Source organism: Amblyraja radiata, chromosome 17 (assembly GCF_010909765.2).
Source record: "Amblyraja radiata isolate CabotCenter1 chromosome 17, sAmbRad1.1.pri, whole genome shotgun sequence".
Classification (NCBI taxonomy): domain Eukaryota; kingdom Metazoa; phylum Chordata; class Chondrichthyes; order Rajiformes; family Rajidae; genus Amblyraja; species Amblyraja radiata.
The window spans coordinates 3099762-3388119 of record NC_045972.1 but is presented as its reverse complement, the minus strand read 5'-3'; the positions used below and the strand labels follow the sequence as shown (position 1 = coordinate 3388119).

General features: G+C 44.1%; 2 protein-coding genes across 3 annotated transcripts in view; both read left to right on the top strand.

Annotated features, from left to right (window-relative positions):
* zcchc14 (zinc finger CCHC-type containing 14) overlaps window positions 1–48897 on the top strand; it is a 134858-nt gene extending 85961 nt beyond the window's left edge. The window contains exons 8-13 of the mRNA XM_033035633.1: window positions 2265–2496; window positions 9704–9795; window positions 15534–15661; window positions 22795–22938; window positions 30345–31802; window positions 46823–48897. Of these exons, the coding sequence (XP_032891524.1) occupies window positions 2265–2496; window positions 9704–9795; window positions 15534–15661; window positions 22795–22938; window positions 30345–31802; window positions 46823–46878 (2110 nt within the window). The 3' untranslated portion in view covers window positions 46879–48897. The remainder of the gene's footprint in view (window positions 1–2264; window positions 2497–9703; window positions 9796–15533; window positions 15662–22794; window positions 22939–30344; window positions 31803–46822) is intronic.
* A 31445-nt stretch (window positions 48898–80342) lies between these two features.
* Window positions 80343–220837, top strand: ap1g1 (adaptor related protein complex 1 subunit gamma 1). Of its 2 annotated transcripts, XM_033035630.1 has the most exons (24): window positions 80343–80427; window positions 99298–99501; window positions 100553–100677; window positions 105530–105671; window positions 118194–118290; window positions 120744–120820; window positions 124180–124188; window positions 131947–132042; window positions 140839–140919; window positions 141599–141697; window positions 157013–157068; window positions 159810–159923; window positions 161200–161340; window positions 162560–162614; window positions 164832–164954; window positions 171737–171826; window positions 184637–184764; window positions 184901–185005; window positions 187274–187415; window positions 194489–194615; window positions 195979–196080; window positions 196812–196972; window positions 204265–204363; window positions 214494–220837. In XM_033035630.1, exons 2-24 carry the CDS (start codon window positions 99301–99303, stop codon window positions 214593–214595), a joined length of 2472 nt encoding a protein of 823 aa, XP_032891521.1. In that variant the 5' UTR covers window positions 80343–80427; window positions 99298–99300; the 3' UTR covers window positions 214596–220837. The 2 variants fall into 2 exon arrangements, with proteins under 2 accessions (XP_032891521.1, XP_032891522.1); XM_033035631.1 differs by lacking the exon at window positions 124180–124188.
* Window positions 220838–288358: the final 67521 nt, after the last annotated feature.

Below are 288358 nucleotides of genomic sequence, written 5' to 3'. Positions count from 1 at the left end.
ATGATGTGGGGGTAGTGAGATGGAATTGAACCTGTGACAACAGTCCCTGGCTCTTGTCAACTTCCCCTAAAGTTATTGCCAATCTCAAATTCCACAGCCCACCGTGATGTCAGGTCTAAAGGCTCTCAAACCTGGCTCCTTTAAAGGTCTGGGCTGCACATTTGCAGCTAAATGAAAATTGAAATATAACTACTTATTTTAGTAATAATCTATAAAATAATAATCAACAAATCTATGTTTTATTCTGAAATAATTGGCAAGTCTAAGAGCATGTATGTTTAAGGATATTAGCCAGCAGCTTCTGGAGAGCACACATGCTTCGTTAAGTGCAGAAATCTGGAAGCCGCTGTCCAGTTCTATTTCTTAACCTTATTGTATTATGTTCAGTTCTGGGCACCATGTTATATGAAAGATGTTGTCAAGCTGGAAAGGGTACAGAGAAGATTTACGAGGATTAGAGGGTCTAAGCTATAGGGAGAAGTGGAGTAGGCTGGGACTATTCCTTGGAGCGCAGGGGTGATCTTATAGAGGTGTATAAATTCATTAGAGGAATAGATCGGGTATATACATAGAGTCCCTAACATAGAGTCTCTTGCCCAGAGTAGGGGGAATCAAGGACCAGAAGACATAAGTTTAAGGGGAAGGGGAAAAGATTTAATAGGAATCTGAGGGGTAACATCTTCACACAAAGGGTGGTGGGTGTATGGAACAAGCTGCCAGGTATTTGGAGTGTGGGAGGAAACTGAAGATCTTGGAGGTAGTCGAGACAGGGACTATCCCAACATTTAAGAAACAGTAAGACAGGTTTGGAGGGATATGGGTCAAACGTGGGCAGGTGGGCCTAGTGTAGCTGAGACATGTTAGTGGGTGTGGGCAAGTTGGGCTGGTGGGCCTGTCTCCACACTGTATGACTCTGACTCTTATCTATTTATTTATTTATTTATTTAATTTACCATTTTGCTCTTCGTCCATAATGTCAATCTAAATTTCAATCTAAACCATCTGGAGGAAGCCCACGAGAGGAAGATGACCATGTACGAACAGCTGGTAATAGACTGCCATAAGCAGGGCTGGAAGGCAAGGTGAATGCTCATCGAGGTTGGCTGCAGAGGTTTTGCAGGGCAATTACTCTACAAAGCCTTGAGTGCACTGGGCATCAAGGGAATGGAGAGGAGAAGAGCCATCAAGAACACCACAGAGGCAGCGGAGAAGGCCTCGGGATGGCTCTGGATCAGGAGAGGAGGTCCATGGGGAGGAGCAAATGCCACCTGAACACAAGTCGTGGTCTGATCAACCACGGCTGGGTCGCCTGGGCGAGGGTGTCTGATGTTGAAAGACCCGAAACACCCAATGACCCAGGTTACATCACTGATGATGTGTTCAGGAGCATCAATAGATGTATTTTTATCAATAAATTATATTTAATGATTTATACTTTTTAGTTTGCACCTTGCTGCCTGGGTGAAGATTTTTCAGTTTGATCACAGAGTAGTTGTTGCTTACCGTTCATGCTAGTGTCACAGATCTCCTGTAGAGAGTGTAGCTCAGGATTGCATGTTTTATGACAGCATGCTGCCACTCTAAAGCCTGGCTACAGTCTGCAACTAATAATGAACAGAGAGCCACAGCACCGGACTTAAATGTGTGGATCAAAATTTACTTCATGGTGATTTCTGGGGGAAAACAAATCTGAAAAAGCATAAGAATAGTTGCCAGTTATCATGAAAACAGACTATGATTTGAGTGTTGATTTTCATGATACTGAACAGCCCAAGCCCTTTTCTGTTTTTCTTTCTCTTGATGAGATATTTAGGGTGAAGATATAGAATTGCAATCGGTTGCATGCATGAGTCATTTATACACTGCCAGGTGATTCTGTTATAAATGTTTGAGGGATTTGATTTATCAAAGAAAAACTTTGGGGGCGGCGTGGTGGAGCAATGGTAGAGTTGCTGCCTTACAGCACTTACAGCGCCAAAGACCCAGGTTCGATCCCGACTACGGGTGATGTTTGTACGAAGTTTGTATGAAGAACAGTGGGTTTTCTCCAAGATCTTCAGTTTCCTCCCACACTCCAAATACGTACAGGTTTGTAGGTTAATTGGCTTGGTATAAGTGTGAATTGTCCCTAGGGTGTGTAGGATACTGTTAATGGGTGGGGATTGCTAGTCAATGCGGACTCGGTGAGCCAAAGGGTCTGTTTGCGCGCTGCATTTCAAACCTAAACTATACTAAACTTGCTGAATCCATTTTTGTTTCCGTAGGCCAATATGTGGGGTGGCTAGCATCCAGTGTTCCCATAACACACTACAACCATCAGTTTCTGTTTCTCCTTCTTGCCCACAATCAGTCAGTGGATGCTCAGCATCAGTCACTTGTCCTCAACCTGAGAACATCAATCCACAAAATCCAGAACAAATGGGAATTCTTGAATGGCTTAAGAAGTTACGATTACACAAGTATTATCCTGTTTTTAAACAACTCACAATGAATAAGGTAAGTTTCCCCTTTGGTAAAGCTGAAAATTGTTAATTGTTTTGGAAGAAAATAATATTTCACTAGACTAAGTGGGACCCGCTGGGTCCCAGCATCACACGGGAGGGCTGGTCACCAACGCAACATTCCACCTCTCCAAGATACTGGTTTCCAGAGGGCTAGTATAGATATTGTGGGCCGTATGGATGCTTGAGCAGGCATCCAACTGTTGCAACGATTTTAAAAGCCAGGCCAAGGCAAACAATTGGGCTGCAGACACCCGACAACCAAAATTCATTTTGTGAACACAAACTTGTTAAAAAAGGCGAGGCAAAAAATTGGGCTGCAGACACCCGACAACCAAAATTCATTTTGTGAACACAAACTTTAAAAAAAAGGGCTGCAGCCACTTTACAGCCGCATCGAGGGGACTCACCTTGGAGTAGACGTGCGTTCAGTGTTATTCGCAGCTCAGAGAGCCGTGACCCTCTCGCTTCCTGGGTCTGGCAGAGACTGAGTGGGGCACGACACTACCTGGTTTTATAGTCCCTCCCCCTGCCGCCAGCGGGGGCAGCAGAGAGAATGGGGAATTTTGTAAAAACATTAATATCTCTCTCATTTTTCATCGACGGAAGAAATCCTCCGCACTCATACAGCGGAGGGGGGCTCTGAGCGAGGTGGCCAAAAATGACGGCCGTAGGTGGCGGCGTTCTCTCGGAAATCGCAGCACAGTCGGCCAAAAGTGGTCAAGATCAGAGATTTAATAATATAGATTGCATTAAATCTTTGTTCAAAAATGTATTGTTTTAATATGCGGGAACTTTTATTTCCAAAGAGTATTACATTGTATTACTTGTATTGAGAGAGAATGTATTTATTGTTTGTGAATGCAAGGTTATATTTTCATTTTCTTGTTATAATGTCATAACACAATGCTATAATTTCCGTGTCTATTATGGTTTCTGAAATGATGCTTTGCATTAAAAAATAAAATCATTGTGAAGATTCAAAATCAAGAATCTCACTTCTCTGTTTCTTTTCAGTGTCTTCCAGAATTTCTCTCATTTTCCAATTCTGGCCTCTTGTAGGTTCCCCATTTTTATTTTTAATTGCAGGTCCTGTCTGTAGCTACTTGGCCTTAAAATTCTGAAATTTCGTCCCTTCTCTTTTTTAAGATATTCTTTCAAACATACCTTTTTAATTTATCACTTGGTCATCTGTCAGAATGTCTCTTAGTTTAGATTAGGTTATTGTCACTTGTACCGACCGAGGTACAGTGAAAAGCTTTTGTTGCGTGCTAACCAGTCAACGGAAAGACAATACTCTATATGATTACAATCGAGCCATTCACATGATAAAGGGAATAACGTTCAGTGCAAGATAAAATCCAGTAGTCCGATTAAAGATAGTCCAAGGGTCTACAGTGAGGGAGAAAGTAGTTCAGGACTGCTCTCTAGTTGTGATAGGATTGTTCAGTTGTCTAATAACAGCTGTGAAATTCCCTGAATCTGAAGATGTGTGCTTTCACACTTCTATACCTTTTGCCCGATGGGAGAGGGAAGAAGAGGGAGTGGCCAGGGTGCAACTCATTCTTGATTATGCTGCTGGCCTCGCAAAGGCAGCGTGAGGTATAAATGGAATCAATGGAAGGAAGGTTGGTTTATGTGACGGTCTGGGCTGATTCCACAATTGTCTGCAAGTTCTTGCAGTCTTGGATGGAGCTGTTCCCAAACCACGCTGCAATACATCCCGATAAAATGCTTTCTACAACACATCTGTACAAGTTGGCGAGAGTTGTTGGGGACATTCCGAACTTCCGAAGCCTTGTAAGAAAGTATCTAAGGAAGCCATGTTTGGATGGCTCATGCCGACTGCATGCCTAATAATTGTCTTTCTACTATATTAAATGTATATCGTATTACATTAAAAGTTTCTAAATGCTTTACAAATGAAATTTGGTGTTGTCAGGTTCCGTGAGAAGTTCATTTAGATTTTATCTATCTTGTGTTAACTGCAAGATCATTAGAGCAACTGGGTGGAGTAGACAGTCTGTTTCCTTTTTTGATGAAGGCAATCCCATTGATAGCTGCAGTCAGCACTAATGAAGGAAGCTTTGCTGCACCGTAACAAACGGTATCTTTGATTAGACTACTAGACCAATAGTAAACATATTTAAAACTGTGGACAGATAGCAAAGACTATTTAAGGAAATACAGGAGTCTTTAACGTAACTATTGTTTACAACAATGCAGGAGATTGCTTTGGCCCTGAAGGACATTTTTATACCTATACCTATTTGTTGGCTATAGCTAAAGTATTAACTGGAGGAGAGCAAATGTTGTCCTTTATTGAAGAAGGTTGTCCTTTATTCGAGCCTGCACCGCCATTCAATATGATCATGGCTGATCATCCAACTCAGTATCCTGTACCGGCCTTCTCTCCATACCCCCTGATCCCTTTAGCCGCAAGGGCCACATCTAACTCCCTCTTAAATATAGCCAATGAACTGGCCTCAACTACCTTCTGTGGCAGAGAGTTCCAGAGACTCACCACTCTCTGCGTGAAAAATGTTTTTCTCATCTCGGTCCTAAAGGATTTCCCCTTTATCCTTAAACTGTGACCCCTTGTTCTGGACTTCCCCAACATCGGAACAATCTTCCTGCATCTAGCCTGTCCAACCCCCTCAGAATTTTGTAAGTGTCTATAAGATCCCCCCTCAATCTTCTAAATTCTAGCTAGTACAAGCCAAGTCTATCCAGTCTTTCTTCATATGAAAGTCCTGACATCCCAGGAATCAGTCTGATGAACCTTCTCTGTACTCCCTCTAAGGCAAGAATATCTTTCCTCAGATTTGGAGACCAAAACTGTACACAATACTCCAGGTGTGGTCTCACTAATACTGTATGCCAACACCCAAGACAGTATGGCTTTGTTTGTGGGGAAACCCTCTGATAAATTAGATTTTAAAATTTTGAGGAGTAATGAAGCAGATGTCCACGGGAGAGTGGTAGCCACTGTCTCCATGGACTTCAGTAAGGCCTTTAAAAAGGTCCCGTATGGTAAGTTGATCCAGAAGCATTGAGCTCAGGGGATCCAGTTTAGACTAGAAAATTAGATCTAAAATTGGCTTAGTAATAGGAAGCAGAGGATGATGGTGATTGGAAGTCATAGAGGCATTGCGTTATAGTAATCGAGTCATACAGTAGTATAGATGCTATACAGCAATGGGCCCAGCACTGAACCCTGAGGCACACTACTAGTCACAGGCCTCCAGTCTGAGGAGCAACCTTCCACCATCTCTCTCTCTGCTTCCTTCCATGAAACCAATTTTCTATCCAATCAGCTATCTCTCCATGGATCCCAGGCAATATAACCTTCCAAAGCAGCCTACCATGTGGAACATTGTTGAATGCTTTGCTGAAATCCACATATACAACATCTACAACCCTGCCGTCATTAACCTTTTTGGTCACATCTTCAAAAAACATTCTTTGTCTTTGACCAGAGGCATACTACAGGATTGGTGTTGGCATTGCCACATTGTTATAGCAATATTTGTGATGTATATTAGCAACTTGAATGTAGGAGGAATGTGAATGTATGAGGAATGATAAGAAAGTATGCAGATGTCATGAAAATTGGTTGTGTTTGAAATAGCAAAGGCTTTCTAAGGCTATTTCATGACGTATTAGTTTGGAAAGTAGACGGAGCAATGCCAAATGGAATTTAATTCTGACATTTGTAAGGTGGTGCATTTTGGGAGGGCAAACAAAGTTGGACGTGAGGAGTAGACTCACCGAAATGTTGATGAACAGCCCTGCATAAAACACTGTGGATTCACCCTACCATGCTTCTTATGATTTAATATACATCTATACGATCACCCATCATTCTCCTGCACTCCAAGGAATAAAGTCCCCGCCTCCCGACCGTTCCCTACAACGCAGGCTCATGAGATGTGGCAACATCCTTGTACACTCTTTCCAGCTTAATAGCATCTTTTTTACAGCCGGTGCCCATAAATGAACGCAATACGTGGATCAGCAAGATCCTACCACCAGTCATATATTCCCATCCCCACACCTTTCCAACTTCTGCAGAGACCGCTCCCTCCACAATTCCTTGATTCACTCATCCCTTCCCACCCAGACCAATCTCTACCTAGGTACTTTCCCTTGCAACCGCTGGAGATGTAACGCCTGTCCCTATAACTCCTCCGTCACATCCATCCAGGGACCCCAGCAGAACCTTCCAGGTGAGACAATCAAGTACACCTCCTCTACCCTCATCTACTGCATCCGGTGTTCACGATGCGGCCTCCTTTACATCGGCGAGAACAAGCCTGGCCTTGGCAACCAATTCACCAAACACTTGCGCTTGGTCCGCTAAGGGTTGCTTGATCTCTCGGTTGCTAACGATTTTAATGCCCCTTCCCATTCCCAAACTGATTTCTGTCCTGGGCCTCCTCCATTGCCAGAGCGAGGTCACATGCAAACCGAAGGAACAGCACCTCGTATTCCACTTGGGTAGCGTACAACCTAATGTATCATAGACACAAAATGCTGGAGTAACTCAGCGGGACAGGCAACATCTCCGGAGAGAAGGAATGGTCGAGACCCTTCTTCAGACTTAAACCAGACTTCATCGATTTAAACCAGCATCTGCAGTTCTCTCTTACACCCTGATGGTATGGATATTAAATTCTCCAGTTTTAGGTCCTTCAGTCCTTTGCATCTCTGGCCTCTTTGTCCAACCATCCCCCTATCAAAAGCCCCCCCCTGACCTGTATCTGCCTATCACTTGCCAGGCCTATTCCACTTATCCTCCAGCTTTCTCCCCCCCCCCCCCATCACAATCAGTCTGTGAAAAGGTCCTGGCCCAAAACGTCACCTCGCCATGTTTTCCATTGATACTGCCTGATCCGCTGAGTTACTCCAGCACTTTACATCTTCTTTTGTAAACCAGCATCTGTATTTCCTTGTTTCTCTACAATACTCCACTGGCGGCCTCACCAATGTCTGATACCACTGTGACATAATTAGTATTTGTTATTGGATAGCTATCGATACAGTGAAATATTGTTTTGCCTGTTATCCGGTCAAATCATGCTGCACATGCTTTTACTCTGCCTACCCAAAATGCAATACATTGCACATATCAGAATTAAAAGTCCCATTCTTCACCCCACTTACTTAGCTGTACTCTTGATAGCCTCCTTCACTATCTACCAAACTACCTACTTTAGTGTTATCTACAATTTTACTAACCATGGCTTCTACATTCTTATCCAAATCATTGATATATATGACAAACATCAATGGGCCCTAAGTTGTACCGATCATCACAAACCTCCACTCCAAAAAAACAACCTTCCACCCTCATGCCTTGCCTCGTACCATCAAGCCAATTATCTTTCCAATTAGTAAGATCTTTCTGGATCCCATGCAATCTAACCTTTCAGAATAACTTGCCACGTGGAATCTTATCAAGGGTTTTGTTGATGTTCAATAGACTTCATCCACCTGTCTGCCCTCATCTTCAAAAGACTAAATCATTTTTGTGATATCTGCCACCTACATATAAAGCATTGATGACTATCCCTGATCAACCTCCATCTTTCCAAATCTATGTATATTTTATCCCTCAGAATCCACTACCGCAAATGTCAGGATTACTGACTTTTTGTTCCCAGATTTTACGCTACACTCTTTCTTAAATAAAGATTCATCATTAGTCACCCACCAATCTTCCGGGACGTCACCTGGCTGGCAATGATGCATATATTTCAACCAGGGTTTTTGCCATTTCTAATTTCCTATTGTGTTCTTGGATACCTGATCAGGCCCTAGACACTTCTCTGCCTTCATATGTTTTAAGCATCTCCTCTACTGTAAGGAGGACTATCCCCAAGACTTCCTTCTTAATTTTCCCAATTTCACTAGTCTTCATGTCTTTCTCTGCGACTAAATGTAGAGGAGATATCTTCATTGAGGACCTTATACATCTTCTGTGGCTCCAATGTGGGCATCTATGTTTGTTCTTCGAGAGGCACTGTTCTCTCCCCAAGTATTTATTTCCCCTTAATATACTTTTGATTGAAATTGATTGAAAAATGCAGCATGGAAACATGCCCTTTGGCCCACCAATTCCACGGTGACCATCCATCACCAGTTCACACAGGCTCTATATTATCCCACTTCTGCATCCAGTCCGTACACACTAGAGGTGATTTACAGAGGCCAATTAACCTCTAAATCTGCATATCTCAGATGTGGGAGGAAACCAAAGCTCCCGGAGCAGTCTTAATTATTTCACAATTATGTGTGCAGAACGGCAAGGCATTCATTATTTGAAACATATCTTTCAAGGGCTACAAGCAATCCACCTTGTGGCATTTGGACATTTATAGATTTTCTAAGCGAGGGATGAGCAGTTATACACTGGTGCCACCTGCTGTAAGACCACTAAATTTCCACCCAGAAAATCATATGGATCATAAGAAATGGTGAACATTATTTCTTAATTGCAGCTTAAAGAAGCTTGGAGAAGCTTAAAATTGCAATTTCAAATTGTGCAAAATATTAATGGAAACAATTTAGATTTGGTTTTAACTAAGCATTCTAGTTCCACTCACATGACAGTGCAGTCCCTGTGGCTACAACCTACCTGCTGGTTGGCTATTCCATATCCCTCCGAATCTAATATCTGCATGTTGGATACTCCCTTGATACACCATTTCCATATTGCCACTTTCTGCCAATCGAAGGAACAATCTAGGAAGCCTGACTGTAGGACATACTGTAGATGGCCCTGATGTCCATGAAGCAGAAGAGAGAAGCAATGCCAGCTGACCTCTCAGGTAGACAATGGTGCACTGATCTGTTGTCATGCAGACCACACTATGATCATTTCAGCACCCAGGCTCAAAATAAAGGGAATCAGTACATTTGGACTGAAGGAGATGTGTCCCCTACACAGTTCTGCCCTCTCCTCTGAATGAGCTCTCAGTGGGATTTTATCAGAAAACGTGGTGCAAATTTCTGACCCTACTGAAAAGGGTTGAGTTTACAAATGCCTGTCTCTGTTCAGGCACATTACTGATCTATGGTGTATATAAACGTGAGTTAACTTAAACAGATGTTTTGCAAATTTTAATGAGTGATTTTATTGTGATAATTTACCTTTATACCATAACTGCCAAGGTTAATGGATGACTTTTTTATTATAGTTTCTCAGTCTTACTGAAGATGATCTGAACAAATTTGAAACACTCACGTTAGGAGCAAAGAAAAAATTGAAGATGCAGTTAGAACTTGAAAAGTAGGTTTATTTTTAATTATGAGTAGTGCGTATTGCCATTGACATTATTCAAAAGATTTATGATTCATTAATCTACTAATAATAATTTGGCAGTGTACAAATCATTCCCACTTCATTGTGCTATGTAATACTTGTAGATTTGGATGTCACAAAATATTGGTGTAATTTTTACTGTCATTCTTGAGTTCTTGATTGAAGTTCTATAATCCATTTTACTAGACTGTATGAGACCATGCAAAGTAAGTTTAAAATTGCTGCTGTTTTCCTGGAAACATGTATAGTGTGACTAGCCATCTCCACAACAGAGGATGCAGAATAAAAGACAGAATGCAGTCATATCTATGATTTTCAGAAAATGGTGCTCAGCTGGGAAGAAAGTTACTTGACTTCATTAACTTCGAAAGGGAATGACATGAATACAATATATTAAGTTCAATAAAAAGGCAAAATTGTTACAAATGTAAACTAAAATTACTTTTACTTTACCATGATTGAACAAAAAATTCTTTAGAAAAGGTGTGTATTGGGTTTAAAAAAGAAAACCCTCAGTCGTTTGTAAAATTGTCGCTTCTTGAATAAGATCGAAACCACATTCAAAGATGTTGGTCTGTTACAATATAAATTGTTCTGGTGTAAATGTTATAACTTCATCGAAAATCTAAAGTCTTAACTTAAAATTAAGTTAATTAAAGAGCCCAACAGCATGAAAAGAGGCCCTTCGGCACAACTTGCCCATGCTGAGTAAGATGCCCCATCTACACAAGTTTCATCAGCCCACATTTGGCCCATATCCTTCAAAACCTTTTCTATCCATGTACCTGTCCAATGTCCACCTTGTTCCGTTTACTGCGTCCATTCAAATATAACACCTTTAGTTCAGTATTCACCATCCCTCTTCTCATATTGGTGTTCATTTTGCCTGACCTTAGACTTTTTAAACTTTCTGTCCTATTAACTCTTCTGGAGACTTCATTAACTTCCCCTGCACTCCCCTTTAATTTCATCTATACATTTCCAATTTATTGATGCTCCACCTATTTAGTTTAAAGCACAATCTACAGCCCTCGTTACACAGTTCACCAGGAAACTGGTCCCAGCAAGGTTCAGGTGGAATCCGTCCCATGTTTCTTCTGACAGCCTTCCTCACTGTCTGTAATTCCTCCAATTTGGGTGTCAGCTATCTTAAGGGCCTGTCCCACTTGCCGATTGTTTTTGGTGACTGCCGGCATCATTGACTGACGTATCAAGTCACCGAAAAATTCGCAGCGTGATGACGTATGAAGCGCGATGTTTTTTCAAGTGTCGGAACATTTTTTTGTCGCCGCTGGATTTTGAAATGTTCAAAATCTTTTGGCGACACAGATATGACACCGGTAGTCGCCGAAAAAATTGTCAAGTGGGACAGGCCCTTTACTCACCAACCAATCTACATTAACATCTAGGTCATTTATATACATCACGAACATCAGAGGTCCCAACACAGATCTCTGCGGAACTGGTCAAAGACCTCCAGCCAGAATATCTTATTTCAATCCAACCTTCTGTCTTCAGTCTGATGAAGGGTTTTGGCCCGAAACGTTGCCTATTTCCTTCGCTCCGTAGATGCTGCTGCACCCACTGAGTTTCTCCAGCATTTTTGTGTACCTTCTGTCTTCTAAGCCAGTTCTAAATCTATATGACCACGTCATCGTGAATCCCGTACATCTCAAACTTTTGGATCAGCCAACTATGATGTACAGTTTCAAAACGCTTACTAAAATCCATGTATACGACATCCACCGCACTATCTTATTAAACAAAGGAACACATTGGCCACTCCAGTCCTCCGCAACTTCGCCTGTGAAGAATCAAAGATCTTTGTCAAAGTCCCTGCAATCCCCACCCTTACTTCCTCAATAGCCTGGGATAGGTTCTGGGGGTTCTTATCCATCTTAATGCTCTTCGACAGCCTCAAACCCATCTCCTTTTTGATCCCAAACTGCCCTAGCATAATTTTATCTTGCTGTCCGCCAAAACTGATCTCGCTGTCCGCCAACAACTCCTCCTCAGTGAACACAGATGCAAAGTATGGCCCCTTTTGACCCTTCTAATCGCCCATTTGAGTACTTTCCTACTCGCTTTATATTCCTCATCAGCCCTGTCTGATACCACCTTCTTAAACCTGACCTAGATCGCTCTGCTCTCCAACATGCTCTGCCATTCACAGTGAAGGTCCTCCCAAGTATGAATTTACAAAATGCGACACCTCACTTATCTACATTAAACTACATTAACCATTCCTCAGCCCACTTGCCCAATAACCAATTTGACCTATTAACTTGATATACGATACAATATAAGTTTATTTATCCCAGGAGGGAAATTAATCTGCCAACAGTCATAAAACACAAGACACATGAAACATGAAATTAAAGTGACTCGAGGAAAGGATTGGGAATGTGCAAAGATTGGGGAAGGGGGAGGAGTTGTACAGTTGTATAAAAGCATTACTCTCTCTTTATGATCAATGATAGGTTGCATGTCTGGAATTTCATTACAGTTAGGTCTTAAAAGTAATAATTAATTATTAATGTTTAGGAAAGAACTGCAGATGCTGGAAAAATCAAAGGTAGACAAAAAAGCTGGAGAAACGTCTGAAGAAGGGTCTCAACCCGAAACGTCGCCTATTCCTTCCCTCCATAGATGCTGCCTCACAAAATTAATAATTAATGGTGTTTTACAGATTTTAAAGAAATGTTTGTGACTGTGAGAAAGTTTGATATTTTAGTTTCATTTAATATTTATGTTGAACATTTTGCATATAGTAAAATGAGAGATATTCAATATAAAACTAACCTACATTTTTTTTGTTTAGGTCTTTTTATTTGTCAGGTTGGCAGTTATTTCCATGCTGTCTTGCTATTGTATTGCTGTAATTGTTCACACTGTGCTTGGAGGAGAGAACAAGAATTTAAAAGAATCCAAGCACCATTAATTTCAATGCATATTAGCTCTAGTACAGTACCATTATTCTCAATGCACAATAGCCTGGAAAACAGGAGCTACTGCTTCAAGATTACCATTTCACCAGAAACTTGTATAACAGTGACCAGTCATACAGAAGTCGCAAAAGATTGTCATAGGTTAGAGACACAAGGTAACTGCTGGAAGCTCAAACAAAATACAGAGTACTGGAAGTACCCAGCAGGCCAGGCAGCCAGTATTTTGGATTAGGACCCCTCATTTGCCAGGATTTTCCCCACCCTCACCTTCCATTTGCAGCTTTCTCTTCCCCCCCCCCCCCCCACTTCATTCGTCTGAAGAAGGAACCCAGCCCAAAATGACATCAGCCCATTACTTCCTCCTCACCTATGCCTGCCTTTTGATGGTTACTTCGAACAGTCCTTGTTTCAATAATTGGCTGGCACCATCCCCCAACTCTTTCTCTGCTACATCGCGACTACATTGGTGCTGCTTCCTCCACTCGTACAGAACTTGATGATTTCATCAACCTTAGCACTAACTTACACCCTGCCCTTCAATTCACGGACTGTCTCTAACACCTCTCTGCCATTTCTAGAACTCTGTCTCCATCACACAAGGCAGACTATGTACTTACATCTACAACAAACACAGTGACTCCCACAGTTATCTGGGCTACATCTTCCACCCTTCTCAATTTATCCATCTCTGCCACATCTACTCTCAAGATGAATCTTTGGTTTCCCCCCTGCTGTTGTGGATGGATCCGAAACCCACGTCTCCTCTGTGTCCTGTAGTTCTGCTCTTGCTCTCCCTCCCCCCCCCCCCTCCGTTTAGTTGACAATGTTCCTGAGGTCCTGAGGAACTAGATTGATGAGGGTATATTCAAAATTCAGAGTCATGTAATTTTATTGAATATAATCAGCGGTTTACAATAGATTTGGTTATTGATCTTAAATCTCTTCTTTCTCCTTTTTCTATATTTCAGTAAAACCAGAAGTGGGCTAACTGAATTCCAATTCCAAATTAATTTTTATATATTTGCATCCAATCCAAATACTTTGAAATTTGCTCACCATATTTTTGTTGTCCATATTTCCACAGTGCATAGAAAATGAATCTTAATGTCTTTAGACTTTATATATTAGACATACAGAGCAGAAACAAAACTTTTGGCTCACCAAGTCCATGCTGACCAGCGATTACCCTGTACACATTAGCACTATCCTGCACAATAGGGACAATTTATGATTTTATTGAAGTCAATTAACCTACAAATCTGTATGTCTTTGGAATGTGGGAGGAAACCGGAGAACCCAGAGAAAACCCACACGGTCACAGGGAGAACGTACAAATTCTGTACAGACAGTGCCCGTGGTCAGGATTGAACCCGGGTCTCTTCCACTGCGCCACTATACCGTCCTTAAGAGATACAGCGTGGAAACAGGCCATGCGGCCCACCGAGTCTGCGCCGACTTGTGATCACCCCATGCACTAGCGCAATCCTACACACTAGGGATAAGTTACAATTTACAGAAGCCAATTAACCTAAACACCTGTACATCTTTGGAGTGTGGGAGGAGACCAGAGCACCTGGAGAAAACCAGGTCATTGAATAATTTTAAAAAAATGTTGCTCTATAAGGATAGGTTTGCATTTCCCATCATCTTGTGAGTTCTGTCTCAATGACGTCTACAATGTGAAGAGAGTGGACTTTACAAATATAGGCCCACCAGTATCTCACTTATTTCATAGTGCATGCATTCTACTTCGAACAAAAAAAAAAACAAGGCGAGATTGCTTTGATTATCTGAAGAAGGGTCCCAAACCTGAAACGTCACTCCATTCCCTTCAAAATGCAGCCTGGCCACTGAGTTCCTCCGTATTTTGATTTTGCTCAAGATTCCAGCATCTGCAGTCTCTTGTGTCTCTGTTCCGTTTTGGGCATTTCAATGGTTCAATGGTACTTTATTGTCATACATCTAATTAAATTCTTCCTTTAGCATATATTCCAGTAAAGTCATACTGTACATAAGCACAATCTTAAATAAATGCAAAAGTGCAATGATTGTGGTGCAAGAATAGTAGTTTCCACAGAGGCAGTGCACAAAGGGTCACCACCTTTCCATTGCTTTCTTGTGCACTTCAAGTTTGAGAGTTCTTAAAATAGTGTCCTATCTTGGCCTTAAAGGCCCATGGTCTTGGTGCGGCACTGGGTCAGTGTTGTAGGGTATGGCCTGGCCTAGCAATGCTGTCAATGTCCTCTACTGCTGCCCCCACCCTTCTGTGCAGGCCGCATCCAATCTGCTGACTTGGCCTTTGTGGGAACTCCTTCAGAGCCTGATCCAACCAATTCCCCAGCAGCTGCAGAGCCTCCAGCGACACAACCACGGACACCTCGACCCACAAACGCACCTCCCGCAACCATTGCTCAACCCACGTGTGCCGGGGCGTCACCCACAGCCAACCTTGAATCCCAGCTGTCCCTCTGAGGGCACGGTAGAAAACCTGAAAGCCCGCTCACCGACACTGATCCACCCCTCCCTCTGCTGCTGCAGCCATCTTGAACGCCACTTCTTTGTAGTAGTGCACTAAACAAACCAAAAGAACATACCCAAATGTCCAGCTCTTCCACAGAACAATGATATAAGAGCAACAGCAAAAGATATACAAATTTGAGAAATGCAGTTGTCCAATCTGTCATTGTCTAATCTGAAACTTAGAATTTTTGAACTTTCTGGTCATTATTCCAAAATTAAATTTATTGTGATTCACAGAGAGAAATCTGAGAGAAGAAATATTAACAGCGTGGGTCAGTCACCAGTTCCTAGTGCTGGAATTGCAAGGGTGACACCAACAAGTCATTTTGGTCCTATTCATTCCATTCGTTGCAACCCTGCTGCAGGTAATTACCAATCAAGTATTTATGCATTTAATGAAATATTTCAAAATCTGAATTTAATTAATGAAATCAGAACCTTTGCCGGTATACCAGGATGTTTAGTCTGAAGAAGGGTCTCGACCCGAAACATCACTCCTCTCCAAAGGTGCTGCATGTCCCGCTGAGTTACACCAGCTTTTTTTTAAAATAATATTTTTACTAGAAGCATGTACATATCATAATCAAAACACACTTTGTATATCAATTACATATTGTTAATAGATGGGATTCCAGCTATCAGAAAGAATAGAAGAATAGAAATAAATTTATTGCCACACAACCAAGGTCGGTGGTATTTGGGTTGCCAGCAGCAGTACAATAATAAAGAACACAACCACATTAAAATGTTACACAAACATCCACCACAGCATTCATCACTGTGGTGGAAGGCACAGAGCTTGGCCAGTCCTCCTCCATTTTCCCCCGTGGTCGGGACCACCACCCTCCACAGCCGTTGCTGCGGGCGTCCAGATGGTAAGGGACAAAGTCAAAGTCAAGGTGAGTCCAGGATCGGCTCTTCCCAACCAGAGACCGCGGCTTCAGGCTGGTGTAGGCCGCAGGCCGGCGGTCAAAGTTTTAAAGTACCTGCCGTGCCGCAGCCGGAAGCACCGCAGTCTGCAGGGCCGGCGGTCGAAGCTCCCCTCCAGGGGAGATTGTAAGTCCATGCCGCGCCCGCGGTAGAAGACGGCCGCGGGCCGGCGGTGGAAGCTTCTTCCACCCAGGTCCCCAACGTGAGATCCCGGGCTGTAGACGCCGCACCAGCTGGAGTTCTGCAGACCGCGGCTTCAGGCTGCCGGCTGCCGCGGGCCAGCGTAACGGAGCGCTCCCCTCCAGCGAGGTCTCACCCGCTCCGCGCCGAGAGTCCACGCTGTGCCCGCCGCTGAAGCTCCGGGCGCGTCTCCGGGAAAGTCGGCGCCGATCCATGCTGTTAGGCCACGGGGGAGGCGGCCTGAAAAAGTCGCCTCTCCATGGAAGAGGCGGCCGAAACGGTTTGCCCCTTACCCTCCCCACACCACCCCCCACACATAACACACAAAGAAACATTAAAAACACACTTTTAAACATACTAAAAAAATAAAAAAAGTTGAAAAAAGACGGACACGCTGCCGACAGGCGCTGCCAGTGCAGCGCCCCCTACCGAATAATAGAGTAATAGGAATCCTCATTTATCAATTATATATGAACTCTGCTTCTATTTGGGGGGTTTTTTAATACCAGTTACACCAGCTTTTTGTGTCTATCTTCATGTTTAGTTGAGTTTGGTTTAGTTTAGAGATACCGTACAGCATGAAAACACCTCCTTCGGCCGACCGAGTCCCTATCAACCAACAAGCTCCCATACACTAGTTCTATGTTATCCCACTTTCACACCGTATACACCAGGGGCAACTTACAGAAGCCAATTAACCTACGAACCTGCATCATTGGAATGTGGGAGGAAACCAGAGCACTCAGAAAAAACCCTCACAGTCACAGGGAGAACATACAAACTCCGTTCAGACAACACCTGTAGTCAAGATCGAACCCGGCTCTCTGGTGCTGCGCTACTGTGCTGCCCTGTTCTATATTGTTAGCTCATCATGTTTTAAGGAGGAGGTACAGTGCCCTCCATAATGTTTGGGACAAAGACCTATCATTTATTCATTTGCCTCTGTGCTCCACAATTTGAGTTTGTAATAGATGAAGTCATATGTGGTTGCAGTGAACATTGTCAGATTTTATTAAAGGCCATTTTTATACATTTAAAACTGTTAGAGACATCAGCCAACCCTTAGACTTACCAAAATCAACTGTTTGGAACATCATTAAGAAGAAAGAGAGCACTGGTGACCTTACTCATCTCAAAGGGACTGGCAGGCAAGGAAGATCTCCACAGCTGATGACAGAAGAATTCTCCCTATAATGAAGAAAAATCCCCAAACACCTTTCTGACAGATCAGAAACACTCTTCAGGGGTCAGGTGTGTATTTGTCAATGACCACTGTCCGCAGTAGACTTCATGAACAGAAATACAAAGGCTACACTGCAAGATGCAAACCACTGGTTAGCCGCAAATAATAGGATGGCCAGGTTACAGTTTGCCAAGAAGTACTTAAAAGGGCAACCACAGTTCTGGAAAAAGGTCTTGCGAACAGATGAGACGAATATTAACATATCAGAGTGATGTCAAGAGCAAAGTGTGGAGGAGAGAAACTGCACAAGATCCAAAGCATACCACTTCATCTGTGAAACACGGTGGTGGGGGTGTTATGGCTTGGACATGTATGGCTGCTGAAGGTTCTGGTTCACATCTCTTTATTGATGATACAACTGCTGATGGTAGTAGCATAATGAAATTTGAAGTATATAGACACATCCTATCTGCTCAAGTTAAAAAAAAATGCCTCAAAACTCTGGCCGGCGGTTCATTCTACAGCAAGACAATGATCCCAAACGTATTGCTAAAGCACCAAAGGAGTTTTTCAAAGCTAAAAAATGGTCAATTCTTGACTGGCCAAGTCAATCACCCAAACTGAACCCAATTAAGCGTGCCTTTTATATGCTGAAGAGAGAACTGAAGGGGACTAGCCCCCATCAGTCTGAAGAAGGGTTTCGGCCCGAAACGTCGCCTATTTCCTTCGCTCCATAAATGCTGCTGCACCCGCTGAGTTTCTCCAGCAATTTTGTGTACCTTCGATCTTCCAGCATCTGCAGTTCCTTCTTGAAAGCATAAGCTAAAGATGGCTGGAATACAGGCCTGGCAGAGCATCACCAGAGAACCCAGCAACTGGTGATGTCCATGAATCGCAGACTTCACGCAGTCATTGCATGCAAAGGATATGCAACAAAATACTAAACATGACCACTTTCATTTACATGACATTGCTGTGTCCCAAACATTATGGTGCCCTGAAATGGGGGGGGCTATCTATAAACACTGCTGTAATTTCTACATGGTGAAACCAAAATGTATAAAAATGGCCTTTATTAAAATCTGACAATGTGCACTTTAATTAATGTGATTTTTTTCTATTACAAATCTCCAATTGTGGAGTACATAGGCAAATAAATAAATGATGGGTCTTTGTCCCAAACATTATGGAGGGCACTGTACCTGTGATGAAATGTTTTTCTGTGGTTGCAATGTAATGTGGTGGCTTATACCTAACCTGTCTTGTGTGGGTCCACATTCCCTACTGTTTAACTTTGTTCCGCTGCTGTGGATATATAGCTGCTAATATCCAATGTACTTTGAATTATTTATTTTTCCAGAGTCAAATTAAATTGACAATTAAGATGATTTATGTAGAACATTGAGGTTATTAATGAAGAACATTGAGGTGGATAAGTCCCCATGGCCTGATGAGATCCATCCCAGGTTATTGAGGGAGGTCAGATAGAAGATTGCGAGGGCCTTGACCAGCATCTTTGTTTCTTATAGAAACATAGAAAATAGGTGCAGGAGAAGGCCATTCGGCCCTTCGAGCCAGTACCACCATTCATTGTGATCATGGCTGATCGTCCCAAATCAATAACCCGTGCCTGCCTTCTCCCCATATCCCTTGATTCCACTAGAGCTCTATCTAACTCTCTTAAATCCATCCAGTGATTTGGCCTCCACTGCCCTCTGTGGCAGGGAATTCCACAAATTCACAACTATCTGGGTGAAAAAGTTTTTCTCACCTGTCTTAAATGGCCTCCCCTTTATTCTCAGACTGTGGCCCCTGGTTCTGGACTCGCCCAACATTGGGAACATTTTTCCTGCATCTAGCTTGTCCAGTCCTTTAATAATTTTATATGTTTCTATAAGATCCCCCTCATCCTTCTAAACTCCAGTGAATACAAGCCTAGTCTTTTCAATCTTTCCTCATATGACAGTCCCGCCATCCCAGGGATCAATCTCGTAACCTACACTGTACTGCCTCAATCACAAGGATGTCCTTCCTCAAATTAGGAGACCAAAACTGTACACAATACTCCAGATGTGGTCTTACCAGAGCCCTATACAACTGAGTAAGAACCTCTTTACTCCTATACTGAAATCCTCTTGTTATGAAGGCCAACATTCTATTAGCTTTCTTCACTGCCTGCTGTATCTGCACGCCAACTTTCAGTGACTGGTGTACAAGGACACCAAGGTCTCGCTGCACCTCCCCCTTACCTAACCTAACTCCATTGAGATAATTATCTGCCCCCTTGTTTTTGCTGCAAAAGTGGATAACCTCACATTTATCTATATTATTCTGTATCTGCCACGCATCTGCCCACTCACTCAGCCCGTCCAGGCCACCCTGCAACCTCCTAACATCCTCTTCATAGTTCACACTGCCACACAGCTTTGTGTCATCCGCAAACTTGCTAGTGTTGCTCCTAATTCCCTTTTCCAAATCATTAATATGGTAAACTGTTGCGGCCCCAACACCAAGTCTTGCGGCACTCCACTCGCCACTGCCTGCCATTCTGAAAAAGACCCATTCACTCCTACTCTTTGCTTCATGTCTGCCAACCAATTTTCTATCCATGTCAACACCCTACCCCCAATACCATGTGCTCTAATTTTAGTCACCAGTCTCCCACGCGGGACCTTATCAAAGGCTTTCTGAAAGTCTAGATACACTACATCCACTGGCTCCCCTTCATCCATTTTACTTGTCACGTCTTCAAAAAATTCCAGAAGATTAGTCAAGCATGATTTCCCTTTCATAAATCCATGTTGACTTGGACTAATCCTTTTACTGGTATCCAAATGCTCCATTATTACCTCTTTAATAATTGACTCCAGCATCTTTCCCACCACCGAAGTCAGGCTAACTGGTCTGTAATTCCCCCTTTTCTCTCTCTCTCCTTTCTTGAAAAGTGGGATAACATTAGCTATCCTCCAATCCACAGGAACTGATCCTGAATCTATTGAACATTGGAAAATGATCACCAATGCGTCCACTGCTCTTGCCAACTAGGGATAGTCAGCATGGCTTTGTATGGGGCAGGACGTGCCCTATTAGGTTGATTGAGGAGGTTGTTAAAGTTCGTCAGACTTGATGAGTAGAATAATAATTCAAAGAGTCAAAGGTCTTTTTGAACAAACTTGTACTAAGTCACCTAAGCTTGTCTTTGGATTCGCCAGACCGATCGCTTGCTCAACCACAAATCCCAAATTCTTTGCATTAGTTGGGAGGTTCACTTTATTTGTTATATGCACGGCAACCTCATAGTTCTGCTTCCACAATTCCAAAGGCACCTCAGATCAATAGGTTTTAGTATGGTGATAGTAAGGGCAGTAAGGATTGCTTTCCCTCTGGCTTCATTCTGAGCATGTTAATTAACCACCACGTCATGGGTCCGAAACTCCAAGTTAGCTAGGAATCTTGCGTGTTCTACAGGGGTTAGAACTTGTGGTATAGGTTGGCTCTTTTTAGTCTTACTCCTGGTACCGACCACGACTGGGGAGTGGACGCAGGTGTTACTTGATATTACCGTAGGTTGGAGCTGCATGAATGGGGATGGTTGCCACAGCACATGAGTATTAGTATAGATTTTACTCTCCCACTGATCCAAATCAATCCTCGTAGTCTCTCTCTATCAAACCAAAGCCAACCATTAGATCACACAAGCTGTTGTTCGAGTCCTCTTTAAATTTATAGTGGATCGGTTTGTGGTCTTCAGTCTGTCAAACAATTTATTTCAAAATATTACTGTTGGTTTATAAAACACTGAATGATCCAGGGCAAAAATACATTTGTGATCTGCTAAATGTAAAACCAGCATTTATAATACAGAATATCAATGGCTTTAATCAGCCCAGTTCTAATATGTTGCTATTCGGTACCAATTCATTCTGTCCCCGTATTCGTTTTAATTACCAATCTTATCTGTCCTACGAGGAAAAGCCTGTCTAAGAGAAATATGAGCGACCTTGTGAAGTATATCATCAAGCAATGAGTTATTTCATGCCTTCCACAGTACACCTCCACAAAACTCAGTATTTAGAACCATAAAAGGTAATAAAAAATAAAAAAGTGGCAACCTCCCCACCTACGGAAGAATAATATACTCCCGCGGCCAAGCAGTCAAACTGCTGCTTCGAGATGATTGATGTTAACGCCCCCAAACAAATAGTTTCCACACGGTATCACTCTTTGACTCTATGAAAACAGTAGATTTGAAATTAAATATAAAGCTTTTTAAAAAAAAATTTAATCACTGTCCTTAACTAATCAGAATGTCTATCACAAGATGTCTACTCATAATTACTGGTCCAATACGTTGCCCAATAAAGTTAAGTATTTCAAAGTAGCACATTTTAAAAGGTGCTACATATCATATTCTTCTTTTCAAGTTCAAGTTCACGTTTATTGTCACTTAACCAACTAAGGTACAGTGAAATTTGAGTTACCTTCCAGCCATATTAAGTGAAAAGAACACAATACACACATAAAATTGAACATAAACATCCACCACAGTGGAATCAACATTTCTCACTGTGATGGAAGGCAATAAATTTCAGTCATCTTCCTCTTTGTTCACCGTGGTCGGGCCATGAACACTCCGCAGTTCGCCACTGCTGACGGTCCGATGTTCAAGCCCTCTCGTCGGGATTAACGAAACCCGGCAACATCAACACAACACAACACAAGCAAATATTAACGAAACCCGGCAACATCATGGAGCTCCCAAATCGGCCACTTCTTACCGGAGACAGCGGGCTTCACGGTGTTAAAGTCCACAGGCCCCGCGGTCGGAGCACTTATTCGGGCGACACTCGGCAAAGGATTGCCCGCTCTGCGATGGTAAGTTCGCACCGCGCCAGCAGCTTGAAGCTCTGGTCCGGTCTCCAGGAATGGCCGCACCAATCCAAGTTGTTAGGCCGCAAGACGCGAAACGGAGAAAATCGTAACCCCGTCGAGGTAAGTGACTGAAAAAAAGTTTCCCCCTTTTTGCCCCTCCCCCCACATAAACTAACCAAGAAACATTGAAACATACTTTAAAGACATATTTAAAATAATAAAAACAGAGAAGGGACACGACAGGCTGTTGGCGAGGCGGCCATTACGGGCTCCACCCGGTGGTCAATATACTCCAAACCATACTTGTGACTTTTATTTTCTGTTTCCTCTCAGAAATCCGGGTGGAGGTAGAACAGCACCGTCGTACAGCAACAAAAGATAGCGGATCTTCCTCTGAATATTCAAGTTCACCATCAAGTCCCATAGCAATCCAGGGAAGAGAGGAGAGTTCAGATAGTGCAGATGAAAATGACAGAAGTAAGTTTATTAAAGTCATTGCAAAGAATAACAGAAGAAGCAATTCATTATTGATGTTTAGTTTACTTTAGAGATACAGCGCGGAACCAGTTCCTTCGGCCCACCGAGTCCGTGCCAACCAGCTATCCCCGCACACTAACACTACATACACTCGGGACAATTTTAACAAGCCAATTAACCTACACACTTGTACATCTTTGGAGTGTGGGTGGGAGGAAATCGGAGATCCTGGAGAAAACCCACCCAGGTCACGGGGAGAACGTGCAATCTCGATACAGACAGCACCTGTAGTCAGGATTGAATCCGGGTCTCTGGTGCTGTAAGGCAGCAACTCTACCGATGTTGATCCTGATGTTGTACAAGGATCTCCCAGACGTTATGTGCCTCAGCTAATAAAGCTAATATCGCAAATGTCGCCTTCACACTCTTATTAGGTATGTTGCAAAGCCTACCTGAAGCGTCCTTGAAAATCTTCCGTTGTGGGTGTGCGCGATTTTGGCGCCGTTTAGAGGGGGCGGGTTTAAAACGCGATTTTCTCTAAGCTGTTCCAATCGAAAATGTTCAGCCTAGTTAATTATTAACGAAAAATCGCTGGAAGACCCCGTCGCAAAAGCTATTATTAGGTTTAAAGGCCTTGAATAATAGTTATAGTAGTTTAAAAATCAATCTTTAAACCCGCGACCGTCACCAACCGCTGGGTCTCATAAAGCAAATAGCAGAAGTTAGGTTGTATATTTTTACATTAAAAAGGGCTTCTAAAGATCCCGTTATACAAAGTTTACTATTGCGAGTAGCTCAATTTGGCCCCATTATATCGCGCAGTATTTTTCTGGGCATTTGAGGCACAAATCTACCGCAATGTGAACGTTCTAAACCAGCGCGTTCCACAGGGACCCACTGGAAAGCTGATTTAAATGGGCATTTATTTACAGCAATTAAACACTAAATTCCTTCCATTTGGCCTATAAATTAATGTAAATGAGATTTAAAAATCATGTTTTATTGTGAATTATTTGTGAATATTATTTGGACATTTAGGCTATTTAAAAATGTTAATCATTTATTAAGAAATGGATAGATGTTTAGATCTAGTAATTGAAGTCTGAAATTAGCTACAATTAGGTAACTAACTAATTATATGCTTTAATTTCAGGTCATCCAAGTAAGATTATTTATATTTGTTTCAGAATGCTTCAATCTATGATAACTGAAAATTTCATTCAGTTCTCTTAATTTTTAAGAAAGTTATGGGCTTTTGACTGTTCACGATCACAGCTTTTTTGTTATGTCCATAGAAAATCAATAGGGAACAAGATGCTCATTTCCCAGTATGAAAATGGCCATAACTTTTTAAATACTTGAGATATGAAAGTGAATTAGGTGTCAAATTAAACTTATTTTTATGCTTTATCTGATGGGATAAATTACAGACTTGATTTTTAAAATCTCAAAATTTTGTAACATTGCTACTCTTATCTACCTGTGCTGCCATCTTTAAGGATCTTTGGATTTGCACAAGTCTCTTTGTCCTCTGTTCTCCCTCAGGCCTCCCATTGATGGTCTATGCCCTACCATCTCTACTACATATGTAGCAAGACTAAGGTAAAATGTTAGAAAGATGATAGTAGTCCACAAAATCCTTCAGAAAAGTAGGGATTCATATAGAACCAATTGTGTTTTTGCATTGAAGTAATTAAATATCTAGATACATTAGCAATAGAATTGTACAGGACTACGTACCTTTAAAGAAAAAGGACTTTTTCTGAGAATTCTCTCGCATTGTAGAATCTATATACTATGTTTAATAAGCCTAATCAAAAACAGCATTGAGTACTTGCTGTGTTTTTCATGCAAAGTTGCTGAGTTATCGAAATATGTGCAGTATATTTAGAAGCCATTTCCATTAATTAAGTTGTCTATGTGACTCATGAACTCTGCAGACTATTTTTACAAAGCATGCCGATACAACAAATATACAGCATGCTTCAGCATCATTTACAAGAATCTGCGTGATCTGAGGTCAAGTAGTTATGTGTTTGGATTTGGGTATAAGCAGTCATAGGCATAGAGAGATACAGCATGTGACAGGCCCTTCGGCCCTCTGAGTGCACTTTGACCATTATCCAGTTACACTATCCTAATCGACGTTTTGTCAATTCTCTCTATATTGTCATCAATTCCCCCCCAGATTCACCTACTCACCGACACAAAAGGGGCAATTTATAACGGTCAATTAACCTACCAACCAATCTTTGGGATGTAGGAGAAAAGCAGAACATCTGGAGAAACCCTCTCAGTCACACGGATAAAGTGTAAACTCCACATGGACAGAACGTGGGTCCCTGACAGTGTAAGGCAGCAACACTACCCGCTGTGCCACCCCTCCAGATATGAATTGTTTACTGTGGAACATTTGCAGATTGAGGAAAAGCCTGATAGTAGAACTATAAAACTATAGAATATAGAACAGTATAGGACTAGAACAGGCCCTTCGACCCACAATATTTGTGTTGCACATGATGCCCAACTAAACTGATCACATCTGCCTGTACATGATCCATATCCCTATTCCCTGCACTTTCATGTTCCTATTTAAAAGCCTCTTTTAATGCCACTATTGTGTATTCAACTCCACCACCACCCCTGGCAATGCATTCCTGGCCCCAACCGCTACTCTGTGTAAAAACTCTTGCCCTGCGCATCTCCATTAAATAGTCCCCCTCTCATTTTGTAGCTGTGCCCTCTAGTGTTGGACACCTCCACCCTGGGGATAAAGGTTCTGGCTATCTACCCTCTCTGTGCCCCTCATAATTTGAGAGGCATAGATGGGGTAGACAGTCAGAACTATTTTCCCAGGGTGGAAATGTCAAAGACCAGAGGTCATAGCTTTGAGGTGAGAGTGGCAAAGTCGAAAGGAGGTGTATATGGCAAGATTAGACACAGAGAGGTGGATGCCAGGAACACACTGTCAGGTGTGATTGTAAAGGCAAATATGATAATGGAATTTTAAAAGGTTTTCAGGCGCATGGATATGCAATGAATAGAGGAATATGGATCACATGCAGGCAGAGGAGATCAGTTTAACGTGGCATCATGTTCGGCATGGACACTTTGGGCAGAAGGGCCCTTTCCTGTACTGATCTCTTCTATGTTCTGTGTTCTCAATCTGAGTTCCTCCATTTGCTCTGCCTTTACGTTCATAAAACGTAGGATGGTCCACTCACAATCACTGGTAGAAGAATTGATGTGCTTGATATTTGAAGAGCATCTTTCATTTCGGGACAGCATAAAGCTCCTTTGATGTTGAGTGAAATTTAGATTTACTAAAATGATTCCAAGGCTAAGAAGCTTTATCTATAGACTGAAAAAGCTAGAGATAGATAGACACAAAAAGCTGGAGTAACTCAGGGGGTCAGACAGCATCTCTGGAAAAAGGGAAAAGAACGTCAAGCCCCTTCTTCACTCCTATTCCTGTTCTCCAGAGATGCTGAGTTAATCCAGTTTTTGTGTCAATCTTTGGTTTAAACCAGCATCTGCAGTTCCTTCTTACTGAAAGAAGGAACTGCAGATGCTGGTTTAAACTGAAGATTGACACAAAAAGCTGCTTGAGAATCTGATAGAATCGTAGAGAGATACCTCACGAAAACAGCTCCTCCAACGACTGTGTTTAGTGACCTAACCCTACAATAATGCCATTTTTATTCTATTCACATTTTCATCAAGATTCTAATATTCACCTACACACTAGGAGCAATTTACAGTAGAGATTTAACCTACCAACCCACATGTTTAACCAGAGGGTGGTAAAACTGTGGAATTCATTGACTGTGGAGGCCAAGTCATTGGTTATTTTTAGAGTGGAGATTGACAGGTTCTTGATTAGTATGGGTGTCAAGGGTTACCAGGAGAAGGCAGGAGGATGGGGTTGAGAGGAAAAGATAGATTAGCCATGATTGAATTGTGGGGTAGATTCGATGGGCGAAATGGCCTAATTCTGCTCCTATTTACAAATTGCAAGGAAAGCCACATAGATACAAGGAAACCATCTTTCCTATAGCATGGTATTATCAGGAATTTTGAGAATTATAAGGAAGGTTATAATCTGGTTAACCCTAGAGCTCACTTACTGCGGAAGCATGATGGGAAAATGGCCAACATAGAATGTTAGGCTGGCTATAAATAGATGTGTCAATGTATTTAGCATTCTCAGCAAAGCTTAATTTAAATAGCTAAAATGAATGCACTCTGCTGAAAAGCAAGCTTCCTTATCTATTGAGGGGGGGGATAGCCATTTGCAGTTCTGTCCAGATTCTTATCCATTGCACCCTTGAGATTACAGCTACTCTTTATCACTGTGTTTAGCAACCAAGTCTCCCAGAAGTTAACAAATGGCCTTTTTAAATAAACTGACCCCATCAATTATCCCTGCAGGGACATTGACATCTATGGTATCCATTAGTTAGATATGGGAGAGAGAATTTCAAAATAACAGGAGACGTAACGTTAAAGATGACTCTGGGGAAAGACAAAGATGAAAGGTTACAGTCACATTGAACAATGGTGATTTAGTTAATCTCCACAAGTAACCATTGTGTCATGAATATAAAAATGCTGTAGGCGCTATGACTCTTTGAAACACTGGGTTCTCTCAGAGTGTTTCCGCAGAGTTAATAAACCGACTTGTACAATACAAGAGTCTAGGACATTTTAGTAGATGGTGCCGATGTCCAAGCAATCCTAAGAAACAGTGGTAAATTAAAAGAATATTAAGCTTTCTATCGAGAGTTGTCAAATAGGAGCTGAAAAAATCTCATGACCAAGCCATTCAGTGCCCTCCATAATGTTTGGGACAAAGACCCATCATTTATTTATTTGCCTATGCCTTTGAGATTTGTCATAGAAAAAAATCATGTGGTTAAAGTGCACATTGTCAGATTTTAATAAAGGCCATTTTTGTACATTTTGGTTTCACCATGTAGAAATTACAGAAGTGTTTATACATAGGCCCCCCCCCCCCCCCCCCCCATTTCATGGCACCATAATGTTTGGGACACAGCAATATCATGTAAATGAAAGTAGTCATGTAATTCCAGTCCTAATCTTCGCCCCGTAGTCTGGTTCAGTCAAACACCGAATACACGCACTGATAATCAACTCTCTTTATTATCCAACACCAATACGATACCTAATACAAAACCTTGAGTCCGATTCTTGTCTCTACTCGTTTAAGCCCTTCAGCCTCGTGCGAATAGAACAACTCCAGCAGATCAGCACAGTCCCAAAATTAAACAATTTGGGCAAGGCCCCTCCCCCCTTCAGTTCTCTCTTCAGCATATAAAAGGCATGCTCAATTAGGTTCAAATCGGATGATTGACTTGGCCACACAAGAATTTACCATTTTTTAGCTTTGAAAAGTTCCTTTGTTGCTTTAAGGGCCTGTTCCACTGTACGAGGTAATTCAAGAGTTCTCCCGAGTTTCCCCTGATTCGAACTCGGAGAATTACGGTAATAGCCGTTTGTAGGTACTCGGGGCTCTCGTGGACATTTTGAAAAATCTTCACAAGTCTTCACGAGCTTACCGCGTTTCCCGAGTACCTGCCGTTAACATTACGAGCCGCTAAGAGACATCCCGAGCTCCGACGTACCCGCCACGTACATTCTACGTGCTTTCCACGAGTTTGATTTTTTTTTTTTTAAACTCGGGAGAGCTCTTGAATTACCTCGTACAGTGGGACAGGCCCTTTAGCAATATATTTGGGATCATTGTCTTGCTGTAGAATGAACTGCCGGCCAATGAGTTTTGAGGCATTTGTTTGACGAGCAGATAGGATGTGTCTATACACTTCAGAATTCATTATGCTACTACCATCAGCAGTTGTATCATCAATGAAGATAAGTGAGCCAGTACCTTCAGCAGCCATACATGCCCAGGCCATAACACCCCCACCACTGTGTTTCACAGATGAGGTGGTATGCTTTGGATCTTGGGCAGTTCCTTGTCGCCTCCATACTTTGGTCTTGCCATCACTCTGATATAAGTTAAACTTGGTCTCTTCTGTCCACAAGAACTTTTTCCAGAACTGTGGTTGCTCTTATAAGTACTTGGCAAACTATAACCTGGCCGATTTTTATGGATAACCAGTGGTTTGTATCTTGCAGTGTAGCCTCTGTATTTCTGTACATTAAATCTTCTGCGGACAGTGGTCATTGACAAATCCACACCTGACTCCTGAAGAGTGTTTCTGATCTGTCGGACAGGTGTTTGGGGTTTTTTCTTTATTATAGAGAGAATTCTTCTGTCATCAGCTGTGGAGGTCATCCTTGGCCTGCCAGTCCCTTTGCGATTTGTAAGCTCACCTGTGCTCTCTTTCTTCTTAATGATGTTCCAAACAGTTAATTTTGGTAAGCCTAAGGTTTGGCTGATGTCTCTAACAGTTTTATTCTTGTTTCTCAGTCTCATCTTCTTTATCTTTCATTGGCACAATTTGGTCCTCGTGTTGATAAACAGCAATAAAAATTTCCAAGGTTGATGAAAAGACTGGAGGAAAGACTAGAAACATAGAAACATAGAAAATAGGTGCAGGAGGAAGCCATTCGGCCCTTCGAGCCAGCACCGCCATTCATTGTGATCATGGCTGATCGTCCCCTATCAATAACCCGTGCCTGCCTTCTCCCCATATCCCTTGACTCCTCTAGCCCCTAGAGCTCTATCTAGCTCTCTCTTAAATCCATCCAGTGACTTGGCCTCCACTGCCCTCTGTGGCAGGGAATTCCATAAATAGGAATAGAGAGCTCACTAGGTGCTGTGACCTATCTTATACCTGCATTAAGGAGGCAATTAAACACACCTGAGCAATTACAGACACCTGTGAAGCCATGTGTCCCAAACATTATGGTGCCCTGAAATAGGGGGACTATGTATAAACACAGCTGTAATTTCTACATGGTGAAACCAAAATGGATAAAAATGGCCTTTAATAAAATCTGACAATGTGCGCTTTAACCACATGTGATTTTTTTTTTCTATTACTAATCTCAAATTATGGAGTACAGAGGCAAATAAATAAATGACGGGTCTTTGTCCCAAACATTATGGAGGGCACTGTATCTTGTGAGATCATAATTGATTACTGCATGCATTTCTAGTTTGTGAAATGCAACCAAATAACAAGATGTTCATTTGCTATTGTCAATGTTGTATTTACAGTGGGAAAAATACATTATCCACAAGCGAGAAAACACAATGTTATCGTTTCAACTACTTGATAGTGTTTAGAAATATTTAAGCTGAAAACTATTGATCAAAACAGCCAATATTTTAAGACTCAATTCATGGAGAACTTAAATTTAGTATTTTAATTATTAATGATTAAATTGGTTACTAATTCATATAACTACTCTTGCAGGTGCAGAGACTGTTTTGGATATTCAAATAAGGGAGAAACCAGCGATGTTATCAAGTCAACTGAGCAACCTGAACACTGGGCCATGGAGGCCCACAGCACAAGTCTCTCCAGTACAAAATGAAACTGGATTAGCCCATCCAAGTCATGTATCTTCAGCCATTTCCACAGTGCAGATGATGCCAGTGATTTCTTCAAACATTGCCCCCAGCCGAATGCTGAATTCAGTACGCAAGTCAGAAAGAAGTAGCTTTGATATAAAGCCAATAACAGGCATATCTTCTCCAATCCACACAAGTCAAACTGTTGACCTTGGAAGCAAACTTCACGAAGGACCTACCAATAGCATCAAAGTGGAAAAAAAGTTTGGCTCTCTTGGAGCTATGGTTATAGATGTAATGCCAACTTCTCCAGTTCAAGCTTCCCAAAGATCAACAATTGTGTCAGAAAATAATGGGATTTCATCCAATGTGGTCAACTTTGGAATTAGGACTAAAGATGGACCTCCTTCCTCCATGGATAATCCATCCAAAACAACTCCATTATCAGCACTGAGAATGGACACCTGTTCTTCCACTCCTGCACCATGTAACTCTGCATACAACATTTCTCAGTCGCAGATGAAACTTCTGGTCTCTTCCCCCATTCCTACAGAACCATTGTTGGTGGGACAGACTGCCTATAATAGTGTTGTACAAGTGAAAAGCGTCTCACCTGCTGTAATAAGTTCAAGAACAGTTCCTTATTCAGCAAACACCAAAGTTGCCTTTTCAACAATTCAGTGTTCACCTGTAACTTCCATTTCTGGCACTTTCTGCACGAACAACAATAATGCACCTGCCAATAGCCACACCTCGGTGTCCTTCACAAACGTTGCAAGTATGCCAAATTGTCCTATCTCTAGTTCCAGTCCGACCCTCTCCTCTGTGGCTAAAAACAGTTACATTAACAGCAATAATGGTAATGGAGGCTCAGGAATAAATATCCCATTGCAACAGCAACAGCAAACTGGGTGCAACGTGTGTAGTTCATGTGGCTGCAGCGGAAACTGCGGCTCCAATCCTTTGACAATTAACTATGCTAATTACTTCCAAAGCCCATTTTCAGGGCATTCAGTGCTAACTTTTCCAATTTTTCCATTCAATCCTTTATGTAACAATGGTTACATCAGCACCCAATATAATAACAACACTGCTTTCCCCTATCCCATTGTTCCAACCCCTGGCTACAATACTGGAATAACTCCCGATTCCATCATTAGTGGACCATCAAACTTTGTCATGCCTCCCATGCAGAATTTCCTGGGTGGTACAACTGCAGTATATCAGACACAACACATACTAGGAAGCACAAATGGATCTGGATATAAAAAGAATGGACATATTTCATGCTACAACTGTGGGGCTAATGGGCATCGAGCTCAGGACTGCAAACAGCCAGCAATGGATTCCAATCAGCAAGGTAACATATTCAACTTTTAATAGAAATACAGTCAATTGGGCCCCTTCTTTACTTGTCAGAACGACTTCATGCTGAAGTGAATGTAAATATGTACGGTGGAATGAAGGCTTAAAGAAACTCGATTAGTTTACATATTATTAAAAGCATGAGCTACGTGAAGCTTTCAGATATCTGAAACACCATGGTACAAAGCATCTACTGGTGTATTTTATTTAAAGTTTTAACTTACCTTTTAAAGGTGATTACATTTCTATATTGTATATTTTCAGTGTACCTCATGCAATCGTGCAATTAGTTTAATCAAGATATATCAAATTTCAACATCACTCTAAATGAGGAAAATGCATGAAATTCTGTTCTTTACTATCATTGTTAATTCTCCACACACTGTTTAGCTGGAGCAATATATTAGTTATAATTCTCTAAGCAAAACTTTCATTTACAGAGAATTCTAGCATCAAAAACAATAGTTTCATCAAACAGTTTTAAATGGGGTTAATTCCAAGGACAGATGTCTATTACACGCAACATCAAATTTAGGCTGTGGGCCGAGCATCGAAAATGTGTCTAGAATTTATCTTTCGTGACCCGTCTGGGAACTACTTGAAATTTTGCACAGATTTAGATAACATATAATTGCGAAAGAAGTCATAACTCGTCAGTGCCAAAAGTTGCACATTAACTAATTAGAAAATGAGATCGAAAAATTAAGCGCCATCTAGTGTTCAATGCTCATATTACTCCATGGGGAGGCTAATTCCGTGCTGCTGTCTATTTAAACTATATATTATACCATACTAGACTAAATGGGACCCGTTGGGTCCCAGCTTCACACGGGAGGGCTGGTCCCCCAACGCAATATTCCACCTCTGCACCAATTCCAATATTGCTGGCTGGGGGGGGTGCTTTCTGGAGTGCTAGCATGGTGTTGTGGGCCGAAGGGACTGGTTTCCAGAGGGCTAATATGGACATTGTGGGCCAAATAGATTCTTGGGCTGCCAGCTCAGTCACAGACCACAGACCACAGACCACACACACACACACACACACACACACACACACACACACACACACACACACACACACACACACACACACACACACACACACACACACACACACACACACACACACACACACACACACACACACACACACACACACACACACACACACACACTATATGACAGTAAACGTTCTTGAATACTCACACGGCTGAGCGTGGCTTCTCCACTTTTGGGCTTCCGCAGTCAGTGGCACTTCCGCAATCAGCGTGACCTCTGCACTTACCGGAAATTACGCAATCAGTGCCACCTGTCCACTAAGCTGAAGTCATGAAATGAGCGGGACTTTTAAATCAAACACAGTCGGATCTAATAAAGCATTTATTCCTTCCAAACACAGTCGGGCCTAATAAAGCATTGCAGTTTCAAGCACAGGCAGGGCAGCAGGTCAAACAACTCGTGGCATTGTCATTAAGGGCTAACAAATCATTTATTGCAAGTAAATTGCATACACAGTTCAGTTGATTCACAGCTTAGAATGAGAGTCGTGGCCTCTCCCTCGCGATCTTGCAGTGACTGAGTCACGTCCAGGCATCCAGGGTTTTATACTCCTGCCCCCCCGCCCCCCCCCCCGGAAGGGGCGTTACCATCATCATGGTGATTAACAGGCGAGAGGATCTCAAGGTTTTTTAAACACACAACTTTTTTATATTTCATCGATGGGAAAATCCTCAGGACCTGCTAAGCGGAGGAGGACAGTGAGTAAGATGGCCAAAAAATCAGCGATATTTGGTAGCATTTTTTCTAAAATCAATATACAACGCAGACAGGAAGTGGTCAAAATGACACTTTTAATTATATACTCGGCCAAGTGCAGACCCATTGGGTCTGTTCCCCCAACGTGCGGTTGCGATGGGAGGCGGCCTGAGGCGTCTCACACACACACTAACCAACCTCTCACACACGCACGCGCACACACACACACTAACCACCCCCATTAATATATTAATATTATTAATTCACTCCTTTTACCCCATGCCCTGCCCTATCCATTCACACATAGCCCCCAATTCGCAGGCACAGAGAGGGAGACGGAGGCACAGAGAGAGAGAGACTCGGAGGCACAGAGAGGGACACGGAGGCACAGAGAGAGGGACACGGAGGCACAGAGAGAGGGACACGAAGGCACACAGAAAGGGACACGGAGGCACACAGAGAGGGACACTGAGGCACCCACAGAGAGGGATACAGAGGCACACACAGAGAGGGTCACGGAGGCACACAGAGAGGGTCACACAGCGAGGGGCACAGAAAGGGACACAGACGCAGGAGAGCTTCCTGCCTTTTGTAGCTGGGGTTTCCGATTTACGGCGTCTTTTGAGCAGGTGACCCTGCTGGTGCGAGCGGAGCAGGCGATCAAAAGCAGCAGAGGTCCGATCGAGAGAGGGGGGGATAGGGTGGAGTGGGCGGGCGTGATCCTGGGTGAGCCTGCGGGCCGCCAGCGAGGATGGCGAAAAGCAGCAGGGGGACCAGCCGATCTGTGGCTTCCGCCAGCGTGACAAAGCCGGGCCAGTGGGGGGGGAAGTGGAGGAGTGCCGTGCGGCAGCGGCCGTTATCGTAGCGTGGGGCACGCGATGAGAAGGTGGCCAGCGGGAGGCAAAAAAATGGCTGAGTGGGGGGGTGGGGATTTGAAACTGCGATGACAGCATCTGCTTGAATGGAGAGCGGGTGGCGGTGCCGCTAGCGCAAGGGCATTGTGACGTCCGCAGCTGCTGATTTAAAGAAAAGAGTAAGTTTTGTGTAGGATTTTATTAAAAATGTGTACAGAAAAATGACTAAATTTAATGAGGAGTGGATTTGCGAATGTAAAAGTAAAATCGCTAGCGAAATGGTAAAAATCTCGCCGTTTTTGCATCTGGTTTTCGCGGAGTAACGAATCAAAGGCAAAATCAAAGGGAAAATTTCAAAGGCAAAATGACATACACACACACACACGCACAGTTTTAAAAGTATATAGATATGATTATCATATGACGTGAATATGACTGTAATTATATATAATTATCTATTTATCTCTATACTTATAAAGCTCTAATCTTGGATGTGTATTTATTTGTGTGATGTTCGTGTGCGATTCGCATCTTCTCGAAAACACGACGCGCTAACGGTGAAATTTTTACATATTCCGACAGAGATTTACGCTGTGAAATCACCTTATCTGAAAATTTCATGCATTATTTCTCGAGTTATTTATGAAAATGTTCAAAAATTTCAAATAACATAGAAAATAAACTAGCTGTTGACGTCACAATGGGTCTGCTCGCGCGACCTGTACGCACTGTTTTCCACGCGCAGCCGGCTCGCCCACCTGGCTCCTCCGCTCCTTTCCCCCCTTTCCTCCTCTCCCCCCTCCTCCTCCCTCCTTCTTCCCCCTCCTCTCTCCTCTCCTCCCCACCCCTCTCCTCCCCCCCTCCTCTCTCCCCTCTACTCTCTCTCCCCTCTACTCTCTCCCCCCTCCCCTCTCCCCCTTCCCCTCCTCGCCCCCCCCTTCTCCCCCCGCTCCCACCTCCTCTCTCTCCCCCTCCCCCGCTCCCCACTCCCCTTCCACCTCCCTCCTCTCCCCCTCCCCCTCCCCCCCTCCTCTCTCCCCCTCCTCTCTCCCCCCCGTCCTCTCTCCCTCCCCGTCCTCTCTCCCCCCTCCTCTCCCCCTTCTCTCCCCCTCCTCTCTCCCCCTCCTCTCTCCCCCTCCTCTCTCCCCTCCTCTCTCTCTCCCCCTCCTCTCTCCCCCTCCTCTCTCCCCCCTCTCTCATCCCCCTCCCTCTCTCCACCCATCCACTCTCCCACCCATCCAGTCTCCCCCCCTCCCTTCTCTCCCCTCCCTCGCCTCCCCTCCCGCTCTCCCCTGCCTCTCTCCCCCTCCCTCTCTCCCCCCTCCCCTCTACCCCCCTCCCTCTCTCCCCCCTCCCTCTCTCCCCTCTCCCGCTCTCCCCTCCCTCCTCCCCCTCCCTCTCTCCCCCTCCCTCTCTCCCCCCCTCCCTCTCCTCCCCCCTCCCTCCCCCCCCCTCTCTCCCCTCCTCTCCCTCTCGCCCTCCCTCTCCCCCCTCTCCCCCCTCCTCTCTCCCCCCCCCTCCCTCTCTCCCCCCCTCTCTCTCCCCCCTCCTCTCTCTCCCCCCCTCCTCTCCTCTCCCCCCTCCTCTCTCCCCCTCTCTCCCTACTCCTCTCTCCCCCCCTCCTCTCCCCCCCTCCTCTCTCCCCCCTCCTCTCTCCCTCCTCTCCTCTCTCCCCCCTCCTCCCTCTCCCCCCTCTCCCCTTCCCCTCCCCCCTCCTCCCCCTCTCCCCTCTTCCCCTCCCCCTCTCCTCCCCCTCCCCCCTCCTCCCCTCCCCCCTCCCCTCCCCCCCCTCCTCCTCTCTCCCCCTCCCCCCCTCCTCTCTCCCCTCCTCTCCCCCCTCCCTTCCTCTCCTCCCCCCTCCTAGCTCTCCCTCCGCCCTCTTCCTCTCCCCCTCCTCTCTCTCATCTCCCATCACCTCCTTCTCATCCCTCTCTCCCCCTCGCTCTCATCTCCCCTCCTCATCGCTCTCTCTCCCACCATCCCCCCCCGTCCATCCCTCTCCCCCCCCCCCCCGCTCACCCGGCTTCCCGCACGCCCTCACCCCCCTCCCCCCTCTCTCCCCCCCTCCCCCTCCCCTCGCTCCCCTCTCCCCCCTCCCCGTCTCTCTCGCCCCTCCCCCCCCTCCCCTTCCCTCGTCATCCCCCTCGCCCTCTCTCGACCTCCCCCTGCCTCTCTACCCCCGCCTCCCCTCTCCACTCCCGCCGTTCCCCTCTCCCGCCATCCCCGTCTCTTCCGGCCCTCCCCTCTCGCCCCCCATCCCCCTGCGCTTCTCCCCCTCCCCTCTCTCGCTCCCCCCTCCCCTCTCTCCCCCCTCCTCTACCCTCTCTCCCCTCCTCTACCCTCTCTCCCCCTCCCCTCTTCCCCCTCTCTCTGAAGAAGGGTCTTGATCCGAAATGTTGCCTATTTCCTTCGCTCCATAGATGCTGCCTCACCCACTGAGTTTCTCCAGCATTTTTGTGTAGCTCTACATTTGTTATTTATCATTTTTATTTAACAGTTCATATCATAACTTTACAAAGATAAATCAATTGTAAAACAAAATTATCAGCAAGGTTAGCATTACCTTTATTCCTTCGAAACCTTGCTATTGTTTTGATGTAATTAGGAGGCAGTCCGCCAGAGTGTTCGCTGCCTAGCTACCATGAAACAAAGTGCGTGATTGGTCAATTGGCGTCCGACGCAACGTCAAACATGCATTGATTGGGCAATTACTACTCGGAAAATTACTACTCGGAAAACTTAAACGAAAAAGCACCTCGGCCCACAGCTTTTATAATAAACGTATTTAAATTATCTTTCCGCAATAGTTCCTGATCAGCAATTTCCAGAGTGATCAGGATGTTGCACAAGTCTGGGAATTCCAAGTGGATGCCTTTACAGAATCTTTCATTTGCAACACTGCAGGGCTGGATGATCTGGGTATAAAGAAAGTAAAAGAAGCATCTACTTTCTGCCTTACGCAGTTTAAACTGTACTGAAACACAAATGAAGTGTTTTTAAAGTATAGTGACAGTGGTAATGCATCCAGTGGGCTGCAAACTGCAGCAGAATCGGTAGTAAGGAAGGCAAATGCAATGCTAACATTTATTTCAAGAGGACTAGAATCCAAAAACAGGGGTGTAATGCTGAGGCGTTATGAGGCACTGGTCAGACCACATTTGGAGTATTGTGAGCAAATTTGGGCCCCATATCTGAGGAAGGATGTGCTGGTGCTAGAGAGAGTCCAGACAAGGATAACAAGAATGACCCCCGGAATTAGTGCGTTAACATATGATGAACGTTTGACGGCACTGGGCCTCTACTCGCTGGAGTTTAGAAAGATGAGAGGGTACCTCATTTAAACTTACCAAATAGTGAAAGGCCTGGACAGAGTGGATGTGGAGACGATGTTTGCACTAGTGGGAGAGTCTAGGACCGGAAATCATAGCCTCGGAATAAAAGGGTGTTTCTTTAGGAAGAATGGCGCAGCGGTAGAGTTGCTGCCTTACAACGCTTTCAGCGCTGGAGACCCGGGTTCAATCCAGACTACAGGTGCTGTCTATACAGAGTTTGTACGTTCTCCCCATGACTGCATGTTTTCTCCAAGATCTTTGGTTTCCTCCCATACTCCAAAGACGTACAGGTTTGTAGGTTAATTGGCCTGGTATAAATGTAAAAATTGTCCCTAGTGTGTGTGTGTAGGGTAGTGTTAACATGCGGGGATCGCTGGTCGGCACAGACTCGGTGGGCCAAAGGACCTGTTTACGCGCTGTATCTCTAAACTAAACTAAACTAAGATGAGGAAGAATTTCTTTAATCAGGGTGGCGAATCTGTGGAATTCATTGCCCCAGAACGCTGTGGAAGCCAAGACAATGGATATTTTTAAGGCAGACAGATTCTTGATTAGTATGGGTATCAGGGGTTATGGAGAGAATGCAGGAGAATGGGGCTGAGAGGCGAAGATAGTTCAGCCATGATTGAATGGCAGAGGAGACTTGATGGGTCCAATGGCCTAATTCTGCTCCTATCACTCATGAACCTGTGCATTGAGATAATGACTGGTTAATTAGTTCCTTCATGGTGTTGATTAGGAGGGGAGCGCATGGTGATTGAATACTTTCCAGGATGTCAGAAGGAAATTCCCCCTCTCATTGGAAATAGAGATACATTAAATTATGGTCCCGATGTTTGTAAGCGCTATCGTTCCCCACGTATGCACAATTTGACTTGTGACATTGAATCATGGGGATACTTGGAGTAGCTGAAATGGTGTCAAATTTCACACAGTGCAATTCAGGCAATCAATTCAATTCAGTCCATGTCAGTTTGATTCAGTGTCACAAATACTGGAGTCAATTATAAAAGATGTAATAGCCACACATTTGGATAGCAGTAACAGGATCGGTCCGAGTCAACATGGATTTATGAAGGGGAAATCATGCCTGACTAAACTTCTGGAATTTTATGAAGATGTAACTAGGAAAATGGACAAGGGAGAGCCAGTGGATGTAGTGTACCTGGACTTTCAGAAGCATTTGATAAGGTCCCACATAGGAGATTAGTGGGCAAAATTAGGGCACATGGTATTAGGGGTAGAGTGCTGACATAGAATGAAAATTGGTTGGCAGACAGGAAACAAAGAGTAGGGATTAACGGGTCCCTTTCAGAATGGCAGGCAGTGACTAGTGGGGTACCGCAAGGCTCGGTGCTGGGACTGCAGCTATTTACAATATACATCAATGATTTGGATGAAGGGATTCAGTAACATTAGCAAATTTGCAGATGACACAAAGCTGGGTGGCAGTGTGAACTGTGAGGAGGATGCTATGAGAATGCAGGGTGACTTGGACAGGTTGGGGGAGTGGGCAGATGTATGGGAGATGAAGTTTAATGCGGATAAATGTGAGCTTATCCACTTTGGTAGCAAAAACAGGAAGGCAGATTACTATCTAAATGGCGTCAAGTTGGGAAAAGGGGAAGTACAACGGGATCTGGGGGGGTCCTTGTTCATCAGTCTATGAAAGTTATGCCCCTGTCCCACTTAGGAAACCTGAACGGAAACCTCTGGAGACTTTGCGCCCCACCCAAGGTTTCCGTGCAGTTTCCGGAGGTTGCAGGTGGTTGCCGGAGGTTGCAGGTAGGGAGACTGACAAAAACCTCCGGGAACCACGCGGAAACCTTGGATGGGGCGCAAAGTCTCCAGAGGTTTCCGTTCAGGTTTCCTAAGTGGGACAGGGGCATAAAAGCATGCAGGTACAGCAGGCAGTGAAGAAAGCGAATGGCATGTTGGCCTTTATAACAAGAGGAGTCGAATATAGGAGCAAAGAGGTCCTTCTACAGTTGTACAGAGCCCTAGTGAGACCACACCTGGAGTATTGTGTGCAGTTTTAGCCCCCTAATTTGAGGAAGGACATTCTTGCTATTGAGGGAGTGCAACGTAGGTTTACAAGGTTTTAATTCTCGGGATGGCGGGACTGACATATGCTGAGAGAATGGAGTGGCTGGGCTTGTACACTCTGGAGTTTAGAAGGATGAGAGGGCATCTCATTGAAACATATAAGATTGTTAAGGGTTTGGACACGCTAGAGGCAGGAACATGTTCCCGATCTTGGGGGAGTCCAGAACCAGGGGCCACAGTTTAAGAATAAGAAGTAAGCCATTTAGAACGGAGATGAGGAAACACATCCAAGCGGGCGCAGAGCATCAGCAGCGGGCGCAGCGCTGAATTACCATTGCGGAGCCGGGCATCCTTGTCGAGGACCGTCAGTGTTGGAGCTCCGTCCAGCAGGGCCTGCTGACTTTAACACCGTGGAGCTGTGGTCTGTGGAGCTTCTAGCCGTGGGTGCGGTGCTGACTTTAACATCGCGGAGGCCTGGGATCTTTTGCCGAGGATTGCCAGTGTTGGAGCTCCGCCCAGCTCGGCCTGTGGACTTCGGAAGCCACGGTCTCCAGTAAGAAGCGGCCGATTCAGAAACTCCAAACCGCAGAGTGTGTTCCGATCCGTTCCTACGGCGGAGTTTCGATCATCCCGGCGAGAGGGCCTGTACATCGGGCCGTACGTAGCGGCGACTGCGGAAGGTTCTAGACCCGACCACGGGTGAACAAAGAGGAAGATGACTGAACTTTAATGCCTTCCATCACAGTGAGAAACGTTGATTCCAACGTTGTTCTTTTTATTCGTATGGCTGCACGGTAACACAAATTTTACTGTACCAATTGGTGCATGTGGCAATGAATGTCAACTTGAACTTGAGTCTCATTACACTCAATGAGTGACTCAACATGGAGTTGCCAAGATCACAATCACTTTTTCCACAAGATCACAATAACTTAGTGAGGTGAAGGATACTATATTTTAGTTTGTCCATTCTAAATAACAGCTCTTACTCAACCTTTAGATAAAATCGACCAGGATAAAATGGCAAAATATTCAAATATCAAATAATAGTGCTTACTCAACTCTCAGCAGACCAGGAGTAGGTGGAAATGGCAAAAAAAACACGATGTCTTTGCCAGGGGACACTGGAAGAGGAAAATATGTAGTTGGGAGTCTAGAAACAATGCTCCAATTATATATATTCCCGAATCACTGAATCTGGAGATTGTGTACAATGTGTGGTCACTGAAATCCTGCACCTGCTGCAAAAAGAATCAGACCAAGCACCCATGATTGCACAATCCTTTGTTGGGAAGAGAAAGGTCACAATGACCATGAACTTCATTACTGGCTAGATGATTACATTTGGTGGCTGCAATACAATGCAAGTTGTAGCATACATGACAGGGAGGGGATCTCATCTTCTCTTTGGGTAGCCAGCAACAGGGAGTGCAGACACATTACTTGTCTGAATTAGATTAAGAGGTCTAGTTGTGAACCTGCAGTTCAGAGAGACTCCCAGTGTACCTACACAGTAAATTGTCAATAGACAATAGGTGCAGGAGTAGGCCATTCGGCCCTTCGAGCCAGCACCGCCATTCAATGTGATCATGGCTGATCATCCCCAATCAGTACCCCATTCCTGCCTTCTCCCCATATCCCCTGACTCCGCTATCTTTAAGAGCCCTATCTAGCTCTCTCTAGAACTGGCCTCCACCGCCTTCTGAGACAGAGAATTCCACAGACTCACATCTCTCTGTGAGAAAAAGTGTTTCCTCGTCTCCATTCTAAATGGCTTACCTCCTTATTCTTAAACTGTGGCCCCTGGTTCTGGACTCCCCCAACATCGGGAACATGTTTCCTGTCCAAACCTTAACAATCTTATATGTTTCAATAAGATATCCTCTCATCCTAAACTCCAGAGTGTACAACCCCAGCCGCTCCATTCTCTCAGCATATGACAGTCCCGCCATCCCGGGAATTAACCTTGTAAACCTACGTTGCACTCCCTCAATAGTAAGAATGTCCATTCTCAAAATAGGGGACCAAAACTGCACACAATACTCCAGGTGTGGTCCCACTAGGGCCCTGTACAACTGCTCCTATACTCGACTGCTCTTGTTATAAAGGCCAACATGCCATTCGCTTTCTTCACTGCCTGCTGTACCTGCTTGCTTACTTTCATAGACTGATGAACAAGGACCCCCAGATCCCGTTGTACTTCCCCTTTTCCCAACTTGACGCCATTTAGATAGTAATCTGCCTTCCGGTTTTTGATAACAAAGTCCCCACTCCCCGAACCTGTCCAAGTAACTCTGCATTCTCATAGCATCCTCCTGACAGTTCACACTGCCACCCAGCTTTGTGTCATCTACAAATTTGCTAATGTTACTTTGAATCCCTTCATCCAAATCATTGATGTATATTGTAAATAGCTGCGGTCCCAGCACCGAGCCTTGTGGTACCCCACTACTCACTGCCTGCCATTCTGAAAGGGAATCGTTAATCCCTACTCTTAGTTTCCTGTCTGCCAACCAATTTTCTATCCATGTCAGCACTACCCCCAATACCATGTGCCCTCATTTTGCCTGCTAATCTCCTATGTGGGACCTTATCAAATGCTTTCTGAAAGTTCAGGTATACTACATCCACTGGCTCTCCCTTGTCCATTTTCCTAGTTACATCCTCAAAAAATACCAGAAGATTAGTCAAGCATGATTTCCCCTTCGTAAATCCATGCTGACTCGGACCGATCCTGTTTATGCTCTCCAAATGAGCAGCTATTTCATTTTATATAATTGACTCCAGCATCTTCCCAACCACCAATGTCAGACTAACTGGTCTATAATTCCTTGTTTTCTCTCTCCCGCCTTTCTTAAAAAGCGAGTCAAGGGGTGGAAGTTAGTGGAGTGTCTAACACTAAGGAGAAGGTGCTTGCAAAGCTGACAGGTCTGAAGATGGTTGTCACCTGGACCAGATAGACTGCACCCCAGGGTTCTTATAAGAGGTAGCTTTAGAGATTGTGGAGGCATTAGTTGTGATCTTTCGAGAATCACTAGAGTCAGGAGTTGTTCCAGACGATTGGAAAATTGCAAATATTACTCTGCTGTTCAAGAAGGGAGCATAAGCTCAAGAAGCATAAGAGTGCGAACTATAGGCCGGTTAACCTGACTTCAGTGGTTGGTAATTAAAATATTTATAATATTAATATAAAGTCCATTATAAAAGGTGAGGTTTCTGAGTAATTAGAAGCACATGATAAAATAGGCCGAAGTCAGCATGGTTTTGTGAAAGGGAGATCTTGCCTGATGAACCTATTGGAATTATTTGAGGAAGTAAATAGCAGGATAGTCAAAGGAGAGTCAATAGATGCAGTTTACCTGAATTTTCAGGCCTTTGATAAGGTGCCGCAAGTGAGGCTGCTAGAGAAGATGAGAGCCCGTGGTATCAGAGGAAAGATACTAACATTGATAGCTGGATGACAGAAGGCCAATAAAGGTTTTTTTTTGCTGGTTGGCTGCCAGTGACTAGCGGCGTTCCGCAGAGGTCGGTACTGGGGCCGCTACTCTTTACGTTGTATATTAATGATTTGGATGAGAGAACCCACTGAGTTGCTCCAACACTTTTAATCTTTTTCCCTAATTAGCCCATTCTCGTCTCAATGCGAGGAAATCCTATCCCAAAGAATCCTATCCAATATGTACCCTAACACTACCACTAATTTCCTGGATTCCCACTGCTGCCCTTCTTAATCAAAGGAACAACATTGGCTATTCTCCAGTCCTCATAGAGGTGTACAAAATATCTCTTTGAGGTATACATAATATCTTTGAGATGTGATCAAAATCATGAGAAGAATAGATCGGAGTAGGGGAATCGAGATCAAGAGGACATAGGTTTAAGGTGAGGGGAGACAAATTTAATAGGAACCTAAGAGATAACTTTTTCACACAAAGGGTGGTGGGTGTATGGAATGAGCTGCTGGAGGAGGTAGTTGAGGCAGGTACTATTGCAACATTTAAGAAACATTTAAAGCCCTGTCCCACGGTACGAGTTTATTCCAAGAGTTCTCCCGAGTTTGCCCTGATTCGAACTCGGAGATTTAAGGTAATAGCCACTCGTCGGTACTCGGGGCTCTCATGGACATTTTTCATCATGTTGAAAAATCTTCACGAGTCTTCCCGTGCTTACCTGCTGTTAGCGAGTCTTCCCGAGTACCTGCCGTTAGCGCTAAGAGACGTCCCCGAACTCCGACGTACCTGCTACGTTCATTCTCCGTGCTTACCACAAGTTTGATTTTTTTTAAACTCGGGAGAGCTCTTGGAATGAACTCGCACCGTGGGACAGGGCTATTAGACAGGAACATGGATAGGACAGGGTTAGAGAGAGATAGGCCAAATGCAGACAGATGGGACTAGTCTAGATGGGACTAGCATAAATAGCTGGTTGACTGAAGGGACATGTTGGTTGGTGTGGGCAAGTTGGGCTGAAGGTCTTCCACGCTATATGACTCTATCTCTGACTCTATGACTCTGGTACCTTGCCTATGGTTGGAGGAGATACAAAGGTTTGTTAAAGCCCCTGCAATCTCCTCTCTTGCTTATCTCAATAACCTGGAATAGATCCCATCAGGCCCCGAGAATATTTCCACCTTAATGCTCTTCAAGATCCCCACCACCAGTGGCGGACTGGGTCTAAAAATATTGGTTGCCAGGAGACAACGGGGGCCCACCCACAACTACAATGCTATCATTTAACAGGGGCCCACTTGCCATCACTTGCTATCACTTCATCAGGGGCCCACTTACCATCGGGCAAGCTGACACCCTGGCCAGTCCGCCACTGACCACCACAACCTCATTCTTGATCTCAAACTGCCTAACATATTAGTCTTCCCTGCACTGATTTCACTGTCCTCCGTGGCTTTCTCCTTTGATACAAATTTATGTTTAAATTTAAAGTAAAAATATATTATCTGTATGTGGCCTACTTCTGAGCTAGATATAGCTCTTAGGGCTAACAGAATCAAGGGATATGGGGGAAAAGCAGGAACGGGTACCGATTTTGGATGATGAATCAGCCATGATCATATTGAATGTTGAATGGCCAACTCCTGCACCTATTTTCTATGTTTCTGTGTTTTCTATTTCACTTTTCAAAATGCATCACCTCACACTAAATTCATTTGCCTTGCTCCACCCAATTTTCCATCTGATCCATATCTTGCTATTCACAACAATACCATCTTTCATGTCATCTACAAATTTACCAATCATTCATCTCACATTCACATCCAAGTCATGAATCTCAAACAGTAAATGCGCCAACACTAATCCCTTTTGTACAATACAGAGATTTCAATTTATGAAAAATCTATTAAACTGAATCCCTGCCTGCTTAAATATGAAAAACCACATTATATAATTGTTTCCCTTGTCTGGCAAATTTTATTCCTGAACCAGCATTGCTAAAGTTCATTGAATTCTCCCAATTTGGCTAGCCCGTGCTGTCTCCTCCCCTTCCTTAACCCTCTAGCTGTCTCCTCCCACCCTCCCATCCGCCCGCCCTCGGGCTCCTCCTCCTCCTCCCCTTTTCCTTCTTTCTTTCCCCACCCCCCATCAGTCTGAAGAAGGGTTTCGGCCCGAAACGTCGCCTATTTCCTTCGCTCCATAGATGCTGCTGCACCCGCTGAGTTTCCCCAGCAATTGTGTGTACCTTTGCTAAAGTTCAATGTCTGCCTTTTTTGGGAACATGTATATTGACACGTACAGTTCAAACATTTATTTGGCTATTATTCTGGGTGGGAGCAGAGATCTAATAGGAGTTGTTTGATGGAGACAAGATTTACAATTTTTCAGAATGGACCAGGTTTTAATAATTTTATACAGCAATAATTGATATTACTGGCTTATTATTGTCATATGCACTGTGATTATTTTATTCAAGAGAGAGTTAGATAGAGCTCTTAGGGCTAACATAATATGGGTAGAAAGCAGGAACGGGGTACTGATTTTGGATGATCAGCAATGATCATATTGAATGGCAGCGCTGGCTCGAAGGGCCGATTGGCCTACACCTGCACCTATTGTCTGTTTCTATGAGATGCAGGGAAAAGCTTTTGTTCAGAGAAGTCAACTTTATTTGTCACGTACACATACAAGATGTGCAGTGAAATGAAAGTGGCAATGCCTGCGGATTGTGCAAAAACAACAAAACAGAACATAACAGAACCAGTATTTACATTTTAGAAAAATAAAAAGACACAGCACAACAGTAAATTAGTCCCTGGTGAGATAAGAGTTTACAGTCCTGGTGGCCTGTGGGAAGAAACTCAGTCTCATCCTCTTTGTTTTCGCGGAGGCGCTTGCCTGACCGTGGCAGCTGAAACAGTCCGTATCTGGGGTGGTAGGGGTCCTTCATTATCTTGCTGGCTCAAGATCTGCACCTCCTGGTGTATAGGTCATGCAGGAGGGGTGAGTGTAGTTCCCATAGTGTGTTTGGCCGAATGCACTACTCTCTGCAGAGCCTTTCTATCCTGGGCAGAGCTGTTCCCAAACCAGATTGTGATGTCAAATCAATTCAAATAATACTGCATATGAATGCAATCAAACCATACACAAGTACAACAGGTAGAACAAAGAGAAAAATACAAGAGTGCAGAACATAGTTTTTTAAGCATTGTCGCATTAGTTCTAGAGAAAAAGTCCAATGTCTGCAATGAGGTAGGTCAGAAGATTGAGACTACTCCTTAGCTTGTGGGAGGACTATTCAGAAGTATGATTAGTAAAGGATGATTGCATTTCCCCTCTCAACAAATGAAGATTACTCACCTCGTTATATTTAATTTTGAAATGTGATTTATGCATCCAATAAATATGGTAATGTATGTATGTAAAAGTAGAAATGAGCTGAATAGCACATTGATTATTATGATTGCCAAGCTGTTGTTTTAGATATTCAAAATCCAAATATTTGAATTTTGCCTTAGTTGTTTCGGAAAATAAATTCATAATATGTTTTAATCTGTATTATTTTAAATTATCTTTCAGGTACTTTTAGACTGAAGTATGCACCTCCATCTGAAAGTATGGATTCAGCAGACTAATAGTCGGAAATGCACATTGATATGAATCACAGTGTGCCATTGAGTAAAATAATAGCAGGTACAAGGGAAGATTCAAAGATGTTCAATGGATATCTTGTCCTGCAAAATTAATTTCCTGCTTTTTTTTAAATCCAAAGGTGCTTTTTAAAAATATCTTATATGTGGGTATAAACTACACTGTGCATGCACTAGCTGTAAATATAAGTATGATGGAATTTTAAAAAGTAATGACAAATGGGAATCAGTGTGTTTAGCAAATATTGTGCACTGATATTGCACAAGGAAAGTTAACTGTTACATAACTATGGCTGTTTCTAGGAACTAACACCTAACAGAGAAATCTTCGAGAGCACCAATTTTTCTTTTGATAGCCAATACTGTACAGCTTCATAGGAATATGAAAAATAAAGCTGTGTTGGCTATTGGAGATGGGTTGAGGGAGCGGGGGGGGGGGGGGGGGGGGGGGGGGGTGCGATGAGTGACGAGAAAAGCAAAGAACTCTGTTTCAAATTATTCATAGTTATATTTACAATGCAATAATGATGGAGCATGGCAGTCAGCAAAACATTCTCATCTGATCATCGAGAGAGAAGAAATTTGGAAGAAGAATGCTGAAAGCACAGAAGAACTCTTCAGTCTCCTGGAAGTTGCCGAACATAAATGTGACAGGGTTGGAAACGTATCTGTTTTTGTAAGGTTCTTCAACTTGTATATTTTTAATAGAGAGACCTTTACATGTAAAATGATACAAAAATATTTTTTGTAAAATTAGTTGTTTTGTAGAATTATGGTGTCAAGTTCTCCTGAATCAATTTGTCATGTTTACAAGTGTTTGTACCTGTGTGTGTGTGCGTGCGTGCGTGTGTGCGTGCGAGAGGCATGCATGCGTGCAGCATGTATGTTAGTCAGTCACAACTGATGTAGAAGAATCTTTACATATGTTAGCATTATGAGTATATTGAATTGGTTTTGCAATTTATAGTTTTAATGAACTTACATAACACACTAAATCAGCAAAATCAGTTGACTCTTTTGTATGAGAAGGTACCTGTCATTTTGTCATCATCTGGTATACAAGAGTTGGTGTTTTGCTATCACCCATACAAAGGAAATGTTGGTCCATTCAGATAAAAGTTCCAAAAATGTTGCTTCAATCAGAAATAAGTCCAAGTGCTTTTCCATCCCAGATTTGTAAATACAGATCTGTATGAGCTGGAAGCAGAAGATGTTATTTACAGTGGCTCATTCTCTTATCTCTACGCAAATGAGAAGCTCTCCACAGAGTTGAACATACACTGCAGTACTGCATGTGATTAAATACATTTTGAAAAAACAGCATGTTAAGATGTTTGATGCAACAAATAGTATTTATGCTTTATAGGGAGAACTTGGAGATTTAACATTTGAAGCTATATTTGTTCCTATGTATTATTATATTGCTCAACCCATAAGAAGTCAATATAGGAATAAAGTTAGAATTATTGATTTGCACCGTTATTACTTTCCTTAAATAACTTGAAATCAAGAGTTAGTTTCTAAATAAATATGATTACAGTATTATGGGTTTGCATTCTACAATATAATGTTTGTGATCGAATAGTTCTGGGTAAGTTTATTGGTGCACCCATCACTTTTTACTAGAGATAGCAAGAGCATTATTTGAAAGCTAATGCACTGGAAGTGACTTTTAAGTAAAAACTCTACTCATTATCAACAGTCCTAATTATTGGTTAATAAAATTTTATTTTGGTCATTTCTGTGATTCCAAGGCTTAGTAAATCATTTTCAAGTGTGAACCTTCATATTAAATGATTCCAGTATAACACTTCTGAAGTCAGAACATAATTTCACAGGATAATTATAGTTCTAACAATATGTAACTTGATATTTCAAAATTCCCTTGAATTTATTACCATCTGTAACAATCCTTCCATCAAGTGTTTTTAAAGACCAAAGTTGTATATCTCTCAAACGCTTTGGATATTCCATATTAAAAATCAAATGATTTGATTCGACCAACAACTCTTTGAACCCTGATATTTGGAAACATTTTATTGACTGAAGATCCTTTCTACCACCAATCTTTTTATTGAAATAGCACACTGGAAAATGTATGATTGTACATCATAATGTTATACTTCAGTGATGCTAGGTACAGCTTCCCATTTATAATGTTTAACATTTAGAACATTTCCACTGTATATCAGTATTAGGCCATCTGTGATAACCAGATATTATAGCATAGTAGTAATGAATGATCAAGACACCCATATCAATGGAAAACAAATTGTAATTTGTAGGACCATTGTAAAAATATGTGAATATTATCCACCTATAAAATTGAAATAAGAGCGTACCTAAACAAGTTTTGCACTGGCCTTAAACAATGGACAATATAGGTTGATGTGAATCTGATACAATTCTCATAAAGTAATGATAGACATTGATGAACAAAGTTTGTAACCACCATTTACACAATTAAGAATGAATGATATTAAATACAGGTATCTGCAGACATGAAATATTTGGTCTAATCATGTGAGTTTATGTAAACTTTTATGAAGTAAGAACGTTTAATTCTTTCCTCACTGAATTATTTTTGTCATTTGGGAATATCCAGTGAGAATAATGTTTATTCATTTCTGAAGGGTTGAGCAACACAATTAGAAATGTTATTGGTATCAGAGACATCAGCATCAACGGAAAAAAGGAAGTTGCTTCAGGATTAAGCCCAGATGAGAAATTAATTTGTGTTATCTCTCGATGTTTTTACACATAATGAACAAAGATTTATTAGCATAGTTCCAATCTACAGGAAAATTCATCAACAGGGCAGAGTTGTAAATTACATTGGAAATGATTCTCCAGAGCTGGAGATAGATTTTTTTTAATCTATTTTCAATGTGATGGCATTATAGGTCATTTGTTGGGTTCATTTGTCACACCATGAAATACCACCATTATGAACAAGCACAAGTTGCAAGCTAGTCATATTTCTGCTTTACTTATCACAAAACACAATAGAATCAAAAGCACTGAACAGACGTTGTCCTTTGATTATTAATTGAAAGTGAGAGTGATATTTCCTCTTGGTCATTGCTGTCCACATATGCATCCTCCCTCCTTTCCGCAATAACCTACCTGACCTCCCGGTGGCTCAGCACTTCAACTCCCCCTCCCATTCCCAATCCGACCTCTCTGTCCTGGGTCTCCTCCATTGCCAGAGTGAGCAACAGCGGAAATTGGAGGAACAGCACCTCATATTCCGTCTGGGGTCCTTGCGTCCCCTTGGCATCAACATTGAATTCTCCCAATTTGGCTAGCCCGTGCTGTCCCCTCCCCCCCTCCCCTTCCTTCACCCTCTAGCTGTCTCCTCCCATCCGCCCGCCCTCGGGCTCCTCCTCCTCCTCCCTTTGTCCTTCTTTCTTTCCCCACCCCCTATCAGTCTGAAGAAGGGTTTCGGCCCGAAACGTCGCCTATTTCCTTCGCTCCATAGATGCTGCTGCACCCGCTGAGTTCCTCCAGCAATTTTGTGTACCTGCCTCCTTTCTTGTCTCTGTTTCTCTCTGTCCCCTCTCGAGCTGAGAAAAAGATAACTTTTCATACTCCCATAATTAAAAGCCATAATGATCATAGGAAACTTAGTTTCATTCCCAGTCTCTGCTGAATGAACAATTTAAGTCATTGGTGTCAAGATGTTTTTAGGAATGGATGGGAAATCTGATATGCCAGGTTCAGTCTTCACCTCTGATTTCTATTTTATGGTTCCTGCTGGTAGGAGTTTGGATGCATAATGAGAATGGTATTATATCTTCTATCTGGTATATCTAATACCATAATGGTATTCTATCTGTATAGCTCCCACGGTATACTTACCTGTGAGGATTCATCACTTGACTAAAAGCTCGAACTCTATTCCTACAAGACTTGCACTCTGAAATTTGTCCTCAAATTAAAGACAATGATGCAGAATTTCAGAAAATAGTTCAATATGTAGATGCTACATGTGCGAGTTTAATGTTACGAAAAGAGGACGTCTTTTCCCCCTCGGTGCATCTGGAGAGATGAGAGAAAACAGGAGATGTTTAGGGAAAATGTATCGCTTACGTACAAGTAGATTCTCAAGTTCGAATTGCAAATTCTTCAAAAAAGGAAAGGATCCTGAAAAATGAATGTATTTTTTGTCTTTTGCAATCTTTGACAGTCTCCTTGTCATGTCTGATCACTTCCGGCCTTTCGCTGCTGATTAAGTCCCCATCCTTATCCGAGTTGTGTTTTATTTCTTTGTCGTACTTTCTTTGGTTCAATATCTTTTTTTGAAGAATTGTTCTTTTATTTCATGAAATTTAGAGAGCGATTTGGAGAATTATGGATACCTGATAATGATTTTGAAGGTATCACTCTCATTCGAGGTTTTAAATGGTGATTCAGTCACTTGAAACTTTAGATGAAGTCAGTATATTCAAATATTTCTGACAATCTGCAGCCTTTACAATGTATACTGTGGAGTTGCAAATACCTTTTTTTCCTTTTTGATTTACTTTTGCCATTTGGTGTCCATTGTGCCATACATTTAATGTGTGATCATATGAGTATTAAAGTTTGTGACATCTTCTAAGTTTATCATGTGATAATTTACGTTCGATTACCAAACTAATAACATAATGCATTGAGAACTTAATAACTTGTTCTGGCGATCTTATCTCCTCCATCATTAAACACGTGTATTGCATTCTATATAAAAATGATCAATGATAGAATTGTTAAACTGAAGTGCTCCAATTTTCTGTTTACCACAGTTTCCTTGTTTATTTTGAAGGTTTAGCATTGACATAAAATTCATAATAGAAACAGTGTTCACTGCAGAAGTAATTTTTTCAGTCGATGCCGATTTACAATATCTGTGGATTCCTGTGCCTCTTTTTAATTACTTGAATCTTCAATACTATACACAATCACTTTGAGTTGTTCACTTTATGTATGCCTGTATCTTAATATCTCCCTTGTAATTCCATAGAAACAGTAGATAGGTTATGGTACAGACGAGGTTCATAATTAGAATTACAGTAGACTCAGTGGGGTAGAACTTCAGCTTGACACCTGGGTGTAAAGATCAATTTGGCACAAAAACAGCCCCATTTCATTTGCAACTGAATTGCTGTTTCACATATGGGCAACAATCGAATTCTACTAGATAATGTCTTTACCTTCAGTAGATTTCAGGAACTGTAGCAAATCCAGAAAATGTTGCATTGTGCATTTATGACATAACAAACAAGAAAACACAACATGATAGACTTTATATTTTAAAATATACAATATACATTCATGTATTTTATGATCACTAAACTGCAATGACATCCTGGGTTAATATTTCTTGCATTCTGTGCAGATGATTGGTTCAAACTTAACCTAGCAAAAAGGGCTGAAGAAGGGTCTCAACCCGAACCGTCACTTATTCCTTTGTTCCATAGATGCTGCCTCATCCGCTGAGTTTCTCCAGCATTTTTGTCTTTAGCAAAAAATATAATTAGTTTACGTTTTAATTCTACAGAAGCTACTCCACTTTTGATGTCTGCAATATGCACAAACTGCTTGTTTTGTTCAATGCCTTGCAGAGATACAGCCATTTTCTTACAACTAAGGAGCAAATGTGGTGAGGCATAGTGCGGGATATTGCATTGCTCTCAAAACATTAGTTTATCTAAAGTCTCAAGAATGGATTTGGAACCTAATCTTTGAAGTTCGCATCCTACTAAACCAGGCAAAATATGTTTCCATTCTTCAAAAAAAATAGCCTCCTAAGCGAAATTGTGAAATGCCAATGAAAGTTGGATGAGAATGTCCAAAGGTAATTTTGTTTGACACATTTATTGGTATTTTTCCAGGCCAACTTCAAACTCATTGCCCAAGAGTAAAATGTCAATATGGTAATTCACTGCATTATCTACTTCTCCACAACTTTCCTATTTACACTAGAAACAGGTTGACCATCAGATCAAGTTGAGTTTATTATCACTTGCACAACGCACAGGTACAATGAAAATCTTGGTTGCAGCAAAATCGCAGGCATCGACACACAAAATGTAAATTATATAAATACTGCAAGACAGTAAAAAGAAAAAAGACTAAAAAACCAAGACATTAGTGCAAAGCAATCCCATAGCAGCAAGAGGTGGTCTATAGTGTTCCGTGGTCAAGGTGGGATTACCATTTGTGGGTTGCTTCAAGAACCTGAACCTTGTGGTGTGCGACCTCAGGCATCCAGCAAGTAGCTGCAAGAATCTTTGCCATTCGCAAACTATTTGCAAACCAGGTGTGGTCTCACTAGGGTCCTATACTTAAGAACACCAAACACAACATTTCAGAGTCGACATTCTACCAAAAGACCTGAGAATCAATTGAAAATGTATATTAGGCTACATCAGCATGCCAGATGCTTTATTTTCCACACTGTGCCCCTATCATCAGATCACCAAGCAAAATATAATCATTATGTCACTGCTGTCTGCAGGGTTGGGAGAAGGGATTTGGAGATTTAATGGTGGAATAGGGACAAGGAGTGATTGACTATAGAGGCTTTAAAAAAAAAAAGCTGCTTGTCTTTGGGCTTTGCAGAATCTGATGCAGATCAGGCCGTAATAAAAGGGTTCCGCACATTTTGGAATGGAACTAGTGCCTGCACAAATGAACTACCAACTATCCCACTGATAAATTGGTCTGCTCTACCACAGAAATACGTACCAATTTCCAGCAGAATTTCCTTTTGTGAGCTCCATATAATATCCAGGTTAGACCACTGCTTCGAAATTCATTCTTGTCAACTTTAGTGAAACTTCATTTTGAAAGCAGAGGTTGGGAGAGTGGGCTGAGAAATGGCAGATGGAATACGGCTTAGCAAAACGTGGTGTCATGTCTATATTACTAAAAGTCTGATCTTGACTGCTTTTGGCCCACTGTGCTGCGATTTCCGAGAGAACGCCGCCACCTACGGCCGTCATTTTTGGCCACCTCGCTCAGAGCCCCCCTCCGCCTTCCGGGACCAGAGGATTTTTCCCATCGATAAAAAATCAGAGAGATATTAATGTTTTAAAAAAATTAGCCATTCTCTCTGCTGCCACTGCTGGAGGGAGGGTGATGGACTATAAAACCAGGAAGTGGTGTGCCTCACTCAGTCTCTGCAAGATGGAGGAAGCCAGAGGGTCATGTCTCTCTGAGCTCTGAACACATGTCTACTCAACTGTGAGTCCCCTTAATGTGATTTGAAAATGAAAATATGGTTGGGTTGAAGTAAAAATGCACTGCTAATGGTTGTTTGGGTTGAAGTAAAAATGCACTGCTAATGGTTGTTTGGGTTGAAGTAAAATGCACTGCAAATGGTTGTTTGGGCGGGTTTTGGGTTGAAGTGAAAAGGCACTGCAAATGGTTGTTTGGGCGGATTTTGGGTTGAAGTGAAAAGGCACTGCAAAGGGTTGTTTGTCTAAACTTGACAACTTCTTGTTTGCACTATATTGATTTTAGGTAAAATGCTACCACTTACGGCTGTGATTTTTGCCCATCTTACTCAGTCCCCCTCTGCTGATCAGGTGCGGAGGATTCTTCTCATCAATGAAAAATAAAAGTGTTATTATTGTTTTAAAAATGTTGAGACTCTCCTGTCAATCATGCCATGAAGGCCACACTTTTTCTGGTGAAAGGGGGAGGGATTATAAACTCCAGAAGTGTGGGTGTGGCTCAGTCTCTGTATGATGCGGGAGGGAGAGGTCACAACTCTGTCTGAGCTGTGAATCAACTGAACACACTGAATGTCTACTGAACTGTGAGTGTGTTTTGTGTAGTTTTATGGTGGTTTAACCCTGCATGAAATGGTATGAAATTGCATTTGAATGTGGTGTCGTTGCACCCTGCATGAAATGGTATGAAACTGCATTTGAATTTGGTGGCCTTGCACCCTCCTTGAATGGTATGAAACTGCACTTGAATTGGGTGGCCTTGCACCCTGCTTGAAGTGGTATGAAACTGCACTTGGATTTTGTGGCCGTGCACCCTGCTCGAAGCGGTAAGAAACTGCACTTGAATTTGGTGGCCTTGCACTCTGCTTGAAATGGAATTCAAGGAATAGCCGTGAGTCGACTGCCAGCCCACCAGCCGTGAGTGAGCTGCCAGCACATCAGGCTTGAGGGACTGAGCTGCCACCCCAAGAATCCATTTGGCCCACAATGTCCATACTGGCCCTCTGGAGACCAGTAGTCCCTGCAGCCAACAACACCCATACCAGCTCTCCAGAAAGCCCCCCCCACTGGCCACCAATATTGGAATTGGTGGAGAGGTGGAATATTGCGTCAGGGGACCAGCCCTCCCGTGTGAACATGGAACCCAATGGGTCCCACTTAGTCTAGTATTTTATAAATGGGGAGAGAATTCAGAAATCAGAGGTGCAAAGGTACTTGGGAGTGCTGGTGCAGGATTCCCATAAAGTTCATTTGCAAGTTGAATTGGTAGGAAGGAAGGCGAATGCATTTATTTCGAGGGGGCTACACTACAAAAACAGGTATGTAATCCTGAGGTTTTATAAGGCACTGGTCAGATTGCATTTGGAGTATTGTGAACAATTTTGGGCCCTATATCTGGGGAGGATTTGCAGGCATTAGAGAGGTCCAGAGGTGGTTTACGAAAAAGGTCCCAGGAATGATTGGGTTAACATATGAGCGTTTGAAGGCACTGGGCCTGTACTTGCTGGAATTTAGAACGATAGACAATAGGAGTAGGCCATTCGAGCCAGCACTGCCATTCAATGTGATCATGGCTGATCATCCACAATCAGTTCCTGCCTTCTACCCATATCCCCTGAATCCGCTATCTTTAAGAGCCCTATCTAACTCTCTCTTGAAAGTATCCAGAGAACTGGTCACCACTGGCAGAGAACTCCACAGACTCACAACTCTATATGAAAAACTGTTTCTTCATCTCCGTTCTAAATGGCCTACCCCTTATTCTTTTTCTGCTCTCCCTCAACATCAGGAACATGTTTCCTGCCTGTAGTGTGTCCAAACCCTTAATAATCTTACATGTTTCAATAAGATTACCTCTCATCCTTCTAAATTCCAGAGTGTACAAGCCCAGCCACTCCATTCTCTCACCATATGACAGTCCCGCCATCCCTGGGAATTAACCTTGTGAACCTACGCCGCACTCCCTCAATAGCAAGAATGTCCTTCCTCAAATTTGTGGACCAAAACTGCACACAGTACTCCAGGTGTGGTCTCACTAGGGTCCTATACATCTGCAGAAGGACCTCTTTGCTCCTATACACAACTCCTCTTGTTATGATAGCTAACATGCCATTCACTTTCTTCACTGCCGGCTCTACCTCCATCCTTACTTTCATCGACTGATGAACAAGGACCCCCACTTCCCCTTTTCTGAATTTAACACAGTTTAGATAATAATCTGCCTTCCTGTTTTTGCCACCAAAGTGGATAACCTCACATTTATTCACATTAAACTGCATCTGCCCACTCACTCAACCTGTCCAAGTCACCCTGCATTCTCATAGCATCCTCCTCACAGTTCACACTGCCACCCAGCTTTGTGTCATCTGCAAATTTGCTAATGTTTCTTTGAATCAATTCATCTAAATCATTGATGTATATTGTAAATAGCTGCAGTCCCAGCTCCAAGCCTTGCGGTACCCCACTAGTCACTGCCTGCCATTCTGAAAGGGACCTGTTAATCTCTACTCGTTGTTTCCTGCCTGCCAACCAATTTTCTATCCATGTCAGCACTTTACTCCCAATACCATGTGCCGTAATTTTTCCCACTAATCTATGTGGGACCTTATCAATGGGGATGTGAGGGGACCTCATTGAAACTTGCCGAATAGTGAAAGGCTTGGATAGAGTGGATGTGGAGAGGATGTTTCCACTAGTGGGAGAGTCTAGAACCAGGGCCACCGCCTCAGCATAAAAGGATGTACCTTTATAAAGGAGATTCTGAAGAAGAGTCTCCACCCGAGACGTTACCCATTCCTGCAGGCCCTTGTGGCTAAGGGGATCAGAGGGTATGGAGAGAAGGCAGGTACGGGATACTGAGTTGGATGATCAGCCATGATCATATTGAATGGCGGTGTAGGCTCGAAGGGCCGAATGGCCTACTCTTGCACCTAATTTCTATGTTTCTCTCCAGAGATGCTGCCTGTCTCGCTGAATTACTCCAGCTTTTTGCGTCAACCTGAGAAAGAATTTCTGTAGTCATAGACACAAGATACATTTATTTGTCACATGTACCAATTGGTACAGCGAAATGTGTAGTCGTCATACAAATAATAAAGAGCACAGGACACGATAGTTTTTTTTTAACACAGGCATCCCCAGACAGCGCGATCAAATTCCCGCAGTGAGGGAAGGCTCCAAAATTTCAATCATCCTCCTCTGTTGTCCTCCCATGGTCGGGGGGTATCCCGAACCCTCCGCTCTCGCCGCTCCAGCCCACTCGCCGGGGTGATGGAAGTCCGACGTCGGGACTGGAGGACATCCTGAGCGGCTTGCACATCCGAAAACGACCACCTCCTACCGGAGTCCACTGCTCCCGAAGTCTGCAGGCCGCGCTGGGCGGAGATGCAACGCTGGCGGCCCTTGGCAAAGGGCCCCAGGACTCCGCGATGTTGAAGACAGCGCCGACCGCGCGGGAAGCTCTCCAAACCACAGCTCAGCGATGTTGGAGCAGCGGCCCAACGCTCCAGAGCTCCAAACCGATCCAGGTAGGCATTGCCCGCTCCGTGGTGAATCCAGCGCTGCGCCGCCGCTGCTGAAGCTCTGGTCCGGTCCCCGGCAGGAAAGGCCGCTCCAATCCAGGTGGTAGGCCGCGGGGGGGGGGGGGGGGGGATGCGACTCGGAGAATAGTCGCATCCCTGCCAGGAAGCGACTGGGAAATAGTTTCCCCCTTACCCTACCCCCCTCCCCCACATAGAAAAGTTAAAGATTCCCCAAAACAAACTTTAAATCTGACTAAAAATTAAAAAAAGATTGAAAAACAAACAGACGCGGCGCCCCTAGGGTGGTGAATCGGTGGAACTCGTTGCCACAGACAGCTATGGAAGCCAAGTCAATGGATATTTTTAAGGTGGAGATTGACAGATTCTTGATTAGTAAGGTTGTCAGGGGTTATAGGGTGAAGTCAGGAGACTGAGGTTGAAAGGGAAATTATAGATCAGCCATGATTGAATGGCGGAGTAGTTTTGATGGGCCGAATGGCCTTATTCTGCTCCATGAACTTATGAGAAGAATATGCAGCCATAGCATATTAAATGCTACCAATGGGGGATTAATTTCTAGGCATGATGTTTAGCTCTACTTTATTCTAGGAGACAGCCAATATTTATTTGGTTTAAAAGAAGTTAATTCTCAGAACCCAAAGTCCATAATTTAGTTTGTTTACTATTGTCACTTGTGCCAAGGTACAGTGATAAGCTCTGGTTACATGCTACCCAGTCAAAGAAAAGACGATACATTATTAAAATCAAACCATTCTCAGGATAAAGTGTACAACATTTATTGCAAAATAAGTTCCAATAAAGTCTGATTAAAGATAGTTCAAAGTTCTCCAATAAGGTGGATGGGAGGTCAGGACTATACTCAAGCCGGTGAGAAGACGGTCCAGTGGCCTGAACAGCTCCCTGAATCTGGAAGTATATGTTTCATACTTCTGTACCTCTTGCCTGAAGAGAAATGGGAGAAGAGAGAGTAACCTGATCGTTCCTTATGCTGGTGGCCTTGCCGAGGCGTGTGAAGTGTACATGGAGTCAATGGAAGGAAGATTGGTTTGCGTGATGGTCTTGGCTACGTCCACAACCCTTGTGGTCTTGGATGGAGCTGTTCCCAAACCATGCTTAGATGCATCCCTATAAAATAATTTCTACAGCACATCTGTAGATGTTGGAGAGGGTTGTTGGGGATGTGCAGAACTTCTTAATTCTTCCAAGGAAGTGGAGACATTCTTGGCCATGGCTTCAATATAGCTGGTCCTGGATAATTTGCTGGTGAAAATTATTCCAAAGCTTTTGAACATCTTTACTTCGGCACCACCAATGTTTACAGGGGTGTGTGTACTGCTTCACTTCCTGAAGTCAATCACAGTCTCCTTTGTCTTGCTGACTTTGAGGTAGAGGTTGGTGCCCTGACACCAGGTTACAAGGTTCTCAATTTCCTTCCTGTACTCCGTCTCATCATTATTTGATATCCAGCCCACTGTGCTGGTGTCGTCTGCAAACTTGTAAATTGAGTTGGGTTGGTATTTGGCTGCAGTGTCATGAGTGTATAAGGAGAGTAGTTGGAGTATAAGGAGTACAATACCCTTTTGGACATCGACTGAATTGGTAAAATACTTTTTATTAGTCCTATAAATTAATAAAATATTTTTGGGCAACTTCACAACTGAGTTGTATTAAGTTATTTGCTTTTTGTATAACTATTTGACTAAACAATTGTAGTAAATTGACATAATTTAAGAAATATACTGGACACTGAAAGGAATGTTATCATAAAAATGAAAAAATGCTGAAAATACTCAGCAGTTCAAGCTGCATCAAGCTGGAGAGATAAACGGAATTAACATTTCGGGATGATGGCCTTTTATCAGAACTGGGATAAGTGAGAAGATATTAAGTCGTAGAGAAGGGAGAAGATGAAGAGAACAAAATTACTAATTTCTTAAATTGCTGTCTATTTGCAAAATTATTTGTGTAGTTCTATACAGTACTAAACACACATGCTGGAGTAAATCAGTGGGTTACGCAGGAAACTGAAAAAGGGCCCAACCCAAAATGTTGCCTATCCATGTCCTCCAGAGATGCTGACTGACCCACTGAGTTACTCAAGGTTAGAGTATCTGAGCTTCCTTGTGTCTACCCTTCAAATTTATTTTAGATTATTTTTCACTTCAAATTCATTTTAGATTATTTTTGTTCAGTGCTTAGTATAATTATATGGTTTCAAGATTTGGTTTAACCCAGTTATATATTCTCCTCAACAATCCCTTTGCGGTTGCACTTTCTGTACCTGTCAAAATGGTTAGCCTGTGACATTTTCATATTTGCAATCATAGGTCCAATAGGACCATTTAACATGCGTTGTTACGCAGGGTAAATAAGCTGGTCTTTCTTCCCCTTTTCAACTCATTGCTTCCATACTCAACCCCTTGCCTAGATTCAATTATCCACTAAACAGCCAATTTAAAAAAAAGCTGATACATGGCTAAGAAAAAATTTAATCAGCACCTTGGAAATTGATGTTAAATTGCACGAGGGTTTTTTAAACTATCAAATTAGGAGAATTAGTTGGACTAATATTTATTGAAATATGTTATTTTGGAAGCCTATTATTAATTAATCATCAATGTTATAAACAAATGAGTTCCAACACTTTTGCATCATGTTTACTTTTGCGATTATTCTTTTGGAATGAAAAGAAATCAAGATTTAATACACAATATGACTTTTATGATTTACATGTAGAAGGTTAAGCTTAATACTGAAAAAAATTACAATACACATTTATTGAGTTAGAGTTCTTAACTCTCATTATTGATGTATCGTTTTCTCTGTGTGCTTGTGCATAATGCCAATTGTGTAAAACCCTGTTTCTCATTTTGGAATGTGTGGTTGTTAAATATCCATAGAAAAAATTGAAATGTGACTAAGATTGAGTAATACCTGTACTACCTGTAGTTCAATTATGATAAAAGGCCAATACTTGAATTGAGGAAACCATTTTCATATGTTCTACACCAGGAAATGTTATGGTTTTAAGATAGTTTTTCAGTTAAAAAATAGAGAAATGTATCTTGTATTTGACATTATGTTGTATAATTATATATTGTCATCCAATTGCTATATTTGCAATCTGCAATTGATAAAGCACTCTTTTATCAATGATTTAACAATGTTTTTTTCAGTTTTTGTAGTATGCACAACACTGCATGTTATTCAATTTCATGTTACTCGGTTATTTAGTCTGAAGCAGGATCGCGATCCAAAAATCAGCTATCTATTTTCTTCAGAGATGCTGTCTGACCTGCTGTTACTCCAGCACTTTATGTCCTTTCCTGCATTAACCAGCATCTGAAGTTCTTTGTTTCTATGTTCTTACCTAGTTTCCCATTGAGTAATAAGATTCCAGATGTTCTAAATTCTGTAACAAATTCTGTAAGTCTCAACTCCATTTCTCACCAATGTCTCTATTTCTCACCAATTTTATTAGCAGAGGATGCTATGTGATTTATTCAATCAGTCCCTGTTTACAGTGTATTCATATACAGTTTATGTTTTCATAGTGAAATAAATATGCCAATTACATTTGAATCTGTTTCTCTTTTAATGAACGATTATTGAACGAGTACATGAATAATTATATCTGATACTTTCCTTTGAGAATTTCAAAATGTAATCACCAATGTTGTCTGTTGGTACATCTAAATTTAAAATAATTGGTGTACCTGTTCATTCAAATATTTAAAGGGCTGTCCCACGTAGGCGATTTTCCAGCGGACTGCCTGCGCCTGTCAAGTTGGCGGCACTCGCTTTAAAAATGGGGAACTGGAATGGCGACTGTCAGAGTGGAGAACGAACACACACACACGCACGCACGCACACACACACACACACCTCCCCCCCCCCCCCCCCCCCCCCGCTTCCCTATCTAAAAAATTCCCATGGTGCAAAGCCAAGGTGATACAGCCACACACCGCGATGAACAGGAAGATTGTTGCTGTAAATAGACGGCTAAAGCACAGTGTACGGTAAGTCCTTTAAAAGAGGGGGGAGATGGGGGGGGGGGGAAGGAGTGGAGACACCTTTTAAGAAGTCAGAGATACACGGCTGTGAAGCTTGGAGGACATTTAACATTACCGGTCGGTTATCCTTGGTTCTGAAAACTACTGCTTACCTTTTTTTTCCCTCAATGAGCCAATGAAATTCGCCGGTCAACACTGGCTGCAACCTACGAGAACCTTCGACCTCCTGACAACCCACTAGGACCTCCTGGCGACCCACATACGGCACGAGAATTCTCGCTACTCTCCATGGCAGCTTCATTCTAGTCACCGCCAATTTTTCAACATGTTCCCAGAATGCGGGAACTCCTCACGACTATGAAGGCGACTCCCCAGCAATCAACCGCATGTATAAACACTGCATGTAGCGACTGGAGAGTCTCATGCAGTCGCCTAAGTGGGACAGGCCCATAAGGGGTAACTTTTCCACACAAAGGGTGGTGGATGTATGGAACAAGCTGCCAGGGATGGTAGTTGAGGCAGGGACTATCCCAATATTTTAGTAACAGTTAGACAGGTACATGGATAGGACAGGTTTGGAGGTACAGTGCCCTCCATAATGTTTGGGACAAAGACCCATCATTTAATTATTTGCCTCTGTTCTCCACAATTTGAGATTTGTAATAGAAAAATCACATGTGCACATTGTCAGATTTTAATAATTTTGGTTTCACCATGTAGAAATTACTGCTGTGTTTATAAATAGCCCCCCCCCCCCCCCCCCCATTTCTGGGCACCATAATGTTTGGGACACAGCAATGTAAATGAAACTAGTCATGTTTAGTATTTTGTTGCATATCCTTTGCATGCAATGACTGCTTGAAGTCTGCGATTCATGGAGCACATAGACCTACCCAAGTTGACACCTACAATAATAATAATAATAATAATAATAATAATAATAATAATAATAATAATAATAATAATAATAATAATAATAAATACTTTATTGATCCCCTCAGGGAAATTCAGATGTCCAGAAGCCCCCAACCAACAAACCCACAGATTCAAAACGAACGCAGACAGAAAATACATAGAATACAATGTGGATACTACCTGAGAGCAATAAATACTTAAAAAGACCAATAATTAACAGTTAAAAATTAAAAATTGCAAAATGCATCCCCCTACAGCCTAGCGGTCCGAATTATAAAATCTAATGGCTGCAGAGGTGAAGGATCTCCTGAACCGCTCCGTTCTACAGGGCAGGGAGAGGAGCCGGTTGTTGTTCCGAGTGCTCTTTTGACTCTCCAGAATTACATGGAGGTGATGCCCGGGGTTTATCAGGATGACCTGCACCTTGTGCCTCATACGCCTCTCAAGCACATCCATCCCAGAGTCTACTCTCCCCTCCAGCACTGAGCTAGCTCGTTTAACCAGTTTGACCAGCTTCTTGTTGTTTTTTGCACTAATGCTGTTGCCCCAGCAGACAACAGCGTAGAAAATAACACTTGCAACTACAGTGTTGTAAAACATGTGCAGCATATCATTACACACATTGAAGGATTTGAGCCTTCTGAGGAAAAAGAGTCTGCTCTGGCCTTTTTTGTAGAGGGAGTCAGAGTTGACAGACCAGTCCAGTTTGTTATCAAGGTGCACTCCAAGGTATTTATATGTCTGCACCACCTCAATGTCAGCCCCTGCAGCGTTGACCGGCTGAAGGGGGAGCTTGGACCTGCCAAAGTTAACCACCATCTCTTTAGTCTTAGTTGTGTTCAGGATGAGACAGTTCTCTTCACTCCAGGCACAAAAGGCACTGGTCAAGTTCCTGTATTCCTCCTCCTGCCCGTTCCTTACACATGCCACAATCGCTGTATCATCTGAATATTTCTGTACGTGGCATGTGTCAGACTTACAGTTAAAGTCTGCTGTATACAGGGTGAAGAGGAACGGGGCCAGAACCGTTCCCTGTGGGGCTCCAACATTGCACACCTCTGTGCCAGAGACACTGTCCCCCAGCTTGACAAAACTGTGGTCGACCCGTCAGGTAGTCGTATATCCAGGAGATAAATGTGGAATCCACCCCCATCTTCTTAAGCTTGTCATTCAGAATCAGGGGTTGGATGGTGTTGAACGCACTTGAGAAGTCGAAGAACATAATCCTCACATAGCCACCGGGTTTGTCCAAAAAGGAGTAGATCCGGTGCAGCGTGTAGAGGACTGCGTCATCCACCCCAATGTTCTCCTGGTATGCAAACAAGACCTGCATTCTAGGAAATGGTTGACCTACTTACCTCACCATGCACGAGCTATGTTACAGTGAAGGAGAAGTTCACTTACTCACCTCTTTGTGAGGATGATCCAGAGTTGATGTCCATGGCCAGTCTACAGGAGACCACATGTGGACAGAACCTGGGGCAGTCAGTCTTCCGTCGTACTGCCAGTGATAACGACCTAGCACCATCATTCGATGACCTGAGGTTTCTCCTGATTATGGATGACCAATGTTACCAAGATAACTCAAATAGCTGGGTCGCACCTCTGCCGTTTCTGCCACCCAGGCAGCGTTTGCCCAATAATCGAGAGTACGCTAACAACAGACTCACCTCTCTCCGGCGAATATTGGAAAAACGAGCACAGATGAAGGCGCACTACTTGGAGTTCATGTGCAAAATGCAGAAGTAGCCCCACCACTCAGAGTTGATCAAGAGTGCTGGTATCTTCCCTCATTCAGAGTCTACCATCCCAGAAAGCAAGATCAAATTTGTGTGGTGTTTGACTCCAGCCCACCATTTGAGGGGGTTTTGTTGAATGACGTGCTGCTCAAAGGGCCCAATCTCAACTAAAGCTTACTAGGAGACCTCATGAGATTCAGGAAGGAACCAGTGGGAGTCATCGCTGACATTCAGCACATGTTCCACTGTTTCGTCGTGAGAGAAGACCATCGAGATTTTCTACGCTTCCTGTGGTATCGTAACAACAATCCAGAGAGTGACATCATCGACTACAGGATGCGCATGCATGTTTTTGGCAACAGCCCCTCACCGGCTGTCACCACACACTGTCTCCGAAGAGCTGCTAAGGAGGAAGAAACAACCTATGGCAATGACGCTCGCAAGTTCGTCGAACGTGACTTCTATGTAGATGCTGGGGTGAAGTCATTCCCTACAGAATCAGAAGCCATCAGTGTCCCCAATCGTGCCCAGGAGATGCTCGCAGTATCCAACCTCAGGCTGCGTAAGGTCGTATCGAACAGAGCTTGCAGTCTTTGAATCATTTCCTCCTGAAGATCGAGGGAAAGACATCAAAGATCTAAACCTGTTCGCAGATGACTTCACTCTTCAGCGAAGTCTTGGTGTGTCCTGGAATATCGCTGCAGATATGTTCCAGTGCTCTGTGGAGAAGAAGCCCTATACTCGCAGAGGTGTGTTATCAACAGTTAACAGTCTTTATGACACATTAGGTTTCCTTGCTCCTGTCACCATACAAGGCAGGTTGTTACTCAGGGACCTCTCCAAGCAGGCTAATGATTGGGATTCTCCTCTCCCCCAAGACATGGAGTTGGAGTGGATCAAGTGGAGCGACTTGCTCCAGGATCTACAGAAGCTACAGATTCCACGCCCCTACACCAGATTCTCAAAGTTGAGCATGCTGCAAAAGGAGCTTTGTCTGTTCTCTGACGCATCAGTCAAGGCCACTGCCGCAGTTGCCTATCTGAGGGTCACCACCGAAAACGAAATAACAGAGGTGGGCTTCATCTTTGGCAAAACAAAGCTGGCAACCCAGCCAGAGCTCACTATTCCAAGACAGGAATTGTGTGCAGCGGTCCTGGCTGTCAAAATCGCAGTTGATTGTGAGGAAATATTATATAAATAGAACCGCTCGGATAGTGACTTTTATATAAGCTAGGTAATTTGCGAAAGAAAAGCTTAAGGCTTTCCTGAACCGAAATAAAGTGTAAACAGACACATACACACAGGCAAAGATGAATCAAAACATGGAGGCCTGAACCTGAACCTGCTTAGTTTAGTTTACGGCTTTGAGGCAATTATAGCACTGGAGGAAATTGCATTTGATATGACTTTGTGTTGGAGAATGGATAGCTGAATAGGGGCCTCTTCTTAGGCCAGACGTCATCTGCTCTTTTCTTTATGGACATTCTTAAGCTGTGAGGTTTGTGCTGAGTTTGAGATATAGTTCAGGGCTGAGAGATAATAGGCCCTGTAGTTAGCCTTGGCTATGTTGAATTAGGATGTATGTGAATGGGAGTAGTTGCTTTGAGAAGAAAATAATTAGATTGATGGTGTTGTTTATAGAAAGTCGAAGCAGATGGAATTCTGACGTAATGGTCTGAGTTGTACCTTGGACCTTGTAAGGACCTTGTGTTCTGCCTGGTACATGAGATTGGAAATCTTGCTTCCCGATAACAGGAAAGGCCTTGTAGAGAGATTGGAAATACAGCTCCCAGATAGCAGGAAAAGGGGAGGCTGTAAGTTATGAATGAAGCTGTACCCTGGAACCAAACACTAAGTTGACAGATTTACGACCCATGTATGCTTGGATGGGCGATGTGCGTTTTGAACTTAGAAACTGTAATTCAGCAAACTTATATAATTAATGTTTTAAAGGCATAGGTAAAAGTATTTAAAACTGTGAAATTGTAGTAAAACAAATTATGAAATGTATTGTCTTTGTAGGAAGGTAAACTTTAGACATACAAAATTGTTTAGATTTATAAAAATATCTTTCTTCTTGGTATGGGAAGTGTGTATGACTTGTGTGATCATTGTATGTATCTTATATTTTGAGGAGTGGTCTTTGATAAGTGAGCCTACTGGGGTTTTGATGTGTTGAAATAAAATAATTCTGAAAAAAAGTTATAAAGTTATACCACAGGCAAACGAAGGTTGTAAAGAGGCCAGGGAAGGGGGATCATGTGACTGATGTTGTAAATCACCAGAAGGACTCAGATGATTGGTTACTAGCTTATCATACCCTCTGTATCTGAAATGTCTAATACCTATATAAATGCCATGAGTTTCTATCAAAGTTACTCCTCTCTGGACCTGTCCCAGAGCATCAGCTCTGTGTAGAAAGGTTCAAGAGACTAGTCTCAGCTGAATAAAGAATTGATTTCAACAGCACAAAGTGTTTGACTCAAGTTGACTTTAGATTGACAGAAGAACTCAGTTTAACAATTGTGAAGGAGATGGACTTGTCATTTGACAACATCATCTACCACACGGACAGCAAAGTAATGCTGGGGTACTTCTGTAACCGGTCAAGGCGGTTTTACACATACGTCCACAACTGTGTCCAACGTATCCATCAGTTTTCGTCATCTCATCAGTGGAGGTATGTTCCCACGGATGACATCCCAGCTGACCCCAGATCACGGTCCGTCCCAGAAGCTCTATTCTGCACTACCACCTGGATGTCAGGACCAGCGTTTCTCAAGAGACCTCGTACCTGCAATGTTTTACCTCAAGAGACCTTGGAGGTCGCGGAGCCAGATCTAGATAGTGAGATCCGTCCTCTTGCAACTAACACGACACAGGTCCTTACTGTGCTGAACCCCTCAAGAAATGAGTGGCCCATGGCAATCACCTCAAAGACTTTTCCAAGTCAGGATGGTAAGGTTCGGAGAGTGGAAGTCAGATTCTTCAAGGATGGAGGCCAGAAGCTCTACGTCCGCCCAATCACCGAAGCGGTTCTCCTCCTGTCTCCAGAGGACTCTGGGGGTTAAATGGGAGATTTGCATGGGGTCTGGGAGACCCCAGGTGGGCAGTGTACTAGACTGTATTTTGTTTACATGCATTAATGCCACCTGCTGGAAATTCTGGTACAGCAGCTTTAAGTTACGTTTCCTGTTATACAGGAAGTTATCATAAACTAGGAAGTCCAGCTCAGAGAGGGTACCACATGGTTTTAGACAGTGTAATTCAGTGTGTAATCCATAGCCATCCTTCCCCACAGAGATTGTTAGATGCAATGTCTGTAAGTAACTATGTTTGTTAATATCATCTTTATGTGTTATAAACGTTATTGAGCAGGATTGTTATTATTAACACAGTTAAGAATGTTTCATGTACCCTGGCTGCTTTCTCGCATGACGACACTGTATTTGGTGGTGGCATCATAGTTAATGTTCCTATACTAAATGTATAACATAACTAAACACTATACCGTTTATTTTTCTGCTTGTATGTTACAGTTTCACAGTTGAATACAGTAAAGCATCAATGACATCTCGTGTCTACGGATCTTTATTAGATTAATTGTTTAACTTGCTAGATAGCTGGATAGGGACATCCAGCGAGTCCAGTATAAAGTGGGATAACATTAGCTACCCTCCAATCCGCAAGAACCGATCCTGAATCTATAGAACATTGGAAAATTATCACCAATGCATCCACGATTTCTAGAGCCACTTCCTTAAGTACCTTGGGATGCAGACCATCAGGCCCTGGGGATTTATCAGCCTTCGGTCCCATCAGTCTACCTAACACCATTTCCTGCTTAATGTGGATTTCCTTCAGTTCCTCCGTCACCCCAGATCCTCTGGCCACTACAACACCAGGAAGATTGTTTGTGTCCTCCTTAGTGAAGACGGATCCAAAGTACCTGTTCAACTCATCTGCCATTTCCTTGTTCCCCATAATAAATTCACCTTTTTCAGTCTTCAAGGGTCCAACTTTGGTCTTAACTAATTTTACCTAGCTTACCTTCGTACCTCATCTTTTTTCCCCATATTGCCTTTTTAGTTCTCTTCTGTTGCTCTTTAAACATTACCCAATCCTCTTGCTTCCCACTCATCTTTGCTACGTTGTACTTCTTCTCTTTTATTTTTATACTGTCCCTGACGTCCCTTGTCAGCCACAGGCGCCCCTTACTCCCGTTGGAATCTTTCTTCATCTTTGGAATGAACTGATCCTGCACCTTCTGTATTATTCCCAGAAATACCTGCCAATGTTGTTCCACGGTCATCCTTGCTAGCGTATCTTTGCAGTTAACTTCGGCAGCTCCTCCCTCATGGCTTCATAGTCCTTTATTCAACTGTAACACTGACACCTCCGAATTACCCTTCTCCCTCTCCAATTGTAGATTAAACTTGACCATATTATGGTCACTACCTCCTAATGGCTCCTTAACCTCAAGTTCCTTTATCAAATCCGGTTAATTACATAACATTAAATTCAGAATTGCCTTCTCCCTGGTAGGCTCCAATACAAGCTGCTCTCAGAATCCATCACGGAGGCACTCCACAAACTCCCTTTCTTGGGGTCCAGTACCAACCTGCTTTTCCTGGGTAAGGCCATCAAAAAGGCCAAAAGGATGATGCGGATGTTCGGCAACTGTGGCAGGGCTTGAATGCCATCACCTCCTACAAGGCGAAATCAGGAGGCGGCTCAAACGACAGCGAAGTATCACTCCCTGATGAGCTCAATGTGTTCTACACATGGTTCGATAGGGAGAACACTGATGTGCCTTCCCGAGCCCCCATTCGCCCTGACGGTATTACAGTCACAGTCACAGAGGCCGACGTCAGAAGATCCCCCACCCCCCCACTATTATCACTTATTATTTATTCAAATCATTTGTTATGTCGCTCTTCCAGGGAGATGCTAAATGCATTTCGTTGTCTCTGTACTGTACACTGACAATGACAATTAAATTGAATCTGAATCTGAATCTGCAGGGTGTTGAATGTATCCTCAATAAGGATTGTATCATAGTTGTATAGTAGTTTATTATGGATATATGTTTGTATTGCAGGGCTCTTGCTTAACTTTTTTTCCCAGTTGCCAGCCGGGCAACCTTGACAGCTTTTTAGGTTGCCAAATGACAGTTTAGGTGGTCATTTAAGACGGTTTGCATGAAGCGTGTGATAATGTGCTTGGATGAAGTGCGTAGTTACCAGTTGGAATTATGCTCAATGAAGCATTCACATATTATGTTCAAGAAGGAACTGCAGATGCTGGAAAATCGAAGGTAGACAAAAGTGCTGGAGAAACTCAGCAGGTGCAGCAGCATCTATGGAGCGAAGGAAATAGGCAACATTTCAGGCAGAAACCCATCAGTCTGAAGAAGGGTTTCGGCCCAAAACGTTGCCCATTTCCTTCGCTCCATAGATGCTGCCGCATCCGCTGAGTTTCTCCAGCACTTTTGTCTACATTCACATGTTATTTCTGCTTCAAATAAAGTCACAAACTAAACATATTCACCAATCAAGACATTATATATACCGCAATGACATGCAGCAAAATTATAATACAATATCTCAACTCTTTTTACATATTGCAATTGATGCAAGCATGTTTTCTGTGAAGGACCAAAAATTACCATAATATGGCCATAGCATGGGGTCGTTATTGCTATTGGCACAGAAACACTCTGGCTTCCCACATAATTTATCCATAACAAAATATACAGGTTGCAAGGAAATTTCTAAAGGCATTTTATGATAATAGCTGTTAAAACCGACTACCCATCTGACATTACACTAACTGACAAGAGATGGCCAAAGGACATAACTGCAGCAAATGTTATTTTGGTAATATGTTTAAAGGTATCAAAACAAATAACAACATTGGGTATTAAAACACATTTGATTGCATTCTGTTATCAAACATAGTCAATGTTCGCTCTGAAGACTATGAAGCACAATAGGGTCAGGGGGTGTGTGAATCAGTGCGGGGTGGATAGATGGCGGGGGGGATCAGTACAGGATGAATGGGGGTAGACAAAAATGCTGGAGAAATTCAGCGGGTGAGGCAGCATCTATGGAGCTAAGGAAATATGCAACGTTTCGGGTCGAGACCTTTCTTCAAACTGTTCCTCCCATTCTTCTTGAATGGGGGGGGATCAGTACAGGATGGATGGGGGGGGGGGTCAGCACAGGATGAATGGGAGTGCAGTACAGGATGAATTGGGGGGGGGGGGGTCAGGACTGTGGATTGGAGGGTCTGTGCAGGATGAATGGGTAATCACTACAGGATGAATGAGGGGATCAGTACAGGATGAAGGAGGGGATCAGTACAGGATGCATGAGGGGATCAGTACAGGATACATGAGGGGATCAGTGCAGGATGCATGAGGGGATCAGTACAGGATGAATGGGGGATCACTACAGGATGGATGGGGGATCACTACAGGATGGATGGGGGGTGGATTGGTGCAAGGTAAATGGAGGGTGGGTCAGTACGGGATGAATGGGTGGTTCAGTGCAGTATGAATGGGGGGAGAAGTGCAGGATGGATGGGAAGGAGGGTCAGTACAGGATGAATTGGGGGACCAGTGTAGGATGGATGGGGATGGGGGGGGGGGGGGGGGGGGAGGAAGGAAGGTCAGCGCTCCTGGGACAACATCGCCCCGCTGCCTTGGCCGTCCCTGTCCAACGCCAAAGCGCCGCCGCCTCCATGCCACCGCCTCCCTCCTCCGCCAGCCGACAGGAAGTGGCGGGTCCGAGCGGTGCAGCTCAAAGATCCTCTAGCTATAGGATCCAAAGATTATAGTCTTTGATCATTGATAGGATCTTTGATAGGGTCTGTCATGCAGCTGCTTCAGATGGCGGAAGGAGGCCTCGGCTTCCCGCTCCCGCTCCTCCCGGCCTAGGTGTGCGGGAGGGGTTGGCGGATTTGCGGTCTTTGGCCGCTATCGCCCTGATAACCGCCACTGCTTGCAAATCCGCCAACGGAGCTTTCACAACCGCTCCCGCAGGCCGAGGCCGGGAGGAGGGAGAGAGGGAGGTTCCTTCCGCCGGGCGGGGTGCGGGAGAAGGAGGCGGTGTAGCCGCTATCGCGGCCGCTGTTGCCGCTGTTGGGAGCCCGTCATTCGCTTCGACTCTTCGCCACCACGCCCCCTAGTGTCTGCCCCACAATCAAAGATACTAGACGAATACAGCCGCCGCCGCCGCCGCCCGACACGAAACGTCACGTTCCTTTTCTCCAGAGTTGCTGCCTGACCCGCGGAGTTACTCCAGTATATCGGTATAAACCAGTATTTGATTGCCAAGACGGGCAAAATGAGTCGGCATTTAGGTTGCCCGGCTGCACTTTGAGTGGTCAATGGCACCCGGGCAACCTCTAATTTCGAGCCCTGTATTGTATTATGGTGGTGGGTTCTGGCTTGTTTTATTGTAGTGTAAATATTATTTTCTATTAATTGAATACATTTTTTGATTAAAAAAAAAAAAAAAAAAAAAAAAGCTGGTTGCCAAGCTCACGGAACTGGGTCTCTACGCATCCCTCTGCAATTGGATCCTCGACTTCCTCACCCACACACCACACTCTGTTCGAATTGGCGGAAACACTTTATTCTCTGTAATAATTAGTACGGGAGCACCTCAAGGCTGTGTGCTCAGCTCCCTGCTTTACTCACTCTATACCCATGACTGCGTAGCCGGACATAGTGCGAACTCCATCATCAAGTTCGCCGATGACACCACTGTTGTTGGACGAACCACAGATGGGGATGTCAGAGTAAAGAAGTGAGATTGACCGACTGACCAAATGGTGCCAGCACATGGAACTGATTGTGAACTTTGGTAGAGAAAGGATGAGGACCCACAATTCTGTTCACATCAATGGGACGATGGTAGAGAGGGTCAAAAACTGGGCATGCATATTTCCGAAGATCTTTCCTGGACCCAGCACACTGATGCACTTATAAAGAAGGCACATCAGCGACTCTATTTCCTGAGAAGATTACGGAGATTCGGCATGTCGAAGAGGAATCTCCTAAACTTCTACAGGTGCACGGTAGAGAGCATTCTGACTGGTTGCATCGTGGCCTGGTTCGGCCACTTGAACGTCCAGGAGCGAAAAAGACTGCAAAAAGTTGTGACCACTGACCGGTCCATCACCGGCCTTGACCTCCCCTCCGTGGAAGGGATCTAGCGTAGTCGCAAAAGGGCATCCAAAATCATCAAAGACACACACCATCCTGGCCACACACTCATCTCACCATTGCCATCATGAAGAAGGTACAGGAGCCTGAAAACTGTAATGTCCAGGTTCAGGAACAGCTTCTTCCCTCCAGCCATCAGGCTATCAAACACAACAACGAATAAGCTTTGAGCTCTGAACTGCAAAATACTATATTATTATATTACTATATTTGGTATTTATTGAACTTTCTCTCTTTTATTTTCTCTTCCCCTGTTATGTACTGTTTACCTATTCACATATTCTGTTGTGCTGTTATGAATGTTCACAAAATCGTGTGATCAGCAGATTGGTCTTCTCGCCTGTCAGTCACCATGATGAAGGGAACGCCCCTTCCAGGGGGCCAGGAGAATAAAGCCCCGGAGACCGGATGTGAGTCAGTCAACCCGGAAGACCTTGTGTGAGAGTTCAGTCCAGAACTGTGAGTCTACGCCGTGAGTGAACTGAACGTGAGTCTGCATAGAAACATAGAAAATAGGTGCAGGAGGAGCCATTCGGCCCTTCGAGCCAGCACCGCCATTCATTGTGATCATGGCTGATCGTCCCCTATCAATAACCCGTGCCTGCATTCTCCCCATATCCCTTGACTCCACTAGCCCCTAGAGCTCTATCTAACTCTCTCTTAAATCCATCTAGTGATTTGACCTCCACTGCCCTCTGTGGCAGGGAATTCCACAAATTCACAACTCTCTGGGTGAAAATGTTTTTTCTCACCTCAGTCTTAAATGACCTCCCCTTTATTCTAAGACTGTGGCCCCTGGTTCTGGACTCGCACAACATTGGGAACATTTTTCCTGCATCTAGCTTGACCAGTCCTTTTATAATTTTATATGTTTCTATAAGATTCCCCCTCATCCTTCTAAACTCCAGTGAATACAAGCCTAGTATTTTCAATCTTTCCTCATATGACAGTCCCGCCATCACAGGGATCAATCTCGTGAACCTACGCTGCACTGCCTCAATCACAAGGATGTCCTTCCTCAAGTTAGGAGACCAAAACTGTACACAATACTCCAGATGTGGTCTCACTAGAGCCCTATCCAACTGCAGAAGAACCTCTTTACTCCTATACTGAAATCCTCTTGTTATGAAGGCCAACATTCCATTAGCTTTCTTCACTGCCTGCTGTACCTGTAAGCCAACTTTCAGTGACCGATGTACAAGGACGCCCAGGTCTCGCTGCACCTCCCCCGTACCTAACCTAACCCCATTGAGATAATAATCTGCCCCCTTCTTTTTGCCGCCAAAGTGGATAACCTCACATTTATCTATATTATACTGCATCTGCCACGCATCTGCCCACACTCTCAACCTGTCCAGGTCACCCTGCAACCTCCTAACATCCTCTTCACAGTTCACACTGCCACCCAGCTTTATGTCATCCGCAAACTTGCTAGTGTTGCTCCTAATTCCCTCTTCCAAATCATTAATATATATGGTAAACAGTGGCGGCCCCAACACTGAACCTTGCGGCACTCCACTCGCCACTGCCTGCCATTCTGAAAAGGACCCGTTCACTCCTACTCTTTGCTTCCGGTCTGCCAACCAATTTTCTATCCATACCCTACCCCCAATACCATGTGCTCTAATTTTAGTCACCAGTCTCACGTGCAGGACCTTATCAAAGGCTTTCTGAAAGTCTAGATACACTACATCCACTGGCACCCCTTCATCCATTTTACTTGTCACATCCTCAAAAAATTCCAGAAGATTAGTCAAGCATGACTTCCCTTTCATAAATCCATGTTGACTTGGACTAATCATTTTACTGCTATCCAAATGCCCCATTATTACCTCTTTACTAATTGACTCCAGCATCTTAGATGTTAGATGTGGCCCTTGTGGCTAAAGGGATCAGGCGGTATGGAGAGAAGGCAGGGATGGGATACTGAGTTGGATGATCAGCCATGATCATATCGAATGGCGGTGCAGGCTCGAAGGGCCGAATGGCCTACTCCTGCACCTATTTTCTATGTTTCTATCTTTCCCACCACCGAAGTCAGGCTAACTGGTCTGTAATTCCCCATTTTCTCTCTCGCTCCTTTCTTGAAAAGTGGGATAACATTAGCTATCCTCCAGTTCCACAGGAACTGATCCTGAATCTATTGAACATTGGAAAATGATCACCAATGTGTCCACTATTTCTAGAGCCACCTCCCTGAGGACCCTGCAATGCAGACCATCAGCTTCAGGGGATTTATCACCCTTCAGTCCCATTAGCCTACCTAATACTATTTCTCGCCTAATGAAAATTTATTTCAGTTCCTCGACCCCCTTAGATCCTCTGTCCTCCAGTACTTCTGGGAGATTGTTTGTGTCTTCCTTAGTGAAGACAGTTCCGAAGTACCTGTTCAACTCTTCTGCCATTTCCTTGATACCCATAATAATTTCACCCGTGTCTGCCTTCAAGGGACCCACTTTTGACTTTGCTACTCTTTTTCCCTTGACATAACTAAAGAAGCTTTTACTGTCCTTCTTTACATTCCTGGCCAGCTTCCCTTCGTACTTCATCTTTTCAGCCCGTATTGCCTGTTTTGTTTCCTTCTGTTGTCCTATGAAAGTTTCCCAATCCTCTGGCTTCCGGCTAGTCTTTGCTGTGTTATACATCTTTTCTTTTAGTTTTATTCTATCCCTAACTTCTCTTGTCAGCCACGATTGCCTCCTACTCCCCTTAGAATCTTTCTTCCTTTTTGGAATGAAATGATCCTGCGTCTTCCGCATTATGCCCAGAAATTCCTGCCATTGCTGTTCCACCGTCATTCCTGCTAGGATCCCTTTCCAGTCTGCTTTGGCCAGCTCCCCTCTCATGCCTTCAGAGTCCCCTTTGTTCAACTGCATCACTGCCACTTCCGATTTAACATACTCCTTCTCAAATTGCAGATTAAAACTAATCATATTATGATCACTACCTCCAAGCAGTTCCTTTACCTCGAGCTCTCTTATCATATCTAGTTCATTGGACAACACTAAATCCAGAATTGCCTTTTCTCTGGTCGGCTCCATTACAAGCTGCTCTAAGAATCCATCTCGGAGGCATTCCACAAACTCTCTTTCTTGGGGTCCTGAACCAACCTGATTTTCCCAGTCTACCTGCATATTGAAATCCCCTATCACCACAGTGGCATTACCTTTGTTACATGCCAGTTTAAACTCCTGCTGCAACTTACACCCTACATCCGGGCTACTATATGGAAAGGATACTTAGAGATAATATATATAAGCATCTGGATAAACAGGGTCTGATTAGGAACAGTCAACATGGATTTGTGCCTGGAAGGTCATGTTTAACTAATCTTCTTGAATTTTTTGAAGATGTTACTCGGGAAATTGATGAGGGTAAAGCAGTGGATGTTGTGTATATGGACTTCAGTAAGGCCTTTGACAAGGTTCCTCATGGAAGGTTGGTTAAGAAGGTTCAATGGTTGGGTATTAATGGTGGAGTAGCAAGATGGATTCAACAGTGGCTGAATGGGAGATGCCAGAGAGTAATGGTGGATGGTTGTTTGTCAGGTTGGAGGCCAGTGACGAGTGGGGTGCCACAGGGATCTGTGTTGGGTCCACTGTTGTTTGTCATGTACATCAATGATCTGGACGATGGCGTGGTAAATTGGATTAGTAAGTATGCAGATGATACTAAGATAGGTGGGGTTGCGGGTAATGAAGTAGAGTTTCAAAGTCTACAGAGAGATTTATGCCAGTTGGAAGAGTGGGCTGAAAGATGGCAGATGGAGTTTAATGCTGATAAGTGTGAGGTGCTACATCTTGGCAGGACAAATCAAAATAGGACGTACATGGTAAATGGTAGGGAATTGAAGAATGTAGGTGAACAGAGGGATCTGGGAATAACTGTGCACAGTTCCCTGAAAGTGGAATCTCATGTAGATAGGGTGGTAAAGAAAGCTTTTGGTGTGCTGGCCTTTATAAATCAGAGCACTGAGTATAGAAGTTGGGATGTAATGTTAAAATTGTACAAGGCATTGGTGAGGCCAATTCTGGAGTATGGTGTACAATTTTGGTCGCCTAATTATAGGAAGGATGTCAACAAAATAGAGAGAGTACAGAGGAGATTTACTAGAAAGTTGCCTGGGTTTCAACTAAGTTACAGAGAAAGGTTGAACAAGTTAGGGCTTTATTCTTTGGAGCGCAGAAGGTTAAGGGGGGACGATAGAGGTTTTTAAAATGATGAGAGGGATAGACAGAGTTGACGTGGAAAAGCTTTTCCCACTGAGAGTAGGGAAGATTCAAACAAGGGGACATGACTTGAGAATTAAGGGACTGAAGTTTAGGGGTAACATGAGGGGGAACTTCTTTACTCAGAGAGTGGTAGCTGTGTGGAATGAGCTTCCAGTGAAGGTGGTGGAGGCAGGTTCGTTTTTATCATTTAAAAATAAATTGGATAGTTATATGGATGGGAAAGGAATGGAGGGTTATGGTCTGAGCGCAGGTATATGGGACTAGGGGAGATTATGTGTTCGGCACGGACTAGAAGGGTCGAGATGGCCTGTTTCCGTGCTGTAATTGTTATATGGTTATATGGTTATATGGTTATTTGGGGGTCTGAACATAACACCAATTAGTGTCTTCTTGCCTTTACAATTCCTCAACTCAATCCACAGTGACTCTACCTCATCAGTCCCTATGCCTTCCCTCGCAAGAGTCTGAATTCCATCCCTCACCAGCAGAGCTACCCCCCCTCCTCTGCCCACCTGCCTGTCCTTTCTATAGGATGTATAACCCTGAATATTAAGTTCCCAGGCCCAATCCTCCTGCAGCCACGTCTCAGTAATCCCCACAATGTCATATCTACCAACCTCTAACTGAGCCTCAAGCTCATCTACTTTACTTCTTATACTTTGCGCATTCATATACAATACTTTTAATTCCTTACGCATCTCACATTTCACATCGATCCCAATTACACTTGGCCATACTCTCCTATCCCTTTGTGAGCTTCCTTCCCCGTTAATTCTGGGGGTCATTAACCATCCCTTTACTCTCTTTCCCTTTAACTCCGTCCTCGACTATCCCATTTGCATTGTGCTGCTTGAACTGAATTGAAGGGTTGGTCTGCACTGTGCTGCTTGAACTAAATCGAAGGGTTGGTCTGCACTGTGTTGCTTGAACTGAATTGAAGGGTTGGTCTGCACTGTGTTGCTTGAACTGAATGTCGCGCTCATTCCGGAAGACCCGCTCAGGGGAGAGGCCGTGCTCATCCATGTGAGTAGATTCAAGAGAGTTTTACTGTCATATGTTGTGTGTGAGAGTGTATGATGAGTGGTGTGAGTGTGTGTGTGTGAGATGCTGTGTGTGTGTGAGATGATGGGTGTTTTTGTGAGATGGTGGGTGTGTGAGATGGAGGGTGTGTGTGTTGATGGCGAGTGTGTGTGTGATGGAGGGTGTGTGATGGAGGGTGTGTGTGTGATGGAGGGTGTGTGTGTGTGTGATGGAGGGTGTGTGTGTGATGGAGGGTGTGTGTGTATGTGATGGAGGGCGTGTGTGTGATGGAGGGCGTGTGTGTGATGGAGGTCGTGTGTGTGATGGGGTGTGTGTGTGTGTGTGTGTGTGTGTGAGCCCACCAGCCGTGAGTGAGTCAGCTGCCAGCTCACCAGCCATGAGTGAGTTGGCTGCTAGCCCACCAGCCGTGAGTGACTGAGCTGCCAGCTCACCAGCAGATGACACAAAGCTGGGTGGCAGTGTGAAATGTGAGGAGGATGCTATGAGAATGCAGGGTGACTTGGACAGGTTGGGGGAGTGGGTAGATGCATGACAGATGCATGGCAGATGATGTTTAATGTGGATAAATGTGGGGTTATCCACAAAAACAGAAAGGCAGATTACTATCTGATTTTATAGAAACTTACAAAATTCTTAAGGGGTTGGACAGCCGGGATGCAGGAAGATTGTTCCCAATGTTGGGGACGTCCAGAACAAGGGGTCACAGTTTAAGGATAAGGGGGAAATCTTTTAGGACCGAGATGAGAAAACATTTTTCACAAAGAGAGTGGTGAATCTCTGGAATTCTCTGCTACAGAAGGTAGTTGAGGCCAGTTCATTGGCTATATTTAAGAGGGAGTTAGATGTGGCCCTTGTGGCTAAAGGGATCAGGGGGTATGGAGAGAAGGCAGGTACAGGATACTGAGTTGGATGATCAGCCATGATCATATTGAATGGCGGTGCAGGCTTGAAGGGCCGAATGGCCTACTCCTGCACCTATTTTCTATGTTTCTAAATTGCGTCAAGTTGGGAAAAGGGGAAGTACAACGGGATCTGGGGGTCCTTGTTCATCAGTCTATCAAAGTAAGCATGCAGGTACAGCAGGCAGTGAAAAAAGCGAATGGCATGTTGACCTTTATAACAAGAGGAATTGAGTATAGGAGCAAAGAGGTCCTTCTGAAGTTGTACAGGGCCCTAGTGAGACCACACCTGGAGTATTGTGTGCAGTTTTGGTCCCCTAATTTGAGGAAGGGCATTCTTGCTATTGAGGGAGTGCAGCGTAGGTTTATAAGGTTAATTCCCGGGAGGGCAGGACTTTCATATTCTGAGAGAATGGAGCGGCTGGGCTTGTATACTCTGGAATTTAGAAGGATGAGAGGGTATCTTATTGAAACATATAAGATTATTAAGGGTTTGGACACGCTAGAGGCAGGAAACATGTTCCCGATGTTGGGGGAGTCCAGAACCAGGGGCCACAGTTTAAGAATATGGGGTAAGCTATTTAGAACGGAAACAAGGAAACACTTTTTCTCACAGAGAGTTGTGGGTCTGTGGAATTCTCTGCCTTAGTGGAGGCCGGTTCTCTGGATACTTTCAAGAGAGAGCTAGATAGGGCTCTTAAAGATAGCGGAGTCAGGGGATATGGGGAGAAGGCAGGAAAGGGGTACTGATTAGGGATGATCTGCAATGATCACAAGGAATGGCGGTGCTGGCTCGAAGGGCCAATGGCCTACTCCTGCACCTATTGTTTATTGTCAGCCATGAATAACTGAGCTGCCAGCCCAAGAATCCATTCGGCCCACAGTGTGCATACTAGTCCTCTGGAAACCAGTTCCTTCGGCCCACAACACCCATACTAGCGCTCCAGAACACCCCCCCCCATCACCACCCCACCAATATTGGAATTGGTGGAGAGGTGGAATATTGCGTTGGGGTACCAGCCCTCCCGTGTGAACATGGGACCCAACGGGTCCCACTTAGTATGACAATAAACACTCTTGACTCTCTCTCTCTTGAATAGTTAGAAAACAGGAGAATTAGAAATATTAATTGCTAATAATCTATTCATCGTAATAGGTTGTAAATGTAAAGACAATTTTCAACGACTGTGCTTAAATAATAAAAAAAAATCAATGCTAATTATTGTAACTATACATTTTTTTTAAACCATAATGAATTGCAGCAAGAAACAGGAAACTGGGAAAGCTTTTGACCTTCAGCCGAACTACCGTCACCTCGAGCCACGTGACCACGCTGTGACTCGCCCCTGGGACGTCATCAATGATTGCCACGAGTAGGTCCGCAGCACTCCTTTCCTATTTAGATCACATCCACGCTTAAAAATACTCCGATCCTCCATATGAAGCGAACTCATTCAACTCTCCGCCAAAACAAATAACATAATTGTTGTTTAATCGCTTAATAGTTTTGCTCTTCCGAGGTTATTGGAATTAATCTGCAGTCTTCGTGAGATTTTCCCTAAGGACTATTTTCCGGAAAGAAAGTCAGCGTAGTTCTCCGCTTCCGGTGGAGTGGTGAGGCTGGAGGCCGCCATTTTGAATGTGAGCTGCGGGCGCCGGGTTCCCCTGTTCGAGGAGCAGCCGCTCTACGATCGCTCCGGCTGGTAGGTGGCCCGTCACCCCTTCACCCCAGAATTAACCGCCCGTTAGGCTTCCCTGAAACGGGTTCAATGTTGTGATCGAACTCACCACGATACTTACCCTGCCTTGGTGTTGAAGCGTTTCCTTACTGAGAGGCCGGGTAGGGCAGCGACTCAGCGAGGGCCTGCTGCTGCTGCTGCTGCTGCTGCTATTGCTGTCGCCGTTGCTGTTGTGTTGTTGCTGCTGCTGCTGCCACTCGATTTGTTTATTTCTGCAGCTCGATCGGTTTCCCTGCCCCTTTCCCAAATGTGAATGCTTTCAACCAAAGATCCTATATATAAGATCTTTGCTTTCAGCCGCATTCTGAACAAAAAACATGGATCTCCAGGTAGTATCGCACAACTTCTTCGCAGTGCGATATTTGTCCTTCAAGGATAATTCTAGAGTGGTTTAACATCTGAAATGTTTACGCTATCGGAGTCCCACTTGGTTGTATTTTTCTGAAAATGGTATGCCCAGAGTGAGTGGTTTTAGAGAATATCAGAGAGGATTATCAAGATGATCTAATTATTTTGGAAGATCTTTTATTGTAACCTATGTTTGCAGTTTTGTTCAGTAAGTTTTAACGGTATAGTCAGAGATATCAGATTTGGATATTTTTGACTTGCAACAAATTACTAAAAGATTATCGCATTATGATTTTGGAAGAAGATGTTTGAACTCAATGAAATGCTGGCGGTTCTATGAGTCAAGTGAAGATTATAAACTATTGCGATAGTAATACCAAAGCTTTTAGTTGACTATCATAGTGAGATTTATAGTTATTCTGAAGTGTAGCACACTGGCTCCACATTTTGGATCAATAAATAATTTAAAGCTATGAAATTGTGGTGTGGGGCTAACTAGATGATAATATGGCAAGTATAAGCCATTACACCATTGCTAACAGTAAACCTGTATTTAATACTATCTTTATCAAATTTATCTATATAAAAAAAAAAAAGAATGAATGTATGAAGTATTGTCAGATAGGTTAGATTGACTTTAAACTACATTCTTCGTTGTAATACACCAATTTTGTTACAAATTAGCAATGTTAAGTTATGAATTGTTTCTGTACATCTGTTAACTTCCCCAGTTTGTATTCAGTTAATTGAATTCAGCTTGGTTCTTATTCCAATTATTAAATATTTACTGGCAGTCACAATTTTATAAGTGAACACTCCATGTGTGCTAATTCAGAAGTCACAGTTACTTGTAGGGAACCTGTGAATTTATTATTACTTTGTATTTCACTATTGATATGTTATTTTAGATATTGGAACAATCTATTGACCTGGTTGCTGCTGGATTGATTTGAATAATATGCAGGTTAGAGAGTCCAAAAGACATCTTTATAAAAGTAGAAGATAAGTAATTTTTCTTATTTACTGAAATTAGTTTATATTTAGAAAGTTACTAGAGAGTATTCGGAGGGATAGGCTACACAGGCATCTAGACGGACAAGGGCTGATTAGGGATAGTCAGCAGGGTTTTGTATGTGGGAGGTTGTGTCTCACAAATATGAGTTTTTTGAAGACGTGACCAAAAAGATTGATATGGGCAGAGCTATAGATGTACAGTGCATTCAGAAAGTATTCAGACCCCTTCACTTTTTCCACATTTTGTTACGTTACAACCTTATTCTAAAATGGATTAAATTCATTTTTTTTTATCATCAATCTACACACAATGCGTCATAATATAAAAGTGAAAAAAGGTGTTTAGAAATTTTTGCAAAATAATTGAAAATAAAAAACAGAAATATCACATTTACATAAGTATTCAGAGCCTTTGCTATGAAACTCAAAATTGAGCTTCGGTGCATCCTGTTTCCATTGATTATCCTTGAAGTTGTTTCTACAACTTGATTGGAGTCTACCAGTGGTAAATGAAATTGATTGTGGATGATTTGGAAAGGCCCACACCTGTCTATATAAGGTTCCACAGTTGACAGTGCATGTCAGAGCAAAAACCAAGCCATGAAGACAAAGGAATTGTCTGTAGACCTCCGAGACAGGATTGTGTCGAGACGCAGATCTGGGGAAGGGTATAAAATAATTTCTGCAGCATTGCAGGTCCTGAAGAGCACAGTGGTCTCCGTCATTCTTAAATGGAAGAACTTTTAAACCACCAGGACTCTTCATAGAACTGAGCAATCAGGAGAGAAAGGCCTTGGTCAGGGAGGTGACCAAGAACCCGATGGTCACTCTGACAGAGTTCCTCTGTGGAGATGGGAGAACCTTCCAGATGGACAACTATATCTGCAGCACTCCACCAATCAGGCCTTTATGGTAGTGTGGCCAGACGGAAGCCACTCCTCAGTAAAAGGCACATGACAGCCTGCTTGGAGTTTGCCAAAAGGTACCTAAACAAGATTCTCCGGTCTGATGAAACCAAGATTGAACTCTTTGGCCTGAATGCCAAGTGTCACGTCTGGAGGAAACCAGGCACTGCTCATCGACCTGGCCAATACCATACCTACGGAGAAGAATAGTGGTGGCAGTATCATGCTGTGGGGATGTTTTTCAGCAGCAGGAACTGGGAGATCAGTCAGGATTGAGGGAAAGATGAACGGAGCAAAGTACAGAGAGAGATCCTTGATGAAAACCTGCTCCAGAACATTTAGGACCTCAGAACATGGAGGTTCACCTTCCAACATGACAACGACCCTAAGCACACAGCCAAGACAAAGCAGGAGTGGCTTCGTGACAAGTCTGTGAATGTCCTTGAGTGGCCCAGCCAGAGCCTGGACTTGAACCCAATCTAACATCTCTGGAGGGACCTGAAAATAGCTGTGCATCGATGCTCCCCATCCAACCTGACAGAATGAGAGGATCTGCAGAGAAGAATGGGAGAAATTACCCAAATACAGGTGTGCGCAGCTTGTAGCGTCATACCCAAGAATACTTGAGTACAGGGTCTGAATACTTATGTAAATGTGATAGTAATTTATTTTTAATTACTTTGCAAAAATGTCTTAACACCTGTTTTTGCTTTTTTTGTTATGGGGTGTTGTGTATAGATTAATGGTAAAAAAAATTAATTTAATCCATTTTAGAATAAGGCTGTAACGTAACAAAATGGCTACAGCTCCTGAAGGTTAGATCGCATGGGATCCAAGGAGTGAATGGATATCAAATTGGCTTGGAAAGAAGCAGAGATGGAAGGTTGCTTCTCGGACTGGAGGCCTGTGACTGGTGGTGTGTACCAGGGTTTGGTGCTGGGCCCGTTACTGTTTGTCATTTATATCAATGATTTGGGTGAGAATGTACATGGCAAGTTTGCTGATGATATGTAAGTGGATGGATCTGTTGAAAGTGAAGATGGTTGTGGAAAAACTCCTCCAACCTCATCTATAGGGAGGAATCTCCCAGTTCCTCATCTATAGGGAGGTTGCACGGCAGTCGTGTCCCGTACTGTTGCCACGCAACGCCTTCTGGAGTACAAGCGGTGAACTGCAGGTAAACACTAACTATAGCTTCCAGTGCAGCGGGCCCGTCTGCTGTCCCAGCATCCGTTCAATTGTTGAGGTATGCATCTAATCTAGCAAAAAAAATGGTTTTGCCCAGATTGTAGGCTCCTCCCAAAATCAAAAAGACAAGTTCCCAAAAAGAAATAAACTGCAACTGTTGTGCTGAACATGTTTCTCATAAATACCAAGTCTAGTATTTGTAAACCATGTTAGCCTTGCACTGCATAAAACCACATAATATGACATTTTGTGGTAATTTTAACACGTCCCTTTTTCAAACTCCAGCTTCTTTTGTCTGCACATGATCGATTAATTGATTCTATAAGAGATTAAAGGTGCTATAAAAATGCAAGTTGGTTGTCTTTCGACAAAGAACACCGATAAATTTCAAAGGTAGACAAAAATGCTGGAGAATCTCAGCGGGTGAGGCAGCATCTATGGAGCAAAGGAATAGGCGCTGTTTCGGTTCTCAAAGTACACTTGGAGCACATGAGAAATAATAAAATAGGAATAGGCCACCAGTCATCATGCTTGCCCCACCATTTAATACAATTATGGCAGATCTTTGCTGACTCCTCGTTTGCAGATTCCTTGTTTGCTCCATTTCTTCATACCCCTCTTCCTTGATCTCTCAAATATTTATCTACCTACTTTTAAAATATTTGTCATTATCTGCCAAAGCAGAAAATTCCAGAGATTCACCAGCCTCTGGGAGACATAATTTCGATATACCCTGGTTATAAATGATCGGTTCCATATCTTGTAATTATATCCCCTTGTTCAAGCCTGTTCCACTTGTGAAAACATCCCAACCCTGTTAATTCCTCTAGAATCTTGCATGTTTGAATAAGATCACGCCTCATTCTTCTAAACTTCACAAAATACAGGCTAGGACAACACTCGTATCCAGGAACTAAAATGGAGAATCTCTACTTTACAGCCTCCAATGTTACCATATCTTTTGGATAAGACCAAAACTGTAGACTGTATTCCGGGATGCCAACACCCTAGGCAATTACACTTGTGTTGCAATGAATGTTAAAATGCTATTTACCCTAACTAGTTAGGCTTGCTTGCTAACCTTTTGCGAATTATGTACCAGAACACTACATTCGCTCTGTACTTTACTCGGTTTTCTCTCTCCATTTCTGTGATTTGTCATTTAGATTATGGTAAAGGTCTATGTGTTGATAAATCCTAATTAGAAGGGCAGAGTTTGAGTGGCTGCAAAGAATATTTTGTAATAGTGGGCGAATGTGCACAAATCTCAGCACAGTACATGGAATAATTTGATTAAATAACTTGATAGGATTGATTTGGTTCTCAATCTTTTTGTAGTGATCCCACTCATTTTGAACCTATCCCAATAAATTGACGAGTCATATTGATGTAGTAATGGCTCATTAACTTATTTTGTTGTCACCAACAAGGATTTGAGTATAAGAGCTGGGAGGTTCTACTGCAGTTGTACAGGGTCTTGGTGAGACCACACCTGGAGTATTGCATACAGTTTTGGTCTCCCAATCTGAGGAAAGACATTCTTGCCATAGAGGGAGTACAGAGAAGGTTCACCAGACTGATTCCTGGGATGGCAGGACTTTCATATGAAGAAAGACTGGATAGACTTGGCTTTTACATGCTAGAATTCAGAAGATTGAGGGGGGATCTTGTAGAAACTTACAAAATTCTTAAGGGGTTGGACAGGCTAGATGCAGGAAGATTATTCCCGATGTTGGGGAAGTCCAGAACTAGGGGGTCATAGTTTAAGGATAAGAGGGAAGTCTTTTAGGACCGAGATGAGAAAATCATTTTTTACACAGAGAGTGGTGAATCTGTGGAATCTCTGCCACAGAAGGTAGTTGAGGCCAGTTCATTGGCTATATTTAAGAGGGAGTTAGATGTGGCCCTTGTGGCTAAAGGGATCAGGGGGTATGGAGAGAAGGCAGGGATGGGATACTGAGTTGGATGATCAGCCATGATCATACGGTGCAGGCTCGAAGGGCCGAATGGCCTACTCCACCTATTTTCTATGTTTCTATATGCTATTAAATCACGACTGGAATACTGAGTCTTTAATATGAAAAACATTTTTGCTAACCTTTCCACCTGGCATAGTTATCAAGAATGATCAGTTTGTTGCTAAATATTGCGGAAGATTGTTAAAAGCTAAATAGTGCAGGAGATTTTATGGAATACGCTGCTCGTGCAAAAATTGAGACAAGTACAATAACGTTTAAAAGACACCTGCTCTTAAATGTCGACTTGGAGTGCAATGTATCAAGGTATTTGTATTATAGCTCATGATACAGCCCAAAGTATTGTTGGAAGGAATTAGTAGCCAGAAAAACAGAATGACAGGTCATAGACAACAATATCCAGTATTTTCTGACATCCAAAAGAGGTGATAATAGACAATGGGGGCAGGAGTAGGCAATTCGGCCCATCGAGCCAGCACCACCATTCACTGTGATCATGGCCGCTCATCCACAATCAGTACCCTGTTCCAGCCTTCTATCCATATCCCTAGACTCTGCTATCTTTAAGAGCTATCTAACTCTGTCTTGAAAGCATCCAGAGAATTGGCCTCTACTGCCTTCTGAGGCAGAGAATTCCACAGATTCACAACTCTTTGGGTGAAAAAGTTTTTCCTCATCTCCGTTCTAAATAGCCTACCCAGAGCTGCCAAGTAGTACGGATTTTCTGTATTTTGTATGGAAATGCGATAAGAATGCTGATGTATGATTTGGTGTTGTTAAATACGGATTTTAAATACGGAGTTCAGTTCAGTCTGAAGAAGGGTCTCGACTAGAAACGTCACCCATTCCTTCCCTCCAGAGTTGCTGCCTGTCCAGCTCCAGGTTTAAACAGAGCGCTCTCAGTTTAACGCGTGGGAATTTAAAAGGACAGCTGTCGGCTGCACGCTGTTGGTTCTAAGTATAGCGCTACCGGCTAGAGCTCTATGGGCTTTAAACATAGCGCTATGGGCTTCACACATAGTGCTATGGGTCACAGACTTCAGGAAAATTCTCGTATAACAATGAGTCTTTGGAATTCTCTTTGAGCCTTTGATTATTTTTCAGGCAGTGATAGAATTCTGGATAAGCATACTGGTGAAAGGTTACTAGTGGGATTGTGTTACATTGGGACTGGCCTTAATTTTACAGAACGGTTGGTGGGCTCAAGGGGGAGGGAGGGAGGCAGGGAGAAAAAAAGGAGAGAGGGGGAAGAGAAAGGGAGGGGGAGAGAGAGGCTTCCAAAATGGCTTCTATATCATCACATGGTGCGAAAAGTGGGAAGCAGCCGTTTAAACAGCAGTATACAAAGAGATGGCAATGAATGCACTGTCAAGTAAGGTGCGTAGAAGACGTGTCAATTGGTAGTAAAGTTATGCATTCTTGTACTCTTACATGGGTATGACTGCACATAAAAAATAAAAACATTTTCAGCAAAATGGAACCGCGTGAAAATACTGATTTCCTCAGCAAAATACTGATTTTCAGGTACTAGAATACTGAAATGCTCTGACAAAACTTGGAAGGTCTGCCTATCCCTTATTCTTAAACTATGCCTCCTGGTTCTGGACTCCCCCAGCATCGGGAACATGTTTCTTACCTCTAGCTTGTCCAATCCCATAATAATCTTATATGTTTCAATAAGATTGCCTCTCATCCTTATAAATTCCAGTGTCTACAAGCCCAGACGCTCCATTCTATCAACATATGACAGTCCCACCATCCTGGGAATTAACCTTGTGAACTTACGCTGCACTCCCTCAATATCAAGAATGTCCTTCCTCAAATTTGGGGACCAAAACTGCACACAATATTCCAGGTGTGGTCTCACTATGGCCCTGTACAACTGCAGAAGGACCTCTTTGCTCCTATACTCAACTCCTCTTGTTATGAAGGCCAACATGCCATTTGCTTTCTTCACTGCCTGCTGTACCTGCATGCTTACTTTCATTGACTGATGAATAAGAACCCCCAGATCCCGTTGTACTTCCCCTTCTGGTTGGAGGTCTCTGACCAGTGGAGTTCAGCAGGGATCTATGCTGTTTGTGATACATATAAATGACTTGGATGTAAATGTAGATGTGTTGGTAAGTAAGGTTACTGATGCCATCATAAATTGGAGGAGTTGCAGACAGTGAGTAGGGCTGTCAGAAGATGCAGCAGGATAGAGATCAGTTGTAGAAATGGGTGTAGAAATTGAAGATGGAGTTTAACCCGAGGAAGTGGGAAGGTGTTGCAATTTGGGAGGTTGAATGTATGGGGAAAGTATATAGTTAATGGCAAGGCTCTTAACAGCATTGTGTAAGAAAGAACTGCAGATGCTGGTTTAAAACGAACATAGACACAAAAAGCTGAAGTAACTCAGCAGGACAGGCAGCATCTCTGGAGAGAAGGAATGGGTGACGTTTCATGTCGAGATCCTTCAGACTTGTTAGGGATAAGGGAAACGAGTGATATAGACGGTGATATGGAGAGATAAAAAACAATGAATGAAAGATATGAAAGTAAGCATGCAGGTACAGCAGGCAGTGAAGAAAGCAAATGGTATGTTGGCCTTTATAACAAGAGGAATTGGATGTAGGAGCAAAGAGGTCCTTCTGCAGTTGTACAGAACACACCTGGAGTATTGTGTGCAGTTTTGGTCCCCTAATTTGAAGAAGGACATTCTTGCTATTGAGGGAGTGCAGCGTAGGTTTACAAGTTTAATTCCCGGGATGGCAGGACTGTCATATGTTGAGAGAATGGAGCAGCTGTGCTTGTACACTCTGGAGTTTAGAAGGATGAGAGGGACACTCATTGAAACATATAAGATTGTTAAGGGCTTGGGCACGCTGGAGGCAGGAAACGTGTTCCCGATGTTGGGGGGAGACCAGAACCAGGGGCCACAGTTTAAGAATAAGTAGTAAGCCATTTAGAACGGAGACGAGGAAACACTTTTTCCCCACAGAGAGTGGTGAGTGGAATTCTCTGCATCAGAGGGTGGTGGAGGCAGGTTCTCTGCATGCTTTCAGGAGAGAGCTAGATAGGGCTCTTAAAAATAGCACAGTCAGGGGATATGGGGAGAAGGCAGGAACGGGGTACTGATTGGGGATGATCAGCCATGATCACATTGAATGGCGGTGTTGGCTCAAAGGGCCAAATGGCCTACTCCTGCACCTATTGATATGCAAAAAATTAACGATGATCAAGGAAACAGGCCTTTGTAAGCTGTTTGTAGGGTGAAAATTAGTAGCTAGTGCGACTTGGGTGGGGAAGGGATAAAGATAGAGAGGGAATGTCGGGGCTATCTGAACTGAGATAAATCAATATACCAAGCAAGCTGCCCAAGCAAAATATGAGATGCTGTTCCTCCAATTTGCATTTAGCCTCACTCTGACAATGGAGGAGACCGAGGACAGAAAGCTCTGAGTAGGAATGGGAAGGACAATTAGTGTCCAGCAACCGGGAGATTGGGTTGGTTTAGGCAGGCTGAGCGAAGGTGCTCCTCGAAACGATTGCCTAGTCTGTGTTTGGTCTCGCTGATGTACGAGTCCACATCTTGAACAATGGATATGGCAGATGAGGTTGGAGGAGGTGCAAGTGAACCTCTGCCTAACCTGAAAGGACTGTCGGGGTTTGGGGGCTGCCTTCCCCGCCACATGGAGCACCGGTTTCCTACGCCACCGCTAGAACGCAAGCTGCCCCCACGCCGCCACCAGCTTGCATCACCTATCCGGATAGACCTTCTGCTGGCTTATGCATCTTCCTTGGCTGCTTTCAGACTGTTCCTGCCATTGCCACTGCTGATCCTTACATGCACTCTGTTCACTTGTGGGCCGTGACCATTGACTCTGCCGATCCTCTCCTCTGGCCACCAACTCGCCTGGATTCCAGGCTCAGTTCCAGACCTAGAGTCTGAAGTAGAGCCTCAATGTCACCTATCCATGTTCTCCAGATGTGACCCGCTGAGTTACTCCAGCACTGTGTCCTTTTGTATATTAACTAGCAACTGTAGTTGTTTGTTTCTACTGCTTATGCAGTGATAATACCTTCCATGGTTATAGTGGACAATAGGCAATAACAGACACCACCTACTATGGGCCATTATACGAGGATTTACTATATATAAAATTATGAGGCATGGATAGGGTAGACAGTCAAAAAATTTTACCCCGGGTGGAAGAGTCCAACACTAGACAGCATAGCTATAAGGTAAGGGGGGTAAGTTTAATGGAGATGTGCGGGGCAAGTTTTTTTTTCCCAGAGTAGAGGGGCTTGGATGCATTACCAGGGGTGGTGGTGGAGGCGGATACGATCTATTCCACTCATCATTTTATACACCTCTTTAAGGTTACCTCCAGTGCCCAATGAATACAATTCTAGCCTGTTCAGTCTCTCGGGGCTCAAAATTAATGGTTGCCCGGGTGCCAATGTCCACCTAACGTCCTGCCGGGCAACCTAAAAGTCGTGTAATTTTGCCCGGCTTGGCAAGCACCTGGGACACCTGCCGTTCAACTCTGAGTGTGTCCCCCTCTCTATCTCTCTCTCTCTCTGTCACTCTCAGTCTCCGCCCTTCATCGGTATCCGTGTCCGGGCCGCAGGTTCTCCACTCTCGGCCGCTTCTCATCCGCCGGCACGGCCGGCCGCCTTGCACATGCGCACTGCCACGGCCAGCACATCCTCCCCCTGCACATGCGCACAACCACGGCCAGCACATCATCGGCCGCCCTGCACATGCGCACTGCCACGACAACTGGTCGGCGCCGGGCACTTTCTTTCTCCCTTTGCATTGTGTGAGATCTGGCCTCCATTGTTGTCCGGTCGCATACATAACATACATATACATACACACACTGAACCTTTACCTCCTGTTCTGTATTATGTTTACATATTCTGTTGGGAGGGGAAAAGAGCTACCTTAAATTTAGTTGTGTCTGGTTGGGTAACTATGGTAGGGTGAAGACTATTCCATGCTCTAATAGTGCGGGGGAACTCCATGGAGCAGCCAACATCTCTGGATAGAAGAAATTGGGTGATGTTTCGTGTAGAGACCCTTCTTTAGACTCCCTCTGGTTTTAGTGTTTTTAGTTTAATTTAAAGATACAGCTTGGAAACAGGCCCTTCGCACAAGTTCTCCGAGATCTTCGATTTCCTCCCACATTCCAACGACGTACGTGTTTGTAGGTTGATTGGCTTGATAAATGTAAAATTTGACTGTAAAAAAAATTTGTCCCACTTCCAGTATAGTCCCTGATGGACTGTTCGGAAGGTACAAGGTAAATGATAAATAAAGATTAGATCTCTCCGGGTTCCATGGGATCTCGAGCAAATCGATTGGATAGAAATGGCTTCATGGATTGAAGCAGTAGGTGTTAGTGGTCGGCTGTTTTTCGGCCTGGAGGCCTGTGACTAGTGGTGTGCCTCAGAGATCGGTGATGGGTCCATTGATTTTTGTGGTTTGTATCATGATTTTGGATGATACTGTGCAAGGCATGATTCATAAGCTAGCAGATCACTAAAGTATGTAGTAAAGGAAGGAACAGCAGATGCTGGTTTATACCAAAGCTGAAGTAACTCAGAGGGCCAGGCAACATCTCTGGAGGAAAGGAATTAGTGGCGTTTTGGATCAGAACCCTTCAGACTGAAAGATGGAGATGGCCACAGCAAAAGAGGGCTGGCAACGGATGCCCTCAGGAACGGTGAAAACCATAATGGCCCATTGTTGGCTGGGGAAGACGTGCTAACAACAGGGATACAGGCATGTCAACGGGGGGAGGGGGAGGGGGGGGGGAGAAACAAATGCAGGATGTGCTTGAAATGCGAGAAATCAATATTCGTGTCTCTGGGTTGTAAGCTGTCCAATTTGCATGTGACCTCACTCTGACAATGGAGACGGGCCAAGACAGTAAGGTCAGCGTGGGATGGGGAATTAAAATGTTTGGCAACTGGGAGATCGTGTAAGAGGGTGCAAATAAACCTCTGCTCTCCTTGTGCCTCCTCCTTCGACTTTATCCAGGAATCCCGACAGTCCTTTCAGGTGAGGCAGAGGTTTACTTGCACTTCCTCCAACCTCATCTGCTGTATCTTGTGTTCCCAGTGTTGGTTCTGATACATTGGCGAGATCAAGCGTAGGCTTGGCGATCATTTCATTAACCACTTGCGCTTAGTCTGCCTTGGCCTATGTGATCACCCTTTTGCACCTCTGCACCCTCTCTAAAACTTCCACATCTTTCCTGAAATGGGATGACTAGAACGGCACATTTTACTCCAAAATCAAATTAACCAAGGTCCTATAGAGCTGAATCACGATTCCCTGACTTATATCCTATATCTTGTATCCTATCAATCCTATCTTGAATATTTTTTCTCAAATAGTTTCCCTAGCACTCACTGGTTTAAAGTTCCCCAAGTTCTTTCTTCTTTTCTTAAAGGAATAACATTGGTCACTCTCCAGTTCTCTGGGACCTTGCCTGTAGCCTTAGAAGAAACAAAGATCCTCATCAAGGCCCTACCAATCTCCTCTCTTGCCTTCCACAATAGCCTGGGATTGATCCCATCAGGCCTTGGGGGACTTATCCACCTTAATGCTCTTCAAGAGCCTCCACCACCTTCTCAATCTCATATTTGTATTCTCCGCTCTGATCTTTCTCTCCAAGTCCTTCTCCTCTGTGAATACAGCTGCAAAGTACTTGTTTAGTACCTTGCCTATAATCCTCTGACTCCAAGCATAGTTGCCCTTTATCCTTGAGCAGTCTTACCTTTTTCCTGGCTACCCTCTTGTTTTTAACATGTGTATAAAAAACTCTTCGACTCGCCAATGGCATATCATGGCCTCTTTTGGCCCTTCTAATCGCCTACTTGAGTTCTGATACCACCTTCTTAAACCTGACATGCACTTCCTTTTTCTTCCTGACCATGTTTACAACCACCTTGGTCATCCACCTTGCTGTCCTTGTCTCTCCTTACTGGAATGTGCTAATCCTGCTAATCCTTCACCAGTTGGCCTTTAAATCACTCCCACATGTCATCAGTGCATTTACCCAATAACAATTGATCCCAATCTACCCTCCTTTGTTCTTCCTAATTACATTGCTGCCAAATAGAACGGATTTTCCGTATTTCGTACGGAAATGCGATAAGAATACTGAAATACTATTCATAGATAATCGTAACAACGAGTCACCGCTGTACTGGCCAAGGTGCAGCAGCCAGGTGGGAACAACTGAGATCGGCCCGACTTCCTGTTTCATTAACATACCACTCGCCAATAGAAAAGTAATAACCTGGTGAAATTGACTTAAGATCTTGCTGCTTTAAAAATGCAAGGATATAAAAAGTCATACTGTACCTCTACAAATTATAGCAGATTAAATCTATTAGTATTTTAAATGTCTCTCTCTCACTCTCTCCCTCCCTCCCTTTCTCTCTCGCTCTCACTCCCTCTCGCTCTCTCACTCACTCTCTCTCACCCTCTCACCTCTGCATTCCCGGAATCATTTGTTGTTTTGTCAACTGCATCTACAGTTCCTACCTATTGAAGAAGAACCCTGGCCCAAAACAACTCGTAATCCATTCCCTCCACAGATGCCGCCTAGCCCGCTGAGTTCCTCCAGCACTCTGTACTTTTTTATTTAACTCTGAAATTGAAGATAGATACAAAGCTGGAGTAACTCAGCGGGACAGACAGCGACTCTGGAGAGAAGGAATGGGTGACATTTCCGGTCGAGACTCATCTTCAGACTGAATGTCGTTGAGAGTACTTGAGGGAGAGGGGGAGAGAGAGAGAGGGGGGGGGGGGAAAGAGTGTGAGAGTTGGACAAATGCAAGAAAGCAGCTATCAAAAATACTGATTTCCTCAGCAAAATACTGATTTTAGGTACTACAATACTGAAATGCTGTGACAAAACTTGGCAGCTCTGTGTACCTTCCCCCCAACATACACCCTGTCCCTATTCAAAACAATCTCAAATCTTATGGAGTGGTGATCACTATCTCCATTATTTCCAAAATGCTCTTTCCACTCTGACCATCAGTCACCTAGGCTAGACTTTCGGTCTGAACGAAATGTCATTGCCTGCAGCCATACATGTCATAAAACAACAAACACACATAAACACAAATTACACCACCACAGGGTTTACCAGGCACCTACTGTGATGGAGGCAAAATCGTCCTCGTTCCCCCTGCCTGAGGCGATTACCCCACGGGCGAAGGTCTCAGTCCCCCCGCAACGGGCGTCAAGCTCACGCCCGGGGTGGTCGAGCTGCCCCCCTCCGTTCCAGCTGATGCAGCGTTCCGAGGGAGCTCGAAAACATGCACCAGCCTGTGACTGCAGCTCCGACGATGTCGCCCTGCCCGCCCGCCTCAGTGCCGCCGCCCCAGTTTCGCCGCCCCGCGCAAGGGCCAGCCGAACGTCCCGGAGCGCCGTTCCAGCCCCGAGCCGGGCCGCTCTCACGGGAGCGCCGCTCCAGCCCCGAGCCGGGCCGCCACAGCCACCAGAGCGCTGTTCCAGCCCCGAGCCGGGCCGCCCTCACGGGAGCGGTGTTCCAGCCCCGAGCCGGGCCGCCCTCACGGGAGCGCCGTTCCAGCCCCGAGCCGGGCCGCTCTCACGGGAGCGCCGCTCCAGCCCCGAGCCGGGCCGCCACAGCCACCAGAGCGCTGTTCCAGCCCCGAGCCGGGCTGCCCTCACGGGAGCGCCGTCCCAGCCTTCGAGTCGTGCCGCTGCCACTGGAGTGTCTCAGCCCCGCGCCGGGCCGCCCTCACTGGAGCGCCGAGTCGTGCCGCTGCCCGACTCGGCGGCTAGGCTCGTTTCCCAATAAACTCTCCAGCATGGTCCCTCCACATACTGTGTACGGAAGCCTTCTTGGATATTCCTGACACATTCTACCCCATCTAATGTTCTTGCCCTGAGTTAGTATCAGACAATATTGAGGAAGTTAAAGTTATCCATTAGGTTCTTGCATCCTTCTGTAGTCTGTCTACATTATCTGATCCTCTTCCTCCCGCTGGCTTTTGAGTGGTCTATAATATAATCCCATTAGAGTAATTGTTCCTTTCTTATGTTTGAGTTCATCGCACAATGCCTCAGTAGACGTACCCTCCAGTATGTCCTCTCTGAGTATCACCCTGATATTCTCCCTGATTAGTAAAGCAACTCCTCAACCTCTTTTACCCACTTCTTATCACGTCTGAAACCTCAAAACCCAGGCACATTTAGCTGCCAGTCATGTCCCTCTTGCAACCAAACTGTAATGGACACAACATCATAATTCCAAGCACTAATAATCATCTTTACCCACAATACACCTTCCATTGAAGTGAACACACTTCAGACCTTCATTATCTCCATATTCGAGAACCACTCCTGACCTGTCTTCTTTGAGACTTATTTGTCATAACGTTCACTTCCTCATCAGCTCTTCAATTTGCTGCTCTGGTTCTCTGCTGGCCAAACGTAGGCAGTTGAACGAGCAGAGATAGGGCACCTTCTCAGCATGGGCAAGTTGGGCCAAAGGACCTGTTTCTGTGCTATATGACTGAGAATTGATTTTTTTTATAAGCACTAGTTCACACTTGTGATAATAATGAAAGCAAAACCTTATTTTTAAGGTGGATATTGACAGATTCTTGATTAGTAAGAGTGTCAAGGGTTCTGTGAAGGCAGGAGAATGGTGTTGAGAGGGAAAGATAGATCAGCCATGTTTGAATGGCCTAATTCTACTCCTATCACTTATCTTATGTCTTTTCATCTCCATATCTCTTGGGCATGAGGGAGACCAAAGCACAGGCAAAGTTGCAGTATTCACTTTTGTCTTCAGCCAGAATTACTATACAGTTTTCATTGAAATTATGAACCTAAATGAAGTAAAAAAAATGTAAAGTTCAAAAGGGCATGTATATCGGCATTAATAAGATTTGCATTGTTGGAGCAGTAATCAACTTTAAAGCAGAGACTGAAGAACTGGAGATTGCATTGATATGAAACGGCATCAATGAGAAGTTTATTTTTTTGTAGAAGAGCCTAAATTACTAGAATTTAAGCTCAAAGTTTCCTATCAATTTCCCTCCGGGGATGAATAAAGTTTTATCGTATCGTTATCGTTTATCAAAAACTTAAGGAAAATGCTTGTGCTTAAGATGTAAATGTTACACCAAATATGGGCAATTTATTGTGTAGGAAGGAACTGCAGATGCTGGTTTAAACCGAAGATAGACAAAAAAAGCAGGAGTACCTCAGCAGGACAGGCAGCATCTCTGGAGGGAAGGAATGGGTGATGTTTCGGGATGAGACCCTTCTTCAGATGTCTCGGGTTTCAACCCGAAACGTCACCTATTCCTTCTCTCCAGAGATGCTTCCTGTCCCGCTGAGTTACTCCAGCATTTTGTGTCTATCTAAGGGCAATTTATTATTTGGCTACGTTTTTATTTGCTCCTGTTTCTTAGCCGTTTGCCCCAAAACAAGACATGTATACCAACTAAGAGATTAATTTGACAAGTAGTACTCTGGTGGGCATAATGGCAAAATAGGAAGATGGCAAGATGATTTATTTATAGTTGATGATGGACGATGGGGATTCTTGAGAATTCAGTTATCTTTCACTTTTAGAACCTGGGTTCAAATGTATTGTAGAGTAATGGATCCAAATTCAAACATGTCTGATTCTGCTGTACTCCACTTCTTGATAAGAAACAATGCGTAGTAGTAGTACCTTCATTTTGTCTTAAGACGAGTGATGTAAAAAATAGGGAAACGTGCACTTTTGCTGTAGTAGCATTTGTGGATGAAACAGTCGAGAAAAGGGACATTTACTTTAGAGCCATACTGTAATTTGTTGACATAAGAGTGCCTAAAGCTGGCAAGATTCTATTCCCAAGCACCAAGATCCCAGGCCTTATGGGCATTTTTAATTAAAATAAATAAAAAACTTAACTAAAACATGTGCTTTTTAAAGTTTTAATTCTTTAGTTATTTCCAAATTGGCAATTGGATTTAAATTAACATATCAATTTGACTTAAAGTAACACTAGTCATAGTACCATAGATTCAAACAGCACAGAAACAGGTCCATCGGCCAAATTTGTCCATGCCAATCAAGATACCTCATCTCAGTTGTGTCCATTTGCCAGCTCCTGGCCCATATCCCTCTAAACCTTCTTATCCATGTTTCTGTTTAAATGTTTTATATGTTGTTATTGTGCATATCTCAACTACTTCACCTGGCAGCTCATTCCATATACCTGCCACACTCTGTGGAAAAAAAATAGCCATTGGCTTGCTATTAAATCTTTTCCATCTTACCTTAAACCTAAGCTCTCTAGTTCTGGGCAACCTGGCACTGGGGAAAAAGACTGCATCCATTCTATATATTACCCTCATGGCTTTATATGCCACCTCTAAGATTATCCCTTGGCCTCAAGCCATCTCAGGAATAAAGTCCAAGCCTATCCAATTTTGCCCTCGTGACCTGGGAGATGTGAAGTTCAACTAGTGTGAGGTGAAAATTGAAGTTCTGATGAAACAGTGATGGGAAAGATGCTCAGATTTTTTTAAATGTCGGTTGTGTCAATAATGGAGGTGGCCTGGTGCGATTTTCCAACAAAGCTCTTTCAACTTCTTAAAGAGCCTGTCCCACTTGCGTGTCCTTGGCACGCAAATAACGCGACCTTGTGGTCGCGTTGAGCCGTGACGGTCCCGCGAAGGTCGCTCGTGATTTCATGCGTAAGCACAGCCGTCTGGAGCGAGTGACGTCATTTGAAGATGGACACAAAGCTGGAGTAACTCAGCGGGGCTGGCAGTACCTCTGGAGAGATGCAATGGGAGACGTTTCGTGTCGAGACTCTTCTTCAGTCTGAAAAGAAAGGTCTTGACCCGAAACATCACCCAGAGATGCTGCCGGTCCCGCTGAGTTACTCCTGCATTTTGTGTCCATCTTCAATTTTCTTGGCCCCGCTCTGGGAGTAGAAGTGGAGGCAGATCTGGACCGCAACGGCCGTGAGCCCAGGCCGAGCTCGACGATCGTCTGCCTGCTTCTGCTGCTGTTGGAGGTGAGACGTTGCGTCGCGCCAGGGTCTTGGGCCTGTCCCACTTTGGCCGTCAGTTACGCAACAGGCCGTTGGCGTGCGAAGGGTCAGAGCGAATGACGGGCCCCCAGCAGCGGCGGCGACGTCGACGGCAGCTCCATCTCCCGGGGGTGGCCAGAGACGTTGAGAGTCAGACGGGAGCGGTTCCCCCAGGCCCACAACCAGCGCAGAGAAGCAGCGCTAAACCCAGCTCAACTCTGCCTGTCTCGCCAGGTTTTCCCTGTCTGGATTTACGAAAAATATGTCATCAGTCCAGGCGAGACAGGCAGAGTTCAGCTGCATTTAGCACCGGATTGAGCTGAAATTACCATTCACAGGGCCTCCGAAGCCACGCGCGTGTGTGTGAGTGTACGCAAGATGTGGTCCCCCCCCCCCCCCCATCCCCTGATCCCCTCCATATTTTGATAGCGATTGAGCGATGATGCCGGAGTTGTCCGAGGAGCGTTGACCTTCCTTCCCATCTCCTCTGCCCCTTTCTCTCTCTTGTACGCCCCCCTCTACCCCACCTTATCCTGAGACCCCTCATCTCCATCCCGCACTGATCCCCATTCCTGCCTCTATTCAGTCCTCACTGACATCCTGTGTGCTCCCCTCCTCATCCACCACCCCTCCCCCCCCCTCCCCCCCCCCACCTCCATCTATCCATCCTGCACTGATTCACACACCCCCCCTCCCGACCCTATTGTGCTGGAAATGTCTTCAGAGTGAACATTGACTATGTTTGATAACGGAATGCAATCAACTGTGTTTTAATTCCAAATGTTATTATTTGTTTTAATCCATAAAGATGGATTAATTAAATTGTGAACACGTTAAACATTAAAACCGCAGTGTTCGATTGTCACTACTACCGTTGACATGTTATTACAGAATTCATTTTAACGACAAATCAATGCTCTTAATATGGAGTATCAGTACAGTAGTTATTTAATGAGCAACATTCACAACTATACGTTGGATTTATCCAGGTTTTATTTCTACAGTCAGTCATATACATCACAAATTTGGTCAGAAGATATTTCAATTGAAATTTTAACGTTAATTCTGAATTGGGAATGATGGAAAAAGCGGTTATCAACAATTTTTTTTCAATTTGTTGCTTACAAACTGGGTATCTTCATTGCTGTTCACAACACATACATCTAATCTGAATGTCCGGTAATGTGGCGTCTTGACACTTTTAAATATATTACCGAAATTTGTGTAATTATGAAACTCATAATTTATCCAAAATGATTTTGTTTTATAAAAAAAAGTTGGATAAATTAGAATATTATTTGATGCGCCTTTATATTTTTAAACCCTAGAGGATGCCAGCCCCCATCAGATTAAGGGAGCTAATCCGGACTATCCGGACAGCCAGGACGCAGGCTGAGGAACGGGAGATGATACAAAAGGAATGTGCTTCAATTCGTTCTTCATTCAGAGAAGAAGATAACACCTATCGTTGTCGAAATGTGGCAAAATTATTGTATATGCATATGCTAGGATATCCTGCACACTTTGGACAGGTAATCCAGGAATATCCAGGGATAAAGTATGGGTGTAGTTGTATTAAGAAATAAGTTAAATTTATTCCATGGTCTGATTAGCAAACAATAAATATTTGGGTAAATAGTTTTGTTCTTGTGTTTATTTCTGAAAAGCTCTCTTAGATTTGAGAAATTTTACTATAAGAATTAAATGAATTAGTTACGCAGGGTAAGATAGCGACAGGAATGTACAAGGCATAATACATGATCACTATTCATTAGGTGATTTGAGGATTCTGGTGTCTAAACATGAGCATTGGCTCATTATACCACAAGCAAATTTCAGTGTTCTGCAATTATTCTGTGAAACAATTATAATCAATATTTCAGTTAGTCATAGAGTGATACTGCATGGAAAAAGGCCCTTTGGCCCAACTTGCCCACACTGGCCAACATGTTCCAGCTATGCTAGTCCCACCTGCCTGTGTTTGGTCCATATCCTTCCAAACTTGTCCTATCCAGGTACCTATCCAACTGTTTCTTAAACGTTGGGATAGTCCCAGCCTCAACTACTTCCTCTGGCAGCTTGTTCTATACACCCACCACCCTTTGTTTGAAAAAGTTGCCCCTCAGATTCCTATTAAATCTTTTCCCCTTCACCTTAAACCCATGTCTACTGGTCCTTGATTCCCCTACTCTGGACAAGAGACTGTGCATCTACCCGATCTATTCCCCTCATGATTTTGTACACCTCCATAAGATAACCCCATAATCCTCCTGCACTCCAAGTAATAGAGTCCCAGCCTACTCAACCTCTCCCTATAGCTCAGATTTTTGAGTCCTGGCAACATTCTCGTAAATTTTCTCTGCATACTTTCCATCCTTTCCTATCTTTCCTATAACATGGTGCCCAGGGCAGAACACATTACTCTAAATGCGGTCTCAACGACGTCTTGTAAAACTGCAGAGCCCAGAACCTAAAATGTTTTTGCTAGAATTGGGGACGAAGTTTAAACTGTTCTGTTTCATTTGAATGTTTAAGCAATGATATTGTGATGTATAAGTAGTCTGAGGAACGTTTTTTTTTCAGTTGGAGTGCCTAAAATTGATAGCCTCACAAAAGTTTACAGACAAGCGTATTGGTTACCTGGGTGCGATGTTATTGCTCGATGAACGGCAAGATGTCCACTTGCTCATGACAAATTGTATTAAAAAGTAAGTACTGATTTTTAAGCCATTTAACTCAATATTGTAATTCTAATGTTTACAATGCAATGTTTGTGTATTTGCTGTTCATTTTGTTCTCCGATGACTGAAATTCTGTATATAACTTCATACTGTTTGATTCATCTAAAAATGTTGAGCAGTGTCAATGCTTTGACTATTTATGTTCAATTTTTATTCCTTTTGATCTAACCATTTCTGAAATGAGTTTCTATTTGCAAATATCAAGTCAACTTTTGCTGGTATATTTAATATTAACATAACTGTTTGATTTGTACTTATAAAGTTCATGAGTTGTAGGAGCAGAATTATGCCATTCGGTCCATCAAATTACTCTGCCATTCAAACTTGACTCATCTATCTTTCCCTCTCAACCCCATACTCCTGCCTTCTCCCCATATCCCCTGACACCATTACTAAACAAGAATCTGTCAATCCCTGTATAAACATATCCATTGACTTAGCCATTGACAGCCGTATGTGGCAATGAATTTCACAGATTCATCGCCCTCTGACTAAAGAAATTCTGCCTCGTCTCCTTTCTAAAGGTACGTCCTTTTATCCTGAGGCTATTTGAAAACATCCTCTCCACATTAACTCTATCCACGCCTTTCACTATTTGGTAAGTTTCTATAAGGTCTCCCCTCAACCTTCTGAGCTCCAGCGAGTACAGGCCCTGTGCTGCCTGTGCTGTCCAAAGCTCATCATATGTTAACCCAATTATTGCTGGGATCATTCTCTTAACCCAACTCTAGACCCTCTCCAGAGCCAGCACATCCTTCCACAGATATGGGGCCCAAAACTGCTCACAATAGTCCAAATGTAGTCTGACCTGTGTATTGTAAAGCCTCAGCATTGCATCACTGTTTTTATATTCTAGCCCTCTCAAAATAAAAGCAAATGACATTTACCGTACTACAGATTTGACTTGTAAAGTGACTTTATGGGAATCCTGCAACAGCACTTCCAAGATCCTTTGCACCTCTGATTTTGCATTTAGAAAATAGTGTACGCCTTTTTCTAGTACCAAATTGCATGTCTCCACACTTTGCTGCGCTGTATTCCATGTGCCGCTTCTTAGCCACCCTCCCAACTTGTCCAGGTTCTTCTGTAGAGTCCCTGCTTTCTCTACATTACCAGCCCCTCCATCTATTCACATCATCTGCAAACTTGGCCTCAAAGCATTCAATTCCCTCATTGATATACATTGTGAACAATAGTGACCTCAGCATCGACCCCTTTTCCTGTGGAACACTTCTAGTCACTGGCAGACAACCAGAAAAAGCCTCCTTTATTGCCACTCTTTACCTGCCATTCAGCCAACCTGCTATCCATGGGATCTTCCCTCTGATACCATGGGCTCTCATCTTTAGCAGCCTCACGTGCGGCACCTTATCAAAGGTTTCTGAAATCCAGGTGAACAACATCACTGACCCTCCTTTGTCTATCCTGCTATTTACTTCCTCAAAGAATTCCAACAGATTCATTCGTCACGATCTCCCTTTCACAAAACAAGGCTGACTTCGGCCTATTTTATCGTGTGCTTCTAATTACTCGGAAACCTCATCCTTTATAATGGACTATAAAATCTTACAAACCACTGAAGCCAGGTTAACCAGCCAATAGTTTCCACTTTGTTCCCATCTTGAACAGTGGAGTAATATTTCCAATTTTCCAATTGTGTGGAACTATTCCTGACTCTCGAATGCCTCTATCTCTAAAGCCACTTATTTCAGAACACTGGGGTGCAATCCATCTTGTCCAGGTGACTTATCCACCTTCTCCTTAGCAATAGACCGCTAAATTCCACCCTCTGACTCTCTTAAATTTCTGGCAAATTGCTGGTGTCTTCCATTGCGAAGATGTGCAAAAAACGTGTTCAATTCACCTGCCATTTCTTCACCTTTTCCATTATCACTTCTCCAGCAATATTTTCCTGCGGTTCAATGTCCACTCAAGCCTCTTTCTTACACTTTATATATACAAAGAAACCTTTGCAATCCTCATATCTAGCATGCATTCATATTTCATAATTTCTCCCCGTGTTGCCTTTTCAGTTATCTTCTGTTTTTTAAAAACTTCTCAATCCTCTAGCTTTCCACTAATCTTTGAAATGTTATATGTCTTCTCTTTCAGTTTTATGCTGTCTTTGACTTCCCATGTCAACCACAGTCACCTCGTTCTCTTAAAAGAATCTTCCTCTTTGGAATGAAAAGTCTTCCAAATTGTTCCCAGAAATTCCTGCTATTGCTGTTCCATCGTCATTCCTAATGGGGCCCGTTTCCATTCAACTTTAAATAGCTCCTCCCTCATGCCTCTAGTTACCTTTGTTATAACAGTAATACCAACACATCTGAATTCATCTTCTCCCTCCCAAATTTGCAGGTTGAATTTCATCATATTCATCTAGTTTAGCATCAGTCCAGCCAGTCCACTGACTCAAAACAGTCGCAAAGGATCTTGTCTGTTTACTCAGACGAGCACTTCACGACTCTCTGTACTATATGGTGTAACTGTAGAGCAATACTTGTTATTTTGAGACTTGGCACGTCTCCAATTACTCTTAACAAACTTAGTGAACTGTAGAAAACACCCAGACTGGTTGCATCATGTTCTCTTACGGCAATTTCAAGAGGCTGCAGAGTGTGATGGATTCAGCCCAATCTATCAGGGCACAACAATCTCCTCAATCGTTGCCTCCAGAAGAATACATATATCATCAAAGATCCCCACCATCTGGGCCTTGCCCTCTTATCGTGCAAGAGTTACAGAAGCTTGAAATCCCAACTAAAAGGTTCACAACCAGTTAGCTTCCTGCGACTATCGAGTTCTTCAATAAATGTGCATAATCCCTACTTCAACAACAGCCCACTTCTTGCACTACAATGGACTTGGTTTTTTATTACTAATTATGTTTTTTGTGTGAATGTTTTTTGCAGTGTCCTTTGGAATTTTATGTAAATAATTTTTTGTCTGAGTCAATGTGCTTGTGCTGTTGAAAGCATGGTTTTTCAATGTACATGTCCCTCACTGTACTCCAGCGCATGACAAACTTGAACTATAGTTAAACATTGAAGATAGCATCTGAAATTGAAGTACTGAGATTTCTCTGTTTACGGGTTGTAGATTAAGTTATGCTCCATCGTACATTGCTGTTTGATTTTCCACAGTTGGATGTTAGTGAAGTTCTTGATTTTTATTTGTGCACAAATGTTCTGCATCTATGGTTTGTGAAGATGGGTTCAGAGATTACAACAACCCATGTGGGGGATCAAAGATATGGATGCTCTATTCCTATTCACTCTCAATTCACCCGCTATGATGCAAGGGATTCACGGGACTTGGTCGTAAGGATTCGGAACAAGCTTATTTACAAATGACATGGTTGCAGTGAAAGGGAGACCTTTTAAAGTTCATCACGTGGTCCTTTGAGAATTGCTACTCCAGTCTCAGTGGTTACTGAGAAATTGGACTTCATAACTTAAGTAATTATTCAGAATTAAATTCCGATAATAGCAAAAAACAATTGTGCTGCAGTAGAGCTGCTGTCTCACAACACCGGAGACCCGGGTTGGATTTTGTAGGTTCTGCCTGTGACCACGTGGGTTTGATAGGGGAGTGATAGGTAGGTAGAGGTAGATAAAACGGTCAAAAAGATTTTTAGCACAATGACCTTCTTCAGTCGGTGTATTGAATAAAGAAGTTGGGAGGTCATGATGCACTTGTGTAAGATGTTGGTGAGGCTGCATTTAGAGTATTTTGTTCAGTTCTTGGCACCATGTTGTAGGAAAGATGTTGTCAAACTGGAAAGGGTGCAGAGAAGATTTATGAGGATGTTGCCAGGACTCGGTGGGGGGGGGGGGTCTGAGCAATAGGTAAAGGTTGAGCAGGCTAGGACTATTGTTTGGTGCGCAGGAGGCTGAAGGTTGATCTTATAGAGTGTATAAAATCATGATGAGTAATAGATATGGGGAACACAGTCTTCAACCCTGGGTAGGGCAATCAAAAACAAAAGGACACTTTTACAGAGGGAGGGATCTGATTTAATACATACCTGAGGGGCAACTTTTTCACTCCCAGAGTCATGGAATGAGCTGCCAGAGGAGATAGTTGAGGCAGACACTAACAGAATTTAAAAGACATTTGGATAGGTGCACTGATGGGAAGGATTTTGAGTGATGTGAGCAAAACGCAGGCAAATGGGACTTACCCAGACGGGGGGTAGTCACGATCCAAAACGTTGCCTATTCCTTTTATCCAGAGTTGCTGCCTGACCCGCTGAGTTACTCCAGCATTTTGTGTCTACTTTTGGTGTAAACCAGCATCTGCAGTTCCTTACTACACATGCGGCATCTTGGTCAACACGGATGAATTGGACCCTAGGGCCTGTTTCTGTGCGCTATGACTCTGATACCAAGGCTAGCAAACAGAACCATGCCTTGTGCTGCATGACTTCGGTGATTAATTGTGATTATTGCACAAATGCTCAGCGGTGGAGTTGTAATTGGGGGAAAAAAGGGGAAGGTAGAAAGCTGGAGGAAAATGAAATGAAGCCAGCATTCATTCTAAATTGATTATGCTTGACTCTTGTTGGACAAATTATCATTATGCTGCAAAATTCCTGTTAACTTTTGGTTTAATTTTGTTTTGAAAGCCTAAACCAGTATTAAAGAGATATATCATTCAGAGCTACCACTTTGACTCTGACTGTTAACTGGATACTCAGCTGAGGGAGCAATCAGTATTGACATTGCCAATGTCTTGTGCACCCTCTGGTCAAAGAAAAGGATTAACTACCCTAACCACATCATTCTATACTGGGCCTTTTAATTTTGTTTTGCAGTGATTTGAATCATAGTACTCAATATGTTCAAGGTCTGGCACTCTGTACACTTGGCTGCATGGGATCATCAGAGATGTGTCGAGATCTTGCAGGAGAAGTGGAAAAACTACTAAAGACATCCAACTCATACCTAAGAAAAAAGGTAAAGACCATTTATTTTTGGGTCTTACTACAGTTAGGTGTGATATTCAATCTTGAATTCAAAGTCGTGCTAGATTTCTTTCATCAATTTGCATTTGTCCAAGTTTAGGTGGTACTAACATTGTTATTTGGTCACCAATGAGGATGAATGCCACAGATTGTCAGAAGATGTTGATAGGTAGAAAGGGGAGCACAAAAAAGTGCTCGGTAATCAATTGTACAGAGAGCTAGCAAGGCACGGCATAATGTAAAATGGCAAAACTACTGGAGTAACTCAACAGCTCAGGCAGTATCTCTGGAGAACATGGATAGGTGAGAAAGAGAAGTTGTTGAGGGCATGGACAAGTTCTGCCAGGTGGGGGAGATTGTTAGTGGAGAGAAATTGATTTGATCTCTTTTAGTGGAGGACCTTGAGACCTTCTTGGTGGGGGATGGAGATGTGAAGCGACTGGGCATCCATGGTGAAGATAAGGCAGTGACGGCCCAGAAATTGAAAGTAATTGAACTGTTGAAGGGCGTGTGAGGATTCTTAGATGTAGATGGGAATGAACTGGACAAGGCAGGCATGTAGCGATGAGTTCCGTTTGCAGGAGCAGGCTGAAATAATGAGTGCCGTGCCAGTCGATTTTGTGGATGTTGGGGAGGATATAGAAGCGCAGTGCGGGGATTTATGGGAATCCACGAATTCCTACGGACCCGCTACGGACATTCTCCGAGTTCGAATCGGGAAAACTCTGGAGAACTCATGAATTACCTCATACAGTGGGACAGGCCCTTATCTGGTGGAACTGGTGGCCTTGCCCGAGGCAGTGCGAAGTGTAGATGGAAACAGCACATCATATTGGATAGTTTGCAACAATGTATGAATGCTCCAATTTTAGTTTTTTTTAAAAATTTTATTGTCACATGGGCTGAGGTACAGTGAAAAGCTTTTTGTCATGTGCTATCCAGTCAAAGAAAAGGCTATGCACTATTACAATTAAGCTGTCTACTGTGTACAGATAAAGGATAAAGGGTATAACATTTGGTACAAGATCAAGCCCAATAAAATCTGATTAAAGATAGTTTAATGAAGTAAGTGGGTGGTCAGGACCGCGCTGTAGCTGGTGTGAAGACGATTACATTGCTTGGTAACAGCTGGGAAGAAATTGTCCCGGAATCTGGAGGTGTGCATTTGTATCTGTTGCCTAATGGGAGAGGGAAGAAGAGGGAGTGAGACTGTGCCCTGATTATACTGGTTGCCTTGCCGAAGCAGCATGACATGTCGATGCAGTCAATGGAGGGGAGGTTGTTTTGTGTGATGGTCTGGGCTATGTCCATAACTCTCTGCAATTGCTTGCGGACTTGAATGGAGCTGTTCCCAAAGCATGCTATGATGCATCGTGATAAAATCTTTTGTACGGCGCATCTGTAAAAGTTGGTGAGGGTTGTTGGGGGTTGCCTCCGACAACCACAGATCAGACCAGACAAAGAAGGGACCAGACCACACCCCCCCCCCCCCCCCACCCCTTTCTACCTCACATCTCCACTCTTTCTTCCCCCTAGGTGGTGGACCCTAGGGGAGACACTGTGCCCCACCTGGACCCCATACTAGTTTTTACTCTACTCAGAGGGACTTTGGGGTACATGTACCACTGTTCACTAAAGGATTTTAATGGGCAGATAAAGGGGTTATGGCATACGAGATACTAACAGGATTCATTTACAGTTGAAAAGTAGTGATTGATCAGTGACAGTAGTGATCAGGATGTGTTGATGGGACTAATTGGTCTGTTGGTCTGACTAATTTAAATGAGTTAGTAGATAGGCACAAAATGCTGGAATCTCAGTGGGACAGGCAGTATCTCTGGATAAAAGGATTGGGTGATGTTTCGGGTTCGAGACCCTTCAGACTGAGTCGGGGCGAGGGAGACACGGAGAGGGAGATAAGGATGGGTCAGATGTGAAAACAAGACATCAAAGGGGATGAGGTTCATGGAAAATGTAGAATAGATCATTGTTAGCTAGGAGTAGGTGACAACGAAGCATACAGAGATAAAATTTAATTGGGGACATCAGACTGGTCGGAGAACTAGAAAGGGAGAGGGATGGAGGGAGAGAGATAGCAAGGGTTATTTGAAGCTACAGAAGTCAATATTCGTACCGCAGGGGTGTAAGCTGCCCAAGCGAAATATGAGGTGTTGTTCCTCCAATATGCATTGAGCCTCACTCTGACAGTGGCGAACATTTTCGCCACCTCCAACGGGATCACACCGTTAGTCAAATCTTCCCATCTCCACCCCTTTCCGCAAAGACTATTCCCTTAACTCATCCCTTTCCACCCAAATCCCCCAGCTCCCCAAGTACTTTCCCTGCAACCGCAGGAGATGCAGCACCTGCTCCTATACCTCCTCCCTCGACTCCGTCCAAGGACCCCGACAGTCTTTTCAAGTAAGGCAGAGGTTCACATGCACGTCTTCCAACCTCATCTACCGCATCCGCTGTTCCAGGTGTGGACTCCTACATACATATATATATATATATATATATATATATATACATATATATATATATATATACGAGGTGCTGTTCCTCCAATTTGAGCTGGGCCTAACTCTGACAGCAGAGGAGGCCCAGGACAGAAAGGTCAGTATGGGAATGGGAGGGGGAGTTATAAGTGTTTAGCAACCGGGATATCAGGCAGGTTTAGGCAGACTGAGCAGAGGTGTTCAGCGAAATGACTATATTACATATATATATATATACATATATATATATGTCTATATATAAAGTATATATATATAAATGAATATAGTGCATTTCGCTGAACACCTCTGCTCAATATATATATATGTGTGTGTGTATATATGTGTATATATACATATACACACACACATATATATATATTGTTTTGTGTGTGTGTGGTTTTATATATATATATGTTGCACGCTGTATATATATATTGTTTAATTATGGATATGTATATTTATTGTATTTAATATATATATATGGATATTTATATTTATATATATAGTATATAATATATAGAGGTATATATATATATCTAGATTATATATTACATATACATATACATATATATACATATACATATACATATACATAGCCATATACATATACATATACATATACATATACATAACATTACAGATACATATACATAATAACACCATATATATATATATATATATATATATATGTATATAGTCATTTCGCTGAACACCTCTGCTCAGTCTGCCTAAACCTGCCTGATATCCCGGTTGCTAAACACTTATAACTCCCCCTCCCATTCCCATACTGACCTTTCTGTCCTGGGCCTCCTCTGCTGTCAGAGTGAGGCCCAGCTCAAATTGGAGGAACAGCACCTCGTATATGTATATATGTGTATATGTGTGTGTATATGTGTGTGTGTATATATATATGTATATGTATGTGTATGTATATGTATATGTATATGTATATATATGTATATGTATGTATATGTATATATATATATATGTATGGTCTCTTAATGTCTGTATAGAGAGAGGGAGGTAGAGAGAGAGGGATGGGAGAGAGGAGAGAGGGGGAGAGAGAGAGCGACAAACACAGCTAGAGAGAGAGAGAGATAGAGAGAGAGACACAACACCACACACACACCAAATAAGAGAGAGAGAGACAGTGAAAAGGATACAGGAGACAGGAGACAGATACATAGAGCGGACAGAGAAAGATACAGAGACATATAATGAGACAGAGACAGAGAGAGAGATACACACACACACACAATATAGAGAGGATATAGACACACACACACATAGACACACAGAGAAGAAGGAAACACTAGATAGATAGCAGAATATAATATATAGGACACACACACACAACACACCAATAGAGAGATAAACACACACACACACACACACACACACACAGAGAAGAAGAGTAGAGGATAACACACACACAGATAAAGATAGATAAGACACACACACAGAATACAACAATGAGAGAGATAGTATAAATATAAGATATATATAATATAAGAGATATATACCACAACATATATATATATATATATACACATATATATATAGATATATACATACATACATATATATATACACCACATATATATATATATATATATATACATAAAATATATATACAGTATATATATATATATATATATGTGTGTGTGTGTATATATGTATGTATGTATATATATATATATACACACATACATATATATATACATATATGTATATATATAGTCATTTCGCTGAACACCTCTGCTCAGTCTGCCTAAACCTGCCTGATATCCCGGTTGCTAAACACTTATAACTCCCCCTCCCATTCCCATACTGACCTTTCTGTCCTGGGCCTCCTCTGCTGTCAGAGTGAGGCCCAGCTCAAATTGGAGGAACAGCACCTCGTATCTTGCTTGGGCAGCTTACATCTCAGCGGTATGAATATTCAAACTTCAAATAACCCTTGCTTTCCCTCTCTCCCCATCACTCGCCTTCCTATGTGTAAGAAAGAACTGCTGATGCTGGTTTAAATCGAAGGTGGACACAAAATGCTGGAGTAACTCTAGCAGGTGAGGCAGCATCTGTGGAGAAACTCCCCTTTCTAGTTCTCTGACCAGTCTGGCTGTCCCCCTGATTACATTTTATCTCTGCATGCTTCGTTGTCAGTTTCTCCTAACTAACAATGATCTATTGTACATTTTCCTCGATACTCGTCCCCTTTGATGTTTAGTTTTCACACATTACCCTTCCTTATCTCTGTGTCTCCCTCTCCCCGCCTCACTCTTAAGAAGGGCCTCGACCCGAAATGTCACCATTCATTCTTTCCCGAGATGCTGCCTGTCCCACTGATTTACTCTGGCATTTTGTGTCTATCTTCGGTGTAATCCAGCATCTACAGTTCCTTCCTACTAATTTAAATATGTTGTTTTACATTAGCGGCAATTAAATAAATTGACGAGGGCAGGCAGCCATTATGTTATTTACAGTATCGTTTACGTGGACTCCAGATCCAACATAGAAGATTGGTTCAAAAGGATCAAGCCCATAAGATCCAAGACAAGTTGGAACATTTTATAAAAAATTGGCTTGATGCTTGGTGACAGAAGTGGAGGTTTTCTGCTGTGATTGGAAGCGTATGACCTTGTACCACAGTAATTGATGCAAGGATATTTGTAATAGACAATAGGTGCAGGAGTAGGCCATTCAGCCTTTTGAGCCAGCACCTCCATTCAATGTGATCATGGCTGATCATCCACAATTAGTTCCTGCCTTCTCCCCATATCCCCTGACTCCGCTATCTTTAAGTATATACATTAACAACGTGGATATAGGAGGTATGATTAATTTGTTTGCAGATGAGACACATTTTTTGTTAGTGAGGATAATAGTTTTAGTCCGGAGTGTGATGCTGAGAAGTTAGGCGGAGCAAAAGCAGATAATATTTAATGTTGGTAAGTGTGAGGTGATGCATTTGAGGAGATCTCACAAGGGTACAACACAAAATGAGCAGTTAGTTCACATGGAACATTGAGGATCAGACCATTTTATACGCCCAAAGTGGGAGCATCGGTGGGAGAACGGGTCGATGAAAAAGACAAACAGGACACTTGCCATCATTAGCTGGAGTGTAGGATATAAGAGCAGCGTGATCTTGGTATAACTTTTTAAAGTTGGATTGACAACAGTTATGATCACCAAACTGTGGAAAGGACATGATTTGCTGGTGTGGCCAAAGAGCAAGTTAACAGGGATAAAAAAAAAACTAAGTGTTGAGTAACTCAGCAGGTTGAGTAACATGTCTTGAGTCGAGATTCTTCTTCTGATGCCTATCTGTGTTCTCTAGACCTGCTAAGTTAATCAAGATTCCAGCATCTGCAGTTTCACTTGTCAAGATTAACCAGGGTGTTGATTGGAATGGAATATTTTAATTATGGGAGATATTATGGATAGGCTGTTTATTTTCCTGAGAGCAGAGGAGGGTGAAAGGTTTACAACATTGAGAGGCATAGATAGGGTAGATCGTAAGAAACCTTTGCCCATGGCATAGGTGTCTAAGACTCAGGATGTAGTGAGGAGTACAAGGTTAGAGGGGAGCTGAGAAAAACATTTCCCACCCCGAGGGTAATGGAATCATACTGCCTGAGAAGGTGCTGGGGGATAGCACTCTTACAACATTTCGGAAATGTGTGGTCAAACACATGAATCACCTGGGCACAGTAGGCTATGAGCCAAGTGCTGCAAAATAAGACGACGGTAGATCAGTACTTGACGTCATAGACATACAGCATTGGAAACCAGCCCTTCAGCCCAACTTGCCCATGCCGATCAAGATGCCTCATCTACACAAATCCACTTGCCCGCGTTTGCCCCATATCCCTCTAAACCTTTCCTATCCATGTGCATGTCCACATGTTTTTTAGACGTTGTGATATAACCTGCCTCAGTTACCTCCTCTGGCACCTCGTTCCATATACCCACCCTCTGTGTGTAGACAATTCTCCTCTAGTTCCTATTACATTTTTCCCCTCTCACCTGAAACCTATGTCCTCTGGTTCTTGATTTTATCTATTCTGGGTAAAATAATCTGCATTTACACCATATGTTCCCCTCATGATTTTATACACCTCTGTAAGATCACAACTCGTCCTCATGCACGCCAAGGAATAAATTCCTAGGGTACCCAACCTCATCCTAATGCTCAGGTCCACAAACCTGACAAAACTTTTGTACAATTTCTCTGAACTCTTTCCAGGTCAACAACAATGTCTTTCCTATAGCAAGGTCACCAAAACTGGATACAATACCTCAAATGTGGCCTCGCCAATGTCTTGTACAACTGTAACATAACAGCTCAACTTCTATAGAATAGAATAGAATCTTTATTTGCCACACGACCAGGGTTGGTGGTATTTGGGTTCGGTACATGATGGTACACTGCATTAGTCACATTAACACTAATAACAACACAGATCACAGTAATAAAGTGCATCCATACCACATCACAAATCACAAATCTCACCAACAATACATAGTGCAAAAGAACAGACAAAGACCATAGACAAGACACTGTATACATCAAAAGTCCTTAGTATTGTCTGTTATTGGAGGGAATTGAGTGTTCTTATTGCTGAGGGGAAGAAACTGTTTTTAAAGCGGGTGGATTTTGTAGCAAGTGACCTGAGGCGCCTCCCTGAAAGGAGAGACTGGAAAAGGTGGTTTGCTGGGTGGGAGGGGTCCGAGATGATCTTTATTGCCCGTTTTGAGGTACATTGGAGGTAAATGGAATGGATTGAGGGGAGGGGGTAGTTGATGATCCTGGAGGCCTTGGAGACAATACGCTGTATTCTGTGTAGTGAGTGACTGTCAGTGTTTCCGTACCAGACTGTGATTGAGGAGGTGATGACGCTTTCAATGATGGATTGATAGAAACGGACCAGGAGGTGTTTGTGGACTCTGAACTTTTTGAGCTGTCTGAGGAAGTAATAGGCGTTGTTGTGCTTTCTTGATGATGTGATCTGCGTTGATGTGCCATTTTAGATTATTGCAGATATAGGTGCCCAGAAACTTAAATGAGTTCGTGGAGGTTATGGGATGGGAGCTGACATGGACCGGGGGTTTGGGGTTTTGTTTGCGTCTGAAATCTATGATGATTTCTAAGGTTTTTGAAGTATTAAGCTGGAGGTTGTTGTCTACGCACCATTTGACTGCGCTGTCCACTGTTTGATGGTATTGTGATTCGTTGTTGTCTGAGATGAGGCCAATTATTGTTGTGTCGTCTACATATTTGAAAATTTTGACTGAGCTGCATTGGGATGTGAGGTTGTTGGTGTAAAGTGAGAAGTGCTGAGGTGACAGAACGCACCCTTGAGGGGCTCCTGTGTTGAGAGTCAGAGGGCTAGAGAGTTTTTCACCCACCTTGACGCTTTGCTGTCTGTTTGTCAGAAAGTGCAGAATCCAATGGCACATGGCTGGGTGAATGCTCATGTCCAACAGTTTATTGTAGAGTTTAATTTGGTGTATAGTGTTAAAGGCCGAGCTAAAGTCTATAAACAGGATGCGTGCATAAGTGTTCGTGTATACTCATTATGCCAACTGATGAAGGCTAATATACCGAAAGCCACCATGACCACCCTATCTACCTATGAGACGCTGTTTTCAGGAATCTATGTACTTGCACTCCGAGTTCCCCCTGCTCTAGAACACTTCCCAGGGATCTAATATTTACTGTCTAGGTCCTGCGCTGGTTTGACTTTCCAAAGTGCAACACCTCGCGCTTATTCGCATTAAACCCCATTAACCGGTCCTCAGCCCACTAGCCCAACTGATCGAGATACTGCTGTAAGTTTTGATAACAATCTTTACTATATAGTCAAGTCGAGTCAAATCAATTTTATTTCTATAGCACATTTAAAAACAACTCTCGTTGACCAAAGTGCTTTACATCAGTACAGGTACTAACGTGCTACATACAATGGTACATAGATCTACCAATACATACATAAATACATACATACAGTGCTCCCTCAGAACACCTCAAGAAATGCTTGTGAGTAGAAATAGGTTTTAAGTCTAGACTTAAAGGATTCGATGGAGGGGGCAGTTCTGATGAGAAGAGGGATGCTGTTCCACAGTCTAGGTGCTGCAACCGCAAAAGCGCGGTCGCCCCTGAGCTTAAACCTGGACCACGAGATAGTCAGTAGCCCCAAGTCGGCCGACCTGAGGGACCTGGAGGTAGAATGGTGGGTTAGCAGATTTTTGATATAGGTGGGGGCAAGCCTGTTAAGGGCTTTGTATACATAAAGGAGAGCTTGAAATTGATTCTGTACCGTTCTGGGAGCCAGTGGAGAGAGGCCAGAATCAGGGTGATGTGGTCCCTTTTACGGGTACCCGTCAGAAGTCTCGCTGCGGTGTTTTGGACCAATTGCAGGCGGGATGGATGATTGGCTGATGCCAGTGTATCGGGAGTTGCAGTAATCAAGGCGGGAGGAGATAAATGTGTGGATGATCTTTTCGATGTCGTCGAATTGGAGGAATGGTTTTATTTTAGCTATCGTGCGAAGCTGGAAAAACCTAGCTTTTACCACAGCATTGAGTTGTTTGTCAAACTTCAATGCGGAGTCAAATATCACGCCAAGATTTTTGACGTGTGGTTTGAGTAAGGAGGTTAGGCTTCCAAGGCTGCCTGCTATCGTTTTGGTGGAGTCCGAGGGGCCGAGTAGGATGACCTCAGACTTGCTTTCGTTTAGTTGGAGGAAGTTCTGCGCCATCCAACACTTTATATCCTCGAGGCAGTGCATAAGGCTGAGTAGATTTGATCGGTTGTTGGGTTTCCGGGGGAGATAAAGCTGTGTATCGTCTGCATAGCAGTGGAAGGAAATGCCGTGCCGTTAAATGACTTGGCCTAGGGGGAGTATATACAGAGAGAAGAGAATGGGGCCTAGGATGGAGCAAAGGCTAGCTGGGGAAGAGAAAGAGTTGCCTATGTTAGTAGAGAAACTCCTATCTTTGAGGTAAGAAACTAACCAGCTCAGGGCAGTGCCATCAATACCAACCCCGTACCGGAGACGGTCAATTAGGATGGTGTGGTTCACTGTATCAAACGCTGCGCTGAGGATACCACCCACTTTAGTGTTATCGGTTGGCAAGGAGATTGTGGGCCAAAAGCTGTACTCCATCACTTTCCTTTTTAGCAAAGCAATTAAGGTAAAATTGGTTACACTACAACTTGAGTGCTGGGAATATATATGCTGAGAAGACTAATGAAGGGACCCGACCCGAAACGTTCCCTATCCATGTTCTCCAGTGATGCTGCCTGTCTGCTAAGTTACTCCAGCACTTAGTAAATCAGCATCTGCAGTGCCATGTTTCTCGAGACTAATGAGCATGTTGCCAGACATGAAAAGGTTTTGTAGTGGCCCAAATTATTTTCTCAGCAGAGGCCAGTAATTTTATTGCACTGAATTATAACCATCAATTAATTGCTTTTCACGTATAATTAATGCAATTACATTAATTACTTAAACTAGCCAGAGATATTAACTTTTTTGGTCTACTTTAGCCTGGTAAGTTCCTGCACTGACCTCTGTCAGACATGAACCCACACAACTATCCTTTAAAATAAGATGCACTTGAAGACCTTCCTACCAACAATTCCCATACTATGCAATATGTGATCTATGTAATGTACTACACTACGTAATGTCCGTATCAATAATGACATTATCTGATCTACAAGGGAATGCTGCCAATAGATCTGATGGGCATCAGAAACACTGGGGTGAGGGTATGGGCAATGGGAAAATGAGTCTCTGCAATGGAACTAATGGAAATCACCCTCCCTTGTATTTCTTTCTTATGATTTAAGAATGGGAACGACTCGGCCTCCAACTACTTTGCCATTTAATAAAATGACAGATCTGATTGCAGCCACAAATCTGGATTTCTAGCTATCCTGGTTTTGCTTATCGAATATTTATCATAGAAAATATTCAAAGGCAGTGCTTCCACAGCCATTTGACGGAGACGTCCAATGATTCGTGACTTTCAGAGAGAATTTTTGTCTCATTTGTTTGAAATGGGAGACCCATTCATTTTTAAACACAAGCTGCTGGTTTTGGATTCTACACAGGAGGAAACATCCTCTCCATATGCAGATTGTTGAGAACCCTTTGGGATATTTTGCTTTTGATCAACTCCCTGTTCATTCATCTAAACTCCAGCAAATGGCGTTAACTTGTCCAACCTTTCCGCCACAAAATAACCTACCCATTCAGGTATTAGTCGAGAGAGCCTCCTTTGAACTGCTTCCAGCACATTAACATCCTTTCTTAAATAATGAGACCAATGCACAGACACTTTGCCAGGATTTTGCCAGGAGTTGGGCGATTGAGCTGAAGGGAGAGGTTGGGTATGCTAGGAATTTACTCCTTGGAACACAGGAGGATAAAAGGTTGTCTTATAGAGTATATAAAATCATGAGAAAATAGATAAGGTGAATGCATAGTCTTTTGCGTAGGGTGGGGGAATTGAAAACCAGAGGACATAGGTTTAGGGTGAGAGGGGCAAGAATTAATAGGAACCTGCGAGACAGTTTTTTCACTGAGGGTGGTGGATGTATGAAACTAACTACCAGAGAAGGTATTGAGGCAGGTACTATAATAGCATGTAAAAGACATGCGGACAGGTACATCAATCGGAAAGGTTTAGATGGATATCGGTGAAATGCGGGCCTATGGGACAAGCTTAGATGGGGCACTTTAGTCGGCATGGGCGAGTTTGACTGAAGTGGTCTGCTCCTGCACAAATCTATTTACTAACCTTTATTGAATGATCACTAGCACACCAAATCCCTCTTCATCTGAAGTTCTGCAATCAATGGCTTTACCTATTCAAGCTCTGCTCTGCAATTGGCAATAGGTATTAGCTTTACCTATTCAAGGTCTGCTATGCAGTCAGTAATATATAATAAGGTACTTAAATTTCATGGACAGATTTATATTTTTCCACATCATTTATTTAATCTATTTGTGTTCAGTTGTAGTTGTTTGCACAACCAGAGTTCATACCCATTTCGGTATCGTGAGCAAAACTAGCTCAATATCATGTTCAATATCATCTTTAAATTGCAATAAGCTGAAACTCCAGCACCCCATTCCTATGTCGTTACATTCTGCCAACTAGAAAACTCATTTATGCCAATTCTCTATTACCTGCTAACATAATTTTGTATCTGCATCAGAATGTTGCTGCTGCCTGCTCCCTCTGTCTCTGTCCCAATCCCTTCTTACTTGTTCCCATTCTTTGCACACCATTGTGTGCTCTCCCTCACACCTTCACTTCCAATGCCTAATTGCTCTTTCACTGAGACCCAACCCAGTGAAGACTCTACCACAATGACTGTTTTACGGCAGCAGTGGTAGAGTTGCTGCCTTCCAGCTCCAGAGACCCTGGTGCTGTCTGTACGTTCTCCCCGTGAACATGTAGTTTTCCCCAGGTGCTCCGGTTTCCTCCCACACTCCAAAGACGTACAGGTTGTAGGTTAAATGGCTACGGTAAAGATTGTCTATTGTCTATTGTAAATTGTCCTTAGTGTGTAAGATAGTGCTTGTGTATGGGGTAATTGCTGGTCAACGCAGTCTCGGTGGATGAAGGGCCTGTATCACTAAACTAAACTCCCCAGATGTGTCAGCAACCCTGAAGTAGGAGCACGAAAGTCCACAACTTAGTTGCATTGAGCCAAAGTGCACTGTTTGTACCAATTCCAAAGAACATTTCAGCACAGTTACTACCGTTGAACAAAAGAGCAGATATTTAAAATGTTGTAATTCAGCACCTGTTTGTGCAAAATGTTTTCTGGAGGTGCATAGGTATAATGCGATAATTGAATGAATAAATCAATTGCAGAACTGTATCTAGATTTTAACAACAAATTGTGTGTGGGTCATTTTAAGTTTATATTTAACATGTTTGCTTGCAACATTTTATGATCTTTGATTTTCACTAATATAGCTTTTTTTCAGGCAGCATTGTGTGCAGTGCATGTAATTAGGAAAGTGCCGGAACTCATGGAAATGTTTCTACCAGCTACAAAAAATCTGCTGAATGAAAAAAATCATGGTAATATTTTCCACTTTGATCAAATCTCATTATAAGCTAATTAGAAATATTGCTTGAGCTAATTAGAAATAATGCAGCTTTATTTAGTAAGTTGGTGCAAATGAAATGCATATAGAACTTTGATGTTTCCTCTCAATGTACACAAATAAAGCAATTGCATATTAACGTTTATATTGTGTTAATTCAATTAATCACTTGCTAATGAAAACATGGAGTTTTCAAATGCATGCAAGGACAAAGTATGGCCCCAAGTGGCAGTGGGGCTTTGGGTCATTTCTGGCCTTGCATGCTCGGGCCTTGTTAGTTAGTCATAGAGTTGTACAGTACCAAAGCGGGCCCTTCAATTCATGCTTACCCTGATGCCTAACTACACAAATCCCATTTTCCTGCAATAGGACTGTATCTCTCTCTTTTCCAATCGAAGTATCTGCCCAAATGTATTTTTAAATGTTATAATTTTATCTGCTTTTACAACTTCCTCTGGCAGCCCATTCTTCACAGCCACCATGTTCTGTTTGGTAAAAATTGTGCTCTTCCCTGAAAGTGTATGTTGTTTTCCTTCCATGCTGATCTTTCCTATGCCACTCTTAATGATGTATATTAACCCCAACTATGTTGTTTTGACACCCATTACTTTGAACTTCAGGGGTGCAGTTAATGCTTTGATCTAAGCAGCAAAAAAAGAGGGCGTTATCAGGATACTTTTGATCTGACAATAACCCCTTTCATCAATAGGAAGCATTGCAACTAATCCCATTCTAGACTTTTAAAATGCATTTTAGTTTCTTCTACAAATTTATTATTTGCAACCATGTGGCAAATTTTGGATTGACTGATTGCTGTAAATTCCACTGTTACTCACCTGTAAATTCCACTATCCCTCTACCCTACTGTATGAAAGTTGACTTTAAAACCATCAAGCAATCACTGAAAATGTGGGTCTTTTGTTAATAAGGAATTTTAAAGTATTGATTTTGATAGTTGGGTGGTCTAGGTAGGTGATACATTTGTGATTCTGTTGAATGTAACTTTGAATCTGAAACTTTCACTTGTAGAATTCATTTTAGGTCCATAGAGGAAACATGTTTCTACCTTGGCACTTAAAAAGCCTTAATGGCTCATGAATCTAAGGTTACCGTGTGAATGGCATTAAAAATATAAATTTGGGGGTAAAATATAGGGGATTTAGTTATGGCTCGAACAGGGCAACAAGACGATTTTGTAGACTTGGTACATGAAAGAGAATGTCTTCCCTTGAATACATACAATACTATACATTGGTATTAAAATGATTTGGATGAGTAAACTGAACTGTATGAAAAATGCAGCACAGAAGGCGCAGTGACGCAGTCATACAGTGTGGAAACAGGCACTTCAGCCCAACTTGCCCGTGCCATCCAACATGCCCCATCTACACTAGTCCCACCTGCCTGCATTTGACCCACATCATTCTAAACCTATCCTATCGATGTAACCTTCCAAATGTTTCTTAAACATTATGATAGATAGTACCTGCCGCAGCCACCTCCTCTGGCAGCTTGTTCCATATACTTACCACTCCTTGTGTGAAAAAAAAGGTGCCCCTCGAGCTCCTATTAAATTCCCTCCCACCTTAAAGTTATGTCGAGTCTGAAGAAGGGTTTCGGCCAGAAACCTCACCTATTTCCTTCGCTCCATAGATGCTGCTGCACCCGCTGAGTTTCTCCAGCATTTTTGTGTACCTTTAAAGTTATGTCCGCTGGTTCTTGATTCCCCTCTGCAGTACCCTATCTATTCCTCTCATAATCTTATATCTATATCATCCTCCATCCTCCTGTGTTCCAAGGAACAAGGTCCTAGCTCGCCCTCTCGCTATAGCTCAGACCCTCAATCCTGGCACCATCCTTGTTAATCTTCTTTGCACTCTTTTCCAGCTTAACAACATATTTCCTGTAACAGGATGATCAAAACTGAACACAATGCTCCAAACATACTCTGACTAATGAAGGCCAATGTGCCGAAAGACTTCTTGACCACCTTATCTACCTGTGACGCCGCTTTCAAGGAATTATGTACCTACACTCCTAGATCCTTTTCATCTACAACACTCCCCCATACACTGTGTAGCCCTACCCAAGTTCGATCCTGACCTCTGGTGCCTTCTATTTGGAGTCTGCACATTTCCCTCTGTGATTGCGTGGATTTGTGCAGGTTGCTCTAGTTTCCTCATGCATCCCATAAATATGTGGGTTTGTACATGAATTGGCCTGTAAAATGCCTCCTGTGTGAAAGGAGTGGATGTGAAAGTGGGATAGCATAGCACTAGTGTTCAGCTTGGACTCGGGCTGAAGGGCCTGTTTCCATGCTGTATCTCAAATTCTAAACTAACCTAAAACTGTACTGCAATTATATTTAAAACAGAAAAAAATATTTATTTTGTCTTGTGCTATAATCTTTATTCTTCCCTACCCTAGGTGTACTTCACACATCCGTTGTTCTTCTTACTGAGATGTGTGAACGAAGTCCTGATATGTTAGCACACTTCAGGAAAGTAAGTAACCAAACTTCAATGTTCCGTGTTCTAATGGCAATTTTTAATATGGTTACACACTCCAGCAGTTGCGATTAAAGATTAGGCTAAAGTTATATTCACAAACAATTATCCTATATAGTGTTGTACAAGCTTGAACTCAAAAATTCTCTTGTAGATGAATTTGTGCATGAATTAGTTGAATACAATAAATTACACCTGTAAAATATACAGATTTTTATTAGTTTGTATGCTGTTTATAGTTGTTAAAATAAATTAAATTTTAAGTTTGCACATAATGTGATTCCCTCCCAGATTGTTGTCACACACTTTGTTTTAAGATTATGTGCTTGTTGTTTAATTTATTTTGGGTGTTGCAGCTCTTTCAGTATAGTTATTCTCCCCATTTTCTTGTACCGCTATAATATAATATCCCAACTTTTATACTCAATACTCCAACAAAAGCAACTTAAGACAATCGTGAAGAAAATAGTCCACATCTTTAGCAACCCATCTACTAGTAACATTAATCTCCACACTATGACTGCAGAGTGCACCATTTACTCTGTAGACTAATCTAGTAGACTCCCCTAAACAAACAAGCTTTTCTATTGAAAGGGAAGGGCAGCGCTTCCACCTGCATATTCCTCAAGGTGTACGGCATCCTGACTGACTTCATTCTTGCTGTGTCTAAATCCTACAATTTCCTACAAAGCACTGTGGAGAACCTTCACAAGAAGTTCAGCAGTTGAAAAGGTGGCTCCTTGCCATCACAAAGGCTGACTTATGCATAGGCAATAGTTGTTTCTAATGCCCTCCTGTTTAAAAATAACTAAATATCCCCTGAATCAGAAAATGACTCATTTAAATTTCCTCAACTTCTTGTGTAAGAAGGAGCTGCAGACGCTGGTTTAAACCAAAGATAGACACAAAAAGCTGGAGTAACTCAGAGGGACAGGCAGCATCTCTGGAAAGAAGGAATGGGTGACGTTTCAGGTCCAGACCCTTCAGACTGGTTAGGGATAAGGGGAACTAGAGATTTAAGGGCCTGTCCCACTGCGGGGACCTAATTGACGAGTTTAGAAGAGTTTGCCCTCGACTCGTACTCGCAGCATGGTCGACACGAGGTCCTAAGAGGTCTTTGTAACTCTCCTTCATGCTCGAGAGTAGTCCCCGCGTACTCGAGGCCTCAGTAAGGTTTTTTGTTTTTTTTAGCATGCTGAAAAATGCCCGCAAGTAAAAAAAGGTCGCCATGGAAAATATCCTCGTAGGTTTAGTTGAAGTAGGTCGTAGTAGGTCGGCATGTTATTCGTAGGTAATCGAGGGTAGTCGAAGGTAATCAAAGATAGTCGAAGGTAGTCGTAGATAGTCTTCAACATAGTCGAAGGAGGTCTTCTATATAGTCGAAGGAGGTCTTCAACATGACACTTTTTCATACTCTGCTAAACTCTTCTACACTCTCACATTAGGTCCCCGCGATGGGACAGACCCTTTAGACGGTGATGTGGAGAGATAAAAACAATGAATGAAAGATATGCAAAAAAGTAACGACTATAAAGGAAACGGGCCATTGTTAGCTGTTTGAACAGTGAATATGAGAAGCTAGTGTGACTTGGGTGTGGGAGGGATATAGATATATATCTATCCTAATCCTCCAAAATTTCCACCACCTCCAACGGAATCCCACCACTAGCCATATTTTTCACATCTCCACCTATTTCGCCTTCCGTTCCCTCCACAACTCCCCGGTTAGCTTGCACCTTCCCCTGCAACTGCAGAAGATACAACAGCTGTCGCTATACCTCCTCCCTCGACTGTGTCCAGGGACCTGGACAGTCCTTTCAGGTTGGGCAGAGGTTCACTTGCACCTCCCCCAACCTCATCTACTGTTTCCTTTCAAGATGGGGACTCTTATACATCGGCGAGACCGAACGTAGACTGGGCGATCGTTTCGCGGAACACCTTCGGTCAGCGCGCCTGAACCTACCTGATCTCCCAGTTGCTGGACACTTTACTTCTCCTTCCCATTCCTACACTGACCTTTCTGTCCAAAGTCTCCTCCATTGTCAGAGTGAGGCTAAACGCAAATTGGAGGAACAGCATCTCATATTTCGCTTGGGCAGCTTCCAGCCCAGTGGGTGAATATTGATTTCTCTCACTTCAGGTAGCCCCGGCATTCCCCCTCTCTCGATCCCTCCCCCACCCAAGTTGCACTAGCTTCTCATTTTCACCCAACAAACAGCTAACAATGGGTTTCCTTTATCATCGTTACTTTTTTGCTGTCTATATCTCTGTTCCCTTATCCATAACCAGTATGAAGAAGGGTCTAGACCCGAAATGTCACCCATTCCTTCTCTCAAGAGATGCTGTGTTCACTGAGTTACTCCAGCTTTTTGCATCTATCCTCAACTACTTATCAGGATGTAGCAAGTTTATTGCCTGTTCCATGCAGCTTTTCCTTTAAAAAATAGTTGTGATTCCCTAATTTAAGGAATTAAGTTAAATTAAGTCAGAGGGGGCCCAAAAGAGGTTCATTTGCTAATCCCTGGAATGAGAGTTTTGTCATGGCAAGAATGACTTACAAAAAGATCTGTAATCTTTGTGGAGTTTGAAACAAAGACTGCTGAATATGTAGAAAGAAAATTGACTCTTTTAATCATTATGGAATACTGGATGGGTGCTTGGAGAAATGTGGAGAAATGCGGGCCAGTGTAGAGGAATATGGACCTAACGCGGACAAATGGGATTAGTGTAGATTGCATGGAGGAGGTGGACTGGATTTTATGCAAGATCCTTAGGTGGCATGACAGAGTACATGTTGAAATGCTGCCACTAGTGGGGGTGTCTGAATGATGGGGCTTAGTTATATTGAGACAGTCATTTAAAATAGAAATACATGGGAATTTCCTCTCACAAAGTGGGACATCACCAATTTTTTTTCACTACAGAGGGTTGTGGAGGCTTAATCATTGGTGTTTAAAGAGGGAGATCATTGTTTTAAATGATCTGGGAATTGCAGGCTCTATGGAGCTAACACATAATTGGGATGTGGGGCAAATCAGCCATAATCGGATTGGCAGGACAGACTTCAGGTGCCAGGGAACCCACTGGTGTTCCTTCTTGTATTCCTTCATATTAATGAAAGTCGATGCATAATCCTTGCATTCTTTTAAGGAATTTGAAATACAGCTTCATCTGGGTGGGGAATGTATTTATGTGAAGGTTTGGTTTTTGCTTCCTTTTTGCAAACACTTCGATCCTCACAACAAAAACGCACTGCTACTTGTCAGAATTGATTCTCTTTCAACATGTTTCCCAATATTCTCACAAGTGTTTTCTTTTATTATTCATCTCTTATTGCAAATCCTACATGATTCTAGAATGAAAAGGTAAGAATCCATTCTGAATATGAAAACTACCCACTGCATGATTGGAAAAAAAAATGTTTTTTTTGTTCAGGGTCAGTATACTTAATGTGAATCACCTTGTTAAATATTTAAAATGTACAAATAAAATTGTAACAATGTGCTTATTCGAAGCTGATGTAGTAAAAATGATTTATTACACAAATCAAAACACATACAGTGAAATATACATTGCAATTCCTTATAGAAACAAGGAACTGCAGATGCTGCTTTAGGGAAAAAAAACAAAGTGCTGGAGTAACTCAGCGGGTCAGGGAGCACCTCGGGAACATGGATAGGTGACATTTCAGGTCGGGCTGATCTTTCTTCAGACTGATTGTGGGGAGTATGGGGGCCGGAGCACTGGATGAGAGGTGGGGGGCAAGACAAAGTCTAGCAAATAATAGGTGGGTATAGGTGGGGGGGGAGGGTGGGAGGGAGAGGTTGATAGGCAGATGGTTGTACAAAAGCCAGAAATGAGAAGACAGAAGCTGAGAGAAAAGCATTAAACAGTTGTGCATTGTGAAGCTGGAGGAAGGGATGTAGTTGGAAGTGGGGGTGAAATATGGCACGGAAAGAATGTGGATGGGGAAGAAGCTGGAGGGAGGGGTTGTAGTTACCCAACATTGCAGAATTAATTGTTCATACCATTTGGTTGTAAGCTACCAAAACGGGATATGAGGTGCCGTCCAATTTGCATGCGGCCTCACTCTGGCAATGGAGGGGGCACAGGACAGAAAGCTCAATATGGGAACGGGAAGAGGAGTTAAAATGGTTAGAAGGCCTTGGCAGACTAAGCACAAGTGTTCATTGAAGCGGTCGCTGAGTCTATGCTTGATCTCACTGATCAGGCCACATCGGGAACACCGGATGCAGTTGATGAGGTTAGAGGAGACACATGTGAACCTCTGCCTAGCATGTGTGTATTGCTAGAGTCTGTAGATGGAGGGAAGGGGTGAGGTATATGGACAGATGTTACATCATCTGCGGTTCAGGCAAAGTTGCAGGATGTCCTGTAATTCTGCTCTCGCTCCCCCAGCCCCCCCCCCCCCCCCCCCCAGAAAGAACAAGATGGAGTTCATCTGTTTCCCTCCTTTCACCCCTCAAGCCTCTGCAATGAACGCATCATCATCTGACATTTTTGTCACCTCCAATGTGATCCCACCACTAATCACAACTTCCCATCCCCAGTCTATTCCTATTTCCACAGGGACTGCTCCCTCCACAACTCCTTGGTTCACTCTTCCTTTCCACTCAACCCACCTTCCCAGGTACCTCTACCCAGGTACTTTCCCCTGCGACTGCAGGAAATCTAACACCTGTCCCTATACCTCTTCCCTTGCCTCCGTTCAGACACCCCAGCAATCATGTGCTCCTCCTCAAACCTCATCCACAGCAGCTGATGTTCCTGATGTGGCCCTCTGTACATCGGCGAGACCAGGAGTAAACTCTGTGATTGTGTCACCGAATACTACTGCTCAGTCTACCAAGGCCTACTAGATCTCCCGGTTGCTAACCATTTTAAACTCCCTTGCCATTCCACAATGACCTTTCTATCGTGGTCCACCTCCATTGCCAGAGTGAGGATATTTGCTAATTGAGGAACAGCACCTCATATTTTGCTCAATAGTTTACAAGTCCCCCCCCCCCCCACCGCCGCACCCACCACCGCCCCACCTGGACTGCACCTATTTCTTCCCTTCTGCCTACATTCCTTCCTCTAGCTTCTCAATTCGCAACACTTCAATCTTTTTCTCACACCTGTGCTTTGATCTCTGGCCTGCCTTTGTCCAACCATCTGACGATCAAAAAGGCTATTGCTAAGGAGAAGGCATTTGGGAAGCAGAAAGGTCTGAAGGTACATAAGTCACCTGGACCGGATGGACTGCACACCAGGTTTCTGAAAGAGGTGGCTTTAGTGATTGTGGAGGCATAGGTTGTGCTCTTTTGAGAATCACTAGAGTTGGGGGTGATTTCATACGATTGGAGAATTGCAAATATTATTCTGCTGTACAAGAAGTGAGCAAAGCAGGTGTGTAAACTATATGCCAGTTAGCCTGATTTTTGCAGGTTTTAGATTTTAAAGTCCATTATAAAGGATGAGATTTCTGAGTACTTAGAAGCACATGATAAAATAGACCGAAGTCAGCCTTGTTTTGTGAAAGGGAGATCGTGACGAATGAACCTGTAGGAATTCTTTGAGGCAGTAAATAGCAGTATAGACAAAGGAGACTCAGTGGATGTGGTTTATCTGGATCTTCAGAAGGCCTTTGATAAGGTGCCACAGGTGAGGCTGCTAAAGAAGATGAGAGCCCATGGTATCAGAGGGAAGATACTAACATTGATAGCAGTATGGCAAAGAGTGGCAATAAAGGGGGATTTTTCTGGTTGGCTGCCAATAACTAGCGGGCTCGTTGCTGGGGCCGCTAATCTTCACTATGTATATCAATCATTTGGATGAGGGAATTGAAGGCTTGGTGGCCAAGTTTGCAGATGACACAAAGATAGGTGGAGGAGCGGGTAGTGTAGAGAAAACACTCTGCAGAAGGACTTGGACAGGTTGGGGGAGTGGGCGTAGAAACAGCGTAGTAAAGTGTGGAGTCATGCATTTTGGCAGTAGGAATAAAGGCATGGACTATTATCAAAATGGGGTGACAATTCAGAAATTGGAGGTGCAAAGGGAGTGCTAGCGCAGGATTCCCAAAATGGTAATTTATAAGTTGAATCAGGAGTAAGGAAGGCAAATGCAATGCTAGCATTTATTTCGAGAGGGCTCGAATACAAAACAGTGATACTGTGCTCTCCATAATGTTTGGGCCAAAGACCCATCATTTATTTATTTGCCTCTGTACTCCACAATTTGAGATTTGTATTAGAAAAAATCACATGTGGTCAAAGTGCACATTGTCAGATTTTAATAAAGGCCATTTTAATACAATTTATATACCCCCCCCCCCCCCCCATTTCAGGGCACCATAACGTTTGGGACATGTGGCTTCACAGGTGTTTAATTGCTCAGGTGTGTTTAATTGCCTCCTTAATGCAGGAATAAGGGAGCTCTCAGCACCTAGTCTTTCCTCCAGTCTTTCCATCACCTTTGGAAACTTTTATTGCTGTTTATCAACATGAGGACCACAGTTGAGCCAATGACAATCAAATAAGCCATTATGAGACTGAGAAAAAATAATGAAACTGTTAGAGACATTAACCAAACCTTAGTCTTACCAAAATCAACTGTTTGGAACATCATTAAGAAGAAAGAGAGCACTGGTGAGCTTACTAATCGCAAATGGACTGACAGGCCAAGGAAGATCTCCACAGCTGATGACAGAAGAATTCTCTCTAACATAAAGAAAAAAAATCCAAACACCTGTTCGACAAATCAGAAACAATCTTCAGGAGTCGGGTGTGGATTTGTCAATGACCACTGTCCGCAGAAGACTTTATGAACAGAAAGACTGCAAGATGCAAACCACTGGTTAGCCGCAAAAATAGGATGGCCGGGTTACAGTTTGCCAAGATGTACTTAAAACAGCAACCACCGTTGTGGAGAAAGGTCTTGTGGACAGATGTGACGAAGATTAACATATCAGAGTGATGGCAAGAGCAAAGTATGGAGGCGAGAAGGAACTGCCCAAGATCAAAAGCATACCACCTCATCTGTGAAACACGGTGGTGGGGGTGTTATGGCCTGGGCATGTATGGCTGCTGAAGGTACTGGCTCACTTATCTTCATTGATGATACAACTGCTGATGGTAGTAGCATAATGAATTCTGAAGAGTATAGGCACATCCTATCTGCTCAAGTTCAAACAAATGCCTCAAAACTCATTGGCCGGCAGTTCATTTTACAGCAAGACTATGATCCCAAACATACTGCTAAAGCAACAACGGAGTTTTTCAAAGCTAAAAAATGGTCAATTCTTGACTGGCCAAGTCAATCACCCGATCTGAACCCAATTGAGCGTGCCTTTTATATGCTGAAGAGAGAACTGAAGGGGACTAGCCCCCAAAACAAGCATAAGCTAATGATGGCTGCAATACAGGCCTGGCAGAGCATCACCAGAGAAGACACCCAGCAACTGGTGATGTCCATGAATCGCAGACTTCAAGCAGTCATTGCATGCAAAGGATATGCAACAAAATACTAAACATGACTACTTTCATTTACATGACATCGCTGTGTCCCAAACACTATGGTGCCCTGAAATGGGGGGGGGGGGGGGGGGGGGGGGGGGACTATGTATAAACACAGCTGTAATTTCTACATGGTGAAATCAAAATGTATAAAAATGGCCTTTATTAAAATCTGCCAATGTGCACTTTAACCACATGTGATCTTTTCTATTACAAATCTCAAATTGTGGAGTACAGAGGCAAATAAATAAATGATGGGTCTTTGTCCCAAACATGGAGGGCACTGTATAATGTTGAGGCTTTATATGGTACTGATCAGACCACATTTGGACTATTGCCAGCAGTTTTGGGCTCCGCATCTGAGGAAGCACGTGCTGGCATTGAGAGGGCCCAGAGGAGGTTTAGAGAATGATTCCAGGAATTATCTGGTTAACATATAATGATTAATTGATGGCACTGGGCCTCTACTTGTTGGAGTTTGAAGGATGAGGGGGAGGACCTCATTGAAACTTACTGAATAGGGAAAGGCCTGGATAGAGTGAATGTTGAGAGGATTCTTCCCACTAGTGACAACGTTTAGAACCAGAGGCCATACTCAGAATAAAATTACTCTCCTTTAGAAAGGAGATGAGGAGGAATTACTGTAGTTGGAGGGTGATGAATCTGTGATATTCATTACAACAGATGTCTATGGAGCCCAAGTTGATGGATATTTTTAAGGCGGAGATTGACAGTTTCTTAACTTGTAAGGGTGTCATCAGTTATGGGAAGAATGCAGGAGATTGGGGTTGACAGGGAAAGATAGATCAGCCATTATTGAATGGCAGAGTCGACTTGATGTGCCAAATGAGTTACTCCGGCAATTTGTGTCTTACTTTCTGTGCAATTACCTATGGAGCTTAATTTTAATGTTTATGTCGACATGGATCTATCAGTCACACAGCACTTAAACAGTCCCTTTGACCCAACTTGTCCATTGCTGACCAAGAAGTCCTATCTTAGCTGGTCCCACACCCCAATTTTGTGTTGGATCCAGAATTTATTTGGCCTGTGTCGCTCTGGACCTTTTGTATCCATGTGTCTGTCATAGAGAGTCATTCTGCGTGGAAACAGACCATTCGGCCCAACTTACCCATACTGACCAACATGCCCCATCTACACTAGTCCCATCTTCCTGCATTTGGCGCATATCCCTCTAAACCTATTCTATCCATGTGCCTGTCTAAATGTTTCTTAAACATTGCGCAAGTACCTGACTCAACTACCTCCTCAGTGTTGAAAAAGATGCACCTCGGGATTATTTTACATCTTTTCCCTCTCCCCATAAAACATGTTGTCTAGTTCTAGATTCCACTACCTGGGGAAATAAGTCTTCATCCCATCTATTCCACTCATCATTTTATACACCTCTTTAAGGTTACCTCCAGTGCCCAATGAATACAATTCTAGCCTGTTCAGTTTCTCCCTATAGCTCATGCCCTCACGTCTGGGCAACATCTTTGAATTCTGTCCTGCATTCTTTCCAGCTTAATGGTATGTTTCATATGGCAGGGTGACCAAAACTAAACTACAGTTCTCCAAATGTGGCCTCAATTAACGTCCCAACTTCTATACTAATTTCCTGGGCTGATGAAGGGCAACATGCTGTGTACTACCTTCACCACCCTATCTACCCACAAAGCCACTTTAAGGAACAATGTGTAAATATACACCCAGATCCCTTTGCTCTACAACACTCCCCATGGCACTGTCACAGTGAAGGTCCTGACCTGGTTTGACGGCCCAAAATACTACACCTTGCACTTATCTGAATTAAAGACATATAATGTGGAAGTAGGCCCATTGGCCCAACTTGCCCACACCAATTAATATGTGCATCTACATTAGTCCTATCTGCATGCGTTTGGCTAATATCCCTCTAAACCTATCCTATTCTGTATCTGTCTGAATGTTTCTCAAATGTTGTGATAGTACCTGCCTCATCTACGTCCTCTGGCAACTTGTTCCATATATCCACCACACTGTAAAAAAAAAAGTTTCCCCTCAGGTTCTCATTAAATCCCCTCCTCAACTTAAAGCTATGTCCTCTAGTTCTCGATTCCCCTACTCTGGGCAGAGACTCTGTGCTTACCCATCTATTTCTCTCATGATTTTGTATAATTCTATGAAATCACCCCTTATCCTCCTGCGCTCCAAGGAATAGAGTCCGTCTGCTCAAATGCTCCCTGTAGCTCAAGCCCTCGAGTCCTGGCAGCATCCTCGTAAATATTCTCTGCACCCTTTCCAGCTTGACAACATCTTTCCGATAACATGGTGTCTAAAACTAAACACAACGCTCTAAATGTAGACTTGCCAGCATCTTATATAAAATTATCCCCCAACTTCTATACTCAATACTCTGACTGATGAAGGCCAAAGTGCCATAAACCCTTTTGACCAGCCTACAGTATCTACCTGCGACGCCAATTTCTGGCTGGGATTTACAAGTCGTTAGTCCGTGAGGTACTTTATCTTGCACTAAATGTTTGTATCCTTTATCTACACCGTGTGGATAATGTGATGGTAACCTTCTGTAGTCTCTGACTGGAAAGCATGCAAACAAAAGCTTTTCACTGTACCTCGGTATTTAGGACAACAATAAACTAGACTTAAACTAAGATAGATTAGCCATCAAGATCCTGCTGTAATTCTTGATAACAATATTCACTTTCCACGATACCACCTATTTTAGTGTCACCTGCAAACAAATTAATAAATCCTTGATCATACATTCTTATCTATTCCATTGATATCAATGTGGTACCAATCACTGAAGAATACCACAATCACAGGACTAATTACAACCGCATTCTGTATCCAATTAGCTAGCTTTCCCTGGATCCCGTGCAATCTAACCTTTCTGGGCAGACTAGTATGCGGGACCTTATCAAAGGTGCTGAGGTCTATATAGACTAGGTGTGTGACTATGCCCTCCTTGGTTACCTGTAAACTCGATCATAATCTCCCATGCACAAAACCATGCTGACTATTCAACATCAACCCTAGTCTTTCCAAATGCATGTATATCTTATCCCTCAAAATCCTCTACAGTTACTTTAGTACCACAGATTTTTGACTTGCTGGTCTCTTGTTTGCAGGTTTTCCCTTTGTAGCCCTTCTCAACCATTAGCCAACCTACACAGTCATTTGGCACCTCACCCTTTTCTAACTGTGATCCATGTGTCTCAGCCAACACTCTGGCAATTTCTACTTTAGATTTCCCCCAGTATCCTTGGGTATATCTCACCAGACTCAGCAGATGTATTTGCCTTCATACACCTTAATGTCCAGCATGTCTTCAACTGTAATACAAACTGTTCTCAAGACATTTCCGTTAACATTCCCAAGTTCCCTGGTCCATAGTAAAAACAGGATAAATATTAATTGCGGAACTGGTCAGGAACTGCGATTTATCCTGTCATCCATGGTTCCTTACTCCTACTTGTCTTGCCCTTCAATATAATAGGAGCAGGCATACCTTGAATTTGTTTACGAATGCTTTGAATTAATGTTTTTGGTTACAGTATTAATATTTGTGTTCTGAGATGTAACTTTTTATATTTTCAGTTGGTTCCTCAGCTTGTTCGAATCCTGAAAAATCTTATCATGTCTGGTTACTCACCAGAGCACGATGTCTCTGGCATTAGCGATCCGTTTCTTCAGGTCAGTCTTTGTTGTGCACCTTGAATCATTTGAGAAAATGTTTATTTTACTGACAGTGTTCAAGAATTTGATTCAAGGTAGATAATGTTTGGAAAAAAGTCTAAAAAAGTAAAAGGAAAGTGATAGGCTCAGGAAGAGAGACCAGCCAATAAAAGGAAAGGAAGGTGCAGAACAGTGAGAGATTTATTATCTTAAAGTCAAGAAGACTTGGTGAGTAGCTGTTTTAATGAGAGAGGCGTTTTTTTTTTTAAATCAGTGAGAAAGTTAAGAGCAAGAGCTGTTTGTGATTGGAACAAGGACTTTTTTCAAGTGAAGAACATTTGAAAAGCAGGCATTTGGCTCGGGCACAGCAGCAAATAGGAGGAACGGAAAGTTTAGCAGTGCAGCCGTGTTGGGGGAGAGGCTGTGTTGAGATGAACCTATGGATACCGTTGTAATGGGGGGGGGGGGGGGTCAACTCTCAAGCAGCCGGAAGTTGTTGTGATATGTTGGTACAAATGACATAGGTAGTCAAAGGGATGACATCCTACAAAGCGGATGTTATCCATTTGGGCGGTCTCGGTGGCGCAGCGGTGGAGTTGCTGCTTTACAGCGAATGCAGTGCTGGAGACCCGGGTTCGATCCCCGACTGCGGGAGTTTGTACGTTCTCCCCGTGACCTGCATGGGTTTTCTCCGAGATCTTTGGTTTCCTCCCACAGTCCAAAGAAATACAGGTTTGTAGGTTAATTGGCTTGGTAAATGTAAAAATTGTCCCTGGTGGGTGTAGGATAGTTCATGTGCAGGGATCGCTGGTCTGCGCAGACCCGGTGGGCCGAAGGGCCTGTTTCTGCGCTGTGTCTCTAAACTAAACTAAAAGTGAATATAGTGGGTTAGGCAGAAGATTAAAAAGTAGTTCCTGGGGATGGTAATCTCCAGATTGCTCCTGGTGCTACATTCTAGTGAGAATAAGAAGAGGATGATAGGACAGGTGAATATTGGTGCAGGAGTCAGACACTCAGATATTTAGCTCTTGGGACAGAGGTGACCTGTACAAGAGGGACGGGTTCCGTCTGTACTGGAGAGGGACCAATATTCTTCCATGGAGGATTGCTAGTGCTACACGGGAACGTTTGACATAGAGGCGGGGGTAATGGCAGCCAGTATAATCGGTCATAAATTAGAAAGATTAATGGGAAGGGAGAGGTTCGGACCAGTCTCAAAGGAAGGACAGGTAAGGAGTATTGTGCGGTTGAACTGGATTGGTGTTTGGGACTGTGATGTTGCAGCCAGAATGGAAACATGATTGCGAGAGGGACATGACTGGCATCTCAATCTTCCAGGGTGTTGATGTTTCAGACATGACCGAGAGGGAGGAAAAAGAGGTGGAGGAATTGCACCACTGTCATGGTGTCACAGCGGCACTCAGATGACATGAGGCGATATAGGTAAAACACTTTAATGGGATTGTACTATAGGCCCATCAATAGCAAGCGGGAGATTCCTGAAAGGTTGCCAAAGTAACAAGCTTATTTTGGTGATTTTAAATTTCTCAATATTGACTGGGACTTGTTCAGTGCTAAAGACTTGACGGGGCAGAATTTGTGGCATGTATCCGAGAGGGTTTATTGACACAGTATTTGTATAGTCCAACCGAAGGAGAGAACATACTGGAAATTGTTGGGAAATGAACCTGGCCAGGTATTTAATTAGATCATTTTGGGGATTATGATCACAACTTCATAAGTTGTAAGATTGTTTTGAATAGGGTGGACCTTGCGGAAAAGTACTAAATAGGAGTAGGACAGGAACTCGGGAGGGTAGCTTAATGACTTGCGTTATCAATTAGGAATTCTGAAGGGTATTCTGGGAGCAGTTGTTAATGGGTAAGTCCACATCTGATGTAGACGTTGAAAGTCCAGTTGAGTTCAGAACTGGCATGTTCCAGTGAGGGATAATGTTGGCAAATTAATGAAATCTTGGTTAACCATAGAGGTTGTAAATATGGTCAAAAAGAGAAATGAAGCACATGCAGTATTTAAGAGGGTGAAATCAGATGGGGCTTTTGAGGTATAGAAAGAAAACGGGGAAACAAAACAAGCAGGTGATTAGAAGGAGCAAAAGGGGACAGAAATTGGCTTTGACAAGTCGGATTAGAGAAAATCCCAAAGCTTTTTGTACCTACATTAAAAACAAGAGGGTAACCAGCAAAGTTGGGTAAAGGAGGGAATTACCACTTCTGCCTCGTACAGAAAGATGCAAGAGCCACAGGGTTGGAGTGGTGGGTGTCTTTAACTTCAACAAGATTGACTAGGACTTACTCGGTGTAAGAGGATTAGATGGGCAGAATTTGTTAGGTGTATCCAAGAAGGTTTCTGAAACAGTTTGTGGATAGTCTGACTCGAGGAGGGATCATAATGGAAACGAGCCTGGCCAGGGACTGTTGTTACGGTGTAAGAACGTCTTGGAGATGGTGATCACCACTCCATAGGTTTCAAGATTGTTTTGAATAGCGGCAGATATGTATGTTGGGGGAAGATACCCAATTGGGGAAAGAAACATTACAATGTCATTAAACATAGAAAATAGGTGCAGGAGTAGGCCATTCGCCCCTTCGAGCCAGCTGTGCTGATCATCCAAAACCAGTACCCCGTTCCTGTTTCTTCCCCTTTTCCCTTGATTCAGTTAGTCCAAAGAGCTAAATCTAACTCTCTTGACAATATCCAGTGAATTGGCCTCCACTGCCTTCTGTGGCAGAGAATTCCACAGATTCACAACTCTCTGGGTGAAAAAGTTTTTCCTCATCTCAGTCCTAAATGGCCTACCCCTTATTCTTAAACTGTGACCCCTGGTCCTGGACCCCCCCCCCCCCCCAACATTGGGAACATTTTTCCTGCATCCTGCACCAATCCTTTAAGAATTTTATATTTTTCCATAAGATACCATATCATCCTTCTAAATTCCAGTCAATCCATTTGTTCATCATATGTCAGTTCAGTCATCCCAGGAATTAACCTGGTAAACCTACGCTGCACTCCCACAGTAGCAAGAAAGTCCTTCCTCAAATTAGAAGACCAAAACTGCACGCAATACTCTAGGTGTATTCTAACCAGGGCCCCGTACAACTGCAGTAGGACCTCCTTGCTCCTATACTCAAATCCTATCGCAATGAAGGCCAACATGCCATTTGCTCTCTTCACTAGGCAGAAGGTAAGGAGGGTAGATTGGGTGCAGTTGTTATTGGGTAAGTCCACAGATGACATGGGAGTCAATCAAAGGATCAGCATGTCCAGTAAATAGGAGGGATAAGGACAGCAAAGTAAGAGAACCGTGGATGACCAAGGTGGTTGTAATCTTGGTCAGGAAGACAAAAAGGAAGCGCATGTCAGGTTTAAGGTGGCATCAGACAGGGCTTATGAGGAATATAATATGAGAAGGAAAGAACAAATGACAAATTAGGGCCAAAAGGGACCATGAAATGTCATTGAGTTGGATTAAGGAAAATCCCAAGGCTTTTTCAAAACAAGAGGATGACTATGGAGAAGATAGGACCACTTGATGATAAAGGAGGGAATCTATCCTTGGAGTCAAAGGATGTAGTCATAGGGTGATACAGTGTGGAAACAGGACCTTTGGCCCAACTTGCCCACACTGGCCAACTTTTCCTAGCGACACTAGTCTCATCTGCCTGCACTTGGCCCATATCCCTCCAAACCTGTCCTATTCATGTACCTGTCTAACTGCTTCTTAAACGTTGGGATAGTCCCAGCCTCAATGACCTCATCTGGCAGCTTGTTCCATACACCCACCACCCTTTGTGAAAAAGTTACCCGTCAGATTCCTGTTAAATCTTTTCCCCTTCACCTTGAACCTATGTCCTCTGTCCCTTGATTCCCCTACTTTGGGCAAGAGACTCCGTACATCTACTTGATCTATTCCTCTCATGATTTTATAAACCTCTATAAGATCACCCCTCATCCTCCTGCGCTCCATGGAATAGAGTCCCAGACTAGTCAACTTCTTCCTATAGCTCACACCCTCTAGTCCTGGCAACATCCTCGTAAATCTTTTCTGAACCCTTTCAAGCTTGACACTATCTTTCCTATAACATGGTTGCCAGAACTGAACACAATATTCTAAATGGGGTCTCACCAACGTCTTATACAACTTCAACATGATCTTCCAACTTCTATACTCACCCATGTAGGTATCGTGCATCTGTATTCACCAAGAAGGACTTGGAGGACAATGAGATAAATGTGGAGAATGCTAGGGCAGTTTGAGATCAAGAAGTAGGTGGTGCTGAGACTCTTGAAGATCGATTAAAGTGGGTAAATCCCCAGGGCCTGATGGGATCTATCCCAGGTAATCAAGTGGCAAGTGAGAAGATGATGGGGCCTTTGCGAAGATCTTTATTTCTTCTCTAGCCACAGGCAATGTCCTTGAGTACTGGAGAGTGGCCAGTGTTATACCTTTGTTTTAGAAAGGAAGTAGAGAATGCAGGGAACTGAATTATTTGAGATAGGATTTACTCCCATTTGGAAGAGAAAGGGTTTATACATGACAAGTCATACCTCACTAACTTGATTGAGTATTTTGAGGAGGTGATGGAGGTTGATGAAGATAAGATTGATGGTGGATGTCCCTCATTTAGGTGGATCCAGAAGATTAAGCTGTATGGGATTCATGATGACTTGGGCGTATGGATTCAGAACTGACTTATTCATAGAAGACAGATGGTTTGGTGGAAGGTAGATATTCTGGCTCGTGATCTATAACCAGTGGAGTTCCACAGTGATCTGTGCTGGGGACGTTTGTTTTTTGTGATGTATATAAATGACCTAGATGTAGGTGGGTTGGTGAGTAAGTTTGCTGATGACGCCAAAATTGGAAGAGTTGCAGACAGTGAGGAATGCTGTCAGAAGATACAGCAAGAATATAGAGCAGTTGCAGAAATGGGCGGACAAATGGCCGATGGAGTTTAACCTGAGCAAGTGTGAGGTGGTTAAGAAGGCGTATGGAATGCTTGCCTTCGTTGCTCAGGACATTGAATATAAGAGTCAGGAAGTCATGATGCAGCTGCATATTTGGTTAGGCCATATATTGGAATATTGTATGCAGTTCTGGTTGCCCCATTACAGGGAATATGTGGAGGCTTTACAAAGGAGGTTTACCAGAATGCTGTGGATTAGAGGGCTTTCACTACAGGGAGAGCTTGGTTAGACTTGGATTGTTTTCTATAGAACATTGGTGATTCAGGGGAGACGATAGAAATTTATAAAATTATGAGAGTTATAGATGGGGAAGCCAGAACTTTTGCCAGGGTGGAAATATCTAACACTGAAGGGCATAGTTATAAGGTGAGAGAGGGGAACTTTAATGCAGATGTGTAGGGCAAGATTTATTTTACTCAAAAGTGGTGGGAACCTGGAATACATTGCTGGGGGTGGTGGTGGAGGCAGATTACATAGTGCCAAATCTGATAATTAATGAGGGTAGAACAGTGGATATTGACTTCATTAATTTTAGTAAAGCATTTGATAAAGATGTACAGGACTAACAGTGATTTGATCCTTCATATGGAATCGGAACTGTCTTTCCAATAGAAGACAGAGGGTCAAGGTGGAATATTCTGGCTGGAGGTGTGTGACCAATGTAGTTCCACACTGATCTGTACCGGGATATCTGCTGTTTTTGATTACATGCAAATGACTTGGGAGTAATCGTAGATGAGTTGGTTAGTAAGCTTGTAGATGACTCCAAGATTGTAGGAGTCTCAGACTGTGAGGAAGGCTGTAGAAGTATACAGCAGGAGATAGATCAGCAAATGAAATCTATCAGCCTTTGATAATGTGCCCCACGTGAGGCAGCTAAGGAAGATGAGACCCCATGGTATGAAAGGGCAGATTTCAGGTTGGCTGGATGGCAGAAGGCAAAGAGTGGCAATAAAGGTTTTTTTTCCTGGTGGCTGCCAGTGACGTGCGGAGTTCCGCAGAGCTTGATGCTCTTCACTTTGTACATTAATGATTTGGACGAAGGGAGTGAAGGCTTTGTGGCCAAGTTTGCAGATGATACGAACGTAGGTGGAGGGGCAGGTAGTGTAGAGAAAGCAGGGACTCTGCAGAAGGACTTGGATAGGTTGGGAGAGTGGGCAGAGAAGTGGCAGATGGAATATATTGTAGCAGAGTGTGCATTTGGTAATAGGAATAAAGGCGTAGATTATTTTGGGGGAGAGAATCCAGAAATCGGAGGTGCAAAGGGACTTGGGAGTGCAGGATTCCCAAAGAATTAATCTGCAAGTTGAATCTGTAAATAAAGAAAGCAAACGCAATGTTAGCATTTATTTAGAGAGGGCTTGTATACAAAAACAGGTGTGTAATGCTGAGCCTCTATAAGGCGCTGGTCAGGCCACATTTGGAATATTGTGCGCAATTTTGGGCACCATATCTGAGGAAGAATGTGCTGGCTCTGGAGAGTCCAGAAGTGGTTTACTAAAATGATTCCAGGAATGAATAGGTTAACATATGATGAGTGTTTGATGGCACTGGGCCTGTACTCGCTGGAGTTTAGATGAATAAGGGGGGACCTAATTGAAACATACAGAATTATGAAAGGCTTGGATAGAATTGGTGTGAAGAGGATGTTTCCACCAGTGGGAGAGCCTAGGACTGATAGCCTCAGAATTAAAGGACGTTCTTTTAGGAAAGAGATGAGGAATTTCTTTAGGCAGAGGATGGTGAATCTGGAATTCTTCACCACAGAATGCTGTGGAGGCCAAATCAATGGATATTTTTAAGGCAGCGATCGATGGATTATTGATTAGTATGGGTGTCAGAGGTTGTGGGGAGAAGGCAGGAGAATGGGGTTGGGAGAGAGGGATAGATCAGCCATGATTGAATGGCGGAGTAGAGTTGATTGGCTGTATGGCCTATTTTTGCTCCTATCATCTATAACCATATGAAATGGGTGGAGAAATGGCTCCACAATTCCTCAAATGGCAACACAATTAGTCAGTGGTAAAAAGGCATATGGTGTGCTTACCTTCATTGGTAGGAGCATTGAGTATAGCAGTCGGGAAGTCATGCTGCAGCATTCAAGGACTCTGGTTAAGTTACCTTTGGAGTATTGTGTGTTGTTTTGGTCACTTCATTAAAGGGAGAATGTGAAGGCCTAGGAAAGGGTGCAGAGGAGGTTTACCAGATTGATGTCAGGATTAGGGTCTAAAAGAAATACAGGGAATACTGTATTTCTGGAGTACAGTTGCGGGGAGACCTGATAGAAGTATGTTAAATTATGAGCGACGTAGATAGAGTAGACAGTGAGGTTATTTTACCCTGAGAGACTGTTGGTTAAAGTTGAGACGGCTAAAGTTTAAATGAAATGTGCGTGGTAAGCTTTGTTTTACACAGATGGTGGTTAATACCTGGAACGCCGTTGCTGCCAGGGATGAATGTTGACACATTTATGATAGTAGCATTTAAGGGATAGGTATACGGATATGCAGGGAATGGAGGAATGTGGATTATGTGCAAGTAGATAAGAGTTGGATTTGGTGTCGTGTTCAACACGGCCATTATGGTTCCAAGAACTTGTTCCTGTACTGTTTCATGTTCCATTCATAAAGATGGATATTTGAAATGGAAACATAAAATGCTGGAAAGGCTTGGGTTAGGCAGTTTACGGGGAGTGAGAAATTAATTTAAGTTGCAGGTCAACAGTCTTTCAACCTAAAAGATAAACTGTTTTTCTGTCCACAGAAGGCACTGAACTGATTATGGAAATTCCTTTATGGTTTTCATGTTAAACATTCTAAAGACTTTAAATAAGTGACATGGGGATGGATAGCAGGAAATGTTCAATAAGTGCAACTGTTCTAAAGTTCTGGAATGGATTTGAAATTCCAAGTCCCTGGGTTTTCTGGTTTGGTCATGGAAACGGGTGTCTAGGACCTACTTGTCCATGCTGACCAAGCTGCCCCACCTAAGCTAGTCTCATTTGCCTGCATTTGGTCCATATCCTCAAGACCAGTGGTTTACAACCTCTTCAGGCCACAACCCCCTTGACTCCATAAACTCATCCCCAATACCTCCCCTACCGTACAAATAGCGGTTTGCACGACCCACTAAGATCAGTGGTAGTAACTCGTGTGCAGCACTATTAACATTTCTAATGACATAAAACGCTGGCTTCGTGCCAATTACAGGTATGAGTGCGCTAACAACACCGGTTAGACTATTATCACAATAATAATACATGAATTATTATATAAAATGCAAGTAATAATTTTTCAAAAGTGTCAAAATACTAGTTAGCGAAACAGTGCATGCTTTTAGAGAGAAGGTGTGTGGAGCGCCTGGTAGAGCAGGTCAAGTGCATACTGACATCGTTCTTGCCCAATGCCGTGCCCAGCTCCAGCACCACCTTGCCCCTTAATCCCACAGCCCCGCAGATGGCAGTACTGCCCACTTTGGGAACAACTGTTTGACCTTTCCTAACATGTACTTGTCCAAGTGTGTTTTAAATGCTATTACGGAACCTGCCTCAACTGCCTCCTCTGGCAGCTCGTTCCATATACTCAGCCCACAAATCCAGAATTTGTGGAAGTGCAACATGTATTACTGGACTGAGCTGAAGGAACAAGAACAAGCAGAGGGTTCTGGTGGAAGGGCATTATTCTGGCTGGTGGTTTATGAATCCTACAAAAAAAACTGATGTAGCAAAGTGTAACATTTTAGAGGAGTAGAATGTTCAGTTGAACGTCACTTTTTGAATATCATAAGTCAAATTTTACATTCTAAATATTTTTTGTGTAATTCTAGGTTCGAATATTACGGTTATTACGAATGTTAGGCAGAAATGATGATGACTCAAGTGAAGCTATGAATGACATTCTTGCACAGGTGAACTCTACAACAAAATTGCCAATGGTCTGAAGTTTATGTAAGAACTAGAAATTTCAAAATGTATTACTGCGACTCGTGTTTGTCTGGCCACATTCCCACATGTTATGAGTTGACAGAAATAATTTTGATTTTAACTGACCAATTCCATTATTTTTATGATTTTAATCTTTAAGATTGGAAAATGAGAAAACTGGTCTATGCTGCTTGCAGCTTATAGTGGCGCACATAATTTATGTAAATTTTATATTTCTAAATGAAACCTCAGTCTTTGCTGTTTCAATCCATCTACAATTGCATGCACTGATGAAATGAAATGGGTAATTTCTGTCAATAATTTGCATTTCTTTATTTTTGCCCCTTGGGTGTATTGTCAACTTGGGTTTCCTTCCCTCAATTTAATAGTTTATTGAACATTTGCCATCTTGTATTACGCAACAATTTTGTCAGTATTATAAATCTGAACTGCACAAGTAATGTTTAAAACTTGGATGTAATTCAGGATAAGCTTGATTATAAAAACCATGAATCCAAGAAAAAATTAAAGATGGAGTTGATGCAAATTTTTTTAATATATATATATATTATATAATTCTTCTGTGGAACTGACTATGTGAATAAATGTTCTAGGTTGTTTAAGGAAGAAAATGAAACATTTTTATATATTTTCATTTCTTAGGTTGCAACAAATACAGAAACCAGCAAAAATGTGGGTAATGCAATTTTATATGAAACCGTTTTGACAATTATGGACATCAAGTCAGAGAGTGGACTAAGGGTATGTAGCAATAAAGTTAGCTTTTTGAGTCACCGTCATTAAAGTCAAGTCCATGTAGTTCAAAATTAGTCTTGGGAATAAGAAAAATGTCACTAAATTGCCCAAGAGAACTTGAAATGTACAAAAAGGTGTTTTTTGTGATAATCATAGAGCATGGAAACGGGCCCTTCGGCCCAACTTGCCCATGCTAATCAAGAAGCCCCGTCTACACTAGTCCCACCTGCCTGCATTTGGCCCATATCCCTCTAAACCTTTCCTATCGATGTTCTGTCCAAATGTCTTTTAATTGCTGTTATAGTACCTGCCTCAACCACCTCCTCTGGCAGCTTATTCCATATATAACCATCAATCTCTCTGAAAAATTTGCCCCTTAGGTTCCAATTAAATCTTTGCCTTCTCATCTTAAACCAAAGTCTTCTGGTTCTTGATTCACTTACAGCCACAACCCTGCCTGCTACCGCGCTCACCCGTGAGGGTAATCCCGCTGACAGTATCCAAAAGGATCTACCCGTTTTGAATGGGAATGGCCACATGATCATCTGCACTCTGTCTACTCCCTTTCTTCGTGGTCACCCACCTAGTCTCTTCCTGTACTTTGGCGTAACCATCTCGCCGCGACTTCTCTAGGAAATTATCATTCTCCAGGTGATCCTGAGGCTGCAGCTCCAGTTCCCGAAAGCTGTACCCGGCACAATTCCCACCGGGTCACCTACAATTTCCCTGACTTTCCACATGCTGCAGGAGGAACATTGCATCATTCTGTCTGCCATCTCTACTGCACTAAGCCAAAAAACAAAAAGCACAAGAATTGCACACAGTAACAGACTGTACTTTTACCACTTGTCCCCCTCAGCTCAGACTCCTTGTCAAAGACTAACCCCTCCCTGCTGTGATGCATCTAGGTAGAAATTATTTGATTTCTTAAATTGGAGTCATTCCTCTTCCTGGTGTTGTCATATGATGAACCTATTGAGTGATCCACTGGCAGAGTTCTCCGGAACCATGTTGATTACTCGCTATCTGAGACAATATGTAACCAGAACAAGGAATGTTCGGATAACTATTGAGATGCTGAAATTGTGCACAGTCACCTGCCATTTTTCTTTGGCTAAGAGCAGGACAGATCATGCAACTGATCAGGCTATGTGTTTACATAGTTCATGGAAATTATGGTATACAAATTGATTGCTTTATAAAAAGGATATTTGACCTCATCAGATTAAGTTGAATGTGATTTCAGCTGCGGTGGCCTCTGATAAATTTTATACTTGATGATATGTTAGTTTGGACACTTAATTGCCCTCCTTTGAATATTGTGCCTATAAACTGTTTCTTGCATCGCTCCGTCATCATTTGGCTGTGCCATAATTACTCAAATATTACTAGTTTTCCTGGACGTTTGGATGTATGAAATTCACAATATGTAAGACAACTTGCTTTTATTGCTGCAAGGTTTGATGGTTACTTCTGTTCCAGGTATCATGCAGCTAGCATTTGCAATGTATCACAATGGTATTTCAAAACTAAACAGAATTTAAAACCGTTGATCCAATTAACTAGTCCATTATTATCCAGGTGATATATTACATATTTAAATTTTGAACTTGCAATACATTGAATGGGATGTAATCTTGCACTATAAATTCACCCTCTGATTTAATTTGGCATACAAAATTTATGTTCCATGCCTTAGTATCTTTGGAACAGCATGTCGGAGTAGCAATGTATGTTAATTGTTTTCACTAGATGCAGGTATAATGATCATTCTAGATCCTAGATATATTTCAGTGAATAGAATATGGAAATTACAGGATTTCCTGGCTTCAGGATATAATGGTAGGTAGCTGACTATGAGCCAGCTGCCTGGTTAATATGAAAACGAGTTTGGGCAAGTAATTTCAAGTATTTAAGTAAAACTTAAATGTGAAAAATTAGCGTCAGAAACATTTGTCAGGAAACAACTAGAGTGTAGTAAAATAATATGTGGTTTGCAAATGTCCTCTTGGGAAGGAAGCATGCTTTTCTTGTTCAGTCAGACCTGTGCAACTCCAGATGTGTCAATGTAATTGATTCTTCATTGCCCAGTAGAATGGTGCAGCAAACTACTCAATTCAGGAAGCTCTGAAGAATGGACATTAAAATTTCTTCATGGACGAAGAAATAAACCAATACCAAATGAAAGCGAGCCAGTGAGGAACTTTGTGATCAACATCATTTGAGGAAATATTATATTAAGTGGTCCAAAATTAGCATACCCTATAATATCCAACATCTCAAGTGTTTGTGTTGAGTTCAGAGATTGGGATGCATTCATTGAGATATTTTAAACCATATTTTAGATTCCAAAATAGTATAGTAATGAAAGGTAGCAAATGTAATAGTGCTATTCAAAAAGGGAAAGACTAAATAAAATAGTGAAATTATCCGCTGAAAGGAAATGCTGTTGTTCATCATTAAGTATGCAGCGAATTCTTCATAGTGTTATGAAGTGAAAATATAATTTAATAGTTTTTTTTTGAGGATATAACTGGGTAAGCTAAGGAGGAATTGTCATTGAATGTTATATCTCAATTTTCATTGCTTTTGATGGTGTGGAGCAAAAAACAGTGGTTTCTCAAAAAATGCATGTTCATTGGGTTGACAGAGGGTAGGTTGAAGGATAGGGAACAAAAATAGGATTTGGGTATTTTCTGTTTTGCAATATACTATTAATTATCATTAAGATAGGTACTGGGTTCTTAATTTTCTACAATTTGTATTGTATTAAAATAAATTGAGGTATTGGGTATCTTAGCTGACTCAAAGGTTGATGAATTACCATGGCTTGAAGATATATATCCAAAGCTACTTTGGGAGGCGATGAGCAGATTACTGCGGCCCTAACATTTAAACATCTTCCTTAGCCGCAGATAAAGTGCAGGGTGGGATAACCAGGTAATTAAAGGCCAGTGGTGGGGAAATAATTGGAAAAATCCTGAAGGACAGGATTAATCTGCACTTGGCAAGGTAGAGATGAATCAGAGATAGATAAGTAAGGATTTGTTCGGGGGAGGTCCTTTCTGGTCAGTTTGTTTGAACGTTTTTGAAGAGAAGACAATGTATTGAGGGCATTGAGGTTGATGTGGTTTATATTGACTACAGTGCTTCGACAAGCCCCCACATAGAAAACATGTCCAAAATGTTAGACCGCATTGAATCTAGGCAAATTGCAATCAAAATTGGCTTGGCGACAGGAGAAGAAAGTGATGGCGAAGGGTTGCTTTTGGTTTAGAATTCTGTGACGACTGGTGCACCATAGGGTTGGGTGCTGGGACCATTACTGTTGCATATATTAATTGAAGTGAATGGAAGTGAGCCGTCCGGGGCTTTGGGACCCGATAAGAGATGTCAATGGTCTCTCTTTCAAATGCTTGGAGAGCATTGAGCTTGTCCGGGAGTGATACCTTACTGTTGCTTGAGCTACCACTTGGTTTAGCCATGTAGGAAGTGATGGTGTACAAGCCCTGCAAAAGCTGACGAGCATCCGTCTCATCCAGTTTAGAGCAAAAGTGTCTCAGCCTTTCTGATGGCCTTATCGAGGTCATACCTGGACTCCTTATGTGAACCAGACTTGAATGTGGGAGATCTGCTCCTCAGAAGATTACAGACTTCCTGGTTCATCCAGCGTTTCTGGTTAAGGAATAGGCTCCTCCACACCTTTATAAAGTCTATAACAATCGCGACACATTTGTTGAGGTCCACCTTGCGTCTGTGGTGGAGAAGCTTTTGGAGAGGATACTTTGGGATAGGAGGACAGAATAGTTTTGTACACACAGGTCATGTCTTACTAACTCGATCATGTTTTTTGAGGAGGTGATAAAGATGATTGAGGGTAGGGCAATGGATGTTGTCTTCACCGATTGAAGGCATTTGATGAAGTTCATGGTAGGTTGATCCACAAGATTAAGATGCACAGGGTTTATGGTGACTGTTGTTTGGATTCAGAACTGACTTACTCATAGAAGACAGAGGGTTCTGGTGGAAGGGCATTATTCTGGCTGGTGGTTTATGAGCAGTGGAGTTTTGCAAGGATCTGTCCAGGGACCTCTGATATATAAATGACATTGACGTAAATGTAGATGGGTTGGTCAGTAAGTTTGCAGACGACACCAAGTTTGCTGGAGTTGCAGACAGCAGCGGGATAGAGATCAGCTACAGAAATGGATGGAGAGATGGCAGGTGGAGTTTTGGAGCAAGTGTTGTAATTTGTAAGGTCGAATGTATGGGGAAGAGAAACAGTTGATGGCAAGATCCTTAACAGCATTGATGTGCAGAGGGATGATGCAGTTGTATAAGAGTTTGATTGGGCTGTAATTGGGAATATTGTGTGCGGTTCTGATTATACTGTTACAAAAATGATGTGTAGATTTAGGAGAGGGTGCAAAAGAGGTTTGCTGGAATGCTGTCTGGGTTCAAGGATATTAGCAACAAGGAAAGGATGGACAAACCTGGAATTTTGCTAGATCATCGGAGGTTGAAGGGGGACCTGATGGAAGTATGTAACATGATGAAAGACCAAGTTAGGTTAGATGCTTAGAACCTTTTTTCCTCGGTGGAAATATCAAAGACCAAAGGGCATAGCTTTAAGTGAGAGGAGGGTGGGATCTTACACAGGACAGAGGCAGGTGAGAGGTTAAAAGTTGGTATGGAGGGTGATGTATTGAGGACAGAATAAGCAGATAAAAGGCAGAGAACGAGGAAGAAATATTTGTTTAAATTACACATTTTAATGGAAGGTGCCTGACGGGTAAGGCAGATGTGCTTAGGGCATGGATATGTACGTGCGACTGGGGCATTGTAACCATTACCGAAACCTAGTTAAGAGAGGGGCAGGACTGGCAGCTCAATATTCCGGGGTACAGGAGCTTCAGGAGAGACAGATGTGCGGGTAAAAGAGAAGGGGGTGTTGTGTTATTGGTTAAGGAGGATGTCACAGTAGTGGTCAGAGGTGACATTATGGACGGTTTGTCTAGTGAGGCTCTATGGGTGGAGCTGAGGAATAAGAAAGAGATGATCACCTTGTTGGGGGTGTACTACAGACCCCCAAATAGTCCATGGGAATTAGAAGAACAAATATGCCAGGGGATTGCAGACAGCTGCAGGTCAAATAAGGTTGTTGTAATAGGGGATTTTATCTTTCCCAATATTGACTGGGAACAACATATTGTGAATTGTTTAGACAAGGTGCAATCTGTCAAAAGTGTTCAGGAGAGTTTTCTCCAGCAATGTGTAGAGGGTGCCACATGTGAGAGGAAAACATATGATCTAGTCTTGGGAAATTGGGAGGGACAAATGTATGAAGTGTTTGTGGATGAGCCTTTTGGGACCAGTGACCACTGTTTGATTAGGTTTAAGATAGTTATGGATAGGGGCAGAGAGGGCCCACAAGTTAAAATGCAGGCTATCAGTTAAAATCCTAAATTTGAGAGTAACTCGCTCAAGTTGATTGGAATAGGTTGTTTGAAGGAAAAGGAACGTCAGGAAAGTGGGATGTTTTTAAAAGCGTGCCGACGGGCTCAAAACATGCACTTCCCGGTTAGAGTGAAAGGCCAGGCAGGCAAACATAAGGAAGCTTGGATGACGATGGAGATTGTGGCTTTGGTCAAGAGTAAGAGGGATGCATGGGATAGGTATAGGCAGTTGGCAGCAATTATATTTCTGGAGACTTTTCGGGAACTACCGAGCAAACTAAAAAATAAAATCAGAAGGACAAAAAGGGGACAGGAGATAGCTCTGGCAGATAGAATTAAGGATACTACCAAGAGATTTTATGTACATAAAAGGAAATAGGGTAACGAGAGAGAGTGGGACCCCTCAGGAATCAAAGTGGTCAGATGGAGCCACATGAGATGGGCAAGGTCTTCAATGAGTATTTCTCCTCTGTTTTTTACCATGGAGAAAAACAGGAGGACTGAGAAACTTGGGGTAGTCAATGGAAGCACCTTGAGAACAGTCAGTGTAACAGTGAAGAGGTACTGAAGGTCCGGACTCGTATGAAGGTGGACAAATCTCACAGATCAGGATATATACACAAGAGACAGATCAGATATATACGAGAACACTGGAAAACAAGAGTGGAAGGCAGGAGGGTGTGCCTATCCAAGAAGGGCTGCAGGGAAATGGCTTGGAACTAAAGGCCAGTGAGCTTAACATCTATAGTTGGAAGGTTATTAAAGGGTATTCTGAGGGATAATATGTGCATGCATCTGGATGGACAAGAGGTGCTCATGGAGACTCAGCATGGTTGTTCATGTGGGAAGTCGTGTTTCACAAATCTGATTAAGATTTTTGAAGATGTGAACAAAAAGGTTGATTAGGGCAGAGCAGTAGATGTTGTATATATGGACCAACAAAGCATTCAACCAGATTCCACATGGTAGGCTGCTCTGGAAGTTTAGATCGCATGGGATCCAACAAGAGACAGCTGAATGGGTGGAAAATTGGCTTCATGGAAGAAAGCAAAGGGTAATGGTGGAATGTTGCTTCTTGAACTGGAGGCCTATGACTAGTGGTGTGCCTCGGGGTCCGGTGCTGGGCCATGTTTGTCATCTCTCAATGATTTTGATGGAAACATGTGGCAAGATGGCCAAATTTGCAGATGATACAAAACTGGGTGATATTGCAGACAGTGAAGATGGATGTCAAAAATTGCAGCAGGATCTTGTTCAATTGGCCAGGTGGACTGAGGAATGGTTGATGGAATTTAATACAGAGAAATGTGAGGTTTTGCAATTTGGAAAGTCTAACATGGGCAGGACCTGCATAGTGAATCGAAGGGCTCTGGGGAGTTTTGTAGAGCAGAGGGATCTAGGAGTGCAGGTACGTAGTTCCTTGAAGTGGCATCACAGGTAGACAGGGTGGTCAAAAAGGCTTTTGGCACATCGGCCTTCATCAGTCAAGAGTATTGAGCATAGTAATTGGGAGGTCATGTTGCAGTTATATAATATGTTGGTGAGATCACATTTAGAGTATTGTGTTCAGTTCTGGGCACCATATTACAGTTGGAAAGGGTACAGAGAAGATTTACGAGGGTCTGAGCTATAGGGAGAGGTTGAGCAGACTGCGACCCTATTCCTTGGCGTGCAGGAGGATGAGGGGTGATCTTATAGAGGTGTTTAAAATCATGAGAGGAATTGATCAAGTAGACACACAGAGTCTCTTGCACAAAGTAAGGAAACAAGCAGCCAGAGGAGGTAGTTGAGGCAGGGATGATGGCAATGTTTAATAAACATTGAGACAGGTACATGATAGGACAGGTTTAGAGGGATATGGGCCATATACCTCTATGTGGGTCTAGTGTAGATGTGACGTGCTGGTTGATGTGTGGAAGGTGGGCCGAAGGGCCTGATTCCACGCTGTATAATGCTATGACAAAATGTAAATGAGATGTGCGGGCAAATTTTTTTCGTTATGGGTTCCTGAAGACTGAAGAAGGGTTTCGGCCCTAAACGTTGCCTATTTCCTTCGCTCCATAGATGCTGCTGCACCCGCTGAGTTTCTCCAGCATGAATATGTAGGATATGGATCACGTTCAGCAGATGAGATTAGATTTATCTTGGCATCATTTTTGGCACAGATATTGTGAGGCAAAGGCCTTTATCCTGTGCTGTACTTTTCTATTTTCTGTTTGATCCTCTGGTGCTGCAGGACATATCCTGCTGTGAATTAGGAAACCACTTCATCAAACTAGCTTGTTGAAGTCCCCGGCTTTGATGGGAAAGGCGTTGGGCATCTGATGTGCTGCGTAGCTCCTCCAGTTGGTCTGGGGTGGGATGCGTTTCACAGTCACAGGGTCATAGAGAGATACAGCATAGAAACTAGCCCTGTTGGCCCAGTGATTCCATCCACCCATTTACTCTAATCCTACTGTTATGTAATCTAATTTTATTCTCTCCATATTGTATCAGATTCTACCATTCACGTATACACAAAGGGTAAATTATCTACCCTTTATTAGCTTGTCTTTGGGACCTGGGGGGAAACCAGAGCATCTGGAGGAAACCTAAATGTTTTCAGGAAGAACTTGCGTATGCCACTGATAGCATTGAGGTTAGGATTGAACCCTGGTCTCCTATGCACCAACTCATGATGATGGAGGTGAATTTTCTTGGGAAGTAGAGGAGATGGTACTTCATTGCTAGATGTTCCAAGTGCAGGGAGAAGGAATTGGACAAGACCATTCTCTACAAAGAGTTTATCATGGGGCAGATGTTGCCGTGTCTCCCTTCCCCCAATAACACCATCTGGTCCATGCAATGAATGGCAAAACCTTTGTGCTGGAAAGCTCAGAATGGAGAACTGGGGGTGAGATGCATCTTTGTGAAGCAGAGCACACAGCATTCCCTCATGTCCCCTTTGGTAAAGTAATCTTGCCCTTAAGTTCTCAATCTTATTTTCTACGGGCTGTACATTGGCCTATTGGATGCTAGGGAGTTGTTGGAGTGGGTTGGGAGGGTTCGGTGTCCGTATTTCCCTGCACTGCAATCTCGCTTGCAGGCCACCCTGATAACCATATTTCTGGGCACAATGGACGCCTCCCTGGAGCTTTCAGTTCATGAACACACTGTATAGGCATCGGGGTTGAGAATTGCCCTGCCGAATGGGGACTCGGTTGCGATCAGTACATTGCAATAGCGCTAATCCATTCAAATGTAGTGTAGCTTGGAATGGAATAGTGGAATGGAATGCGTAAATGCCACATGTGACTAGGCACAGTGAAATTCTTTGCTTGTATACTCAATGTATACAAATAGTGGCCACCTACACCGCTCACAAAGTTACAAAGCATGCCGGTTCCTCCTTTTGTTTCCCCTCCCCCCTCTTGACTGTTTCACACTAATTTGTTCTGCTTGTTTTAACAAGTTCAAAAAGACTTTTAGTCTTGATCAGATCTGCTCCTTGCAAAACTCCGGCACAATCACACAGCCTGTTATAGTCTATAGTTTGTCTGAAGTTGTGTTTAATAGTCTGATGGCTGTGGGGAAGAGGCTGTTCGTGAATCTGGATGTTGCAGATTTCAGGCTCCTGTTCCTTCTACCTGATGGCAGCGGAGAGATGAGTGTGTGGCCAGGCTGGTGTCGGCCCATTTCCGTGGGTCCTTGAAGATGCTGGCAGCCTTTTTGAGGCAGTGCCTGTGATAGATCCCCTCGATGGTAGGGAGGTCAGAGCCTATGATGGACTGGGCAGTGTTTACAACTTTTTGAAGCCTTTTCCGCTCCTGGACGCTCAGGTTGCCGTACCAAGCCCCGATGCAACCGATCAGCATGCTCTCTACTGTGCATCTGTAGAAGATCGAGAGAGTCCTCCTTGACATACCAACTCTCCGTAATCTTCTCAGGAAGTAGAGGCGCTGATGTGCTTTCTTTATGATTGCATCAGTGTTCTGGGACCAGGAGAGATCTTCGGAAATATGCATGCCCAGGAATTTGAAGTTCTTGACTCTTTCCACCATCGACCTGTTGATATAAACGGGACTGTGAGTTCCCATCCTACCCCTTCCGAAGTCCGCAATCAGTTCCTTGGTTTTGCTGGTGTTGAGAGCCAGGTTATTGTGCTGGCACCATTTGGTCAATCGGTTGATCTCACTTCTATATTCTGACTCGTCCCCATCAGTGATACGTCCCACAACAGTGGTGTCGTCGGCGAACTTGAGTTCGCAATATGTCCGGCTACACAGTCATGAGTATAGAGTGAGTGCAGCAGGAGGCTGAGCACGTAGCCTTGAGGTGCTCCTGTGCTGATTGTTATCGAGGATGACACATTTCCACCAATACGGACAGACTGTGGTCTGTGAATGAGGAAGTCGAGGATCCAATTGCAGAGGGATGCGCAGAGACCCAGATCTGAGAGTTTGGTAACCAGCTTGGAGGGGATGATGGTATTAAATGCCGAGCTGTAGTCAATGAATAGTAGCCTGACATGTGAGTTTTTGTTGTCCAAGTGGTCCAGAGTGGAGTGGAGAGCCAGTGAGATTGCATCCACCGTCGATCTGTTGTGGCAGTAAGCAAACTACAGTGGGTCCAGGTGTTTGTCGAGGTACGAGTTGATTTCCGCCATGATCAGCCTCTCAAAGCACTTCATCACCACAGACGTTAGTGCAACTGGTCGATAGTCATTGAGGCACGTCACCTTGCTCTTCTTGGGCACCGGTATTACACTAGAGATAGCGCAGAGAAGAATTACTAGATGGAATATTTTGGTTATGAGATCGGACTGGAAAGGTTGGATTTATTTGCTTGGAGGGGAGGAAGCTAAGTTGGCTCTTGATTGAACTCGTAACCAAAGGGATAAATTTCCCAAGTGTCTAAAACCACAAGGCATAGGTTTAAGGGTGGAGAGGATTTAGAGGGAATCAGATGAAAATTTTTATTTTTGTAATCAGAAGCCCTCTGCCTGAGCGGTGGAGCAGAGACGCTCGGTATTGGAGGATATCTTTAATGGAGGGTGATTGCATTGGCCAATTGTCGCTGGGAATTATTTTACAGATACAATTTTTTGCATTCACAGAACAATAGAACACTTACAACATATTGTACTTACAACTCTGTGCTATAGGAAAGATGCCATTAAGCTGGAAAGAGTGCAGAGAAGATTTATAAGTAAGCTGAGTTTTTTGAAGAAGTAACTAAAGACTGATGAGGGCATATTAATAGACGTTGTCTATATAGGCATCAGCAAGGCATTTGAAAAGGTTCTGCATTGTAGGCTCCTGTGGAAGGTTAGATCGCATGGGATCCAGGGAGAGTTAGCCGACTGGATAGAGAATTGGCTTTATGAAAGGAAGCAGAGAGTGATGGTAGATGGTTGTTTATTGGACTGAAGGCCTGTGACAAGTGGTGTGCCTCTGGGACTGCTGCTGGACCCATTGCTGTTTGTGGTTTATATCAACAATTTTGATGAGAATGTACAAGGCATTGTTAGTAAGTTAGCAGATGACATGAAAGTGGGTGGCATCGTAAATAGTGAAGATGGTTATCAAAGGTTGCAGCAGGATCTTGATCAGATAGGCATTTGGGCTTTGGAATAGTTAATGGTATTTGATACAGATTAGTGTAGGAAGGAACTGCAGATACTGGTTTAAACCGAAGATAGACAAAATGCTGGCGTAACCCAGCAGGACAGGCAGCATCTCTGCAGAGAAGGAAAGGGTGACGTTTTGGGTCGAGACCCGTCTCAAACCAAAAGGCCACCCATTCCTTCTCTCCAGAGATGCTGCCTGTCCTGCTGGTTTACTCCAGCATTTTGTGTCTATCTTTGAAACGGACTAGTGTGTGCTGCATTTTGGTAGTGAAAGCAGGGCAGGATTTTCACAGTGAATGATAGAGCTCTTCGGAGTGTTTGTTGAGCGGAGGGATCAGGGAGTGCAGGTACATAGTTCCTTAAGTCACGTCACAGTTCGATTGGGTGGTCAAGAAGCCTTTTGGCACAGTGGCCATCAGTCAGCGTATTGAGTATAGAAGTTTCAATGTTACAATTGTCAAGACATTGGTGAGGCCACATTTGTAGTATTATGTCCAGTTTTGCTCACCCTGTTATATGAACGGTTGTTAAACTGGAAAAGGTGCTGAGATGATTTAAAATGATGTTGCCAGGACTCGAGCACCTGAGCTATAAGGAGAGGTTGAGCAGGCTAGGACTTTATACCTTGGAGCCCAGGAGGATGAGGGGTGATCTTATAGAGGTATATAAGATTATGAGGGGAATAGATAGATGCGCAGTCATTTACCTAGAGTAGATGAATCAAGAACCAGATGACATAGGTTTATGGTGAGAGGGGAAAGGTTGAATAGCAACGTGAAAGACAACTTTTTCTACAACAAGGGTGGGTGATGGGTATATGGAACTCGCTATCAGAGGAGGTAGTTGAGGCAAGTACTGTCACAACATTTAAAATACATTTGAACAGCTACATAGATATAAAAGGCTTAGAAGGATATGGGCCAAACACAGGCAGGTGGTACTAGTTTAGATGGAGCATGTTGGTCGGCATGAGCAGGTTTGCCGAAGGGCATGTTTCCATGCTGTATGACTGACTCTGTGGGAACATGGATAGGAAAGGTTTAGAGAAATATATGGGCTAAATGGGACTATCTGTGATGGGACATCTTAGTCGGCATTGGCGAGTTGTGCTGAAGGACCTTTTTCAGTGCTGAATGGCTCCATGACTCTAACTGTAAACAAGCAAGAGGGATCTTGCTGTGCTGGTTTGTGAGATGCAGTGGGTGAACCAGTAGCAAGGAAAGATTGAGTTTAATCTTTGAAATTTGGAAGAATGGGTTGTCATCACACCAAACAGATTCTAAGGTGATTTCATATTTAATTGTTTCCCCTGGATGTAAGTGGTATAAAGTGAAGCCCGTTTTTTGAGGGAAAGAGGTCAGACACAAGACAGATGAGAATATGTTTCTTGAAGGATTGTGAATTTTTGGAATTCTCTAGCCTGAGAGGATATAATTGAGGCCAGATATTGGAATTTAATAAATGGGTGGAGCAACTGTATGGCTTAAACCTATTATGCTGTCAAAATCAGTTTTGTGTATAATCATTGGACTCCATTCTGGGTCACGAATATTGCCCCAAGAGATCAATTAAGGTCTGCTTATTAAAATTCAGGAGAGAGATTAATTTAGGCATACAAAATTGAGGATGATTAACGTCACCTTAACTGGAGAAGAACCAATATCCGATTAGGCAGGTTTATTAGTGCTACACAGGTGGATTTAAGCTGGATTAGCAGGGAGGTGGGATCTTATTTATGACCGAGGCAGGTGAGAGGTTAGAAGTTGTTATGAACGGTGATGGGAGAAAGTACAGAGGACATTATGGTTAAGAGGGGGGCAGGACTGGCAGCTCAATGTTCCAGGGTGCATGTTGCTAAGGAGAGACAGGTACGGGTAAAAGAGAAGAGAGTGGTGCATTAGTGATTAAGGAGGATGTCAAGACGGCAGTGGTCAGAGGTGACATTTCGGACGGTTCGTCTAGTGAGTCTATATGGGTGGACCTGAGGAACATGAAAGGGATGATCACCTTGTTGAGGGTGTACTAGAGACCTCAAAGTAGTCCACGGGAATTAGAAGAGCAAATGTGCCAGGAGATTGCAGACAGTTGCAGGTAAGGTTGTCGTAGGGGATTTTAATTTTCCCAACATTGACCTGGAATGTCATATTGTGAAAGGTTTAGACGAGGTGGAATTTGTTAAACATGTACAGGAAAGTTTCCTCCGGCAACATGTTGAGGGTCTGACACTTGATTGATTTGGTTTGGGGAAATTGGGAGGGGCAAGTGGATGAAATGTTCCTGGATGAGCCTTTTGGATCCATTGACCACTATTCTATTAGGTTTAGATAATTATGGTAGGGACATAGTGCGCCCACGAGTTAAAATGCTAAATTGGGGCAAGGCCAACTTTGAGGGAATGAGCCAGGAATTCGCTCAAGTTTATTGGAGTATGTTATTTGATGGAAAAGAAAAGTCGGGAAAGGAATGTTTGTAAAAGTCTGCTGACGAGTTTAGGACATGCACGTCCCTGTTCGAGACAAGGGTGAGGAAGCCTGGTTGACAGAGAAATTGAGGCATGGGGCATGTATAGGCAGCCTATAAGTGTATCCCTGAAGGAGCTTTGGGAACAAAGGAGTAATCTAAAAATGGAAACAGAAGGGCAAAAAGGAGCCAGGAGATAGTTCTGGCAGATAGCATTACGGATAATCCCGAGATTTTATAAGCACAGAAAGGAAAAAAGAGTAATGGAGAGAGTGGGACCCCTCGGTAATCCGAGCAGTCAACTCTGTGGCCCCACAGGAGATGGGCAAGGTCCTTAACAAATATTTCTCCTCTGCTTTTATTGAGGAGAAAGGCAAGAGGATGGAGGAACTTGGGGTAGTCATGTGCTGATGGTCTTGACGTGCATGAGGACAGACAAATCTGTGGAGCCTGATCAGATATATCTGATCTCCCTGGGGGAAGCTAGAGAGGAAATTGCAGGAGCCCTCGCTGAGATTTATGAGTCGTCATTAAATATAGGCGAGGTGCCGGAAGACAGGAAGGAAGCAAACATTGTGCCTCTTTTTAAGAAGAGCTGCACGAAACGTCTTGGAACTACAGGCCAGTGAGCTTAACATCTGTGGTCGGAAAGTTGTTAGAGTATTCTGAGGGATATGACAAACATGCACTTAGATGGACAAGTTTGGGGATAGTCAACATGGTTTTGTTCCTGGGAGTTCATGTCTCACAAATCTGAGTTTACTGAGGTTGTGAACAAAAATGTCGTTGAAGGCAGTGCTGTAGACGTTATACATATGGATATTAGTAAGGCATTCGCCAAGGTTCCACATGATAAGCTGCTCTGGAAGGTTAGATCGCATGGGATCCAAGGGGAGGTATCTGAATGGATAGAAAATTGGCTTGATGATAGGAAGCAGAGGGTGATAGTGGAATACTGCTTTTCGGATGGGAGGCCTGTGTCTAGTGGTGTACCTCAGGGTTTTGTGCTGAGGCCATTGCTGTTTGTCTATATCAATGATTTGGATGAGAACGTATATGGCATGGTTAGTAATTTTGCAGAAATAGGTGGTATTGTAAATAGTGAAGATGGTTGTCAAACATTGCAGCAGGATCTTGATCACGAGGAATAGTTGATGGAATTTAATACAGAGAAATGTGAGGTTTTTGCAATTTGGAAAGTCTAACATGGGCAGGACTGACACAGTGAATGGTAGGGCTCTGGGGAATTTTGTAGAGGGATCCAGGAGTGCAGGTACGTAGTTCCTTGAAGTGGCATCACAGGTAGAAAGGGTGGTCAAAAAGGCTTTTGGCACATCGGCCTTCATCAGTCAGAGTATTTAGCATGGAAGTTGGGAGGTCATGTTGCAGTTATATAATTCGTTGGTGAGGTCCTTGGAAATATTGCATAGTTCAATCAAAATGAGTGTACTGTAATTATAGTTGCAAACGTAATTAATATTAAAGGTAGACAAAAATGCTGGAGAAACTCAGTGGGTGAGGCAGCATCTATGGAGCGATGGAATTGGTGACGTTTCGGGTCGAGGCCCCTCTTCAGACTGATTTTAATTAATTAATATTAAAATGAATTCATATAACATGCACTTGTGCAGAGACTATTCTATCATGTCCCAGAAAAGGTAAAGAATAGAAATATCATAATTAGCACTGTGGCAGAAAAGTTTAAATGACATAAATATAGAAACCTCCAATCATTTAGGCCGTTTGACTTTATGCATAATTAATAATATAAATGCCGTACTATTTGATTCCTTGCAGGTTTTAGCCATCAATATCTTGGGACGATTCTTGCTAAACAATGACAAAAATATTAGGTATGTTTGTAACCTTAAGCAGTTTTGTTAAATCTGTATATATTGACAACAGCCGAGTGTGTTTAATAAATGAGAAAAAACACTTTTGCTTAGTTTATATATAAATTGGGTTGTCCTAAGAGGCGTATTGGGTCGCTTGCTCTAAAACCAATCTTATCAATTTGTGGGATAACAGCATTACTCTAGATCTGTGGGCTACAGTAACCCTGAGACCTTGTATTGAATGTTGGACTGTTTTGTGCTTGCAAAAAATGTCCATATGGCCTGTGGTGCTAATTTTCCCCTGCAATCTCCAGAGTAGCTGATTTGTCATCAAGACTACTGGAGCACAAATATTGCATTAATTCATGTTATGTCATTTTCTAGAGGATGATCGTGCTTTTTTTAACCTGAGTTGAGAATACAAAAGTTAGCAGTGAAGTACAAGCAGCACATATTCATGTAGTTTTAGTACATTATATGATGTAACTGCATCATTAGCAGAGTATATTTCAATGTTTACCTGACAGGCGCAATGGGATTTCACCCACAGTTAATTAAATTTAAATTTATTGGAATCTAAATATAGATTAGTAAAAACATGAAAATGTGAGTCTAGAGATTGGGACCTGCTTACAGAGTATTCAAACATAACCTCCAGTAATATAGAGTCATACTGCACGGAAACAGGATCATCAGCCGATCATGTCCATGCTGACCAAGACCAAGCTGCAACTCCCATTTGCTCAGATTTGGTCCATATCCCTCAAAGTCCTTCATGTCCATGTACCTGCCCAAGTTTATTTTAAATGCTGTTATACTATTTACCTCAACTACCTCATCTGGCAACTTGTTCCACATACCTGCCACCCTTGGTGGAAAAGGTGTGACTGCGCAGGTTTCCTCTGGGTGTTCTGGCTTCCTCCCACATCCTAAGATGTGCGGGTTTGTAGGTTAATTGGTTTCTGTAAATTGTCCCTCGTGTGTAGGATAGAACTAGTGTACGGGCGATTGATGACTGTTCTGCGTGGACTCGGTAGGCCGAAGGGCTTGTTTCCACGCTGTATCTCTAAACTAAACATAGCAGTAGGCTTGCTGCCTGACATTGCCAGAGAACCCGGTTTAATCCTGACTGTGGGTACTGTCTGTATGGAGTTTGTATTTTTCCTGTGACCATGTGGGTTCTTGTCTGGGTGTGTAGGTTAATTGGCCTCGTAAATTGGGCCTGGTGCGCAGAATAAAACTAGTGTACAGGTGATTGCTGGTCAGAGAGGATTCGTTAGGCCAAAGGGGCCTGCTTCCACCCTGTATCTCTAAACCAAATCTTACCCCTCCCACCTTAAACCTATATCTTCTAGTTCTTGATTCTACTACCTTGGCAACATCCTCGTAAATCTTCACTGCACTCAGCTTTGTGCCATCCTTCCTATGGTAGGGTGACCAAAACAGTACTCCATAATGCAGCCTCATCAATGTCTGTACAACTCTAACATAATATCCCAACTTTATACTCAATACACTGACAAATGAATGCCAATGCCCCAAAAGCTGCCCTTACCACTCTATCTACAACCCTAACTACCTGTGACGCCACTTACACGGATCTATGTACCTATACTCCGAGATCCCTCTGCTCTAAGAAAGGTGGCGCAGAGGTAGAGTTGCTACCTTACAGCGCTTGGCAGCGCTGGAGACCCAGGTTCGATCCCGACTACGGGTGCTGTCTGTACGGAGTTTGTACCTTCTCCCCCGTGACCGCGTGGCTTTTCTCAGAGATTTTCGGTGTCCTCCCACACTCAAGACGTACAGGTTTGTAGGTTAATTGGCTTGGGTTTGTATACTTGGTATAAGTGTAAATTGTCCTCAGTGTGTGTAGGCTTGTGTTAGTGCACGGGGATCGCTGGTCGGCGTGGGCCGAAGGGCCTGTTTCCGCACTGTATCTCTAAATTAAACCTTCCAGGGCCCTACCATTCACTGTGAAGGTCCTGCCCTGGTTTGACTTCCTCAAAATGTAACATCTTGCACTTATCTGTATAAAACCCCATAAACCAATCCTCAGCCCACTTGCCCAGTTGATCAAGAGTCTGCTATAATTTTTAACAACTCTCTTTTTCCATCTACGATATCAGCACCTTCAGGCCATTTGTAGTCAATGTAGACAGCCTTGGCCTCGTCAACCTTTTGGTTACTTCAACAAAAACATAATAGATATAGTTAGTACATTGCAGTACTAGAACAGCCTCTTTGGCCCGAGATGTCCGTGCTGAATATTGCCTGCATGTGATGCATTTTTCTACATTCCCTGCATATCTATGTGCCTATCCAAAAGCCTGTTAAATTCCACTGTTGCATATGCCTCCATCAGTGGCAGTGCAACCACTACTTTGTGCAAATAAATAGCATCTCCTTTAGCATTTCTACACTGGGAAAAACATTTTGACTGTCTACCCTGTCATAATTTTATATACGTTAAAATGTTTAAGACAAACCATATCCTATTTCACAATTCATAATTAAAGGCAAAAAAGTGATATTCACTTATTTGTTACTGCAATTAGATCTGTGATTATTACAAAATGTGTTCATTGTATGCTTAATCACTACATTTGTATTGACTCAATAGCCCTAATTACACCCTTCACCTGTTGCATGCTCATTTTGTGTTGGGTTTGTGTTTGGATCAAGCTGACCTATTTTGAAATGTATATGATTATTATGAACGATATTAAACTTACAGAATTTTTCTTTTCCATCATCGTAAGGTATGTGGCACTAACATCGCTGCTCAAAACTGTCCAAACAGATCATAATGCAGTCCAAAGGCATAGAAGTACAATAGTGGACTGTTTGAAGGACTTGGATGTGTCTATTAAACGGTAAAATCACTGTCTTGGAAATTTGAATATTGTATATTTCATTTTCCCCACATGCAATATTGTTATGCAGTTATTACAAAGTATTAGCCTGTGATTTTGCTATCATAAGAATAAATTCGTGGATCCAGTAATGCTTTATGGCTAATGAACTTGGTTGTCCAATCCGAAACATTGCCTATCGATTCATTCCACAGATGCTGCCTGACCTGCAACAATTCCTCCAACACTTTGCTTTGCTCAACATTCCAGCATCTGCAGTTCTTTGTGCCTCTATTTTGTACTCAGTTCATTACAATTAAACTATGCTGTGATGAGCATTTAGTCAACAAATATCGAACGCATTGTAGAATTAACTACTGCACGATTTTGATGATCTCATATTTTGAAATATGCTAAAGTTTACTGAATATAAAGTTTGTGCACTGATGATATAATATTCTTGTTTTGACATCTGTGCAGTGAAAATAATTATGAAATTCACCATTACTGGTTCAATACACCTGAAATGTAATTTGCTTATTTTGCTATATAAAGGGCCTGTCCCACTGTACGAGGCAATTCAAGAGTTCTCCCGAGTTTTTCCCTGATTCGAACTCGGAGAATGTCCATAGCGGGTCCATAGGAGTTCGTGGATTTCTCGTAGCGGCTCGTACGAGTAAAAAGTAACAATTTTTTTCACCACGAGTATTTATTTACTCGTGGACATTTTTCAGTGTTGAAAAAACGTCACGTGTTTACCGGATTTCCCGAGTATCTACCGTTACTCGTACGAGCCGCTACGGGACATTCACGAACTCCTACGGACCCGCTACGGACATTCTCCGAGTTCGAATCGGGGAAAAACTCAGGAGAACTCTTGATTTACCTCGTACAGTGGGACAGGCCCTTAACAGAAACTCTATATTAGATTCCTGGAGGTGTGGCTATGAATGTGGCTAACCCAACACTTTATAATTTCCAAGATAGACACAAAGCTGGAGAAACTCAGCCGGACAGGCAGCATTTCTGGAAAGGAGGAGTGGGTGACATTTCGGGTCGAGACCCTTCTTCAGACAGTCTGAAGAAGAGTCTCGACCCGAAACGTCACCCACTCCTTCTCTCCAGAGATGCTGCCTGTCCCGCTGAGTTACTCCAGCTTTTTGTGTCACTCTTCAGTTTAAACCAGCATCTGCAGTACCTTCCTACACAGTTTATGATTTCAACAATTGTCATGCTAGAAAGTCTTTCTGTGTATTGAAATAGCATATAAAACTGTTTTCTGTATTTGTCTGTTTAGGCGTGCAATGGAACTGAGCTTCGCTCTTGTAAATGGGAATAACATTAGAGGAATGATGAAGGAATTACTCTATTTCCTGGATTTATGTGATCCTGATTTCAAATCTGATTGCGCATCGAGCATCTTTCTTGCAGGAGAAAAGTAAGGCTTGAAATTCTGAGTGCTGTACAAATGCATTGCCAGTTTGATACTGATTAAGTACAAATATTAGATACCCGAAAACATCAAATTGTGCACTTGTACAGTTTTGTGGGAATAAATATAAGGTTAATTTGGGCCTGTTTCCGTGCTGTAAGTCTAAAGTCCAAAGTAAAATCTAAATTTGTGTACAGATATTATATTTTGTTAATTGTTAAATTGGTTGTCACCTTTGTGTATTGCATTCGATATTGCAGTGTTTTGTAAAATTTGTTATTGCTGATTGTCCGCTAGACTCCGTGAAAGAGCGAGTTAGTTTCAAATACAGCGCTCTTTACTATAAGCTAAAAATGAGTTTTTGTTACTGTAAGCTAAATATACTAAAGGCTGTTAGTTACATAGTTTTATAGAATATCATTGCACAAGTGTCGGATCAAAGCAGTTGCTTGTCAATTTAAATGAATTCCTGAACTGTAACGAGCAGCCTGTGTTCTTAAAGAGACAATGGTGTGTGATTACTGTGGGGACACTCCGTCCACTAGAACCAACATCCATTATAAAGAGATCGTGAACAAGAGTAGACTGTATTGTCCATCTTTCCTTTTTCACCCCATCCTCCGTTCCGATGCATCCACAACTTCATTACGCCCCCTTTGCTTCTCCGTTAGCCTGCTGAGTTCATTCAGCAGTTTATTATTTTGCCCCAGACTTTGCCGTTACAGATCTCTCATTTAGCTGTTGCTTTTCAAGCTTTAGTGACTACCCTTTACTGCAAAGAGAGTTGGCCTCTATTTTAAATAGTCAAGTCCTATCTCAGAGCAGTAACCCATAATTATTGATTAGCATACAAAAGCATATGTGAACTGTCTTGACCCTTCAGGATCTTTTATCATTTGGTAAATCCCCAGAAAAAGTGCATCATTTTTATTACCTTCAGATTTATTTGCTAACAAATACCATTTTGGCATTTCAAATATGAGTGTGGATGTTTTCTTAGGGGTTTTAAGTTCCTTTGGACCAAGTTTCTTGAGTATTTTAAACTAGTAGCAATTATTTTTGCATTAAGAATTTTCACTTCATACCTGTAATTACCAATATAGTTTCTCTCAATAAAGGTATTTGCCAATTGACTATTTAGCAAGAATATAGCTTGGGCAATTAAAGGAATTGTATTGATTCTATTGGCATGAAAAATTCATTTAATTCTATTTTTCTTAATTAGATATGCACCATCCAAGAGGTGGCACATTGACACCATCATGAAAGTCTTAACAACAGTAGGTATAGCCTTGGCTTAAGCAGCAGCATTTATTTTGTGAAACATCTATGTGTTGATAACTTTTGGGGTCTGTGCTCTAAGCTCTGGTCTCTTGGATTGAATTTGTCTTAATTTCTGTAACCGTTGCGTATTTTTAACTAGGTAAATGTCTGAAGGAAAAGATGGGCCCTGGGAAGACTGCAATGCGCAGTGTAGTTTTGTATTATTTGAACAAAGATCCATTGCAACCATTATAATACTTTGACATCTTTACCTAATTTCATAGAAATTCAATTAGAGTGAATTTTATCTCATATCTTGAATTATGGGGAGTGATTTGTGGATTCTTGCAGGGCACGTTTCGGCTACCTGAGTAGCCGTAATGTGGGAGTCACCCGTATAAACTTGCCTAGGCCGTTTCACTACGTTGTTTGCTGAGGGTTCATATCATGGTTATTTTGTCTAAGCTGCCTGCAATTTTTGATCATCGAGCTGAAGCTTCTAACTCTGGGGAAACTGAATTTTCAGCATTTTGAAGGTAGTAATAGGAAGTTAATAATCCATTTAGCTTTAATGTAAACTAACAATAACAATGATGGCAAACCAAGAAGAAGCATAGAACATACACCTTTTTTCATGCCGTATGATTATATAACTCTATAATAGTAACCGCACACAAACAGGACATTCGGCCCACAATGTCTGTGCTGAAATTGATGCCCTTCATCCCTGCATATCCATATATCTTCCAACAGTCTGTTAAAGGCTACTATCATGTTTGCCTCAATCACCATCCCAGCAGCCCTCTCCAGACAGTCAACATCCTCTGTGTAAAATAACATTTGTCCCCCACATCTCCTTGAAACCTTGCTTCTTTCACATCACAGCTATGTCCTCTAGTATTTGTTATTTCCATCTGGGAAAAAGTGTCTGACTGTCCTTCCTATCTGTGCCTCTCATAATTTTATATACAGTGCCCTCCATAATGTTTGGGACAAAGACCTATCATTTATTTATTTGCCTCTTGTTCTCCACAATTTGAGATTTGTAATAGAAAAGATCACATGTGGTTAAAGTGCACATTGTCAGATTTTAATAAAGGCCATTTTTATACATTTTGGTTTCACCATGTAGAAATTACAGCAGTGTTTATACATAGCCCCCCCCCCCCCCCCCCCCCCCCCCCCCCCAATTTCAGGTCACCATAATGTTTGGGACACAGCAATGTCATGTAAATGAAAGTGGTCATGCTTAATATTTTGTTGCATATCCTTTGCATGCAATGACTGCTTGAAGTCTGCGATTCATGGACATCACCAGTTGCTGGGTGTCTTCTCTGGTGATCCTCTGCCAGGCCTGTAATGCAGCTATCTTTAGCTTATGCTTGTTTTGGGGGCTAGTCCCCTTCAGTTCTCTCTTCAGCATATAAAAGGCATGCTCAATTGGGTTCAGTTTGGGTGATTGACTTGGCCACTCAAGAATGGACCATTTTTTGCCTTTGAAAAATTCCTTTGTTGCTTTAGCAGTATGTTTGGGATCATTGGCTTGCTATAGAATGAACTGCCGGCCAATGAGTTTTGAGGCATTTGTTTGAACTTGAGCAGATAGGATGTGTCTATACACTTCAGAATTCATTATGCTACTACCATTAGCAGTTGTATCATCAATGAAGATATGTGAGCCAGTACCTTCAACAGCCATACATGCCCAGGCCATAACACCCCACCACCGTGTTTCACAGATGAAGTGGTATGCTTTGGATCTTGGGCAGTTCCTTCTCAACCTACAAACCTGTACGTCTTTGGCGTGTAGGAGAAAACTGAAGTTCGTGGAGAAAACCCATGCAGGTCACGAAGAGAACGTGCAAACTCCATATAGACAAGCATGCGTGGTCAGAATCGAACCCTGGTCTCTGGCACTGTAAAGCAGCAACTCTACTGCTATGCCACTGTGCCACCTATATATCTATACTCATTGATCTCTCTGCTCTACAATACGTTCCAGGGCCCTATCATTCATTATGCCGGTCCTGACTTGTTTTAACTCCCTGAAACCCAACACCTGGATCTGCATTAAATGTCCATAGCCATTCTGCAGCCCAGTTCCCAGCTGATGAAAATCCTGCTATAATTTCCTGTTATCTCATTTAAGTTTGGAGTACAGCTACTGTCAATAAAGATTTTCACAAAGTGCTAACCAGAGTTGTAAAACGTCTTTGTTTTTTCTTTAATTTCAGGCTGGAAGTTATGTAAGAGATGATGCAGTGCCTAACTTGATCCAGTTGATAACAAACGGTGTTGAAATGCATGCCTATACTGTACAGAAACTTTACAAAGCAGTCTGGGAAGACATCTCTCAGGTATATATAAACAATAAGAAATGTGAAATTTGAGCATGATTGTGATGACCTGTTGTGCTGCTGCAAGAATTTAATTGTTCCGTTATGGAACATTCTTGAAGTGCCAAAAACTAAATTATATTATGAATTGAAGTGAACTTTGGTGTTTTAGTTTTCTAAAACTTAAGTGCCCTCCATAATGTTGTGGGACAAAGATCCATCATTTATTTATTTGCTTCTGTACTCCACAATTTGAGATTTGTAATAGAAAAAAATCACATGTGGTTAAAGTGCACATTGTCAGGTTTTATTAAAGGCCATTTCTGTATGAAGTAATGAAAACGTCATTTAACTTCATATAAAGTTCTTTAATATCTATATAAAAGTCAGACACTGGGCAATAGCCTGCGTGTAGTTTCACATTCTTATCAGCCCGACTTGCCGCACCAGCTAGACGCATTCCACAAGATGACACGGTGAAAACCTGGCATGGATCAGATCAGCAATATAGTAAAACCTGACATGGATCAGATCAGCAATATAATGATTGATTTACATCCTCCTTTAGCTTCTGCCTCATCAACTGAAACAATAAGCATGTGAAAGTGTAACTAATAACTACAGCAAAGCAAGGCAGAATAAAGTAACGTAAAGTATGATGAAGTAACTGTATGCTTTATATCTGGGGTTAGGCTTGCAGGCCCGTCTTGCACGTGTCCGGTATGGCCCCTCTGTGGTACTCTTTACAGGTGATGCCACCACTGGCACAAACTTCACAGGTGATTTCTTACTAGGCGATGTATCAACCGGCACAGGCTTCACGGGTGTTTACTCGACGGGTGGCTTTACGGGTGATTTCTCCACCGGCACCAGCCCCGCAGGTGGTTCTTCCACTGATGGATACAAGCTCCTGATCCCAAAACTGCTCACCGTTTGCTGTCACATGTCTATCATTTAGAAGAGCATTTCCGTCTTCTGTCCACATCATGTCGTCCGTCTCATCCGAAGGATTGTATGGGATTTGCTATGATGGCAGCATTCTTCATCTCATCTGTCCACAAGACCTTTTTCCAGTACTCTGGTTGCTCTTTTAAGTACTTCTTGGCAAACTGTAACCTGGCCATCCTATTTTTGCGGCTAACCAGTGGTTTGCAGTGTAGCCTCTGTATTTCTGTTCATGAAGTCTTCTGTGGACAGTGATCATTGACAAATCCACACCTGATTCCTGAAGAGTGTATCTAATCTGTCAGACAGGTGTTTGGGGATTTTTCTTTATTTATAGAGAGAATTCTTCTGTCATCAGCTGTAGAGGTCTTTGTTGGCCTGCGAGCCTCTTTGCAATTAGTAAGCTCACCAGTGCTCTCTTTCTTCTTAATGATATTCCAAACAGTTGATTTTGGCTGATGTCTCTAACAGTTTTATTCTTGTTTCTCAGTCTCATAATGGCTTCTTTGACTTTCATTGGCACAACTTTGGTCTTTATGTTGATAAACAGCAATAAAAGTTTCCATAGGTGATGGAAAGACTGGAGGAAAGACTAGGTGCTGATAGCTCTCTTATACCTGCATTAAGGAAGCAATTAAACACACCTCGGCAATTATAAATGCCTTTGAAGCCATGTGTCCCAAACATTATGGTGCCCTGAAATGGGGGGAACTATGTATAAACACAGCTGTAATTTCTACATGGTGAAACCAAAATGTATAAAAATTGCCTTTATTAAAATCTGACAATGTGCACTTTAACCACATGTGATTTTTTTCTATTACAAATCTCAAATTGTGGAGTACAGAGGCAAATAAATAAATGATGGGTCTGTCTCAAACATTATGGAGGGCACTGTGAGTTGTAGTTATTGACGCTGTTCAGATTAAACAGTTTTTTGATAGAAGTGATTAATGATTAATTACCGATGATTAATCTTGATTAAAGTGATTCAATTGATAAGCTCTCTTCTCTATAGGTAGTAGTAGAATAGGATGGTATGAAGATTCCTTGCTTTGTAATAAATGCTTGGTAACTTTTCAGCCAGTTTATCCAGTAGAGCTAAGCAAAAACATAAACGTAATCAGTCGGGTAAATGCATTCAGAAAATTTAAAACAGCAAAATGTCGAATAACTGGATTGACTTTCAAGGAAAGAAGTCAGACGTTTGGTACAACTTTCTTGTGAACAAAAACTGTAGGAACTTAGTGAAGTGCCAACATTGTGAAACAACATTCAATTGTCAGCCCCATCATCACTCAAAGATCACTCACCTGGAACACAAACATGCCATCAGATTTGGCCTAATGTCTTTAAGCAGGTCAGTTGGCATTCCATCCTTCACAAATCGGAGAACGATTCTTTCGCATTTCAGGAAGAAGTCAACAGAAACCCATGAGTTTGTTATTGCACGTTTGACAGCTTTTCACAGAATTCCGTTTGCAACTTTGGCAGAAAGTGTTGACATCAAAAGTGACTGGAAGGCACAAGGGCTGAAAATCAGCAGGAACTGAAGGAAATACTGGAATCAGGGGACCACGTTTCTGGGGACCACTTTAGTTGAGCGGATCTCAAAGAGAAATCAACACTACATGTGTCTCAATATATATCTTACTAACAAGCTCTTTGGCCTTGGGGATATAAATCAATGGTTCAATGCCTGCTGATAAAGAATTAAAACATGTAGTCAGGATGACCACTGATGGAAACTGGGTCATGAAGAAACAGTAAAAATCAGGCATTTTCCAGCAATTGTATCATTTGCATAGCATTCACAAGAAACGTTCACATGCAACTATTCTGTGATTGATGTGTTGTATAAGTGGATATTTAACTGTCTGCTGATGGTAGTGAAGACGAGAATGAAGAGGACATCTTTGAAGAGATGTTTGAGGAGTCTGATGATGAGGACAAAGGCAACGATAAGTCCATCAGCGAGTGGGTTGAAGATCAATCCATGGATGCTGATGGTCAACGTCCAGACAACATTGTGGTATTGATCTGAAAATTCTGACAAATTGTGAGTTTTTCCACGACTCACCCGTGAGAAATGATTTTCTGAAAAGTCTAATCAAATCTGAACAAGGGAATAAGATTACATTGATCTTTGACTGCAAAACCTGTTAAAATTAATTGTTGGCTATGCTGAGGTGGTTTCTGGAACTGAAAGATGGCATGGTGCTTAGTGAGATTTCATCCAGCCATCTTTACCTGCCTGAAATTGAATTACAGCTGGCACCTGATTTTGGTGAAAGTTTGGAATTGGTTGAAATGAGTGTCCTCACCCTTGGACGCGTGATTACAACATAGTCAAAGCTGACAAAATAATTGATTTCATGCTGACCAATCTGGAGCAGCAACCCGGTGATATCGGCAGAAAACTGTGACGCTATTCACGTCAGGATTGAGCAGAAGAAACTCGGGCATTTCAAGACTCCTCAGGTACTTGGATGATCCAATGGATTGTGAATCTGCCTGGAACTCCTGACTTGCATTCCCACCAACAAATGATCTTGTCAAAATTGCAAGAAACGTTCACATGCAACTATTCTCAAACAAAGAAGGAATTAATTGATGACGATGGTGAAGAAGATAATAACCAATCTGAGTCCCCTGCGAAGCAAAGTAAATCTGAAGATCTCGATGCCATCCTTTCCATAAAGAAATCTGAAGAGCTCGATGCTATCCTTTCCATTAATCAGCCGATGCCAATGGAGTCATGTTCAAACCCACTAGACATTTGGAGATATTGAAGTGAGAAATGGCTGGCCTGGAAAACACATTGAAACGCCCAAGCACACTTGAAAAACTTTACAGAGCACTCATGACAATTCCTCCTAGCTCAGTTGAATCTGAAAGATGCTTAAACGCTGGCCTCTCACAAAATTGCACCCATAATTGAGTGATGAGCGTTGATACCTTATGTTTTTTGAGATCTTACCTAATGACAGTTTACATTTGTGAAATAAAGTTAAATTTGCCAAGAAAGAATGAATTTAAATTTGAAAATTACAAACCTTTTGAAAATTAATAATTTTAATTGGGGCAAAGTGATTAATGAATGATTGATAACTTTTTCAAAATTAATCAGTTAATCGAAAAGCAGTCCTAGTAGTTACTTAATCACTGAGTTAGATACTTCCTATATAAGCAAAAATCATTGCCAAGAAAGTTAATGACTGATATTTTAGCACTGTAATGGTAAACTTTTAATAGGTTTGTCTTAGACTTTTAGATTCTATCATGCATAAGAATGGGTCAGTTAGCTTTGGGCCAGTGTGTTGCACATGTAATTTAAAGTGGAGAGATATGCACTGATGTGCAAAAATAAGGAAATCAACCAATCAGCCCCTCAGAACTGTTTCTAGAACAAAAGTCTCTTGGTAGCATCCAGTTATATTTTAAATAAATATGCATAAACTATTAGAAGGGTGTTTCTACCCCTCATCTGTGGACTGTCCTTCAGGTTGATCTTTTGTGTTGGGGTTACTTGCATGTTCTAGACACACAACCTATAAATTCCCCCAATATCTAAAACTGCATCAATGTGCCTTCTTCTACCGTTTCAATTTTTATTAGTATTTTTATCAAATTGATTATGAACTAATTTCTATTCATATCCTGAGAATTCATATTTTAAAATATAGTAAATAACCTCTGATCATGCATGAGTTAATTACATTTGTTGGTTAACCTGATGTCAGTCTCGCTGCTGTGCCCTGGAGTTTGGTCGAGCCATTCCATCCTGCATTCTTTTAGGAAGGAGATGAGGAGAAATGTATTTAGTCAGAGGGTGGTGAATCTGTGGAATTATTTGCCATAGAAGGCTGTGGCAGCCAAGTCAGTTGATATTTTTAAGCAGAGATAGATTCATGTTCAGTACAGGTGTCAGAAGTTATGGGGCGAAGACAGGAGAATGGGGTTCGGAGGAAGAGATAGATCTCTCAATGTTCATAAATCTAAGAACTGTTCATTTTAGACCATACCTACATTTTTAAGATCACTGAGAATCTGTTTCTCATGAAAAGAACTTTTCCCTTTGAAAAATTCTAATTATCCAGAAATTTCAAAATATTAAACCATTGAACAACATGATAAGAAAGCAACCAGATGGGAATAAGAATTGACAAAAGTTATTTACCCAGACTGCCTTAAACTATTCACAGAGATTGCAGTGTACATTTACACAAGGTTGTTTTCATCGTAAGTTCCTGTTCCTTCATTCATAAACATCTGGGTGGATCATGTCAGATCTTCCCCTCACCACCACTTTCTACTTTCAGCAGAGACGGCTCTCTTGGCAACTTCTTGGTTCATTCATCCCTTCCCATCCAAATTACCCCTTCCCTAGCTACCTTCCCCAGCAACCACAGGAGATGTAACACCTGTCCCTTTACCTCTTCCCTCGCCTCCATCCAGGGACCCCTGCATTCATTCCAGGTGAGGCAGAGGTTCATGTGCACCCCCTCTTACTATATCTACTGCATCCAGTGTTCTCACCTGGACTCCCACCTATTTTTCTCCTCTACTCTTTCCCCTCCCTCTCCCACTATCACCCCTTGGCTTCACAATCTGCAACTCTTCAAACCTCTCACACACCTATTGTTCTTAGCTCTGGTCTTTGCCTCCAACCATCTGCCTGTCAAAAAAAAACCCTTGCCCATGTCGACCTATCTAAATGGTGTCAAGTTGGGGAAAAGGGGAAGTACAACGGGATCTGGGGGGTCCTTGTACATCAGTCTATGAAAGTAAGCAGGCAGTGAAGAAAGCGAATGGCATGTTGGCCTTTATAACAAGAGGAATCGAATATAGGAGCAAAGAGGTCCTTCTGCAGTTGTACAGAGCCCTAGTAAGACCACACCTAGAGTATTGTGTGCAGTTTTGGTCCCCTAATTTGAGGAAGGACATTCTTGCTTTTGAGGGAGTGCAGCGTAGGTTTACCAGGTTAAGGATGGTGGGACTGTCATATGCTGAGAGAATGGAGCAGCTGGGCTTGTACACTCTGGAGTTTAGGATGAGAGGGGATCTCATTGAAACGTATAAGATTGTTAAGGGCTTGGACACGCTGGAGGCAGGAAACGTGTTCCCGATGTTGGGGGAGTCCAGAACCAGGGGCCACAGTTTAAGAATAAGGAGTAAGCCATTTAGAACGGAGACGAAGAAACACTTTTTCTCACAGAGTGGTGAGTCAGTGGAATTCTCTGCCTCAGAGGGCGGTGGAGGCGGGTTCTCTGGATGCTTTCAAGAGAGAGCTAGATAGGACTTAAAAATAGTGGAGTCGGGATATGGGGAGAAGGCAGGAAAGGGGTACTGATTGGGGATAATCAGCCATGATCACATTGGCTGGAAGGGCCAAATGGCTTACTCCTGCACCTATTGTCTATTGACCTATTACCTGCAATGCTTTGTCCCTCTTCCAGCTTTCTTTTCTCTCCCCTGCATCCCACCCCACAATTAATCTGAAGAAAGGTCTCAACCCGAAACGTCACCTATCCCTGTTCTCCTGAGATGCTGCCTGACCTGCTGAGTTACTCCTATACTTTGTGTCCTTTTGTGTTTTAACCAGCACCAGCAGTTCTTTGTTTCTACGTGCCAATGCAGGTTAATGTTAGTCTTATTTACTTTTGTATGTGTTTGAATAAAAGTGATCCATCCTCCCCTAGTTCTTTAGATTTGATTCATGGTTAATATCTCTGAAAAGATACTGAACTGTGATACTAATCTGCATTTAATGTTTAATAAATTAATAGATTATGACTCGAAATTTTTATTTCAGTTTTTAAGTATATTTCAGTTTCTAACTGACTATCTTTCAACAGCAACCTCTTGTACAAGTCGGTGCTTGGTGCATGGGAGAGTATGGTGATCTTTTAGTTTCTGGCCAATGTGAAGAAGAAGAGCCTATTCAGGTAATACAGGTTTTTTTTTAACAAAGCAAGTTGTATATCTGGATTTCAGCAAGGCATTTGATAAGGTTCCACATGGTAGGCTGCTCTGGAAGAGTAGATCACATGGGATCCAAGGAGACGTAACCGACAGCATAGAACATTGGCATCATGGAACAAAGCCCAGGGTGATAGTGGGAGGTTGTTTTTTGGACGGGACGCCTAGTGGTGTTCCTCGGGGTTCAGTGCTATAGCCCATTGAATTGAATTGAATCCTTTATTTGTCATTTAGACCTTTCGGTCTGAACGAAATGCTGTTGCCTGCAGCCATACATGTAATAATAACAAAACACAATAAACACAAATTAACATCCACCACAGTGAGTTCACCAAACACCTCCTCACTGTGATGGAGGCAAAAGTCTTAGAGTTACTGTCTCTTCCCTCCTCTTCTCCCTCTGCGCCGAGGCGATACCCCACCAGGCGATGGTAAGTCAGTCCCGCGGTTCAAGCTCCGCGGCCCGGGGGTGGTCGAAGCTGCCGCCCTCCAGTCCAGCGGACGCATCTGTTGCAACGGGTGCTCCGGAAAACAGGCACCAGCCTGTGAGCTGCGAGCTCCCGACATTGTCCTCCACTGGCCCGCGGCCGAGCCCCGGATCCAGGTCAACGCCGCCTCAGCCACCGGAGCACCGTCTCCGCCCCGCACCGGGCCGCCCACACGGCAGCGTCTCAGCCCCGCACCGGGCTGCCCCCACGGGAGCACCTTCCAGCTGGGAGCCGGTCCGCCCTCACCGGAGCGCCTTCCAGCCGGTAGCCAGGCCACCCATACGGCAGCGTCTCAGCCCCGCACCGGGCTGCTCACACGGGAGCGCCTTCTAGCCGGTAGCCGTGCCGCCCGCACGGGAGTGTCTCAGCCCCGCGCCGTCCGCACTCACCGGAGCGCCGAGTCGTGCCGCTACCCGGACGTCGCCACAGCTCGAAGAAGGCCAGCCTCGCGTTGGTGAGTCCGGACCCTCGAGGTCGGTCGCAGGTTGGAGGCCGCCAGCTCCGCCATTAGGCCTCAGCTCAGATGGGGGAAGAGAAGGGGGATACGACAAAAAAGTCGCATTCCCCCGAAGGGAGAGACAGAAAGCCCCGTTTCACCCTCCCCACACACACATAACACCACCTAATAACCAAAAAAATTACTAAACTAGACAAAAAAAAACAACACAAAAAAGTAAAAAACAGACAGACTGCAGGCGAGCCGCAGCCGTATCACAGCGCCGCCACTTCCGGAATGTATGTCATCTATATCATCTGTATGTCATCTATATCAATGATTTGAATGGGAACATGCAAGACATGATTATGTTTACAGATGACACAAAATTAGGTGGTGTTATAGTTAGTAAAGATGGTTGCCAAAGATTGCAATAGGATCTTGATTAGTTGAGCATTTGGACTGAGGAGTGGTTGAAGCAGTTTAGCTAATTGGAGGGTAGCTAATGTTATCCCACTTTTTCAGAAAGGCGGGAGAGAGAAAACGGAATTATAGACCAGTTAGCCTGACATCGGTGGTGGGGAAGATGCTGGAGTCAATTATAAAAGATGAAATAGCGGCACATTTGGATAGCAGTAGCAGGATCGTTCCGAGTCAGCGTGGATTTACGAAAGGGAAATCGTGCTCGACTAATCTTCTGGAATTTTTTGAGGATGTAACTAGGAAAATGGACTAGGGAGAGCCAGTAGATGTAGTGTTCCTGGACTTTCAGAAAGCATGTGATAAGGTCCCACATAAGGAGATTAGTGGGCAAAATTAGAGCACATGGTATTGGGGGTAGGGTGCTGACAATGGATAGAAAATTGGTTGGCAGACAGGAAACAGAGTAGGGATTAACAGGTCCCTTTCGGAATGGCAGGCAGTGACTAGTGGGGTACCGCAAGGCTCGGTGCTGGGGTTGCAGTTATCTGCAGATGACACAAAGCTGGGTGGCAGTGTGAACTAGGAAGAGGATGCTATGAGGATGCAGGGTGACTTGGACAGGTAGGGTGAGTGGGTAGATGCATGGCAGATGCAGCTTAATGTGAATAAATGTGAGGTTATCAACTTTGGTGGCAAAAACAGGAAAGCAGATTATTGTCTAAATGGAGTAAAGTTGGGAAAAGGGGAAGTACAACGGGATCTTGCGGTCCTTGTTCATCAGTCACTGAAAGTAAGCATGCAGGTACAGCAGGCAGTGAAGAAAGCAAATGGCATGTTGGTCTTCATAGCGAGAGGAGTTGAGTGTATGAGCAAAGAGGTCCTTCTGCAGTTGTACAGGGCCCCAGTGAGACAACACCTGGAGTATTGTGTGCAGTTTTGGTCTCCCAATTTGAGGAAGGACTGTTGCTATTGAGGGAATGCGGCGTAGGTTCACCAGGTTAATTCCCGGGATGGCGGGACTGTCATATGTTGATAGAATGGAGTGGCTGGGCTTGTGCACTCTGGAATTTAGAAGGATGAATGGGAATCTTATTGAAACATATAAGATTATTAAGTGTTTGGACACGCTAGAGGCAGGAAACATGTTCCCAATGTTGGGGGAGTCCAGAACCAGGGGCTGCAGTTTACGAATAAGGGGTAAGCCATTTAGAACGGAGAGGAGGAAAAACTTTTTCACACAGAGTTGTAAGTCTGGAATTCTCTGCCTCAGAGGGCAATGGAGGCTGGTTCTCTGGATGCTTTCAAGAGAGAGCTAGACAGAGCTCCTAAAGATAGCGGAGTCTAGGGAGATGGGGAAAAGGCAGAAACGGGGTACTGATTGGGGATGAACAGCCATGATCACATTGAATGGCGGTGCTGGCTCGAGGGGCCGAATGGCCTACTCCTGCACCTATTGTCTAATATAGAGAAATGCGAGGTGTTGTGTTTTGGGAAGTTTAAACAGGGCAGGACCTGCACAGTGCATGACTGGTGGCAGAGTATTGTGTTCAGTTTTGGATGCCTTGCTATAAGAAAGGTGTTAAGATGGAAAGGGTGCCAGGACTCGAGTGCCTGAGCTTTCGGGAGAGGTTGAGCAGGCTATAGGACTTTATTCCTTGATGCCAGGAGAATGAGGGGTGATCATATAGAGGTCTATATGATCACGAGAGGAATAGATAAGGTAAATGCGCAAAGTCTTACCCAGAGTAGGGGAATCAAGAACCAGAGGACATGAGTTTAAGGTGAGGAGGGAGCGATTTAATAAGAACCCAAGGAGCAACCTTTTTACACAAAGGAGGATAGGTATATGGAACTAGCTGCTGGAGGAGGCAGGTACAATCGCAACATTTTAAAAACATTTGGACAGGTACATGGATAGGATAGGGTTAGAGGGATATGGGCCATACGCAGGTAGGTGGGATTAATGTAGGTGGCATGTTCGTTGGTGTGGCCTTTTAAAGCCCCTGTCCCGACTTTCACAAACTCTGCCGCGTTTGCCCTTGACTCAAACACGCAGCATGGTCGCCACGAGGTCGTAGGAGGCCTTCCCCATGCTCGTGAGTGGTCTCCGCGCACTCGTGGCATCAAGTAGGTTGCGCTGTTTTTTCTAGCCTGATAAAAGGTGTCCACGAGTAAAAAAAAGGTTGCCATGGAGAAAATGGATACTTTTTACTCGTAGGTAGGTCGTAGTAGGTCAGGTCATGATGCTAGTCGTAGGTGGTCGGAAGCAGTCAAAGGTAATAGTTCGGTGGTCGGAGGCAGTCGAAGGTAGAGGTGGAAAAAAAGGTCAGTAGGGAAAAAAAGATTATTTAAACAGCAGAACGTCACCTCTGTCACTCAAAGGCATGTTCATTCTTAGCTGGAGAGTTATTTGGAGAGGAGACTTGTGTTTTAGAGACGGCACCTAAAAGGCAGCAGTGCAGGGGGAGGGCACAACCCTCAAAAAAACCTGCCATGCAGGTGTTGCCCACCCAGGAGGAGGAGTGGCAGGAAGTGATGCCACAGGAGGTGATAGTGCAGGAGGAGGTAGCCCTGCATGAGAGACCCCTGGAGGAGGAGATCAGAGTGGTAATATATGTCCCCACCATCACCCCATCCTTCACTGCCTCATTTGAAGGCAGCAAAGCAGCCCTTTCTCCTGTGTCTGACACAGTATCAGAGGCAGATGCTCCATTGGTGGTGAGGGAGGGCTGGAGGAAGGTTATGCCCTACACCTTCACCAGGCAGCAGGAGGGGAACCTTGAGGAATGGTTCCAGCAGAATGCCATCCTGTACGAAAAGGAAAATGAGAGGGACAGGGACAAGAATGGCATGCTTGCCATCCACTGCCCCACATGTGTGCTGAAAGTTCCATCTTTTGTTAAAGCCCAGCGCCACTCTCTTCCAGTCTTCTGGTGTACTGGGACAGTCCATCACATCATCTCCATTCACCCATTGAGACCTTTTATTGTGCTTCCTCTTCACCCTTGCTCTCATGGGCAAGAATTCAGAAGGAATGTTATTCTTGCCCAGCAGCCCAATTAAAAATTGAGTAAAAACACGAATTCGAAGTGTACTGCAAATAGGCTCTGCTGGAATACATTTCTGAATTGTGTTGCATGGTGCGTTGTCCTCGTACAAATATTGTTTGTGTTGAGTTATTTTTGTGATATCAGAGTACCAGCAATGGAAGCCAAATAAGCTCTGCAAAAGTATTACAATTCAAATTCAGTGAGTTGATTGGGCTGTTATTATCGCGTTCATGACTCTCATTTTTTTGTTTAACTTTTTTTTTTAATGGTTAATGCAATTTAATCTAATTTTAATTGCTCATCCTTAACTTGCCTGAGCAGATGGTACTTCGGTAGGCAGGCACTTCAGCACAACTTGTCCATCGGACTCAGATGTCCCATCTAAGCTAGTCCCAATTATCTTCATTTGGCCCATATCCCTCTCAACCATTCCCATCTATGTACCTGTCCATATGTCTTTTAAATGTTGTTATTGTACCTGCCTCTACTACTTCATCTTGCGGCTCAATCCATTTAGCCATCACCCTCTGTGTGAGAAAGGTACCCCAGCTTCCGTCTTTCCCTCTCATCTTAAACGTATGTGCTCTCGGTACTTGATTCTCCTCCTCTGGGTAAAACACTCTGCATTCGCCCTATTTGCCTCATGATTTTATGCTCCTCTGTAAGATCACCCCTCAGCCTCCTGTGCTGAAAGGACGAAAGGCCCAGCCTACCCTATAAGCTCAGACCCTCGTCCTGGCAACATCCTTGTAAATCTCTGCACTCTTTCAAGCTTAATGGCATCTTTCCTGGAGCAGAGTGGCCAAAACTGAGCACAATGCTCCAGCCTGAAGAAAGGTCTCGACCCGAAACGTCACCTATTCCTTCGCTCCATTGATGCTGCGTCACCTGCTGAGTTTATCCAGCATTTTTGTCTACCTTGGATTTCTCCATCAAACAACTCAGTCGGATTTGTTTGCAGCGAACCCCCCCCCCCCCCCCCCCGTCCAACACTGTGCTGACTATCCCAATCAGCCCTTGCCTATCTAAATGCACGTATATCTAATCCCTCGGACTACTCTCTGGTAACTTTCCAACCACAGATGTTAGGCACACTGGCCTATTGTTCCCAGGTTTTTCCTTGCAGCCCTTCTTAAATAGAGGCACAACATTTGCCACCTTCCAGTCTTCTGGCATCTCATTCGTATTTAATGACGACTCATAAATCTCAGCCCACTTCACTACTACTTCTTGGATTCCTCTTGAACGTATCATCTCCTCCTGCACATTTCCTGCAGTCGTCTACACTTTCTGGGTCTTGGTATTTCCAACTGCTGCCACAATATCAACCTATTCCATGTGTCCACTCCCCTTACCTACTCCAATCTCATCCCCTCTTAACACATAGCCCTCTACCCACTTTGAAACAATCCTGACATCAGGCCCTCTGACAAGGAAGGTACGGATGTAGTCTGGCAGGTGACCACCATGCTGAGCCAAGCATCAACTCTCGGATGCCTTCAAATTCCCTAGACCCACTGACGAACCCTAGCTAGAACTCTATTCCTTGGAGCACAGGAGGGTGAGGTTTGATTTTACTGGGATGTACATGATCATGAGAGGTATAGATCTGGTTAACACAAATAATCTCTTGCTCAGAATAGAGAAATCAGAGGTCATTGGTTGAAGGTGAGGGGGGGGAAAGGTTTAATAGGAACCTGAGGGGTAACTTTTACGCAAAAGATGGTGGGTGTATGGAACGAGCTGCTGGAGAAGGTAGCTGAGGCAGGCACCATCGCAACATTTAAGAAACATTTAGACAGGTACATAGGATAGGTTCGGAGGCATATGGGCCATAAGCAGGCAGGTGGGACTAGTGCAGATGGGACGTGTTCAGTGCGGGAGAGTTGGGCTGATGGGCTCGTTTCCACGTTGTATGACTCTATGACTTTGAGTCTATGACTCTCACTGACCTCATCATTTTAGCAATCTCCCCTCCATATCCTCTCACATAGTTCCTCAAACATGCACTGTCCATTTCTTCCAAAAATCCACAAGCAGGACTCTCTATTTCTCCTTGCCCCTGCCCCACCTCTCCAAATACCTTAATTCTATTTTGTCCCACTTTGTCTAGTCCCTTCTGATCTACATCTAAGACACCTTGCACGCTCTCCAACACTTCAATAACTTCCAGTTCCTAGGCCTCCATTGGCGCATCTTTACTATGGACAATCAGTCCCTTTGCCTCTCCATTCCCCACCTAAAAGGGTGGCGGAGGTTCTCTGGTCCTTCCTTAAACAAAGACCCAATCAATTCCGCTCTACTAACTCTCAAGATATACTCTATATATATATATATATATATATATATATATGTGCAGAGAATTAATTACCCCAAAAAATTACCTAGCCATTTTCTCCAGAGATTAAGCCAATTTTCTATCCAGTCGCCTAGCTCTCCCTGGATCCCATGAAATCTAACATCCCAGAGCAGCATACCATGTGGCACCTTATCAAATGTACTGCCGAGTCCACAAACACACATCAACGACTTTGCCCTCATCAACCTTTTTGTTTACTGTAGGCAGGAATGTAGTATTATACCTGTACCCTAAATCTGGCTTTACTTCAGGCCCAGCTCAGATAGGAACAGACACAAAATAAAACATCTCATAGATGACTTGCATGGGGTTTCTCCAAGATCTTCGGTTTCCTCCTACACTCCAAAGACGTAAGAGGTTTGTAGGCTAATTGACTTGGTATAAATGTAAATTGGACCTAGCGTGTGTAGGATAGTGTTAATGTGTGGGGATTGCTGGTTGGCGCGGACTCGGTGGGCCGAAGGGCCCGTTTCCTCTGTATCTCTAAACTCCTGTCGGTTTATTGAAGCCTTAACAGTTCCAAAGTGTTTCAAAGATGCACAGCGTTTTATATTCTCACAATAGTTACATGTGGATTCTACATACTTTGAATAATTCATGATTGATCAATGTCTTTGTAACCTTTCATCTTTGTCTCGTAAACCTTATGTTTCCTGTTATTTTTAACACCTCTCCCATATATCTACCAGGTCGGTGCCATAAATGTTGGCCCCTGACCCCTGATCAGTTTTATTAAGCTCAGTTTATTTTACAGCCCCCAAAGTTTATAAATCTATTTATTGTCTAACTAACATCCTTATGCTCCCTATGTTGGCCATTTTCCCCATCATGCTTCCCCAGTATGTAAGCTTTGGGTTAAACAACTTATAAACTACCGTATTGCCCGGCAATCAAGACGCCATTTTTTTAACCTTAAAATGGGACCTAAACATTTTCCTGCGTCTTGAGGTCTTACCAGGGGTCGGCAACCTATGGCCAGATTCTGGCCCGTAACCCAAACTCATCTGGCCCGCAGGTGTTTTTTTTTTTCAATTAGTTTGCGCGACCTGGGAACTGCAGCCAGCCCCGGGGCACACGGGTGACCTGGGCGTTACAGCCAGACCTGGGGCAAGTGAGCCGACCTGGGAACTGCAGCCATTCGCAGGGCATGCAGCTTACCTGTGTGGCTGCGAGCGGCCGCGGGGACTGGACAGTGAAACCGGCCGCCACCTCAGCGCCTGGATCCTTGACTTCCTGATCACCAGCCCACAATCAGTGAGGTTAGGTGACAAATCATTGTCTAAGACGGGCCGGCAACCTTGTTCTGCATAGGGGCCATGTGAGTTGATGGCGGCCCCATCTATCACATGTACACATGGATCCCGCCCCCATCCCACCCCAGATGGCAGGCATCAAATCACGTGTTCACAGAAGGTAGACAAAAATGCTGGAGAAACTCAGCAGGTGAGGCAGCCTCATGCAATTCTTGCATGTCTCACCTGCTGAGTTTCTCCAGCATTTTTGTCCATCTCCGATTTTTCCAGCATCTGCAGTTCTTCATTAAACGTGTTCATAGAAGGTGCACGGCCATGCCGGCGGCTTTGCGCAGGATGAGCTAGAGCCAGAGCTCGGCCATTGCTCAGCGCGGGCGCTCAGATGATTACGGGGAAAAAAATCTGCCTGCGGTCCGGATGATTCGGACCGCATTTGGTCCGTAGTTTGCCGACCCCTGGTCTATGATAATCCTCAATGTTGGTGGCCTGCAATCATGCATTCTCAGTCTCCTACAATACTCTTTATATGCTCATGACTGCAGCCAAATTTCAATCCAACTCAATTTAGAAGTTCACAAAGGACATCACCATAGTGGGCTGGATATCAAATAAGGATGAGACAATAGATGCAGGAGTATGCCATTCGGCCATTCGAGCCAACACTGCTATTCGCTGTAATTGTAGCTGATCATCCACAATAAGTACCCCGTTCCTGCCTTCTCCACATATCCCTTCACTCCGCTATCTTTAAGTGCTCTAACTCTCTCTTGAAAGCAGCCGGGGAATCGACCTCCACTGCCTTCTGAGGCAGAGAATTCCACAGATTCACAACTCAAAGGTTTTTCCTCATCTCCGCTCTAAATGGCCAACCCCTTATTCCTAAACTGTGGCCCCTGGTTTTGCACTCCCCCAACATTGGGAACATGTTTTCTGTCTCTAACATGTCCAGTCCCTTAATAATCTTATATGTTTCAATAAGATTCCCTCTCATCCTTCTAAAGTCCAGTGTACAGTTCATTCAGAAGGTATTCAGACCCCTTCCCTTTCTCCACATTTTGTTACGTTACAGCCTGATTTTAAAATATATCAAATTCATTTTATCCCTGGTCAATTCGTCCCTTCCCACCCAAACCACCCCCTCCCCTGCTACTTTCCCTTGCAACTGCAGGAAATGCTACACTTGTCGCTTTACCTCCCCCCTTGACTCTATCCAAGGACCCAAGCTGTCTTTCCAGGTGAGGCAGAGGTTCACCTGCACCTCCTCCAACCTCGCCTATTGCATCCGCTGTTCCAGGTGTCAACTGCTCTGCATCGATGAGACCAAGCGCAGGCTTGGCATTCGCTTCGCCCAACACCTCTGCTCAGTTCGCATTAACCAACCTGATCTCCCAGTGGCTCAGCACTTCCCCTCTCATTCAGAATCCGACCTTTCTGTCTCCTCCATGGCCAGAGTGAGTCCCATCGTATATTGGAGGAGCAGCACCTCCTATTTCGCTTGGGTAGTTTACACCCCAACGGTATGAACATTGACTTCTCCAATTTCAGGTAGTCATTGCTTTCTCTCTCCTTCCCCTCCCATTCCCAGCTCTCAGCAAATACCAAGCCATGAAAACGATGGAATTGTCTGTAGACCTCCAAGACAGGATTGTTGAGACACAGATCTGGGGAAGGGTATAAAACAATTTCTGCAGCATTGCAGGACCCGAACAGCACAGTGGCCTCTGTCATTCTTAAGAGCTTTGCAACCACCAGGACTCTTCATAGAGCTGGCTGCCGGCCAAACTGAGCCATCGGGGGAAAAGGGCCTTGGTCAGGGAGGTCATCACCTGGCCAGTATCATACCTGCGGTGAAGCATGGTGGTGGCAGCATCATGCTATGGGGTGTCTTTCAGTGGCAGCAACTGGGAGACTAGTCGGGATTGAGAGAAAGATAAACGGTGCAAAGTACAGAGGGATCCTTGATGAAAACCTGCCCCAGAGTGTTCAGAACCTCAGACTGGGGCGGAGGTTCACCTTCCAACAGGACAACGACCCTAAGCACACAGCCAAGACAATGCAGGAGTGGCTTCGTGACAAGTCTGTGAATGTGCCTGGACTTGAACCCGATCAAACATCTCTGGAGGGACCTGTAAATGGCTGTGCATTGACATTCCCCATCCAACCTGACAGAGCTTGAGAGGATCTGCAGAGAAGAATGGGAGAAATTACCCAAATACAGGTGTGCCAAGCTTGTAGTAATATACCAAGAAGACTTGAGGCTGTGATCGTTGCCAAAGGTGCCTCAACAAAGTACTGAGTAAAGGGTCTGAATACTTATGTAAATGTGATATTTCAGTTATTTCTTCTTATTTCCTTTGCAAACATTTCTAAAGCCCCGTTTTGGCTTTTTTCTTATGGGGTATTGCGTGTAGATTGATGATAAAAAAAAGAAGTATTTAATCCATTTTAGAATAAGGCTATAACCTAACAAAATGTGGAAAAAGTGAAGTGGTCTGAATAATTTCTGAATGCACTGTATACAAGCCCAGTCGCTCCATTCTTTCAACATATGACAGTCCAGCGATCCTGAGATGGAGTACAGAAAGGACATTTTGAACCTTGTGACCTGGTATCGAGACGACATCTTTTATCACAAAGTCAGCAAAACAATGGAGATGGTGATTGACTTCTGGAAGCGAAACAGAACATACCCCCCGATGAAAAACTTCACGTTTCTAGAAATAAATATCACCCGCAATTTGTCCTGGACCAGCCACATCAAAGCCATGGCCAAGAAAGCACACCAATGCCTCTACTTCCTAATGTTGAGGAAGTTTAGCATGTCCCCCAACAACCCTCACCAACTTCTACAGATGCGCCGTAGAAAGCATTTTATCAGCATGCATCGCAGCATGGTTTGGGAACAGCTCCATCCAAGATCACTGGAAATTGCCGAGAATGATGAACATAGCCAAGAAAGACAATCTTGTAAGCCAACCATTCTTCCGTTGACTCCATCTACACTTCATGCTGCCTCGGCAAGGCCACCTGTATAATCAAGGAACATTCTCACCCTTGTCACGCTCTCTTCTCCCCACTCCATCAGGCAAGAGGTACAGAAGTTTGTTATCAGTCAACTGAACCGTCCTCATCAACTAGTGTGGTCCTCTCCTCCCATCTACATCGTTAAAGACCTTTGAGCTATCTTTAATCAGTCTTTATCTTGCACTAAATGTTTGTACTCTTTATCCTATATCTGTACACTGTGGCGGCTTGATTGTAATCATGTATAGTCTTTGGTTTGATTGGATAGCATACTAACAAAACGTTTCATTGTACCTCGGTATGCGCGACAATAATAAACTAAACTATATAAGGGGAATAGTTAGGATGAACTATCTTTTATCCACTGTAGGGGAGTCAAGAACCAGAGGACATAGGTTTAAGGTGAGAGGGGAAAGATTGAATAAGAACCCGATGTGCAACTTTTGCACTCATAGGGTAGGTAGTCTGTATATGGAACGACTGCCAGAGGAAGTAGTTGAGGCAGCTACTATAATATTTAAAAGAGATTTGGACAGGTGCATGGACAGGAAAGGTTTAGAGTGAGCCAATTGCGGGCAGGTGGGACTAGTGTTGATGGGGCATCGTGATTGGCATAGATAAGTTGGACCGAAGGGCCTGTTTCCATGCTGTATGACTATGACTCAATCACTCCATGCAGTCTAAAGCTTTCTTCTCTTAGCCACCCTATGTTCATTGTTTGTATCATTATGCCTTATGTTTGGATCTTAATCATTATTTTTCATAACTAAAGCAAAGAACTGACTCTAGAGCCCGACCGAAAACAACCTCCCAGTCGCAAATGTCTTCAATCCTTAGTTTTTGCATTATGCCACGGAGCCAATTTTTGAGCACTATGTCAATCTCTTGGATTCCATGGACTTTCACTTTGCTGGCTTGCCTGCCATGTGGCAACTTGCAGAAAACCACTAAACTAAATGCAATGCTCTTAATAGCCCGTCTCGTTACTGTTCAAAAAAGATCAATGTAGTCAGATGCTATTTTAACAAATCCTGATCGATTTGTCTTTCTGTGAACTTGAATTCTGTCTTTTTTTTAATGGATTCCAATAATTTGTCTATTACCCATGTTAAACCTGCCTATTATTCCTCCCCTTTTAAAGCTCTGCAATGTTAACAATCTTCTGGTATCACGTCCAGAGAGAAAGAATTGAAAAATCGTTGTCAGTCTCGTTTTCCTCTCTTTGTTGCCTTCCCAGGGATATTTCATCCAAACCTGGGGATTTATCCATTTTCAAAGATAATGCACCCTTAATAATGCTTCCTTATTTACTATGCTGTAACACATTCTCTTTATGTGTTCATAAACCATGGTATACTTCATTTTACGTGCCAACTTTTTACACTTTCTTTGCTTTTCTCATTTCCCTTTTAATTTTACTCCTATACTTTCTATATCTCCTTAGCTTTCTGTTATATTACATTTTTGGTATCTGGCATTTACTTTTTTTTGGATATCCCACCCTCCCACAAGTCTGTTCATTCAGTGGGCTCTGGATTTGCTAAATCAGTTTGGTCTTATAAAATTGCTCTTGATCCAATTTAGACTTTTACTCTTGCCTTTGACCTTTAATATAACTATGATGAATCTTAGTGAATTAGGTTAATTTTGAATGGATGGCAGAATAGAGGCGATATCTTAATGCGCTATTAAAACGCATAGAAGAGTTTATTCAGTGTAAATATTTGAAATGTTTTTTTACAGGTGACGGAAGATGAAGTTATGGATGTATTAGAAAATGTTCTACAGTCTAGCATGTCAACATCTGTAACAAGGGGATATTCGCTCACTGCAATTATGAAATTAAGCACAAGATTTACTGTAAATGTCAAGTAAGTAACTGTTTCCAGCAAAGGTATGAGGAAATATATATGTTGTTGGAAAATTGACCTAATAAATATTTAGTATCCAGATTTGATTACAAATGCAGGCATATGTGGATCTAATATTACAAATTATATTTTTCAGTCGAATCAGAAAAATAATATCTATCTATGGAAGCAGCATAGATGTGGAACTTCAGCAAAGAGCAGTTGAATACAATGCACTTTTCAAAAAATTTGATCACATGAGGTATGTGTAAACTTGCAAGTAATGAATTGGGCAAGTTGGAATGCTCAGTTAACATATAGCTTCCAATGTTTTTGTTGCACCATAAATCGCATGCTTGTGTGCAAAAGATTCTTGTTGAAATCATAGAATTTTACCAGCAATCCAAGTATATTGTGGTATGCTATTGATTTTACAAATTATTACATTGCCCATGATTAATGTCTAAATCAGCAATGGTAACTAGTTCATTTTCAAACAATTTAAGAAAGCAAAACTTCATTAATGTCATCCAAATAGATCCAGGAATTTCTTTCTTCAGATGGTTATCCTGCTCCCCCCTTTCAATGCGACATCCCCCTTGGCTGTGCATTCCTGACTTTAACCACTCTAATTTTGGTTCTTTTGTAATTATTTTCATTCAGTGTCCCTAAGTTCTCAGGACGTTCACTATAGAGTCGTACAAGAAGGAAACGGGTCTTTCAGCCCAGATTTCTCATGCCGACAAAGATGCCCCATCTACACTAGTCCCATCTGCCTATGTTTGGCCCATATCCCTCTAAATCTTTTTCTATCCATGTAGCTCTCCAAATGTTTTTTGAATGGTATTATAGTTTCTGCCTCGATTACCTCCACCAGCAGCTCATTCCATACTGCTCATAAGCCGCCTATGTGAAAGAGTTGACCCTCAGATTCCTATCCCCTCTCACCTTAAACCAATGTCCTCTGGTTTTGATTCCCCTCTTCTGGGTAAATGAATCTTTGCATCTCTCCTCAATAACACTTCCCAGAGCCCTGCCATTTACTGTGAAGATCCTGCACTGGTTAGACTTCCCAAAATGCAACATCTCCCATTTATCTGCATTAAACTCCAGTAACCATCCCTCTACCTATTAACCCAACTGATCAAGATCCTGCTGTAACCTTTGATAACCACCTTCTGGGCCCTGCACCAATCCCTGTGGCACACCACTAGTCACAGGTCTCCAGTCTGAAAAACTACCTTCCAACATCACCCTCTGCTTCCTTCCATGAAGCCAATTATCTATCCAGTCGACTAGTGCTCCTTGGATCCCATCTAACCTATGTAAATCTTATCCCTCACAATAGTCTTTAGCAACATTCCAACCACAGATGTTAGGCTCACTAGCCTATCGTTCCCAGGCTTTTCCTTAAATAGAGGCAGAACATTTGCTACTCTCCAGTCTTCTGCAACCTCATCCACATTTAATGATGACTTCGTTTAGTTTAGAGATACAGCGCGGAAACAGGCCCTTTGGCCCAACGAGTCCGCACTGACCAGTGATCCCCGCACATTAACACACACCAGGGACAATTTAACATTTATATCAAGCCAATTAACCTACAAACTTGTATGCCTTTGGAGTGTGGGAGGTAATCGAGGTTCTCGGGGGAAAAACGCACGCGATCACGGGGAGAACGTACAAACTCTGTAAAGGGCGCCCGAAGTCGGGGTCGAACCCGGATCTGTTGCGCTGTAAGGCAGCAACTCTACCGCTGTGCCACCATGCCGAGGCTTGTATATCTCAGTCACGGCAACTGCAATTTCTTCTCTAGCTTCACACAGTGTCTTCAGATATATCTGATCATGCCCGGGAGATATGTCTGACATCATACATGTTAGGACGTTCAGCACCACCTCAAACGTAATACTGACTGCTCTCAATGTACTTCCATTGACTGCCCCAAGTTTATATTGACAAGTTGCTTACATATTAAAACTAATACAAATACTTTTGTTTGCACTTTGCGTCCTTGCTTTCTAAATCTGATTCTTCACTGTCCATATATTGTATAGATTTTTGGTCATGAGAAATAACTACTTATTTAGACCAACATTCTACATATTGGTGAATGATTTTAGTAGTTTTAATTTGTCATCTTAGGGTAAACAGTTTCTATAAGACATCAGAACAGATGATAAATTGGTGAAATAGTGTGCATGTATGCCTTTGATTTTTGATTTTCTGTTTTTGGATTGAATTCTGTTTTTAATTTGTGTCTCTGTGATGTCTTTATTATTTGTTATATTTGTTATATTCCGATCATATGTTATTCCGATTAAATGTCTATTATTGTTATGTCTGTATTCTTTCTTTATGTCCTGCACGGAGAGGACGCTGGCGCTGTTTGTTCGCCGCTTCTCCGTTTGCTATTGTCTGTTACTATTGTAAAGCGACTTTGAGTCTTAGAAAAGCGCTATAAAAATAAAATTTATTATTATTATTATTATGTAAATGGATTAAAATACTGAAATTTTGCTTTCAATAGGTCAGCACTGTTGGAGCGAATGCCTATAATGGAAAAGATAACAACTAATGGACTCACAGAAATTGCACAGATTAATGGAGAGGCAGAACCCATAATAGTGGATGCTAAATTAGCATCAATTACGATTCAACCTTCCAACCAGGTAAAACAAAACTTGTATATGTTATACTTTTTCCAATATAGAATATGCTGTTGATATTAATATCTTTAATCTCAATATCTTTAAATACTTACATGCAATGAAAGACATCATTGCACTAAATAAACTCAATAATAGGGCAGCACAGTGCTCCAGATTATGGTAATAATAATAATAAATTTTATATTTAATGGGCGCCTTTCATACAAAATCTCAAGGACACCTTACATAGTAATCGGAATAAAAACATATAATCGGAGTAAAACAAGTAATTAAAGACATCACAATGACACAAATTAAAAACAGAATTCAATCCAAAAACAGAAAATCAAAAACACAGTGTGAAGAGAGAGCAGCGGCAACCAATTCGTGCCAGCGTCCACTCTCCCTTCACGGCAGCCATCTTGGACACAGACCTACAAGACTACAGTTAGACAAAAAAAAATCATCCCCCCACAGTGGGTAGCACTGTGGAGGAAGGCACAATGTCCAGTCCCCACCCCTTGTTCACCCCAAAGTCAGGCCTATTGGGGCCACCGCAATTGCCTCTACGGAGGCCCGATGTCCCTGGCCGTTCTCACCGGGTGGTCTTGCCCCGGCGTCGGGAGAGTCCTTTCGGCGGCTGGGCCACTTGGAACGGCCGCTTCTTGGTTGGAGCCCACGGCTGCCGAAGCCGACAAGGCCGCGCCGGTTTGGCGCTCCCAGGCTCCCGATGACAAAGTCGGCGACCGCTCTCCTCACTGCCGCCTTGCCGCCTCAACGCACGCCGTCTCTCCACACGCCGCCTCTCCGCTCCGCAAACCCGCAGCCCGGAGATGTTGCTCACGGCGGTCCAGCTCGCCAGAGCTCCAGCGCGGCGACCCAGGCAAGGCATCGCCCGCTCCGCTCCGCTCCAGCGCTCCAATGCAGTGCCGCCACGCAGGCCGAGGTGCTGGGTGGTTCCCGCCAAGAAACGGCGCTCCAAGCCCGCTGGTAGGCCACGACGACGGGTCGACGGGCAGCCCGGAAAAAAGGCTGCCACACCGACCAGGTAGGGACCTATAAATAAAGTAACACCTACCCCCCCACATTAAAAGACCATATCCCCTACAAACAAAAAAACAGGACTCACTAAAAACTAAAAAAAAAACGAATTTAAGACGGACGGCTGCTAGCAGCCGTTCACCAAGATGGCTCCTCCTCTGAATGGTACTGTCTGTACAGAGTTTGTAGGTTCCCCTGTGGTCACATGGGTTTTCTCTGGTGCTCCGAATTCCTCTCATGTTCCAAAGACATGAAGTTTTGTAGGTTAAATTGGCTTCTGTAAATTATCTCTAGTTTATACGCTAGAACTAGTGTATAGGCCTTTTGACCATCTACCTCTAAATCTAGCTTATCCATGTACCTATCTATGTACTACTGAAACATTGCGATAGTACCTGCCTCGACTACCTTCTTCGGCAGCTCGTTCCAGACACCAACCGCCCTTTGTTTAAGAAAGTTACTCCCTCAGGTTCATATTAAATCTCCCCCCCCACCCTAAACCTGTCCTCTAGTTCTCGATACCCCTAAACTGGGTAAAAGACTGTGCGTTTATCCGCTCTATTATGATTTTGTACACTTCTATAAGATCACCACTCATCCTCCTGTGCTCCAATGAATAATAATAATAATGGATGGGATTTATATAGCACCTTTCTAATACTCAAGGCGCTTTACATCGCATTATTCATTCACTCCTCAGTCACACTCGGTGGTGGTAAGCTACTTCTGTAGCCACAGCTGCCCTGGGGCAGACTGACGGAAGCGTGGCTGCCAATCTGCGCCTACGGCCCCTCCGACCACCACCAATCACTCACACACATTCACACACAGGCAAAGGTGGGTGAAGTGTCTTGCCCAAGGACACAACGACAGTATGCACTCCAAGCGGGATTTCGAACCGGCTACCTTCCGGTTGCCAGCTGAACACTTAGCCCATTGTGCCATCTGTCGTCCATCTGTCGTGAATAGAGTCCTAGCGTGCTCAACCTCTCATCATAGCTCAGACTCACAAGTCCTGGCAACATCCTCGTAAATCTTTTCTGCATCCTTTACAGCTAGACAACATTTTTCCTATAACATGGTGATCAAAACTGAACACAACACTTTAAAAGTGACCTCACCAACATCTTATATAACTGCAACATAACCTCCCAACTTCTATACTCAATACTCTGACTGATGATGCTTCTGTCAATACTCTGACTGAAGCATTCAGTTTTCAATGCGCTGAAAGCCTTTTTGAACTTCCTATTTACCTGTAATGCAACTTTCAAGGAACTATGTACCTAGACCCCTCTGTTCCACATCACTCCCCAGAGCCTTCCCATTCACTGTCTAGGTCCTGCCCATGCTAGATTTCCCCGAATGCAACAACTCGGGTTCTCGCTCTTAGTTCCATCAACCATTCCACAGCCCACCTGCCCAACCGATCAAAATCTTTTAAAATTTATACCAACCGTTATCATTATCTACAATACCGCCCACTTTAGTGTCATATATGCAAACTTGCTAATCATGTCATGTACGTTCTTATCCAAATCATTGATAGAGATGACAAACCGCAATGGGCCCAACACTGAACCCTGAGGCACAACACTAATCACAGGCCTCTAGTCCAAAAAAAACTCTGACTATCACCCGCTGCTTCCTCCAATGAAGCTAATTTTCTGTACATTCAGCTATATCTCCTTGGATCCCATATGATCTAATCTACCATGCAGAACCTTGTCGAGTGCCTTACTGAAATCCATATGTCCAACCTCAACAGCTCTGCCCTCTTTTTGGTCACATCTCTGAAAAAAATCAGATTCGTGAGACACGACCTCCCACGTACAAAACCATACTGTCGATCCTTAATCAGCCCTTATTCATCTAAATGCATGTGTATCTTATCCCGTGGAATATTCTCTTGTAACTTTCCGACCACAGAAGTTAGGCTCGCTGGCCATGGTTCCCATGCTATCCCCTGCAGCCCATCTTGAATGGTGGCACAACATTTGCCTTGCTCCACTCTTCTGGCACCTCACCTGTATTTAATGAAGACTTGTAAATCTCAGCAAGTGCATCTGCAATTTCCTCTTGAGCTTCCCACAGTGCCCTTGGATATATTTGATCATGCCCAGGAGATTTGTTTACCTTCATATGCATCTTGATCTTCAACACCTCTTCGACTGTAATACTGACTGCTCTCAAGACTGCCCCAAGTTCCCCAGACCTCGTGTCTTTCTCCATGGTAAAAACAGAGGATAAATACTCGTGGAGGACTTGCTCATCTCCTGTGGCTCCACACAGCGTTCACAGCTTTGATCCCCGAGGGGTCCCATTCTCCTCCTGGTTACCCTTTTTCCCTTTTATTTTATAAAGTCTGTTGGGATTGTTGTCAATGCTACAGGAGTAAACCTCAAGAAAATCCGGTCGGAGCCCCTGAGGCAGTTTGTCGTTGTCTACAACCTCACTCTGGCAGTCCAGCTCTAAAACTGGGAACTTGGAATGTCCAGACAATGATGACCGACCTCTCTGAAAACCTACAGGACATCAGCGATTCCAGGAAAACAGCTGTCATAAATGAGGAGCTCAACGTAAACATAGCCACCCTTCAGGAAACAAGGCTGGCAGACTTGGGCACACTGAAGGAGAAGGAGTACACGTTTTACTGGCAGGGGAAGGACTGATAGGCCCAGAGAGCACGGAGTAGGCTTCGCTGTAAGGAACAGCCTGCTGAACATGGTGGAACCAGGCAGTAATGGCTCATAGCGACTGCTGACTCTCCGCCTCAACACCACCGCAGGCCCAGTCACTCTTGTCAGCGAGTATGCCCCGACACTGTCCTCCACATCAGGCACAAAGGACGAGTTCTATGAGAACCTCGCATTCATCATCAGCAGCATCCCCAGCAAGGAAGAACTTTTTCTCCCGGGCGCCTTCAATGCCAGAGTGGGCGCAGGCCACAAATCGTGGTCTTCCTGCCTTGGGCAGTTTGGTGTGGGCAAAATGAATGAGAACGGACAGCGACTGTTTGAGCACTTGATGCTCTTACCATGACCTGTGCATCCTGTCACGTGCCTTCGGTACTGCAACAAAGGGGGTCTACCTGCGTACTAGATCAGATGGCAGGCTCTTCAACCTCACCCGCCTCAAAGACAAAAGTACGTGAATCTCTCATCAGAGACATGTTGTTTGCCGACGACGCTGCAGTTGTGTCCCATACCCAGCAGGAACTACAGTCACTGATGGACCGCTTCTATCAGGCATGCACGGACTTTGGGCTAACTATCAGCCTGAAGAACACGAACGTCTTGGGGCAGGATAGAGGTGCCGCCTGTCATCACCATCGACGACTACGAACTTGATGCCGTCCATCAGTTCACATACCTCGGCTCCACCATCACCGAAACCTCTCCTTGGACACAGAGATTGATAAGAGGATCGGGAAGGCAGCTACAACTCTCGCTCGCCTCACAGCTCGAGTGCGGACTAACCCAAAGCTGACGGTGAAGACAAAGATAGCAGTGTACGACGCCTGTGTCGACAGCACGCTGCTGTACACCAGTGAGACATGGACTACATATGCCAGGCAGGAGAGAAGACTCAACACCTTCCATCTGAGAAGCATCCGCCGTATCCTGGGCATATCCTGGCAAGATAGAGTGTCCAACGCCGAGATCCTGTCTCGTGCTGGCCTTCCCAGTATGTACACTCTACACAGGCAGCGCATACTGCGGTGGCTGGGCCATGTCCACTGCATGGAGGATGGCCACATTCCAAAAGACATCCCCTATGGAGAGCTGATATCTGGGAGGAGAACCATCGGCCACTCCCAGCTACAAAGATGTTCCAAGGATGTCTGCAAGAGAGATATGAAGGCGCTCGACATCGATGTGGAGTCCTGGGAGAGCCTTGCAGCTGACCGCACGAGGTGGAGAGGCAACCTGAACCAACATCTCAAAACGGGGGAAGAGAAACTGATGAACGCAGCAGCAGACAAGCGGGCATGTAGAAAGGAGCGCAGCAACTTCAACAAACCAGAGACCACACACACACAAATGTGACCTTTGCCACAGAGACTGTCACTCCCGCATTGGTCTTTTCAGCCACAAGCGACGCTGCTCCAGCTGAGGTTTGGAGCAAGCAGCCAACAGCTGGGATGCATCACCCATGGTCAGTCATGACCATGGGGGGCCTACTATCTGCCAGACCTGTCTCCTGTCCCCTTTTGCCCTGCTGATTTCTTTTTTTAGCTTGCTGCTTAGTTCCTGAAACTCCTCCAGGGATACACTTGCTCTCTGCTTATATCTGCTTATACCTGCCCCGTGACGCCTCCTTCCTCTTGACCAGAGCCTCAATTTCCCTCATCCAAACTTCCTTATGCTCACCTGCCCTGCCCGTCGGTCTAACAGGAACATGCATGTCCTGGACTCTTGTCAGCACACTTTTAAACACATCGCAATTTTCTGACATACCTTTTACTTCTAACAATACAATACAATTCAATTCAATTTATTTGTCATTTGGACCCCTTGAGGTCCAAACGAAATGTCGTTTCTGCAGCCATACATTACAAAACAAAAAAGACCCGAGACACAACACAGTTTACACAAACATCCATCACATCGCTGTGATGGAAGGCAAAAAAAACTTATCTCTCCACTGCATTCTCCCCCCCGATGTCAAAGTCAAAGCCCCCGGCTGGCGATGGCGATTGTCCCGCGGCCATTAAAGCCACGCCGGGTGATGTAAGGTCGCACACCGGGTCTAGTTGTTAGAGCCCCCGGCGGGCGCTCGCAAAGTCCCGCGGCCATTCCAAGCCGCGCGGGGCGATGGTGTAAGGCCCCGCTCAGGTGCTCTTCAACCTCGCAACTCGGGCGGGAGAAATCGCCGTTGCGGAAGCCCCGAAAAGCGGTCTCCCAGCAGGGACCCGCGGGTTCCCGGTGCCGCCGTCCGCCAAACCCGCAGTTGCAGCCTCCGAACCTCCGGAGGTCGGGTGGCAGCAGCGCTCCACCACAGCTCCACCCGCTCCGGAATCTGCCAGCCCCGTGACGGTGAGTAGTCGGCAGCTCCGCAGCTGGAACCCCAGGTCGTTCCTGTTGGAGGCCGCTCCACGTTGCAGCCCCAACGACAACGGAGACCCGACAAAGAAAAGGTCGGGTCTCCCGTGCAGGGGAAAGATTTTAAAGTTACCCCCTTCCCCCCCCACACACATACCTGCTCCAATCTACTTGAGTGACTTCCTGTCCCATACCTTCAAAGTTGGCCTTGCCCCAACTTGTGGGCCCGCACTGTCTCTATCCATAACTATCTTAAACCTAATAGAACAGTGGTCGCTGGTCCCAATAGGCTCATCCGCGAACACTTCATCCACTTGCCCCAACCAATTTCCCAAGACTAGATCAAGTGTTGCCCTCTTCCGCGTGTGGCCTTCTACATATTGCTGGAGGAAACTTTTCCTGAAAACATTTGATAAATTCCACCCCGTCGAAACCTTTGGTACTATGCGATTCCCAGTCTATTTTGGGAAAATTATAACCCCCTACCATGACAACCTTATTTGACCTACAGCTGCCGATAATCTACTGGCATATTTGCTCTATTAATTCTCATTGACTGTTTTAGGGCATGTAGTACACCCCCAACAAAGTGATCATCCCTTTCTTGTTCCTCAGCTTCACCCATATAGCCTCGCTAGACATAAAGTCCGTATTGTCTCCTCTGACCACTGCTGTGACATCATTCTTAACTAATAAGTCAGCAGCCCTTCCTCTTTTATCCCCACCTCTCCTGAAGCACCGTACTCTGAAACATTGCGCTGCACGTTTTGCTCCTAACCAGGTTTCTGTATTGGCTACAGCGTTCCTCATCTGCTTTGCCCATCAAGCATCTAGCATTAAAATAAGTGCAACTCAAAACAGCATTCCTTCCTTGCTCCCTGCCTTTCTCCTGTCTAATCTGTCCACATTCTGTAAGGCAGCAATTCTACTGTTGCGTCACAGTGCTGCCCTAACATGTTGGGTTTCTATTGTCTTATGATGATGTGTACAATGCAATTTCTGTTTCAGGCTAATGACCTACTGGATTTGCTTGGAGGTTCTGATGTGACGCCAGTGATTCAGACTCTCCCACCCAGTAAACCAAACTCAGTTGGAGGAGAACTTCTGGATCTGCTGGGAGGGCTGGATTTATCAGGTTAGCTTCATGTGTACTTTCTCAAGTTAAGTAAAGAACTTTGAGGTTTAAAAAGCACAATTAATTAAAACACTCCAACTCCACTTCCTATTCCCATACAAATCTTTCTGTCCTGGGCCTCCTGCATTGTCAGAATGAGGCCAAATGCAAATTGGAGGAACAGCAACTTTGGCAGCTTACAGCCCAGCAGTGTGAATATTGATTTATCTAACTTCAAGTAACCCTTTCATCCCCTCTCTCTCTCCATGCCTCCCCCACCCTAGTCATTTTATTAGTTTCACTGTCATCCTGTGAGGTTCACTCTCTGTGTAACTAGTTATCACCTACCCCACAGCCAACAATGGACCATTGTGGGCTCCATCGTTCCTTGATCATCGTTTTTTTGCGTATCTTTCATTAATTTGTTCTATGTGCCTTCTATATCTCTCGTTCCCCTTTCCCCTGACTCTCAGTCTGAAGAAGGTCTCTACCCGAGATGTCACATATTCCTTTTCTCCGGAGATGCTGCCTGACCCACTGAGTTACTGCACCTTTTTGTGTCTATCTTCCTGCAATTTCTTGTCCAGCTTCCACACAGCTTCAATGGAAAATGTTGTGGAACTGGAAATATGAAGTGTTGAAAAGTCAGTGGCATGCATATATGGAGAATACATGTTTATGTTGTTACAAATGTAAGTAGAATTGAAGATAAAAACACTTAGCAGGGCAAGTGGCCTCTATGCATGGAACAATCAAATTGGTGCTTCAGACCAGTGACTTCCTAAGAATCATTTGGGACTGGCTTTGGAAAACATGCAGAGGTGGTTTACCCGAATGATCCCTGGTTTAGAGGGTAGTGGCTACAATGGGAGGTTAGACTGACTTGAGTGGTTTTCTCTGGAACACAGGAGGTTGATGTGAGATCTAATAGAAATATATATATAAAATCATTAGACAGAGAATAGGGTAAATGGTCAGAACCTTTTTTTTCCAGGATGAAAAACTCAAATACTAGAAGACTTAGCTTTAAGTTAAAAGAAAAGTTTAAAGGAGATATATGGGGCACATTTCTTTACATAAAGGGTGGGGAGTGCCTGGGGCAGGCTGTTGGAGGAGGTGGTGGAGCAGATATGACAGTGGCATATAGGAGACTTTTAGATAGGCACATGGATCTGCAGCAAATGGAGGATATGGATGATGTGCAAGACAGACAATATTGGCCATGGGGCCTGTCCCTGTGCTGTACTATTCTTTACTCTCGTAAGCATTGCCATCAATCCCATTCCCCTTCTTAATTCCCAATAACCTGTTCTGAGATTCCTATCAACTCGCCCTATATAAATCTGGCTCGTATGCAGATCAACTGAATTGTTTTTATTTGCAGGTGGCACCTTGCCATTAGGTGGCCAAGCTCCACAATTCTCACAGACACCATTTCTATTGGATAATTTAGCATCTCAGCCAGTCTTCAATGATCTAAGTTCAGGTAAGTTTTTAATTTCAAATGAATGGCTCAATCTTATTCCATGCCATTTTACAGTCCTGACATAGCTTGAGTATTGCTTAGTACATGCTGGTCATTGTACAAAGGTAATCTGACAAGGAGCAAAATCTTTCAAGAGGACGAAAGATAGCATCTGGGCAGTATTAATATAATATAGCTTTTATAGAAATCAAGGGTTTTGAGGTTTTTTTTTAAATGCCCAATTATTCTCAAAGTCCTTGAATTTTGTAGATATTTACGAGCAAACTACAAAAATGAAGAAGAGGGAGAAAAGATAGATGGATAGAATTATAGGCAGCTGGACATTCCAAACAAAGTTGATGTATTCCAGAACTAGGTAGCAGCAGGAAACAACACAGGTTACCAGTATGCCAAGCGGAGGTAAAAGAGTGATTGAGTAAGTCTGAAACAGTATTGAGTTTGACCAAAACTGAAATGCTACACATCTCAGAAATCTGACTGTGCAAAGTGCACCCAGTGCAAATTATTCAACAGCACTTTGAATAATTTTGAGATCATTTTTCGAGTTAAAAGCAAAGCTGTTCAAGTTGAAAATACATTTGGATAGACATGCTGGTCCACCATTCAAGGAAGCATGGCAATTTGATGGAAATGTAGAACTTGGTCCATGATGAAAATTAGGTATTTGATGCTGTAAAGGTGGAAATGTTTTAATTAGGAAAACTACAGTTGTAACTTGTTTTATTCCACAGGCATTCCTCCTGTTACAGCATACAGTAAAGGTGGTTTAAACATTGATTTTAACTTTGAACGTTCCAATACAAATCCTAATGTAACTGTTGTTACTATAAATGCTACCAACTTGACAGAAGAGGACATGATGGACTTTGTATTTCAAGCTGCAGTACCAAAGGTATTTGTCTGGTTGAACCTACTCTTGGGCCAGGGTCCTTGCTGTTTAGTAAAATGCCTTCATTGTCCCATACCCGTGACTTCAGGGGGACAGTCAAAGGACGATTGATCAGTTGGAAAAGGGATTTTGAAAAATTACACTTTTACATAAAACTTTGCATTCGACTGTATTTAAAGGATTTGCATGAAAATATTATGAAAGGATTCCCAATTGTTTTCTGTTCATTCTTGGAATTTGAGTCATATAGCCAATAGAATATGGAAATGTAAAATGTTGCTATCCAACTTTGAACTGCTGCTGTCTATTTAGTGACGCTTCAGTGATAATGCTGAGAATTATGATAGAAATTTACTTCACGAGAAATTCATTCAGTCCTGTAAGTTCACGGTAGGCAAAGTGGACCTCGTCTTAATCCTTCTGGTTTTTGGTCCATAGCTTTGTGGTTTATGGATCCTCACATGATCCTTGATGCCTTTAAATCCAATTAAGGCATCTGCATCCACCTCTTCTTCTGGCAATGAATTCCAAACTTTAATTACACTGTTTGACATGTGTGGAAACTTCTTTAATCCTTCTAATCAGATCTAATCTCTGCCCCTTAGTGATTGTCTGAAGTTCTTTCCTATACAACCCGTCTAGGCTCTTAAATATCCTTGGACATGTTAATCTAATTGTCCAGATTGTTCAAGGAAAACACCCAAACTCATCAGTCCCGTGTCACTATAATTAGCAAGTTCGGTATTCCGAAAAACACAAGGAATCATGGGATTTGTCAAAGGTCATTCACCATAAAGAAAAAGCGAACGAAGCGCTGGCTGAAGAAACTGTATAAATTATTTTTATTCATAATTTATGTGTAAAGATGTATTTAATCTGAGGAACGGGTGTGCCGTGTGGTCACATTATAGGAAAATTAATGTATTCCAGACTGGATCACAACGATGATAGTTTCTGAGTCGAATGTCACTATTCTGCTCATTTCAAGGCAATGGAATTCTTCAGCCTCATCTATGAATACGATTGAGCAATGAGATTCTCGATTCCAGAGAGACTCCCATAAATGGTCAACTCCTCATCCCCCCCCCCAAAGGACCAGGTAGCGGGAGAGCGGGGTGTAACAGCAAGAGAGAGGGGTCAGATGCGGGTGGGAGACGGGGGAGAGAGTGCACACAGACCCGCGCCTCATCCGCAGCCAGGATCGGACCCGGGTCCCCGGTGCCACAAGCGCTGCCGAATCGCTACTGGACCGTACCCCCGGGCGACCCGGACCGACGACACCAGCAGCCCCAAGCCCACAGCCAGCGCAGAGAAGAAGCGCCAACTCCAGCCCAACCCCGCTCCAACTCCCGAGGAACCCGCACCTCGATGGGCCTGGGACCGCCAGCCAACCCCCTGGGACCCTAAAGCCAAGCACCAGCCATTAACTGGGATACACAGAAAGCGCTGCAGCAGCTCAGCTGCTCCCTCCCTGTGCCGGCTGCAAGCCCGGCCCAACACCTCCGGCCACTCCAGAACAGCATCTCAACAGCACCTGTAATTACGCTCCTACTCTTACCCACCTAGTCTAGTTCAGTAAAACACCGAGTCAAGCACTGGTTCAACTATTCTTTCCAAACACAAACGAACTTCCTATACAATACCAAACCACTGCGGGTCCGATCCTTGTCTCTACTCGTCCAAGTCCTTCAGCCTCGTGCGAGCCGACACCTCCAGCAGGTCACACGATCCCAAGTGCACCTCCAGAAGGCCAACCCCGATCCTTGTGGGGTTCACTCTTTTATTGGGCATCGGATCCATGGCGTGAAACTATATGGGGGAGGCAGCCCCTACAAGCCAATCACACATATCGATCATATTATACAGTTTTTGACAGTTCCCTAAACCAATCACAAAGTACCCCATTACAATGTTTTCACAGAAGTTTCTAGAAGGAAGACAGTTAACTAAAGTAAAGAAACATTTTCCCCGGTTGTATAAACAATTTGAACAAGGCTTCACACTCTAACCAATCATCAAATAGCAGCACAAACACTCTGCAACATAAATAACAATACCTTTTTACACCCCCCTCTATAACAAATCCTAACCATGCATTTGCAGACCTTCTTATCTCTTTCTGCAAACCCTCATACATTTTAACAAAGGAAGGACATCTGGACCTCACCCAAAGGGGATGACCCACTGCGGCGACCTAATTGGCAAGTTTAGGAGAGTTTGAAAAAATGTCATGTTGAAGACCTTCGACTATGTAGAAGACCTCCTTCGACTATTTTGAAGACTAGCTACAAATAGGGAAAATTGGACACCAAATAGTGGAGAGTGAAGACGACCTCCTTCAATCTCCCTTCGACTATGTTGAAGACTATCTACGACTACCTTTGACTACCTTCAATTACCTTTGACTACCCTTGATTACCTATGAATAACTTGCCGACCTTCTACGACCTACTTCGACGAAACCTACGAGTAAAAAAATATTGATTTTTTTCCATGGCAACCTTTTTTTACTCGAGGGCATTTTTCAACATGTTGAAAAATACTAGCTGAGGCCTCGAGTACGCAGGGACTACTCTCGGCATGAAGGAGAGTTACAAAGACCTCCTAGGACCTCGTGTCGACCATGCTGCGAGTATGAGTCGAGGGCAGACTCGCCAGAACTCGCGGATTAGGTCGCCGCAGTGGGACAGCTCCTCAACTTCCATCTATGGTTCAGGCTCTTTGGAGCCGTGACTCCCAGCTTGCAACTTTCACAGAAATAAGCCAAGCAGACCCTGCAAATACAGAGATCCTCCATTTGTGACCTCTTTAATTTAGCCAGTATTAACACACCCGCAGGGCCAGAGACCCAGGCCCGACCTCGACCACGGACGAACACGATCTCGCTCACTCACCAAAGCATAAATCAATAAAAACAACAAAATAATCCAAGCTTTTAACAAGGGAACAACAAATACAACTAATTCATAGTTTGAAAGCACTATTTTCTTACCTAGAAGAATCAAAGCTGGAAAAATTGGAAGAAATGAAAGTGTATATGTGCACAGTTCCACTGCTTTCCAGCAATGTTTATGCATAATGACCTTTGACCTGGGCATGCACAGTCGGAATACAGAACTCACTTATTCTTCACAAAAAAGCTGGAGAAACTCAGCGGGTGCAGCAGCATCTATGGAGCAAAGGAAAAAGGCAACGTTTCGGGCCAAAACCCTTCTTCAGACTGATCGGGGGTGGGGGGGTGGGGAGAAGAAAGGATAAAGGAGGAGGAGCATTAAACATTGAATTCTCCCAATTTTGTTAGTCCTTGCTGTCTCCTCCCCTTCCTCAGCTCTCCTGCTGTCTCCTCCCACCCCCTAGCCTTCGGCTCCTCCTCCTTTTTCCTTTCTTCTCCCCGTCCCACCACCCCCCGATCAGTCTGAAGAAGGGTTTCGACCCGAAACGTTGCCTTTTTCCTTCGCTCCATAGATGCTGCTGCACCCGCTGAGTTTCTCCAGCTTTTTTGTGTTCCTTCCAGCATCTGCGGTTCCTTTTTAATCACTTATTCTTCAGCTCTGCAATACCCTTGTAAATATCCTCTGCATTCTCCATGCTGCTATAATTTTATATACTTCCGTCAGGTCTCCCGCAACCTCTGGCTTTCCAGAGTAAACAATCAGAGGCTGTCCAATCTCTCCCTATTGCTAATATCCCCTAATCCAGGCATCATGCTGGTAGATCCCTTCTGCACCCTTTCCAAAGGTTCCACATCTTTCCTGTAATGGAGTGACCAGAACTGCACATAATACTATATAGGTTTTCGCAGCCTAACCAAAGGCCTATAAAGCTGCACCTTGACTTTCTGACTCTTGTCACCTTGACCAACGAAGCAAGCATTCCTTTACATCTCTATCTACTTGTGTTGTCACTTTTGGAGAGTTATGGACTTGGACCCCAGAACCCTCTGTAGATCATTATTTGGACATTTATTTAGGTACATCATTATTTAAGTTTAAGGTGAGATGGGAAAGGTTTATTGGGAATCTGAGGGGCAACTTTTTCACACAGATGTGATGGGTATATGGAAAGAGGTGAAAGAGGAGGTAATTGAGGCAGACTCTATAACAATATTTAAAAGACTTATCTGGACAGGTATATGTGTAGGAAATATTTAAAGGGATATTGGCCAAATGCAGGCAGGAGGTACTAGTGTATTTGGGACATCTTGGTTGGCATGGGCAAGCTGGGTCAAAGGATCTGTTTCCCTGCTGTATGGCTCTGACAGTAGTGTGCTCAGCAGTGTGGGAAAAGTGAAGATCACATGATTCTGTGGCCTATTCTACTATGGAACCATCATGATTCAGTCACTGCTACACACATCCAAACCTGAAAGCAACAGGTGAGGTTGAATTTAATTCAGCAGTTCTTCCTTGCTCCCAGCCATGCTCCTGCCTGTCCTGTCACTCAATTTGCTTTCATTGCCTTCCATACCAATTTTCAACCATCAGTCTGAAGAAGGGTTTCGGCCCGAAACGTCGCCTATTTCCTTCGCTCCATAGATGCTGCTGCACCCGCTGAGTTCCTCCAGCAATTTTGTGTACCTTCAACCTCTCACCTGCCTCACTCCTGCACTGGATCTAATCCCCCTGCCAATCAGGTTTAAACCTTGAGTAGGTAGCACTGGCAAACCTACCACCCAGGATATTAGTTTCCCCAACAGTCTCATGGCATTCTCTGTGGCAGACTGTGGGGCAACTGAAGAAGGATCCTGACCCGAAATGTGCTCCAGACATGCTGCCTGGCCTGCTGAGTAACTCCAGAACTTTGGCTTTTTTTCCAGTCCAAAATGCTGTGAGATTAATTTATTACCTCTTCAAACTGCTGCTCATCCCCAAACTAGTCTATGTTTTCTGGTGGAGAAACTGAGTTACTGTTGACAGTCGCTAATTTAGGCGAACGTCAAGGTAGAGCTGGGAGACTCTCTAGTTCAAGAAGCTTTACAGTAATCAGAACAAAGCAGCCTGCTTGTTTGGCACTCCATCAATTACCACAAACATTTATTCCACCCATCATTAGCACACAGTGTCACCTACACTATGCACTGTAATCACTCTCTCTCAGACTGCAACAGCACCTTTCAGACCCGAAACCTTTACACCAAGAAGGGAAGGCAACACATACAAGAGGACGCCATCACTTTCACTATTCACACATGAACGCAAATGGACCTGACCTTGCATTCTCATTGTCTTGCATGCATCTATCAAATGCATATATAAAGCCACCAGACCAGAACTACTTGCAGACAAACTGTAACACTTGCATTCTTCACTCTTCTGTGTCCCACCCTTTCCCAGATCCATCCATTCCCCTCTGCTTCCCCTTCCATTTAATACTACCATCTCTCATTATCCCTCTTGTAAACTGCCATCTCAGCCCCTTTTCTCAGCCAGTCCTCACCTCTTCCTTTCTACACAGCGAGCCCACCCTATCTCAGTGTACCAGCTACCTATCTATTCTCTTGCAATGTGATTGTGTTCCCTTTCATCCGCCTCTATCAGTACTCCCATTTTCACTAACTCATCTCAGCAGCTGTACTGTCTTAGATCTGCGGCCTAATTTAAACAGCTCCGAATCTCCCACAGAAAATCATTCAACCAAACCTGTCGCATGTCAGAGGGTCATATTTATCATATGCTACATGAAAGGCGTGATTGGATTTTCCAGCTGTTTAATCCTGCAAAAACCTCTTAACCTACTGGTTTAAATCCTCCCAAGGAAACTTGTTACATTCTAAACATTACCAGCACAAGGTTGAGATGAAAGCTATTCACTTTATCTTACCTTGCTCATTCCTCTGACTGCAGTTGCTTAAGTAGTGCAGTTTCACCTCCTGGAAAATATATCCATGTATATCCACGCTTTGTATAATTGAAAGTATTTAACTATTAAAACATAATTAAAACTAATTATAAACATAGAGTAAAAGCAATTTTAAAATCAATGAATAACTGAACTGTGCTCAACTTTTCATAATTTCCAGGTTAAGAATTCCCATTCATGTGAATGTGGATGTTAATTTTAGGTTCTATCTGCTTAGCGTAAAATTACAGAGGTGCATTATCAAGCAAAGCGATGGAGTTTAGCAGCAAATATATTTGCATCAGCCAATTCAATCAGGATTGAATTGGTTTGTGCGGAACATGATGCCAAGTTAAACCATCTGCCTTCATATGATTGATATCCCTCTATTGCATGCACTTCTGTGCCTCTAAAAGCCTCTTAAATGCCGCTATTGTATCTGCTTCCACCAACACCCTTGGCAATGCATTCTAGGTCCCCACCACACTCTGTGTAACAAAAACTTGCCCCGCAAATCTGCATTATGCTTTTCACCTCTCACCTTACAGCTATGTTCTCTAATGTTAGACATTTACGCCCTGGGGAAAAGGTTCCCTATCTCTGCCAATCATAATTTTATATACCTCTATCAAGTCTCCAGAGATTCTGGCATTCCAGAGAAAAGATAACGTTTCCCAGTAGGTGAAAATCCTCTAATCCAGGCAGCATTCATGTAATTGACACAAAATGCTGGAGTAACAGCGGGGCAGGCAGCATCTCTGGAGAGAAGGAATGGGTTTACCCCATTCTGGTAAAACCTCTGCACCCTCTCCAAAGCCTCCAGATCTTTCCTGAAATGTGGCGACCAGAACAGGACTTGTGGTTTGATTGTGAGAGTTGATACTAAAGAAGCAGATTGATACTAAAGAACCATAGTTTTCTAAACTTTAAAATAAGACACTAATAACACCACCTTTCCCAGTTTCCCGATCATTTAATTTTACCAAATCTGTTGGAAATGCTGCTTGAAGAGTGTGCAGTCAGCAACCATAAAGAAAGGTCAAGATTTTGACCTAGAATTTTAAAGTTAAAATAATAATGTATTTCCAACAATGCGTGCGTGGACAATGCGTTCGCAGAATCTTCTCAATGGTAGTGGTTGACATGTTAGGTCATGCTGTCAGACCTAGTGACTGTAGTCATGCTTTTTGAGTGAGTTTCATGCTAGATGAGGTGTTGTGTTGCTTTTTTTGGTTTGGCTGTATGGCAAATCAAATTCCTCGTATGATTTACGCACTTGTTTTGTTTTCATACTTGGCTAACAAAAAAAATCAATTACAATTACAATTACAATTAATTACAATTTTAGTTTTTTCAAGAGAATGCACATTTTATGTTAATATTGATTAAAGTCATAGTTGCTATCTGTACTGAGCAGATTAAATCATATCAATTTAATGCTTTCTTTATTTCTGTAGACATTTCAACTGCAGCTTCTTTCTCCGAGTAATAACATAATTCCAGCACGAAGTGCAGGAGCTGTTACACAGGTCATTAAAGTGCTTAATCCTCAGAAGGTATGTTGCAGATTTTGCATAAACATTTCTATTTGTTTGTTCTTTATAGCTGTCGGGTAAATTTTGTGTCATCTTCCAAGTGTAACTTGAGTTAACACAGTTCAGCGAACATCTAAAAATCCCAATGAACAGAAAATGCAAGTAACATTCAGCAGATCAGTCAAAAGAAACGGTCAACATTTTTTTTAAAAGACACAAAGTGCTGGAGTAACTCAGTGGGTCCGGCAGCATCTTTGGAGAACATGTGTGACATTTCAGGTCAGGACCTTCTTCGGGCTCGGCATTTAAGTCTCATGAGACCAGGGAAAACTTAAAAACAACAGACACGTTTAAATTACAGAGAAAGCAGATGTGTGAGGAAAAATAAAAGAATATATGATAGGTGGACTTTTGTGCAAAAAGACAAACAACCAAACAAACTATAAACACAATCATAAACACACATATTCTTTTACATAATAAATGATGGAAGGAAAAACGTTCAGTAGAGTTAGTCCCTGGTGAGATAGGCGTTTACAGACCGAATGGTCTCTGAGAAGAAACTCCTTCTCAACCTCTCCGTTCTCACCGCATGGCAACGGAGGCATTTGCGTAGAAATAAAGGAAAATGGCGAGAAATTGAGAAAATGATGGCTGGTCAAAAGTCCTTTCTTGGTGCTATCTCTCTGACTCTGAAATTGATCTCAAGTTGTTGAAATTGGTGCGGTTTGCTAAGAACAGTAACAAACTAACATGGAAGATGAGATGTTACTTGAACTTACATTGGAGTTTGTTGGAACAGCTTAATAAGGCGAAGATGGTCAGGTTAGAGTAGAGTAGGATTAAGAATTTGTTTTAGACAACTTGAATGTTGCAGACATAATACTGGCGTTCTGCAAATCGTTCGCTCAGTCTGCATTTAGTTTCTACTGTTTAGAAGAGAACACATTGTGATCAACAAGTGAAATTAGAAAGAGATTGAGTTCTGTGTAGGAGCAAGAAGCAACAGAAGTACCAGAAAAAGAGGTGAGGGAGGAGGTCTGAGAATGTTTGAAACAGGATGAATCTTAGAGAAAAGGCATGTAAAACTTAGATTTGTACTGACTTTTAAAACTAAACATTTGATTTGAAGGAATTGAACAAGATTTTTTTTAAATTATGCATTCCTGGGTCGTGTCTCCAACGCTGGGCTGCTGCTTGGGGCAGAGTGGACACAGGCCCTTCCGTCCACGCCGACCAGCGATCATCCATACACTAGTTCTATTCTATACACTAGGAACAATTTACAGAAGCCAATTAACCTACAAACCTGCACATCTTTAGAAATGTGGGAGGAAACCCGAGCACCCGGAGAAAATCCACGTTGTCACAGAAGTAATGTGTAAACTCCATACAGACAGCACCCACAGTCAGGATCGAAACCAGGCGCTGTAAGTCAGCAACACTACTGCTGCGCCACTATGTTGCCGCATATGAAATAACGAATCAAATGATACCACTGTGGTTTTTTACTCTATCAGAAATAAGGTGGATAAAGCTGTGGGGGAGAATACCGGCAGTGCTATGGACTCAAGGGCCTGAGCTATACAGAGCAATTGAGCAGGCTTATAGAGGGGTGGTCTTATAGAGGTTTACAAAATCATGAGAGGGATAGATCGGGCATCGCGCATCGTCTTTTGCCCAGAGTAGGGGAATCTAGAACCAGAGGATATACTGTGCTCTCCACAATGTTTGGGGCAAAGACCCATCATTTATTTATTTGCCTCTGTATTCCACAATTTGAGATTTGTAATAAAAAAATCACATGTGGTTAAAGTGCACATTGTCAGATTTTAATAAAGACCATTATTATACATTTTGGTTGCACCATGTAGAAATTACGGCAGTGTTTATACATAGTCCCGTCCCCCCCCCCCCATTTCAGGGCACCATAATGCTTGGGACACATGTCTTCACAGGTGTTTGTAATTGCTCAGGTGTGTTTAAATACCTCCTTAATGCAGGTATAAGAACAGCACCTAGTCTGTCCTCCAGTCTTTTCATCACCTTTGGAAACTTTTATTGCTGTTTATCAACATGAGGACCAAAGTTGTGCCATAAAAGTCAAAGAAGCCATGAGGCTGAGAAACAGGAATAAAACTGTTAGAAACATCAGCCAAACCTTAGACTTACCAAAATCAACTGTTTGGAACATCATTAAGAAGAAAGAGAGCACTGGTGAGCTTACTAATTGCAAAGGGCCAAGGAAGACCTCCACAGCTGATGACAAAATAATTCTCTCTATAATAAAGAAACATCCCCAAACACCTGTCCAACAGATCAGAAACACTCTTCAGGAGTCGGGTGTGGATTTGTCAATGACCACTGTCCGCATGAACAGAATTATAGAGGCTACACTGCAAGATGCAAACCACTGGTTAGCCACAAAAATAGGTTCAAACAAATGCCTCAAACTCATTGGCCGGTGGTTCATTCTACAGCGAGACAATGATCCCAAACATACTGCTAAAGAAAAAAAGGAGTTTTTCAAATCTAAAAAATAGTAAATTCTTGAGTGGACAAGTCAATCACCCGCTCTGAACCCAATTGAGGGGTTGGAAGATTGCAACCTTCACGTGGTCTGCCCTGTTTCGACGATTGCAATCAACCCGGCGTGCACAATCAAATAAGATCAAATAGAACAAGTTGTCCTACAGCTTTAGGCTGTGCACACCATACGCAAGAAGAAGAACCCTTTTAGCATGCCTTTTATATTAGATAGCCTTTTATTGTCATTCAGACCGAAGTCTGAACGAAATTGAAGCAGTCATACATACAATACAATACAATAAAAAACAACAATAAACACATATTAACATCCACCACAGTGAGTCCACCCAACATCTCCTCACTGTGATGGAGGCAAAAGTCTTAGGGCTGCAGTCTCTCCCCTCCTCTTCTCCCTCTGCGCTGAGGCGATACCCCCCGGGCGATGTTACAACTGTCCCGTGGCTCAAACACCGCGGCCCGGGGTGGTCGAAGCTGCCGCCCACCAGTCCTGCTGACGCAGCCCCTGGCCCGCGGCCGAACCCCGGACTCAGGCCACTGCCGCAAGAACACAGTCCCAGCCACCGGAGCACCGTTCCAGCCCCGAGCCGGATCGCCCTCACGTGAGTGCCGTTACCGTCTCAGCCTCGGGCTGGGCCGCCCCGACTGGGCACCGCTCCTCCCTCGGGCTGGGCCGCCCCGACTGGGCACCGCGCCTCCCTCGGGCTGGGCCGCCCCGACTGGGCGCCGCTCCTCCCTCGGGCTGGGCCGCCCCGACTGGGCGCCGCTCCTCCCTCGGGCTGGGCCGCCCCGACTGGGCACCGCTTCTCCCTCGGGCTGGGCCGTCCCGACCGGGCGCCGCTCCTCCCTCGGGCTGGGCCGCCCCGACTGGGCACCGCTTCTCCCTCGGGCTGGGAACGCCGTACCTCCCCGAGCTCGGCCACTCCGACGGGAGCACCGTTCCTTCCTCGGGCCGGCCGGCCTCACGGGAGCGTCACAGCCCCTCACGGAAGCCCTGTTCCAGCCCCGAGCCGGGCCGTCCTCACGGGAGCGAGCTCAGGGCGAGTCCCGGCGGGCTCTGCCTCCTGAGCCTCGAGGTCGCCAGCTCCGCCATTAGGCCTCAGCGCAGACGGAGGCAGAGAAGGGGAATACGACAAAAAAGTCGCATTCCCCCGCAGGGATAGACAGCAAGCTCTGTTTCAACCCCCCCCCCCCCCAAAACAGAAACTAAAAACCAAAACTAGACTAACCAAAACGAAAATAAACAACCCAAAAAACACAAAACAAACAGGACTGCCGGAGAGCCGCTGCAGCCAGAGCCGCGCCGCCACTAGGAGTTTGCTTTGATTATTGATTTGATTTAATTTATTGTCATTGTCTTCAATTAAGAGACAACAAAATTATTTTTCCCTTAGTCATACAAAAAAAATAAAATAAAATAAAACACAGAACACAGTCCACAACACAAACATCCCCACTGCGGCACCAAAGTTCCTCACTGTGAGGGAAGGAACCAAAGTCCAGTCAACCTCCTCGCTGATGTTCTCCAATGTTCACCCGTGGTCGGGGCCTCCCTAGCACCCTGTAGTCGCCGCCATGTTCAGGCCCTCTCGCCGGGAACGATGGAACCCCGACGTCGAACATCCTCAGCGGCCTGGACCTCTGAATCGGCCACCTTCCATCGGAGTCCGCGGCTCCCGATGTCCACAGGCTGCGCTGGACGGAGACTCGCGCTGGCGACCCCAGCAAAGGGTCTAAGGGCTCCGCGATGTTAAAGTCAGCGCCGCCCGAGTTGGGAGCTCCGCACCCACGGCTCCGCGATGTTGGAGCAGAGCCCCAACACTCCGGTGCTCCAAGCGGCGATCCCAGGTAAGGCCTCGCCCGCTCCGCGATGTATCGAGCGCTGCGCCGCAGCTGCTGAAGCTCTGGTCCGGTCCCAGTTGGTAGGCCGGGGGGGGGGGGTGGCGAGGACATGACTCGGAAAATAACCTCATTCTTGCCAAGAAGCGACTGAAGGACGGTTCCCCCCTTACCCTACCCGTTTCACCCCACATGAAATATTTGAAGAAAACTTTTTTTTTTTAAAGCACTCTAAACATAACAAAATAAAAAAAGACAACCAGACCGTGGGCGGAGGCAGCTAGTAACAGCGCCACCGGTCGTCCTAGCTGAAGAGAAAACTGAAGGGGACTAGCCCACAAAACAAACAAGCTAAATATGGCTGCAATACAGGCCTGGCAGAGCATCACCAGAGAAGACACCCAGCAACTGGTGATGTCCATTACTCGCAGACTTCAAGCAGTCATTGCATGCAAAGGATATGCAACAAAATACTAAACATGACTACTTGCATTTACATGACCTTGCTGTGTCCCAAACTTTATGGTGCCCTGAAATGGGGGGGACTATGTATAAACACAGCTGTAATTTCTACATGGTGAAACCAAAATGTTTAAAAATGGCCTTTATTAAAATCTGACAATGTGCACTTTAACCACATGTGATGTTTTCTATTACAAATCTCAAATTGTGGAGTACAGAGGCAAATAAATAAATGATGGGTCTTTGTCCTAAACATTATGGAGGGCACTGTAGGTTTATGGTTAGGGGGGACAGATTTAATAGGAAACTGAAGGGTAACTACCGGAAAAGGTTGTTGAGGCAAGTACAATTGCAATTTTTAAGAAACAATTAGGCAGGCACATGGAAAGGTTAGTTCTGGTGGGATGCGGGCCAAACGCAGGCAGGTGGGACTAGTTTCAATGGAACATATTGGTCAGTGTGGGTGGGCAAGTTGGGTCAAGGGGCCTGTTTCTAAGCTTTATGACCTCATTCAAAAGAAATGATGAGAGTGTAGTCTCGTTGTGTATCTGCGGGTGAAAAATAATGACAGCAATTCCAAGGAAATCTGAATGTCAAATGATACCATGGGTTGCATAAAATGGGAACCATAAGTCACACATAAAGAAATTAAAAACAATGATGCCCTTCAGGAATATAACATGTCTAGAGCGGCGACTTAAAAAAAATTGAAGGACAAAGAGGGTGGAAGATATCAGTGGACCAGTTGAAATGCCACAGGAGGGGTACCAGGGATCAGAGAGGGGGAGCAGTGAGAGGATTTCACATAACTCTTGTTAAGAGAGGAGGATTATTGGAAATCACAGAAGGGGAGCAGGTACAGATGCAGTAGTTGTAACACCTGTCCCTATACCTCCTCCCCCTCCCCCCCCCCCCCCTCCATCTAGGTGAGACAGATTCACATGTACTAACCTCATCTATTCCATTCGGTGCTCCCAATGTGACCTCCTTTACCAAGTGTAAAGTGAGGCCAGGTGTGGATTAGATTTGCACTTGGTCCACCTGCACTTGGTCCACCTCGGCCTGCTTGATCTCCTGGTTGCTAATCATTTTAACTTCCATTTCCATACTGACCATTCTGTCCTGGAATCATAAATTAAAGATAAAACCGTAAATATACAAGGGGATCTGATGGAACATTTCCTTATCATGTTCACAGAATGTTATAGTTATAGGATTTGAGTATAGGAGCAGGGAGATTCTACTGCAGTTGTACAGGGTTTTGGTGAGACAACACATGGAGTATTGCGTACAGTTTTGGTCTCCTAATCTGAGGAAAGACATTCTTGCCATAGAGGGAGTACAGAGAAGGTTCACCAGACTGATTCCTGGGATGTCAGGACTTTCATATGAAGAAAGACTGGATAGACTCGGTTTGTACTCGCTAGAATTTAGAAGATTGAGGGGGGATCTTATAGAAACTTACAAAATTCTTAAGGGGTTGGACAGGCTAGATGCAGGAAGATTGTCCCCGATGTTGGGGAAGTCCAGAACAAGGGGTCACAGTTTAAAGATAAGGGGGAAATCTTTTAGGACCGAGATGAGGAAAACTTTTTTCACACAGAGAGTGGTGAATCTCTGGAATTCTCTCCCGCAGAAGGTAGTTGAGGCCAGTTCATTGGCTATATTTAAGAGGGAGTTAGATGTGGCCCTTGTGGGTAAAGGGATCAGGGGGTATGGAGAGAAGGCAGGTACAGGATACTGAGTTGGATGATCAGCCATGATCATATTGAATGGCGGTGCAGGGCCGAATGGCCTGCTCCTGCACCTATTTTCTATGTTTCTATGTTTCCCAGAAGTGATCAGTTTTCAATTTACTGCAGCATGAGAGAGGGAATAAAGCAACTGTAAACTCAGGGTGAAAAAAATGGACGGGACTGGACCTTGGAGAGGAGGGCGAGGGAGGTGGGGAGGGAGAGGATGGGGGAAAGGGAGAGAGGGGAGGAGAGGAAGAGGTGGAGAGGGAATGGGGGAAAGGGGAGGCGAGGGGGTGGAGAGGGAGAGAGTGAATGGGGGGTGGGGAAGAGAGTGTAACAAAGAGTGCATGAAGTTTAGGACAGAGGGGTGAGGGTAGTTTCAATAACAGCGTCTCAAACTAACTGCTATGTTCAGTAGACAGAATATTGCTTAAATATATAAATATAATTCAAAGTTCAGTTAGTATGTATTATTACTTCCATTTATTAACTATGGCAATAGATGTGGCCCGCCATCCACTCGCAGATTGGGTCCTGGCCCCTATGCAGAACAAAGTTGCCGACCCCTGCATTAGCTCATGAGACTCAGCCAGAGAGGATGAGCAGAGGGTAGATAGTAAGATAAGGCAGGGTCTTTTTTGTAACTCCTCTTTGGTATTCGTGTAGAGGAGGTGGCAGTTAGGGTACTGGTATGCTCCTCCTGGGGGATGTGGGAAAACTAGGAGATTTCCCGTAGCCCTGAGGACTGCAAGTGTGGGAAGTGTGTCCAGCTGTAGCTCTTGACTTACAGCATGAGGGAACAGGAGCTGTAGCTAGATGACCTCACGATTGTCTGGTAGAAGCATAGAAAAATAGGTGCAGGAGTAGGCCATTCGGTCCGAGCCAGCACTGCCATTCAATATGATCATGGCTGATCATCTAAAATCAGTACCCCGTTCCTGCTTTTCCCCATATCCCTTGATTCCTTTAGCCCTGAGAGCTAAATCAAGCTCTCTTGAAAGCATCCAGTGAATAGGCCCCCACTGCCTACTGTGGCAGAAAATTCCACAGATTCACAACACTCTGGGTGAAGGTGTTTTTCCTCATCTCAGTCCTAAATGGCCTACCCCTTATTCTTAAACTGTGACCCCAGGTTCTGGACTGCCCCCAACATCGGGAACATTTTTACTGCATCTAGCCTGTCCAATCCTTTAAGAATTGTATATGTTTCAAGTCAAGAGAGTTTGTCATGTGTTCCAGATAGGACAATGAAATTCTTGCTTGCTGCAGCACAACAGAGTATTGTAAGCATAAATACATAACAGTTCAGTGTGTCTATATAGCATAGATCATATATACACATAAATAAATACGTGTATATAAGATCCATAAGTTATACAAGATGCCCTCTCATCCTTCTAAATTCCAGTGAATACAAGCCCAGTCGACCCATTCTTTCATCATATGTCAGTCCCGACATCCTGGGAGTTGACCAGGAAAAGGAGTAGGTAGAGAGTTCAGGAATCCGTTGTAACTATTCCTCTCAAACAAGTATACCGTTTTGAATACTGTTGGGGGCTGACCGTTCATAGGAAAGCAGCAACAGTAGGAACATTAAGGTCTATGGCACCAGACCTGACACTGGGGTACAACACTTCAAGAGTTCAGAGTCTTTCCTTTGAACATCACAGAGGACAGACAGCGATATAATGATAGGAGACTCACTAGTCGGGATAGATAGGAAGTCCTGTGGCAGCAACATGGACTCCAGGATGGTGTGTTGCCTCCTTGCTGCTAAGTTGCCTCGGGGCAGCTGCAGAACATTTTCAAGGGGAGGGTGTGCAGCCAGATGTCGTGTTGCAAATTGGCACAAATTACATGTCAAAAAAGAGATGTGCTCGTGCAAGGTTAAAAAGCAGGACCTCAACACTTGTGACCCAGAGATTAGTCCCAGTGCCAAGTGTTAGTGAGGGTGAGAATACAAAGAGACGAGAGACAATGCGTGGCTGAGGAGTTGGTGGGGAGGACGGGGTTACAGATTTTTGACCCATTGGGATCATTCCTGGGACAGTGCGAGGGACAAGATGTTACAGGAACCTGAGGAGCACCTTAGGTGGGTATATGGAACAAGTAATTGAAGCAGGTACAATTACAACACATTTGGACCCGTACATGGATAGAAAAGGTTTAGCCCCAAACATGGCCAAATGGGACTAGCTTCGATGGGTCATCTTGGTTGGCATGGACGAATTGGGCCAAAGGACCTGCATTCGCCACCCTTCAGACAAGGTCTGAGGCTGCACTTGGCCACACCCTGTGGAATTATTCACCTTTATGTCCTTTGAAGCTGCCAATGTGTCCTCTTTGGTCATTTGTCTATATTCTAAGACATCAAAACTCCTTGCCTTAATTCCTTAGCTTCCAACAAATTCACCCATATTTTCTCTGGACCGTCAGAAGTTGAGGGGAAACCGAATAGAAGTATTTCAAATTATGAGCTGGGTAGATTGGAAATGCAGTCAGAACCTTTTTCCCAAGGTGAAAATGCCCGACACTGAAGGGCATATTTGTGAGCTAGGAGGGAGAATGTTTCATGGAGATGTATGGAGCAAATATTTTACTCATAGGGTGGTGGGGTCTAGAATGCATTGCCAGGATGGTGGTGGATGCAGGTACGATGGTGCAGTTTAAGAGGCTTTTGGGTAGGGACATGGAAATGCAGGGAATAGAAAGATGTGGATCATGTCCATGCAGATGAGATTAGATCAGCTAGGCTTCATATTCTGCAAAGACATTGTGGGCTGTGCTTCGTTCTGTGTTGTTCCATGTTGTCCTGCTCTTCTCTCAAACATGTTTCTGTAATGGCCATAATATCCCTGTTCCCCAAATCAATCCCTACCATGAGTTTGTTTTCCATTTCAGCCTCTTGCAATGAAATGCCACGGTCTAGGTTCATTGATTTCAGAGTGAATAGCCAAAAGTTTCCATTTCAAAAGTTTCGTTTGAAAATTGCCAAGAATTATATGTATATATTTACAAATTCTATTTGCAAATTTTCTCTCCTAAATTTCAATTCCCTCCAACTTTAATTTTATAAAAAACTTGCCTTTTCCTGATGCAAGACCTTCAATTGTGCATCGGTTAAGCAATGATGCCTTCTCTATTTGCAATTCAGGTTGATTTTTGCTTTAATTTAAAAAAATGTAATGATGGATTTGGATGACACTAGCAAGTCATAATTATTGTCCATTCGACGTATTGTGCAAACAGCCGTATTCTTTCACAATCACTATAAAGCCACATTGAAGAGTCTAAATCATAGATCAAGGTGATGTTTGAGTGAATGATGCTTAAGTTACTTTCGGTAGTTATAGCAAGTTCCCAGTCAGTGTTCACTACAGATAACAAGGGTATGTGTGTAAATGTATTCTCCTAATCTAAAAGATACCAAACTCATTGCACAGTTTTGTACCTTTGCTATGTATAATAACTGAAGACTCACCCTCTGGGTTGCTGATCAAGTACCAGTCATTGCTACTTAGTTCATATTTGTTTGGTAATGCTGGTTAATTTTATCTTTGTTTCTAGCAACAGCTTCGTATGAGGATCAAGGTGACATATAACCTCAACGGATCACCGGTGCAAGATTTAGCAGAAGTAAATAACTTCCCCCCTCAATCGTGGCAGTGATATTTGTTTTTGGATGGCAAGACCCCTCTTTTCCACCAATGGATTTTGGTAAATCATTAGGAAGATCGTATCCTAAGCGTGCCTCCATGCACATCTTAATATGTCCTGAATGTGGGATACAAAAGTAATGAACAACTCTGAGGATTATCATGCCTACAATTGCTATTGATTTTTCGAAACCTACCTATGTTAGTCTCTATCAACATCAAGGTCATTGTTGGCGTATCAGCTCGTGGTATGCACTACACATTGTTCCTGCTTTACGCTACTGATCTTTGCAGAACAGAACTTAGAACAATTGCACAGATGTAATCCACTTAGTGCTACCCTAGAGTCAATAAACGTTCAGTGGGTTTACAAGATTTCGGAGTCAAGATAGCAAAAAGCTATCATTTGTCTCTTATCACTCACATTTATTGGAAATTGGAGTAGACAGTGTTATTGCTTGGTGGGCTCTGTATCGTAATAATTTTCACATTCCAGAATGGATTTTTCATAATAAAATGTCCAATGGTCTTCAAAAGCATTTTTGACCTTTTAACGTTTACCTGTGAACGTTATTAATGGAATGACACTCAACCGTAAATGTACTTATAGTGGTGGGGGGATTGCTGATGCTTATTCAGCCAGTTCATTTGCAGAATTTTAATAATGTGCTAAATGTCTATGACGATCGATATTTAGGGCAAGAACCTGAAGTGAATTATTATTATCCTGATATGAGAAACAATATCATTTTTCAAAAACATCATTTTAATAGCCTATATGAGTCAGCACAAACTAGGTGATTTGATCTGCACTGAAAAGAGATTAGCAAACTTTTCTACTCATCTTAACTGGAATTTATGATTGATATTCCTTTTTTGTTTAGCAACTTGATTATTTCTGTCAACAAACTATGTCCGTAAAACCTTAGCAGACACTTTTGCTTCGTCTCAAAATCTGATCCATTTAAAATCAAATGACCTGGTTTTATATATTTCTTGGACAACTTTATGTATATCATGAAATCATGAAATGCCATTGTGTACTTATTATGTAACTATTATTTTCGACTTAATGTTTGCATATTCGACTTTAAAAATGGCAACAACAAAAAATTTCTGTCGTAATAATATATTATAATCCTTATTTGTTGATGGGTATCCAACAAATCTTAATCCATGAATCCTTTGAAAATAAATTAAAATCAAATCAGTTGCATTTTCAATTGCATAGACTTAATTGCAAAATGGTTCCTTGATTATCTTTACAAATTGATGTATTAAAACAATGTGGGATTAAGAGAAACTTGAAACATTTGCAATGGCTCTCCAAATGAAGAGTAATTGCAATACAAGTCGTGACCCAACAAAGAATAAGCATTGAAGCAAAATTCCGAGTGAAAAATCATGACCTTGCTTATGGTGTAAAATTTTAACTGGCTTATCACATGTAAAAAAAAAAGTGTCATTGTCCAAAAACAACAGATCACCTGCTCTGAAAATGCTACTTCTACTGGCCATTATATTTGATATTTTAACTGGTTGGATGGGATTCAGAAAAAAAGGATATTTAATTTTTATCACATAGAAACATTGCATAGTTTTTGACAAGTGGTGAATGTAGTTGGTGATATATTTACTTGATGCTCTTGCCCTTAATGCCAGCATCCGTAAAAATGAAACTCTTTCAATACATGTTACAGCAAAGGCAGGTTACGTTTTTTTAAATTTAGGGTTCCACATAAAAGATGAATGCCAGTGCTTTTTTTGTAGACAAAAAAGTGCCGGAAAGCAAATGACAGTTCCTGCAACGCCAATGGCTGCTGTATATCAAGCAACCTTACCATTTCTAACGGTGCCGGTATGTCGTACTGGCGTGTACTGATTCAAAAACAACATTGACAACTGTTCCTGGTCTCTTAAGAATATTAAAACGTAACTTTTATGTACAGAGTTGTAGACTTGCAGTTGCAGTGTGTTTTTAGTTTAGTTTAGAGATACAGCGCGGAAACAGGCCCTTCGGCCCACCGGGTCCGCGCCCACCAGCGATTTTTTATAAGCACAATGTGAAATGATCATTTAACAAGAGTACTCTGGTAAATGAAGCATCTTGACTACATTCTGCTTTCTTCATGTAAAACCCAGAAATTAATTGAAAGGAATAATGCATTATTTGCTGTTATACCTATTATAGTGAAAATAGCAGGTAGAATTGCAAGTTATCACAATTGTTAGTTTTAATACATGAAATCATAAGGCTGTTTCATTCTGATTTTAAAGTAAAAGAAATGTTGATATTGCTGGGGATGCTTTGTCAGCACCTGTATGTTTAGATTTATGTGTAGGAGCATTGAACAGAGAACCATAATTATGGATTGTTATTATCTTCAGACTTCATTTTGTTGTTAGTTAATTGACAATTTCAGATAACTTCATTAGCTCAATACCTTATTCAAATGCCTGTGCAATCTCCATTTTATAAATTCTGTTATTTAAAAAAAAAGATTATATCAAGTTTTTTATCAGTCATGGAGTCATACAACGTGGAAACAGCCCGATCCGCCCAACTTCCCACGCCAACCAACATGCCCCGTCTACACTAGGCCCAACTGTCTTTGTTTGGTCCCTATTCTTCTAACCTATCCTAATACCTGTCCAAATGTTTTTAAAACTTTTTGATTTAACCTGCCTCAGCAGCTCTGACCACTCATTCAATATTATCAGGGAAGCAAATCAACCACCACCCTTTGTGTAAAAGAAGTTGCCCCTCAAGCTCCTATTAAATCATGTCTTGAACAATCTCATCCCAATCATTGATATAGATGCCAAATAGCAATGGGCCCAGCACTTAACCCTGAGGCACACCACTGGTCACAGGCCTCTAGTCCAAAAAACAGATTTCCACCATTGGCCTCTGCTTCCTCCCATGAAGCCAATTTTCTATCCAGTCAGCAAGCTCTCCTTGTGATCTAACCTTCCAGAGCAGCCTTCAGAGACATGCGGAACCTTGTCAAATGCCTTGTTTAAATCCATACATACAACATCTACAGCTTTGCCCTTGTCAACCTTCAAACAGCTCAATCAGATGTGTGAGACACTGCCAAGTACATTCCCTGATCAATCCTATCATGTATGTCTTCAGAATGTTCTAGTAACGTTCCAACCACAGATGTTAGACTCACTGGCCTATAGTTCCCTGCGCCAATCAACTCGAGTGAGTTCCTGTCCAATACCTTCAAAGTTGGCCTTGTCCATTAGTAAATTTACATTATTTAATTACCTTACATTTGGAAAATTGCATTGTGTACAGTTTCCCAGTAAGATGGAAATTGTTTTTGGAATTTAATAAGGTAAACTGTCCATTGTCCACTTAATTATTTAAATGTATCTATAGGAGATGTGGTCATAGTTGTTCAGCCATTAAGTAATTGCAACTGTGTAAGAAGTGTGATTAGGCAAGGAATTATGCAGTCAGTTATTAAATCCACTCCCCTCCCCTGACTAGGTACATTAATTGCTGGGTTATGAGCTCTTAAAAGTCCACATATGTTTAAAAAGACTTGCATTAAGAAATCTACACAGATATTTACAGAATGCTGACAGCTATGTTAAATGTTGATGGCAAATACTTTAGCACACTTTAGAAATTATTTTCTATTACAGACCAGTGCATTTAAAGATAAGGCTTAATATCAAAGTAAAATTAAAATGTTGCATTTGTTGGAAATCTGAAATGGAAAATATTGGAAGTACCCAGATAATTGGGCAGAATCTGTGGGGAATAAAGCAGTTTTGGATCTGCGATCTTTCATGAGTCCCAATTAAAGCCATTGATCTAAAGCATTAATGTTATTTAGTTAGTGTAATTTAATAACTTCCTGTTGGCAGGGATCCAAATGTTTTCTTAATCCATAACAAGGATATTAATTGTCATGCTTCCAGTCCTTTTATTTTTGGTTTAAGTGCTCCATATATTTTTCAACCAGTGCAGTTTATCTCAGCAGAGTATATAGCAACTGTAGGTGACACACTGGCGCAGCTGGTAGAGTTGCTGCCTCATAGCGACAGAGACCCAGGTTCAATCCTGGACTCTGTTTCTTTTGGTGTGGTGCTTACATATTCTCACTATGATTTTTTTTCCAGTTTGGAAAAAGACATGCTGTTTGTAGGTTAATTGGCCTCTGTAAAATTGCCCCAAATGGATGAGAAAATCAGATAAAATAGAATTAGTGTGAATGGGCGATCAATGGACTTGGTGGACCGATGGGCTTGTTTCCATGCTGTATCTCTAAACTAAACTGAATTGGTGATATGCTAGAACCTCAGCTATCATATGTTAATGTGTGTCTGAGGAAAAGTTAAATAACCTTTAGTTTGTTTGTTGTAATCATGGCATTGTAATTTTCTTTGTTTCCTTATTATATTACTACATGAGGTGAACTGAACATGATCGTGAAATTGAATGTATTGGCTACAGATTATGACCACTCCACTTTTTTAATGTAATTAACAATTCATTTTCCTTTAAACAGAAAATATGGAATTTATCAAAACTGGAATACTTTCAAAGAATGCTGACTGGATATGATTTTTAAATCATAATTTTGAATTGTAGATAGGCCAGGAAGATGTGTATACATTAAATTAATACAAAATATTTTCATGAAGCAATGTGGGAAACACAGAGCTAGTTTGGGCAGCATCTGTGGGCAGTAAAATAGTTGTTAGAGCTGTGACCTTTCTTGAGTCCCAATGTTAAAGCATTAATGTTAGTTTTTAATGTTATTAATCTGATTCATCATAGCATAAGATTTTTTCAAAATGTAGTGATTTGAGTTGGAAGCACTGGCAGGTGTAAATATTAAAATCAGTGGAAAGGAGATGCAAGCACTCCCATACAGTTGTATAGAGACTTTCATATGAATATTAGAAAAATGTATAGTGTCAAATAATATTTGAAGAGGAGACAGTTTAATTAAATATTTGTATTATTGAAGTCTGCTGGAGGTGTTTAAAATGATGTTGGTGGTTAAGATTAAGAAATCAAACAGACATTTTGACTACTAAATTAAATTCCTTTCATACACTGTGCAATAAAGTTGAAAAAATGTTGGTCAGCATGTTTTAAGATTTTGTTGATCTACTAACATTTGTTTTTATTGCTTTGAATGTGTGCTGAGAGCAAGAGATTGCTGGTTCTGCACTTGCACCTTTAAGGCTGTACAGCCTTCATTTTTGAACCCATAGATTTGCTTTATCAACACTTCAAAGCTCAAAGTGCAGCCTTCATTGTGTTGCTGGATCATAGATGGCAAAGTGTTTTGAGTACTGGAGAGATTTTCTAAATCACGGCTTTCATTCATATGGTGTAAATGTTCACTTTATTGTGGGACTGCTTTAATACATTTCATGGATGCATCCAAGAATTTCGAGTTGGGTTAAGCATAAATTAATACATATGAATTAATTGAATTCTTAAGTCTTATGTTATCTGCCAGCACATTAATTACTGCCAGATTAATATACTTAAATTGATGATCAGTGCAGGAAATTGATTTTGCAAAGATGATTCCTCATTGCAAATAATTCATGCAACAGACTGCTATTATGCTACATATTTTTAATTACCAAGCCATTTTGCAAATTGACATCTCTTAAGTGAGTGTATCCTTCCTTTCAATTTAAAGGAAAGTATGATTGTCAGAATTATGGAGGAGTGCAGTTCCACTTTCCTGCTATTCTCAGAAGCATTGCAAAGATTGAGGGGTGAATGCTGAGGGAAGCTGACTTTGAGCATAAAAGTTGCCTTGATTTGGAACTAAATGTGTAAAATACAGGTAAAGTTATCTAATGTTGGGGACTTGTTTAAACTATTCGTATCTAATCCAAACCTTTTAAAAATTGTTTGGAATTCTGTCAGGGTGCATGATTTTTTTGTGTAAATAGCCTTTTTCATATTTGATTTCTATTTCCTGATACATTTAAAGCAAATTTTATTGGGGAAATTGAGCCTGCAGTTTTGAAAGCTGGCATTCCATTGTTCTGCATTGTTACTGTACCACATGGTGCCCTGCGAAAGATGGAATCTTCAATTGCATCAAATTTTTCACTTTTTCCATTTCATCAGATGTGCCTCGTCTGTGATTCTCTATTCTTAACTATATTGTAAGTTTTATGAAATACATCTATCATTGGGAAAATAATTACTACAATTATTTTTGAGATATTGTACAAAATGTCCATTGGTCTTGAAGTGGATGAGACATAAAAGTTATAAACACTTAACTGGGTCATTTTAGATTTGTATGTTTTGTCTTTTGGGTTGCAAAAATTGATCATTGACTAATAAAATATACAGAAAACTCCATAGTTTTTTGCAGTGTTTTATTACTAGGATGCGTAAGTCTGGATAACATGGTTACAATTTATCTTTGTTGCATTTGTTGGTTATGTGATGAATTTTAGAACCACATCCTAGTGGGCAGGTTTGCTAATACTACACTGGAGGGTTTAAACTAGATTGGCAGGGGGGGGTGGGATCTCATGCAGGGCAGGGGCAGGTGAGAGGCTAGAAGTTGGTATGAAGGGTGGTGTGGGAAAGGTTAGTGGCCAGAATAGGCAGGTGAAAGGCGGAGAGTGAGGAAGGAGGGTTGGTTTAAACTGCATGTATTTTAATGCAAGGGGCCTGACGGGAAGGCAGATGAGCTTAGGGCATGGATAGGTACGAGCGACTGGGACGTTGTAGCCATGACTGAAACCTGGTTAAGGGAGGGGCAGAACTGGCAGCTCAATAATCCGGGTACATGAGCTTCAGGGCAGACAGGTGAGGGGAAAAAGACGACAGCGGTTGCATTGTTGGTTAAGGAGGATGTCACGGCAGTGGTTAGAGGTGACATTACGGACGGTTCGTTTAGTGAGGCTATATGGGTGGAGCTGAGGAACAAGAAAGAGATGATCACCTTGTTGGGGGTGTACTACAGACCCCCGAATAGTCAATGGGAATTAGTAGAACAAATGTGCCAGGAGATTGCAGACAGCTGCAGGTCAAATAAGGTTGTTGTAGTAGGGGATTTTAACTTTCCCAATATAGACTGGGGAAATCATAGCGTGAAGGGTTTAAATGGGGTGCAATTCCTCAAAAGTGTTCAGAAGAGTTTTCTTAAACAGTATGTGGAGGCCCCCACACGTGAGAGGGCAACACTGGATCTAGAATTGGGAAATTGGGAAGGGCACGTTAATGAAGGAGGAGCCTTTTGGGACCAGTGACCACAGTTCGATTACAGTGCATTCAGAAAGTATTCAGACCCCTTCACTTTTTCCACATTTTGTTACGTTACAGCGATATTTTAAAATGGATTAAAATCTTTTTTTTATCATCAAATCTCAGAACCCAGAATGAAGAAGCGAAAACAGGTGTTTAGAAATCTTTGCAAAGTAATTAGAAATAAAGAACTGAAATATCACATTTACATAAGTATTCAGACCCTTTGCTATGACACTCAAAATTGAGCTTAGGTTCATCTTGTTTCCATTGATTATCCTTGAGATATTTCTGCAACTTGATTGGAGTCCACCAGTGGTAAATTAAATTGATTGGACATGATTTGGAAAGGCACACACCTGTCTATATAAGGTCCCACAGTTGACAGTGCATGTCAGAGCAAAAACCAAGCCATGAAGACGAAGGAATTGTCCGTAGACCTCCGAGACAGGATTGTGTTGAGACACAGATCTGGGGAAGGGTATAAAACAATTTCTGCAGCATTGCAGGTCCCGAAGAGCACAGTGACCTCCGTCATTCTTAAATGGAAGAACTTTGGAACCACCAGGACTCTTCGTAGAGCTGGCTTCCCGGCCAAACTGAGCAATTGGGGTAGAAGGGCCTTGTGGTGACCAAGAACCCGATGGTCACTCTGACAGAGCTCCGGAGTTCCTCTGTGGAGATGGGAGAAACTTCCAGAAGGACAACTATATCTGCAGCACTCCACCAATCAGGCCTTTATGGTGGAGTGGCCAGAAGGAAGCCACTCCTCAGTAAAAGGCACATGTCAGCCTGCTTGGAGTTTGCCAAAAGGCACCTAAACAAGATTCTCTGGTCTGATGAAACCAAGATTGAACTCTTTGGCCTGAATGTCAAGCGTCACGTCTGGAGGAAACCAGGCACTGCTCATCACCTGGCCAATACCATACCTACGGTGAAGCATGGTGGTGGTAGCATCATGCTACGGGGATGTTTTTCAGCAGCAGGAACTGGGAGACTAGTCAGGATCGAGGGAATGATGAACGGAGCAAAGTACAGAGAGATTCTTGATGAAAACCTGCCCCAGAGTATTCTGGACCTCAGACTGAGGTGGAGGTTCACCTTCCACCAGGACAACGACCCGAAGCACACAGCCAAGACAATGTACGAGTGGCTTCGTGACAAGTCTGTGAGTGGCCCAGCCAGAGCCTGGACTTGAACCCGATCGAACATCTCTGGAGGGACCTGAAAATAGCATTGATGTGCATCGGCGCTCCCCATCCAACCTTACAGAGCTTGAGAGGATCTGCAGAAAAAAATGGGAGAAATTACCCAAATACAGGTGTGCCAAGCTTGTAGAGTCATACCCACTAAGACTTGAGGCTGTAATCGCTGCCAAAGGTGCCTCAACAAAGTACTGAGTAAAGGGTCTGAATACTTATGTGAATGTGATATTTGAGTTATTTCTTTTAATCACTTTGCAAAATTTTCTAAACACCTGTTTTTGCTTTTTTATTATGGGGTATTGTGTGTAGATTGAAGATTTAAAAAAATGAATTTAATCCATTTTAGAATAAGGCTTGAACGTAACAAAATGTGGAAAAGGTGAAGGGGTCTGAATACTTTCTGAATGCACTATAGGTTTAAGATAGTTATGGATAGCGATGGAGAGGGTCCACGTGTTAATATGCTCAACTGTGGTAAGGCCAACTTTGAGGGTGTGATAGAAGTTCTCGCTCAAGTTGACTGGAGCAGGTTTATTTGAGGGGAAAGAAACATTGGCCAAGTGGGATGTTTTTAGAAGTGTGCTGATGAAAGCTCAGGATATGTACGTCCCCATTAGAGTGAAGGGCAAAGCTTGGCTGATGAGGGAAATTGAGGGGTTGGTCAAAAACAAGAAGGATGCATGGGACAGGTATAGGCAGCTGGGATCAAGTGCATCCCTAGAGGAGTTTCAGGAACTAAGGAGTAAACTGAAAAAAGAGATCAGATGGGCAAAAGGGGCTAGGAGATAGCTCTGGCGGGTAGCATTAAGGACAATCCTAAAAGATTTTATAAATACATGTGGGGGGAAAGGGTAACTAGAGAGAGAGTGGGACCTCTCAGGAATCAAAGCAGTCACCTCTGTGTGGAGCCACAGGAGATGTGCAAGGTCCTCAATGAGTATTTGTCTTCTGTATTTACCGAGGAGAAAGCAGTAGGACGGAGGAACTTGGGGCAGTCGATGGAAGTGTCTTGAGAGCTGTCAGTGTTACCGTCGAAAAAGTACTGAAAGTACTGTTGTGTATGAAGGTAGACAAATCTCCAGGGACTGATCCGAGGACATTGCGGGGAAACGAGAAAGGAAATTGCGGGAGCCCTGGGTGAAATTTACGAGTCGTCCTTAAATACAGGAGAGGTGCCGGGAGGCTGGAGGGTGGCAAAGAAGGGATGCAGGGGAAATGCTGGGAACTATAGGCCGATGAGCCAGCCACTTTGTATGTGCGAGGTCGTGTCTCACAAATCTGATAGATTTTTTTAAAGACATGACCAAAAAGGTCGTTGAGGGAAGAGCTGTAGATGTTGTGTACATGGACTTCAGTAAGGCATTAGACAAGGTTCTGTATGGTAGGCTGCTCTGGAAGGTTAGATCGCATGGGTTCCAAGGAGAGATAGCTGAATGGATGGCAAATTGGCTCCATGGAAGGAAGCAGAGGGTGATGGTGGAAGGTTGCTTCTCAGACTGGAGTCCTGTGACTAGTGGTGTGACTCAGGGTTGGGTGCTGGGCCCGTTACTGTTTGTCATCTACATCATTGATTTGTATGAGAACATACGGGGCAAGATTCGCAGATTTGCTGCTAACACAAAAGTGAGTGGTTTTGCAGATAGTGAAGATGGTTGTGAAAGATTGCAGCAAGATCTTGGATCAATTGACCAGGTGGGCAGAGGAATGGATGATGGAATTTAATACAGGGAAGTGTGAGGTGTTGCATTTTGGGACGTCTAACAAGGCAGGACATACACAGTGAATGGTAGGCCTCTGGGTAGTGTAGAGTAGAGGGATCTAGGAGTGCAGGTGCATGGTTCCTTGAAGGTCAAGTCACAGGTAGATAAGGTGGTCAAAAAGACTTGGCCTTCATAAGTCAGAGTATTGAGTATAGAAGTTGGGAGGTCATGTTGAAGTTGTATAAGATGGTACTGAGACCGCATTTAGAATATTGTGTTCAGTTTTGGGCACCATGTTACAGGAAAGACTAGACTAAGTGGGACCCGTTGGGTCCCTGTCACACGGGGGGCCTGGTCCCCCAATGCAATTTGTTCCCCCAACGCAATATTCCACCACTCATGCATAGCCCCCAACTGTGCAGGCACGGCTCATTTCCCCTCATCCCCCAGCATTCCCTCCCCCTCCTCTTCAACCTCCCTCTTCTTTCCCCTCTCCTCTCCTCCCCTCCCACAATCCCTCACTCTCCCTCTCCTTTCCCCTACCCTCAGTCACACCCTCCATAACTCCTCTCCACCTCCTATCCCTCTATCCCCCACACCTCACCTCCCTATCCCCCCCCCCCCCCCCCCACTTTCCCTCCTCACCTCCCCCACTGCCATATTCTCCCTCTATTCTCCACTCCCTACCTCCCCTTTAGTCACGGTGGGCACCATGAGTTTCGATGAGCTGGTGGAGATGATCTCCTCTGAGAAGGCCGTGAGGGTGAGTTACCGCAACGGTGGCGGAGGAGACGGATACGGGGGGACGGGTAGACTGGACTGGCATTGCCGCAGAGGGCTGGAGAGGGGTGAGTGATGAGGGAGAGAGAGCCTGGACCAGGGTCTCCACTAAACCCCCCCCCCCCCCCCCGCGCAGCCGCCGCTGGTGGGGGAGACGATAGACAAGTTTCTGTAAGGAGGGGAGAGAGGAGTTTGTGAGTGACGCGGGGCAGGCCGCCGCTGGTGGGGGAGGAAGGGGCGTCGCCATCCCGGCCGTGGCATTGACTGACAGGAGAAGAGACCGATCTGCATCATGCTGACTGAAGGAATCTGCGCATGCGAGTATTTTAAGATTTTTAAAGCTCGATAACTTTTACAATATATCACCGATCGGAACAAAACTTGTTGCACTCGCAGCACAGGAGAGCGGTGGGTTAAACTGGCGGAAATCGTAGCGCTATCGCGTACCATTTTTGCGCAAATATAAAAACCCTGCAAAACGGAAGAGCAAAAGATCAAAGTTTTAGTTATGTATAGATAGATATTGTCAAGTTTGAAAGGGTTCAGAAAGATTTGCAAGGGTGTTGCCTGGACGAGAGGATGTGAGCTATAAGGAGAGGTCGAGTATGCTGGGTCTCTATTCCATGGAGCGCAGGAGGATGAGGGGGAACCTTTTAGAGGTGTACAAAATAATGAGAGGAATAAATTAGGTAGATGCACAGAGTTTCTTGCCCAGAGTAAGGGAATCGAGGACCAGAGAACATAGGTTCAAGGTGAAGGGGAAAAGATTGAATAGGAATCTGAGGGGTAACTTTCTCACACAAAGGATGGTGGGTGTATGGAATAAGCTGTCAGAGGAGGTAGTTGAGGCTGGGACTCTCCCATCGTTTTAAAGAGACAGACAGGTACATGGATAGGACATGGAGGGATACAGGAAGCACTTGGCAAAAGGCATGATTGCAGGTGACACTAAAGTGCGTGGTTTTGTAGATAGTGGTTATCAAAGATTACAGCAGGATCTTGATCAAGTGGGCTGAGGAATGATTAATGAAGTTTCATAAGTTTATACGTTGTAGAAGCAGAATTAGGCAATTTGACCCATCAAGTCCACTCTGCCATTCAATCATGGCTGATCTATCTCTCCCTCTCAACCCCACCCTCCTGCCTTCTCCCCATCATCCATGACATCCTTACTAATCAAGAACCTATCAATCTCCATCTTAAAAATATCCATTGGCTTGGCCTTCTGAGGCAAAACATTACACAGATTCCCCACCCATTGACTAAAGAAATTCCTCCTTGTCTCCTTTCTAAAGCTACATCGTTTTATTCTGAAGTTATGGCCGCTGATCCTAGATTCTCCCACAAGTGGAAATATCCTCTCCATATCCAGGAAACATGGCGCCTGGGCTTGTATTCACTGGAATTTAGAACTGAGATGAAGAAAAACGTTTTCAAACACAGTTGTGAAATTGCCAAACATGGCACCTGTCTGTGGTGATGTTGCAAGCGGCACAACAGAAAATAATCAAATATAGTAGTTCTGAGCTTACCTGTATAAATGAAACCAGGACAAAGGACATTTATTGTCACATACACCAATTGGTGCAGTGAAATTGGAGTTACCATGCTGCACACAAATAAGATAAACACAACACTATAGAATTTATAATAAAAAACATCGCCCACAGCGGAATCAACGTTTCCCACTGAGGGAAGGCAATAAAAGTCCAGTCCTCTTCCTCTTGTTCACCTGTGGTCGGGGCCTATTGATGACTCCGCAGTCGCCGCAATGGCGGCCTGATATTTTAGGCCCTCTCGCCCGGATGATGGAATTCCGGAGTATAAACGGAAGAACAATCTCAGCGGCTTGGAGTTTCCAAAACGGCCCCTTCCTACCGGAGACAGCGGCTTCCGGTCCACAATCCGAGCTGACGATCCTCGGTGAAAGATCCCAGGCCTCCGCAATGTTTAAAGTCAGCGCCGCCCGCGGCTGGAAGCTCCGCAGACCACAGCTCCACGGTGTGCAAGTCGGCACGCCCAACACTCCGGAGCTCCAACATGGCGATCCCAGTAAGGCATCGTCCCGCTCCGCGATGGAATTCAGCGCTGCGCCACCGCTGAAGCTCTGGCCGGTCTCCGGCAGGAAAGGCAGCGCCAATCCAGATGGTAGGCCGCCAGGAGGGGGTGAAGATGCGGCTCGGATGAAAGCCGCATCCTCGACCAGGTAGTGACTGAGAAAAATGGTTCCCCCCCCACCCCACATAAAAAAGACTAAAGACCTCCAAAACAAAACTTTTAGACAGACTAAAATTAACAAACAGGATGAAAGGACAGACAGCTGCTGGCGAGGCTGCCACACACCATGGCGCCACCACTCGACACCACTTGAAACAACCCAAAGCAGTGCCGTAACTAAGAAGGTGCTCGTGCATTTAAACGCATTAGCGCTGGATACATAGATAGATACATGGAGAATAGGTACAGGAGTAGGCCATTCGGCCCTTCGAGACAGCACCTCCAGTCAATGTGATCAAGGCTGATCATCCACAATCAGTATCCCATTCCTGCCTTCTCCCCACACCCTTTGATTCCGCTAGCCCTAACAGCTCTATCTAACTCTCTCTTGAATGCATCTAGTGAATCGGTCTTCACTGCCTTCTGAGGCAGAGAATTCCACAAATTCACCACTCTTTGAAAAAGTTTTTGTTCATCTCAGTTCTAAATAGCCTACCTCTTATTCTTAAAACTGTGGCCCCTGGTTCTGGACTGCTCCAACATCGAGAACATGTTTCCTGCATCTAGCGTGGCCAATTCCTTAATAATTTTATATGTTTCTATAAGATGCCCTCTCATCCTTCTAAATTCCAGTGAATACAAGCCCAGTCGCTCCATTCTTTCATCATATGACAGTCCCGCCATCCCGGGAACTAACCTCATGAACCTACGCTGCACTCCCTCAATAGCAAGAATGTCCTTCCAAAACTGCACACAATACTCCTGCTGTGGTCTCACTAGTGTCCACTATTTCTAGAGCCCTCCTTGAGTACCCTGGGATGCTGACCATCAGGCCCTGGGGATTTATCAGCCTTCAGTCCCATCAGTCTACCCAACACCATTTCCTGACTAAAGCAATTACGACCTACCGACGGCAATGGAGCTGCTGAACTGTGAGGGAATTCCCGATCGCAGGGGAATCCCCAACCTGGCGGAGGATCAAAGTACGTGCAGTACCTGGAAACACCAGGGAGGCCTCCATTGTGTCCTGAAACATGGCCGGCGGTCAGGACTATAGTCCGACTGAAGCACTGGGGACTACGAGCCCCTCTCCGTACCATCCTACCAGCCAATGTTCAGTCACTGGAAATTAAAGTGGAGGACTTAAGGTCAAGGCTGCTTTACCAAAGGGAGCTGAGGGAATGCTGGGTCCTGTTTCACAGAGACATGGCTCACCCCTAGTTCCCGAGTCAGCCATCCAGCCCAAAGGTTTTCCCATCCACCACGTGGACCGAATGCAGGAATCGGGGAAAGGGAGAAATGGTGGCATCTGCCTCATCTTTGTGATACTCAGATGTAGCAAGTCCTGCTCTCCACACCTGGAACACCTGGTGGTGATGTGTCATTCCTTCTACCTCCCGAGGGAATTCACCTCCATCCTGACCGCGGTCTACACCCCACCCCAGGCAGACGTCTGTCAAGCACTGGATGAGCTGCACACCGTGGTCAACAAAAAACAATCAGCGTACCCCAATTCCTTTATGATCATAGCCAGAGACTTCAACAAAGCCAGCCTGAAGAAATCACTCCCTAACTACCCCCAGCATGTGTCCTGCAGCACCAGAGGAGCAAACACCCTCGACCATCGCTACACGGCTATCAGTTGTTACAGACTTCATAAAGAAATGCGTGGAAGACGATGTTCCTACAAAAAACATCTGAGTGCTTCCAGATGTGGACCCGATCCTGGGCATTCAAGTCTGGTGACGCAGAGGTCTGCAAGATGTCCAGATACGACCTTGATTAGGCCATCTAAAAGGATGAAAGGGTCTTCACTCTAAGCTGGAGGATGAGACGGATGTTCGGCAACTGTGGCAGGGCTTGATTGCCATGACCTCTTACAAGACGAAATCAGGGGGCAGCTCAAGCGACAGCGAAGCATCACTCCCTGACGAGCTCAATGCGTTCGACGCACGCTTTGATAGGGAGAACACTGATGTGCCTTCCCTAGTCCACATGCCCTGATGGTATTAGTCAGTCACAGAGGCCGACATCAGAAGATCCTTCAAGAGGATGAACCCTTGAAAAGCCTGGACCTGATGGTACACCTGGCCATGTTCTCAAAACCTGTGCAGACCCACTGGCTGGCGTTTATGTGGACATCTTCAACTTCTCATTACTGAGGTCTGAGGTTCCCACCTGCTTTAAGAGGGCATCAATAATACCGGTGCCCAAGAAGAGTAAGGTGACGTGCCTCAATGACTATCGACCGTTGGCACTGACGTCCTTGGTGATGAAGTGCTTTAAGTGGTTGGCTATGGTGAATATCAACTCCAACCTCAACAAGAACCTCGACCCATTACAATTTGCCTACCGCCACAACAGGTCAATAGAGGATGTGATCTCACTGGCTCTCCACTCTGCACTGGACCACTTGGACAATAAAAACACATACTGTAGGTCAGGCTGTTGTTTAGCAACTACAGCTCGGCGTTCAATACCTTTATCGCCTCCAAGCTGGTTACGTGAGGAGGTGTGGTGATTTGTAATAGCGCCACCTTTGGTCGGAGGATTGTAAAGGATTGAATAAACCGCAGACAGCTGTGCGGTCAAGTTTCGATCATTGAGTCAACTCTTATTCTGTGTCTGAGCATAAGATATCACAAAATGGCAACGAGGATGGGATCGTGGATTCCCCAGCTTTAATTGATCGTGTAGATAAGGAATTCTACAGATGCACGGAGAAGGTTGTATAACATTTGGTGTCACGGAAAGCTGAAAATCTGGTCACAAAGTTTGAATTCTGTGAGACTGTTAGAAATCCAAAATGGCGGTGCCCAGCGGATACATCGGACGATGAGGTGAGTTTCAGCAAAGCCGGGAAAAGTTCAGTGCGTACATCGAACGTTTAGAGATGTTCTCTGCCGCCAATAACATCACTGAAGTTGAAGCTTCTGATGCGGAATCAAGACGTTTGAATGAAGCAACTCAAGCTAGGAGAAGAGCAATTTCCCTCACTGGAGTGGGTCCACATGTTTATGGTACAGTAAAGAATTTGTTAGCTCCAGCCAAACCAAAGGACATGTCCTTGAAGGATATTCTTAAGAAGTTAACAGAACATTATGACCCTAAGCCCTTAGAAATAAATGAAAGCTATCGATTTGGAATGAGATGCCAACTTCCAGAGGAGGACATTAGTCATTTTATTGTGGCACTCGAGGTTATCAATTCATTGTAAATTTTGGAAGTTTCCAAGATCGGGCGTTAAGAGGCCGTTTCATGTGTGGACTGAGAAGTGAGCGGATGATGGTGTACATTGGAAACAGCTTGTAAAACTGCTCTGTCAATGGATATGGCAGAGAGGGGTTCTAGAGAAGTCAGGACAACTTCTAGACAAGCAGCGGAAGAGTTGAACAAGCTGCAGTCCAACAAACCAAAGACGGATAAGTCGACAAAGACGTCAGGGAATCGTTATCTGCAAAGTCATGCTATCGCTGTTTGGGCTCACATCTAGCACAGCCTTGTACGTTCTTCAAGGCAGAGTGTTACCTGTGTCACAAGACGGGACATCTAGCGAAGGCTTGTTGCAAGGCTAAGCAGAAAAAGGTTCAACAGCAAGTAAGCTGCAATCTGTGGTTCAACAGCAGACAGAGGAAGACCCTCTCGACATGTACACCATTGGCAGCAATGAGCTAGTAAACCGGAAGACAAAGAATGTGTCCGTGCAAGTCCAGTTGAATGGAGCTCATGTTAGCATAGACGTTGGCACAGGAGCATCTGTCAGCATGATTCCAGAATCTGTGTATCAGGAGAAGCAAAGCGAATCGAGCAACGTGGTTACTCTGGAGAGAAGATTCCAGTGTTAGAAAGCATACAGGTACAAGTTAGGTATAAGGAGCAACAGGCGGAGTTGCCTCTCGTAGTTGTAAAGGGAGATAAGCCTGCGTTGCTAGGTATAAATTGCTTGCAGATCTTGAAGCTAAACTGATCGAGATATTCCTCGTTCGCGAAGAATTCAAGTGTCCGGAGGACGTAATCAAGCAACATCCAAAGGGGTTCAGTGACCATGGAGAGAGCCAATCAAGGGGTACAAGGCGAAAGTGTGCGTGAAGCAGGATGCGACACCAGTGCATGGCAAACCCCGGGCCGTGCCGTATGCACTTAAGGACAAGGTTGAGAAAGAACTGAAAAGACTTGAGGCTGAGAACATTATCTGTAAGGTAGAAAGTAGTGAATGGGCAACACCCATTGTAGTTGTACCTACACATGATGGTAGTATTAGACTTTGTGGGGATTATAAGGTAACTGTAAACCAGGTACTTGAAGGTAGTATACCAGATACCCTACCAACAGCAGAGGATTTGTTTAGCACCCTCACAGGTGGCCAAGTCTTCACAAAAATGGACTTCACAAATGCCTACTTGCAGTTAGGTGTAGATGATGAATCTAAATCCAAGTTGACTATCAACACGCATTTGGGATTGTTTCAGTACAATAGGCCCCTATTTGGCATATCATCAGCCCCAGGGATTTTTCAAAGGGTAATGACACAAATTCAAGAGGGAATTGAAGGTGTGGTGTGTTAATTGGATGACATCCTCATCTCAGCCCCGGACAGGCAGACACATGATGAAAGGTTGGAAGAGGTACTCAAACGCCTTGAAACACACAGTGTAAAAGTGAAGGCACAGAAGTGTGAGTTCTTTCAGAACTCGGTAGAGAACTTGGGTCATATGATAGACAAGGATGGTCTCCACCCCACCAAGCGTAAAGTTGATGCGATCAAGAACGCACCCACTCCCAGAAACATCTCTGAGATCCGATCCTTTTTAGGATTAGTGCATTATTATGGGAAGTTCACGACATAGCTGTCCACCTGTTTACATCCCTTGAACGAGCTTTTGAGAAAAGATGTACCGTGGAAGTGGACATGTGAATGTGACCAAGCTTTCAAGTCAAATAAAGCTCAGTCGGCAGAGAGTACAATGTTTGGTCATTACGATGTCAATAAGCCAATGAAGTTAGCATGTGATGCTTCACCATATGATGTTGGTGCTGTGATCTCTCATGTGCTAGAAAATGGAGAGGAGAGGCCCATAGCATTTGTGTCTAGAACACTCAATGCCAGTGAGAGACATTAGGCGCAAATAGAGCGAGAGGCTCTTGCATTGATTTTTGGCGTTAGGAGGTTTCACAAATACTTGTATGGTAGAAGATTTGTAATCGAGACAGATCACCAGCTGTTGTCAGTGATCCTAAATCCAAAAGTGCACATACCAACTCTGGCAGCAGCTAGGATGCAAAGATGGACATTGATATTGTCTGCATACCAGTATGATATTCAGTATCGTAAGGCAGCAGAGCACAGCAATGCTGACGCCATATCTAGATTACCTTTGGAATCGGAGGTTACCCCAAACAGAGAGAACGTGTTTTATTTCTCTCCTGTAGATGAGTTACCTATCACTTCAGGGGACATTGGGAAGGCTACTCGCACTGACAGACTTTTGTCAAGAGTGCAGGAGTATGTTACAAATGGATGGCCAAACAAATTGCCGGATTCAGAGGCAGAACTGAAACCATTCTTTGTACGTAGGAACGAACTCTCAGTAGACCAAGAGTGTATCATGTGGGGAGCGAGAGTGGTAATCCCTGAAAGATACGGAGTGAAATTGCTAGGAGGTCTTCATGATCAGCATTTGGGAATGTGTCTAACAAAGAATCTAGCAAGAAGCTATCTATGGTGGGTAGACAAAAGTGCTGGAGAAACTCCGCGGGTGCAGCAGCATCTATGGAGCGAAGGAAATAGGCAACGTTTCGGGCCGAAACCCTTCTTCAGACTCTCCAGCATCTGCAGTTCCTTCTTAAACAGCTATCTATGGTGGCCTGGTCTAGATAAGGACATAGAATAAACGGTGATAGAGTGTAGCACATGTCAAGCAGTTGGAAAGAATCCACCAACAGTACCGCTACAGCCATGGAAATGAGTGTGGCAAAGATTACACGTTGACTTTGCAGAGTTATATGGACAACAATTATTCATTGTGATTGATAGTCACTCCAAGTGGGTTGAGGTGGTTCCGATGAACAAAACGACATCCAAAACAATAGACATTTTGCGAGGATTGTTTGCGTCCTATGGATTTCCAGAGGAAATTGTGTCTGATAACAGACCTCAATTCTATTCACAAGTGTTTGCATAATTGATGAAAGGTGATGGTGTAAAACACACTAGAGTCGCTCCATACCATCCCGCTTCAAATGGAGCAGCAGAACGCAGTGCAAATTGTGAAGCGTACATTAGTCAAACAACTGCTGGATCCAAATCTAAAGAAAAGACAGTTGTCTCTGTCTCACAAACTGGCTAACTTTCTGATTATATATCGAAACACACCTCACGCCACTACTGGTCAAACGCCAGCTGAACTGTTCTTGAAGAGAAAACCAATAACAATGTTTTCACTGTTGAAACCAAACTTGGCTCAAACAGTAGAAGAGAACCAGGAGAAAAAAAAAGCAAATCATGACAGGAAAGGAGTGTTGAGTTGAATCAGAAGGAAAAGTTGAAAAACCATCAGCACAAGTGGGTAAAGTGGTTACCTGGAAGGGTAGTGAGAAAGTACGGACCATGGTCAAGATGTTAGGAATTGGAAAGGTGAGAAAAGTACTCATTGACCATGTCATGCCTATGCAAGCACAGACAGGTTTGTAACCAGAGCAATTAGACAAGTCAGGTACAGGTACCAACGGATGAACCAGAAATGGTACAAGAAGGTACACAAGATAGTGAGTTTGAACCAGCCTGAAAATGGAGGTTCAAGTGTGGTTGACAGTCCCAAAAAATTGACTGATGGACTGGAATCTATGAATGTAGGTCAAAAGGAAGGCTTGACTCAATAAATAATAAGTCCAAGTGGTTCTAAACATTCAGAAACGTTTGGTCAAGGAAGATATCCAGAAAGAAGGAGAAACCCAGTGGTTAGGTTTAATTAGTGAGGTTTCTATTTGTGAAATGCACATATCATTGTATATGCAACACATATGAATGATGCCCTCATTTTATTCAGGTTATATAAATGTAAATTATCAGACAAGATTGTAATAAATTCATACCGTTTTTATTATATTCAAAATGTCAAATATGTTATCTTCAAAAATGTCAACTTTCTCATTAAGATGGGAGGAGTTGTAATAGCGCCACCTTTGGTCGGAGGATTGTAAATGATTGAATAAACCACAGACAGCTGTGCAGTCAAGTTCCGGTCATCAATGAGTTATTCTGTATAAGATATAGTCCAGATACCGAGATAAGTGCTTTAAACATATTTTTTGGAATTTGGAGGAGGCACAGCGATACATTTAAACATCCTTGATATCGCTTTAAAACTTATTTTAAAGTTTCTGCTTGTTTTGGGACTGTGTGTACTTTTATCATCGTTACTGCCCAGCTCCAGCAATGTGACTGGCAACCTGCCCGGAACTACTGCGCGCCAGAACAACCCCCCCCCTTACTGCCTCGTTGGTGCTGAACGGGCCGGTCTGGCTTTCGCGAGGTGTGGGAGGAACCCTGCATCGTCTCGACCTCTTTCTGCGGCCTTGGAGCTTGGAGCTGGAGACGAAGCCTCCTTTCTCTCAGCAAGACCGACGGAGATAACAGGCTTTTTAAAGACAAGACTGCAGGCAAGTTCCTTTCATTGCTGTAGGAGCGGTGAAGAACAACTGGGATTGCCTGCGAAGGTCAGCAGCTCACCAGAGAATGCAGGGGAGCCGAGATAGACGGGCGGAAGTGGTGACGCAGCAGTGTTTCGGGGGAGCCGCCATTATCAACGTTCGAGGTGACACCACATGCCACCCTCCCTCGAACTGTTCCATATTGTTTTTGTGTTTGTACTTGGCCTCGTGCCATTTGGACTGTCTGTGTCTCAGGCTTTGTGTTATGTTTAAATTGTAGCACCTGATACCATGCTGGGTCAGTGTTCTGGGGGAGCGGGGCCTTCCAGGAGCTATGTAAAGGTGGCTGCTTCATCTGCTTCAGCTGCTCCTCTTGGGGCCCGGTTCCCCATGAGGAACCCGCCTTTCGAGCATGGAATAAGGTGCTACTTGCCCCCCCAGATGAACCTGGAGGACTGCGCGACTGCCGTGGCCGTGGGGGCCAAGCCCGCAGGTGTCCTGTATATGGGCAGGATGTTTGGGAAGGTCGTGTTCTTCCTCGAGTCCATTGAGGGGGTGAACGCTGCCGTGAGTAAAGGGATCTCAGTGGAGGGAACATTCCTGCAGGTCGAGCCACCACCGTGCAGCGGGAAGTCCTGTCCAACGCCCCGCCCTGCATCACAAACCAGGCCCTCCTTCCCCACCCTCACACCCTGGGGAAGGTCCTCACGGACATCATCCCGATATCCCAGGAGTTCCGCAGGAAGGAGCTGCGGCACGTTCTTTCCCTCCGGCCCCAGCTGACGATGTTACTGGACTGGGAGGAGGAAGTTGACGGGGGCTTCTGTGTCCAGCAGGGGGCGTGACTTCATTGTCTACTGGACATCGGAGCGCCCATGGTGCCCTGTCTGTAAGGAAGTGGGGCATATTCAGAGGAATTGCCCCAAATCCCGGGCGGGGACCTCCGCCTCAGGTGCCACTAACTCCCCTCTCTCCCCCTGCTCCCACCCCCCCTGTAGTTGAGTCAGGGAACCCTGGGCTTGCTCAGAGCGTGGGTGGGGGTGGGTAAGTTTAAAAGAAGTGTGGCATAGAAGATTCCACAAAAAGACAAAAACTCAGGCAATTCCCTTTTGTTGCTGCAGGATCAGTGAAGTCCAGCTGGGATTGTCCGTGAAGGTCATCAGCTCACCAGTGAACGCAGGAGAGCCGAGATACCCGGGTGAAGAGGTGGTGATGCAGCAGTTTTGGTGGGAGCCGCCATTATCGCCATTTGAGGCAACATCACTTGTCTCCCTACCTCGAACTGTTCCATATTGTTTTTGTGTTTGGACTTGACCTCGTGCCATTTGGACTGACTGTGTCTGTCTGGCATTGTGTTGAACTGCTATGTTTAAATTGTAGCACCTGATACCATGCTGGGTCAGTGTTCTGTGGGATTGGGGCCTTGCGGGAGCTATGCAGAGGCGGCTGCTTCAGCTGCTCCTCTTGGGGCCCAGGTCCCCATGAGAAACCCACCTTTCAAGCATGGAATAAGGTGCTACTTGCCCCCCCCAGATGAACCCCCCTCCCCCCACTGTTCCGACCCCACTGTAGTTGTGTCAGGGAGCCCTGGAGTTGTGAAGAGCAGGGGTGGGGAGGGTGAAAAGCCCCATATTCCAACCGAGGGCGGAGGAGATCGGGCGGAGGAGGGGGTGCTCAGGTGACCCCAGAATCTGTGAGCTCCTTCCCATCGCAAAAGAGAAGGAGGAATCTCTCTAGGGAGGGGCGGAAGGGGGGACAAACGGGAATCCTCCAGGGGGGATTTTCTCGTCTGAAATGTTGGTGGTTTATAATTGTGAACAGAGAACCTTGGATTCTGTGGATTATTTTCAGACATCACATTCTCCATCTTCTCTTCCCCCTCCCCCACCAAGATTTTAATTTTCCTGTATGTGGCTTGTATGTATGAGGTCGAGACAAGCTGGCTTGCAGGTCAAACCTCTTGGAAGGTAGACAAAAATGCTGGAGAAAGTCAGCGGGTGGGGCAGCACCTTTACAGCGAAGGAATAGGTGACGTTTCTTCAGACTGATGAGGGGGGGGGGGGGGGTGGTGGGAAGAAGAAAGGAAGATGCAGAGACAGTGGGCTGTGGGAGAGCTGGGAAGGGGAGGGGAAGGAGGGAGAAAGCAAGGCCTACCTCCTTCTTCCTCGTGTCTGGCCATCTTCTATATCACGTCTTTCCAGTGTTTGGCGCAGGCGAGCGCAGCGGCATTTGGTTCGGCCAGATCAGCTTCGGTACATTGTGGAGCTTGGCTACATCTCGTGATGTGTTCCATGGTTTGGGTTTTGCCACACACACATGCATCGGAAGTTGTTATTTGCCATTTCTTCATGGACACCTTGCAGCGTCCTTCGCCGACCCGCAGGCGGTTTGGTGTTTTCCAGACAGCCCAAGGTTGACGGTGGCCGGTAGCGAGGCATTCGTCTGGGGTGATGCCTCTCTCCATCCATTGGGTTGTCTGGCTGCCAAGGCTGTTCCACTGGTTCTGCCATTCAGTAATCCTGGCATCAGTTGGGGTGGTCTCCAGTACTTCAGTGGGGTCCAGGAAGCTGCTCCTGGAGCTGAGCCGTTTCTGGGCAGCAGAGTTGCTCATGGAGTGAGTGCCGGTTGTCATTGGCCTGCTTGGTGTGATCGGCGTTTGTGACGACTGCTCTGTGGATGTCAGGGGGAGCGATGCCAGAGAGGGCATAAAGGCAGTGTACGGGGGTTGTTTTGATGCACCCATTCACTCACTATCCTGCAGGTCTCGTTGAGGATAGGGTCTATTTTACATGCATGGCATGATCTGCTCCATGCTGGGCTGGCATATTCAGCGGTGGAGAAGCACAAGGCTAGTGCCGATGTACGCAGTGTACTTGGATGAGCCCCCCACTTTGAGTTGGTTAGTTGTCGTAGAAGGCTGTTCCTGGTGGAGAACTTGGCTCATGGCTTTTGTGTGTGTGCCTTGTAACTGAGGATACGATCTAACGTTACTCCCAGATAGACTGGGTGCTGGTGGTTTTCAAGCTTTATACCGTCCCAGGTTACGTCGAGCTCCCGTTTAGCCTCTCTGTTTTGAAGATGGAAGCTGCAGATTTGGGTTTCCCCAGGGTTTGGGCGCAGGTGGTTTTCCAGATAGTACGCTGACATATCTGAGAGGCCTCGTTCCAAGGTTGACTCCATTTCTGGGAAGTTATGCTGCTGCGTTGCCATGGCTAGGTCATGTGCGTAGATAAACCCGCTGCATCCTTGCGGTAGGGGCTGGTCGTTGGTGTAGACATTGAAGAGGAGAGGGGCCAAGACGCTGCCCTGCGGCAGCCCATTGGTCTGGTGGAACCATCTACTTTCCCTATTGTTGAATGTGAGGTAGAACATCCGGCTGCTCAGAAGACATCTTATAATGTTACATAGTTTGGCATCAGCTGTCATGTCGAAGAGTTTTTTGATCAGCTGCCTGTGTTGGACGGTATCATAAGCTGCTGACAGATCGACAAAGGCAACGCCCTTCATCAGCTTCTTCTGATAGCCGTCTACGATGTATTGGGTGAGGTTTAGCAGTTGTCCTGTGCATGATTTTCCAGATCTGAATCCAGCTTGATCTTTGATTAGCTTAGCGTCTATCTGGGGGGAATAGTCGGCTAAGGAGTAGTCTCTCAAACAGCTTGTAGCTGATACATAGTAGGGAGATAGGCCGGTAGCTTTTGGAGAGGTTGGGATCTTTTCCACGTTTTAGGAGATCAATAATAGCTTTCCTCCAGATAGTTGGAATGTGCTGGGTCTGGAGGCATGTGTTGTACATGTTCATAAGCCATTGTTTTGCGACTGGGCCTAGGTGAGTAATCATTTTGGTCAGTAAGTCGCCGGGACCCGCAGCTTTTCCCAGCTTCATGTTGCTAAGTCCTGCTTCAAACTCCTCCAAGGTGAAGGGCTTGGTTAGTATGGACATGTTCTGCTGATTGTTCTGACATGTTCTGTTGCTTTTGATCTTCAAACCACGCATGACATGCCTTTCTGCCCACAACTTTCCCATTAGGAATGTCCTGTAGATCATCACATTTGGAGTAGTCCAAATTCAGATAATCTCTGCGAATGCTGTTTAAATCAGTCTCTTTCAATTTTTTTCCTATTTTTTTCCTCTCTTTCGTGTCTCGAGCCGAGCATGCTCCTTGCATTTCTGTCGCTCGATGATTTCTGCTCTCAATTCCTTCTGTTTTTTCTTCCGTCTGTTCCTCTGCACTCTCCCCCATGTCACTGCCTTACAGAGCACCTCCTCCCTACGATGCTCCTCGAGATTATCAAGGAAGTTGACTGTTTTATTCTTGCAGGCCCGCATCCTACATGACAAATTACACATGGTGGCATTGGGAGATTTCTGTTTCGATGAGCTAAACATCCCCATTATCTTCTCCACATCAATGTTGTGTGATCTTGATGATGCAGTCTCCTCCTTCAGTTTCTCAGTTACATCGAGTTCAAAGTATTTACTACACTGCCTCTCCAACACAGTGATGACAGCTTGAAGACAGCTCCTCATCTTTGAACTGAACTGTGGATGTACTGGTAGCTCCCGAAGTTTTATCAATGTGGCGTCAAGATGTACCTCCTCACCGAAGAAATCTTCCCTTTGCCAATATCAATTTCTCTGGATTTTCTGTGGCTTTCTTTAGAGCAGTAATCACCCCTTTAACCACTTTGATACCATCAACATGGTTGATCTGATTCTGGCTTGAAGTGTAGAAGCGCTTCATCCAAGGCCCAGTCAGATATTTGCCAAGTTAGCACAATATCTGAAGTTCTACTTTTGCTTCAGCCTGGGTGAAGTCATGGAGGATGGCGCTTTTCAACCTCCCACAGGATATTCCGCTATTCAGCAGGGCAACAAAGTCATCATAATATTCTATGAGCTTGCCACTAATATGAAACAGTATGTGCAATCTGTTGCCATTGTACTGTGGGAGGACACCTCAGGGGATGTTCCTGTCATCTAAAAATGGGTCCACTTTTCCGTTTGGCATCAGCTGTCATGTCGAAGAGTTTTTTGATCAGCAGCCTGTGTTGGACGGTATCATAAGCTGCTGACAGATTGACAAAGGCAACGGCCGTTACAGCTTCTTCTGATGGCCGTCTTCCATGAATTGGGTGAGGTTTAGCAGTTGTCCTGTGCATGATTTTCCAGATCTGAATCCAGCTTGATCTTTGATTAGCTTAGCGTCTATCTGGGGGGGGAATAGTCGGCTAAAGAGTAGTCTCTCGAACAGCTTGTAGCTGATACATAGTAGGGAGATAGGCCGGTAGCTTTTGGAGAGGTTGGGATCTTTTCCATGTTTTAGTAGAGCAATGGTAATAGCTTTCCTCCAGATAGTTGGAATGTGCTGGGTCTGGAGGCATGTGTTGTACATGTTCATAAGCCATTGTTTTGCGACTGGGCCTAGGTGAGTAATCATTTTGGTCAGTAAGTCGCTGGGACCCGCAGCTTTTCCCAGCTTCATGGTGCTAAGTCCCGCTTCAAACTACCACGACAGTGCAGTTTGTCCTTAGCTATTCTCAGTGCTTTTTTCAGGCAGCGGCTCTGGAACAGTTCTTGTACCGAGGGCAGGGAGACGCCAATGTTCCTCTCTGCTCCCCTCACTACCCTCTGCAGAGCCTTCCTGTCTGAGCAGTTGCAGGTGGAGTACCACGTGTTCATGCAGTGCGTGAGTACAGACTCCACCGTGCCCCTGTAGAAAGTCCTGAGGATGTTGGTGGGGAGTGAGGCCTGTTTTAGTTTCCTCAGGTAGTGCAGTCGCTGATGGGCCCGTTTGACAATCCCAGTGTTGTTCCTGGACCAGGTGAGACTGTCTGTGATTTGCACTCCGAGGAACTTTATGTTCTCCACTCTCTCCACCGTGGTGCCACTGATGTTGAGGGGTGTGTGTTTGGGCTGCGACCTCCTGAAGTCGACAATCATCTCCTTTGTTTTGTCGATGTTTAATGCTAGATTGTTGTTGCCGCACCAGTCCACTAGTTGTTTCACTTTGTACATTGTACAGGGAGGAAGAAGGAATCGGTGGCGTTTCGGGTCTAGACGCTTAAGACTCCCTTTTCAGGTCTGAAGAATGATATCGACCCGAAACGTCACCATTCCTTCTCTCCAGAGATGCTGCCTGTTCCGCTGAGTTACTCCAGCTTTTTGTGTCCACCTTCGGTTTACAGATCTGGTGTTTTGTGCGTGGGAGCTTGTTGTGTCCGTTACGCAGGCAACCAATAAATAAAACGGCCGGGGTGGGGGTGAATCACCAGGTGTGGGTGTTAATCGGTAAATCACACCGTGTGTGGATCGGGGTCTGGGGGTCAGGGGTGAATCACCCTGGTGAGGGGGTTGGGGTCTGATGGCGGTGCATCGTGGTCAGTGACTCTGGGTGGGTGGAGGGACCAGCCTGTCCCACACCTACGCTCCACCCGGTGCTGCCGACACACAGTCCGTTACAGTGTGGCCGCACGGGGGAGACGAGGCGATGGGCGGCCGTGGCCGTGGGAGAGTGGGGGCTGCCCTGAGGGATGCGCTCCTTCGGCCGCTTACAACTTGGTGCTCAGCATCAGAGTGCCCAGTCACCTATGGCTTGTGTGGGAAAATGACCCCCACCCTCCCGTCCCCACCGGCCAGTGATGTGATGGACACGGGGGTCTGGAACAAACGCTGACACGTCCCGCCTGCCGGCGATGTCATGTCCGTTATTTGACGTTTCAGCAGTGCGGCCATTCGGTTAGTTGGTTTTTAGGCGTCCCACCCTTTCGATTAGTTGGCGTTTCGGCTTTGTACGCTTTCGGTTATTTGGCTTCCACTTCTTTGCTTCGGCTTCTCGTCCTTCGACGCCACGTCCAGGTACCGTGAGAACTTGCTCAAGGATTTCCAGATGTTCTATCATGCCATCTGTGAATATCAGTAAGTCATCCTGGTTGCACACACAGTGCGGAATGCATTGTAACATTTTGTCCATGACAGACTGAAAATATTTCGGGGAGGATTTCACACCGTACCTTCTGAACCTTCTGAATTTGTAGTTGGCAGGGCAGTACTCTGCATATCGCCAACTTGGATGTGTTGTGCATACTAACGTGCTGTTAGTGACTCCTTAAAACTGTCTAGTGAAGGTGATTTGACAATATTGTTGTCTAGTTTATTCCATTCCCTTAAGGTTCTTACAAAGAATGAGTTCTTATTGTCCTGGCGAATAGGGTTTCTATTTGCATATCATTTCTCTTTCTTGTTCTCCTTTCTGTTGAGTATGTTATGTATCCATCTGCAGTTATGTCCACCATCCACTTTTGAATCTTGTACAACATGGCTAGTCTGTTCCTTGCCCTTCTTGTTTCCAGCGTTTCCCACTCCAGATCGGTCAGCATCTGGGTGACACTGCTACCTCGATTGTTGTTCCCGATGCAAAAGCGTGCTGCTTTCCTCTGTACCTCTTCTAGTTTGTTGATATGACCAGTCTTGTATGGCTCCCAGTAAGGATCTAACCAATGCTGTATATGCTGTGGTTTTCACTTCCTTTGGGCAGAAACAGTCTAAGGAATCCTAGTGTCCGGTTGGCTTTAGTGTTGTCCATGTGTTCCCCCCACGAAAGCTTGCTATCAAGATGAACTCCAAGGTCTGGTTGTGAACTTGTACGATGAAGTATTTGTCCACAGAAGCCGTAGTCTCGAGTAGGTGGTTTGTTCTTGTTTGAAATTATCATAATTGAGCATTTGGTTGGGTTGTAGCTCAACTTCCATGTGTTTTGCCATAATTCCAAGGACAAGGTCTTCTTGTAAGGAGTTCATATCCTCTACATCAGTGACAGGTGTATATACAAGACAATCATCTGCAAAGAGTCTTGTTTTACAATGTATGTGTTCAGGTAGATCATTAATGTACGTCAGGAACAACAGTGGCCCAAGGACTGTGCCTTGCGGTACTCCTGACAGTACTTGTTCTTCTAAAGAAATGTTTCCTTCACAGGCCACCCTTTGCGTCCGGTTTGTTAGAAAGTGCCTAATCCAGTTATGTAGACTATTTCTGATGCCATAGTAATCCAGTTTTCCTTGGAGCCTTTCATGAGGAACTTTACCGAACACTTTTGAAAAGTCCAGGATTGCCATATGTATAGATTTCCCCTTATCTAATGCCCTAGTGATGTCATCAATAGTGACAATAAGTTGTGTTCGCGTTGAACATTTTGCTCTGAAGCCATGTTGTGAGTCCACCAGTATCCTATTCTTTTTTAAATGGTCCATGATGTGAGAGTGTATGATGTGTTCCATGATCTTACGTGTAACACTGGTCAGTGAAACTGGTCTGTAATTCTCAGGTACACAAAAATGCTGGAGAAACTCAGCGGGTGCAGCAGCATCTATGGAGCGAAGGAAATAGGCGACGTTTCGGGCCAAAACCCTTCTGATGGGGGGTGGGGGGGGAGAAGGAAGGAAAAAGGGAGGAGGAGGAGGAGCCAGAGGGCGGGGGGATGGGAGGAGACAGCTCGAGGGTTAAGGAAGGGGAGGAGACAGCAAGGGCTAGCAAAACTGGGAGAATTCAACGTTCATGCCATCCGGACGCAAGCAACCCAGGCGGAATATGAGGTGCTGTTCCTCCAATTTCCAGTGTTGCTCACAATGGAGGAGACCCAGGACAGAGAGGTCGGATTGGGAATGGGAGGGGGAGTTGAAGTGCTGAGCCACCGGGAGTTCAGGTAGGTTATTGCGGACTGAGCGGAGGTGTTCGGCGAAACGATCGCCCAACCTCCGGTTAGTCTCCCCGATGTAAATCAGCTGACATCTAGAGCAGCGGATGCAGTAGATGCTCAGGCGCAGCCTTATTGCCCTTCTTAAATGTTGCACAGATGTTTGCTTCCTTCCGCTGTCGTGGTAGTGACTCACAATCAATGGAGGACTGGAATACATCTGTCAGTATGGGAGCTATTTTCGATGCGAGCATCTTTAGAAAGTGGTGGCAACTGATCTGGGGCCGCTGCTTTGTTTGGCATTAGGTTATGTAGTTGTGTTAGTACTCCTGCCTCATGGATCACTAGTTCAGGCATATCCTGTATGTTACTGGTTCCCATCGATGGAATGTATGACTTGTTTTCCCTCGTAAATACACTGGTGAATTGAGCATCAAGTGCTTCGGCCTTCCCTTTCCCATCACTTACAACTGTGTTGTTCACCATGAGGTCTGCAACTCCCTTCTCTCCATTACCCAAACGTTTCATATAAGACCAAAAGTGCTTGACGTTTTCTTACATTGCTGTGGTAAAGGTTGTTTGACACAAAGTCTTGTTCGGCTTTCTTCAGAGCTTTCCTTCATTCCTTCTGGCAAGTTACAACGGAATCCCAATCATCTTTGTCTTGTATCTTCTTTGCTTTATTGTATGCCCTCTGTGTCTTTCGTCTGAGTCTGTGGTGATTCGTCTGAGTCTGTGGTGATGTCTGGTGAACCAGGATAGGGTATTTGGTTTGGTTGCTGATTTTTTTGGAATATGTCTCTCCATGATCTGCTTTATTTCGGTTTCAACAGTGTCCCACTTCTCCTGAATAGAAGCATTCCCCATTGAAAGATAATAGTCCCGTAAAGCATCCAGGTCTGCATTGATCAGTTCCTCGTTTGCTTTCCTCCGTACGTAGTATTTCCTTCTAGGTTGTCATTTCTGCTTGGCTGTCAGATCCAGGTCAACAATAACTATGTCATGGTCACTTCCACCTGCTTCCACCTTATAGCTGAGTCTCACGTTGCGAGTTGACACAAGAGGTACCCCGAGTTAAAACTCGTGGTAATAACGTACGATTAACGTACGGAACTCGTGGACGCAACTTAGAGACTCATGGCGCTAACGGCAGGTACTCATGAAACTTGTCAACTCTTGCAAAAAATCAAACATGTTTAAAATTTTCCACGAGTCAATTTTACTCTTGTGGTTAAGAATTGAAACATTTTAACTCGATGTAAGAACGTAGTGGCCCGTACGTTTACCTTAGTGTATCGTGAGTCTACCGTGGGAACTCTTTAACTCAGCGGGCAGGCAGCAGCAGATTGTGGATCCCTTCAGTTTCCCAGCGACTATCACCTGCCATAACGCGAGAGAGATCATGCACTGTTGTAGGTCTCCTTTGCACGTCGGTGTTTCTGTCTTTCTCCACTCATTGTTGGCCCTATCTTTCACCACCCCCACCTACACCCCTCTGCTTCCCAGCCATGTGTGTGACCCCTTCCCTCCCCTCTCCAGCTCCCCGCCCATTGCACCGGCGCAGGGGCTTTGCACTGTCTTCACGTCGGCGATGCCAGCAGGTCAGTGCCAGTCGCCCTGGGGCAGTCGCTCCCTTCAGTTTCCCAGGGGGTCAGGACGGGACTGGAGTTGGGAGGGAGGGGTGGGGGGGGGGGGGGGGGGTGGGTGGGTTAGGCGAGCAGGAGAGTGGGGTTGTTTGCAGTTGCAGAGGGAGGGGGCAAGGGCGGTACAGTTCCCAGTCTCAGCTCCTGTCCAGGGGGGTGGCCGGAGACGTCAGGTCCAACAGGAACCCGCTCCCCGATGGGCCGCTACGGCGACAAGTGGCAGTTCGCCCACAGCCTGAGCTGCGCCCCCTCATCCGCCACCCGGGTTCCTCTGGAGTTGGAGCGGGGCTGGAGTTGCTGTTGGCTGTGGGTCTCTGGGTTCTCCGTGCTTGCAGTGGGCCTGGTGGGCCTGGGGGTCGGTGTCCCATTGGTCCTGACGTCTCCGGCGACTGGCACTGACCTGCTGGCATCGCCGACGTGAAGACAGTGCAAAGCCCCCGCGCCTGGTGCAATGGGCGGGGAGCTGGAGTGGGGAGGGAAGGGGCCACACTCATGGCCGGGAAGCAGAGGGGTGTAGGTGGGGGTGGTGACAGATAGGGCCAACAATGAGTGGAGAAAAACAGAAACACTGACGTGCAAAGGAGACCTACAGCAGTGCATGATCTCTCTCGCGTAATGGCAGGTGATTGTCGCCTGCCCGCTGTTCCTGACGCTAAAGCCTTGGGATCATTGCCCTTCGTGTTGGCGTGGAGGGGGATATTATGCTGTTTGATCGCCCCCTGCTATCCCAGGGACAGGGAGACACCGCAGCTGTTGAGACTGGTGGGCAATCACTTCCAAAGTGTCTGCCCACACAGTCAGTACACCTCTCCTACACTTGTCTCCCGCACTAAGATAATCCCGCAGAGAATGATCCCAGCCTAACCCAAGAGCCATTTCACCCCAGACAGATTAATTACCCCCCCCCCCCCCCAACCTCTCTCCACCTCTACTCACGCCTGGGCACCAAAGCAGCTCAGGAGGCAAACCCTGAGCTCCGTCTCACAACAATCTGATGTGCACATCCGTCCACATTCAAAGATTTAATCTCCCGTCTTCCCGCAGTGTGTAGACATGGCAGTAAATTCAATTAAAACATATCAAACCTGTGTGTTTCAAACAAATCATAAGTATAACTGCTCTGGCACTGGATGGTGCACATTTTCCCTTTGTAGGTCACATCAATAGATGCGGCCGCGCTGAATTCTATCTTTAAAACAAAGCCACAGGATGGAGAGGTCTTCTTTAACACTTGCTTATTAAAACATAACACTGTTGCTTATTAAAACAAACCTTCAATCAGGATTGGCTCAAGAGTAACTCGGGAGACGAACTTGGAACATCGCAGAAATGACAAGTAAACGGCAAACTTGTCATACCCGTGGGAACTCGGTTAAACTCTTGATCATACACTTGCAATCTCGTACACGAGTCTTTCACGCAGGGTACCTCTTGTGTCAACTCGCAACGTGAGACTCAGCTTTTAGTACCCTGAACAAGACTGGTGTTATTTGTGAATAACAAGTCGAAAATGTTCCCTCTTCTTGTTGGTTTATTAACCTGTTGGTTCAGTCCAAAACCCATTACAGCCCCCAGTAGTAGTTCAGCTGTATCCTTGGATGCAGATTACTCCTGCACTATTGTTGAGTCTTCCCAATTAATATTAGGCTGATTGAAGTCGCCTGAAAGTACTATATTGTACCCCTTGACGTTATTGCATATTTTCTCAAATTAATTCTCAGGCCCACTTACAAACTGTTTATCACCGTGTCTGGGCTTATAAGCAGTAGCTATTAAAAGTGGGTGTCGTCCTTTCAATTCAATTTGGTTCCACATTAATTCACTATCAACTTCAAACTCTTCTTTACAAATCATAATAATATCCTTTTTACATGCAATGAAGATGCCACCATGAATTCCATCCCGTCTGTCCCTTCGATAGACATCATATGTATCTGGGAAAATCTCATTACTATTAATGTCCTGTGAAAGCCAAGTTTCTGTCCCTTGTACAACATCAGGATTACACTGATCCAAAAGTACCTTTACTCCACAGGTTTATTCCTAATGCTCTGAAAATTTACCACCATAATTTTTAGTGAGTTACTGCCTTTACATTTTGTTAACTTGTTTCTAACTGTCTTCGGAACTCAATGAGGTTTAGGGGGTGTTGTATTACCAATAAATGTGTCACCTCCATCATCAATCATTCAGGATAAAAAACTGTTTGATGTATTACTTTTAAATGACGAATTAAACAATGTATCAGAAATGTTGATAATTTCACATATTGGACATATCCAGACACAATCTTTCCCTTCAAAGCTGCTGTATGTTACACCATCCACACCACCGCATGCAGCGTCTATCCATCTTTGACACCCATCACATTCTATACCCTAGTGCTGGGTCGTCATTGCCCACCCCACATGCTTCAGGTTTACAGTTTGTGCATTGCCATGAAAGATCCTGCATTGTAATGCTCATATAGTCCTTGATAGTCACGTCAGTACATTTGCCATGATACATCGCATCACAATCTATGCATTGAAGTTTCCTTCAATGTTTTGTTACCAGCTTATTAAAGCTCCCACAGTTTGAAGGCCCAGGGTTTAGACTAACATCCCCAGAGAACAGCAAAGTAATGAGAAACCCAATGTGTTTCTTCGGCCTCAGTTCAATAGTCGTACAGATTGCTGGTTTAGACAAGAGTCTGGAACTGTTGATGTAAATTGATGTGTATCTTATGCAATCTTCTCTCGGGATTAAGTGTGAGAACCCTCTATGAAAAACCAGGTGTTGGTCATCTGTAGAGTTTGTTTCCAATGGTTGAATTTGTTGTCTCACAAACAGGCATGACAACGGTCTGCTTCCGATGCTGTATAGTATGGCCATATTTAGTTGTGTTGCTCGACAGTGTATCTCAGCGATTAAATCAATAATAATGAAATCAAGGGGCTACTTCCCTTTGTTGTCCCACAATGTCCGACAATGAATACTGCTTGTAGTCCACACCGCTGCTGTATCCACGCGCAGTGAAATGAAAATTCAAGATGGCTGCCGTTTTCCCGCCACTTCATCAACAGGGTTAAAAACACGACAAACACCTCACATAGTGAACGAAACACCACTAATGTTTGCTAAAAGATTCAAATAAGTTGAATGTTGCACGGTTGAGTTCGGATGGCTAAGTAATTTCCGAAAAAATTTACTCCGATATAGCCTTCCGTATCTGCCGACTGTAGCTTGTTGCGACCACAAACAAATCTGTTGTGTAGTGTGCGTCTGAGAAAGGTTCCAATGTTACAGTGCAAACTTAAGATTTTCAAGGCAACAATGTACTCATTGATCGACTCATTCTGCTTCTGGATTCTAGTGCCGAATTTGGAGCTTTCTGCAATTTCCAGAGGCTTTGGGTTGAAGTGCTCCTCCAACTTCTTTATAACGTCATTGAATGGCACGTCTTTTGCCGTTATGGGCGCAAGGAAATTCATGAATGTGCCGTACACCAGGACCGATCTCCGTGAGCAGAATCGCTTTCATGCATTTACAAACGGCCTTATTTGTTTCAGTCACTACCTCTCCTTCATCACTAATCTCCATTATGTTGTTTGCCGTAAAAACATGTTCGCTCTCTCCATATAGGAGCTGAACGGCTCTACTCTTGTCAAAAGTGCCAAGGTTTCCAATGTAGCCCGTGTACAACGCCATCGTGTTGTTCTCTTTTTTAAAGTCCGTTCAAAAACCCTGATTTCCTGTCTGTTCTGGTGTAATAATTCACCTCAAACTTGGCTGTACAAAGACTATTCAGCTTGAGGAACTCGACAAAAAAAATCTTATCCATTCCCAAAGATGGCATCTTGCCACGTAGACACAGCATAGAGATAGCCTGACAAACCAGCGACGATTTGTCCAGCTGCTGTTTTAAACTACAGTCCTCTGCATAGAAGGATCTGCGGCCTATCGTGTCCAGCTCGCAAACAACTGTGACACAACTCCGAATTTACTGTTTAAAATGTTAAACAATACTGCATGTTGCAAAACAGTCCTGCACTGTATTTAAAGGATGAGTTCACAAACTCTATCATATCACTGCTGTTTTTCCTCGTCTCTGTTCTAAATGGCTTACTCCTTATTCTTAAACTGTGGCCCCTGGTTCTGGACTCCCCCAACATCGGGAACATGTTTCCTGCCTCTAGTGTGTCCGAGCCCTTAACAATCTTATATGTTTCAATGAGATTCCCTCTCATCCTTCTAAACTCCAGCGTGTACAAGCCCAGCCGCTCCATTCTCTCAGCATATGACAGTCCCGCCATCCCGGGAATTAACCTTGTAAACCTACGCTGCACTCCCTCAATAGCAAGAATGTCCTTCCTCAAATTAGGGGACCAAAACTTCACACAATACTCCAGGTGTGATCTCACTAGGGCCCTGTGCAACTGCAGAAGGACCTCTTTGCTCCTATACTCGACTCCTCTTGTTATAAAGGCCAACATGCCATTCGCTTTCTCCACTGCCTGCTGTACCTGCATGCTTACTTTCATAGACTGATGTACAAGGACCCCCAGATCCCGTTGTACTTCCCCTTTTCCCACTTGATGCCATTTAGATAGTAATCTGCCTTCCTGTTTTTGCTACCAAAGTGGATAACCTCACATTTATCCACTTTAAACTTAATCTGCCATGCATCTGCCCACTCCCCCAACCTGTTCAAGTCCAAGGGTATCAGACAGGCTGGGTAAAAAACGGCTCGGGTAGTTGACAAATCCAACTAGCCTCTGCACCCCCTGTACATCTGAGGGTGCTGGCATATTGACAACATTTGCGACCTTTTTGGGGTCGGGTGGCAGTCTTGTGCCAATGATCACATGTGCTAAAAAGGGTATCTCAGTTGCTCTGAAGACAGACTTGTCCATGTTAAGTTTGATGTGTTACTGTACACATCACTGAAGCAACTGCTCGAGCTTCGAGTCGTGGTCGATGACCGCATCTTCCATCGCCTCTCCCTTACCATAGACGAGGATGTCGTCTGCAACGCAGATCACGCCAGGTAGCCCTTCGAGCGCTTGATGTAATCTTCGCTGGAAGATTTCAGAAGAAACACTTCAACCGAATGGCAATCAGCGCCACAGGTAACGCCCGAAAGGTGTGTTGAACATCGTCAGATTGCATGATTCGTCGTCAAGTTTCACCTGCCAAAAAGCTGAGCTCATGTCTAGCTGACTGAAGAACCTCGCTTGGTCGAGATCTGGCAAGGTGTCCTCAATAACTGGGAGGGGATAGTGTTCTCGCTTCAGCGCTTTGCTTAGCGGTTGTGGATCGATGCACACCCGGAGATCGCCACTCTTTTATTCCGCGACCACAAGCTGGCTGACCCAACTCGTCGGCTCGTGAACTGGTGCAATCACGTGAAACTCTACCATGTGCTCCAGCTCCGTCTTCACCTTCTGCTTTATCGCAAGAGGTAAACGTCGTGGCAGTAAGACTGTGGGTTGCACTTCCTCGTCAATCTACAGGTGTGCTTCACCAGACAACTCTCCTCGTTACTGTCGAACAACTCTGCATTGCGTTCTTCAGTCTTACCCGCTTTCTCTTTTATGACCATCGACATGTGTACATGGTGAAAGGTGTCGTCATTTACAGTGATCAAATTCATTTGCTGACTAACTTTGCTTCCTAGCAGTGGTGTGAAGCCATCACTGACCACAATGAACTCCACAGAATATTTGCGGTTTGTCTTGGGGTTGAGCAGCTGAACCCGGCAAACTCCTTCCGCATCCAACGTAGTCTTATTCCACATCATGAGTTTCTTGTGACATGGAGTTAGTGTGGTCTACACCGTGTAAATATCTGCGTGACATGATGTTCACACTCGCTCCGCTGTCCACTTGGAAGTCGACCTGCTTCCCATTGACAAGCATCGATGCATAGACATCATCTCTAGGCCGCAACGTGTTAATTGTGAGCGTGATACTGTCGATGTACTCAATGCTCGTGTCACTTCCGACCTGGCCGTCCACTTTATGCACTTTCTTCTTTCTGCACACTTTGGCAAAGTGGTTGCGACTGCCGCGTGCCCTGCACGTCTGTCCATAGGCTGGACATTGTTGTTTGTCCATTGCATGCTCCTTGCCACAATACATGCACACTTTCCCTTCTTGATTGTGTTTGCCTTGGCTGTTCTTAGGCTTAGCCCACGTGCTTTGTTTGTGTGGGTGTTGCACAGCCGCGCCTCTCTTGCCGCTCTGCTGTCTGGTTTTGTGAACTGCAGCAGCAGACCTGCTACTTCCGGTGAAAGCTTGGAGATGTGACTCAGCAGTCTCGGCGCTCTTGCAGATGTGAATACATCCGTTGAGAGTGAGCTTCCTATCCTGCAGCAAACGTCTCCTCGTCTGCGAGTCACTAATGCCCAGCATGATCTTGTCACGGAGCAAGCTGTCCGTCATGAACTGGCAGAAATTACAGGTCTTCGCTGGTGTTCTCAGGCTAGCGATGAACGATTCAAAGTTCTCACCTGCTTCTTGTTGTCTCTTGTTTTCAAGGTATCGCTCGTACGTCTCATTCTTCTTGCCAATAGTGTAACTCTCAAACGCGCAAATGATCTCGGCCAGTTCTTGGTTCTCATTGTTGGCGAACACAAAACGGTTGTAAATCTCCGGTGCTGACGGGCCAATTGTATGGAGAAACAATGTCGTCTGGTAGGCTGATGTTTGTCTGTCTAGCTGTGCGACCACGCTGCAGTTTGTCCACATGCAACGGTTAATGGGGTTGGTGGTCATATACCGCTCACGGTTGGCGGTTAATGGGGTTGGTGGTCATATACCGCTCACGGGAGGCGGACCGGCAGCGCCCGACTCATCGTCCGCGCTCGACGCGGCTTGCTGCTGAGCGGCCGTCTGCCCCACCCTTCGGGTAGCCATGTTGTTTTCCAGCAGTTTTAATATTCTCCGTGCCTTAAAAGCTGCTCACTCACCAATCCTAAGGCGCTTGACAGTTTCACTAGTCCGTAGCTGCTGACTGTTCCAGCCAGGAGCTTCAGGTTGTGGCAGAAAAATGATTCTTTAAGGCACCACCGCTGCCACCATGTTCAAGGACAAGCTTTTCCAGTAATTAAAACTCCTACTCATGCTTGGAACCCCCGCGCATGCGTGGACTTTATTAAGTCTTTAAAGGCACATTACACATTTCACAATGTGTAAGTCTTGCATCATGATTTCTTGCTGCATCTTTTCTGGTGTTCCTACTCCAAATACGATGTCATCTGCAACACATTCCACTCCTACTAATCCTTCTAGGGATCGTTGCAGCTTCTTCTGGAAGATCTCTGCACTTGCTTTCAGTCCAAATGGCAACCTCTTCCAGCGATATCTCTCAAAGGGGGTGTCCATGGTTGTTAGGAAACTGCTCTCCTCATCTAGTTCGCAGTGGAGGTATCCTGACCAGATCGAATTTGGAGAAAATCTTCGCCTTGGACAGCACAGGGAGTACGTCCTCTATGACTGGTAGTCTGTGGATCTCCCTTTTCAAAACTTTGTTGTGGGGTCTAGGATCTATGCAGAACCTCAACTCTGTGCTGTCCTTTTTCTCCATAACGACCAGCCTGCTACACCATTCAGTTGGTTCTTTGACTTTAGTCAAGATGTCCTGCTTGACCAGCTTCATGAAACCATTCATGACCTTCTCTTTCATGGCTACAAGTACCGGCTTTGCAGAACACTGTGATGGGGTCACATCCTTCGTCTGCGTTACCAACTTGACCTTGCCTGGTAGCCTCCCCGGTCTTTCGTCGTCAAAGACATCTTTGTAGCTCTTGAGTAATGAGCCAGCCTCGCTAACAGCATTCAGGCTCTTGAAGTTCGCGTAGTGAACCGTGATGAGTTTCATCTGTTGTGCAGGTTTGCCGCTCAGGAGCGGTGTGAGCCAGCATTCCTCTACCACTATGAAGTGATCACGGTACTTCTTGTTGTTCTTCTCGTTCCGGAGTACGACTTTCGTCCAACCTTCCGCCAGCAGGTTGGATCCGTTGTACATATTTAAGGTGATTTTCTCTCGTCTAATGTCCTCTTTGTTGGGTACAAGATGCTTGGAAATCACATTAACACTGGCACCAGAGTCAATCTGAAACTTGATGGCTGCTGTGCCGACCTGCATCTCAGCGAATAGGCCTGAAGAGGAATTGTTTCCGGCTGCAATGATCTCAATGCAACTCACAGACCCTGTGTCGGAAATGGACATTGTGTCAGATATCTCTACGACCTAGTGCAGACCCCGTTTCTGCGTGCTCTCCTTCCTCTGCAGCAGCAGCAGGCAAAGCGGTTTTATCGTCCGCATCTGTTGCAGTTCTTCCCATATGCTGGATATTCCTCCTTCCTGCACTTGTGCATCCTCGCGCAGAACTTGCACTTGACTAGTCCCTGATACATCCTCTGCAAAGGAAAATCAACCATCTTTTCCCTCAGTTTGAATCGTTCCACCTTGTGTATTGTCGGCTCTTTGACAATGACCTGCATTCTTGTCGCTCTTCTGAAGGAGTGTCTTCCTTGTTTACTGGTCTGCAATACCGATGACGATGCGATCTCGAATGAGGCTTTCTTTCTGGCAATCACAGAAGTTGCATGTCTTAGCAAGCTCCTTCAGCTCTACAACATACCATTCAATGCTTTCCCCTGGTATCTGGTCTCGTATATTGAAAATGAATATTTCATAAGTTTCATTTGTCTCTCCTATGATGATGGTAGACATCTTGTCGATGATGACGTTCACATCCGTCTCATCTGCTACCGCTTCGAACGTCAGAGTATTGAAGATTCGCAGTCCTTCTGGTCCAACAGTATGCAGGAATACTGCTTTTTGATACTGTTTCTCCTGTTATCACTGCATAATTTTTATACATTTGTTTTGATCATTTTCCACTCTTGCATCCGGTTCTCTTTGATCTTTAGATTGGGTGGTGGAGCCACGTGGAAAGATGGACTGGTCAGCGCCATTTTGAAATATAGTCCGGTCACTGAGCGTTGAAACACTGATTTCTGAAAGCTTTTCATTTGATCCACAAGTCTTCACTTTCACCGCTGCCACCGTGTTTTGATATGTGTCTGCTTATGAAATAGGTAAATCTAGCACATATTAGACGGAGAAAGATGGCTCCACACACACTCGTGTTGATATCAAAAGCAGGAATTATTTATTTCTAAGTCAAAGGTCACTGACTGATTTACTGAACATGTGCGAGAATGAGTACAGCTCACATGCATAAATTTCATGGATATTGTCACAATAACTGAGCATTTTTTGTTGTCCTTTGCACTGGGCTGAGTAAAGACAGTGTCATTACTCAGCGATGTCTTTCAGATGTTTATTGTAATATTCTTGTAAGAGTTTACATAGCTTATTGGACTTTAAGTTGGCCTTCATGCCGCACTGCTTGGCGAGCTGCTGCAGTTCGTGGTAACTCAGCCACTTCATCTCCATGTTCCGCCGCAACTCCTTCTCCGCTCAGTTTGTGCTCACGATGGTCACGGTCACGGTGGTGCAGAGGTAGAGTTGCTGCGTTACAGCGAATGCAGCGCCGGAGACCCGGGTTTGATCCCGACAACGGGTGCTGTCTGTACAGAGTTTGTACGTTCTCCCCATGACCTGCGTGGGTTTTCTCCGAGATCTTAGGTTTCCTCCCACACTCCAAAGACGTACAGGTTTGTAGGTTAATTGGCTTGGTGAATGTAAACATTTTCCTAGTGGGTGTACGATAGTGTTAATGTCCGGGGATCGCTGGTCGGCACAGACCCGGTGGGCCGAAGGGCTTGTTTCCGCACTATATCTGTAAACTATTCCAAACCACTTGCTTCCTCTCTCTAACTGTTCCATTTTGTTTTTGACCTCGTACCATTTGGACTGTCTGTGTCTGTCCGGCACTTTGTTTCAGTGCTATGTTTAATTGTAGCGCCATGCAGAAACAGTGTTCTGGGGGAAGCGATGAATGGAGGCTGCTTCGGCAGCTCCACTTGTGGCCCGGTTCCCCATGAGGAACCAGCCATTCGAGCATGGGGTAAGGTGCTACTTACCCTCCCTGATCTTCTTCTGTTGTATGTCTTTTAGACCTGCAGCTCAGTTGAGGCGAGCCAGGCCAATGTGTCATCGTCCAGGCCAATCAGACCTCGTTGACCATTCGGTGGCCGGTGTTTGGGGCAACTGGTGACTATATGCTCCACTGTCTGTGTTGGGTCCCCACACTCGCAGGAGGCGCTCACTGTCCACGAGGCCCCACCTCTTCATCGCTACTCCATAGCGTCCGATGCCTGTCCTCAAGCGGTTGAGGGTTGTCCACTGCTTTCGGGGCAGGTCCTGGCCAGGGACGTCCATGGGGTCATCGATGTATTGGTGTAGCCTAGATGGTTCCGCTGACTTCCACTGGTCTCTCCGTCTCGTCTTGAGCCAGGCGGCCTTAGAAGCTTCAGCCGGTGTTGTGCAGAGCAGCTCTTGGGCTTGTGTGGCAAAGGGGCGCCGTGTCTTGAGGCGCATACGTCGTGATGTCCCTGTGACGATCTGATGGAGGAGGTGGGATTCACTGGTCTGTGCCTTTCGAGAGAGGGCCAGCTTGGCTGCTTCTCGTCTGATGTTGGCTGGGGCGATGCCATCGAGGATGGGCAGTTGATTTATTGGGGCAGCTCGTAGGCATCCGAAGACAGTCCGCCGGGCGCTATTGAGGGCAGCATCCAGCTTCTTGGCGTGAGGGCTACGGCACCAGACCGGGGCGTAGTACTCGGCGGCTGATAACACCAGGGCCACTGTGGACGTGCGCAGTGTCTTCGTCGTGGCTCCCCATGTGGTGCCGGCTAGGCGGCGTATCAGTGCGGCACGGGCGCTTGTCTTTGCCTTGGCACCTTCCAGGTGTTGTTTGAATGACAACGTTCTGACAGTGTCTTTACTCAGCGATGTCTTTCAGATGTTTATTGTAATATTCTTGTAAGAGTTTACATAGTTTATTGGACTTTAAGTTGTCCTTCATGCCGCACTGCTTGGCGAGCTGCTGCAGTTTGTGGTAACTCAGCCACTTCATCTCCATGTTCCACTGCTTCTCCACTCAGTTTGTGCTCACGATGGTCTCGGTCAAGGTGGTGCAGAGGTAGAGTTGCTGCGTTACAGCGAATGCAGCGCCAGAGATCCGGGTTCGATCCCGACAACGGGTGCTGTCTGTACAGAGTTTGTACGTTCTCCCCATGACCTGCGTGGGTTTTCTCCGAGATCTTCGGTTTCCTCCCACACTCCAAAGACGTACAGGTTTGTAGGTTAATTGGCTTGGTAAATGTAAACATTTTCCCCAGTGGGTGTAGGATAGTGTTAATGTCCGGGGATCGCTGGTCGGCGCAGACCCGGTGGGCCGAAGGGCCTGTTTCCGCGCTATATCTGTAAACTATTCCAAACCACTTGCCTCCCCCCCTCGAACTGTTCCATAGTGTTTTTGTGTGTGGCATCCGAAGACAGTCTGCAGGGCGCTGTTGAGGGCAGCATCCAGCTTCTTGGCGTGAGGGCTACGGCACCAGACCGGGGCGCCGTACTTGGCAGCTGAGATCACCAGGGTCACTGTGGACATGCGCAGTGTCTTCGTCGTGGCTCCCCATGTGGTGCTGGCTAGGCGGCCTATCAGTGCGGCACGGTCGCTTGGCTTTGCCTTGGCACCTTCCAGGTGTTGCTTGAATGACAACGTTCTGTCGAGCTTCACACCGAGGTACGTGGGGACGGGCTGGGACCGTAACCGGGCGTTATCCACCATGACGTTCATCTCGCGGGTCGCTTCCCTGTTGTTGAGGTGGAACCTTGAAGATGTTGTCTTACCCATGCTGAGCTTGAGGCGCCAGTTCCTCAGGTATGAAGACAGGATGTTCATGCCTTCAGAGAGGCCCTCGTCTGCTACTTCCCAGGATGGCCAGGTCATCAGCATAGCCATACTTCTTTGACTGGGTTGCAGGCAGGTCATGGAGGTAGATGTTGAGCAGCATTGGTGCCAGCACTGAGCCCTGAGGGACGCCGTTCTCCTGCTGCATTGCCTGATGCTGGTGTGTAGCCTGAAGCTGCCGTTGCTCAGCATCTCCATGATGAAGCTCACCATGTGCTTGTCTGGGATGGTTTCCAGAAGCTTCATGTGTCCACGTAGCCAGACAGTATCAAATGCAGCTGTGAAGTCCAAGAAGACAGCGCTAGTCTTAGCGCCCCCCCCCCCCAGATGAACCTGGAGGACTGCGCGGCTGCCGTGGCCGTGGCGGCCAAGCCCGCAGGCGTCCTGTACATGGGCAGGATGTTTGGGAAGGCCGTGTTCTTCCTCGAGTCTGTTGAGGGGGTGAACGCTGCCGTGAGTAAAGGGATCTCAGTGGGGGGAACATTCCTGCAGGTCGAGCCACCACCGTGCAGCGGGTAGTCCTGTCCAACGCCCCGCCCTGCATCACAAACCAGGCCCTACTTCCCCACCTTCACATCCTGGGGAAGGTCCTCACGGACATCATCCCGATATCCCAGGAGTTCCGCAGGAAGGAGCTGCGGCACGTTCTTTCCCTCCGGCCCCAGCTGACGATGTTACTGGACTGGGAGGAGGAAGTTGACGGGCGCTTCTGTGTCCAGCAGGGGGCGTGACTTCACCAACTACTGGACATCGGAGCGCCCATGGTGCCCTGTCTGTAAGGAAGTGGGGCATATCAACATGTATCAACATGTAGAGGAACCAACGAAGTATCAACATGTAGAGGAACCAACGAGAGAGCAGGCTATTTTAGACTGGGTATTGAGTAATAAGGAAGGGTTAGTTAGCAGTCTTGTTGTACGTGCCCCCTGAGTTAATTCAGAAACAATGGTTCTGAACTTAAAGAAAGGTAACTTTGAGGGTATGAGACGTGAATTGGCCAAGATTGACTGGCAATTAATTCTAAAAGGGTTGACGGTGGATATACAATGGAAGACATTTAAAGATTGCATGGACGAACTACAAATTTTTTCAACCCAGTTTGGCAAAAGAATAAATCAGGGAAGGTAGTGCATCCGTGGATAACAAGGGAAATCAGGGATAGTATCAAAGCGAAGGATGATGCTTACAAATTAGCCAGAAAAAGCAGCATACCGGAGGACTGGGAGAAATTCAGAGACCAGCAGAGGAGGACAAAGGGCTTAATTAGGAAAGGAAAAATAGATTATGAAAGAAAACTGGCAGGGAACATAAAAACTGACTGCAAAAGTTTTTATAGATATGTGAAAAGAAAGAGATTAGTTAAAACAAATGTAGGTCCCTTGCAGTCAGAAACAGGTGAGTTGATCACGAGGAACAAGGATATGGCGGACCAATTGAATAACTACTTTGGTTCCGTCTTCACTAAGGAAGACATAAATAATCTGCCGGAAATAGCAGGCGACTGTGGGTCAAAGGAGTTGGAGGAATTGAGTGAAATCCAGGTTAGCCGGGAAGTGGTGTTGGGTAAATTGAATGGATTAAAGGCCGATAAATCCCCAGGGCCAGATAGGCTGCATCCCAGAGTACTTAAGGAAGTAGCTCCAGAAATAGTGGATGCATTAGTAATAATCTTTCAAAACTCTTTAGATTCTGGAGTAGTTCCTGAGGATTGGCAGGTAGCAAACGTAACCCCACTTTTTAAGAAGGGAAGGAGAGAGAAAACGGGGAATTACAGACCAGTTAGTCTAACATCGGTAGTGGGGAAACTGCTAGAGTCAGTTATTAAAGATGGGATAGCAGCACATTTGGAAAGTGGTGAAATCATTGGACAAAGTCAGCATGGATTTACAAAAGGTAAATCATGTCTGACGAATCTTATAGAATTTTTCGAGGATGTAACTAGTAGCGTGGATAGGGGAGAACCAGTGGATGTGGTGTATCTGGACTTCCAGAAGGCTTTCGACAAGGTCCCACATAAGAGATTAGTTTACAAACTTAAAGCACACGGCATTGGGGGTTCAGTATTGATGTGGATAGAGAACTGGCTGGCAAACAGGAAGCAAAGAGTAGGAGTAAACGGGTCCTTTTCACAATGGCAGGCAGTGACTAGTGGGGTACCGCAAGGCTCAGTGCTGGGACCCCAGCTATTTACAATATATATTAATGATCTGGATGAGGGAATTGAAGGCAATATCTCCAAGTTTGCGGATGACACTAAGCTGGGGGGCAGTGTTAGCTGTGAGGAGGATGCTAGGAGACTGCAAGGTGACTTGGATAGGCTGGGTGAGTGGGCAAATGTTTGGCAGATGCAGTATAATGTGGATAAATGTGAGGTTATCCATTTTGGTGGCAAAAACAGGAAAGCAGACTATTATCTAAATGGTGGCCGACTAGGAAAAGGGGAGATGCAGCGAGACCTGGGTGTCATGGTACACCAGTCATTGAAAGTGGGCATGCAGGTGCAGCAGGCAGTGAAGAAAGCGAATGGTATGTTAGCTTTCATAGCAAAAGGATTTGAGTATAGGAGCAGGGAGGTTCTACTGCAGTTGTACAGGGTCTTGGTGAGACCACACCTGGAGTATTGCGTACAGTTTTGGTCTCCAAATCTGAGGAAGGACATTATTGCCATAGAGGGAGTGCAGAGAAGGTTCACCAGACTGATTCCTGGGATGTCAGGACTGTCTTATGAAGAAAGACTGGATAGACTTGGTTTATACTCTCTAGAATTTAGGAGATTGAGAGGGGATCTTATAGAAACTTACAAAATTCTTAAGGGGTTGGACAGGCTAGATGCAGGAAGATTGCTCCCGATGTTGGGGAAGTCCAGGACAAGGGGTCACAGCTTAAGGATAAGGGGGAAATCCTTTAAAACCGAGATGAGAAGAACTTTTTTCACACAGAGAGTGGTGAATCTCTGGAACTCCCTGCCACAGAGGGTAGTCGAGGCCAGTTCATTGGCTATATTTAAGAGGGAGTTAGATGTGGCCCTTGTGGCTAAGGGGATCAGAGGGTATGGAGAGAAGGCAGGTACGGGATACTGAGTTGGATGATCAGCCATGATCATATTGAATGGCGGTGCAGGCTCGAAGGGCCGAATGGCCTACTCCTGCACCTAATTTCTATGTTTCTATGTTTCTATATTCAGAGGAATTGCCCCAAATCCTGGGCGGGGACATCCGGCTCTGGTGCCACTAACTCCCCTCTCCCCCCCAACCCCCCCCCCACCCCCCCCACTCCCACCCCCCCCCCCCCCCCTGTAGTTGAGTCGGGGAACCCTGGGGTTGCGCAGACGATCGTCCTTGGTTCCAGCCCAGGCCAAGTCCCCGGGCTCGGCCCACGGCACCACCCTCCCCGCCAGCTACTGCGTGGCCACAGCTCCTTGGAGGCGGCGCCACTCCTTCACCATGGCGACCTCCAGCCGACTAACAGCAGACACGACCAATCAGTGCGGCGATGGTGCCAGGATCAGATATCGCGGTGGAGCGGCCGAGTTCTCAGAGCTCTGTGTGCTCGGTCGAGCACGGGCTTCTCTTCCAGAGCGAGCGTGTCTTTGAGTAGTTGTGCTGTAAAGTCACGGACATTTTGACCGTGTTCTTTTCCTTCTTTCACTCCGGCTATTCTCAAATGCTGATGCTTGGAATGCCCTACCAGATCAAGGCATTTTTCAGATAATTTTCACACCAAGCCGGAGATGCGCTCCACTTCAACTTTCAACTCATCCGTAGCATCAGAGCGAGCTGTAGCCGCTAGCTCCAGTGCACGGATAGTCTTGCTGACGGCGAGTGAGGTAGCCTGAGTAGTTTCCAGCTTACAGTTGATGTTGGTCTACTGACGTAGAATTTCCCCTCTCAGGTTTTTATTTTATTTTATTTAACCTTTATTTAACCAGGAGAAGTCTCATTGAGATTTAAAATCTCTTTTACAAGAGAGTCCTGGCCAAGACAGGCAGCAGCACAGTTCCACAGTTACAGACAATAGTTTAAAAACAGAGAACATATAAATAGAGTCATAGTCAGAACATCAACAAACAAGGCATGTACAGACAGAAGAGCCCGCTTCAACATCATTAAGAAGGGATTTAAATCTGTTTATAGAAACCAGCTCCTTAAGTTTTAGTTCATTCTGCAGCTAGTTCCATGCGAAGGAAACAGCATAACTAAATGCCCTTTTCCCCAGGTCAGTACGGACTTTAGGTACAGTTAGTAAGAACAAGTCCTCAGAGCGGAGCTGATAAGTTCCTGTGCTTTTTCGAATTACATACTTCTGCAGGTATGAAGGAAGAACACCGAGGATAGTCTTATAAATAAGGATATACCAATGATGGAGTCTTCGGGTGGACAGGGCAAACCATCCAACTTGAGCATACAAAGAGCAGTGGTGCGTGAGGGTTTTAAAATTAGTAACAAATCTCAGTGCTCCGTGGTAGACCGTGTCCAAAGACTAGGCATTTTGAAGATGCATTCATATATAAAACATCACCATAGTCCAACACAGACATAAACGTTGCAGCAACAAGTCTTTTTTTGGCTTCAAAAGAAAAACAAGATTTGTTTCTAAAGTAAAAACCTAATTTTATCTTTAGTTTTTTCACAAGTTGCTGGATATGAGGTTTAAAAGAGAGAGAATCGTCAATTATAATTCCCAGATATTTATATTGAGACACAGATTCAATCACAGAGCCCTGCAAAGTGGTGATAGGAGGGAGGTCCGAGGGCTTTGATTTAGCTTTAGTGAACAGCATGAGCTTTGTCTTGTCAGCATTTAAAACAAGTTTTAAATCACACGGGTTACGTTGCACAGTGTTAAAAGCAGTTTGGAGCTGACAGAGAGCCTGATTTGGGGTAGACGCAGAGCAATGTATCACTGTGTCGTCAGCATAAAAGTGAAAATTTGCGTTCGCGGTTACCTCTTCAATGCGAGAGTCTATTTTGGCACATATTTCTTGCTTCACTGCTGAGAGTTCTCGGTGAAGAATTTCAATGGCTTGTGGGTTGGTTTGGTTGGTTTGGTTTGCTGTCTCTTTGCGGGACTGTTTCTCAGGCGAGCTCGGGCCTTCTGCGCGGCCTTCCTCTCCGTCGTGTTTCGGCCTTTGTTAGAGTGTAATTGTGGTCTGTTTACCGTTAACGTTTGCTGTTAATATTTCGTTCTACTGTGTAAGATGGCGTATCAGTGATGAGCACTTTCTGTTCTTTTATTAACGTAATTTGTTCAGCAAGGTGCAGAGCCACTTAGAAATGCCTCCTATCTCTCCATAGCATCACCAGAAGTCCTGGGTCAGTATAACACTGAATCGAACACTGAAGTCCAAAGAGTCCTTCATTAGTATTCACCGTGGGGCCGGTTTTGGATCCACTCACTCGAGCCCTCAGCAGCCTCGTGCAAACAGAACAGATGGAAAGACAACCGACCCACTCCAACAAAACGATCATCCTTTTATACCCCTATACAGTGGCGGGAAACTAACGGCGCGAAAGTTCAGGGGGAGGCAACCCCTACAAACCAAGCACAAATATCTGTGGGAAGATACAATGGGAGGCAACTCCTTTGCCCAATCATAGGTACAGAGCAAGCGTCGGTATATTGAAACAAAACAGAAATCTCTTCAGGGTTCCAGACTTGGTGGTGGCAGGTGAATGGGAGGCAACCCCTCAGCCCAATCACAGATTCAGTGCGTAGAAACAAAGTAGAAACATCTTCAGGAGCCCAGACTTGGTGTCAACAGGTGGGTCACATGGGCAGAAGCTTCTTGAAACTTCCTCAGAGGTCCAGAGTCCGTGGTGGCAGGTGGGTCACATGATTACCAAGAAATGGGCCTCCACCCTATGGTGCCAGTGAAACCCAGTGTTTCACAGACACCTGCCATTTCCCAAAGCACCCCAATCCCAGCATATTCACATCCCTTGCCACCATCCATCAACCTGGACTGTCATCCTGGGTGAAACACCAACGTACTTGTACTTCCACTTTATTATATTGCATTCAGAGTCGTAGTCGTGCAGCACAAAAACAGGCCCATTAAGTCCAACTTGTCCATGCGATCTATGATGCCCTATCTAAGCTGGTCCCATTATTCCCCTGCTTGGCCCATATCCCTCTAAATCTATCCTATCCATGTAGCTATTGGAAACGAAAGGGCTAATTAGAGATAGCTAGCAGGGATTTGTATGCAGCAGGCCGTGTCTTACTAGCTTGATAGAGTTTGTATAGGAGATAGTGAAGGAGACTGTTGAAGATAGGGCGGTGGATGATGTGTACATGGATTTTAGTGAGGTTTTTTAAAGGTCCCTCATGGTAGGCTGATCTGGAAGATTAAGATGTATGGAATTCACGATGAAATGGATTCGGAACTGGCTTATTCATAGAAGACAGGGGTTGTGGTGGAAGATTGATATTCTAGCTGGAGATCTGTGACCAGTGGAGTTCTGCAGGGATCTGTGCTGGGTCCTCTGCTGTTCGTGATGTATATAAATGACCTGGATGAAATGTGCATTGGTTGGTGAATAAGTTTGCCCACAACACTAATATTGGAGTAGTTGCAGACAGTGAGGAGTGCTGTCAGAGATATTGTGGGATATAGATCAGCAGCAGAAATGGGCGGAGAAATGGTGGATAGAGTTTAATCCGAGCAAATGAGATGTAGCACTTTGAAAGGATGAATGTTAAGGGAAAGTATACAGTTAATGGCAAGACCCTTAACAACATTGATGCGCAGAGGAATCTTGGAGTCCAAGTTAATCGCTCACTGATGGTGGCAGAACAAGTAGATGGGGTGGTAAATGCATCATTTGGGATGTTTGCCTTAATTGCTAGGAGATTGATTATAAGAGGTTATGTTACTATGTCAAGGCTTGGCTGATCCAACCTATAATCTCAGATAATGTTGAGCTTCTGCAAGTACAAATGTAATTGTTCCGTTGTCGGTAAATATGACTGTTAAAATCTCCAAGGAGATAATTGAATCATTCTTACAGTAATAAATTGTCTTCAGAAGCTTCTATTTGTAAATAGCCCATATTTAATTATTTACATGTGTTGTTAAGTACAGTTAATAAATAATTGAGATTCTGTGACTGTTGCCTTTTTGCTGCCTGTTAATTACAAAGTTTGGTTTTTCAGTAACTGGGTAGGTTGTTATTGGGGACTGATCCAAGGATGCTGATGCAAGATATATTAAGCCAAGTTTCACCTTTGTGTAAATAATAAACGCCTGAGATAAGCAGAAAAGGCAAAAATGTTACAGCTCATCACGTCCCAAATGTCTGTTTCACCTTCAACTTCCTTCCAAAGCAGTTGATTCCTATTTTATCACTTGTTGTTTTACATTTTCCTAATATAAAGTGGCATTAACTGACAGAGAACATAAAACAGTACAGCAAAATAACAGGTCCCTTGGCCCACAATGTTTGTTTCGAATATGATGCCAAGACATCACTGAACATATCTACCTGAACATAATCCATGTCCCTTCATTCCTGCATATCCATATGTCTTCTAAATGACACTAACGTATCTGCTTCAACCACCACCCCCAGCAACACGTTCCAGGCACTCATTGCCCTCTGTGTAAATGAACATGCCTGCATGTCTCCTTTAAACTATGCTGCTCACACCTAAAACCTATGCCCCCTGCTATTTGACACTTCCAACCTGGGAAAAAGATTCTGACTGCCGTACCATATGTCTTCTTTACTACTTTGTCTACTTGTGTTGCCACTTTGATGGACTTAGACCCCAAGATTCCTCTGTACATCAATGCTCGAAAGGGTCATGTCATTCATTGTATAGTTTTCCTTTGCATATGACCTTCAAGAGTGCAATACCTCACGCTAGCTCGGATTAAACTGTATCTGCCATTTCTCTGCTCGTTTCTACAGCTGATCTACATCCTGCTGTACACGTTGACAGTCTGTGATCTCAGCAATCTTGGTGTCATCTGCAAACTTACTGACCAATCCGTCCACATGTGCGTATATATATACAGCTGCGATCCCAGCACTGATCCCTGCGGCACTTCACTGGTTAAAGACTTCCAGCCTGAATGTTCTCCTTCAACTCAACCCTCTGGGTTCTATCAAGAATTGTGTGTGTGTCCATGTGTGTTTCTGGCGGGGCTCAACAAGGAGTTCCAAGACTCATTCAAGGAAAGGAAAATTAAGATTAACCAGCCATGTTATTCGATAGTGAGGTGGAATTGTAGGTCTTTAATGTAAAGTCACTTTAAACTACTACAGTCGGTATGAGCATACACCCTGACGTTGGCTGGGAGTTTCTGGATGCTTATATTTCCAAGGATGGAAGATGGAAACGGTGTGCCTATTAATTTTATCCCAGGTGATAGAGGTCACTGGTTTTCCGATGAGCCAGATAGCTTGCTGCTGCTTCATCCTGCACATGGCATCCACCTCCAGTTTAAATTCCATTTGGAATATTTTGGAGGACCAAGAAACCAAGAAGACCTTATTTGACACTGATATAACAGTTTGGACCACATGAGTTACACCAGCACTTTGTATCGTACTTTATATGAGATAGGAGCAGAATTAGGCCATTCGGTCCATCAAGTCTACTCCGCCATTCAATCATGGCTGATCTATCTCTCCTTCCTAACCCCATTCTCATGCCTTCTCCCCATAATGGATTTAAGAGAGTTAGATTGAGCTCTAGGGGCTAGTCAAATCAAAGGATATGGGGAGAAGGTAGGCACGGGTTATTGATTGGGGACGATCAGCCATGATCACAATGAATGGCAGTGCTGGCTCGAAGGGCCAAATGGCCTCCTCCTGCACCTATTTTCTATGTTTCTATAACCTCTGACACCCGTACTATTCACCAAGGAAAAGGACATGGAAGACAGTGAGATGTAAATATCAAATACTAGAGAGCATAGTTTTAAGGTGAAAGGGTCAACGTTTTAAGGAGATGTGTGAGGCAAGTTATTTTTATATGGAGGGTGGTAAGCACCTGGAACACGCTGCCACTTGGGGTGGTAGTTGAGGCAGGTACAATGGTTTAATTTAGGAGACATTTGGATAGGCATATGGATATGCAGGAATGGAGGGATATGGATTGTGAATTGGTCTTGGCATTCTGTCCTGCATTGTGGGCCGAAAGCCTTGTTCTTGCGCTGTACTGTTCTATTCCAAGGTCAGGGAATGAACATCCCAGGGCTGGCAAATTAATGCATTTAAGGTCAACCTGCAAGATGAGGAAGGAGAGAAGTGAGTCAGTGCCGGGAAAACAGTTGAAAACTGAGGAATTTGGTTTGTAAATTGGTAAACCAGGCGATTTATCAGTCAATTTAAGCAAGACTGCTCTTAGCGAGCGGCAGTGAGTGAGCGGCCTTGTGAGGGAAGTGTGAGTCTTTGGCTCGAGAGTCTTCGGCGAGGAGACCACGCAATACGCTTGAGAGGTAGAGACGAAAGAAGGAGATGTCAGGCAAGCTGATTCAGTGCGATGCTTGCAGTATGTGGGAGGTCAAGGACACCGCTGGTGCCTCTGGCTGCGACAAATGCGAGAAGTGCATCCAGGTAGAGCTCCTGAAGGGCCGTGTTGGGGAACTTGAGAAGCAAGTGGATGACATCCGGTTCGTCCGAGAAACGGAGTCGTTCCTCGACAAGTCCTACAGTACGATTGTTACACCTAAGGTACTGGAAGAGAGAAGGTGGGAGACAGTGAGAACGGGAGGGAAGCATGGAATGCCAACGTCCCCGGGTGTTGTACCTCTTGTGACCAGGTTTACCCACTTAGAAGCTGTCGGGACAGAAGAGGTGTTTACACTGGGCGGCGGACTGGCTTGTGATGCGAATAGGGCTGTTGAGCCAAAACCAAAAAGGCCTAAGGCAGGCAACGCCATTGTAGTGGGAGACTCCATTGTGAGAGGTACGGACAGGGGTTTCTGCGGCAACAGACGGGATGCGAGGATGGTGTGCTGCTTTCCTGGTGCCAGGATCCAGGATGTCACGGACAGAGTGCAGAAAATCCTCAAGGGCGAAGGTGAACATCCGGAAGTGGTAGTGCATGTCGGCACAAACGATGTCGGAAAGAAGGGGATGAATATTCTGCAGCGTGACTTTAGAGAGCTCGGAAAAATGCTGAAAAGCAGGACCTCCAGGGTTGTTATCTCCGGTTTGCTTCCAGTTCCTCGTGCTGGCGAGAGCAGGAACAGGGAGATACGGGACCTGAACGTGTGGCTGAGGAACTGGTGCACGGGGCAGGGATTTAGATTCTTAGATCACTGGGATCTGTTTTGGGGTAAGGGGGAACTGTACAAAAGGGACGGATTGCATCTTAACAGGTGTGGGACCAGCATTCTGGCAGGCAGGTTTGCCACTGCTACACGGGTGGTTTTAAACTGAATAAGGGGGGTGGGGTGTCGAATGGGATAGTGGAGGATGGAGTTAAAGGGAAAGGGTTTCTTAAATGTGTGAGCGTAGAGACAGAGCGGTAAGAGTGTTGTAAAAACAAGCCTGAAGGCTTTGTGTCTCAATGCAAGGAGCATTCGTAATAAGGTGGATGAGTTGAATGTGCAGATAGCTATTAATGACTATGATATAGTTGGGATCACGGAGACATGGCTCCAGGGTGACCAAGGCTGGGAGCTGAACATCCAGGGATATTCAATATTCAGGAGGGATAGAGAGAAAGGAAAAGGAGGTGGGGTAGCGTTGCTGGTTAGAGAGGAGATTAACGCAATGGAAAGGAAGGACATTAGTTTGGAGGATGTGGAATCGGTATGGTAGAGCTGCGAAACACTAAGGGGCAGAAAACGCTGGTGGGTGTTGTGTACAGGCCACCTAACAGTAGTAGTGAAGTTGGAGATGGTATCAAACAGGAAATTAGAAATGCGTGCGACAAAGGCAAAACCGTTATAATGGGTGACTTCAATCTACATATAGATTGGGTGAATCAAATTGGTAGGGGTGCTGAGGAAGAGGATTTCTTGGAATGTATGCGGGATAGTTATCTAAATCAACATGTAGAGGAACCAACGAGAGAGCAGGCTATTTTAGACTGGGTATTGAGTAATGAGGAAGGGTTAGTTAGCAGTCTTGTTGTACGTGCCCCCTTGGGCAAGAGTGACCATAATATGGTTGAGTTCTTCATTAGGATGGAGAGTAACATTGTTAATTCAGAAACAATGGTTCTGAACTTAAAGAAAGGTAACTTTGAGGGTATGAGACGTGAATTGGCCAAGATTGACTGGCAATTAATTCTAAAAGGGTTGACGGTGGATATACAATGGAAGACATTTAAAGACTGCATGGATGAACTACAAAAATTGTTCATCCCAGTTTGGCAAAAGAATAAATCAGGGAAGGTAGTACATCCGTGGATAACAAGGGAAATCAGGGATAGTATCAAAGCGAAGGATGATGCGTACAAATTAGCCAGAAAAAGCAGCATACCGGAGGACTGGGAGAAATTCAGAGACCAGCAGAGGAGGACAAAGGGCTTAATTAGGAAAGGAAAAATAGATTATGAAAGAAAACTGGCAGGGAACATAAAAACTGACTGCAAAAGTTTTTATAGATATGTGAAAAGAAAGAGATTAGTTAAAACAAATGTAGGTCCCTTGCAGTCAGAAACAGGTGAGTTGATCATGGGGAACAAGGATATGGCGGACCAATTGAATAACTACTTTGGTTCCGTCTTCACTAAGGAAGACATAAATAATCTGCCGGAAATAGCAGGGGACCGCGGGTCAAAGGAGTTGGAGGAATTGAGTGAAATCCAGGTTAGCCGGGAAGTGGTGTTGGGTAAATTGAATGGATTAAAGGCCGATAAATCCCCAGGGCCAGATAGGCTGCATCCCAGAGTACTTAAGGAAGTAGCTCCAGAAATAGTGGATGCATTAGTAATAATCTTTCAAAACTCTTTAGATTCTGGAGTAGTTCCTGAGGATTGGCAGGTAGCAAATGTAACCCCACTTTTTAATGGAGGGAGAGAGAAAACGGGGAATTACAGACCAGTTAGTCTAACATCGGTAGTGGGGAAACTGCTAGAGTCAGTTATTAAAGATGGGATAGCAGCACATTTGGAAAGTGGTGAAATCATTGGACAAAGTCAGCATGGATTTACAAAAGGTAAATCATGTCTGACGAATCTTATAGAATTTTTCGAGGATGTAACTAGTGGCGTGGATAGGGGAGAACCAGTGGCTGTGGTGTATCTGGACTTCCAGAAGGCTTTCGACAAGGTCCCACATAAGAGATTAGTATACAAACTTAAAGCACACGGCATTGGGGGTTCAGTATTGATGTGGATAGAGAACTGGCTGGCAAAGAGGAAGCAAAGAGTAGGAGTAAACGGGTCCTTTTCACAATGGCAGGCAGTGACTAGTGGGGTACCGCAAGGCTCAGTGCTGGGACCCCAGCTATTTACAATATATATTAATGATCTGGATGAGGGAATTGAAGGCAATATCTCCAAGTTTGCGGATGACACTAAGCTGGGGGGCAGTGTTAGCTGTGAGGAGGATGCTAGGAGACTGCAAGGTGACTTGGATAGGCTGGGTGAGTGGGCAAATGTTTGGCAGATGCAGTATAATGTGGATAAATGTGAGGTTATCCATTTTGGTGGCAAAAACAAGAAAGCAGACTATTATCTAAATGGTGGCCGACTAGGAAAAGGGGAGATGCAGTGAGACCTGGGTGTCATGGTACACCAGTCATTGAAAGTAGGCATGCAGGCGCAGCGGGCAGTGAAGAAAGCGAATGGTATGTTAGCTTTCATAGCAAAAGGATTTGAGTATAGGAGCAGGGAGGTTCTACTGCAGTTGTACAGGGTCTTGGTGAGACCACACCTGGAGTATTGCGTACAGTTTTGGTCTCCAAATCTGAGTAAGGGCATTATTGCCCTAGAGGGAGTGCAGAGAAGGTTCACCAGACTGATTCCTGGGATGTCAGGACTGTCTTATGAAGAAAGACTTGATAGACTTGGTTTATACTCTCTAGAATTTAGGAGATTGAGAGGGGATCTTATAGAAACTTATAAAATTCTTAAGGGGTTGGACAGGCTAGATGCAGGAAGATTGCTCCCGATGTTGGGGAAGTCCAGGACAAGGGGTCACAGCTTAAGGATAAGGTACGGGATACTGAGTTGGATGATCAGCCATGATCATATTGAATGGCGGTGCAGGCTCGAAGGGCCGAATGGCCTACTCCTGCACCTAATTTCTATGTTTCTATGTTTCCACCTTCCTTTAAGATCTTCAGGGCATCCTGAATGCCTTTGCCAAGGCATACAGAGCCATGGGCCTAGCCTTAAATATCAAGACTCAGGTCCTACATCAACCTCCATCCAATCAGCCGTCTACCCAGCCCACTATAAAAGTGGACGACACAACTCTTGAAAACGTTGACCACTTCCCTTACCTTGGCAGCATTCTTTCCTCAAAAGCTGACATTGACTCTGAGGTCAACCACCGCCTGAGTTGTGCCAGCGGAGCCTACGCCAGACTCAGGAAAAGAGTCTTTGAAGACCAAGACCTTATGGCTCAAACTAAACTGCTGGTCTACAGCGCCGTTGTCCTCTTCACCCTGTTGTATGGAGCCGAGTCATAGACCACCTACAGCAGGCACCCGAGAGCCCTGGAACAATACGATCCTTACGACAGATTCTGAGGATCAGCTGGGAGGACAAACGCACCAACATCAGCGTTTTGGAGGAGGCCAACATGACCAGCATCACCACCACAATAATGCAGCACCAACTTCGATGGATTGGCCATATCATCCGCATGTCCAACACACGTCTCCCTAAACACATCCTGTACTCTCAACTGAAGGAATTACGGCGAGCCCCCAGCGGGCCAAAGAAACACTTCAAGGGCAACATCAAGAACAGTCTGAAGAAATTCCACAGTAATACCAAGATAAAATTATATGAAACACCATTGTGCCCACAGATGTAGTACTGTGTACTCTTGCTGGTCACCACACAACGGGAAGAATGTAATAGCAGCATGGAGAATGCAGAGGATATTTACAAGTATATTGCAGAGCTGGAGAATTATAGTGACACGAGACTGATGAGTTTGGGTGTTTTCCTTGAACAATCTTGGACAATTGGATTAACATGTCCAAGGATATTTAAGAGCCTAGACGGGTTGTATAGGAAAGAACTACTTCAGACAATTACTAAGGGGCAGAGATATGATCTGATTAGAAGGATTAAAGAAGTTTCCACACATGTCAAACAGTGTAATTAAAGTTTCACCTGGACGGTGATCGGGCTGATCACCAACGGTGATGAAACAAACTACAGAGCGGAGGCGCAGAAACTCACGTAACAACTTGTCACTAAACACCTCCAAGACCAAGGAGTTGATTATCAACTTCAGGAGGACACATAATGGGGGTTACGCCCCAATCTCCATCTACGGGAACAGTGTGGAGAGAGTGTCCAGCTTTAGGTTTCTGGGCACTCACATTTCAGAGGACCTCACATGGTCCACCAACACCCTGCGCTGGTCAAGAAGGCACAGCAACGACTGTTCTTCCTGAGAACATTGAAAAAGACTGGTCTGCCCCAACAGCTGCTGACAACCTTCTACCGCTGCACCACAGAGAGCATATTAACATATGGCATCTCTGTGTGGTATCTCAGCTGCACGGAGGCGGAGAGGAGAGCCCTTCAGCGCGTCATCCACAGAGCACAGAAGGTTATTGGGACACAGCTACCAGCCTTGGAGGGCATCTACTATATACGGTGCCTCAGGAAGGCCGTCAGCATCCACAAAGACTTCTCACACCCTTGTAATGGACTGTTCGAACTCCTACCTTCTGGCAGGCGTTACAAGGCCTTCTACGCCCGCACCTCCAGACTCAGGAACAGCTTCATCCCCAGAACTATAGCTGCTCTGAACCGGCCCTGCTGAGTGCCCCCCACCCCCCCCCCCCCCCTTACAGGACTGAATAAATTTCTCGTGAAGTAAATTTCTATCATAATTCTCAGCATTATCACTGAAGCGTCACTAAATAGACAGCAGCAGTTCAAAGTTGGATAGCAACATTTTACATTTCTATATTCTATTGGCTATATGACTCAAATTCCAAGAATGAACAGAAAACAATTGGGAATCCTTTCATAATATTTTCATGCAAATCCTTTAAATACAGTCGAATGCAAAGTTTTATGTAAAAGTGTAAATTTTCAAAATCCCTGTTCCAACTGCAAATCGTCCTTTGACTGTCCCCCTGAAGTCACGGGTGTGGGACAACAATGAAGGCATTTTACTAAACAGCAAGGACCCTGGCCCAAGAGTAGGTTCAACCAGACAAATACCTTTGGTACTGCAGCTTGAAATACAGTCCATCATGTCCTCTTCTGTCGAGTTGGTAGCATTTATAGTAACAACAATTACATTAGGATTTGTATTGGAATGTTCAAAGTTAAAATCAATGTTTAAACCACCTTTACTGTATGCTGTAACAGGAGGAATGCCTGTGGAATAAAACAAGTTACAACTGTAGTTTTCCTAATTAAAACATTTCCACCTTTACAGCATCAAATATCTAATTTTCATCATGGACCAAGTTCTACATTTCCATCAAATTGCCATGCTTCCTCGAATGGTGGACCAGCATGTCTATCCAAATGTATTTTCAACTTGAACAGCTTTGCTTTTAACTCGAAAAATGATCTCAAAATTATTCAAAGTGCTGTTGAATAATTTGCATTGGGTGCACTTTGCACAGTCAGATTTCTGAGATGTGTAGCATTTCAGTTTTGGTCAAACTCAATACTGTTTCAGACTTACTCAATCACTCTTTTACCTCCGCTTGGCATACTGGCCTAGTTGGCATACTTTGTACAATGACCAGCATGCACTGAACAATACTCAAGCTATGTCAGGACTGTAAAATGGCATGGAATAAAATTTAGCCATTCATTTGAAATTAAAAAACGTACCTGAACTTAGATCATTGAAGACTGGCTGAGATGCTAAACTATCCAACTCGATAAATGACCTCAAAATTATTCAATGTCTTAAGGTCATAAGTGATAGGAGTGGAATTCAGCCATTCGGCCCGTCAAGTCTACTCTGCCATTCAATCATGGCTGATCTATCTCTCCCTCTTAACCCCATTCTCCTGCCTTCTCCCCATAACCTCTGATACCTGTACTAATCAATAATCATGGGGTGGGTGGGGGGAAGGGGTGGTGTGGGGGGGAGGGGTGGTGTGGGGTGTTAAGGGTGTGGTGGGGAGGGGGAGGTATGGGGGGAGAGGGTGTGTGGGGGGGGGTTGTGGGGGGGAGGGGGTTGTGGGGGAGAGGAGATGGTGTGGGGGGAGGGGGTGGTGAAGGGGGGGAGGGGGTTGTGTGGGGGGAGGGGGTGGTGAAGGGGGGGAGGTATGGGGGAAGAGGGTGTGGGGGAGGTTGTGTGGGGGGAGGGGTTTGTGGGGGAGAGGAGATGGTGTGGGGGGAGGGGGTGGTGTAGGGGGGGGAGGGGATGGTGTGTGGGGGATGGGGGGGGGGGGGGGGGAAGAGGAGCAGCAACCTCAAGATCCCAGGGAGGTGAGGAGGGAGAATGGGAGGATTGAGGGAGAGGAGGTGATAGGGAGGGACAGGGGAAAAGTGGGGGAGGTGAGGAGGGAGAGTGGGGGAGGGGGGGAAATAGAGGGAGAGGAGGGGGAGTGGGGGATAGGGGAAGGTTAGGAGTGGGAAGTGGTGGGATAGAGAAATAAGAGGGTGTTAGGGAGGCGAGAGGAGTTATGGAGGGAGGGAGGGAGTGACTGAGGGTAAGGGAAAGGAGAGAGAAGGAGAGGTGAGGGAGGGATTGGGGAGGGGAGGAGGAGAGGGGAAAGAAGAGGGAGGGTGAAGAGGAGGGGGAGGGAATGCTGGGGGATGAGGGGAATTGAGCCGGCTATGGGTGCGTGGTGGAATATTGCATTGGGGAATGGGTTGCGTTGAGGACAAGGCCTCCCGTGTGACAGGCATGGGCGGAAATCGCTTTTTAAACATGGGGGGGGGGGGACAATGGGACCCAATATCTAGGACAGGGTTCGGCAACCTACGGCCCAGGGGCCGGATCCAGCCCGTTATCCAAAATCGTCCGGCCCACAGGCGTATTTTTTTTCAATTAGTTTTTGCGACCTGGGAACTGCAGCCAGTCCCGGGGCACGCAGGCGACCTGGGAACTGAAGCCAGACCTGGGGCAGGTGAGGCGACCTGGGAACTGCAGGTCCTTTGGCCCACCTTATCCGCGCCGACTAGCAATCACCCCGTACACTGGCACCATCCGACACACTAGAGACAATTTACAATTTATCGAAGCACAACCTACAAACCTGCACGTCTTTGGACTGTGGGGCGGGCGAGCCAACCAGGGCGCTACGGCCAGTCCCGGGGCCCGCAGGTGACCGGGGCGCTACGGCCAGACCTGGGGCAAGCGAGCCCACCTGGGCCCAGGTCAAAAAACATGGGTAGGATTGTCCACCACCTCCCAAAATATTGTGGGAGGGGGGGGAAGACAGGTCCTCCCATCCCATCCCCCCCCCCTCCCCAGAATTTCTGCCCATGGTGTTTCTATCATTTCTGCCCACTTAGTCCAGTGTTTCTATAAGTTCCCCTCTCGTCCTAAATTCCAGTGTATACAAGCCCAGTCGATCCATTCTTTCATCATATGACAGTCCCGCCAACCTGGGAATTAACCTCGTGAACCTACGCTGCACTCCCTCAATAGCAACAATATATTTTTTCAAATTAGGAGACCAAAACGGCACACTATACTCCAGGTGTGATCTCACCAGGGCCCTGTACAACTGCAGAAGAACCTCTTTATTCCTATACTCAACTCCTCTCGTTATGAAGGCCAACATGCCATTAGCTTTCTTCACTGCCTGTTGTACCTGCATGTTTACTTTCAGTGACAGATGTACAAGGACACCCAAGTCTCGTTGTACTTCCCTTTTTCCAAACCTGACACCATTCAGATAATAATCTCTCTTCCTGTTCTTGCCACCAAAGTGGATAACCTCACATTTATCCACATTATTATACTGCACCTGCCATCCATCTGCCCACTCCCCTAACCTGGCCAAATCACCCTGCATCCTCATAGCATCCACTTCACAGTTCACATTTCCACCCAGCTTTGTGTCATCTGCAAATTTGCTAATGTTACTTTGAATCCCTTCATCTAAATCATTAATGTATATTGTAAATAGCTGTGATCCCAGCACCGAGCCTTGTGGCACCCCACTAGTCACTGCCTGCCATTCTGAAAGGGACTCATTAATCTCTACTCTTTGTTTCCTGTATGCCAACCAAATTTCTATCCATGTCAATACCCTGCCATGTGCTCCAATTTTGCCCACTAATCTCCTGTGTGGGACCTTATTAAAGGCTTTCATAAAGTCCAGGTACACTACATCCACTGGCTCTCCCGTGTCAATTTTTCTTGTTACATCCTCAAAAAATTCCAGAAGATTAGTTAAGCATGATTTCCCCTTTGTAAATCCATGCTGACTTGGACCGATCCTGTTACTGCTATCCAAATGTGCCGCTATTACATCTTTGATAATCGACTCCAGCATCTTCCCCACCACCGATGTCAGGCTAACTGGTTTATAATTCCCTGCATTCTCTCCCCCTCCTTTCTTAAAAAGTGGGATAACATTAGCTACCCTCCAATCCACAGGAACTGATCCTGAATCTATAGAACATTGGAAAATGATCATCAATGCATCCACGATTTTTCGAGCCACCTCCTTGAGTACCCTGGGATACAGACCATCAGGCCCTGGGGATTTATCAGCCTTCAGTCCCATCAATACCCAACACCATTTCCGGACTAATGTGAATTTCCTTCAGTTCCTCCATCAACCTAGGTCCTCTGCCTCGAGTACATCTGGGAGATTGTTTGTGTCTTAGTGAAGACAGACCAAAGTACCTCTTCAACTCGTTTGCCATTTCCTTGTTCGCCAGAATAAATCCACCTCAGTCTTCAAGGGTCCAACTTTGGTGGTCTTAAATATTTTTTTCCTCTTCACATACCTAAAGAAGCTTTTACTATCCTCCTTTATATTCTTGGCTAGCTTACCTTCGTACCTCATCTTTTCTCCCTGTATTGCCTTTTTAGTTATCTTCTGTTGTTCTTTAAAAGTTACCCAATCCTCTGGCTTCCTGCTCATCTTATACGTCTTTTATTTTTATACTGTCCTTGACTTCCCTTGTCAGCCACGGTCGCCTCTTATTCCCCTTAGAATCTTTCTTCCTCTTTGTAATGAACTGCTCCTGCATCTTCTGGATTATTCCCAAAAATACCTGCCATTGTTGTTCCACTGTCATCCCAGTTAGGGTCTCTTTCCAGTCAACTTTGGCCAGCTCCTCCCTCATGCCCCCTAGTCCCCTTTGTTCAACTGGAATACTGACACTTCCGATTTTACCTTCTCCCTCTCAAAATGCAGATTAAAACTTAGCATATTATGGTCACTACCTCCTAATGGTTCCTTTACCTCGAGTTCCCTTATCAAATCCGGTTCATTACATAACATTAAATCCAGAATTGCCTACTCCCTGGTAGGCTCTAGTACCAGCTGCTCTAAGAATCCATCTCGGAGGCACTCTACAAACTCCCTTTCTTGGGGTCCAGTGCCAACCTGATTTCCCAGTCTACCTGCATGCTGAAATCTCACATAGCCACCATAGCATTACCTTTGTTACATGCTAATTTTAACTCCTGATGCAACTTGCACTTTATCTCCAGGCTACTGTTTGGGGGCCTGTAGATAAGTCCCATTAGGGTCTTTTTACCCTTACAATTTTTCAGTTCTATCCACAATGACTCTACATCTTCTGACTCTATGTCACCCCTCGCAAGGGACCGAATTTCAAGACCTGTCTGTCTTTTCGATAGGATGTATACCTCTGAATATTCAGTTCCCTGCTCTGGTCCTCTGGCTGCCATGTTTCTGTAATTTCCACAACATCATACTCACCAATTTCTAACTGAGCCTCAAGCTGTTTTATTTCTTATACTTCGCGCATTCATATATAACACTTTTAATTCGGTCTTCACCTCCCCTCTCACACCGGTTCCTCTTTCACCTGACCGTACTCTCTGATCCCTTCTTGAACTTTCCATCCCATTAATTCGGGTGTCTTTCATAACATTTACTGTTCTCTCTTCCCCTTTAACTCCATCCGTATACTCCCAATTAGTCAACCCCTCCACCCGCTATTTAGTTTATATCCACATATGTAGCACTGCAAACCCTGTACAGTTATGTTACAGCTATAAGGACAGATTGGGCAGGCTAGGACTTCATTTCTTGCAGTGTAGGAGACTGAGGGGTGATCTCAAAGAGATGTATAAAATCATGAGGGGAAAAGATAGGGTGAATGCACATTCTTTTACCTGGAGTCGAGGAATCAAGACCTAGGGGGCATAGGTTTAAGGTGAGAGGGGAAAGATTTAATAGGAACCCAAAGGGCATCTTTTACACAGTATAGAAACATAGAAACATAGAAACATAGAAACATAGAAAATAGGTGCAGGACTAGGCCATTCGGTCCTTCGAGCCTGCACCGCCATTCAATATGATCATGGCTGATCATCCAACTCAGTATCCTGTACCTGCCTTCTCTCCATACCCCCTGATCCCTTTAGCCACAAGGCCCACATCTAACTCCCTCCTAAATATAGCCAACGAACTGGCCTCAACTACCTTCTGCGGGAGAGAATTCCACAGATTCACCACTCTCTGTGTGAAAAATGTTTTTCTCATCTCAGTCCTAAAAGATTTCCCCCTTATCCTTAAACTGTGACCCCTTGTTCTGGACTTCCCCAACATCGGGAACAATCTTCCTGCATCTAGCCTGTCCAACCCCTTAAGAATTTTGTAAGTTTCTATAAGATGCCCCCTCAGTCTTCTAAATTCGAGCGAGTACAAGCCGAGTCTCTCCAGTCTGGACTTCCCCAACATCGGGAACAATCTTCCTGCATCTAGCCTGTCCAACCCCTTAAGAATTTTGTAAGTTTCTATAAGATATATAGAACAAGAATGAACTGGCAGAGGAGGTAGTTGAGAAAGGTACTGTAATAACATTTTAAAATCATTTGGACAAGTGTATAGTTATGAAAGGTTTCAAATGACATGGGTAAAGCCTGGACAGGTGGGGCTGACATAGATGAGTTATCTTGGGCAAGATGGCCCCATATTGTGTCTGTGCTGTAAGACTCTATGACCTTTTTTTTCACTTAAATGTTTATTGATTTTTAATAGATATATACAAAACATTGAAATCTATGACCTTAATGGTGAAACCCTGAATAGCATTGATGTGCAGCTGGATCTTGTAGGGGTCCAATTCTGTCACTGCCTTAAAGTAGAAACACCAGTAGGTTGTGGTAAAGAAAGCCTTCATTGGACAGGGCATTGAATATTAGTCAGGAAGTTATAGCATAGTATTGTAGGACATTGGTTCGGCTGCATTTGGAATATTGTGTGCAGTTCTAGTCGCCCCATTACAGGACATATGTGGAGGCTTTGGAGAGGGTGCAGAAGAGGTTTACCAGAGTGCCACCTGAATTAAAGGGTATTGGCTTTAAGGTGCGGTTGGACAAACTGGAATTGTTTTCAAGTTCAAGTTCAAGTTCAAGTGAGTTCAAGTGAGTTTATTGTCATGTGTCCCTGTATAGGACAATGAAATTCTTGCTTTGCTTAAGCACACAGAAAATAGTAGGCATTTACTACAAAACAGATAAATGTGTCCATATACCATGATATAAATATATACACACAAGAATAAATAAACTGGTAGTGCAAATAACAGAAAGTGGTTGCTAATAATCAGAGTTTTGTCCGAGCCAGGTTTAATAACCTGATGGCTGTGGGGAAGTAGCTATTCCTGAACCTGGTTGTTGCAGTCTTCAGGCTCCTGTACCTTCTACCTGAAGGTAGCAGGGAGATGAGTGTGTGGCCAGGATGGTGTGGGTCTTTGATGATACTGCCAGCCTTTTTGAGGCAGCGACTGCGATAAATCCCCTCGATGGAAGGAAGGTCAGAGCCGATGATGGACTGGGCAGTGTTTACTACTTTTTGTAATCTTTTCCTCTCCAGGGCGCTCAAATTTCCGAACCAAGCCACGATGCAACCGGTCAGCATGCTCTCGACTGTGCACCTGTAGAAGTTAGAGAGAGTCTTCCTTGACAATCCGACTCTCCGTAATCTTCTCAGGAAGTAGAGGCGCTGATGAGCTTTTTTGATAATTGCGTTCGTGTTCTCGGACCAGGAAAGATCTTCAGAGATGTGCACCCCCAGGAATTTGAAGTTCTTGACCCTTTCAACCATCGACCCGTTGATATAAATGGGGCTGTGGGTCCCCCTCCTACTCCTTCCAAAGTCCACCATCAGTTCCTTGGTTTTGCTGGTGTTCAGGGCCAGGTTATTGCGCTGGCACCATATGGACAGTTGCTCGATCTCTCTTCTGTACTCTGACTCATCCCCATCAGTGATACGCCCCACAATAGTGGTGTCGTCAGCGAACTTGATGATGGAGTTCGCACTGTGGTTCGCTACGCAGTCATGGGTATAGAGTGAGTACAGCAGGGGGCTGAGCACGCAGCCTTGAGGTGCTCCCGTGCTGATTGTTATTGAGGCTGACACATTTCCACCAATACGAACAGACTGTGGTCTGTGGACGAGGAAGTCGAGGATCCAGTTGCAGAGGGATGCGCAGAGACCCAGTTCTGCGAGTTTGGTAACCAGTTTGGAGGGGATGATTGTGTTAAATGCCGAGCTGTAATCAATGAATAACAGCCTGACATATGAGTTTTTGTTGTCCAAGTGGTCCAGTGCGGAGTGGAGGGCCAGCGAGATCGCATCCACCGTTGATCTGTTGTGGCGGTACGCGAACTGCAGTGGGTCCAGGTTTTTGTCAATGTAGGAGTTGATTTGCTCCATGATCAACCTCTCAAAGCACTTCATCACCACCGGCGTTAGTGCCACTGGTTGATAGTCATTGAGGCACGTCACCTTACTCTTCTTGGGCACCGGTATAATTGATGCCCTTTTAAAGCAGGTGGGGACCTCAGACCTCAGAAGTGAGAGGTTGAAAATGTCCGTAAAAACTCCCGCCAGTTGGTCCGCACAGGTTTTTAGAACACGGCCGGGTATACCATCAGGTCCAGGTGCTTTTCGGGGGTTCACCCCTCTGAAGGATTTCCTGACATCGGCCTCTGTGACTGAGACTGAAATGCCATCACAGCGAATGGGGGATCGGGAAGGCACATCAGTATTCTCCCTGTCAAAGCGTGCGTAAAACGCATTGAGCTCGTCAGGGAGTGATGTTACACCGGCATTCGAGCTGCCTCCTGGTTTTGCGTTGTAGGAGGTGATTGCAATCAGACCCTGCCACAGCTGCCGAACATCTGTCTCGTCGTCCAGTTTGGAGCAGAAGTCCCTTTTGGCCTTTTTGATGGCCTTACCAAGGTCGTATCTGGTCTTCATGTAGGCCACTGTATCGTTGGATGTGAATGCCCTGTGTCTGGACTTCAGGAGAGTGCGGATCTCAAAGTTCATCCAAGGTTTCTGATTGGGAAACACTCGGAAGGTTTTTGTAGGGATGCAGTCCTCCACACATTTCTTTATGAAGTCTGTAACGACTGTGGCATATTCGTTCAAGTCCGTTGCCGAGTCCTTGAACATTGCCCAGTCTACAGACTCCAAACAGTCCTGGAGTTGTTCTTCTGCCCCCCCCCGACCAGCTCTGTGCTGTCCTCACTTCTGGGGGTGCGCTCTTTAATTGCTGCTTGTAGGCAGGAAGAAGCAGCACCGCGGTATGGTCGGACTTACCGAAGTGAGGGCGAGGGATAGAACGATAGGCATTCTTGATGGTGGTGTAGCAGTGGTCGAGGGTGTTAGGTCCTCTGGTGCAGCAGGAGACATGTTGGTGGAACATGTCTTAGCAACATCTGAGGTTGAGGGGTGACCCGAATGAATTACAGAAAATTGTGAGGCTTGGCAATTTTGTCATTAAAACCCAAAGAGAATCGTTGGAAAATAATAAATCACTAATGTGAGACTAAAGCAATGGTTACTATTGATTAAAAATATGCCTGGATACATTGTGGCCCCAACTGGATATGCAATAGTGTGCAGCCTGCCAGGCGATAAGTTGCAATTGGGAAGTGCAGGTGGGCTGGATCAACCACATTCTACGAGTTGGGCAATTGTGACCATGTGATGTGTGTAAATAGTACTGCTTTATCTTAGGTAGACAGAAATGCTGGAGAAACTCAGTGGGTGAGGCAGCATCTATGGAGCGAAGGAAATAGGTAACGTTTCGGATTGAGAGTTTCTTCAGTGAGTTTCTCCAGCATTTTTGTCTACCTTCAATGTTTGCAGCATCTGCAGTTCTTTCTTAAACACTGCTTATCTGATAAAAGCTGGCTATCCTATGCTTGTGAATCCTTTCTTTTGGCTTTGGGCCAGCAGCAATTGTGCAAGAATTCAAATAAACTGGAGGCTACTGAAGAGAAGATGAAGAGGGGGAGCTGAAGATTGGTTCTGATTCACTTTGGTGAGCCCAGCAGTGGATAGAACATTTATTTCACCAGAAATCCAAGGAATATAGGGGAAATAGTTGCAAAATCTACACAGAGGATGCTTGAGAACAATGTGACCTTCCTGCTTGGTATTATGTAGAGGTGAACAACTTGTGGAAATGTATTGCTGTTGTCTACTCTTAATATCAAAATAAGCCAGATAATGATGTGGTCCCATCAATTGCAGATGCTGCAAATCTGGAATAAAAACAATATGCTGGAAAACACTCAGCAGATCAGGCAACAAATGTGGAAATAGGAACCGGGTTGACATTTCAAGCTGAAAGTGCTTCATCAGCACTTTGAAGCGGTTGTTTTAGTACATCATTTAACTTTTTCCTAGTTAATGTATAGAATAATAGAATTTGTTAAATTCAAATACTCAATAAAAATAGGGTATTTTTAGATATTATACGTTGGTCAATCAGTTGTTAAATGGGAACTTTCTACTCAGCATGTATTGTAAGTGCATAGGCAATTCACCTTTGAACCTCCCACTTAAATTAACCGAGTTTATCATTTACAAACACACTGGCAATTCCCAACAGGAATGTAATAAAAAGTTTTATTATACAAATTGTGAAGTAATATTTAAACCAGGAACGACACAATTATCGATGTGTTAGCGCAATCACATTGGAGTCTTGACTTGAATAGATTTTATGCCGTGGATCAGTATAAAACCAGATTGGCTGCAAAAGGTGGTAATTTCATCTCTGTCCTCTTAAAAAGTAATACCTGTTTGGCAATTTCAAGTGTTTTGTGAACTAGAGTTCAGAGTTAAGTATATTGAACCAACATTGAGTCTTCATGGTGTAAGTACAGAAGTTAGGAGGCCATGTTGAAGTTGTATTAGACGTTGGTGAGACCACATTTAGAATATTATGTTCAGTTCTGGGCACCATTGTTATAGGAAAGATGTTGTCAAGCTGGAAAGGGTACAGAGAAGATTTACAAGGATGTTGCCAGGACTAGAGGGTCTGAACTACTGGGAGAGGTTGAGTAGACTGCGATTCTATTGCCTGGAGCGCAGGAGAATGGGGGGTGATCTTATAGAGGTGTATAAGATCATGAGAGGAATAGATCGGGTAGATGCAAGAGTCTCTTGCCCGGATAGGTGAATCAAGGACCAGAGAACATAGGTTCAAGGTGAAGGGGAAACTATTTAATAGGAAACTGAGGGGTAACTTTTTCACACAAAGGGTGGTGGGTGTATGGAACAAGCTGCCAGAGGAGGTAGTTGAGGCTGGGACTATCCCAACGTTTAAGAAACAATTAGACAGGTACATGGATAGGACAGGTTTGGAGGGATATGGGCCAAATGCGGGCAGGTGGGACTAGTGCAGCTGGGATATGTTGGCCGGTGAGAGCAAGTTGGGCTGAAGTCACTCTGACTCTATACGTGGGGAATGTCTCTTCCGGTGGGTTGAGAACCCACTGGGACGGCAATATTTAGTGCGGTATCAAAACCTGGAGCACTTACTGTGTTCTACACATATGCCATGGTTAAAAGAATTTGCATTCATTTGCATAATGTTTTAACAAGTTATCTGAAGGGTGCACCAAAGATTTGGTTATGTAATGAATTAAAAAATGCAGTGGAAATGGCACGTAGCACATGGCCATTAATCTGCACACGATTACAGGAACAGCAAATGAATGAATGACTAGATTATTTTATGTAAGTTATACAATAATGCCTCAAAGGTTGCAAAATTATGTTTTTCTACATGTTTAAAAAAAATCCTTTGGCATGAATTCTGTCATTTAGAGGAAGACCAGGTCAGTGAAACCAGCCTTTACGCACATCTCAATGTTGAACAGTATTATCATAGCTGCCAAATTGGCTTTAAAACTGTATGCATACATCAGGGTAATCTCTGAATAACACCTGTTTAAGACCTATTCACACATTCTGTTCATTTAATTTTGTCATCAAGTAATCAAAATTTCAGCAAGGCATTTGATAAGTACACTATATGGTAGACTATTCTGGAATGTTAGATCCAGGGACAGCTAGCCGGCTGGAGAAAGAATTGGCTTCATGGAAGGAGGCAGAGGGTGATGTGGAAAGTTTTTTTTCAGACTGAAGGCCTGTGACTAGCAGTGAGCCTCAGGGATTGGTGCTGGGCCCATTGGTGTTTGTGGTTTTGTCTCAACTATTTGGATGAGAATGTACAAGGCACAATTAGTAAGTTTGCAGATGGCTCTAAAGTGGGCGCTATTGTAGATATCAAAGATGGATATGAAAGAATACAGCAGCATTTTGATCAGGTGGCCAAGTGGACTGAGGAATGGAGATCAGTGCTTGGTGTTGCATTTTGGGAAATCAAACCAGGGCAGGGCCTTCACAGTGAAGGGCAGGGCTCTGGGGAGTGTCGTACAGCAGAGGAATCTAGGAGTGCAGGTGCATTGGTCTTTTAAAGAGGCGTCATCGGTAGGGTGGTCTAGAAGGCTTTCAGCATATTTGCCTTCATCAGTCAAGGTATTGAGTGTAGAGGTTGAGATGTTGTTACATGATGTTGGTGAGGCCACATTTGGAGTATGATCTCCCGGTTGCCAACCACTGGGTGGCGCCAGTAATGGCCGCCTCGCCAACTATCTGTCTATCCCTTCTCTGTTTTTGTCATTTTTATTATATGCATGACTGCAAGGCATCGAAATTTCGTTCAGACCGAAAGGTCTGAATGACAATTTTTTTTTTAAAATAATAAAATTCAATTCAATTTAAGTATGTCCTAAATGTATGTTTCAATGTTTCATGGTTTGTTTTATGTGGGGGCTGGGGGGGGGGGGGGGGGGGGAATCGGGGGAAACTTTTTCCAGTCACTTACCTTGACAGAGATGCGAGTTTTCTCCGTCTCGCATCTCCGTCTCCCCTGCAGCCTAACAACGTGGAGTTGGCGGCCTTTCCTGGAGACTGGCCCAACGCTTCAAGCCGCGGGCACGGCAAGGACTTTAACATCGGGAGCTGCGATCCTTTGCCGAGGATTGTGCAGAGCTCCAACCAGGGGGCCTGTGGACTTTAACACCGTGAAGCCTGCGGTCTCCGGTAAGAAGATGCCGACATGGGAGCTCGGACCGTCTGCAACGGCGAACTGTGGAGGGTTCAAAGGCCCCGACCACAGTGAACAAAGGAGGAGGATGATTGAATTTTATTACCTTCCATCACAGTGAGGAATGTGGATTCTGCTGTGGTGGATGTTTATGTTCAATTTGGCTGTGTGTCTTGTGGCATTTTACTTAGTATGGCTGTATGGTAACTCAAATTTCACTGTACTTAATTGGTACATGTGACTATTAAATTGAATCTTGAATCTTGAAGAACTACAGATAGACACAAAGAGCTGGAGTAACTCAGCGGGACAGGCAGCATCCCTGGAGAGAAGGAACGGGTGACGTTTCGGGTCGAGACCTTTCTTCAGACTGTGATAGGTGGATACAGATGAGAGGGGTTTTGATAGGCAGATGGTTGGACAAAGAACATTGTTAAAAAGACCAGGTGTGAGATAAGGAGGGAAGAGGTATACATTGTGAAGCCAGAGGAATGAATATAGGTAGAAGGGGAGAATTGGGTGTGTCCAGGTGGGCCACAGGTAAGGGACAAGGGGGAGGGGGGGAAGATGAAAAGAGGATGTTTAAATTGGCATTGTGGTCAGCACATCTTAATATGGGCAAAGGGACCTGTTCCTATACTTGTTCTGTTCTATAATCTAATGAAATGTCATCAACATATTATGTTAACTTTATTTTTCTCTTCCACAGAGACTGCCTAACCAGATGGGTATTTCTGGCATTCTTTTCTACTTCAGATTTCCTGCAACTTCAGTGTTACTCTTTCCGCTGTTCTCATTTGCATCTCCACACAGATGAGGTTCCAGCACAGATCCCCGCGGAACTCCACTGGACGTAGACCTCCAGCCTGAACAACGCCCGTCCACCACAGCCCTCTGTCTTCTGTCAGTAAGCCACTTAGGAATCTGTACAATCAAGTAAGAGTGTTTTATTGTCATTATTCCCAAAATGGATCAATGACATTCTTACTTGAGGCAGCACAACAGGTATGTAAACGTAGTATTCCATGGACATTGGAATCAACAACAAAAGGAAGTTCAGTCACAATAACAAAGACAAACGAAAAATAAAGTGCAAAAAGAAAAACAAAACCCTGAGTCTGGAGTACAATCACGACAGTTTGTAGTTTGGAGTTTAGTTGGTGTTCGTAGTGTTCAATAGCCTGATGGTTGTTGGATAGAAGCTGTTCCTGGACCTGGGCGTGAGAGTTTTCAGACTCCTGTACCTTCTTCCCAATGGTAGGAATGAAATGAGAGCGTGGCCAGGGTGGTGTGGGTCTTTGATGATGCTGGCTGCTGCTTTGAGACAGTACCTGCGGTAAATCACATTGATGGAGGGGAGGTGAGTAGCAGTGATGGACCGGGCAGTGATACTGCAGTGTCCATCTCCTTCATTCCTGGGCTGTCATATTGCCAAACCAGGCCGTGATACAACTGGTCAATATGTCCTCTGCCGTACACATGCGGACGTTTAAGGCAGCATTCCTCAACATATCAAATCTCCTCAATCATCTCAGGACGTTGATGGGTTTATTTATGTTTGCATCAATGTGCTGGGTCCAGGACAGATCTTCAGCGACATGTACGCTCAGGAATTTGAAGTTATTGACTTCCGTCGATCAAGGTAGGTTTGTGGATCCTCTGCATCACTAATTAGCTGGTTGGTTTTACTGACACTGAGAGCAAAGTGAACCCAGGCACCATTCACCAGACAATCAATCTCCCTCCTAGACTCTGGCTCATCATTATTCGCCATTCATCCATCAAAGGTGGTGTCATCTGCAAATTGAAAAATGAAGTTGGAACCGTGTCTGGCCACACAGTCATGGGTATAGCAGGAGTAGAGCAGGGGGCTGAGCACACAGCCTTGTCCTGCCTCTCTGCTGATGGTTATTCTCATTGACAGTGTTCTATTGATGGTCACTGTGAGACTTAATCATTTGGATCAGCCAACCATGGGAGACTTTATCAAATGCTTTACTAACATCCATGTGGATAACATCCACCTCCCTACCCTCATTGATCACCTTCATCATCTCCTCAAAAAACCTCCTAGTGAGTAAGACATGATGTACTGTGCACAAAGCCACACTGACTGTCCTTAATCAACCCATTCTCTTCCAAATAGATGTAAATCCTATTCTGAATCCTCTCCAATGAGGCTCACTCGGCAATATTTCACTGGATTCTGTCTCATATATAAATGACTTGGACGCAAGTGAAGATGGTTTGGTTAGTGAGTTTGGAGATGATATCAAGATGCTGGAGTCACAGGCTGGGAGGAAGGCTGTCAAACTATCCAGCAGGATATACTGTCGATTAGTTACCAACATGAGCGGAGAAATGGCAGATGGAGTTTAAACCAAGCAAGTGTAAGGTGTTGCACTTTGGGAAGTCGAACAAAAGTGAAAATTTAAAATGAATAGCATGACCCTGAAAAGGGTGATGTACAAAGAGATGATGGAGTCCAAGTCCATAACTCCCTGAAAGTGGCAATGTAGGCAGCTAGAGTGGTACAGGAGGCACATTCAAGCTTGCCTTCATTGGTTGTGGAATTGAGTATTAGAGTCAGGAAATCAAAATGCAGCTTAATCAGACTTTGATTAGGCCGCATTTGGAGTATAGTGTCCAGTTCTGGTTGTCCCGGTACAGGAAAGATGTGCAGGATTTGGAAAGAGTACAGAGGAGGTTTACGAGAATGATGCCTGGAGTACAGTGTCCCAGCTACAAGGAGAGGTTGGACAGACTTGGACTGGAGTGCTAGTGGTTGAGGGGAGATGTGATTGATGTGCATACAATTATGAGAGGGATAAGCAGGGTAGACAAACAGAATCTTTTTCCCAGCATAGAAATATCTCAGACCACAGGGCATAGCTATAAGATGTACAGGGCAAGTTTTATTCACACAGAGGGCTGTGGGTGCCTGAACATACTACCAGTGCTGGTGTTGGAGGCAGTTACAATAGTGGCATTTGAGGCTTCAGAATAGTTCTGGATATGCAGGGCATGAGGGATACCGTTGGGTTTGGCAATGACCACACTGACACTCTCACTAGGGTGAACACTCTGTATATTTCATTTACAGTGAT

Excerpts from the sequence above, each read along its gene's own strand:
- ap1g1 (XM_033035630.1), top strand. The coding sequence starts at position 99,301 with ATGCCAGCCCCCATCAGATTAAGGGAGCTAATCCGGACTATCCGGACA. Across the intron at positions 140,920-141,598 it reads TGAATGACATTCTTGCACAG|GTTGCAACAAATACAGAAAC; the intron begins GTGAACTCTACA and ends TTCATTTCTTAG. Across the intron at positions 164,955-171,736 it reads TCTGGGAAGACATCTCTCAG|CAACCTCTTGTACAAGTCGG; the intron begins GTATATATAAAC and ends ATCTTTCAACAG.